The following is a 285,286-nucleotide window of genomic DNA, read 5'->3' as shown; positions in this document are numbered from 1 at the left end:
GACATAGTTTCCTGATTTAGTAACACAGGAGTACGCTCTTTTCCCCTCCCTACAAGGCCCCATACATTAACAAAGCCTGATTCCTGACAGAATGGTGCCAGTGGGGACCCTTGTGTTGAAATCCTATCAACCCCCGGGTTTATAACGCAACTAAAATCCCGGTTAAGTGATGAGGGACATTTGGGCCAACGATCCATGAAATTTAACAAAAGGTTAAGTATTTCAAGAGAGAAGGAGGGGTGGGGATGTAAATAAAAGCCAGAATACACAATCTTCCATCAAGCTTTCCATAAAGATAAACATATCCACCCAGCTTATCAATAGAGGATGCCCGGCAGATGAAATCAATCCGATTGTGAACTAAAACTGTTACCTCTATAGAATAACTAGAGTAGGTAGAATGATACGTCTGCACGGCCCATCCTCTATCAAGCCGCCAGGCCGTATCCCAAGTGAGATGGGTCTCCAGAAGACACACGATCGCAGGCAAATGTCTATGTACCAAATCAAGAACCGCTTGTCTTTTAAGCCTATCCCCCCATGTTAATATTTTTGTCGACACTCAACTTATAGAATACCAGAAAAACCTCGCCGCCACCCTGCTCCTCCTCCTAGTCCCTCCCATAAACCCCCCAAACCTCTTGATCTGCCACATTACTGCACCAGATCTCTTAACTAAGACCACTCCCCCCTCTATCAACAACAAAAAGAAAAATATAACTGCTCAGATGTTATTCTGATCTAGCCAGTCCACCGCTCGGTCGGGAGTATAAAAAAAATAAAAAATGGGTCGCATTGTTAAATATTATCCGCAGTTTGGCCGAATAAATAAGCGAATCTTAATTGTCCTTTTCTTGGAGACGTTTTTTAACCTCCTTATAGAAACTTCTCTTTTCTTGAACGTCCTTAGAAAAATCAGGGAAACACGACAGTTTATTACCATTATTACCATTACATAAAATAGGGGGGCTTCTCAAAATGATGTTTCTATTTTCTGACACCAAGATCTTAACAAGAAATATCCTTGGGGGCCTTCCGGGGATTCATTTACCAGCTGGAACTCGATGTGCCCTCTCTACAAAAAACTGTGGTGAAAAATGCTCTTTTCCAAAATTAAGGACTGAATCATATCATCAGGATTGTCTCCCTCCATGCCTTCTAGTAGGCCCACAATTCTCACGTTGCGTCGCCTCGATCTTTCTTCCAAATCCGTCACCTTTTTTTTTTCAAAGTATTACCCTCCAGACTCAACTTTGAGATTTCAGTTTTGAGCATTTTAAATTCCTTCTCCAGTACCCCCACAAAATTTTCTGTGTTGGTGACTCTGTCCCGTATCTTTGCGATGTCGTCCCGACCACGTTGGACTGGATTTCCCCTAGTTGTAATGAAATATCTTTTATTAGATCCCCATTTTTTTTCACCACAGAGAAAATTCCTCCTTAGCTAAGTCCTTTGGTTCTTCTCTCTCTGCCTCCTCCTCTTGGGTAACGTCTTCCAAGACTTCTATCGCTCTAGATCCGCCATTTTTTTTAGCGTTCTTTTTGACCTGATCTTGTATTTACATTTGAGGATTTAAAAAAATGGTCAATTATATGGGGCTCAACCAATTTTTGACCCTTTTTAAGGGATGAATGCTCGGCAGATCGCCTATTTTGCTTGGGAGCCATATTTAATATTATTTATTTATCCCCCCCCCCTTTTTTCCTCCTTCCTTCCTTTCTTCTTACACTCCTCCCCTACTCCCTACCTCTTTTCTTTACTTTCGGTCTCAGTCTCTTTACACCAGGGCAAAGCCGTTTGCAAGTCAATATATCCAGAGTTAGACTCAGATATAGATCACAATGAACGAACTTCAAGAATTCCAAACCAGACAATGGAGGATCGACAAAAAGGAGTACACAGGGAGCAGGGAGGAGGATGGATTAAACGTGTCAGCGGTGTCAAGCTGCATGGGGCACCAAGCGCAGATCCGAGCCGCACGTAGTAGAGGCATGAGGAACGAAAGACAGCTCAGGCGACCTCAGCGCACTCGCAGGCTCCAGGCCGAGGAGAGGGTAGCGTCCCGGCATCAGGCTAGAGAGAAGCAAGGCGTACGGTTGGAGCGAGAGGAGTGCGACTTAGCCGTCCTACATCATTGTTTGCGACATATTCATGGAAAACACCTTGCATCATGGCTTTAAAGGGATTTTCATATTGATGGCCTATCTTCAGGATACCCTCTCTGCTGCAGGAAGAGGCTGTGGCGCTCCGTAAGTACTTAGGCCTCTTCCTAGGCCAGGGATGGCCAACCTGAGGCTCTCTAGCTGTTGCAAAACTACAACTCCTAGCATGCCCAGACTGCCTACAGCTAGCAGCCTACAGCAGGGCATGGTGGGAGTTGTAGTTTTACAAAAGCTGGAGAGCCGCAGGTTGGCCATGCCTGTCCTAAGCCATTTGACATCACATTCATCACTCACGTGGCCTAGGTGCAGCTCAGTCCCATTCAATCACAGCCGCTATCCAATGGACGGCACTGTGCTTGGTAAGCTTAAAGTAAAGGCCGTTGTGATCACCATAGCTGTAGTAAGCACCGTGGCTTCCTCAAACAGCTGATCGCTGGGGGTGCTGGAAGTCAGGAAGATAGGTCATCAATATGAAAATCCTGAAAAAAAAAAACATTAAGGGAAATCTCCACTTAGGGTGCCATTTTCTTTGCAGCCAAGTGGCTTTCAAAAATACTTGACTACAAAATTTGCATAAGCATCTTTTTTTGTTGGCATTTTACTGGGCACAATATCCAGTAATAGATCTCATTTATCAAAACTGTTTAAGAGAATCTAGCCATGATGCCCACAGCAAACAATCAGCACTCCGCTTTCATTGCTTAAAATCTTTAAAAAATATATATATTAAAGCTGCATTATGATTGGTTGCTATTGGTCATAAGACCAGTTTATTCTGCTACAATGTGTTGAATACATTTGGAAGGTAATGAACATGCAGCACAGTATAAAAAAAAGTTCTAACAATATCTAATAGTGAAATGTAAAAACAGAAACTATGGTTTATTCCTAAAGTTCATCCTTTAGGTTCTGGAGACTTTCTCTTTCGACTTCTACCAGTGGCTTTGTACGACGGACGCGGTCTCCATGTTTATTGATCAACTCCTCAATTATCCCATCTTCAAATTTCTGCTTCTGTTCCTGAAATGATAAAAAAAAAGCTTCCTCAGTAGTCCATTGAGAGCAGTTTCCAGCAAGTGATGGGAGTGTATAGAAACATGACCTCATCTGATCCGCTCCAAAATGTCTCACGTGATGCTTTCCTTAGGCTTCGTTCACATATCCATTCGCAGGTCTGAAAGAATGTTCCAGCACAAAGCAGCCTGCCGATCCTCTACTTCACTGCCAGATCCCCATTGACTGCAATGAGGTCCGGCAGTGATGCGGCCAGTTTTCGGCATAAATATTGGGTTTCGGCCAGACAAAAACCGTTGCATGCAACGGTTTTTGTCCAGCCGGCATTTACGCCAGATCTCTGAAACGGAGATGTGAAAGCAGACTTACTCTTCTGCCCGTAGACACCTTTGAAAATCTGGCCCTGATTATAACATTTGGGGTAAGGATTCATGGATGAAATGGTATCTACTAGTTCTGCTATAATAGGATGTCACACTAAATTTACAGTGGATGAGATTTTAAAAAATATCGTCCACATGGCACCAGAAAAACATACGCACGTAAATTGACCTGTGGTGCGGATTTTAATTTTGAAAAATGTCAATTCTGTGGATTTGCATTGGATGGAGTAAAATCTGCATGTGAAAAAGATGGGCAGAGACAGGAGAGATTAGCAACCTTACACAGGGCAATTATCAGGAACGTTAATATGTTCATCCCTGGTCCTCAGCCAGGGCCCTTCTGATAGTGAGCTGCATTTATTCTCCTGCTGCTGCTGCAGTGAAGATCATTCTGCTCATTAGGCTTTAATCGTATATTTAACGTAAACTGGAACTGAAAGCTGAGAAAGATGGGATTAGGTAGAGACGTCACAGTCATTACAGACTGCTAATCCTGCCACTTTCCGTTCTCTTCACAGATTACCGAAGGTGATTGCTGCTAATTCGCCCTTCTGTTGTAATGACTATAAGTCTCCCACCTGCAGAGGACTCTCATCTTGACGCTTAGGGTACATTCACACGAAGGTGGAAAATAAAACTGATAAACTGTCCGTTTTTCATGGTCATTTTGTATGCGTCTATGCATCCGTTTCCTGGCCGTCTATCCATTTTTAACGCCCATTTCTCATCTGTTTTGTATCCTATTTTTAATAGCCCTTAAAAACAGATGAATTTCATTAGCTTTTTTTTTTTTTTTAACCCCAACCCCTGCAGTGTCCTTAGTACGGTATATATTATGCCCCCCAAAGTGCTCCCAGTATAAATAATGCCCCTTTGTAGTGTCCTTGGTATATATAAATCCTTAACAAAGTTCCCTCTGTAGATATAATGCCCCCTAGTACCCCATGGACCCCCCCCCCCCCCCCCCCATTGTATCGTCAGTATATACAGTACCACTCCCAACCTCCGGTAGTGCTAGCAAATAAAAACTTACCTCACCACAGGCACGTGCGGGACCACTTGCAGGTGGAAACAGGGCCTAAAACTGACATCATATGATCAGGCTGGGAGGTTTTGCTGCCTCCAGTGCGGAGCAAGTGTTCCTGTGCTTGCCTGTGGTGAAGTGTGTTTTTTTTTTTTTTTTTTTTTATCATAGTGTAACTGTTTTCAATAGGGTCTGTTTCACCATCAAAATAGGACATGTCTTGTTTTTGGATGTTCTTAAAGGGGTTATCCGAGGCTGGAAATAGCCCCCCATATACCCGTGCCCCTCACAGTAATTCTGCTTACCTGACTCCCCGCGTCGCTCCTGGTCCCTGCACTGCCGCTTCTCCCCATGCACAGGTGAAAACATCCGGTGTTGGGGGGAGCAGCCAATGACAGGCAGTGACGAGCCTACCTAGCGTCACCCGTGATGCTAAGGAAGCTCCCCCCCGTCACTGCCTGCAATTGGCTGCTCCCCCCCGACACTGGATGTTTTCATCCGCGCACGGGCAGAAGCAGCTACGGCAGTGTGGGGACCAGGAGCGACGCGGGGAGCCAGGTAAGTAGAATCAGTGGGAGGGGTCATTTCCAGCCTCGGATAACCCCTTTAAAAAAACGGCTATGTAAAAAGGCCATAGACTGTGATGGTTCCTAAAACAGCCATGTGACAGCCGTTTTCCACTGTTGTGTGAATGAGGCTTTAAGAGAACCCCTTACCTTGAAATGCAGTGAAATCTGCGAGCAGAATGTTAAAGAGCTTTTAAGACTGCCTCCATGTACATTTGAAGTCAGAGGAAGTGGAGATTTAAAGGGGTTTTCTTTGATCTTCCTCAGGATAGGTCATCTGTATGAGGTGGACGTGGGTTCCAGTCCGGCCTTCTCGCAGCTTACCAAGCACAGCCCCATCCATTTGATAGCGGCTGTGCTTGAATAGGACTAAGCTGCGCCTAGGCCATGTGACTGATGAACATGGCCTAGGAAGAGGCCTAAGCGCTCACGGGGAAACTGCAGCCTCTTCATACAGCTGATCAATGGGGGTACCGGGAGTTGGACTCCCGCCAATCTCATGTTAATTACCTAACTTTAGGTAACATGCACACGACCGTATGTGTTTTGCGGTCCGCAAATTGTGGATCCGCAAAAATCTGTATGCCATCAGTTTTTAACAGGTAACAATGCCTAAAACGGACAAGAATAGGACATGTTATATTGTTTTTGCTGGGCTACGGAACGGTCATACGGATGCGGATAGCACATTGTGTGCTGTCCGCATTTTTGGCGGCCCATAAAACTGTGGCGGAATTGCATTTTTTTTTCATCATTCCACCCCATTTGGAATTGTTTCCGACTTCCCACTACATCGTATGCAATATTAACTGGTGCCACTAGAAAGTACAAATTGTACAAAAAATACTGCCTATAGCCAAGGTCACTTGCCTGAAAGGTTTTTCTCTTCACCCCGATGCATGCTTTGGTATGAATGTAACATAAATTGGCCTCAAGTGCGTCTTGGTTGTCTGTGAGGAGGGCTTCTTCAAAGGTATCCTTGTGTATATCTGTCCAGAGATATAGTAAGAGAAGTTTAGTGATAAGATAAGGGTAATTAAACTAGTTTGCAAAAACAATATTGAAAATACACATTGGCAAACATTACATCACTCCGGGAGGTACATGTGAGTAGTGTTCATTTCACCCATCTCATTGTCCATGTATCATTAAGGCTACTTTCACACCTGCGTTAGGTGCGGATCCGTCTGGTATCTGCACAGACGGATCCGCACCTATAATGCAAACGCTGGTATCCGTTCAGAACGGATCCGTTCACATTAACATAAACGGATAATGCAAACGCGGAGCCAAACGGATCCGTCCTGACTTACAATATAAGTCAATGGGGACGGATCCGTTTTCACTGACACAATATGGTGCAATTGAAAACAGATCCGCCTCCCATTGACTTTCAACGTAAGTCAAAACGGATCCGTTTTCAATTGCACCATATTGTGTCAGTGAAAACGGATCCGTCCCCATTGACTTACATTGTGTGTCAGGATGGATCCGTTTGGCTCCGCATCATCAGGCGGACATTAAAACGCTGCAAGCAGCGTTTTGGTGTCCGCCTCTAGAGCGGAATGGAGGCGGAACGGAGGCAAACTGATGCATTCTGAGCGGATCCTTATCTATTCAGAATGCAATGGGGCTAAACTGATCCGTTTTGGGCCGCTTCTGAGAGTCCTGAAACTGATCTTATTAGCGGACCCAGAAACGCCAGTGTGAAAGTAGCCTAAGGCTACTTTGAAACTGGCATTCGGTGCGGATCCGTCTTGTATCTGCACAGACGGATCCGCACCGATAATGCAAACGCTTGTATCCGTTCATAATGGATCCGTTTGCATTATTCATTAGAAAAAAAGGCTAGGTCAAAACGGATCCGTCTTGACTTCTATTGAAAGTCAATGGAGGATGGATCAGTTTTCAATTGCACCATATTGTGTCAGTGAAAACGGATCCGTCCCCATTGACTTACATTGTAAGTCAGGACGGATCCGTTTGGCTCCGCATCGTCAGGCGGACACCAAAACGCTGCAAGCTGCGTTTTAGTGACCGCCTCAAAAACGCAACGGAGACCAAACGGAGCCAAACTGATGCATTCTGAACGGATCCTTATCCAGTCAGAAAACATTGGGGCTGAACTGATCCGTTTTGGGCCGCTTGTGAGAGCCCTGAAACGGATCTCACAAGCGGACCCAGAAACGCCAGTGTGAAAGTAGCCTAACTCAGAAGGATGGCAGTTTTACCATCAGTTTCTGCTAAACTAATTCAAAGGTCACAACTAGGGTTGAGCAAATCGAGCAAAACTTCGGATTAATGCTCGAGCAAAACTTCGGATTAATGCTGTATAAAGATCCGCGAATAGGTGACTCATCGGAGGCCATACATTTTAATGCTGTACAGAGACAGATCTCCATACAGCATTAATCCGAAGCTTTGAGCAACGCGACTTCGGATCTAGGATCCGAAGCTCGCTTCATTCATCCCTAGTGACAACCAATATGGAGTCCGACCTCTGGAACCCCCATCGATCACTAGAATGGGGGAGTCCACGATTCACCTGTCGGAATGGAGCGGTGGTGTCTGAAGGACTACTGCAAAGGGTTAAATACCAGCGACAGAGTTAATGCAATGTTTCTTTAAGTAAATGTACTTAATGGCATTGTATGGACAACGTATGGTTGAAAACTTGCCAAATTGTGTTAGGTTGTCAGAAAATGGGCCTGCTCCCTGAGTCAGTTAGTGTTGACGGAGTCTAGTCTGAAACAGGCAAAGGGAAGACGTGTCTGTTCAACCTTCTGAACAACTAGGCCTAAGTTCAGAGAACCTTTAGGTCTCTTTCACACGAGCGTGTCCGGATAAGGTCCGGATGCGTTGCGGCAAACCCGCGCGAGTAGGTACGCAATTCTAGTCAGTTTTGACTGCGATTGCGTTCAGTTGTTCAGTTTTTATCGCACGGGTGCAATGCGTTTTGCACGCGCGTGATAAAAAACTGAATGTGGTACCCAGACCCGAACTTCTTCACAGAAGTTCAGGTTTGGGTTCAAGGTTGTGTAGATGTAATTATTTTCCCTTATAACATGAATATAAGGGGAAATAATAGCATTCTGAATACAGAATGCATAGTACAATAGGGCTGGAGGGGTTAAAAAAAAATAATAATAAAAATTTAACTCACCTTAATCAACTTGTTTGCGCAGCCCGGCTTCTCTTCTGTCTTCTTTTCTTAAGGACCTGGGTAAAGGACCTGTGGTGACGTCACTGCGTTCATCACATGGTCCATCACATGATCCATCACCATGGTGATGGACCATGTGATGAGCGTAGTGACGTCATCAAAGGTCCTTTTCCTCACAGATGAAGACAGAAGAGATGCCAGCTGCGCGAACAAGTGGATTAAGGTGAGTTAAATTATTATTATTTTTTTTTTTAACCCCTCCAGCCCTATTTTACTTAGCATTCTGTATTCAGAATGCTATTATTTTCCCTTATAACCATGTTATAAAGGGAAAATAATAATGATCGGGTCCCCATCCCGATCGTCTCCTAGCAACCGTGCGTGAAAATCGCATCGCATCCGCACTTGCTTTGCGGAATGAAGATGGAACGGAGGCAAACTGATGCATTCTGAGTGGATCCTTTTCCCTTCAGAATGCATTAAGGGCAAAACTGATCAGTTTTGGACCGCTTGTGAGAGCCCTGAACGGATCTCACAAACGGAAATCCAAAACAGGAGTGTGAAAGTAGCCTAAGTATGCTTCCCTTCTGCCCAACAGGGTGGTTGACAAGACCACCCCTCCTCCCGCAAAGTTGTACAACCCCTGTAATCTCTGACCCGGAAAGCAGACATCAGAATAGATCTAGAACTCACAAGGCCGTGCACTGGATTCAGACAGCAAAGCATTGTGCTCGTTTATGGCAGAAAGGCTTTACTGCTCCTTTAGTTTGGGACCTGCAGAAGGACTTAACCGGAACCTTATTGCAAGCCTGTGGTTCTGCTGAGAGACTGCAAGGTGTCTGTAGAGAGAGGGAGTACTACAACCACTTTTATTGTCACTGTTCATATACTAACGCAAAATACAAATGTGATAGCACTCTGCAACCAGCATTCTGCCCTGCCTCCATGCTGGATGAGACATTGGTGTACATTTTGGCCAAAGCGTAATAAGCCACTCACCACGTCAAGGTCGCCTCTATGGAGTGGTCCCTAACACTAGTTCCTACCTGTTTATGGGCCATGATAGCCACACAAAGTCCAGGGAATGCAGGTCAGCATGCACGCCAAGCATACTCTGCTTTTAACCCCGTCTGGTGCCATTACAGCTATCACATTTGTATTTTGCGTTTGTATATGTATTTCGCCATAGTGATGTGCACCACATACAGGGTTGTGCTGACTCAATCACCCACTGTTCATATACTGCTTTTGAGAGAATATTGTACTGTAATATACTTTGGAACTGTGCCTTTTGCTGCTATTTCTACTACAATCCCTATCACCAACCTAGTAAAGAGAGACTTTATATATTGCAAACAACGGGACTGATCATTGCCTCCATCATTCACCGGTCCTGCCTTGCACGCAGCAAAACATCCAACATCCAGGACACCCTAATCAACACCAACCATGAACCCCAATACCAGGGTGTGCCCTGAGGGAATAAAGGGTGTGCCCTCAAGGCAGCGCAAAAGTGGAGATCGCCACAACTACCACTCCCAGCCTCAACGCACAGTCCCCAGTGGTCCGCTGCCACCACCGCTCCATTCACTTCTATGGGACTGTTGGAGTGAATGGCACTGTACTGCAGCTCTATAGAAGTGAATAGAGCGGTGATCACACACGCACACAGACTCGGGAACCTATCCTGCGGATCAGTGATAAATGTGATAAGGGTTAATGGAAACAAACTTTAGCAGGTAAAAAACAACTAGGACTAAATTAGTGTTATATCACTGTCCTTGCATCTACATTGATATGTATTTATACAATGTTTGCCTCTACGGCCTATGCACTTTATACCTGTGGTTCATAGTTCTTTATGTAAGCTCGCCCTGCCTATAATGAACGCTTACCTAGCAGATGTTTACAGGCGGTCCTAGCCTCTGTTAAATGGCTTTCTTCATACATGAGACTCTCGCACGCCTTTGTCATTTCAGCTTTGATCTTTGCCCGACTCCTGTCTCCAGCGTGCTCCTTCAATGCTTTCTTCAGCTCTGAAAGACATATCAATCAAGGCCATGAAAACGCCCATATTGTAAATTAGCCCCAGTCGTAAATCTTGGTACGTGAGTTGAAGAAAGTGCATACCTTTGGCAGTTGCTAAGCAGGTTTCACAGTACATTCCTGCAAAAAAGAGAAACATATTACATTGAATGTGCTGCTGTTATCACCTCTGACGTACTGAAACGTGTCACGTGTCTGGAACCGTGAACAATGCAAGGACATGCTGGACAGGTAAAGCCGGTATTACACAGGCCGATTGAGCAAGCGATTGTCGGGAGGGAAGCGTTCTCTCCTGGCAACCACCTGCTAGCTAGTGGAGGAGATCGCCGCTATTACATGGAGGGATCTCCTCTGCAGCATTAGGAGGAGCAATCATTATGCCATCACTCGTCCCTATGCTGTATAGTGGTTTGCCGGTGGCAGATAATTAGACAGCACGATCTGCCGCTGGCAAACGATGATGTTCAAGCGTGTTCAAAAACCACAATTGCCTGATGAACAAGCGCTTGCTTGTTCATTGGGCAAACGGCGGCAGTATTTCATTACAAGATGATCACTAACGAGCAATCATACCAACGCTCATTAGCGATCTGCCGAAAAAATCTGCAGATGTAAAGATAGGGACGATGTAGAAGCAGATTTTTGGGAGGGAAGCGTTCCTTCCCGACAATCTGCTGATCTCTTTACATGCAGCGATCTCCTCCAGAGTATGGGGAGGAGTAATCACCAATGCCAACCCTCCTTCCCCATACTGTCTCGTTGTTTCCCAGCAGCAGATCATATTTACACAGCATCATCTGTCACCAGGAAACAGGGATTTTTGTGATCCAATTATCGGCGGTACATTTGCATCGGCAGATCAACGCTAATGAACACTTGTTATTGACGATCTTTTCAATTCTCGGCCCGTGTAAAGGGCCCTTAATACAGTCTTAAGGATTATCATATAAACCATGCATTCTCTTATCTCTATGTATCAAGGAATGAGAAAAAGCACTTTGCTATAAAGCTGCCCAAACACATTCAATAGCTGTCGACCAAGAGATCTCTCCTGACTCCCTCCCGGCCTCCCCATACATATACACTTTTGCTCAGCCGAATGTGTATGTGTATTGTATGGGGACAGCAGAGAAAGATACTGCCAGACAGTTCTGGCGGTGGCTTATCTGCCGGGAGAACAAATGGATTGGGCAAAAATATTTTGCCCGATCTTTTTCTCCCCCGTCCAGCGTTGGACTGAAGTCACTTGAGCCCACCCTCTGTGCATACAGGACTTTAAGGGCCCTGTTTTATTAGGAGTCCATTATTGTCAGACCCACCAGGGGATCCTCTTGTACTCTGGTGGGCCAGTCCCTTTCTTAAGGGGGTATTCCAGTTGTGTGAAGTTATCCCCTATCTACAGATCATACCACCAATGATTATGAGAACAGGGACCCTGTACCCCTCGGGGCCTCTCAACCCAATAGGAGCGGCAGGTCAAGCATGCGCATTGTCGCTCTATTCATCTCAACGGGAGTTCTGGAGACAGAGTACAGAGCTCCGCTATTTCAGGAGTTCACATAGAGATGAATGGTGCAACAGTACAAATGTCCGACCTGCTGCTCAGCTCATTTTGGGAGGCGCTAAGGGGTTTGGAGTTCTCGTGATCAGTGGGGGTCCCACCAATCTAACTTGTATCAGCTGGAATACCCCTTTAGGCTAAATGCACACGATCAGGATTGCGTGTGGATTTTCTGCGCGGATTTGCGTGCGGAAAATACGCACTGTAGGTCATGTACATTTTATTCTATGAGAATTTGAAATTCTCAGTGCACACGATGCAGATTTTTTCCGCGCGGATTTTAAAATCCGCAGCATGTCAATTTATTTAATTTTTCCTGACCGGATTTTCTTCATTCACTTAGTAAAATCCGCATGCGGAAAATCCGCACCGAAACCGCACCAATTGATGCGGATTGACCGCACAGATTTGCCTGCGAACACCTGCGGATTTCAGTGCGGATGCTCCGCACATGAATCCTGGACGTCTGCATGTACCCTCAAGGTTCTTTTACACATGCCAATGAGCGTGCAATTATCAGGAAGGAGCACTCCTAGGAATACTAGTTCCTTATAATATTCCTGTCTTAAGGTGCCGCCAATCATCTGATGCGATAAACGCACATTCATTGGGTGAAAGCCTTGCTGATGCAGACTCCAAATCACTGATTCTGAGCAGCAGATCCTCCTGTGTAGATATGTGATTGTGGAAGTCGCAGCAGGTGTCCGCTCCCAGGTTCCGCTCCATTCAGTGAACTGATTGGTGGTAGTGCTAAGAGTTGGACCCCAATCAATCAGATATTGATGACATCTCCGGAGGATAGGCCTTCAATGAAGAACTCCCAGAAAACCCTGTTCTCCCACATTTATCACCTGTCTATCCATCCATGGAGGTGGCGATCCATTCATAGTCTACGGGACTGACAGACAATGCCGAGTACAACATCTGGCTGTTTCTGTGAACGCCATAGACGGTGACTGGAGCAGCAGGACGCATGTCTGACCACTACTCCAGTCCAAGTATCCGTGAACAGTCGTCAATCTCCATTGTGGGCTAACTCCTACCATTGATTATTACACGTGAACCTCAATCTATGCACAATCATTTCTTTATCCCCAAAACACAAACAAGCTCCTCATACAGAAGCAGCTGTCCGGGCGGCTGTCGCTTCTCTCATATAGCGGGTAGATGTCAACTGGGTTTATTGAGGACAGGCAGCTGCTGCAGACGCAGGTCATGCTTGACTGGAGTGCCTGTTTTTCCTACCAATAATGAAGAACATGCTCAAGCTTAGGTAGGGTGCTGGCTCTCCTTAAGGGTCCATTCACACGTCTGTAGAATGGGTCCGCATCCGTTCCGCAATTCTGCGGAACGGGTGCGGACCCATTCATTCTCAATGGGGACGGAAAGGATGCGGACAGCACACATTGTGCAATAGCGGACAAGAATAGGCAGTTCTATAGGGGTGCCGACCCAGTGTATTGCGGATCCGCAATACACTATGGACGTGTGAATGGACCCTTAGGAGACCAGTCCTGTATGGAGACTTATTGGCAATGCCAATGCTCCATAGGAAATCAATATGCAGAGAGGTATCTCCCAAGAAAAGAGAACCATCTCACTAGCGCCACCTTGTGGAAGTGACTCCATATGGGTCAAAGTCTGACTTTTTAGCCATCCTTGGGACATGCCATGGGAAAATAGCTGGGCCAAAAATCCATCCATGGACAGGTGTTAACGGGTGCTTGCCCCTCATCAGTACAGAGTAGGATTGAAGCTGGCTGAGTGCAATGCCTTGGTTCCCTCTTTGAGTGAAGAACATGCTGAAAATTCCCAGGATGTAAGATCGGTGGGGTTCCAACCACTTAGAATAGGAGCGATTGTACGGACCAGTATCTAAGCTCTATGGGAGGTGCAAGCATTTATTATTTCAGCTACCATAATGGCTGTCAACGAGCTTCACAGATCTCAAGAGGTTTGATTTTTCACATGGTGAATGGGGTTCTTCAGGATGCTCCACTGAAAAGACCTCGAGTGATCGACGGTAATCTGTGGGGGAACCGAGCAGCAAGCGGCCAATTCCCCTGCAGCGCCACCACAGGAGAAATTAAGCATTACAAGGTTCCTGTCAATCAATCAGCTGTCCGTGTATTGTAATCAATGAATATCTTGGGTTCTCCGGAGCCTGGAACGCTATTCCTAACTTTTCTCCAGCTAACGGATGAAAGCCCTGGCTAAACGATCCTCCTCTAAATACTTAAAATATCCTAATAATGTGTTTTGTAACCCAAACAAAGCACTAAAACCTGCTAAACTTAATTTGATTGTTTGCCCCAACGTAACTTGCTAAATGTTGACTATGAATGATGTCTATAGCAGCCTTTAGAAGCCCCAGTGCCCCTGACTTGGACAGGGTCTATACATACAGAGCTAGGTCAGTTCTGATCTAGCTATTAGTCTAAGTACAATAAGTCCACCTCTTAGGTTTTACCAGGCCATAATACCACATTTGACCATTCCCATTATCATTACGAGACTCCCCATGGTTCTACTGTGCAGAACCTAGATCACCATACGACCCGATGGCCATTTTGGTCAGATTTCATATTTTGTGTATGGCCAGCCATACAATCTAAGGAGCACATTTATTAAGACCACCATTTAGACACCGGTCTTAAATGGTTTCTGTCACCACAATTTTCGCTATTAAACAGGCTGACATTATACATGTGCAAATGTCACCTGAATTCAACTCTGCTATTCTTTTTTTTCAGTGTGCCCCCGTTTTTGTGCAATTATAACTTTTATTATATGCTAATAAGCCTCTAGGAGCAGGGGGGACGTTGCACCTTCTTCTAGAGGCCCACCTCTTTCCACTCCCTTCTACTCTTGATTGACAGGGCCAGGCCAGCGTTGGTCTCCTCCCGCCGTCCCGTTCAGTATTCGGCGCAGGCGCAGTGAGGGAAGGACGCTCGCCGGCTGCCTCACTGCGACGTATACGGCATAGGCGCAGTGAGGAAGCCAGCAGTCGGCTGGAGATGGGTCCCAGAGGTGGTACCTGCACCTATCTGACGTTGGTGGCATCTCCTAGGGATATGCCATCAGTGTCTAAGACGACACAACTCCTCTAGCGCTAAACTTCACGGCAAAGAAATGAAGATTCAGCATTTTTATAGATTCCAGAAAGAGAAAGTTATAAAAATAATGAACAATCTTTTCATTGCAGGTAACCCGAGACGCTCGGCGTGACATAACACCTTGCTGGACTGGTTGGGCAGCCTTGCCTTTTCTGAAATCTCTGCTACTAAGGACATTTTGGTGGTGATATGAAAAGCAATGTGAGCGTTTGTAACACAAGGTGCACCCAGGTATAACCCCACAACCGTCTAACCACTGTCCTCGGCCACAAATCCTTTAATCCAACCCACAAATCCCTCTTTGCGGCCCAAAAATGGTGTTGGTCACAGGTGGATGGTTTCCTTTAAATGCACAAACTCTACTTAAGGGGGTTTCCGAAAGTAGAAAATCGATGACCAATCCTCAGGATAATTCCTCAATATCTGAATGGTGGGGGCCCAACTCCCAACACTACCCCCGATTAGCTGTTTGAAGCCACGGTCTCCTCACAGTATACCAAGTATCCAATTGTTGGATATCAAATTTGGCACATAGGCAGTGTCGAGCGAACTTGTGTTTTAAGTTCGGCGTCTAAAGTTCGGAATCGAGTTATCGAAGAATCGCGTTATATGGATTCCGCTACCACCAACCATAACGGAATTTAGAATCCATAACGCGATTCTTCGAAAACCCGAACTTTAGACGCCGAACTTAAAACACAAGTTCGCTCAACACTACACATAAGTACATCAGGTGTCTGGGAAGGTTTTCATAAAGGTCTCAGCTCTCTAGGACGTACGGTTCTTGAGATATTCACCAAAAATGCTAATATGGCACCATCACGTGACCCGTATTGGCCAATAGAAGCTTGCAGGACCTTCAGCCTTTGCCTCACAGACAGACGCACAGTTTTACACCAGGTTTCCAACAACTCTTCACTTTTAAAGGGGTCGTCTCACTTCAGCAAGTGGCATTTATCATGTAGAGAAAGGCACTTACTAGTGTAATGTGATGTATTGTGATTCTCCATGTTGCCTCCTTTGCTGGCTGGATTCATTTTTCCATCACATTATACACTGCTTGTTTCCATGGTTACGACCACCCTGCCATCCAGCAGCCGTGGCCATGTTTGCATACTATGGAAAAAAGCACCAGCCTATGTGAGTTCTCACGGTCCCAACCACCAGAGAGGCCGGCATTACTCCTATAGTGTGCAAGCTCGACCACTGCTGATGGATTGCAGGGTGGTCGTAACCATGGAAACGAGCAGTTTATAATGTAATGGAAAAATGAATCCATCCAGCAAAGGAAGCAATATGGACAAACACAATACATTAGTAAGTGCCTTGTATTCACTTTCTCTACATGATAAATGCCATTTACTGAAGTGACACAACCCCTTTAAAGGGGGCAGGTCGCTGTAGAGGTCACAGCTAAGGGGACATAGTGCTGTGGAGTTCCCTCTCAAATGAGCAGGGTGCTGTGGAGGTCACTGGTAAGGGGTGAAGCGCTTTGGAGGTCACAGTTAAGGGGGCGAGTGCTGTGGAGGTCACTGCTAAGGGGGCGGGGCAATGTGGAGGTCACTATTAAGGGGGGGGGGGGGGAAATAAGTGTGTAATTGCTGGGTATATAGCGCTACTAGCGATTTCCCCTTTAAAAAAAAAAAGAGAGGGTATAGATTGTTACCCTGGGCGCCCTTGAAACAAATCCAATAAACACACAAGCAGACCAACACTTCATACTGGGGCAGCGCCGGGTACTTTTACCAGTTGTGGATGTATTTTTGAGGCAAGTTATTTTCTGAATAGATTTTAGGTAAAAGACACTGCAGAGATAAAAAAAAAAAACTTACCGCGATCCACACCAGGAGGAAGCTCGTCCACCGCTCCGGCGGTCACCATGATGAGCGACACGAGAAGTAACACTGCGGGTCTCATAGTCAGAAGAGCTGAAGGCTCGATGCTGGAATGTTGTCCCTGTGAGGACTGACAGAAGACCAGTTAGTCTGAAAGCCCTGATTTAGGTAACGACAAGAAAGCAACCACCACCCACCTGCTAACTTACCCTCACTACTACGGTAACGCTGTAAAACAAACAGTCGCATACTTCTAGTTCTCTGGGAAATAGGACCGGCCTAAGGGACTACTCTAACTGTACTTTTATTTTTCCAAGTTTACAATAAAGACACAACGTCCTCAGGTGGGGTTAGGCAGTGTTCACACATGCTGTAAGAAAAGCGCATACTGCCGCGGTTTTCTGCCCTCAGGAATACTGATATCTATGAACACAGCGCTTCACCCCTTACCAGCCTATGTGAGTTCTCACGGTCCCAACCACCAGAGAGGCTGGCATTATTCCTATAGTGTGCATGCTCGACCACTGCTGATGGATTGCAGGGTGGTCGTAACCATGGAAACGAGCAGTTTATAATGTAATGGAAAAATGTATCCATCCAGCAAAGGAAGCAATATGGACAAACATAGTACATTAGTAAGTGCCTTGTATTAACTTTCTCTACATGATAAATACCACTTACTGAAGTGAGACAACCCCTTTAAAGGGGCAGGTCGCTGTAGAGGTCACAGCTAAGGGGACATAGTGCTGTGGAGTTCCCTCTCAAATGAGCAGGGTGCTGTGGAGGTCACTGGTAAGGGGTGAAGCGCTGTGGAGGTCACAGTTAAGGGGGCGAGTGCTGTGGAGGTCAGTGCTAAGGGGGCAGGGCAATGTGGAGGTCACTATTAAGGAGCGGGGCGCTGTGGAGGTCACTGCTAAGGGGGCGGGGCAATGTGGAGGTCACTATTAAGGAGCGGGGCGCTGTGGAGGTCACTGCTAAGGGGACATAGTGCTGTGGAGTTCCCTCTCAAATGAGCAGGGTGCTGTGGAGGTCACTGGTAAGGGGTGAAGCGCTGTGGAGGTCACTGGTAAGGGGTGAAGCGCTGTGGAGGTCACAGTTAAGGGGGCGAGTGCTGTGGAGGTCAGTGCTAAGGGGGCAGGGCAATGTGGAGGTCACTATTAAGGAGCGGGGCGCTGTGGAGGTCACTGCTAAGGGGGCGGGGCAATGTGGAGGTCACTATTAAGGAGCGGGGCACTGTGGAGGTCACTGCTAAGGGGGCGGGGCAATGTGGAGGTCACTGCTACAGGGGCGGGGCAATGTGGAGGTCACTATTAAGGGGGGGGGGGAAATAAGTGTGTAATTGCTGGGTATATAGCGCTACTAGCGATTTCCCCTTTTAAAAAAAAGAGAGGGTATAGATTGTTACCCTGGGCGCCCTTGAAACAAATCCAATAAACACACAAGCAGACCAACACTTCATACTGGGGCAGCGCCGGGTACTTTTACCAGTTGTGGATGTATTTTTGAGGCAAGTTATTTTCTGAATAGATTTTAGGTAAAAGACACTGCAGAGATAAAAAAAAAAACTTACCGCGATCCACACCAGGAGGAAGCTCGTCCACCGCTCCGGCGGTCACCATGATAAGCGACACGAGAAGTAACACTGCGGGTCTCATAGTCAGAAGAGCTGAAGGCTCGATGCTGGAATGTTGTCCCTGTGAGGACTGACAGAAGAACAGTTAGTCTGAAAGCCCTGATTTAGGTAACGACAAGAAAGCAACCACCACCCACCTGCTAACTTACCCTCACTACTACGGTAACGCTGTAAAACAAACAGTCGCATACTTCTAGTTCTCTGGGGAATGGGACCGGCCTAAGGGACTACTCTAACTGTACTTTTATTTTTCCAAGTTTACAATAAAGACACAACGTCCTCAGGTGGGGTTAGGCAGTGTTCACACATGCTGTAAGAAAAGCGCATACTGCCGCGGTTTTCTGCCCTCAGGAATACTGATATCTATGAACGCCTTTTAATGGATGGGATCAGTCAGAAAATGGATCCGTCAAAGCAGTTATTGCTCTTTAAGGGTAGGGCTACATGGCGACTGTCGCGGCCAGGATCACAGTGTAGCGGTGATCCCATAGAAAAGAATGGGGTCACAGCGGGAATCGCACATTGGCCGAAACTGTGACCCCTGAATCAGAAAAAAAATCAAGCAGAGTTGGACTTTTCGCGATTGAAGGGTTGCAGTCGTGGCACACATGCAACTCGCACTGCGACCCCATTCATTTCTATGGGATGATCACCACACTACGATGCCCCTGCAACTCTGGCCGTTACCAGTGTTGCCGTGTTACCGTACCCTTATAAATAGAAGCCGTGATACATGGAGCCAAACACTGATGACTATTACTATTTACACGTACACACGCTAACTACACATGAGCAGACATACATACGTTCTTTCACGGGGGGCCTCTGTTGTTGGTATCTGTCCCTAGGAAAGCTACTGTGATATCACCAGAGGGTTTCAGTCTGGTATACTACTGTGACATCACAAGAGAGTTTCGGTCAGTTATACTACTATGACATCATAATTAGAGTTCAGTCACGTATCCTACTGTGACATCACAAGAGGGTTTCAATCAGGTATACTACTGTGACATCATAAGTAAGGTTCAGTCAGGTATACTACTGTGACATAACAAGCGGGTTTCAGTCAGGTATACTACTGTGACATAACAAGCGGGTTTCAGTCAGGTATACTACTGTGACATCACAAATGGGTTTCAGTCAGGTATACTACTGTGACATCACAAATGGGTTTCAGTCAGGTATACTACTGTGACATCACAAATGGGTTTCAGTCAGGTATACTACTGTGACATCACAAGCGGGTTTCAGTCAGGTATACTACTGTGACATCACAGGAGGGTTTCAGTCAGGTATACTACTGTGACATCACAGGAGGGTTTCAGTCAGGTATACTACTGTGACATCACAGGAGGGTTTCAGTCAGGTATACTACTGTGACATCACAGGAGGGTTTCAGTCAGGTATACTACTGTGACATCACAAGAGGGTTTCAGTCAGGATTACTACTATGACATCATAAGTAAGGTTCTGTCAGGTATACTACTGTGACATCACAGGAGGGTTTCAGTCAGGATTACTACTGTGACATCATAAGTAAGGTTCAGTCAGGTATACTACTGTGACATCACAGGAGGGTTTCAGTCAGGATTACTACTGTGACATCATAAGTAAGGTTCAGTCAGGTATACAACTGTGAAATAGAAAAGAGAGGGGGGGGGGGCGCTCCCTGTGTGATATCCTAGGGTGAATGGGAAGGCCAACCGTGATGGTACCTTACCGATTAGTGTTATCCAGGACTAGGCTCAACACTAGGAATCGGCTAAGTACACTCCGGGGGGGAAAAGGACCAGGCTGCTGTGCTGGACACTGCAGGAGGCCAGGAGAAACTGGATCCAGGACACACTCTGGCTACTTTCATAGCGTTTTCAATTCCGCTATTGAGATCCGTCATAGGATCTCAATAGCGGAAGTAAACGCAGTTTTGTCCCCATTCATTGTCAATGGGGACAAAACTGAACTGAACAGAACTGAGTGCACCAGAATGCATTCCGTTCCGTTTGGTTGCGCTCTCATTGCGGACAGAATAACACTGCAAGCAGAGTTTTTCTGTCCGCAATGTGGTGCAGAGCAAGACTGATCCGTCTTGGCACACAATGTAAGTCAATGGGGACGGATCCGTTTTCTCTGACACAATCTGGCAGAATAGAAAACGGATCCGTCTCCCATTGACTTTCAATGGTGCTCAAGACGGATCCGTCATGGCTATAGAAGACATAATACAACCGGATCTGTTCATGACGGATGCGTGCGGTTCTATTACGGTAACGGAAGCGTTTTTGCAGATCCATAACGGATCCACAGAAAACGCTAATGTGAAAGTAGCCTCTGCTGGAAGGCAGAAAATTGACGGACAGCCACCAAAACCCATAGCATGATTTTTATGTAATTTATTTGTTTTTAATAAATTGCTACTCACTCCGAAGTCCTCGGTGCAGTGCGCTGGATTCAGCTATACTACTGTGACACCACAAGTGGGGTCCATTCAGCTATACTACTGTGACACCACAAGTGGGGTCCTTTCAGGTATAATACTGTGACACCACAAGTGGGGTCCATTCAGGTATAATACTGTGACACCACAAGTGGGGTCCATTCAGGTATAATACTGTGACACCACAAGTGGGGTCCATTCAGCTATACTACTGTGACACCACAAGTGGGGTCCTTTCAGGTATAATACTGTGACACCACAAGTGGGGTCCATTCAGGTATAATACTGTGACACCACAAGTGGGGTCCATTCAGGTATAATACTGTGACACCACAAGTGGGGTCCTTTCAGGTATAATACTGTGACATCACAAGTGGGGTCCATTCAGGTATAATACTGTGACATCACAAGTGGGGTCCATTCAGGTATACTACTGTGACATCACAAGTGGGGTCCATTCAGGTATAATACTGTGACATCACAAGTGGGGTCTATTCAGGTATAATACTGTGACATCACAAGTAGATTTCCATCAGGTATAATACTGTGACATCACAAGTGGGGTCTATTCAGGTATAATACTGTGACATCACAAGAGGGGTCCATTCAGGTATAATACTGTGACATCACAAGTGGGGTCCATTCAGGTATACTACTGTGACACCACAAGTAGATTTCCATCAGGTATAATACTGTGACATCACAAGTGGGGTCTATTCAGGTATAATACTGTGACACCACAAGTAGATTTCCATCAGGTATAATACTGTGACATCACAAGTGGGGTCCATTCAGGTATAATACTGTGACACCACAAGTAGATTTCCATCAGGTATAATACTGTGACATCACAAGTGGGGTCTATTCAGGTATAATACTGTGACACCACAAGTAGATTTCCATCAGGTATAATACTGTGACATCACAAGTAGATTTCCATCAGGTATAATACTGTGACATCACAAGAGGGGTCCATTCAGGTATAATACTGTGACACCACAAGTAGATTTCCATCAGGTATAATACTGTGACATCACAAGTGGGGTCCATTCAGGTATAATACTGTGACATCACAAGTGGGGTCCATTCAGGTATAATACTGTGACACCACAAGTAGATTTCCATCAGGTATAATACTGTGACATCACAAGTGGGGTCTGTTCAGGTATAATACTGTGACATCACAAGGGGGGTCCATTCAGGTATACTACTGTGACATCACAAGTGGGGTCTATTCAGATATACTACTGTGACATCACAAGTGGGGTCCATTCAGGTATAATACTGTGACATCACAAGTGGGGTCCATTCGGGTATAATACTGTGACATCACAAGTGGGGTCCATTCAGGTATACTACTGTGACATCACAAGTAGATTTCCATCAGGTAAATGGTTGTGATCTCTCACACAAGATATAGGGCTGTATTACACAAACAGATTATCTGACCAATATCTGTCCAATCAGACCAATAGTTGGTGTGTATAACAGAAGATCTGTGTGTGTAATTGGCCATCTGGCCCTTAGTCAGGTCAACTACTGTAACATCCACCTAGTTTCAGTCAGATAGGCTCAGGGAGGACATACCATAAGTACCACCCTGAGTGGCCCGTATACTGTCCTTGCACGGAGACGCTCTGCTGTTGGTGTCCATCCCTGTGTCTTTATTCACGTGTGACAGGACCTCTGAAATAAATAATTATGGTGAATTCAAACATTATTGCATGCTAGTTTGGACCGTTAGACTGTACTCCTCTGTAAGGGCTCATTCCTGTGTCCGCAATGCACGGGCACTTGCCGTGTGCCCGGCGTCTGCGGACGTTGACCTATTCACTTGAATGGGTCTGCGATCCACAAGATTCAGTTTGCAGCACAAAAAAAATAAAAAATAGAACACAAGACCGAAATCCCATGGAAGCGTTCCGCAGTGCAGATTGCGAACCCATTCAAGTGAATAGGTCCGCATCTGTGAAACGGAACGTACACGGCTGGTACCCGCTGTTTGTGGGTCGCAATACTTGAATGAGACCCGAGATGGTGCTGTGACTCACACGTAACCATATGCTAGGTCCCAGTCCCATCTCTCATAAACTTGATAGTTACAGTATTGTGGCGCAGAGCTTGGAGGTTATACACGCCGGAGACACAGCTTAAAGGGGTTGTCCGACTTCAGCAAATAGCATTTATCATGTAAAGGAAGGTAAAGGGGTTAACTAACCCCTATAAAGACCCCCGCCCCCAATACCCAGTCCCCTCATATACAGTATACTTACCTGTTCCCCAGCACCCAAGTCGCTCTGGATCAAAACATCCCTCAATGGGGGGGAGCACCCAATAGCAGGCCGCAACGGGGACGAGCCTCCTTAGCGTTACCCACAATGCTAGGGAGGATTGTCGATGCCTGCTATCAGCTGCTCCCCTTGCAGGGGTCCGGAGTGACGCGGGTGCCGGGGAGCAGGTAAGTATATTGTATATGAGGGGCCCAGGCATTGGGGAGGGGAGGTCATTATCCAGGGGTTATGACCACCCTGAAATCCATCAGTGGTGGTTGTGCTTACACACTGTAGGACAAAGCGCCGGTCCCTCTGGTGGCCAGGACCGGAGGAGCGCACATAGGCTGGTGCTTTTTCCTATAATGTGCAAGCACGACCACCTCTGCTGGATTGCAAGGTGATCATAGCCCCTGGAAGCGAGCAGTGTATAACACGATAGAAAAATGAGTCAAAATAGCAAAAGGAGACAATATGGACAATCACAATACATTAGTAAGTGCCTTGTATTCACTTCCTCTACATGATGAATGCCATTTGCTGAAGTGAGAAACCTCTTTAATGGTTTTACACACGCAGGAGGCATACAGGGAGATTTATCAAAACTGGTGTAAAGGTAAATTGGCTTAGTTTCCCCAAAGCAACCAATCAGATTCCAGCTTTCATTTTTAAGAGCACCTTTGGAAAATGAAAGGTGGAATCTGATTGGTTGCCGTGGGCAACTAAGCCAATTTTCCTTTACACTAGTTTTGTTAAATCTCCCCCACAGAGCTTGGCTGTTGTCAATAGCAACAGGTCATCTCTATACACACTTTGCCCCTAGCAGCAGGCCACACAGTCACTAGTCTTCACAGAAACGCTTTGTCCTCCATAATAAAACCCACACTAAAAAACACTTCTATTCTTAAAACGACGTTTTGCTAATTATCACGTGGACGTTCACGGTGCTGTCGCCTGACAAACGGAATCCGCGCCAAGCTCAGCGAAGACAACGGCTGTCACTGGAGAGTAGACGCATTGGCGCTGTGACGTGATGACGTCATCGATGTAAAGCTCGGCCCCTGCGGCTTTTGCGTGTTAAAGCCCCGCCCAGCGCGGTGACGTCAGTCGAACTGTGGCTGGAGGAGAGTAGAACGTGTGTGAGTGCGTGGAGTAACGGTAAGCGTGTGACGCTCTGTCCCAACTGGTTGTCACCGGGGATGGAGCAGCAGAGGGGCGCCGCCCGGCGTGTGTAGCCCCGGAGAGGTGACTACTGTGTGTATCCCTGATGCTGGAGTGTGGATAGTTATTAGAACTGATAGGAAAGGGACTCCCACCAGCTTTCATTAGGTGCCCTGCTTAAAGGGATACTCCATCAATTCACTAAACCTGGGGAGCAGCTGTGTAGATTACCATTGCCTCTGCTGAGGACCCATGGCTGGTGCTCCAAGCTCCTTCTGGAATCCATTAAGGTTGGATTACGGAAACATGGCTGCTTTCTTCTAGGAAACGAGGCCCCACCTGTCCACAGGTTCCCTGCAGTATTTACAGCTCAGTCTCATTCACTTCTTCAATGGAGCTGAGCAGTAAGGCCAGAACCAACCCATGGGCGGCTGTGCTGCAGTTTCTGGAAGCCTTTCTAATCCTGGACAATTCCTTTAAGTGCAACTGTTTTTAGGTATGTTATTTCCCCGACCATTGTCACCGAAGTGGACTTCCATGTTCTTGTATGGTCCAGGTTTCTACATTATAGAAGTGTTGGTAGCTGGAAGGTGCGACTGACAGGCGATACTGTAGGAATCAGATGATCTTTGATGATCTATCCTCTGGATCAGTGGGGGGGTCGGACACCCACCAACCTGGCCTAGGAGCAGCTCAGTCCCATTGAAGTGAATGAGGCTGAGCTGCGATGCCAAGCACGGCCACCATACAATGTACGGCGCTGTGCGCAGGGAGAAGGCTGCGGTGCTCACAGGACCCCTGCTGCCTTCTCGAGCAGCTGATTGGTGGGGGTCCCAGGTGTCAGGCCCCCGCCCCACCACCTCCAATCAAATACTGATGACCTGTCCTGAGGATAGGTCACCCTTTTAAGGCGGTGTTCACACTGCATGATATAGAAAAATATGGATCTGCCTCATAAATCGGGGTGATTTTATTAAATGTATTTATTTATTTTTTCAGCAACATTTTCAATGCCATAATTCCTACAAGTTGCATTCCAAGCAGTAAATTAGCATATTTGGGGTGTATTTGGGTAAAATCAACTTCTAAGGTACTTTCACAGAAGGGACGTGCCACTTGGAAGCATTTTATTTTATTTATTTTTTTAAACGTTGCGGAAATGTGAGACATATTTTGAGCAGACAGTGGGAAGCGTCTCAGAAATGTGTTTTGGCGTGAAAGACGCTCTGCATTTTGCTGTGTGAACGTGGCCGTAGAGTGGAACTAGAAGCTGCCCCGCCGTAGTTAGGGTATCTGTCGGCCATGTTGTGCTTGCTGCCCTTTAGGCAGATGGTTTTGGTTTGGAGGTGCAAAATGTTCCGTACGTGTGAAACCAAACGCCGTTATCTGGTCCGGGAAGCGTACTCTGTGCGCCAGCTGTATTTCCCGTACTTAAAGGGGTTTTTTCTTCTCAGACTATTGCTGCATATTGTTAGGATATGCCCCCATTGTCTGATAGAGGTGGGAGCCGCACCTATCAGACAGTGGGGGCATATCCTGTCTCGTAAACCCAAATACAAAGTGAAGGAGGGTGCACTGCGCATGCGCGACTGCCCTTCATTAATTTCTGTGGGGCCGGATTTATTTCCGTCTGCCCCATAGAAGTGAATGGCTGCGCAAGCGCGGCGGTGCTCTCCAATTCACTTTTATGGGGGTTCCTAAAATAGCCGAGCGTGTCGCTAGGCTATTTTTGGCTGGTCAATAGGAACGATTGGTCATGGCCCTAACCAGCCCTGCCGGCTTTGTTTTAGGCCTCTTGTACACGAACACCAACCGTCGGGCAGCTGCAGCGGATCGCGGACCCATTCATTTTAATGGGTCCGCGATCCGCGCGTTCCACAAAAAGATAGGACATGCGGAACGGAAGTAATGGACGAAATCCCACGGAAGCACTGCATAGGGTTCTATTCCGCATCTCCGGATTTGTGGACCCATTCATGTGAATGGGTCCGCATCCGTGATGTGGAATACACACGGAACGGCGTCCGCGTATTGCGAATCCGCAAATGCGGTTTGCAATACGGCCACGGAGCGCACACGTTCGTGTGAAAGAGGCCTTAGAGATAGGTGTGGGTTCCAGAGGCTTGATTCATTTTTTTTTTTTTTCCATCCCATGATTATACACTGCTCGTTTCCATGGTTACGACCACCCTGCAAATCCATCAGCGGTGGTCGTGCTTACACACTATAGGCAAAAGTGCAGGCCTCTGTGGTGGCCGGGACCGGAGGAGCTCACATAGACTGGAGCTTTTTCCTATAGTGTGCAAGCACGGCCACTGCCGATGGATTACAGGACGGTCGTAACTAGAGATGAGCGAATTTCCGCATGTGAAATGTTGTTCACGTTTCGTTTAGTGGTAAAATGTTGAATTGCGTTATGGATTCCGTTATTCATTCCGTCATAATAGAAGTCTTTGGCCTGCATAACGGATCCGTCCCGTTTCCGTTATGCAGGAGAGGACTCCCCTGCATAACGGAAACGGGATGTTTTGCAGCCCATAGACTTTCTATTATGACAGAATGCCTCCTAAAGGCATTCCGTCATAGAATTGCGTTATGGTCCGTGGTAACGCAATTCACATTTTACCACCAAACGAAGCGTGAACGAATTTCAGAACCTGAAATTCGCTCATCTCTAGTCGTAACCATGGAAACCAGCAGTGTATAATGTGATGGGGAAAAATGAATCCAGCCAGCGAAGGCGGCAATATGGACAATCACAATACATTAGTAAGGGCCCTGTATTCACTTTCTCTACAGGATTAATGCCATCTGCTGAAGTGAGACGACCCCTTTAAAGTCGATGGATGAGAAGTCGCACGTTTCCTGCGACACAAAATCCACCGTGTCTAGATTTTTTGCGACTGTCGCATTGTGACACCATTGACAGTCCTTAGATGAAATGTTGCGCGTCACATGTCGACCTACCCTTGTGTGTTGTTTCCTGACCGGCCCGTGTCGATTGCCCCGTCAGAGGCTTTTTGTGTGCATTTGGAGCCACTATGTATAAAGTTGAATGTTTTTTTTTTTTTTTTTTTGTTACTTTGTGTGTTGAATAGACAAATATACAAGACCAGAAATAAAAGCCTTGTAAAACCCATTGCTGCAGATCAGAGATGCTCAACCTGCGGCCCTCCAGCTGTTGCAAAACTGCAATTCCCAGCATGCCCTAATAGGTGTAGGCTGTCCAAGCATTCTGGGAGTTGTAGTTTTATAACTGCTGGAGGGCCGCAGGTTGAGCATCCCTGCTGCAGATTATTACACCCTGGGAACTGTGAAGAAGGCAAAAATAAATCCCCTGTAATAAATGGAGGGAGAGTTTCTTGCAGTTGAGTTGAGGTATTTTGGGAGCGTTTTACTTTCTGACTTCTCCTGCTGAACTTGGAATTTTCCATAGATTGGTAAAAAAAAAAAGGGGGTTTTGCATTTACGAGTTAATGAAACTTTCTTTCCCATAAAACAGTCCAGGACTCGTAAATGTTAGTTTTCGTGTCCTTTATGTCACGGTTTCAGAGGCGGAATGGAACAAAAATGTCACCAGTAAAAAAAGTACAGTCCAAAGCTTGGGATCTGTGTCTAGGGGCTCATCCACACGACCATATGTATTTTGCGGTCCGCAAAACATGTATCCGCAAAAAAAGGGTGCCGGGTTCCTTTTTTTTTTTTTTTTGCGGACACGGAGTCATGTTTTTTTTTTTTTGTTCTTTTTGCAGCCCCATTGAAATAAATGGTTCCGCATACGAGCAGTGAAAAAACGGAATGGAACCGGACAAAAAATATGTTCGTGTGAGGTCTTATTTGGTAGGTACTCATATTCCCCATGAAATAACATCAGTGCAAAATCATTTCTTAGGCTACTTTCACACTGCCGTTTCTGGGTCCGCTTGTGAGATCCGTTTCAGGGCTCTCACAAGCGGTCCAAAACGGATCAGTTTAGCCCCAATGCATTCTGAATGGATAAGGATCCGTTCAGAATGCATCAGTTTGCCTCCGTTCAGCCTCCATTCCGCTCTGGAGGCGGACACCCAAACGCAGCGTTTTGATGTCCGTCTGACAAAACTGAGCCAAACAGATCCGTCCTGGCACACAATGTAAGTCAATGGGGACGGATCTGTTTTCACTGACACAATATGGTGCAATTGAAAACGGATCCGCCCCCCATTGACTTTCAGTGCAAGTCAAAACGGATCCGTTTGCGTTTATCATGAACAAAAAAAATAAAAATTTACAAGCGTTTGCATTCTAGGTGCGGATCCGTCTGTGTAGCCTTAGAGCTGTTCTTCTATTATTACTCCTGGAAATGTATTAAAAAGTGCTGTTTCATGCGTTCGCCCCTCTAAATAATATCAGTGTTTATCCTGAATTGCTGCTGGACACGTTCCTCCAGTAGTTCTGACGAGCCAGTGAAGCATGCGCAGTTGTCTGATCTCGCTGCACAGCGCTAGCATGTGCAGAGAAGACTGCTGTCTCTCATCTGACGTCTGTACTCGCGATGCTTGGCTGTATAACCGCTGCAGCCAGGCATGCACGTAAGAACAGGACAGGAGGTGCATGCACCATAGTGGAGCCGCGGGGGCTTCTAAGAACTTGTACTATGGCAGTCACATGGTCTCTGTAACAGGACTGCCCAGTGTTGTCTAGGACCCGATCAAGGGAAGACAGTGGATGGAATGGGGCATGGGGGGGGAATTATTTTTTAAGCTTTTAGAAAGAAATATTGTGGGAAATAACCCTTTAAAACTGCCCAATTCAGAATATCTCGGTCTATAAAATACAAAAGTAGTAGTTTAAAAATGTGAGTCTGTAAAAATTTGCTTTGCTCATATAGTAAACTTCCTAATGCGGAAGTATGGTGGTACACAGCGTCACTCCGTTTCTCTTATCTGATTACCCAGCTGCAATGGGGGGGATATCGTGTACAGTTTGCAGAATTTATCTGCGCGGAAACTGACGTGCCGTGCGGATTTTCAAATCTGCCGTGTGTAATTTGCGGATTTCACCCTTTTCATATAAAGGGTGAGATCTGTGGCAAAATTGAATCGCATCTGCACCAAAAAATGCAATCAGAAAATTGTGGGAGTTTTTTTGTTTTTTTTTTTCAGTTTGGGAGCAGAAATGCACAGATATCCGTAAGGAATCATCTGCGTGTTTCTCCGCACCCGTGTGCAGGTGCCCTGAGGTCTGCATGTGCTTCTGTACAGGCTGCTAGGCGTGTGCCCGCAGATCATTGGCAGGAACGTCTGTTCAGCCATGTCTTGCTCACCATGCACATGGGTGAATGGCACATCTACCTGGTTACGCAATATTACATCCTCTCAGGTTAAAGGGGTTCTCCGGGCTCTCCTATCCTCAGGATAGGTCATCAATTTCAGATCGGTGGGGAGGGGGGGTCTGACACCCCACACCCCCCGAGAATCAGCTGTATGAGGAGACTGTGCATGCGCCGTCTCCCTTCTCTCTTACTGCTGCTGGGTTCATGGCAATTTGGCGGCAAGCAGGAAGAGAGACGGCGCCTGTACAGTGCCAGACCCCCTGCCGATCTGATATTGAAGACCTACCCTCGGCCCAGAGAACCCCTTTAATCATTCCGGACTCTAGGAAAGCTAGGTGACCATCTTGGCTGTCCCCCAGCTTTCCCACAGACCAGTATGGTTTAGAAATGTCTGTTCAGTGTGGCCTCTGATAGGGCTCTGTGTACGTTCCCGTCTGTCAGGGGTTGATTTCTCAATGTGTTTATCTCTTCCTCTGCTTTTGGCGCCTCTTGAAGGCCTCCAGTCACCGCTTATTTGCAGCCCAGCACGCCTCCGTAGCAAAGGTTTTCCACCCCTTCTCCGGACGTCCACCGAAAGTAAGAAATGGCCTTTTCTGCATGATTTTCATTGCTGTTCCTGGTCCGATTCTTACCTGGGCGACCTCGTTACGGGTTCTGGCCGTCGTTCCCGTCCTGCAGGGTTTCTTTCGGATTCTCTGCTTTCCGCGTTCGCTGCAGTGCACTGACGAGGAATTAACTATTCCTAGAAAATCGCTTTGAGCGTGTGCATGAGGTAACGTAGATTGTCAGCTCCTCTGACGATGTGATGGAATATCTTGAATATATGGAAACGCCTGCAAGGTCTGTGTTTGGGGCGATAGGGTTTGGCTACATGCACACGAACGTTGTTTTGTTTCAGTGTCCGTTCCGTTTTTTGTTTTTTTTTGCGGATAGGATGAGGGCCCATTCATTTCAATGGGTCCGCAAAAAAACGCAGACAGCGCACCGTGTGCTGTCCGCATCAGTATGTCCGTTCCGTAGCCCCGCCAAAAAAAATTGTGCATGTCCTATATTTTTCTAGTTTGCAGACAAGGATAGGCAATATTACAATGGATCCGCAAAAAAAAAAAAAAAACTGATGCCATACGGAACGTCATCTGTTTGCGGACCGCAAAACACATACGGGTCGTGTGCATATAGCCTTTCTTGCCTCATTATGTAAGTCCAGTATAGGTTTTAGAAAATTCTTAGCTGGATTTTGTACCCGTCGTGAATACACTCAGTGCTGTTGGGCCCTTAAAGGGTTTGTCTCGCTTCATCAAATGGCATTTATCCTGTAGAGAGTCGATACAAGGCACTTCCTAATGTCTTGCGATACTGCATGTTGCCTCCTTTGCTGGCTGGATTCATCTTTCCATCACATTTTACACGGCTCATATCCAGGGGTTATGACCACTGCTGCAGCGCAGATACGAGGAGGCCAGGACAGGAGCTGCTGCGCATGCGTGCCTATGTGCAATCCCACGAGAGGTGTGCAAGCACGACCACCGCTGCCGGATTGCAGGGTGGTCGTAACCCCTAGAAGTGAGCCGTGTATAATGGAATGGAAAAATGAATGCAGCCAGCAAAGGAGGCAATATGGATAATCTCAATACATTAGTAAGTGCCTTGTATTAACGTTATCTACATGATAAATGCCATATGCTGCAGTGAGGCAGCCCCTTTCAAAATTCTGCCTCCCCGAGAGTTGTCGGCTATGTTGACACTGTGGAAAATAGACGTTGGAAATATCCTTTGTGCATCTTTGTCAGAATCTACCACTGACCTTTTGGATTTCTGTGGGGTTTTTTTTTGGCAGCTCTGCGCACGGATTTAGCCCCATTGAACGGAACTAATCCATAAGGGGCTGCTCACTATGGAAGCGAAAAACGCGCTGTGATCTGCTGCAGACACTTCTATGTGAACATACCCTAATGGGGCTTATGGACAGGGGTCGTCTCTATGAAACATAAGGGCTCATGCACACGACCGTTTTGCGTTCCGGAAAAAAATGACATCTGTGTTTTATTTTTTTTGGCGGTTTCATTGTAATAATGCCTACCCTTGTCCGCAAAATGAACAAGAATAGGATATGTTTTTTCTTTTTGCAGCCTGTATGTCCGTTCCACAAAAAAGATTGAACATGTCCTATTCTTGATCCGTTCTGCGGACAAGGATAGGCATTGTTACAATGGATCCCCAAAAAGACGGATGCAATACAGATGTCACACGGACGTCATCCGTATTTTTTTTGCAAACGGCAAAATACATACATTCGTGTGCATGAGTCCTTAGGGTGTTTTTACACTTGTGTGTTTTTTATTTTTATTTTACGTAGTATGTGAAGGAGAATTCTGAAATTCTCATCCACTTTGCTGCTCCTGTACAATGCTGAGGATTTGCCACACAAAAACTGCAGCTAACCGGCCACGCGTGGAACCGCCCCCCAATTCCACCCAAAATTCTGTGCCTTTTTGCTGCAGATCCCATCTTTTCATTGGAAAGGGTGAAATCTGCACAAAGAATTGACATGCTGCAGATTTTAATATTCGCGTGGTCAATTTCCGCAAGGAGCAAAAAGCGAAGTGTACAGGAGACTTGTGAAGTGTCGTACACCCTGCTGCTACGGGGAAAAAAAGGGGTTAATCGCAACATGTGCAGGTAATCTAAAAGGGGTTATTCTGTGGCTGGATAATGAAATATTGGATTGAGAGAGGTCCAAGCACCGAGACCCCCAGGAATGAGTACCCTCTCTAAGGGTACTTTCACACTAGCCTTGTTAGAATCCAGCAGGCAGTTCCATTGCCGGATCTGCAAATCCGTATGCAAACGGATATCATCTTATTTTTTTTTTTTTCCAGATCCGTTAGACTTAATCATTGAAATACTGGTTCCGTCTTTACGGTATTAAATTTTTTTCAATGCTAGAAAGAACTGCGCATGCGCAGACCGGAGAAACCGAATGCGGCAATTTCCGGAACACTTGGGATTAATACATTTCAATGGAAATTAAGTGCGGTAGTGTTCTGGAATTTTGGCCGGAAAAAATACAGCTCGAGCTGCGGTGTTTTGTCCAGGCAAATACCGTACAAGGGACGGAACGGAAGACCTCCTGATCTATACTGAACGGATTGCTTTCCATTCAGAATGCATTGGGGGAAAAAACAGATGCGTTTTTTTTTTTCTCCTGGTATTGAGACCCTTTACTGGATTTCAATATCGGAAAATAATAACGCTAGTTTGAAAGTACCCTAAAAAGAGTATTTGTGCGCCTGTTGGTCCGCCGCTCCATTTCTGTTTGTGCGTCCGTAGAATGACCGTATGGTGCTGCACGAAAAATTGTCCGGTTACATTTATGGTGGGGTTTATATTGGATTAAAAAAAAACTAAAAAAAAAAAAAAACCTGGGGATAAAAATAACATTACTTAAATTTACACAATTACAAAATATCACAGGTAAGAACATAAAATAATATATCAATGAATGCAAAATATTACAGATAAAACAATCGCGGGTAAAACATAAAAATATTATTATGTAAATATAAATAAATACAAAATATTACAGGTAAAAACATAATGATACATTTATGTAAATAAGAACATAAAATTATAAATAAGGAAATGCAAAATCTTACAGAAAACAATTCCCGGTAAGGACATAAAATGATAAGTACTACAGCGGAGGATGTAAAGGCCATGTTGCTAGGGGCCCCATCTTGCCCTGCAGTATCTTTGCAGCAGTAATCCACGTGGTGTCTGAAGGTAGAAGTCCTGCACACCTCTCTGCCCTCCTGCAGGAGAGTGACATCTCCGTGCGTGTTCTGCAGGCCGTGGAAGGGGTTAACCCGATCTCCTGGGCTGCCTCCTTCCCCAGTCCTCCAATGGTTTTGAAGCGGAGGCTGAGACGGACAGCTGAGCCCGTGGAGGGGGGCGTTCACAGCCAGGCTGATCCTTCAGGCTTTTGTTGAGGCAGGGAAGCCATTTTGGGATCTTGCAGCAGTGTGGAATTAGCAGACCCTGTCAACTTCCAAACTTCCCCAGCCGGAGACAGGAGGACCTAAGGATATGACACCCGGCGGCGTCAAGAGCGGGGAGACCTAGGTTTGCTGCTTGTGCGCTTTCTGCTTGCCATTCCCTGCTGCGCTCGTCCTGCCCATTCCTTCAGATGGAGCCCGGCAAGTTCTGACTAGTTGGATGGGCGCTCGGGGTGGCTATGCTGCTTTGAAAGCTTCAGTGCATCTGCAAAAAGAGGCCCGAGACGGAGCACGTCTGGGGTCTTGGCCGGCCGTAGCCTTATGTATCCAGGAGCGGAGGGCGGACATGTGCAGGCTGTTATCGTGCGTATCCAGACGCCGTCTGCTGACAGTTGGCAGAAATGTGTGTGTGTGTGTGTAGATGTACAGAACGGAGCGGTGTATAGGGTAGGACGTGCAGGTGCGGACTGCTAGGTGTCCCACAGGGTTTTGTAAATGGATCAAGGGTCGACGCTGGCACCTGCATAGGAGTGCTGCCCTATTTTGGACTATTTATATATTTATATACACATATTTATTTAATTTATTTTTGCCCAATTTGAAAGGTGGGGGTGTTAACGTTTTTTTTTTTTTTTTTCTGCAGTTTTTGTAAATATGTAAGATATAGTTTATTTATTTTTTTAAAACTATCTCGTCTTTCCGTGAAAGATGCAGAAGAAATACTCTGCACCGTGGGCCACCAGCTGCCGGACGATACTTTTACCTACTTGGGAGTATTTTATGCTCATGCCACATTTTTTTACTTTTTTGTCAATGTCAAAAACCAGTTGCGATCTGCTGTGTGCCTGCGGTGCCGACGAGTGGCCCACCCTTTACCACTGACACTTTTCACACATGGGCCCCTATTCTTATTAAAAGCTAATTTATTTAGGGGGGGGGAAAAATAAATAACCGTCGCAAAGGAAACCAGCGCAGCATATCCTTTGCTGATTGCTTTGGAAGCGTATTTTCTGTCGGGTTGACCCTCGCCCCTCTCATCATGTGTTGTTGCGTATAACCTGCCCATGCACTATTTGCAGGGGGACAAAAACTTGTAAAAACTTTTTAGGCTTTTATTCACACAAGCCAATCCTATCACAGGGATTCAGCAAAAGCTGCAATATGCAAACTTGTGAAACAGCCATAAGGTGCATCATTATTTTTTATTTTTTTTTGGCTCCCAATCCCCCAAGGAGCCGTATTAATCGGGGAGCAGTGATTGAATGCGGTGCTGTAATCTGTGGGAACGTAAATCAAAGGAAATATCTGCGCACAGTCGCATGTGATTTTGGACACACCTGCCGGAGCGCCCACGCTGCTGCTGCTGTTCTACAGGTGTGTCTGGGATTTTTCGAGGGTTAACACAGTACCAGGCGGAAAGGACAGTTGTGTCCCCTGCCCGTATAATGAGGTCCTTGTGCACTGAACATGTGTCACTATACAGCTCTGTAAGCGGTGCAGGCAGACGTCACTGCACTTGGAATTGTCCTGGACATCTGTGCCCTCTGGGAGCAGAGGGTCCCTGTTTTCACCGAGCCCCCCCCCCCCCCCTTGCTGTAAACAGTTGCTGTCAGGCTTCTTCTGCAAACCCCCCCCCCCCCCGTTAACCATTTCAGTGTTGCGTGGCCACACTGTTTACTGGTCAGTGTTCACTGGCGTGATTCTTGGAGGGTTGCCATTCAGTGCGGAGACTCGCTTCTCCCGGCTATGGAAAGACTGCGTATCCTTGCCCTTCACCGTGGGGGTCGTGTGATCTGTGTCACCACACGTAGTAGTGGCTTCCGGCAGCTGGGGCAGTGGGGGGGCCTGGCCTTGATTTCAAATCTAAATTCGTGTGTAGCGAAGGAAACGCGCACAGGCGTGTAGCTGCCATGTGGAGGTACGTGTGTGTGCGCGCGCACATGTGTTTTTAGTGGAGCTTTTAGCAAAGGTTTGACCGAGCGTGCACGCATCTGGATTCGTGGCTGTTGGGAATACGAGGGTGGCGAAGGGTATTTTGGGGCGTATTGTCGGATGAAAATGCATCTGTTTTGAAGGCGAAAATGAGCCGGAATGGGATTGACCGTCTGCATTGTGCACACCAGGATTATAAATGATGGGTCGTGTATTTTGGCCTTGGACCTAGGCTCAGGTCACACAGCGAAATCGGCGATGGAAAAATCCGTAGCTGTTTTTGGTGGCAGATTTCTAATTTTGAGGTTTTATAGTTTTGAGTATTTGGTATTTTTTTCTGTTTCCCCATTGACTTCTATGAAATCCAAAATCGAATCTGTTTCCAAGAAGGAACACGTCACTTCAGCGGTTTTCACATTGGTTACTGAAAAATCCTCTGCGTAAGGCTACATGCACATGACCGCTGTGTGTTTTGCGGTCAAATCGCGAATCCGCAAAACACGGGTGGCGTCCGTGCGTCTTCCGCAATTTAGAATGGCACGTACAGCCTTTAATATAACTGCCTATTCTTGTCCGCAAAGTGTGGACAATGTGCGGGGCCACGGAACGGAGCAACGGATGCGGACCAAAACAGCCGTGTGCATGAGGCCTAAGGAGGTGTTTTTAACCTTAAAGTCAATGGGGAAACTGTGTTTTTATTGTGGATTTAGCAGCTGAAACCGCCAGTTTTCAGCCGTGTGAACGTACCTTTAGGTCACCTGCACACGGGTGCAGAAGATCCACGCATGTCTTTCTGCACCAAAAACTGCAATTTCTAACATTGGGTTTTGTGCGGATTTGCCGCAGATCTCGCACTTCATAAGGGGGAAAGCCGCAGCTAAAATGGCCAATGTCCGTGAGATTTGTATGAACTCATACACTTTCTCATTCACCTACTGTACTATGCTGTTTTTTTATTTTTTCCTCACCAGAATCTACTCCAGCGTTTTCCAAGATTTTCATACTGGTAACCTATACTCGGGATAGGTCATCAGTATCCGGTTGGCGGGGGTCTGACACTCGGGACACCCCAACGATCAGCTGTTTGAGAAGGCGCCGGCGCTCCTGCCTTGTTTGTGCTCACCAAGCACCGCGCCGTACATTGTATAACGGCTGTGCTTTGTATCGCCCTCAGCCCCATTCACTTTTATTGAGCTGCGCCCCGGACCACGTGGCCAATGACCGTGATGTCACATAGTCCAGGGAAATCGGTGAGAAGACCTCAGCACTACTGGGGGGTGATCAGATACTGATGTCCTAGCCTGAGGACAGGTCCTTATTAAAATCTCATCATGTGCAGTACTCTTGGGGTACGGGACTTCTGGGAAATTTCTGGCATTTTGTAACAGAAGGTGCTGATTTTTGTTACGGAAATGCTGCAATTTTGCAGCCGAATTTACCCCCTGTATTGCAAGGAGTGAAATTCGAGGGAAGAAATTGGCATACATAAATTCACGTAAAAGGAGATTTTTAAGAAATATGACCCCCACGATGCGTAGAAAAATCTATCGTAAAATTGACCTGCTGTGCGGATCTGAAATCTATAGCATGTGATTTTTATATTGTGGATCTTCACCGATGGAGGGGGTGAAATCCGTAGCTATTTCTGCAGTAAAATATATAGGTGTGGGACCCTCGCCTATAAGACAATGGGGGCATAGCCTAGCAATATGCCACCATTGTCTATGATGAGACAACCCCTTTAACAGGTCCCGTGAGAGGGATGTACATTGGGGGTCATTCGGTACACCCCAGGAGCCTTGGTCTCCTTCAGTAAAGGTCCCTCTGGTTAGGGGCTATGGGTCCAGTCTGAGGGCCTCTGGTCCCCGTTGGATCAGATGTGATGGTTTCATGTCTATTTATGTGACCTCTCCGCCAATCGCTGACCTTATGTCACTAGTCCATGAACGACCAGTGATTGGCTGAGTAGTCACATAAAGAATAGACCTAATGTCATCACTTATGGTCTGACGGGGTCCAGACCTGCAGCGCTGGACAGGAGGGACTTTAAGGCAAGTTCATCTCCGTTGTGTTTTTTTTTTTTGTTTTGTTTTTTTTTAAAACCTAGCAGCTCCCCTCCGGCCTAGGTCCAGCTCGGTCCCATTGAAGTGAATGTGGCTGAGCTGCAATGCCAAGCACTGCCACTATGCAAGGTATGGCACTGTGCTCGGTAAGATGTGAAGCAGACTGGAGCTCCACTGAGCGCAGTGACCTCTTCCTACAGATGATCAGTGGGGGTGCTGGATGTCGGACCCCTGCTAATCTGATATTGATGACCTATCCTGAGATTGTCAGTGCCAGTCTAGATTAATGGCTCTCCAAAGTCCTGGCCAAGGGTCTAAAGGACTTGTTAATCATTACACTCCTCACATCTGATGAGGACGTCAGAAATGCATTGTGTAGATGATGCCTTGAGCGGCTCGTACAGTTAGTGATGGTGCTGTATGGCGGGCGATTGATCACGATCAGCAGATACTATTGTTGGTCCCTTCCTTCACAGCAGCCGGTTGGGCATCATGCACAATTGCACACGACCTAGTTTTTCACCGTTGTTCTATTTGCACTTTTCTTGACCCATTAATTTCTAGTGGGCACAATTTTGCAGTTTTTGCAAATCCATTTGGCCATTCTGCAAATTCTCGAACATGTCCTATTCCTGTCCATAGTGTGGGTGAGAATAGACGTTTCTATGGATCGGAGCGAGATTATAAGTTTTCTGTGTTTTGCGGATCCATATCGGTACCTCTGATAATCGGTCGATCCCTAATTTAAAGTTTGTTCGCATCCATAATAATGCACTCGGGGAGGTGCATACGACTTCTACAGAGGCATATGGAGGGTCTATAGGAGACCAATCCCATACATGCAGCTCCATACCGCTGTGACATGCTTCTGCCCGCTGTGACATGCTTCTGCCCGCTGTGACATGCTTCTGTCCACAAGGAATCCCATCCCGTTGGCCAGAATGACTTTGCTATATTGGATGCTGTATATTTAGACAAGAACAACTGTGTCACGTTAATATTATTCCTCCTTCTATATATTTACATGGACTCCAGACGAGCCCAGTGTGACCCCTGTGCGGCTCCATTGCTGCATGTGCATGATGTGTCCCCTGTAGCTGACGGCTCTGGATACACACGGGACGTTTAGATCTACGAAATATTCACGTTCTGTGTTTTTTTTTTTTTCTTTTGAAAGTGTCTGTTTGTACGGCTCTAGGAGACGACGCGCTGATGACTCAGGCTGGGTGTGTGCCTTGGGGAGATGGGCCGTCGGCTCTTCTGCTCCTCGTGACCTCCCTCCCAGCAGTCGTCTGTGGTCCTGTTTTTGGAAATTTGGCAGAAAATAGATGTGTGTATTTGTAGGACGACAAGGAATCGGCTCGCGTATTGTACTGCTCTTCTCTTGGCCTATTTGCAGAATGCACTGTTGCTTTCAAGTCCAGCAATGCTTTATATGTGTTGTCTATAAATCTGGACATAATAATATAAATGGTGGAGGTTATCAAATTAGGCATCAACGATTATATAACATTACACATTTCATTTCACCGTGACCGTCACACTTGTATTCAGGGGATACTACACTATATCTCCTTATGGAGAGCGCCTAATTGGCGTGAGGAGTCTTATAGGCCCTCTGGAATTCTGGGAAGAGGGTATGCAAATTAGCTCTTAGCAAGCCCCGCCTCTAATGCCACCGAATGTAAGGTAGCTATTCGTGATGAGCGAAGCTCGCTTGGATGCCATTTCCGAAGTTGCTCAAAACTTCAGATTAATAACTTCGGTAATCGGTTTTAAAGTGGTTTTCCACTTTAAAAATCAAACTCTGGTTTGGTTCCGACTGGAACCTCAGAACCAAAGCGGAGTTCAGTTTCAAGTTTCAAAGTGGCTTTCCACCTTAAAAATCAATTACTGAAGTTATTCGTCAAAGTCACGCGCGACTTCGTGACTAATTTAACTTCCAATCATCGGAGCCAATACATTTTAATACTGTACAGAGAAGGATCTCCATAAAGTATTAGGCCTTATGCACACGGCCGTTGTTTTGGTCTGCATCCGAGCCACAGTTTTAGCGGCTCGGATGCGGACCCGTTCACTTCAATGGGGCCGCAAAAGGTGCGGACAGCACTGTGTGGTGTCCGCATCCGTTGCTCCGTTCCGTGGCCCCTCAAAAAAAAAAAAATAACGTGTCCTCTTCTTGTCCGCGCTTTGCGGACAAGAATAGGTGGTTATATTAAAGGCTGTCCGTGCCGTTTTCCGCAAATTGCGGAACGCGCACGGACGCCATCCGTGTTTTGCGGACCGCAAAACACACAACAGTTGTGTGCATGTAGCCTTAATCTGAGGTTTTGAGCGAATCGACTTTAGATGTAGTATCCGAAGCTCGCTGCGCTCATCACTAGTAGCTATCCTATAAGTCAATGTTCAACATTTTAAGCAGGCCTTGAGACATAACTAAGCCAACACATCATCTGCAGACAGCTGATTAGGAGCTTTCTATAAGGAGATATAGTATCCTGCTCTGCACTGATGAGGGGCAGTCGCACCGAAACGGCTTTCTGCAGATGAGGGGCTGGCTTAGTAAATATCCAAGCCATGTGTCAAGGCCTGTTTAAAAGGTTGAACATTGACTTCTAGGATAGCTGCCTTACATTACTCTCTTCCCATAACCTTTCTAAGACGCGGTCATTCATACGACATGCATCTGCTGCATCCTCACCGCTCTGCGCACCTGTCCGTGTCCTGGGATTGTGTATGGCCGGCTTATTGCTACGTATGTGATATATAACTCTGTATTGTTGGGTTTTCTCTTTTGCACTTTTACCTACCACAGCATGATCTGAGACCTTGAGAATGGATTATTCCCATCTTCACACGTACGCTCCTCCCCAGTGTCTTCCTGAAAACACTGGGTACACCTATGCTCTAAGGTGAGACTTCGCTTGACACTCCCGCATGATGTTATTCCATGATCTTAATGCCGAGAGTGACATCTGTCGCCCTGTGAGTAGAGAGAGAGGGTGCCAGGATTAGACAGTCCAGACAGCGCGCATAAGCCGTGCTATAATTGTCCGTGCGCTGGAAAAGGTGAAACCCCCGGCATTGACAACAGCTGGTGCCGGGAGATGTGATGGCGAGGTCGGGTCAGACGGCTACTTTATGAATGTTCTCTGCAGAACCTGCAATACTTAAAGGGGTATTCCGGTTAGATCAAGTTATTCCCTTTCCACAGGATAAGGGATAACGGTTAGATCAGTGGGGGTCCAACCTTTGGGAACCCCACCAATTGGGAGAATGGGGGCCCTGTGTACCCCTTGCAACCCCCCTGAATTGAACAGTGCGGCAGCTACTTTCATTTCTAATAGAGTTCTGGAGATAGCAGAGTACAGCGCTCCGCCACCTCCCAAATTCCCATACAAATGAATGGAGTGGCTGCGCGCATGTATGACTGGCCGCTCTGTTTATTGCAGGGGATAAGAGGCCCCTGTTTTTATGATTGGTGGGGGTCCCAGCTGTACGACCCCCACTGATCGAATAGTTATCCTCTATCCTGTGGAAACTTAATCTAACCGGAATACCCCTTTTTAAAGCGCATGTCCCTTCTCAATACTGACTGCATATTGCTATGATATGCTGCAAATGTCAGATAGGTGCGGGTTCCACCTCCAGGACTTGCTCCTAAGTGAAGGCAAGCGCACCACGCGTGCGGCGCGTACTCTCCATTTATTGCTGCCGGACAGCTGCCCTCCATAAATTTTTAATACAAATACAGGAGGCGGGTGCCGGAATCAAATAGCCGGCACCCGACCTCTATGACAGGGAGCTGCACCTGAAGGGTTAACTGCCGCTGATCACAGATCCCTGTTATAGAGGTCAGGTGCTGGCTATTTGATTCCGGTACCCGCCTCTTGTATTTGTATTAATAGGTCAGTTATCTTCATTGGTGGTGCAGTGCGCCCTCCCCCCAACACCCCAGTATAATAAACATTGGTGGTGCAGTGCCAATGAGGGTTAAAAAAAAAAAACTCCCCTCCTCCAATTGATCGTGTAGCTGCCGGTCTCCTGTTCTTTCTTCAGGACCCGTCAAAGGACCTGTGGTGATGGATCATGTGATGTCACCACAGATCCTTTGACAGGTCCTGAAGAAAGAACAGGAAACCAGCAGCTACACGATCAATTGGAGGAGGAGAGTTTTTTTTTTTTTTTTTTTTTTACCCTCAATTGACCTTCTACTTTGCATTCTCTATTAAGAATGCTATTTTCCCTTATATATAAGGGAAAATAATACAGTGAATAGACTTTCATCCTAGCAACCATGCGCGAAAATCGCACTGCATCCGCACTTGCTTGCGGATGCTTGCGATTTTCACGCAACCCCATTCATTTCTATGGGGCCTGCGTTGTGTGAAAAACGCACAATATAGAGCATGCTGCGATTTTTCACGCAACGCACAAGTGATGCATGAAAATCACCGCTCATGTGCACAGCCCCATAGAAGTGAATGGGTCCGGATTCAGTGCGGGTGCAATGCGTTCACTTCACACATTGCACCCATGCAGAAATCTCGCCCATGTGAAAGGGGCCTAAGGGTGAATAGGACAAGGGTTCTAGCCCCTAAGGGGGCTAATAGTAAGTAAAAAAAAAAACCACTAAGGCTACTTTCACACTTGCGGCAGTGTGATCCGGCGGGCAGTTCCGTCGTTGGAACTGCCCGCCGGATCTGCCGCTGACTGAAAGCATTTGTGAGACGGATCCGGATCCGTCTCACAAATGCATTGCAAGGACGGATCCGTCTCTCCGCTTGTCATGCGGACAGACGGATCCGTCTTGAATCTTTTTACACCTTTTTACCGATCTGCGCATGCGCAGACCGGAAGGACTGATCCGACATTCCGGTATTTTGAATGCCGGATCTGGCACTAATACATTCCTATGGGGAAAAATGCCGGATCCGGTGTTCAGGCAAGTCTTCAGTTTTTTTTTTGCCGAAGATAAAACCGTAGCATGCTGCGGTTTTATCTTTTGCCTGATCAGTCAAAATGACTGAGCTGAAGACATCCTGAACGGATTACTCTCCATTTAGAATGCATGGGGATATGCCTGATCAATTCTTTTCCAGTATAGAGCCCCTAGGACGGAACTCAATGCCGGAAATGAAAAACGCTAGTGTTAAAGTACCCTAAAATATTAAGTTTAAATCCCCCCCCCCCCCCCTTTCCCAATTTTACATATAAAATATATAAACAATAAACAAACATATTCTATAGCGCTGCGTCCGAAAAGTCCAAACTATTAAATTATAAAAAAATATCTCCTATGCGGTGAGCGCCGTAACATAAAAAAAGTAATACATTTTTTTTTGCGTGGTATTGAGTATCGCAATACTTTTTTATGGTGACGTAAGCAAATCAAAATTTTGGTATCGAAACAACCCTACGCCGATCTGATCGGCGTAGCTTTGTCACGATAACAAAATTTAGATTCGATTTGGCGACAAATTTTTATTTGGCTCCTAAATTTTTCAGGTCAGGAGCCAATGGCTACTGGGTATATATATTTTTTTTTTGTCTAGAGCACTGTAAAAGAGGCGTCCGGAATAAAACTGACATGTCATAACTGTATTCCGGCCGCCTCTCGGCATGTTTGCCGTGCTGCTGCCGGAACTCCGGCCCGCCCCCATTATAGTCAATGGGGCCGGAGCAGTAGTCCAGGGGCACACGTGCACTAGCGGCAGCACAGATCCGACAGGCTGTTCACCCGCCGGAGTTCCTTGCCGCTAGTCTGAAAGTAGCCTTACTTTACAAATAATGTGTAGCCCAAAATGAGTAAAATGCAATGATAACAAAATTGCCCCTGAAGGTGTTCATGGCCCGTACGTTTCACCAGTCCGATAGATTTCTGGTTCAAATTATCTTTTTTTTTAAAAAAAAAAGCTTTTGGAGGCAATTGCACAACTGTATGTGATTTCAGGTTGGGAAAACGCGGATCCACAAAATACAGATGATCATGTTGCATCCTTTTTGGGGTTTTTTGTGGACCCGTTGAATTTAATAGGGGTGTGAACCCGCGGCCACATATAGGACACGTTCAATCACTTTGCAAAACAGACGTACGGATCTGGAAACCAGCGGTGTGCTTTCCGCATAATGTGTGTGTGTCCACCTTCACTCTTTTTTTATAGCCTGTAACACAGTCGATCCTCACCGTTGCGAGCGATTGCCTCCGTGTTTTTGATGTTTATGTTTAATGTAAGGCCGGTGTAAAGGAGGGGACGCTGCTGATCCCTTTCCAATATAATTGTGATCTGAAATGCGCTGTGCTGATGCGTGTACTGTTTGTACACGTTCCCCGCTGAATACATTGTGGGCCCTGGCTGTATCCTGGCAGCGGCAGTCTCTCTTCAGCGGATGAGTCAGATGTTTAGCATTTTGGCCTTGGACGCTGTGTAGAACCCCACCCGGTGATAGTATGCAGGCAGGACTGACGTACTCGCCATGTGCGGTATTTGTGGTAAAGGTTTCCTAATGGTTGTTTGTCTCTGTTTTGACAGATCGTAAACGTAAAAAGAAAAGGTTTTCCCTCCAATTTACTTTTTTCTTTCCTTTTAGGCTTAGGGGGGTCATTTATCAAACTGGAGTAAAGTAGAACTGGCTTAGTTGCCCATAGCAACCAATCAGATTCCTCCTTTCATTTTGGAGAGCTCCTTTGGAAAATGAGAGGTGTAATCTGATTAGTTGCTATGGGCAACTAGGCCAGTTCTACTTTGCACCAGTTTGATAGATGACCCCCTTAGTTCTTAGGTAAGGAGAAGCTATGCTAAAGACCAAATACTTTTCACAGCTGAAGTTCTGCTGCAGTTGCACCCAGTGTAGGCAATCCTCTGAGATGAATACATCAGCACAATGTATTATTTGTCTTGGCAGCTTAGGGTATGTTCACATGGCAGTGTCCGTTCAGCATGTGCAGCATACCGCCGACCGGTATATTTGTCTTGGCTATTTTCCCTTGTCACATTTCAAAGCTTGTTAAGGCTACTCTCACACTGCCGTTTTTTGGCTTTCTGTTTGGGAGATCCGTTCAGGGCTCTCACAAGCGGTCCAAAACGGATCAGTTTTGCCCTAATGCATTCTGAATGGAAAAGGATCCGCTCAGAATGCATCAGTTTGTCTCCGTTCCGTCTCCATTCTGCTTTGGTGTCCGTCTGACGAAACTGAGCCAAACGGATCCGTAGGTCAATGGGGACGGATCCGTTCTCTGGCACAATAGAAAACTGATCCGTCCTCCAATGACTTGCCTTTCAATGGTGTTCAAGACAGATCTGTCTTGGCTATGTTAACGATAATACAAACTGATCCGTTCTGAACGGATGCAGACGGTTGTATTATCTGAACGGATCCGTCTGTGCTGATCCATGACGGATCCGCACCAAATGCGAGTGTGAAAGTAGCATAAGAAGTCATAAGTCGTCATAATAGTAGTATACCATTGCAGTCTGTGGTACAAGCGATCAGAGCATATTCAAGTTGTAAAGGGGCTAAATAATATAATTAAATATGAAGTATTAAAAATACCACTTGGAACCGAACCAGAGTTCGGGAAAGATTTTTTTTTTTTTTACACTACTAATTAATTTCTTAAGTTATTACCCGAAGTCTCGTGAGACTTCGCGTAGCAATAACTTTGGCTCATCGTAGCCAATACATTCTAATACTGTACTGAGCTCCTGCTCCGTACAGTATTGGAACAAAGTTTTATGCGAATCGACTTCGGATGTTTTCATCCGAAGTAGATTCGCTCATCCCTAGTTACGACTACCCTGCAATCCAGCAGCAGTGGTCGTGCTTGCACACTATAGGAAATGAAGATCATACATCCTATAATGCATGACAACTAGTGTTGAGCGAACTTGTGTTTTAAGTTCGGCGTCTAAAGTTCGGGTTATCGAAGAATCCAGTTATGGATTCTAAATTTCGTTACGGTCCGTGGTAGCGGAATCCATAACTCGATTCTTCGATAACCCGAACTTTAGACGCCGAACTTAAAACACAAGTTCGCTCAACACTAATGACTACCTCTTTCTACCAAAGCTAGAACCAGCCCTGTACCTCACATGGATCCAGAGATCTCCACATTCATTGCTCTGCTAGATTTAGATCAAGATGGTAGCTCGGAGGTGTGTCCTTTCTTCAGGGGCGTGTCCATTTTGCTGCAGCTCTCTCCTTACCAGAGCTTAAGGGGACTGTCCTTCTCTGTGACTAGTGTTTAGCGAATGACTTGGATCCGAATTTCCTCGTGCTTCGTGGTAACAAATCCATTTTCCCTGAATGGTTGTAAATTTAAAAAATAAAAATCATACTTGCCTCATCCATTTGAGCGCAAATAGCTGGTCGCTGCCTTCTTGATGTCATGTAAAATCCTGTGCGTGGTGATGTATGATGTCGTCTCAGGCCGTGTGAGATTTTCCCCTAGATCTTCAATCAGGATGGCGTCAGCTGGCTCTTTGCGATCAAATGGATGAGGCTAAGTAATGATTTTTATTTTTTTATTTTACACTGTAGTATTGCTGTCACATGCAGCTATGAATGCGGCATCTGCGAGGTAAAATGATAGGGAGCGGCGATTGTACCCCCCCGTCATTGCACCTACTAATTACAAAGAAATGTGCTTCGTGACAAAGTAATTTGTCAAAGGAAATTTTTTTAAAATATTTTTTGGTAAAATTCAGCCAAATTTTTCAATATTTCGCTCATCTCTATCTGTGACTATCTCCGCTTCTAACTGTAGATACAGCAGGTGGCAGTTGAAGGATGGAATGGAACATGTGCGACCACCGCAGCAAGGTGGACAGAGAAATAAGGATAAGAACCAACAGCAGGTGGCGCTGTACATGCGGTCTTCCTGTTCTGTCTAGCAGTTCTGACCCCACTGCCCTTACCTGACGCCTGTTTGACCTAGGCTACATGCGCAGGAACGTTGTTTGTTTCCGTGTCCGTTCCGTATTTTTTTTTTTGCGGATAGGATGGGACCCATTCATTTCAATGGGTCCACAAAAAATGCAGACAGCACACAATGTGCGGTCCACATCAGCATGTCCGCTCCGTAGCCCTGCAACAAAAATAGAACATGTCCTAGTCTTCTCCGTTTTAGGCATTGTTACAATGGATCTGCCAAAAAACGGATGACAGCGTTTTTTGTTTTTTTTTGTTTTTTTTTTATCCGTGTTGCGTTCTGCTGAAAAAATGGCCATACATTCATGGAAGTTTCACAAATTTCTGTTTAATTTAAAGAAAAAGAGAAATCCTGTGAGGGATGGGGCATGCTTCATACTGGAACAGGAGAACACAGTTGTGACTACAGGACTACTACTGTGCGGACGTCCGCTACTCATTAACCCTTGTGTTTCAGAAGAAGGTGAAAAGCTTTGTTTCCTGTTTAGTCTATGGAGATTCCTGCGCAGTCAGATTACAGTTCACCCTCCTAAACAGAAGTCTTGTGGTCAGAGGGTTGAATAGGAGCTTCTGCAGGTTTATCGCTCCTGGTCATGTCCGTCGGGAGAGGGAAAGGGCCAGAGCTGTGGTGCACAGAGCAGCTCGGGCCGCCCTTGGTGCGCTTAATGTATAATTATAGCATGGGAAGAGAGCCGTGCCTGGCATTGCAGGCAGTTAAAAACTTATAGGGAATTTGTCACAGAGTAAGCATATTAAAGGGGACAAGTGTCTGGTCGACAGGGGTTTGACCGCTGGGGCCCCTGCCAGTCATGACAATGGGATAGCTGGAGTGCAAGTGCTCGGCTGTCTCCAGGCGCCCCATAGAGCAGAATGGAGTGACGGCGCATGTACATGTCTTCCACTCAATGCAAACAAGGGGACATGGGCTCCCGTTCTTGTGATCGGCGGGGGGGCCACTGCCAGTCAGACACTCTTCCAGTATCTTGCTATTAAGGGAGGAGTTGTTGTAATGTAACAACCCCTTTAAACCTGGCACAATGCCTGGTAGGGCTGCCCTTGCCGCCCTAATCCGTTTCAGCATTGAGACATAGGGCCAGATTTATCATTAGCTCAAGTCAAAATAATGGAGTGAAGGTCGCAAATTTTTGCGCAATTGCTAAAACGGTGCAACAATTTGGGACTTTTATTGGCTCTGCGCTATGCTCGCCAGTTTTCTGAAAGGCGGCGTGTTTTCTTATGTAAATCTCTAGACAGATTTACTATTGCGACAATTTAAAAAGTTGCAAAAAACTGCGCAAGTTCACTCCAGCAAGGACCATGCTCATCTTGTGCGACTTTTTCGTAAAGACGTGCGACTTTTGTAAAGCCGCTTACTGAAGGACAAACTGCTACCGTCAAACCACATTTATCACAGTATTAAAGGACCATTAATAAATCTGACTTCGCCAAAAGTGACTTTGGACATGTGTAAAAGTGGAGTAAGATGTGAGTGTAATGATAAATCTGCCCCATAATCTTTTACAATTATGCAAATGAGGCCTAGCTCCTCCTCCTCGTTCTCCAGCGCTAGACCCTCCCTGTAATCTCACGCCTGCAGCCTACCGCGCACCCTCAGTGCATACACAGTAGTCTTCTCTACGTCGGGGCCAGGACCATGAAATCTCCTGCACGTGCGTAGAGTGGGTGGGCGATTTATATGGCGCAGGATTACAGGGCCAGGCGGGAGTTGCTTCTGATACCTGTTTCTGCCAATTAAGTGGGTGGGGGAAGGTCTAGGGCCGCAAAGTGTTGGAGCGAAGGTGCACTGAGTGACTAGCGCCAGCCCTCGGTGCACTTTAGGCCTGATTTGCACAATTTAAAAGATTACTGAAAAATGTAATGCCGCATTAGTTTTGGGTGAAGAGGGCTCTTACTCAGCTGGGGCAGTCCTACCTGGCATTGTGCCTGGTTTAATACTCCTCCTACTCCTGGTCAAAGATGCTCTTTAGAATTCATTCAGATGGCCGTATGCTGTACGCAAAAAATGCATGCTGTATTTTTGCACCAGAGCCTAAAATGGGGCCACATGTTTCATTTGTTTTGCGGAGCCGTGGAATGGAAGAAAAAGGCTCCATAGAAGTAAGTCTGCATCTAATCCGCAAAAAACGGATCCGCATTTTGGCGGACAGCATACAGCTGTCTGGATGAGCCCTTAAGGCTAGTTTCAGAGGAGCTGCGAGAAACACGCTCCCTATGGAAGCAGGATTTTCCATCCTGAACTCTGCTCTGGCCTCACTGCATTGTAGTGGTTTATAATGCTTATCATTACTGTTGAGGTTGGGCAGGGACACGCAGCATTATAAGGCTTAACGCCGTGAGCAGAGTTCAGGATGGGAAATTACCCTCCCACGCCGAACGTCTTTCTCACAGTGAACTTGCTTGTCTGACACTAAACTATGGGCTCTTTCACACGAGCGTGTCCCTTGTGGGAATTGCGCTCTGCGTGAGAGAGGGATCATGCGTTCTGGACTACAGAAGCGCACTGCATCATCCTGATAATGCTGTGTGCCTCTGTCTGACCTTTCTGTAACAGAATCATACTGACAGCTTTATGTCAGAACGCACAATCCCTCTCACACGGAGCGTGATTCCCACAAGGGACACTCTCTCGTGTGAAAGAGTCCTAAAGGTGTCCATGCACGATGGGAAGAAAAAAAGTTGGTCGGACGCTCTTGTTTGCAGACACAACATACACACTGTAAGGCCTCTTTCACACTACAGTATGTCCATTTCAGTGTTTTGCGTTCCGTTTTTCACGGTTCTGTTTTTCCGTTTTTTTGTTTCCGTTGTGTTTCCGTTTCGGTTCTGTTTTTCCGTTCCGTTTTTCCGTATGGAGTATACAGTAATTACATAGAGAAAATTGGGCTGGGCATAACATTTTCAATAGATGGTTCAGAAAAAAACGGATCGGAAACGGAAGACATAAGGATGCATTTCCGTATGTGTTCCTTTTTTTTGCGGACCCATTGACTTTAATGGAGCAACGGAATGTGATTTGCGGCCAAATATAGGACATGTTCTATCTTTCAACGGAACGGAAATACGGAAACGGAATGCATACGGAACACATTCCGTTTTTTTTTGCGGAACCATTGAAATGAATGGTTCCGTATACGGAACGCAAAAAACGGACCGCAAAACGGAAAAAAAAAACGGTAGTGTGGAAAGAGGCCTAAGCCATATTGGCCATTGCAGTCATCACACCAGCCATTCGTGTCCGAATCTGGTTCCTTTCAGGCGATAATGATCTGTCATTGTTAAAGGGGTTGTGCGGTGTCAGAATATTGATGACCTGTCCACAGGCAAAGTCATTCTTTCCAGATCAGTAGGTATCTGACTCCTAACACCCTTGCTGATCAGCTGTCTGAAGAGGGTGTGGCCTTGTGCGCTACAAGGGAGACGGCGAGCAGATAAACAGTAAACTCTGCAGCGCTCGTATGGATACACATGTCAGCGCCCGCGCGGTGTCCTTGCATCGCCCTTACAGAACTTATTGCGCATGCGCCAGCTTCCCTCGACCCGGAAAGGTAGAGCGGAGTGGCACGACCTGGCGGGCGCAGGAGCAGCTCGAGCTAAGCTGGCGCATGCGCAATGAGTTCTGTGAGGCCGATGCCAGGACACAGCGCGGGCGCTGAGTGGGATTACGGGTGCAAAAACCGATAAGTCGTGTGCATCAGGCTTAAACCTGTCAAGGGATCAAACTTTCATCATTGATTTACATCTTTTACATAGGCATAAGTGATTGTCAGCTCTTGTTAACAAGGGAGGTCCTGCTGCTGACCGTGCGTGTTTCTCATTTTGTGGGACATCTGGCCCATAATAGAACAGTGCTATCCTTGTCCGTGATGTGGACAATAATGCAACATTTTTTTTTATTTTTTTTTGCGGGCCCATTGAAGTGAATGGTTTCTCAGCCGGCAATCTGTATCCCAGTGTGAGACTGGCGTTCGTTACCACAGCCCTACAACAAGACCCCTCTTGAGCGATAATCCCGCAGACACGACCTCACACTGCCAGCTTGTTTCTCGTCGGAGCTTTTCGGCAGCTGTCTGGCCCTGTGCATCTGCCACATGTTGCTCAAAGACACGTGCCTGTTGGCTGATGTGACGGACTCTTGTTTGGTCGAGAGGATCTGTATAATTAGTCCATTGATGGAGAAGTCTTGGGGATATCTTAGCCAAGTCTCAAGTGTTCATAAGGACGCGCTGTGGTTCTCAGGATTCCAGCTTGAGTGGCCGCGCGCGGTGTTCTCCCTGCAGATCTCTTACTGACAGGTTCATGTAATGGAGTGCAGGTGTGGCTGGGCTCGCACCACATAGACATGTATGTAATCCAGCTATGTACATGACAACCTACTGATTTACCCCCCCCCCCCCCCCCTTCCCCGCTGGCTCTAAGGGTGCACCATGGTTACATCGAATTATCGAGCCGCTTCTCGCTTGCCGTGGTCTCAAGATGCAAGTGCAGGCGCCGCCCTACAATTAGCGGTCAGCGTGAGGTGGCACCCGCCTCTCCTCCTTGTATGTAATAACATCCTAAATGAACGAAAGCGGTCACTGAGGTGTCGTGGTATGGTTAGTCGTACCCCATTTACATGCAGTGGAAGAAATCTGCGCAGAATAATGAGTGCGCAGAAGAGTTAAATATCCAAGGAACCGACACCATTTCCATGGATTTCACGTAATGCAGATTAGCTTCATGGGCTGGTCCACATGCAGATCTGTTGGCGCGGCCGCAGCAGCAGCATCTCTTTCTGCCTATTACTATGTCAAATCAGACACTTCCTTTTAAGGGGCTATTCACACACCGTATCCATTTTGTGGATCCGTAAAACACTGATACTGGCCATGTACTTCCCACATTTTGTGATCCCACACAGTCCACCCCGTTAGAAATGCCTAATGTCCGCAAAACAGACAAGAATAGGACATGCTTTATCTTTTTTGAAATGAATGGGTCCGCATCCGATCCACAAAAAATGTGGATTGGATGCGGGCCAAAAATATGGTCCTGTGAATGGCCCCTAAAGGGTATGGTTCTTTCACAATGATATGATTATAGATCCGTGACGGCTTGCATGATTATATTTGACCCAAATTTTGGATGTCCCTGTGGGAGAAAAAATGTAGGTGTACAGATTTAGGTCACTCTTTAAAGGGCTTCTGTCACCCCCCAATTTTTCATTTTGGGCTACTTAAAATCCATATACTGCGATTTTTCTATATATATAGTGCTCTTACCCTATAGTATAAGGATTTTAGGTAGCCCAAAAACGAAAAATGACTTTTGGGGGGTGACAGAAGCCCTTTAAATCCCATTGTACGATTCACAATTTGTCTGCCTTGTTGTTCAACATAAAGGGTTGTCAGTCCGCAGGGTTCATTATTTCTCTTGAACCACAATCCAGTCTTTTTTTTTTTTGGCCCAATTTCATGCACAATGGTGCCAGATCATCCCTCCGCAAACCCTGCAGACTGGTCTTAAAGGGAATCTGTCATGAAATCCATCCTATTAAAACCAGCTTACATGTGTGAGCCCTTTCCAGCGGGATCTAATGTTCTGCTCCCATGTCGCTCTGTGGCCTTATTGCTCGCCGGGCGCCCGTACTGCGCGTGCGCCGAATACTGGCAACCGCACTGCTATCAGACTTCAGGGCCAGGCGTGAATAAGTCTACACTCCTGGCCCTGTCAGCCGAAGAGGTGGGGGGGGGGGGGGGGGGGGTGACATGTAGAGTGTGCGGTACAACGGCAACTCCCTTGTTGAACCCAGGGCCTCATTTACAGTTTTCAGGTTCCGGTTTTCCCTGCAATAAGGCCACAGAGCGACGCAATAGCAAGAACGTTGGACATGTAAGGGTACGTTCACATCTACGTTGACTATAATGGGGTCCTGTGGTGGTCCTGCCGCCTTCTGGCATAAATGCTGGCTTCCGGCCAGACCAAAAACATTGCATGCAACAATTTTTGTCTGGCCTGCACGTCTGCCAAATCGGGTATGCTGCCAATGTGAACGTACCCTAAGCTGATTTTAACAGGATGGGTTCGATGACGGGTTCACTTTTTAAAAGGATTTATGCCGTTGAGAGAGAAAAACAAAAAACATGGGCTGTGTCTAGTATGACATCCCGGACCTGTTCATGTGAATGGGACCAAACGGTCTGCAACACCCAACACAGGCCACGGACCAGAGCGGATCTGTTTCTGGAAGAAAGCGGCGTTTTTTTCCCCACCTTTTAGTTTGCATAGGAACCTTTTTAGGTATACAGGAACTTGGACACTGCTGCCTACGGGGAGCCAGGCTGGAGTCGGACAGGTTCCTGGAAACTCCACCCAATGTTTTTCATCCTTTTTGATGACTTTTATAAATTGGTGGTTGCGTAGTATTGCAGTTTGTTGATGTCCAAGTCCTAAAGACGAAAGGAGGAATTTATCTTCCACTTTGATAGTTTCTGGCTTTAAAAAAAAATAAAAAAAATTGGTCACAAACCCCGGGTTTACAACTTTTTGAACTCCAGTAGCGTTTCTACTCCACCCTAGTCACTTTCTGAAAAGGGTGGGGTGCAAGTTCTCTGACAGAAATGATGACTTGGGGTACTTTCACACTAGCTTTTTTTCTTTTCCGGCATAGAGTTCCGTCACAGGGGCTCCATACCGGAAAGGAACTGATCAGGCATATCCCCATGCATTCTGAATGGAGAGAAATCTGTTCAGGATGCATCAGGATGTCTTCAGTTCAGTCTTTTTGACTGATCAGGTGGAAGATGATACCGCAGCATGCTACGGTTTTATCTCCGGCCCAAAAAACTGAACACTTGACTGAATTCAAGTGAATGGATCCGCTGCGGCTGCCCCACGGACTGTGTTCGTGCATTGCGGCCTGCATTTTGCGGGCCGCAGCACGCCCACGGGGTGCACATGTTTGTGTGTAGGGGGCCTAAGAGCGGGGCTCTCTGATTGGATGCGCTTGCAGCCAGGAGAAGATAACCGCGCCCAGGAGAAATAAAAGTCCACGCCGAGTATAACGGAGTCGACTTGTTAGCATTTGAGGCGCCAAAAGATACGGGGACCACAGCAGACGAACGGGGGGTTCTTTAGAGAAAAAATAAAATAAGTGTCAAGACATCAGTGGGGGCCGCACTGTAAGGTAGGATAATTAGATTAAGGATATCCAGGGGAAAGATCCTCTTTAAGCGCACAGACTGGCGGAGGATGTGCTTAATTTATGATGCGGCATACACTTGGTCAGAACGCATCCTGCAGCAGCACACCGCTGGTAATGATGTAACTACAGTGTAAGACTTCTGTCAGCTCCCTTTTATCTTTCACAATGTTACCTTACGTAGTCTTGCAGCCTAGGTACACCATGCCTGGTTGTCCTGAGTAGTCAGCGCTTGTTCAGGAGTACAAGTCGGCACTGCTTGGGTGCCAGGGCAGCGTGCCGCCCACCTATGCCTCAGATCCCATTAACCTGGAGCGGAAACCACTCAATTGGCATAGATCCGGGTAAGGCTACTTTCACACCTGCGTTTAGGTGCGGATCCGTCTGGTAATCAGTTTGCATTACCACGAAAAAAAAAGAAAAAAGATAATGCAAACGGATCCGTTGCATTGAAAGTCAATGGGAGGCGGATCCGTTTTCAATTGCACCATAATGTGTCAGTAAAAACAGATCCGTCCTCATTGACTTACATTGTAAGTCAGGACAGATCCGTTTGGCTCAGTTTTGTCATACGGACATCAAAAGCTGCGTTTTGATGTCCGCCTCCAGAGCGGAATGGAGGCTGAACGGAGGCAAACTGATGCATTCAGAGCGGATCCTTCTCCATCAGCATGCATTGGGCTGAACTGATCAGTCTTGGGCCGCTTGGGAGAGCCCTGAACGGATCTCACAGGCGGACCCAGAAACGCCAGTGTGAAAGTAGCCTAAGAAAAGCGAGTTGACTGCAGCAGATGGGGTTCAGTTTAATTGAGAGTTGCAGCTGGGGAAAAAAGTCAAGAAATGGGAATACCCCTGAAGTTACTTTCTGAAGGCAAGCCCATGAAGAGTAACGCACGCTTCTCTCTTGCAGCTCCAGTTATTCCACTGCTGCGCTGGACTTTGAGAACTTGCATAAATTGGATCCTGTCTTTGGTTCCCCGAGAATGTCGCGGCGTAGTCTACGTTTGTCGAACACGACCGCCAACTTTTCTGATGATCTCCTCAACAGCAGTGTCGCCTCCAACGTCTCCTTCGCCGGGAGTGTTTCTAATGATATGTCGATTAACAGGTAAGATGGTTTCAGTATAAGGAGTAGAACCCCTTTTACCTTTTTTAAAAAGCATTTTTTTTTTTTTTTTTAAATCCAAAGCCTTAAATGGGCTGTAAAAGAATGGCCTGGTTTATGGCACCACCCCCCAATTGTGCCAGGCCTGCAAAGGGAAGATGACTTACCTGCTTCCCGGCGCTGGCTCCGCACTCCTGCTACTGAACTGCTAGGATACATCCAATCACTGGTCGCGGCGGACACTGGATATGACCCTTGTGTCATGTGACTATTTGTCATGTCGTAAGGGGAGCCGGACACCGCCGCAGCCAGTGATTTGGATATGGCGATGTCATATCTGATGTTGACATTGATTGAGCTCAAAGGAGCGGTGAGCCAGCATCGGGAAGCGGGTAAGTCGTTATCCCTTTGCAGGTCTGGCAGAATGGGGAGGTTTGCCAAACTTTCTTGCACAACCGTTTCAAAGGGGTTGTTTTTTACTTCAGAAAATGGCGTTTATCGTGTACAGAAAGTGAATACAAGGCACTTACTAATGTATTGTGATTGTCCATATTGGCTTGATTCATTTTTCCCATCACATTATACACTGCTCGTATCCAGGGGTTACGACCACCCTGCAATCCAGCAGCGGTGGTCATGCCTGCACACAATAGGAAAATGCGCAAGCACGACCACCGCTGCTGGATTGCAGGGTGGTCGTAACCCCTGGATACGAGCAGTGTATAAGCAAAGGAGGCGATATGGAGAATCACAATATATTAGCAAGTGCCTTGTATTAACTTAATCTACATGAAAAATCCCATTTGCTGGAGTGAGAGGACCCCTTTAAATTCTATCAGTAAATCAAGTCAGAGCGTTTGCTAAATCAAAGGTGACCTCCATTATGGCTGCCGTTCCTGTCAGTTTTTGCCTGGCCTTGCAGCAGTTCCTCAGTTTTCATGGTCTCTGCTGTTTGTCACTGACATACTAGACAGGATACAATTGTAGCAAACTCTCAGCTGTGAGAAGTATTGGGTCTGCAAAACACATTTCTACAGAATCTGCCTGTTTCAGCGGGGTCGGCTGACGAGCTGCTGTGTGTGAGGAGGACTGACTTAAGGGCCTTCTACACAGGCCGATTATTGGCCAAACGTTCACTGCCGATCATTGACCCGTATTAAAGGCCACCGATGGTCTGACGGATGGCAAGCTCCTGTTGGCTGGCTGCTGGGGCCATTTATACCAGCATAAGGCTCCTGCACACGAAGATGTGTATTTTGCAATCCGCAAAAAATATGGATGACGTCTGTGTGCATCCCGTATTTTGCAGAATGGAATGGCCGGTCCCTAATGGAACAGTCCTATCCTTGTCCGTAATGTGGACAATAATGGGACATATGGAATGCACAGAGTAATTTGCTTTTTTTTTTTGTTTTAGACCCATTGAAATGAATGGTCCTGCATACAGTCCGCAAGAAAATGTTTGTGTGTATGAGCCCTGAATAGTTTCTTTGGCAGCACGCCGCTCGCTGTAAATGGGGGATGTGCTGACCACTACAGTGTAAACGGACGCGTGCCTGTTCGTTTGAGCGATTATCTGCCCGTGTAAATGTCTTTAAACCAGCCCTGATCGACTTAATATATTGCCAGTCAACCCTCATTAGTGAGCAGAAGTCTGCCGTTCTAAATGGACCCGGAGTCTGGCCGTACACATTAGATCTATGTCGGCCGGACCAGACGATTGTAGGGAGCGTCGGATTTCAGGGCAGATGAGAATTGGGCAGATTGATTTCCACTTTCCGATCCCTTTATTTTTATTTTTTATCTTGGGGGAGTTGCGCTATTGCCGGTGGAGTCTGGCAGCTGCTTTCTCCCCGTTCGCTATATTCGCATGGTCAGCCGAGCATGCATGTGTATGGGAGCATCAGGGGAGAGAGCGGTCAGCCAAACCAGCATTCTCATGCGCATAGCCAGCTTTAGGCCTCATGCACGCGACCGTTTTGATCCGCACCTGAGCTGCAGTTTTTGCGGCTTTGATGCGGACCCATTCACTTCAATGGGGCCGCAAAAGATGTGGACAGCACGCCGTGTGCTGTCCGCATCCGTTGCTCCGTTCCGTGGTCCGCCCCCAAAAAAATATAACCTGTCCTATTCTTGTCCGTTTTACGGACAAGCAAAGGCAGTTATATCAATGCTTGTCCGTGCCATTCCGCAAATTGCAGAACGCACACGGACACATCCGTGTTTTGCGGACCGCAAAACACACAACAGTCGTGTGCATGAGGCCTTACCCTGACGTGCTATTAGATATCTTCATGTTCTGCCAGGAAATAACCTGCTGCCAGAGGTATCTGCCAGCAGCTTATCTCCCTACGTGAATAAACATGCATGCTGTGCCAATTACGAAGTGCCGGTTTTTTGCACCATCCTCTGCTCGTCCTCGTACTGTGGAGGTGATCGCTGCATGGAAATGTAACTCTTCTCCTCCGCTTATCGAGAAGGAACGCTTCCACCCCGATAATCGGCTGCTCCTCGCAGCGTATATCGTCTAACCAGTTCATACTGGGAGTGAAATCCTTTGTGCTTAGGGCTGTAAATGCCAACTTCACTACAGCTGGCTTGCAGGTTTATAGCGGCCATAGTGATACGGTGGCCGTGATGAGATCCACTTAGTAAGAAGAGGGTTTATGACAGCCAAGTATCAGAATTGAAAGTGGATCCGTGCCCAGTTCCCCTTATCTTACTGTAATCTCCCCTCCAGTAGGATAGAAGCACTCCTTACTGTTCTGGAGAGTAATTTAGGTGATAAGAGGTTCTCTGGAAATGCTCTGAATGCAGTTACCCCCTATAAGGGCCCTTTGACACGGGTTAGTAGAGCGGGTGCGGTGTGGGAACGAGGAGCGTACCTGCCCATCGGCTGCACCTGCATGGAGTGATTTATGTCCCGGTGTCTGCAGTACGTCCCTGTTCACACCAGCAGGCTTGCGTTTCTTGTTTGTCAGCAGTTATTGGCAACAAGCATTCTTTGCTGATAATTTGCCGATCCTCAGCTCGCGTAAAAAGGGTATTAAAGGGGTTGTCCGCTTGTGTTGTGCCTCTGTTATTCCTACTAGAAGTTTAGGAATGAATTGAGAGCAATCCAACACTATCAACCAGTGGTAGACTGCAGGGACAAAGCCCTAATAACACCCAATTCAGACCTCGGCTCACAGCCTCAGACTCCCAATGTTAATAAGACCCCAATAATACCTCAGCGCACACCCCAATGTAAATGACCCCCAGTCAGACCTCAGATCAGACCCCCTGTCAGACTTCAGAACCCCCCCCTTCCCAGTGGCTCAAAAAATGCTCCAGAATTATAACATGGGGAATGCAAGTAGGTACTGAAACAGACATGTCGGGAGCGATGAGGCCCTCTTTAAAGGGCTTTTCCAACCTATCCTCTGGATAAGGGTCTATTCACACGTTAGTATTTTGTAATCCGCAAATTTGCGGAACGAAATGCGGACCCTTTCGTTTCAATGACCCTGCAAAAAATGCGGACAGCACTCAGTGTGCTGTCCTCATTCGTTGTTCCGTTATGCAGATCCGCAAAAAAAAAAAAGCTTGCCCTACTATTGTCCGCAAAATGCGGTCCTTGGTCCCATTGTAGTCAATTAATTAGTCAAAAATTAATGTCATCTGCAACTGCGGATCTATTTTCAGGAAATGGAAAGAAATGTATTTATTTTTTAGTACCCTACCAACATATATTCCTCCTTCCGTGTGTTTTTTTTTTTTTTTCTTTTTGCGGGAAAAACTGAGCGGATGCGGATGTATAATTGGTAAAAACGGAAGGTTTTTGCAGAAATGCGGATCTGCAAAAAATGGAACGAAAATCTGGAAAAGAAAAATACTGACTTGTGAATGGACCCTATGTCATCAGTATCTAATCACAGTGGACGTCTGACACCCGCGACCCCCGCTAATCCAGCTGTTGGTGAAGGCACTGGCGCTCTAAGCGCCCACGCCGCCTTAACTTATTCTAGTCAGGTGACGTCCCATTCAATGGTCACATCAACCCGCATACGTAAGGAGTCCTTATTTAATGGAAGATGTAGATTGTGAACTTGGCCACTGTTTATTTCATTCCCTGTCATCGTACCGATCATTGTGTATTTCTTACTGTAGGTCTGGCAGACAGCGGCATAACAGCAGCATGCAGTCTTCTTCCAGCAACCGCCGTCTGTCGATGAAAGGGGTTGCCAACGCCTCTTTTCAGAGCAGCTTCAGCACGCACGTCACCGACACCTCCACGTTGTCCACATTATTAGACGAGTCATCGATACGGGAGCAGACTGAAGTGGACCACCTGTGGGGTGAGTGGATATGTCCTGCTAAATTGAGCTTTAATATGCTCACCTGGGTGATACAGATGCAAAAATTTGTCAGAGGAAGTGACCCCAGTCTGGCAATCGGCAGTTCTCGGCGAAGAAAGCCGCCTCTGGCATACTCCTGACCCCACCTGTGCCTAGGGTTTGACGTTTCTGGCTAACGTTCTCCTAGTTGATGGAGCAGAGACATGCCTCCGCTGTGTCATAACTCCACCTTTATTTTTTTGACATTGCGGAGTCCTGTGGAAACATTGCTTGGGGCCGGCTTAGTGCCAGGTCTCCTTTGACTTGGAGACTTCTATGACAGGGGTCAGCAACCTTCAACACTCCAGCTGCTGTGAAACCCAAACTCCTAACCAAAAATCACTGTGTGGTCTAATTACACAAAATATGAAACCACACACAATACAAATTCATTCTCGATTTAATCGAGATTTATCACCATTAAATAAAGGATGAATTTTTATTCGGTGTGTGTGATTTTCATAATTTCGGTGTTTTGCTGTGGAACTACAACTCCCAGCATGCACACTTGCTTGTCTATTCTTGTAAGGCCTCTTTCACACGAGCTTGGCAGATTGGCTCCGGGTGCGTTCAGTGAAACTTGCACCATTTTGCAAGCAAGTTCAATCAGTTTTGTCTGCGATTGCTCTCATTGGGTGCAATGCGTTTTGATGCGTTTTTCACGCGCGTGATAAAAAAATTGAAGGTTTACAAACAACCATCAGTGAAAAAAGCATCGCACCCGCACTTGCTTGCGGATGCAATGCGTTTTTCACTCAGGCCCATTCACTTCTATTGGGCCAGGTCTGCGTGAAAAAACGCAGCATGTAGAACATGCTGCGTTTTTCACGCAATGCGGAACTGATGCGTGGAAAAAAACCGCTCATGTACACAGACCCATTGAAATGAATGGGTCAGGATTCAGTGCGTGTGCTATGCGTTCACGTCACGCATTGCACCCATGCAGAAAACTCGCTCGTGTGAAAGGGGCCTAATTGTTCTTGTAAAAGTTGTAGTTTCCCAACAGCTGGTGTGCCGGAGGCTGCTGATCCCTGATGAGGTCCCATTCACACAACCGTATTTATAGTCCGCATCTTTTGCGGATCAGACGCAGACCCATTTATTTCAATGGGCCTGCAAAAAAATACGGACAACACTCCGTGTGCTGTCCGCATCCGTATGTCTGTTCCGTGGTCCCGCTGAAAAGATAGAACATGTCCTAATCTTGTCCGGTTTGCAGACCAGAATAAGCATGATTACAATGGATCCGCAAAAAAAAGTGATCTGTATTTTTTTGTGGCTACATACAGTCTTGTGAATGCACCCTAAAAGTAACAGCAGAGGTACTCCAGCAGTGTTGTGCTCCGCGCACATTTGCGTCAGGGGCTCTGGCTCGGCTATTTCTGTCGGCCCCAGTGCGCTCCCATTCACTTCTGTGTGGAGCCGGCTAGGTGGTGGCCGAACCAGAGTCCTCCTGCCACCACCTTGCGGGTCTCCGTTCTCGGTATAGGTGCGGATCCCAGGGGTGGGACCCGCACCTATAAGACAATGGGGGCTTTTCCTAGCGATGTGCCCCCATTGTCCATGATGAGACAACCCCTTTTAAGGCTCCATAGTAGTAAGCTGCGCAAGGGGCAGAGCAGTGTGCCTCTCGATGCACAGGATCCTTGAGCAAGACCAGGGATCAGCAACTTTCGGCACTCTATCTGTTGCGAAACTACAACTCCCAGCATACATACTTACTCAGCTCTTCTTGTAACTAGAATTCCCACTGTTGGGTTTGCTCCAGTTCAGAAGACCAGGCCACAGCTGGAAAGTAAATGGTTCATGCAGAAAAACAATTTTATTTTATTTTTATCTAAGTGCAGTAGTTTTTCCTCTATAGAGAACTCGTGTAGAGAACGAGGGAACATTTCACGGTTGGCGTGGAACTGAACTGGCACAGCGGTGATTTTTTTTCACAGCTCTTTCTGTTAATAGCGGTTGCTTAGGAACCCCTCCGCATGCGTCTCAATATAATTTCCTCTTTTATCTACCCTTTTTATATGCGATCTCCCTTTTGTTCCTGAGTACCTGTCTGAATTTTCACCAAAAACGCTAATATTTAATTTTCTTTCCCCCCCCCCCCCCCATAGGCCTGGATGAGGACGATCCAAAAGGTAAGCAGCAGGTTATACTTCCTCACCGTCCTTTTTAAAAACAAAACAAAAAACATTGTAATTTTCAATGACAGTACATATACATTAAAGGTAAAATAAAAAAATATATATAGATATAGAACATGATGTTTTATAACGATAACAAAGTCAAGTCCTGTTTTTGTTTTTCGTCCAGCAGGGGACGCTACAATGATTCAAGCAAATGGAGATGTTCTCACCGCAGAAACGCAAACCACCCTAGTAAATGGGTACACGTGCAACGACTGCAGCATGCTGTCCGAAAGGAGCAACGTCCTGACCGCGTACTCTGCTTCTCGCATGCCGGCCGTGTCCTCCTACACCGTGTCTACAAAAGTGTACTCCCGTGACCGGAGCCACAAGTCAAGTAAGATTTCCCATCCCCTTTTAACCACTTTTACAATGATTTTGGCATTTTCTCTCCTTCATTGGGAAATCTGCGGAGGTTTGACTATTCAAACGTTGGGCCATTCATCATACAAGCCACATGCAAAGCGTTTCTGATCTTTGTGTTCTTTCCACCGAGGGCGAGTGGGAGTTCACATTTTACTAGATAGTTTCCAGAATCGGTGAGGACAGATTGAGTGGTTTTAATCCTCCTCTGTGCATCTCCGCTGTGTTTATTAGGTGCCAGCCAAGTCCGTCCCGGTAATGAACGACATTCTGAAAATTCTTTCATCCTCTGCACCAAGTTCTTCCATTATATTTTCCAGAGTGTGTGACTCTGTCGTTTTTAAAGGGGCTAGCTCCATTTGAGAAGCATTGACCAGTCTTTTGGGAATCTGCCACCGGTTGTAGGTCCTGATTCCCTGATTTCCCCTCCCCACCCCCCCTTCCATTTATTCCTGACCTGAAGTGACAACTTTCAGGGGACAAAACTAAAGTTGGTAAACTTCGGTGGCAGTTAAAGAAGATCCCTCTGCTTAAAGGGGTTGTAAAAGATTTGAAAAACATGGCTGCTTTCTTCCAAAAACAGCCCCACACCTGTCAGTAGGTTGTGTGCAGTATTGCAGCTTTGCCCCACTGACTCCCAACAGAGCTGAGCTGCACAACCGGACACAACCCATGGACAGGGGTGGAGCTGTTCTTAGAAGAAAGGAGCCTTGTTTTTCTAATCTTGGACAACCCCATAATAATTGCATTCCCCATATTATAACAATTCTGTCTCTTTTCAAAGCACTCTACATTTTGCTGTTCCCCTTTTTATACCTTCTAGAAATGTAAATTGACAGTTGGGTGTTACCACTTGGGGACATGTTGTTTTTTTTGCGTCCGTATGTGGAGCTATTCATTTCAATAGTGCTGCAAAAAAAAAACCTGAAATGACTCCTATCCGTACGTCCGCAAGTCCGTTCTGCAAAAAAATAGAACATATCCTATTCTTATTCATTTTGGGGAGGACAGGCATAGTTACAACTTACAATGGATCCGCCCAAAAAAAAATTGATGTAACACGGATGTCACTAGTTTTTGTTTTGTTTTTTTGCGGTTTGCAAAAAGTCATGTGCATGAGCCCTTACACTGTCCAGTCAGAGCCGATAGTATTAGCCTGTGCGGGGAAACGCCCCTTTGAAAGGAGAATAGTAATTGCGCAGTTGTCAAGTTATTCATTAATTTCTAGGAGGAATAACAGAAGAACAGCACAACACTGAGTTTTCTGTAGAATTGCTAGTTGCTGAAAGACCTGTTGTGAGTGGTGTTAGGTCTTCTTTCAATTGATATAAAGTAGTGTTGCATTGGCTGCACCATCGACCCCGACCACAATTGTCCTTGGTTTGTAGGACTTGGTAAAGACTGGCCCTGGTCTGTTTTTGTGTGAAGCTTCTGTTTGGTAGGTTTTTGTCTGTTTTATGGAGGCCTGTATTTTCTGTCAGTCCCAAGCAGAGCTGATGGTGGGTCACCCTCTTGGTAGAAGAATGTACAGTTACTGCTAGCGTTAACCTAGGCCGCCCTTATAGCGCCTGCTCAAGTGTAGGTCATACGGTATTTTTTCCAATGACCCTTTAAAGGGCCTCTCAATTCATGTCTGTTTTAGTAAATACCTGTATTAATAGAATTCCTAGAAATTTGTGCTGTACCGCTATTCTTTATGGAAATATGACTAGACTGAAAACTGGGTGTTACCATTTCCCTTGTCAATCTGATGTATCCATACACGTCTAATCAGGGGGGGCAGCTGCTTTCACTCCTGGCCTGATTTCTAAGGGCTATAGGGGAAATTTATCATGGGAGTAATATTTAAAGGCTATGTACACCTTTTTGTTTTGTTAATGATTGCATTTTACTAATTTTGGGCTGAGAATCACTTTTTCAATTGGTTTTTATTAAAAATATTGAGCCGTTTTGTCACAAAGGGTTAACAGTTTTTTTTGCAGCTGTGACTGGTACTTTCACTTTCTGCCAGTCATCTAATAACTCTTATCTCTAAATGATTAACGGGTCATAAACATTTATTTCAGTCATGTTCTCATCCGTAAGATAAGAACTGGGCTATATTGAGTGTTTATAAGGTCTGAGAGCAGAGAAAAGGAGCAAGCTGCCTGACAGAAGAGAGGAAATTCAGCTACTAGAGCATCTCAGCCCTGTACAGAGAAAAGTACTCCATATTTTTAATAGACTAATTAATTGAAATTTTTTTACCTCCTAATGAGTACAATGCAATGCCCCCAAAGGTGTACAGTAGTGTTGAGCTAAGCGAGCTTCGGCTGCTGCATCTAAAGTCGCTTCGTTCAAAACTTCTGAATAATACGGTACAGTGATCAGTCTCCGAGTTCTTCAAAGTCTGGGAAAACTGTTAAGGGGTTAACCTTTAAATCGCACAGGTGTTTGTTTTTTTGAGATTTGTGATTTTTTTTTCTTGATAGGAGAACTTCCTCATTACGTGCACAAGGCAATGGTGCTGGTCAGAAGTGCGATGTCATCCCTGACAGCACTGCTCATGAGCCTCTTTCACATGGTTAGGCTGAAGCTGGGTTATGAGCGGAAAGGTACCAAAAATGGTGTACTTACCCCCCCTCCCATGCACAATGTCACTTCTCAATCACTTGGTTTAGGGCATTTGGAAAGCGGGCTTTTCTTCTCTCTGAAATTTGCAATCTCAGCGACTCCATTTTCGGCACTAACCTTCTCTTCTGATCTTGGCGTTTTCTTTGTCGCAGCGTTTTAATGTCTGCATTTCACGTAGTTTCGCTTTATTTCTAGACTTGGAAATCTCCTTCTCCGCAGTCACATCACTCTGCTCAGATCCATCATGTTTTTTTCTCTGTGTCTTGAATGGAGTTTCATGTTTATGTAGATGAATGATTTTTATTTATTTTTTCTTATTGGGCAGTGATTTTAGATTTATGTGCGTAGTAGTTTCAAACGTTTTGTGTGAAGGGGCTGCAGCACTCCAGAAGGGGTCTCATTCACTTAAAGGGTTTTTTACTGATTACCTATCCTTGCTTCGCTGAGAAAAAATGTGTTTTAATATATGCTAATGATCCTCTAGGAGCAACAGGGGCGTTGTCGTTACACCTAGAGTTTCCGTTCTCTCTGCAACTGCGGCGCCCTCTGTACTTTGTTTAACAGGGCCAGGCAGTGAAAATGTAATCAGAACTGGCCCTGTCAAACTGCAGAGGGCACGGCAGTTGCAGAGAGAGCAGAGCCTCTAGGTGTAATGACAACACCCTCGTTGCTCTTAGAGGCTCATTTGCATATATTTAAAACATGGGACCAACACAGATGACTTCAGCTGCCAAGCGCACATGTAACAGGTCAGCCAGTGTCATAGGTGCAAAACTGCTGACAGATGCCCTTAAAGCTCATCAGTCTATCACTAAGCCTGTGTTACTCTAACAGTTAAGTGCTCCTGTGCAAGCGGTAAACAAATTTTATTTGTGGCGTAGGCAATACTTCCGGTTTCCTAGGTGTCATGCAAATCTCGCCCGATACACTTTTTTTTTTTCTTTTTCACTTTTCCCCGTGTGTATACGTATGTTCCAGCTCACTCGAATTTCTGTGGAAGTATGAATGTGAAAGGCTATCAGACGGAGGACGGACATCTCCATATGAATGGAGAAACCCTTTGTAAGTATGATCCTAATGCATGCCTCACAAGGTGGTATTGGTGCGTGTTTTTTATTTTTTACATTAACCCTTTGCATAGAGGAGGCAGCAGCATTATTAATCACGTAGTTCCCTAGGAACGCTCACAATCCATTACCAATTTTGTGAGATCCTTCGTAGCCAAGATGGCGGAGTGTGAGGACCCCCGTGAATGTGACCTGGGATATTGGGGGGTGAACCGTAGTCACAGATGAATTAGGAGGTCGTTTTTCTATGGTATTACCTCAGGGCTGGGGATTTTGGGACTGTATTAACTAATTCTTGTGATGACCAACAGGTGATGACTGTAAAGGGATGAAACAACACGAAAAACAAACCACTGTCCACACGCAGTCCTCACGGGCTAGAAGGGTGGCGGGGTCCTTGTGGCACATCTTTTCTTACACAGGTTCATTTTGCACATTTTATTTTTCCTTTCCTCACTAACACCCACTGTCCACATCTGCCCTCACTGACCGAACAGCTCTCTTACCTAGTAATCTAAAGACCATCGTCTGCCCGCTTGACTGTAAGGAGAGGTTCTCCAGAACTTGTGGGGTCTCCACATCTGCATTTCATTCTGGAGCTCTGACCATTTGTATGGTGTAGATGAGTGAGATAAATCTATCCCCAGCGACCTCCCCATCCAGCGGTTTGTTTTGTTGTTGTGAGGCTCTGTTCCCGAGGTATACTTTTTCTTAATATGCAAATTAGGCCTTTGGTGCAACGAGGATGTCACTGTTGCTCTTGTTGCACCCAAGCTCTGCTCCTTTCTGTGGCCAGCTCCTTTTACTGCTTTGATTGACCGGTCCAGTCAGTGACAAAGCCACCCCGGGAGGTTCTGGCCACAGAAAGGAAGGGAGCAACAAGAGCAATAGTGACACCCTCATTGCTCCACAGGCCTAATTTGAGTATTAAGAAAAGGTATCGTAAATCTGGAACGGAGCCTCGGATCAACAAAAGAACAGCGTTTTATTCTGGTGAACCACATGCGTCTATGCAAACGGTTGGTTAGGAAGGTCGCTGGGGGACAAGATTCTCTTTAAAATCCTCACTCGTCTACACAAATGGTCAGAGCTACGTTTGGTGTAACGAGGGCATCACCATTGCTCTTGTTGCACCGAAGCTTCTCCCTGTCTGCTTTGATTTGACAGGTCCAGTCAGTGGCAAAGCAGCCAAAGAGGGGCCGGCCACAGAAAGGAGTGGAGCTCTGGTGCAGCGAGTGCACCCCAAGTCTAAGTTGCATAATTTTTTTAAAATATCATAAGAGCCAGTTCACACTGAGTTTTTGGCACGATTTTGGATCGTTTATGCCTCAAATACGGCTCCAAAAAAAAAAAAGGGTGAAATAACAAGCGGCATTCCCTATCTTGGGGCTGAATCTCCCAGTGAAATGAATAGGAAGCAGATTTTAAAAAAAAAGAATCAATGCATTTTGTGTGCGTTTTCAGCGCTTTTTTTGGCGTGGATCTGCTACTAATGCTTTAAGCTGAAAATTCTGCTTTGTATTGAACAAATTGGTTAAAAAAAAAAACATCAAAAACCGCACACAAAAAATGCTTTTTTCACTGTGAAAGAAGCAGTATTCCACTTTTTTTTTTTTTTTTTTAATCGGTCATGTGAACTGGCCCTTACTCGCGAACAGAGCCGCAGATCAGCATTTTAATCTGGTAAAACACAGCTGTGAGTCTGTGCACCTCGCTGGATGCGGGAGGTCGCTATGGACAGTTTCCCTTTAAGGGCACGACCGGTTGCCCTCAGCGCGCTGGCACATGTTCTTTGCAAGTGATTATTCCTGGAATGTATTAGACCAGGCATCTCGCCCTTCAGCCAACAAACCTGCCCCGACACGGTGCGTCGGCTCCACTCCTGTGCCCCATCCTACAGCAGTCATTTAGCAGCAGCAGATGAGGGAACGGCATGCACAGCGCACACGGGATGTAGGTTTTAGTGCACATTTTAAAGGGATCAGGTGTAAGTGCACGCACTTTGGAATATGTTGGGGAATTGCTTAAGTAGCCGTTCCATAATATGGGAATTGCTTCATTTAGCTATAGGGGTGATAAATAATTTCATGTGGTTTCCCTTAAAGGGGTATTCACATCTCAGACATTTATTCCATAAAAACCTAATCGATTTAGGCCCCGCCCCTGCGGAGCGGTGAATCTTCATCTGACCTGGTGAGGTGAAGAATAGTGAAGCGATGCATGTCTGTAGCTCTCTACGTTCACAGTAGTCAGAGGCGGAAAAACTGGGTGTTCTGTGGATATGGCATATGTGTCTAAGGTGGCAATACCCCACCGAAACGAATTTCCACATGGTCATGTCTGAACGGAGGTACATTATGGACCCGTACACCACAGACTTGCAATACAGGTGCTTGCATGAAGCGTTTGCGTCCATCTGGGTTCCCTTTTAATCCTGCAAACCTTTTTTAAAGAAGGTTGTCGGGGTTGTCACAGTGCAGTGATAAAATCAGAGGTTCTTGTATTTCGGTTTGTTCTCTTCCTCATGCGAATCCTTTTTCCTCTAACCCCTCGCCTGCTCCGCGTTGACAGTTTTCTATTTCTGTAGCGCTTGCCTATGCCGTGGCGCTGTACACGCCTCATTATGAAGACCCGTCTCTCTGTTTTTAGGTTACCTTTTAATGCAAGCGGTGCGCAGTGCCGGAGCTGCTGGATGGTTTGTATCCAGGAAGGTGTTGTCGTTTCTTTGGTTGGCCATTGTATCACCAGGTTATTATTTTGATTTTGCGCATTGGAAAGGTCTCTGCATCTATTCACTTTCTTGCTTTCCTGTCATTGTGTGTCAATTTTTTTTTAAAATAATATACATAGAAAATCCATATTAAATGTGTTCTCCTCATGGTGATCACTTGTACTGTTGTGTCACACCAATGCTATATATCAAAATGATGTAGTAGTAGAAGTGCATGCCAGTCGTCTGTCCTGTGCCTGGTATTGGGATGCACATTTTTCTCATTCCAGGTCTTACTGCATGCTACGTGTCCATTTCTCCCAGCGTTGTCATCTGCGCGAGCTCTCGGCTTTCACTCCTCCTGTATACGCTGCGTGCAGCCTGTGTGTAATCCTTCATCTCTCCCTTGCAGGAAAGGCCGCCTCGGGAATGTTTTGGTGGCTGGGCACAGGCTGGTACCAGCTTTCTACCCTGGTTTCCCTGCTGAACATCTTTTTGCTAACTAGGTCAGTATCTTGTAAAATTGCAGCAGGATCACCCCTATTCTGCCTGTTAGGGTTGGTCATGTGGCGTTAAAGGATTTAAAATTTGTGGCCCCGTTGTAGAGAGAGGTGCGCTTTTTTTAAATACATATGCTAATGAGGTGTTCGAGACCCCACAGGCCAGTGGCATACATGGAGAAGTAAAGACCCCATAGCAAGGATCAAACACAGGACGGAAGGGTTTCCACCTAAACCCCTTTCAATGACCCTTGGGCCATTTTTTTTATTTTTTTTCACTGCCTCATTTCCTAAAAGTTGTTCCTTTTTAGATGGTAGAGTCCTGAGCAAGTTTTTACCCCCCGTAGAAGAGGGGATGATCCCAACTGGGCCCCCTCTTTCCCTGGGCCCAATCCCCTGCCGCAAGCCCGTCCCTCGGTGCACTGAATTGGCGCACGCACAGTTCGAATCTCCGCAGGCTTTTCCCAAAGCTGAGATCCGATCTCCGTATGTGCCGATTCATCACTCACCTGCACATGCGCTGGATTACAGTGCCTGTAAGGAAGGAGGATTCCTGAGCTTGTCACTGAAGGGGAGAAGACTAGGGTGCGGTGAAGTGGTCGTGTGTGGGGCGCCTAATTAGCATATGCAATAAAAATCCAGGTGTCACTGATTTCAAATATAGAGGGTTGGTTTAACTCTGCATGGTCAACCCTAACGGGCAGTAGGCCTAGCTTAATAGGGTTGATCATGCTGACAGATTCTCTCGAAAGGGATACATCATTCAGAACTGATGCACTGTGTTTAAAGGGTTTTCTCTCACTTCGGCAAGTGGCATTTATCATGTAGAGAAAGTTAATACAAGGCACTTCCTAATGTATTGTTATCCATATTGCCTCCTTTGCTGGCTGGATTCATTTTTCTATCACATTATAAACTGCTCGTTTCCAGTGGTCGTGCTTGCACACTATAGGGAAAAGCACCAGATGTGCACTCCCAAGACCAGAGAGGCCAGCGCTTTTTTCCGTTTTAGTGGCCGGGACTGAGGGGCGCACGTGCACAGCAGCCCCCATCCCGTCCAGCTATCTGCGCTGCAGCTGTGGCCGTAACCCCTGGAAACGAGCAGTGTATATTGTGATGGAAAAATGAATCCAGCCAGCAATGGAGGCAACATGGACAATCAGAATACATTAGTAAGTGCCTTGTATTAACTTTCTCTACATGATGAATGCCACTTGCTGAAGTGAGACGATGCTTTTAAGGGATGTCGATGATAATCGTTTGGCCAATCGGCTCATCTACATGTTGGCTGATCAGACTCTTTATTCCACCATAAAAATGCTGGTCTGCAGCACATCGCCTCATGTAAACGGTGATGTGCTGCTGGCATACTGTAAAGTGTGTGGAGGAGGACCATGCAGGTTTGATCAGTCTGTGTGAAGGCTTTTTAACAAGCACGGATCGCCTTGTTTTATTGCAAATAGCTTGGGTGGGTCTGGGTCATCTAAAAGGACCCTAGTGCAGGGTATGGCCAAGCACGGGGACCCCGAGAGAGTATCCCTGTGTCATGCCGCACCTCCCTCAGCTCCACCACGAAGCATCAATTTGGCCCAGAGTGTTACTTTAAACTGTACACGTTAAAGAGGTTCTCCCATCTCAGACAATGGGGGCATATCTCTACACAGAGAATGGAATGCCGAAAGTTGTGGAGGGAGCGCTGTGCATGCACAGTCACCCTCCATTTATTTCTATGGGGCCACCGAAAATAGCTGAGCACTGGCTCGGCTATTTCCGTCGCCCCCATAGAAATGAATGGGAGTGGTGGGCGCACAAGCACGGGCGATCCTATTCGGTACTATAGGGAGAGCACTTGGTGGTGGCCGAACCCGGGGTCCTCCGGCCACCACCTTCCCCGCTCCATTCTCTGTGTAGGTCCCAGAGGTGGGACTTGCACCAAACAATGGTGGCATATCCTAGCGATATGTCCCTATTGTCTCAGATGGGAATACCCCTTTAAGGTTTTTGTAAGAGCGGAAACAGATGGCAGCGGACAGTAGATTCTCTGAATGTTCTTGTGTTAAATGCTTTTCGTTTCCTTGTAGATGCCTTCCAAAAGTTTCCAGAGCGCTGCTCCTCCTGATCCCATTGCTGCTGCTCCTGGGTAAGTGCAGCCATTGCTCGGTAGTCTGCTTATCCTTCAGCCTGGTGTGCTCCATCCCGGGACCATGGCCGATCAGCTGTTTGAGAAGGCACCAGCGTTCGCAGTAGCGCCGCTTCCTTTTCGCAGCTTTTCCATGTGACGTCACATTCATCGCTCACGTGGCCTAGGCGCAGCTCAGCACTGTTAAAAATTATATATAGTATACCAATAAGCACCATTGAAGTGAATGGGGCTGAGCTGCAGTACCAAATACGGCCACTATGCAATGTACGGTGCTCTGCTTGGTGAGCAGGGAGAAGGCCGCGGCGCTAACTTGAGTGCTGGGACCTTCTCAAACAGCTGATTGGCGGGGGTCCCTGGTGTCGGACCACCACTGATCAGATACCTGTTACCAGCCTTTATCAAGCAGGTATAAGGCCTCCTGCACACGACCGTATGGCTTTTTCAGTGTTTTGCGGTCTGTTTTTCACGGATCCGTTCAGTTTTTTTGTTTCTGTATGGCATATACAGTATACAGTAATTACATAGAAAAAATTGGGCTGGGCATAAAATTTTCAATAGTTTTGCAAAAACGGAACTGATATGGAAGACATACGGATGCATTTCCGTATGGGTTCAGTTTTTTTTTTTTTTTTTTTGCGGACCCATTGACTTGAATGGAGCCACAGAACGTGATTTGCGGGCAATAATAGGACATGTTCTATCTTTTAACGGAAACTAAATGCATACGCATGCGGATCCATTTGCGGACGTGTAAATGGAGCCTTAAGAGGATTTTTTCTAAGAGCAGTTGACACTTCTGATTAATCATTCTTGCTTTAGTGTAAATGGGCCCATTGAGTGTATCGGAGCCTGGTCAGTTCTGTATTGCTTTTCCTGATATATGGTCGTTTGTCTGTCTGTAGGTCTCTGGCTATGGGGCTTTGATTCCTTACTTGCCATGCTACCATTATTTAGCGGATTTAGTACAACAAAAACAGCTGAAGATCCTATTCCCATCCTGAAGCCAACGCCTGACGCTCATATACCCAGCACTGACAAGACGGTAATATTTCCTCTCTGATGGCGGTCCCGTCTAGACGGATCACACATAGGATTACTGCAGCGTTTGCGCTATCTATTGCTAAGAACAGTGAAAATCACGATTCGTACCCGCACCTCCTACCATTGAGGACTGATTTAGTGTGATCTTTTGACTCCATGTGGAGTCCCCTTTATGGGTGTTCCATCTTCATAAATTCTCATGTTGTATGTGAAGATGAATTGCCAGTAATGAGCAAATTTCAGATTTTGAAATTCGTTCACACTTCAGTTGTTGGTTAAAGGTGACTTGCGTTATGGATTCAGTTACCACGGACCATAACACAACTCTATGATTGAATGCCTTTAGAGGCATTCCGTTATAATAGAAGTCTATGGGCTGCAAAACGGATCTGTCCCGTTTCCGTTATGCAGGGGAGTTCTCTCCTGCATAACTGAAAAGGGACAGATCCGTTTTGCAGCCCATAGACTTCTATTATGACGGAATAAATAACGGAATGCCTCTAAAGGCATTCAATCATAGAGTTGCGTTATGGTCCGTGGTAACTGAATCCATAACGCAATTCACCTTTTTACCACCAAACGAAGTGTGAACGAATTTCATAAGTGGAAATTCGCTCATCTCTAGTCGCCGGCATCACTTTTAATAAAATTAATATTTTTTTTCAGGAAGGGGGTCTTCAGTCTGACAGCAGAATGCGGGAGCTGGAGAAGAAGTTTGGGTTAATGGTTGCCAGCCAGAGTCATCACGCAGAAGATTACAACAAACTGAAGCTTCTGGTCTTGGAGATGGAGAAACAGATGGCTCAGATGAATGACCCGGGTCACATGTCTGTGTTAATTTCAGGGCTCCTCAGTGAGCATCTGGGTAAAATACAGAGAGATGTACAGGACAAATCCACGGTGAGTACTCTTCCAGTTTATCGTGTGCGTCTTTTCTGCTGGCCGTGCTCAGAGGAAACGTTTAGTTAAAGAGGACCTTTTCACCGATCCTGACATTGTGAACTAAGTATATACAGCGGCTCCCAGGGATCTCACTGCACTTATTATCCCTGGGCGCCGCTCCGTTCTCCCGTTATGTCCTCCGGTATGTTCAGGGACTTGGTTATAGTAGGCGGAGTCTGCCCTTATTCTGCTGGGCGTCTCCTTCTCCTAGGCTGTAGCGCTGGCCAATCGCAGCGCAGAGCTCACAGCCTGGGAGAAAAAAACCTCCCAGGCTGTGAGCTCTGCGCTGCGATTGGCCAGCGCTACAGCCTAGGAGAAGGAGACGCCCAGCAGAACAAGGGCAGACTCCGCCTACTATAACCAAGTCCCCCAACATACGGGAGGACATAACGGGAGAACGGAGCGGCGCCCAGGGATAATAGTAAGTGCAGTGAGATCCCTGGGCGCCGCTGTATATGTCATGATACTTAGTTCACAATGTCGGGATCGGTGAAAGGTCCTCTTTAAGTGCATAGCATTGCCGGGGTCCAGCAGGAGCATCCGTTTCATGAGGTTTTGCTTTGATGCATGCACTAACAATTGTAGTCCCCAAGCGAGGTGTTGGGGGAATGCTAACATTAGTGAACGTATTGTAGAAATCTTACAGAACACTGTGGCAGGTTTACTAATAATGTCTGAGTTAGACTAACAGAGGTGGACTAGCCACGGACCCTACAGCCGGGTATGATCTGATGTTCTCAGCATTTAAAGGGGTTGGCTGAGATTTTAATATCTATGACCTATCCTGAGGATAGGTCATTTAAGGGGTTGTCCGGGTTTAGAGCTGAACTTGGACATACCTCCATTTTCACCCAGGTAGCCACCCTGACATGAGCATCGGAGCAGTTCATGCTCCAATGCTCTCCTTTGCCCTGCGCTAAATCGCGCAGGTCAAAGGAGTTTTTTGGAAATCCGGTTACATACCGGGCTCTCCATGGGGCTGCCAGGAAGCCTGGTAACGTCACCAGCACTGATGGGCGGGCTTTAGCGCTGCCCTAGCCAGTAAAATGGCTAGAGCAGCGCTAAAGCGGGCCCATCTGAGCCGGTGACGTCATCGAACACACTGCCGGGCATGAACTGCTCCGAGGCTCAAGTCAGGGGGGCTGCCGGGGTGAAATTATGGCTATGTCCAGGATCGGCTCTGAACCCGGACAACCCCTTTAATATCAGATCGGCCGGCGTCTGACACCCCCACGATCAGTTGTATGAAGGGAAGGCGCACACAGTGTGCGCATGCGTTATCTCTTGCGTGCCTGCCTTCCCTTCATATCGGCGAGGGCACAATGTGTCGGACCCCTGCCGATCTGATATTATGACCTATCCTAAGGATAGGTCATCGATATTAAATGCCCAGAGAACCCCTTTAATTAATGCTATGTGCATCAGGTACTTATGCACCTGATTTCAACTGTATTGTCATCCTTAGTATGGTGATGCATTGGAATACTGCAGCGGAGGTGACAGTATTTTGTGCTGCACTGTGGTATTTGGTTCTGCATTTTGTGCTGCACTGTGGTATTGCTGGCTCAGTCTACTTCTGTTCTTGTCTACTTGTGTTGCACCCGGTCTACAACATGAGGCCTCTTTTTTTAGACTTTTTTTTTTTTCCCCCAGGGCCACTTTAAGCTCCCAGTCTGCACCTGCAGATATGCCGAATTTATCACACTAGCTGAGGGTGGATGATAAATTTGGTGCATTTTAAATGTGTTTGTCTAACTCCATGCCAAATGATGCGCAGAAAGTGTGCAAAACGGTTAATCTGTGTTCTGGTCTCTTCCATGTCTAGATGGAGCTTATTTAAAGGGGGTTATCCAAGATGCCACAGTGCCGTACTGTCGGCACTTCTGGGATCACATACCCTGGGCTTAGACCCACGGATTCAGACTTGCGCGTGCGCTGCAGGTTGTAGTTTCGGGCTGATATCACGTGCCAAACGGACGGCACTTGATACAAGAAGTGCGAGCCACACGGCATTGTGAGGCATCATGGATGACCTCTATCTCGGCTGTTCATGGATGAGATAGGAATGTGTATAATGGGTGGCGGCAAAACAGGCTTAGGCTACTTTCACACTAGCGTTCGGAGCGGATCCGTCTGATGTTTCATCAGACGGATCCGCTCCGATAATGCAGACGTTCGCATCCGTTCAGAACGGATGCGTCTGCATTAAAACTTAGAAAATTTTCTAAGTGTGAAAGTTGTCTGAGCGGATCCGTTCAGACTTTACATTGAAAGTCAATGGGGAACGGATCCGCTTGAAGATTGAGCCATATTGTGTCATCTTCAAGCGGATCCGTCCCCATTGACTTCCATTATAAGTCTGGACGGATCCGCTCGCCTCCGCACGGCCAGGCGGACACCCGAACGCTGCAAGCAGCGTTCAGGTGTCCGCTCACTGAGCGGAGCGGAGGCTGAGCGCTGGCAGGCGGATGCATTCTCAGTGGATCCGCCTCCACTGAGAATGCATTGGGGCCAGACGGATGCGTTCGGGGCCGCTCGTGAGCCCCTTCAAACGGTGCGCACGAACGCTAGTGTGAAAGTAGCCTTAGCTACATTATTTCCAGGGGCGAACTGGGAACATGAAGTGGCCCTGGGAAAAAATTAAAAATAAGTGGCCTCGTTGTAGGCGGGTCCACCACTTTGACAGAAGGCACAAGTAGGCGGGTGTCGGCAATACCATAGCAATTATACCGTCCCGTCAGAACCATATACACAGTGCAGCACAATATTGCCCCAAAAGCTGTTCCTCTGTGGTGGCCATCAATAGCTGCCATTTTCTGTCCTCCTTCTAGTTGTCTCCGTAGAAGAAGATATAAAGCAGGCTTTTAGGAGGTGAGATGTGGGCCACAGCAGTTGAATTCAGGAGGACATGTGTGATCACTGGCCGGGTACATGAAGTACCTGATTCTCACAGCGTTCATTACCGCCGAGAGCTCATTATGTACCCGTCCAGCGGCAGAGAAGGGGGCTTAGGTGACCTACGGGGCATCAGTAATTTCCTTGTAAGGTCTATGGCCAAACCACCCCTGATTATTTCTCTAACTCGCATAGAAGTGATGGGGAGCTACCTAACCCTGGCCGCCGTGTACACGTGGTATTCCGGTCTCTGCCATGAGTGGCTAAGGTGGGAATGTCCCATTCAGTGATGGGACTGAACATTCCTGATCTCCCATTAGAGACAGAGCACTGGGGAGGGTTTCTTTTTAGATTTCCCTCCACTCCCATGTCAGTCTGTGGTCGCCAGCCTCGTCGGTGAAGTCAGTATCAATGGCATGTCACCACTGCTGCCAAGGGTTTTTGAATGATAATCCTGTGCCTATATAAATGTGTTGCTTATATTGGAATAAGGAAATTTTTTTTAATTTTTTTTTTGTAGAAGGCCGGACTCTGCTCAGACTAATCGATTTCTTCTCTCTCATCTTAGGAAGACCACTCTGTCAGTAGGAATCACGAAGCCCGAATCCTACACTTAGAAGCACTTCTGCGTAAACTATCAGAGGTATCTACTCTGGACGTTTCCTAGATCGCTGCTGAATAGTGGAACTTGATTATGATGTATTCCCTCAACCTTTTTTTTTAGGCCGTTGAGGAAGACCGGAAACGAGCGCAGTCAAATGCAAGGTCAGCATTTTTTATTTTTGTATTTTTTTTTTCATTTTCTGTTTTGCTTGACTCTAAGAATTGGTTAGCTATAGATACTAAAAACCTAAAGCGGTACCTCTTGAGTCTTAATTTATACCCGCCTGTTACCTTATTACGTGCAGTGAAATTGGCGTTCAAGATCAGAATCATTTACGGACAAGGATTGAAAGTCTGGAAAAAGAGTTTGAAGCTTATAGAGCAGAGTTCCTCAAAGAACAGAGCGTAAGGTCCAGCTGTGATCTGCCAGACTGCATACTTCAGAAGGTACTCTACCGTTGGTATACTTGGCCGTACGTACACTTACTGAGAGGCCTTGGGTGTAAAAGATGGGCGTACTGTATACTATTGAATGATTTATTGCTCATTAGGTGGATGCCAGGGTGAGAGAATCTGTCCAAATGATGTTCGGGAGCCAAGCAAACTTGCCAGAGGCCTTATTGCAGTGGCTTTCTGCCAACTATGTCAGCAACGAAGACTTCAATGCCAGACTGCGGGAAATGGAGATTCATCTGTTGAGGAACATCTCACATCAAGTCTCGATCACTGGAAAAATCCCAACGTCGCAAATGGTGGAAGAGACGGTGAGACGAGGGATAGCCGGCATCACTGAGCAGGTAAGAGACCATGTTCTGGCCGCTCAGCGATATCATGGTTTACATTAGTTGGGATACAGATGACTTGACTCTGACGGGTGATATTCTTGTCCTGGTGCCGTCAGTGTAGAACAGACAGCAGCTGGACTGCGTGCCCTTATAGTCAGTGGACCTATTCACTTGTGTAAGTTTCCTCACAGACCATCGATCTGTGCAGAGAAAACCGTGGCGTGCACCATCCAGGTCTGATTTTCAACTGAATAGGTGTCAGTGTGCGGTCCATAAACTAGTCTGAGTTTACCACCTGGAACACAGACTAGTTTAAAGGGGTATTCCCATCTTAGACAATGGGGGCATATTGCTAGGATATGCCACCATTGTCTGATGGGTGCGAGTCCCACCTCTGGGACCCGCACCTACAAGGAGAACTGAGCGGAGAAAGTTGAGGAGGGCGCACTGCGCATGTGCAGCTGGCCTCTATTCATTTCTATGGAGCTGCCGAAAATAGCCGAGCACTGGCTCGGCTTTTTCCCTCGGCCCCGTAGAATTGAATGGCAGCGGTGGATGTGCATGCGAGGTGCGCTCCCATTCACTTCAATGGGAGAGGCGGGGAGCTGCGCCTGGTGGTGGACGGACCCCAGGAAACCCGGGGTCCTCCAGCCACGACTCTCCCCGGGTCCGTTCTCCTTGTAGGTGCGGGTCCCAGTGGTGGGACCCGCACCTATCGGACAATGGGGCATAGCCTGGCGATATGCCCCCATTGTCTAAGATGGGATAACCCCTTTAACTAACATGAATGAGCACTTTCACATGTCAAGAGCACTTGTAGGTTTCCATAACTCTCACTTGATTCATTGGAGGGTTAAGCACATGTGTTCACCTCTAGTGTTGAGCAAAGCAAGCTTCAGATGTTTCATCCGAAATCGCTTTGTTTAAAACTTCCGTTTAATACTGTATGGAAATCAGTCTCCGTGCAGTATTAGAATATAGGGTCTCCGATGAGCCGCAGTTAGTTCTCAAAGTCGCGCGTGACTTCATTGCATTACTAACTTCCTCGGTTTCAAGTTTTAACGTGGTTTTCCCACTGGTTCCGTTCAGACTGGTCCCTTGGAACCGAACCAGAGTTCCTTCCTTCGGAGCCCATACATTCTAATACTGTACGTATCTCTCTACAGTATTAATACAAAGTTTTGAACGAAATTACTTCAGATGCAACAGCCGAAGCTCGCTTTGCTCAACACTAGTCGCCTCCCAACTGAAATCTAGGGCCAGGTTCCAGCCTTCCTCTGCACTTGGGAAAATTTTCTTTGAAGGCGTTATCTAGGTAAAGAATGATGACCTATCCTCGGGATAGGTGATGATCACATTGGTGGGTTCGAGTCCTGGCACCCCCGCCAATATTCTGTTTCAGGGATCCGCCGTGCTCACTGGAGCTTTTGTGAGCGCAGCGCCATACATTGTATAGTGGCTGTGCTTGGTATTGCAGCTCAGCCCTATTCACTTGAATTGGGCTGAGCTGCACCTAGGCCATGTGACCAATGTACAGTGACAAGAACAAGAAAGGACCGGCACTCACTGAGTTGTCTGCAAAAGGATCTTGTTTGTCACATAATCCTGTGACGCGTTTTGACACTCGCAGGTGTCTTATCAAACAGCCTGTTTGATAAAGACACCTGCGAGTGTCGAAACGCGTCACAGATTTATGTGACCATAAACAGGAACCTTTTGCAGGCAACTTACAGCGAGTGCCGGTCCTTTCTTGTGTCGTGGGGTGCCAATCCTAGGACGCGAGCACCACAAATTATCTACCTGCAGTGCCCGACCTATTGGACTTACTACTTCAATGTACAGTGGCATCGCAAGGCCTAGGAAAAGGCTGATCGCGGGGGGATAGGTCATCACTTTAGAATACCATTTGATAGCTCCATACCACCACCAAGATTTAGATAGTCTCTTCGCCATTGCTACTGTGTTTGTAGGGGGAGCAGCACAGGACATCTGGACAGCGTAATAAACACTTAGCAGATGTCTTTCCACAAACACGGAGATTATACTGAGGCTTCGTCTCTGTTTACAGGAAGCGCGTGTCATCGTGAATAATGCGCTGAAGCTTTACTCCCAAGACCGCACGGGCATGGTGGACTTTGCGTTGGAGTCTGGAGGTAAAGTAGCTTCTGATTGCGTGGGTTTGTGCATGCGTTTGTTAGCATTAAGCACGTTGCTATTTTATGTTTTGTTTGTACCAAAATCACATTCAGGAAGTTTAGACTCTTCAAAAGGTCACCGAGATAAAACAAGACTATTTTCTGCAAATGTTTTCCACCCAATGGAAGGACGTATCTGACATTTTATTTGGACAGGATATCTTTTTAAGGATAAAATCTGTGTCCTCTTCCATAGATTTTTTTTTTTAAAAGGAAGTCTGGTACCTTTTTAAAGGGATTGTTCCATCTAGACATTAAGACACATACATAGGATATGCCATGTACAATATCTATGATAGGTGGGGGTCCCACATCTAGAACCCTCTCCTTTCTCAAGATCTGGTCCCGGTCTCGTACTTCTGTGCAATTCACTGCTCTAGAACCTCGAAGAATAACCACGGCAGTGTGCTTGGTTACTTTTGGAAGTGCCATAGCAGTAATGGAGCAAGGTACACATGAGGCGGGCCTCCTTGAGACCAGAGTGGGACCTACACCCATTAAACATATATGGCATATTCTATGTATATACCATAAATATCCAGATAGGACAGTCCCTTTTAAGAAAGAAAATATTGGGGTCCTGCTCAGTCTCCTTTCTTGGTCAGTGCAGACAAAGAAGTAACAGAAGTTAAATTAAATCCTTGTTTTACAGCTTTCTAGAAATGGTCTGTGCAAAGAGATATCTCCCAAGAACCATCTCGCCAGCGCTACCTATTGGAATTGGCTCCCTATGAGTCAAGATCGGACTTTCCAACAAGCCTTGGGGTTTGGCAAGGGAATATGACTAAGCCAGATATCCATCCATAGGGGTGCTTTGCCCCCTCATCAGTATGGCGTAGGATTCTGGCCGGCTTGTTGGAAAATCGGATCTTGCCTCGTAAGGAGCCAGTTCCAGTAGATGTTGCTGGCGAGATGGTTCTCTCTCTTGGGAGATACCTCTTTGCATATTTGTTTGCCAATAAGTTCCCATACCATGGAGTACTTGCGGTAAGTCTCCACACAGGCCTGGTCTCTTTAAGGAGATTGCGCACCCTAAGGCTGGGTTCAGACCTGAGCGTATTTGATATGCGCATTTAACGCACGTTTTTGTCGCGCGTTTTTATGCACGTTTTTTGCAATAGTAAACGCGCGTTTGTGTGATTGACTGCAGTGTCCTATGGCCACAAACGCGCGTCAAAACGCCCCAAAGAAGCTCAAGAACTTGTTTGAGCGTAGGGCGTTTTTCAGCGCGTTCAAACACGCTGTAAAACGCTCAAGTGAGAACCAGGGCTATAGGGAATCATTGGTTTTCATGTGTTGAGCGTTTTACAGCGCGTTTGAACGCGCTGTAAAACGCTCAAGTGTGAACCCAGCCTAAGCCTAAGCAGCTAGAAGGGGTCTGAGAAGAGTTTCTGACCAATTCTCGGTCCTTAGGTATGAGAAGTCCAGCAGTGTGTCCTTGATGCTTGGCTCCTTTTTACCCAGGCAGTTAATGATTGCTGATCAAGCCTTGTTCAAAGGAGCTTTTACTTTGGGAAACTGAGAAGGTGACCGGCTGCAGGAATGATCGTTCATAACCCGGAGCACCATTAGTTTCCATTCCTGTCAGTAGCACATCCCCCTGCTGCTGACAAATGGTCGTTCTTGCCCCCACATAAAAGATGTGCAGACGATGGGTAAAAAGAAAAGTTTCGGTCATCTGTCTTTTGAACACATTACCTCTTATACTTTTGGGGTATATTCACACATGGCAGATGTGTTGCAGGAATTTCCTCAGGATAGGTCATCAGTATCTAATTAGTGGGGGTCCGACACTGGGGAAACCCACTGATCAGCTGTCTGAGAAGGTACCAGTGAGCTCCTGTGAGCAGCTCACCAAGCACAGCGCTGTACATTGTATAGTGGCTGTGCTTGGTATCGCGCTCTGCCCCATTCACTTGTGGGTCCGAGCTGCGCCTAAGCCACTTGACCGATGAACGTGTAGTCACATGGCGTAGAGCGCTGGTGCCTTCCCAAACAGCTGATCAGTGGGGGTCTCAGGTGTCGGACCATTATCGATCAGATACTGATGACTTATACAGAGGACAGGTCATCAGTATTAAAATCTTGGAAACCCCCTTTAAGTTTATTCTACTCTTCCAGCATTTTTCTGTCGCTGTTCTTCCTGTGGGGGGAAGTCAAGTGAAAATTGTGAGCATTCTAGCATGGGGGAGGGGGGGGGGGGGGATTGAGGGTGCACAATGGTTGCATTAACCTGTGATGACTTTGACACTGGGACTTGCTGTGGAACCCTAGACCATGATCATGCATACATATTTCACTTTTAAAATCTCATAATTAAACGCCTATGTGTGACTAGCTGTACGCTCCTCAAAGGCTGATGTGTTGATGATATGTCTAGGTGGAAGTATCCTGGGCACTCGATGCTCTGAAACCTATGAGACCAAGACGGCACTCGTGAGCCTGTTTGGAGTTCCATTGTGGTATTTATCGCAGTCCCCCAGAGTGGTTATTCAGGTGAGTCCTGATTCTCCGACTGTCTTTGGTCACATTAAACTGGTTTTCCAGGTTGGAAAACCCATTCTTCATACACAGGGGGTTCTCTATCAAGGATCTTCACCTCCTGGACACAGTGGAGAATGATAATTGGATAGCTTCTCTTGCTCCTGTCCTTCATTACAAAGACAACTCATTGATTTGAGGTTAAAGGGATTCTGTCACCTTTTACCCTATATAGTTGCGGACATACATGGCTAGATCGCCGCTAGCATGTCCACAATATACTTGTCCCATAGCTCTGTGTGCTTTTAGTGTGTAAAAAATGATTATATATCTATTAATCTCTAGCGGTGCGCGAGCTTGTGCATGCGCAGTGCTGGCATTAGCCTCAGGGAAGGAACTGTGCATGCACGAGCTCGCGCACCACGAGATTACAGCGATCTTCCTTTGTGAGCAAGGAGGAGATTCCTGGATGCAGGCGGTGCTGGGCTACCTCACAGGGGGGGCATGGCTGGGCTCCAGAACGGTTAGTGCAGCCCCTTGGGCTCCTTACCAGGCTGATTTACATATATATTTCATTTTTCTCGCCCAGTTTCCTTGGGGGACACAGGAGGCCTTGGGTATAGCTCATCTCCATAGGAGGCGTGACACTAAGTGAAGACTGTTAAGCCCCTCCTCCACAGCTATACCCTCAGCCTGGAGAGAGAGGCTGCCAGTTTTTTGCTTAGTGTCCAAGGAGGCAAGACACTCTCTGCTCTGCAGGGCTGGTTTCTCCTTGTTTCAATTTTAGATTTTTACTTTTTTCTTTTTGTTCCAGATCATCAGGGATAACAGAGTCGCACTAGACCTCTCTGTTCTCCCGGGGTTGAGCTGCGCCAGTGCCGGTCACCCGCACGGCTGCCTCCCCCACAGAAGGCAAGGTGGATCAGGGCAGCCCAGCTCCCCTACATCCCGCCAGCGCAAGGGTCGCCCGCACGCCAAGTCCCTCTTCCAGCGTCCTGCCACTACGGTGCCAGTAGCTGAAGGGGCGACCCTGCTGGAATGGACCGAGGGTGAAGACGGCTGTGGTAAGAGAGAGGCTTCTCCAGCCCTACGTCCCACACCCCCCCACCCTGGTCTCCTGCGTGCCTGACCCCCATACTGGGCCTCTAGTCCCCTGCTGGATCTATGCTGGCCCCTGGGGTGCCGCAGAGCGGCAATCTCCTTCTGCTCCCTGCCTGGCCCCCATAGACATGCAGCCAGTGGCTGTCCCCACAGCCAGCTACAGAAGCGGCGACATAGTTTATTTCTCTGGGTCCCCCCCCCCCCCCATCTCCTACCGGAGTGTTGCTCAAAGCCTGAGGCTCCTGACGGCTGTAGAGTAAGGCCTCACCTCCGGCCGATATTGGTATCCCGGTGCGGCCGGGCGCCGCAAAAATCTTAGCCCAGGCTTCGCGGCTAGGCAAGCCGCCATTCGAGCCCCTGACTCTTCCGGCCGGCGGGGTGGGCTCCCGCGGCCGGCAAGCCGCCATTCGAGCCCCTGACTCTTCCGGCCGGCGGGGTGGGCTCCCGCGGCCGGCTTTGGGCTTGACTTCTATGCAGCAGGCCCCGGCCGACCGTTGGTGCCGGTCGGTGGGGCTCCGCAAATTTTGGCCCAGGCTTCGCGGCCTGCTGGGCCGCAATTCCGACCGGCCCGCGGGGTGGGCACCCGCGGCCGGTTTTGATGCGTCACTCCCCTCAGGTCCCGGCGGTACATACCGGGCGCCGCAAATTTAGACCCCGGCTTCACGGCCTACTAGGCCGCAAAATTCCGGCCTCTGGTGGAGGGGGCGGGAACTTCTCCAGGCGCGAATTCTTCCCGCCGGGAGGTTCCTCCGCCCCCAGGGGATCGCAGTGCCGCCCTCCAGGCCGGATCCATGTTAACCCTTTGGGTACAGGCCGGCTCCCAATGGGCCTGTATGGCTGGCCCCACTTTTCCTGACTATCTGTGCCCCTATAGGTGGCCCCCCTTTAGCCTCAGAGAAGCTGTGTTTTTAATGAAAAAAAAAAAAAAAAAAAAAAAAGAAATAATAATAACAGATTTCTATTAAACTGCGCAGGACGCTGCAGCCTCATCAGTAGTGCTGCATGTCTGCATGCCCTCTTTCCACAGGTGGCATAGTGTTGCGCTCCCAACCTGCGTCGGTGCTAGGGCATTTCCCCTTTTAGGTGGTTTTCCTGCCCTCTTCCAGGATACGGCGCTGGCCAAGTGCATGCGGCCCTTCCGTTGGCAGCATTCATCATCTCTCCAGTTATGGTGCCTGCCATGTGCATCCCCCCCCCCTCCTAGGCGGGATACTGCACTCTCCCTGGCTGCCGGCTGGCCATGTGCATGACCCCCTTTTAGGCGGAATACTGCACCTTCACCGGATACGGTGCTGGCCATGTGCATGACCCCCTTCCATAGGCGGAATGCTGCACTCTCTATGGATTTGCTGCCGGCCATGTGCGTGACCCCCTTCTCTAGGCGGAACGCTGCACTCTCACTGGATTCACTGCCGGCCATGTGCGTGACCCCCTTCCATGGGCGGAACGCAGCGTTCTCACTGGATTCGCTGTCGGCCATGTGCGTGACCCCCTTCTCTAGGCGGAACGCTGCACTCTCACTGGTTTCACTGCCGGCCATGTGCGTGACCCCCTTCCATGGGCGGAACGCAGCGCTCTCACTGGATTCGCTCTCGGCCATGTGCGTGACCCCCTTCTTAGGCGGAACGCTACACTCTCACTGGATCTGTTGCCGATCATGTGCATGACCCCCCTTTTTAGGCGGAATACTGCACTCTCACCGGATACGGTACTGGCTATGTGCACGACCCCCTTCCATAGGCGGAACGCTGCACTCTCTCTGATGTGCTATGATGTACTTATGTACTATGTTGCTATGCTGCACTCTCACTGGTTTCGCTGCCGGCCATAGGCATGACTCAGGCAGCATACATACATCCCTCCGTCTGTGGTTGTTTTCTCGCAAGTACGTTGCTGGCCATGTGCATGTACCCCATACATGGCGGGGTGCTTGCACTCTCGCTGGATCCGCTGTCGGCCATATGCATGACCCCTCTTCCGTGGGCGGTGTACGCACTCTCGCTGGATTCGCTGCCTGCCATGGGCATGCCTTCCTTCCTTCCTCAGGTGACATACACACATTCTCACTGACTGTGTTTGTCTCTCACCAGTACGATGCTGGCCATGTGTATGACTCCCATACATGGCGGGGTGCTCGCACTCTCCCTGGATGAGATGCTGGCCATGTGCATTACCCCCCTTTTTTTCTGGGCGGCATGCTACACTCTCACCGGATACCTTGCTGGCCATGAGCATTGCCCTCTAACATGGGTGGAACGCTTGCACTCCCATTGGATACGGTGCTGGCCTTGTGCGTGGCCACCCCTCATTCCATGGGCAGAATTTGGCACGCTCATGAGATTCACAGCTGTCCTTGATGGCTGTGCTGGACTTGTACATATCCCCCTTCATTGGCAGAGTAGTTGCACTCTCGCTGAGTTCAGTGTTGGGTGTATTATTGCACACTCACTGAATGCTAGGATAACCCTGTGCATGTTCCCCTTTCACTAGGTGGACCTCCTGCGTTCCTGCTGGATTATAGGGTATGTCCTGCTTCTCTGAAGTAGGTACGGCTTTAAGCATCACTCCCCTTTGGGACCGGCCTTTGCACTCTTGCCGACTGCAGTTTGCCTGATACAATTCCCCCCTTTCGGGGCGGACTGCTTGCGTTCCATCGCATGCTATACTAGGCTTGTGCATAACTCCCTTTCAGGTTGCACTTTGCAATTCCGTACATGCTGTGGCACTCTGTGGCGAGCCCCCTTTTTCGCTGAATTAACCTTTTTGCAGTGAGCGGACGTTCTTGTGCGTTGTTTGGGCCGTGTATGCCTTCTCCTCCTGTAGGTGGGTTGGCCTTCTCACTGCTTACGGGCTGCTCGTACGTATGCCTCATCTACTTCCTGCGGCATACTTTTGTTTTCTTGGAAAACGATGCTTGCCGCAAACCTTGCACTCGTCTCTAAGGAGTTCATTCTGTCCACCTGACCCGGACGGGCTCTACTTGCTCTCTGCTGCACGGAGCTGTGTGGTACTCATTCATTTAGTTGGCCCTTCATCCCAGGGAGTGTTCATGGGTCCTAGATGCGTGACCATTCGTCCTTCCGCGGTATTGCTTCCCTGCGCTAGTGGTCACATGGTCGAGAGTGCGGTTGTCTGGAGCGCCCCTCGGATTCTTCGTTGGCTCTGGCAGGACTGCGGTTCCCTTGCCTGCTGCAATTTCCTCCTCTTCGGATGTAGTGTGGTATGAGTCCTTCCTCTTGGCGCCTCTACGCTTCAGTCTGATCTGCTACCAGGTGCGGGCCGCTTTCTCGGGAAGGTCACCCAAATTCTCTTGGGTGCTCGATTACCCAGGTCCGGAGGACCTCCGCCTTGGGTTCTTCAGGGTATTCGCCTTTTGCGAGGCGGTGAACCGGGCATCTCACAGTGTAGCAGGGTTCTGCTTTTGAGCTGTCCTATGGCTTCCCTGTTGCCACTCCTCCGTTCGGTTGGAGGGTGTTACGCCGGCCTCTGTCTCGACTACCTTATCTCGCCGGCTCTGTTTGGCTCCCGCTCGGTACAGATCACTCCGATGTGGCTTCTGTCCCGCCAGACTTCAGAGGTTGTTCCTTCACTGTCCTCCCCTCTGGGGAGAGCACGGTTGTTCATGTGGATGGTTCCGGTGTTCCTTTTGGCCTCGTACTGTCTCCCTTGTTCACACTGACTGTATTAGCTGTGCCTATTTACCGAGTCTACCGCGTTCTGTCTTCCCGCTGAGTGCAGATTGCGTGGTCCATTCTAAGACAATGGTCCTGCTGTAGACTTACCTTCTCGGTAACTTGGGGAGGACTACCTTTCGGTCCAGATTGTCCTTTGATCTCCTACACCGGGACTGTAGAACATGGCTACATCAGCATGAACTTTAGCCTGTCTTGTCCTGGCATCTGGCGGATGCTGGGCGGACCCTTTGGTTCCTTTCCGTCTGTCCTTCTGCTCCCCCACTTGGGTGGATACGGGACAACGTTGCTCGGGGGCCGACGGGACCAGTTTTGTCGACTTCTGCCCGTGTTACTGGTCTGCGCCTGATCACATTTGGTTTTTAGCCCGCTTGCCAGGCGACTCCAGCGGGTTCGCTACTGTCCGCTCCTGGCTGTATTTCGGCCAGGATCTGTCGTAAGACTTATGATTTTTTTATCTGGGGTTCTGTGGGAAGCTGTGCATTCCCCACTCTGACTTTTTCTCTCCCCATGGTTCTGTCTTTTTTCCAGTCCGGCCTGGACCTGGGACTGGGATTCCTTTACTTGAGGTATCAAGTGCCAGCGCTGTTCTTCCTCTTCCAGCGTTCCCCGGCCCTCTGGGCCTGTCAAGACCTTCTTACTCGAAATGGCTCTTTGGTTCCTCTGTACTGTCCTTCGGTACCGCCCTGGGAACTACATACTGAGTTCTCGGCGCTCCAATCTTGTCCTTTGGAGCCGTTACAGAAGTTCTCTCTACCCCGCCTGTCCTGTACGGTTGTGTTTCCGTATCAGTCGTGTCTCTGACGGGTGCCTGAATGGCCCCTTTTTGTTCTGAGCCTTCTGTCTTTTCCCAGGACAGGGCTGTTCTACATCCCGTTCCTTCCTTCTGAAGGTGGTGTTTGCCTTTCGCTTCAACACTTCACCGATTTGGACGTTGTTTGGGCCTTGCAGTTTTTACTTGGAGATCTCCGACTCTTGTCGACGTTCGGTCTCTTGGGTTTCCTGGAGGTCCGCGCTTAGAGTTGACGGACTCCAGGGTGGTTTTCCTCCGCTTTATCAGATTGCGGTAACCTGAGGTTACCGCACCGTGGGCAGGATTCTGCCTTTGCTGTCACCGTTCATTTCACCAGAGCGGTCGGTGCCTCCTGGGCCGGAGGCATTGGGCTTCGGCCATGCATTTGAGCAAGGCGGCCATTGGTCTTCCTTGCACGCTTTACAGAGTTCTACAGTGTGCATACTCTGGCTTCGGCGTATGCTGCCTTGGTCCGCCTGGGTCTGCAGGCGGCGGTTCCTTGATGCCTTCGGGTGCTTCGCCTTGGAGCTGTGGTCCCTCCCCTTTTGGACTGCTTTTGAACGTCCCAAGGTCTTCTGTGTCCCCCAAGGAAACTGGGCGAGAAAACGAGATTTTTGTATAACTTACCAGTAAAATCTCTTTCTCGCCCTTTCCTTGGGGGACACAGCACCCACCCATTCGTTGTTTTTCTCTACACGGTTTCCGAGTTTGTGTTACCCGTTGGGTAGTTGGCTTGTTGGTTCCTTGTTGGACTTTGCCTTTTCTCACTGCTTGGACACGCAACTGGCAGTCTCTCTCTCCAGGCTGAGGGTATAGCTGTGGAGGAGGGGCTTAACAGTCTTCACTTAGTGTCACGCCTCCTATGGAGATGAGCTATACCCAAGGTCTTCTGTGTCCCCCAAGGAAAGGGCGAGAAAGAGATTTTACTGGTAAGTTATACAAAAATCTCGTTTTTACACTCCATAAAACCACTCGACAGGTATATTGCGGACATGCTAGCGGCGATCTAGCCGTGCATGTCCGCATCTCTATAGGGTAAAAAAAAGGGTGACAGAATCCCTTTAACCTTGTAATACTTAGTTTCCCCTGTGGTGGCGCTGCATGGAAACTCTACACATTACCAGATTACTTCTGATTGCTGTGGGTCCCAGGTGGGGGTGGGGGGGTCTGGGATCAGATTATTTTCAAGGGATCCCTCTAACAAGTAAAGGTGGTTCAAAGCAGAGAGCCGCCTTTTTCTTTCAACATCTGACAGTGATGTGTTCTAGTAGAAGATAAAGGTTTGAGAAGATTTAGTTTTTAACTTCTGCTTTAGCTTTTTGCTGCACAATAATTTTCTTTGACAGCCTTGGTGAATGTTTGACAGTGTACTTTGATCTCTTAAAGGGGTCTTCCCACCATACATATTGCTGGCATATTGATTAGATCTACCATTAATGTATGGTCCTTCTTGACATTATGCCAGAAATTCCAAAACTGCTTCATGACAGCAAATGGTGGTATTTTGCAAGCCTGGTATGTGGCTCATCAGACTAAGTCCACAGACAAGAAGGCCATAGTTTCTGGATCGAACCAGCTAGGCTTTTTAAAGCTCTTGTACAGCCCCTTTTTGAAAGGAATTTCTAATATATTGACATTTGTTTTTCATTTACTGTATTTTTGCACCATAAGATGCACCTAGGATTTGGAGGAAAAAAGACCCCCCCCCCCCTCCAATCTTCATTAGATCCCACAAATCAGACTCCTATTCCTCAATAGACCTCAGATCAGATTCCAATCAGACATAAAATAATTAGTTTGTCCTGTTCTAGATGGCGCCACACTGCAGATCCAGCGGCTTTTCCTGCACTCACTGCTCCCAGGTCTTCTTTAGGCGACACGCTGCACTATGACCTGATGTCGCACAGCTTCAGGTCCTGGCGCTGTATGCAGTCACAGTGCAGCGTGGTGCCCGGAGAAGACCAAGGAGCGGTGAGTACAGCCAGTACTAGGAGCACTGTATTCACCACTCCCTTGTCTTACTATGTTCTAGTGCGTGCTTCCATAATGGAAGCCCTCACTTTTTTTTAGGGAATGGAAGCCCTCACTAGTTTTCGCTCCATAAGGCTACATTCACACATCAGCAAGTGTTTTGCGGATCCGCAAAACATGAAACTCACATGGCCGGCACTCATAGAAAATTCATGTCCATAATTGCGGACAAGAATAGGACATGTTCTATTTTCGTAGAACATAGTGTGCTGTCCGCATCTTCTCCGGCCCCATTGAAAATGAATGAGTCTGCACCTGTTCCGCAAAATTGCGGAATGGATCCAGACCCATTCATGCGGAGGTGTGAATGTACCCTTAGACGCACTGCCATTCCCACCCACAAACGCACACACTTTGGGGGGCGGGTGGGGTGAGTCTTATAGAGTGAAAAATACGAACCTTTTCGCAAAGTAGAAACCTTTAATTTTATATCTGGTATGCTGATATTAACTATAATGGGGACCGGCAAGGATCTGGCCGCAACCTGGCAAATAAGCAGACAATCGCCCAGGTGAAAACTACTGCGTGCCTGCTAGAATACTGTGGGATTGGGCAGGCTGATGCTTGCCGGATGTACGATGTAGCAGGGTTAACACACAAACTCTTAAATCACATTTCTTAACTCATCGCGTTATCTTGAAACAAAAGCCATTGAAGGTGTTTACTTAACACCTTTAGTTTAGATAACGCGTCTCATAAAGCATGTGCGTTAACTCTGCTACATCTGTACAAGCGCTAGTGTAAAACTAGCCTAACCAGCAGGCTGGAGTGTAGCCGTCTACTAATGGTGGTTTCTGTCTTCTCTTTACAGCCTGACATGTACCCAGGTAACTGCTGGGCCTTTAAAGGAGCTCAGGGCTACCTGGTGGTGCGGCTTTCAATGGAGATATTTCCAACGGCTTTCTCATTGGAGCACATTCCAAAGTCCCTCTCCCCAACTGGTAACATCACAAGTGCTCCTAAGGATTTTGCTGTCTATGTAAGTAAAGGAGTGATCTATGTTTAGCATCTCACGATTGCACTTTCTAGCTGACGCGTTTCTCTGCTTAATAGGGCTTGGAAGACGAGTACCAAGAAGATGGTGTCTTATTGGTCCAGTCTAAGTACAATGAAGAGGGAGAGCCTCTGCAAATATTCCATGTCACGGTAATTGCGCAGGGCAAAGGCATTTTTAGGATATCCAGTGACTTACCGGGCTCTCCATAGGGACTGCTTGGCGGAGGCTTCCACCCAGCAGTGAGCCCGGTGATGTCACCGGCAGAAATGGGCGGGAACACTGCTAGGCGGAAGCCTTCGCCCAGCAGTGTGCTATTGTAAATCCTGTGCGATTCAGCGCAGCGCAAGGGAGAGCATCGAAGCATGAAATTCTCCGATGCTCATATCAGAGGGGTGAAGATGGGGATATGTCGGGTTCTGCTCTGAACCCGGACAACCCCTTTAAGGGGAGTGTTACAGTTTCTGAAATATGCCCGTTTTCGCTTTTCATGTATAATGTTCCTTTTTTTTTTTTTTTAATCCTGTAGGAAGAGAACAGGAAGTCTTTCCAGATTGTGGAGCTCCGAATCCTCTCCAATTGGGGGCATTCCAACTATACTTGTCTGTATCGCTTCCGAGCACATGGAACTCCCGTGAAAAAACCTGAATAAAAGCTATTCACAAAATGAACACTATTTTTTTTTTTATGTTGTAAATACTGAAAACCTGGAACACTGGAATATTTCCGACACAAGGGTGGGAGCGTTGTTCCATAGAGGATCCACAAGGCCTACAAGGAATATAAAGCCCCGCCATCCAAGTCCATTCGATATGTACTTGCCAGAATGCTCTTATTTTTTTCCTTTTTTTTTTTTTTCTCCATGAAATGCTGCATGCCAAACCACTCAGGATTGAAAGGCCAGTTAGCAGGAAACCCACTGGAATGGTGGCCAACGAGAAGACCACGCTGCTTAGCAGAGCGATCAGGGTTCTGGTAGAGCTCTCTTTCCAGATAACTAATCTGGATGAACCCAAAACATCTGGACAACCCTAGTAAGCAAGCAATAAGCTAAGACACTATTCAGATGCAGTGCGGAGGTAACCAAAGCTTTTTTTCGACGACCACTCTGCCATTTAATTAAAGTTTGATCGATGATCAAATGGGGGAAGCACCTTATCGATATCGTCCTAAAGTAGAAAAAACAACAACCAGTAAACATATCATTGGGTTGTCCTCTTTTACCGAGTTGATGAAAGCTGCGTTCAGTGACCAGTTTTTGGAAAGCTGGGTGATGCCAGATGTGGCGGTAGGTTGTTTTGCAGAATGAGTGACCACCTCTTTTGATGGCCTGTAATAGTGGTCCTGGTGGTCTCCCCTAAAAGCTCTACATGGGCCGGCTGCAGACCGCTGTAATACGGCAGCATTTTGATGTCGCCTGACCCCTTGCGTCTTCACTAAAGGCTATTAGATCACAATAGGATTGAATAGGGCAGGGATGCTCAACATGCGGCCCTCCAGCTGTTATAAAACTACAACTCCCATCATGCACTGCTTTTGTTTTATAACAGCTGGAGGGCCGCAGGTTGAGAATCCCTGGTATAGGGGTTGTTACAAGGCTTTTACACACAAAATTGACATTTAAATGCAGCTGTACTGCAGCCTCCTGACGCTAGCCTTTTTTTTTTTTTTTTTTCCCCCTTTGAGGATTTGCTTGAGGTAGACCTATCTTGATGCTTATTTTGCCAAAAATAGTATTTGGACATTGCTGGGATAGATACAAAGCTCTCTGGACAAGCATCTCACCCCCAACAACATGCACAATTTCTAGTCCTGCTGCATCGGCGTCTCCTTCTTTCAGTACCCTTTTATTTGTATATTTTAAATCATTTTGAAAAGCTAGCCAAAAATGTCCTATTTTTATGTATTTCTAAAGACCTTTTCTATAAGATCCTCCGCTTTTGAGGTACGCCACAGATCTTCACTGTGCTTTCGGCGCCGAGGTTCATTCTTCTCGATCAAGAACTGGAGGACTCCGCTGACCGGCTCTTTAAATAGTTTATATGTACAATGCACAACAGTCCAGTGATGCAAGCGACTGCCTATTCATGAGATGTACAGAAATAGCATTATTAAATAGGCCCTATACTGCTAGGGGGGGAGGGGTGTAAAGGGATCGTGTGTGTGTATATATTTTTTTGTTTTTCCGATAGAAAATAACTAAAAAAAAATTAAAAAAACTAATTTATTTTTAAAGATTCCGCATAGGACTGTGCAATGTATTTTTGTAAAGACTTTTTGAGCGGTTTTGTTTTTCAGTACGTGTTTTGCTTTGCTCCTATATTGATAAGATATTGAAATGTTTTAAATAAAGAGTTTACTTTTTGAATGCATGTAATATTTGGAGAGGTAAATAAACAGTCTACTACTTTTCTGTAATCCGCGGCCTGTTATTTAGTATCAAACTTGCTTGGCGGACCACAGATCACTATTAAAATGGAGGTAAAAATAATAATGAGACATACAGTACATGACAATGTCTTTCTAACAAAGCTAGAACCAGCCCTGTACCTCACATGGATCCGGAGATCTCCCCATTCATTGCTGCAATTGGTCTGCTAGATTTACAGTTGCAAGAAAAAGTATGTGAACCCTTTGGAATGATATGGATTTCTTCACAAATTGGTCATAAAATGTGATCTGATCTTCATCTAAGTCACAACAATAGACAATCACAGTCTGCTTAAACTAATAACACACAAAGAATTAAATGTTACCATGTTTTTATTGAACACACCATGTAAACATTCACAGTGCAGGTGGAAAAAGTATGTGAACCCCTCGACTAATGACATCTCCAAGAGCTAATTGGAGTGAGGTGTCAGCCAACTGGAGTCCAATCAATGAGATGAGACTAGAGGTGTTGGTTACAGCTGCCCTGCCCTATAAAAAACACACACCAGTTCTGGGTTTGCTTTTCACAAGAAGCATTGCCTGATGTGAATGATGCCTCGCACAAAAGAGCTCTCAGAAGACCTACGATTAAGAATTGTTGACTTGCATAAAGCTGTAAAGGGTTATAAAAGTATCTCCAAAAGCCTTGCTGTTCATCAGTCCACGGTAAGACAAATTGTCTATAAATGGAGAAAGTTCAGCACTGCTGCTACTCTCCCTAGGAGTGGCCATCCTGTAAAGATGACTGCAAGAGCACAGCACAGACTGCTCAATGAGGTGAAGAAGAATCCTAGAGTGTCAGCTAAAGACTTACAAAAGTCTCTGGCATATGCTAACATCCTTGTTAGCGAATCTACGATACGTAAAACACTAAACAAGAATAGATTTCATGGGAGGATACCACAGAGGAAGCCACTGCTGTCCAAAAAAAACATTGCTGCACGTTTACAGTTTGCACAAGAGCACCTGGATGTTCCACAGCAGTACTGGCAAAATATTCTGTGGACAGATGAAACCAAAGTTGAGTTTTTTGGAAGAAACACACAACACTATGTGTGGAGAAAAAGAGGCACAGCACACCAACATCAAAACCTCATCCCAACTGTGAAGTATGGTGGTGGGGGCATCATGGTTTGGGGCTGCTTTGCTGCGTCAGGGCCTGGACGGATTGCTATCATCGAAGGAAAAATGAATTCCCAAGTTTATCAAGACATTTTGCAGGAGAACTTAAGGCCATCTGTTCACCAGCTGAAGCTCAACAGAAGATGGGTGTTGTAACAGGACAACGACCCAAAGCATAGAAGTAAATCAACAACAGAATGGCTTAAACAGAAGAAAATACGCCTCCTGGAGTGGCCCAGTCAGAGTCCTGACCTCAACCCGATTGAGATGCTGTGGCATGACCTCAAGAAAGCGATTCACACCAGACATCCCAAGAATATTGCTGAACTGAAACAGTTCTGTAGAGAGGAATGGTCGAGAATAACTCCTGACCGTTGTGCACGTCTGATCTGCAACTACAGGAAACGTTTGGTTGAAGCTATTGCTGCCAAAAGAGGTTCAACCAGTTATTAAATCCAAGGGTTCACATACTTTTTCCACCTGCACTGTGAATGTTTACATGGTGTGTTCAATAAAAACATGGTAACATTTAATTCTCTGTGTGTTATTAGTTTAAGCAGACTGTGATTGTCTATTGTTGTGACTTAGATGAAGATCAGATCACATTTTATGACCAATTTGTGCAGAAATCCATATCATTCCAAAGGGTTCACATACTTTTTCTTGCAACTGTATTTCAGGCTACAGCTCAGGGGGGGTGCTTTCTATAGCAGCTCTCTCCCGATCACAACTCAGGGGTGTGTCCTTTCTGCTGCAGCTCTCTCCCTATCACAGCTCAGGGGTGTGTCCTTTTCACTGCAGCTCTCTCCCTATCACAGCTCAGTGGTGTGTCCTTTCTGCTGCAGCTCTCCCTGTCACAGCTGAGGGGGCATATGCTTTCTGCTGTAGCTCCCTCTCTATAACTGTCACAGTTTCTAACAGTAGATATGGCTGGTGTGGCTTTGAGGATCAAACTGAACATGTGCGACCATTTAAGTAGGTGGACATGCACGTTAGTATACAGATTAAATACCAGGGGGTGCTATTTTATTGACGTCAAGAGAATCTGACAAGTGGTGCATTTTTGTAACACAGTAAATTAAGGGCTCATGCCCACGACCGTATGTATTTTGCGGTCTGCAAGAAGAGAACCGCTTGCCCATAATGGAACAGTCCTATCCTTGTCCGTTATGTGGACAATAGGACATGCTCTTTTTTCTTTTCTTTTTTTTTTTTGCGGAACGGATAGGTGGACATACGGAAGCGGGAATGCACATGGAGTCATTTCAGTTTTTTTTGCAGCCCCATTGAAGTAAATGTTTTCGCACACGGGCCGCAAAAAAACGGAACTGACACTGAAACAAAATACGTTTGTGTGCATGAGCCCTAACAGTCACGAACCAATTGCAAACACGTGCCCCATTGAAGAAGTGAAAACAAAGACAGTTATTTGCCTTCCAACGACTCCACCACACCCTTTAATGTTCTTGGACTTTACCCTGTTTCCCCATCATGCACTTTTCAGCTCGGTCCAATCAATGTCTCCATAGAGACAAGTCTTGAACAGGGGGGTATTCACTTTTTTTCATTGTAAATATTCCTTTTAATACCACCTTTTGCTCCCTAAAACCGCATTTTTCACGTCAAAAGGTATTACGAAAAGATGTTTTTTGTTTTGTTTTTTTAAAGATTTTTTTGATACTGATGACCTATCCTCCGGGACCCCCGCTGATCAGCTGTTTGAGAAAGCATCGGCGGTGCTCCTGTGAGCAAGGCGGCCGCATTAGTTCTTACCAAGCACGCGCCGTACGTTGTAGTGAATAGGGCGGAGCGTGATGCCAAGCACTGCCGCGATACAATGCATGGAGCTGAGAGAAGGTCCCGGCGCTCACAGGAGGTCTGGTGCTTTCTAAAACAGCTGATCAGTGGGGGTCTTAGGCGGCTCACACCCACCGATCAGATACCGATGACCTATCCTGAGGATAGGTCATCGGTATCAAAATCCTGGAGATCTTCTCTAATTATAATAGGACTAATAGGGATGAGCGAATCGACTTTGGATGCTTGATCCGAAGTCGATTTGCATAAAACTTGGTTGTAATACTGAGAGGAGCGGGAGCTCTGTACAGTATTAGAATGTATTGGCTCTGGTGAGCCAAAGTTATTACTTCGCAAAGTCTCGTGAGACTTGGTGTAATAACTCTGTAATATCTTAGTTCCAAGGTACCTTTACACTTCTAATGTGTCACAGTGACATATCAGAAGTTTGGATTGGTCGAGGTCTGGGTTCTGAGAACACCCACCAATCACTGAAACGAAGGGGGGGCGTGCTGTGCCCCTTCTGTGTTCAGCCCTCTGAAACTACAACCCCCAGAATCCTTTTTTTTCACTTCTGTGTCTGTATGGTCACATGTCGTGCTGCAGCCAATGCATGGCTTCAGTGGTGACCTGCTGCTTCCGGCCACATCACCACTGAAGTCCGTTATTGGCTGCAGCAGAGCATGTGATCATGCAGCGCTGGGATCGGAACGACAGGGAGCAGGTAAGGATGTTGTTACTGAAGGCAGGCTGGGCTACCTGCACACATTGTGGATTATGTAAAAAAAAAAAAAAAATATCTGGATTTTTGTGCAGAAAAAACACATTGTATTTGACAGATCTCATGTACACCTCGCTTTTTTCCATGGATATGAAAATCTGCAGCATGTCAATAGTTTAGCCAATTGTATTGTCTCTTGCTTTTTTCCATTGGGGGACACAGACCATGGGTATAGCTTGAGGTATTAGTAGGAGGGACACTATGCAAATGAAAGAGCTCCTCCTCCTCGGGCTATACCCCCCGACTCCACCAGGAGGAACTCAGTCTTTGCTTAGTGTCCGATGAAGGAGGTTGACACGATCACTATCTCTACTCCTTTTTGTTATTTTCTTTCTAGATTGGGACACAGGTCGGCATGGCGCCTTCCTGGTCCCCCGTGGAGTGCCCGCCGCCGTCCTTGGACGCTGCCTGGCTGCCTCCATTGCCCCCAAAGAAGACAAGTGGATCTGGGCTCTACCTGCAGCTCCGGTTTCCCACCAGCCACTGGGTCACCTGCTGCCACCCTCCACCAGAGCACTGCACTCCTGGGCAAGGAGTCAGAAGCCTGAAGAGGTGCATCCCTGCTGGTCCTGGAGTCGAGGGAGAAGATCTGCAGGAGCAGATAAGTATACCTGCATCCCTGCCTTACCCCTCCCCCCTCCACCATTCTCATTCCCCTGAAGCTGCCTGGGTGAAGCAGAGATAGGAATCCTTCTGGGGGCACGTTGGGCTCTTTATTAGGGGCACATATTGCCTGCCTTTAAGGCAGGCTCAAAGGCATCTGGCAGGCTATGCGCGGCACTTGCTGGCATCGCTCTTTTTTTCTCCTGAGCAGGGACGCACCACAGAGTTCGGCGGTGGTACTCACCGCGGCTGCGCTGGCTCTTCCCTTCTTAACCCAGGGACATTAGCCCCTGATACATGTAAAGGGGCCCGGGTAACGATGGGTCAATTTTTTCATACGGCGGGCGCGTTCTTTTCGCGCCATTATGACGCGACCGGGGGGCGGAGCCTCTGTTCTGCTCTGGCACTTCCTCTTGCTGTGTTCGGCCGTGCAGTCCGAACTCTCGCGCGACTTCCCTGCTCCTCTCAAATCAGGAGAATGGATTAAAAAGCCGCCGGTGGTCCTCTTCTGCTGTCTATTAATACAGCTTTCTGCTGTATGAGTAAATGCCATGCCTTTGATGTGACAGATACAAATGGGCGTTATCAGACCTGGCTGCTAAGCTAAAGCAGGTGTGGGGATAAGTCTTCCCCTTAGTTTGCCATAACTTTTTTTCGTCGCCTGTCTCTTGTGCTCTGCCCCTGGACAGGATATCCTCCATCTGTTGCTCAGCCCAGTCCTCCCTCCGCATGACGCTATCCTGCCTCTCTGCGGAGACTGCGGTACTACAGCTCATAGCTGTGTGAGTTAAGGTCTTGACCTCTGATGTTTAATAAAAAAAAAAATTAAATTAAGAAATTTCCCATCTGGGTTTACAAAGACCTCCGTCCCTGGGAACCTGCGGTCCCCGCTTGGGCATCTGCCATGTCCAGTGCGGCCGCTGAACTGGTCTTAGTCGCCAAGGCAGCCATGGCCTTTAATCCTGTGGCGCTAACCTCTCCATCTCTCTAAGTGGTCCCCACAGTGGGTGCCTGACTACGTAGAGGCAGCGTGAGCGGCAGCATCCCACCTCGGATGTCTCCGTCTCCCCCCTCGCCTGTGGCGCTTTCGGACTGCTCTTCCCCCTCCCTAGGGAGAGCAATCCGAAGGGGAATTATCCGGCTCGGACGAGCCAGGTCCTTTTTTGGACTATAGGGCATTTTCAAATCCTGTGACGCCAACCACCTCTCTGTGGTTTTCCACAGAAGACGCCCGACTACTAACAGGGAGCGTGAGCGGCAGCATCCATCCTCGGATGGCTCCGTCTCTCCCCCCTCGCCTAGAGGCGCGTTCGGACGACTCTCCCCTCCTCCCTTAGGGAGCGCAAGTCTGAAGGGTAATTTCCGGCTCTGACCAGGTCATGGAGCGTGACCCCTCGCCTAAGCTCTCCACCGTGGTGGCTGACTTAGTGGCGACTGTCTGAGACTCCTTTATTCTCCAAGGGGATTCTCCTTCTTCCACTGGTCAGGAGTTCCCCCCTTTTTTCTGTCCAGGGAGTCGGAGACTGCCGTGTTCCCGGTCCATGAGGGATTTTTCCGCGGTCATATCCAGGGCCTGGGGTCGTCTTAATAAGGTTCTCGACCACCCAGCGCGTGAATATACTTTATCCTTTCCCTGCTGATGGCGAGGAGAGGTGTCTCCTCCCCCTAGGGTGGATCCTTGGTGGCCAGATTAGCCAATTATATGGCTCTCCCTGTCTTAGACAGTTCCTCTTGGTAGGATGCTGTAGACAGACGCATAGACTCTCTTTCCAGGTCCTTTTCTTCACTGGCAGGCGCGTCTCTGCGACCTACCTTTCACTCAGCAGGGGTAGCCAGTGCTCTCTCGGTGTGGTTACAGCGCCACCACCAGGAACTGGCGGAGCAAGTTGCGTCTACTGACACACTGGAGTTGGTTCTCCAGATGTCTCTAGCTTCTAAGATTCTTTGCGAAGCTTCTAGGGACATTGTTCCCCTCTTTGCCCGCAGGTTGGCCATCTCTGTCACTCAGTGCGAAGAGATCGGATTAAAGGTGTGGGACGCCGATGCCTCCACCAAGCGTTCCCTCGCTAATCTCCCCTTTGGGGTTTCCAGACCTTATGGGGATCAGCTACACAAGTTCATCTCTGCATGCCTTTTGCCGTTTCTCATCTGGTAGGCCGTCGCCTGCTTCCCCCGCCGGGGGTCTCAGGTCGTCCGCAAAAAGGCCTTCCTTTAAACCAGCCTTCCCGGCACTAGAGGGCCCAGTCAGCTCGCCCTGCTGCGCCCAAGCCTATCTGCATGTCACGATTGCGGATTCCTACCAACGATTCCTGCGCTTCGCCATTAGGGGTCGACAATGTCAGTTTGTCGCCCTTCCTTCGGTTGGCGACCACCCCTCGGGTCCTTACCAAGGTCCTGGACCGCTTATGGCGCTTTTTCGTACCAGGGGCATTCCTTTGCTGCCCTATCGGGACGATATCCGGATCGAGGCCCCCTCTCTACCGCAGGCCGAGGATAGAGTCCAGATCACTGTTCAGACTGGAGCAGTTCGGCTGGCTGATAACTTTCCCAAACTCCTGTCTCTTCCCGTCCCAGAAGCTCTCCTTCTGGGGGATGTTATTGGATACCTCGGCCGCCAGAGTATTCTGCCTGCCTTCAAGTCCTCCCAGATCCAGGGCGCAGTGCCACATCTGCTGCGCTACCCGTGCCTATCCATACGGGAGTACATGCAGGTCCTGAGTCTTATGGTAGCCTCTTTCGAGGCCGTTCCATATGCCCAGTTTCACATTCGCCTGGTGCAACAGAAGATCCTTTACCTCTGGGACAAGACCTCTCGGGGTCTGGACGATAGCGTCTGCTTGTCTCAGCGGGTTCGGGCAGCTCTTCCTTGGTGGCTGTCCCCGATGAACCTGAGGTCGGGGAGATCTTTTTTCCCATTTTCCTGGACGATCATCACCACCGATGCCAGCCTCCTGGGTTGGGGCGGCATTCTCCAGTCTCGCACGGTTCAAGGGATTGGGTCGGCGGCAGAGTCTCGCCTTCCAATCAACATTCTGGAACGGGGGGCGATTTTCCGCTCTCTTTCTCCCATTGGACCCCTCTCCTTGCGGGCCTCCCAGTGAGGATTCAATTGGACAATGCCACGGCCGTGGCCTACATCAACCATCAGAGCGGGACCTGCAGCCGGATGGTGATGCAGGAGGTGACGAGAATTCTGACGTGGGCGGGGACGCACGTTCCGGTGTTGTCAGCAGTTTACATTCCAGGAGTGGACAACTGGACAGCGTTTTTTTCTAAGCCCCAACTAGGGGAATCCAGGCGAGTGGTCTCTGCATCCAGAAGTGTTCGAAGAAATCTGCCACAGATGTGGCCGTCCGGATGTGGACCTACTGGCGTCCAGGTTCAACAACAAGCTCCCAGTGTTCCTGGCTCGCGCCCGAGATCTGAGGGCGTACGGATGGACGTGCAGGTGTCTCCGTGGCAGGACTTCAGCCTCCTGTTTTCCTCTCCTACCAAAGGTTCTACGCAAGATCGAGAAGGAAGGGATCCCGACCGTTCTCATCGCCCCAGAGTGGCCTCGCCGCGCGTGGTTTTCGGACGTGGCTCGGATGCTGGCGGATGCCCCATGGCCTCTTCCCAACAGACAGGACCTACTGTCTCAGGGCCCGCTTTTCCACCAGAATTTCCGGTCTCTTCGTTTAACAGAGTGGCTGTTGAAACCGCCATCCCGAAGAATAGGGGGTTCTCGGATTCAGTGATTAGGACCATGATCAGAGCGAGGAAGTCTTCTTCCTCTCGGATTTACTATCGTACCTGGAAGGCTTTCCTGTCCTTTTGTCAGAGTTCGGGGTTCCCTCCCCTTCGCTTTTCCGTCATGATGGTACTGTCTTTTCTTCAGTCTGGGTGTCACGGATGGTGTACAGGAAACAAGACAATGCAATACAATAATGACTCACTGGATCCACAACTAAGGAACAAAAGGGAGACCCCTACATGAGACCTGCCACTCTCCCTAATTGCTCAGCCTATGCGAACACCCCAAAGGTGGATGGGCGCATATCCACGTACCTCGGCTATCTAATACCTGAAGACCCTACAATAGTGAGGGGACACGACCACCGGCTCCCTACACTAGACACGGAGGGAGTCAGGGTCACCTGAAAATCCAGCAGACAGAAAATCACAAATAAAGGAACAGCACTTATCTTGCAGAGGACTGGGAAATAGAAACAGCAAGCACACACACTCCAGGAAGTTGTATAAGCCGCAACCTAATGCATCATGGGGAGGAACTTAAAGGGAAGCAATCAGTCCAACTGCATGACAGCTGAGATAGACTAACGAGATTAGGAACTTAACCAAAAGAAAGAAACTCAAGGAGGAGGATCTGGAAAGCTCCTGTCAGAGCTTCTCAACTGTCTGGTTGTGACACTGGGCTTGAGCAGGGACTGTCGCCTAGTTCCCTGTAAGGTCAGGTTTCGGCGCTGGCCGTCTTTTTTTCAGTGGTCCCTTTCTCTTATGGGTCCGGTGAAGACCTTTCTTAAGGGGGTGGCACATTCGGTTCCCCCGCATGTTCCCCCTTTGTCTCCTTGGGATCTCAATTTGGTCCTGCGCGCTCTGCAGTCGGCCCCCTTTGAGGGAGGTCTCTCTGACTGTTTTCACCTGGAAAGTGGTCTTCCTTGGGGCCATAAGTTCTAATGCAGCTACATAGCGTAGTGATTAAAGTTCTGGGCGATTATGCAGAAGCTGTGAGTTCAAATCCCATCTCAAGTTTTTAAATCAGACTGGTGTCGGAGCTGGCCGCTCTTTCCTATCAGGAGCCTTTTCTGGTTTTCCAACAGGATAAGGTTGTGCTCCATCCGGTCCCCTCCTTTTTTGCCCCAGGTGGTCTCTCCCTTCCACCTTAATGAGGATCTGGTCCTGCCTTCCTTTTGCCCTTCTCCGGCTAACCCCAAGGAACGCACTCTGCAATTCCCTGGATGTCGTACGGGCCCTGAAGGTGTATCTCGCGGCTATTGCTTCCGTCCGCCGTTCGCGGCGCTCTGGATATGCTCAGCTATCCCCCTGCTAGGATTACCGCTCACTCCGCTAGGGCAGTGGGGGCTTCCTGGGCAAGACGCAATCATGCCTCTGCGTCTCAGCTGTGTAAGGCGGCCACCTGGTCGTCCTTACATACCTTTACAAATTTTTATCAGTTGCATTCACTGGCTTCGGCTGATGCGGTCTTTGGCCGCAGGGTTTTGCAGGCTGTGGTTCCTGTTTGGCCGTTGGACGTTCCTCCTGGCGGTGCTGAGATTTTTTCCCACCCCATGGACTGCTTTAGGACGTCCCATGGTCTGTGTCCCCCAATGGAAAAAAGCACGAGAAAAGGAGATTTTTGTGAAACTCACCTGTAAAATCTTTTTCTCGTCTTTTCCATTGGGGGACACAGCTCCCACCCATTCTGTCTATTGCAGGAGGGGGCTTCAATTCAGTTTTCTGCTTATGGTTGGACCTTATGGCTTGGTCCGATGGTTTCCTTAAGTTTTTCTTGCTCCTTCTCCTACTGCTTGTGCAACGCCTGAGTTCCTCCTGGTGGAGTCGGGGTGTATAGCCCGAGGAGGAGGAGCTCTTTCATTTGCATAGTGTCCCTCCTACTAATACCTCAAGCTATACCCATGGTCTGTGTCCCCCAATGGAAAAGACGAGAAAAAGATTTTACAGGTGAGTTTCACAAAAATCTCTTTTTTTGTGCGGATTTCATTCTTCGCAATGTAAGGTCTGAGATCTGCGTCAAAAAAGGCAAGTAACACACGCTTGTTTTTGGTGCAGAAATAAAATCTATGCAGATTTTCTGTTTGTAAGCCCGCACCCATGTACAGGTAGCCTAATGGTCTCTTGCTGGTTCTATGTACGCTGGACAGTGATGCTGCCCCCTGGTGGTGACTCTGATGAAACATTTCTAAACCTCTGGTCCTCCTCTGCAGCATATGGTTTTACTTCACTGTGACGCCATTGTGACATTAGCATACAAATCCAGTAGGAAAATTGTGGCACGCTGTCAGGTACTGTTAGATAAAGGTATTAATAGAGGCCTTCACATCTGTAATGACTGCCGAGAGAATCTCCTGAACCATGAACACTTAAAAGGGGAACCAGAGGCATTGTAAAATAAAATAAAAATTGCCTTTTAAAGGCTATGTACACCTTTTGGGCAATTTTTTTTTTATTGTATTGTACTTATTTTGAGCTAAAAATCATTTTTCAATTGGTCTTTACTACAAATATGGAGTCCTTTTTTGTATACGTACCTGAGATGCTGCTAGTAGCAGCCTGTGGCTTTAATAAGCGTTTGACCTTTCAGTAGTTTAGATATAAGGTTTATTAGATGACCATTTGTAACAGAACGGCTCAATATTTTTAATAAAGGCCAATTGAAAATAGACTGAGGGTACGTTCATACTAGCGTTTTTGTTTTCCGGTATTGAGTTCCGTCACAGTTTTAGCCTAATACATTTTGAATGGAGAGCATTGCGTTCAGGATGCATCAGTTCAGTCCCGTTTTTTGGACTGAGAAAATACCGCAGCATGCTGCAGTTTTCTCTCCGGCCAAAAATACTGATCACATGCTGGATCAGGCATTAATTTACATTGAAGTGTATTAGTGCCGGATCCGGCATCAAGTGTAACAGCAAAGCGGATCCGGCTTTCTGGTCTGCGCATGCGCAGACCTTTTAAAAAATGCAAAATTTTTTACCAAATCAGTTTTTCCGGGTGACACCGGAGAGACTGATTCGGTATTTCAATGCATTTGTCAGACTGATCCGGATCCGTCTGACCAATGCCATCAGTTTGCGTCCGGATTGCCGGAATCCTCTGCCGCAAGTGTGAAAGTACCCTAAGAAAAAGTAAGGGATATTTGGCTTTTGGGTGAAATTTATGGAAAACATAAGTTCCCGCTCCAGTGATATTATATCATGAAAGGGTTATAAGTAGAAGCAGCAATGGTGATTTCCTCATCTCAAACAATTTATTGAAACAAAAGCCAACACTAGGGATGAGCGAATTTGATATTTTGAAGTTCGCGTGGTAGCATTTACGGAATTGCGTTATGGATTCCGTTACCACGGACTATAACACAATTCCATGACGGAATGCCTTTAGAGGCGTTCCGTTATTCATTCCGTCATAATAGAAGTCTATGGGCTGCATAGCGGCTCCGCCCGGTTTATGTTATGCTGGAGTCCTCTCCTGCATAATGTAAACCAGACGGATCCGTTATGCAGGCCTTAGACTTCTATTATGACGGAATGTCTCTAAAGGCGTTCCGTCATGGAATTGCGTTATGGTCCGTGGTAACGGAATCCATAACGCAATTCATTAAATACCACCACACGAACCCGCACGCAAACTTCAAAATATGAAATTCGCTCATCCCTAGTCCACACCAGTGGTGGGTATACCCCCACAAAAATGTCAATGTCTCAGCAACTTGTCATGTGGCCTTGAGCATCAATTACAGCTTGACAGAGATGTCTCATGCTGTTCACAAGTCGACTTATTGTCTGCTGAGGCATCCCACTCTTCTTGAAGGGCGGCCCTCAGGTCATTGAGGTTCTGAGCTACAAAGTTACGAGTCTCTACACGGCGACTCGGCTGTTCCCATGCTGCTCCACGGGGTTTCATCCATCTGCTCTCCTCATTCTGTGACCAAGGTCTGGGATTAGACCGAAACTTGTCACTGGACCATTCACAAAGTGTAGGGCGGTTCTGTAATGATGGACACAGCTGCCCACACTGTAACACCACCAAAGGCTCGTCTGGTGTCCATCGCGCTCTCTTTGACGTCTCCAACATCTTTGGTGGCCATCATTTCTGCTCAGCATGAATCGAATTTCACTGCAGAAGCCCTATTCACTTCTAAGGGGCCAGGGCTGCGTGAAAAACGCAGAATATAGAACATGCTGCGATTTTCACGCAACACAGAACTGATGCGTTAAAAAAAACCGCTCATCTACACAGACCCATTGAAATGAATAGGTCAGGATTCAGTGCGGGTGCGTTCATGTCATGCATCGCACCCGCGCAGAAAACTCGCTCGTATGAAAGGGGCCTAAAAGTCCAGTTTAGGGGTTATGCACGTGACCGTGGTTTGGGTTCACATCTGATCCGCATTTTGATGCGGACCCATTCACTTCAGTGGGCCCGTAAAAGATGCGGGCGGCACACCGTGTAATGTCCGCATCCACATGTCCGTTCCGTTCCCCCTCCCCCGCACCAAAATCTGCACGTGTTACTTGTGGATTTTGACATGGATTTGTCCCAAATCTCCCCCTTTGCATTGCAAAGATTGAAATCTGCACAAACAAATGACCTAGGTTACCAAGTCTGTAGATGGCGTAAGCTGCCTAAGGCCTCTTTCACACAAGCGTGACGGATTAGGTCCGGATGCGTTCAGTGAAATTCGCATCATTTTCCAAGCAAGTTCAGTCAGTTTTCTCTGCGATCACGTTTTCCACGCGGGTACAATGCGTTTTTCACGCGCGTGATAAAAAAAACTGAAGGTTTACAAACAACATCTCCTAGCAACCATCAGTGAAAAACGCATCGCATCCGCATTTGCTTGCGGATGCAATACGTTTTTCACTGAAGCCCCATTCACTTCTATGGGGCCAGGGTTGCGTGAAAAACGCAGAATATAGAACATGCTGCGTTTTTCACGCAACTGATGCGTGAAAGAAACCGCTCTTGTACACAGACCCATTGAAATGAATGGGTCAGGATTCAGTGCGGGGGCTATGCGTTCACGTCACGCATTGCACTCGCGCGGAAAACTCGCTCGTGTGAAAGTGGCCATAGGCTGTCTAGACCTGCACCAGATTTAGGCCCCGTGCCCACGACTGTATCCATGTGCCGTTGACTTCAGTGGATCCGTGGTCCACGTTCTATGGATAAATGCAATCTTTTTGCGGAACAGACACATGTTTGCGGAAAGCACATGGATGACCCGCGTGCTTTCCATATCCGTATGTCTGTTCCTCAAAAAGATAGAACATGTCCTATACTTGGCTGCAAAAAGCGAACCACGGACCCATTAAAGTCCATGGGTCAGCAAAAAATGCGGCCGCAACACGGACAGTATCTGTATTTTGCGGATCCGCAATTTGCTGACCTCAAAGTACATACGGTCGTGTGCATGAGGTCTCAATCACAGAGGTTCAGGCTTTTCTCTGCCTTTTCCGCCATGGATCAGCAACCTCCGGCACTCCGGGTGTCGTGGAACAACATCTCCCATCATGCACACTTGCTTGGCTATTCTCGGAACTCCCACAGAAGTGAAAGGACGTGCTGAAATTCGATGATCCCTGCTCTACACCAACTACTGGTTGGCTTTACTTTGAGACTGAATTTTTACGCGAGAATTGTGGTGCAAAAGCGTCGCACCTTAGGCGCGCCAAGTCGTAGCACGTTTTTAGACAGATTTTTGGGGCACATTAGTTAATCTGGGACAAAGAAAATTGCAGACGTCGCAGCCCAGACTATGCCGACAAAGCAGGTGCATGAGAACTGCGACCAAACATTCAGCACGTTTTTGTGAGCGCGGCTTCGCTCACGCTGTGTTGTGCGTCGGAATGCAACCACATTCACAATCATTAATTGCAGTGCACACGGCTGTGTGCCCCTAGCCTAACTCACAAGTACTCCATACAGTCAGTACACAAATTAAGGTACTTCATACAGACAAGGTGTAAAAAAAAAAAAGGGGGTCCTGAAGCCCCAAAACAGCTGGGTAGTAAACAAAGAAAAGAGAACAGTTCTCTCTTTGGCCAGAGGAGGCGCTGTAGGGAGAGACAGGGCCAGGACACAGCCATGAGAGAAGTCTCAAAGTCTAAGGGGGAGGAGCCAATCCGCTGCCGCGCCTGGGTCACGTGACGTTCCGCGTATGACTGCCTTCGGCTTCCGTACGTCGAAGAACAGCAACGGAGTGCGCGAGCTGATCTGCGCAGCTCGGGTGACGTCTCTGTGCCGTCCCCATGATGGCTGCTGCAATGGCGGAGCAAGAAGGCTCCAAAGGCAGCGCCCGGAACCGAGGCGGGGTACAGCGTGTAGAGGGGAAGCTGCGGGCCAGCGTGGAGAAGGGAGACTACTACGAGGCCCACCAGATGTACCGCACGTTATTCTTCAGGTACGGCGGGGGGAGGGGCTTCTGCTTTTTTTTTTTTTTTTCTTCACGTTTCTTCCCATGACTACAACGTTCCAGAGCTTTCCAAGGCCCGTTCCTGAAGCGACGGCTGATTGGCTGGGTGGCTTTGCTGGTTGCTAAGGGCTGGGCGGGGCTTCCTGAAACGGCGCTGGCGGATTGGCTGCCCGCCGTGTCGGTCTGTCAAGAGTGAGCGATTAACCCTTTAGCCGGTTGCAGTTGTGACAGCTTCCTCGCCGCTGATTGGTTAGTGGGTTCTAGTTGCTATGGGGGCTACTACTGCCCGGTCAGGGGGGGCTCAAACCTGGTCCTTCAAGCTGTTACTTGGGGACAAGGACTCTCACACTTGTAAAAGGGAATTTTGCGGCGTAGAAGTGTGACTGGGCCTGGTGTGAGTGCGGCAGGGTACACGGCGGGGTGACAGCTGCTATACCAGTGCCTCACGTCAGGTCTTGGCCTATCAAAGTGGTGAAAAGTAAAACTGGCTTAGTTGCCCATAGCAACCAATCAGACTCCACCTTTCATGTTTCAGAGCTCCTATTTAAAATGAAAGGAGGAATCTGATTGGTCGCTATGGGCAACTAAGCCGTTTTTTTCCTTTCCACCAGTTTGATGAATCTCCCCCAGTGCCTCATTGCTGCGCAGCTGCTGACAGTGTGTGCGCCTGTACTTCAGGAGGAGGTCACATGACACGTGCCCAAATCTGCCATAGGTAATTAATTCTGCAGCCGCTGTCACTTCTGGTGGCCTGAGGAAATGTCACCCGGGAGCCAAACACGCAGTGACCAGCGGGTCCGCAGGTGGCTTCATCTTGTTGAGACATTCCCTTTAATTGGTGTCTTTTTACCAGGCCCGTCATGGGTGCCCTCCTTCAGGGAGGCCTTAAAATCAAACCCATCCTGCTGTGGTGATTGGTGGAGCAGAACAACATGGCCGTCTCCACCGCACTCCCTTGTATGAGCAAATGACGTAAAGACAACATGGCCGATGTCTTGTGTCTATTATTATGTAATGGGTATGCTCGGCTTCAGGCCTCATGCACACAACCGCGTTTTCTATCCGTGTTTCTGCCTCATTCGTCTCTATGGGGTCATTCGCACGTCCTTGTTTTTTTTTTCAGATCCATGCGACCGTTCCGCAAATGATAGAGGGGAATGAGACAAATACGGAATGCACTTGGAAGGTATCTGTAGTTTACGGAGCAAAATACGGACACAGCCGCGTGCATGAGGCCTTGGGGTCTGTTCAGACACGGCAAAAATGTCTGCATTTGTCCATTTATCTGAATGGGGCTTGCCGCAGAAATATAAAATCTGTGTGAATTCACCCCTAGACCATGTCAGTCTGCTCTGAATTGGAGCCAGCTTTAAAGGGCATCTGTCAGCAGATTTGTCCCTATGACACTGGCTCACCTGTTACATGTGCACTTGGCAGCTGAAGGCATCTGTGTTGGTCCCATGTTCCTATGTGCCCGCATTGCTCAGAGAAATGATGTTTTATTATATGCAAATGAGCCTCTTGGAGCAACGGGGGCGTTGGCATTACACCTAGAGGCTCTGCTCTCTCTGCAACTGCTGCGCCCTCTCCATTTTATTTGACAGGAGTCAGGACCAGGTGTGATGCTGATTTCACTGCCTGGCCCTTGTCTATTAAAGGGAACCTGTCACCAGGATTTTGTGCATAGAGCTGAGGACATGGGCTGCTAGATGGCCGCTAGCACATCAGCAATACCCAGTCCCCATAGCTCTGTGTGCTTTTATTGTGTTAAAAAAACGTTTTGATCCATATGCAAATGAACCTGATATGAGTCCTGTGTCCGGAGATGAGTCCAGCGGGAAGGAGCCCAGCACCGCCCCGCGTCCTCCGAATCTCCTCCTTGCTGGCTGACGTCACAGAGCTGGAGCGTCGAAATCTCGCGATGCGCGAGCTAGCGCATGCGTAGTTCGTTCCCTGTGCTGATGCCAGCACAGGGAATGAACATGATGCCGACACTGTGCATGCGCTAGCGCAGAGAGCTATGGGGACTGGGTATTGCAGATGTGCTAGTGGCCATCTAGCAGCCCATGTCCCCAGCTCTATGCACACAATCCTGGTGACAGGTTCCCTTTAAAGTGCAGAGGGCGCGGCAGTTGCAGAGAGAGCAGAGCCTCTAGGTGTAACAGTAACGCCCCCCGTTGCTCCTAGAGGCTCATTTGCATATATTAAAACCTCATTTTTCTCAGCAATGCAGGCACATATGAACATGGGACCAACACAGATGCCTTCAGCTGCCAAGTGCACATGTAACAGGTCAGACAGTGTCATAGGTACAAAACTGCTGACAGAGGCCCTTTTAAAAATGGCCGCCCCCAAAAAAGTCATGCAAACCGCAAAATTTTGCTTCTTGTCCAGTGCCAGCTTGCCATTCTGGGGGTGCACCACCAGGACTGCCTCAGACCGATAGGTGAGCTGGAATAGGACACCCCTCCATTATTGTCCACAATTTATTCTTTGCAGACCCCTCCAGTCCAACCCTGACTGCACATTACACAAGTAAAGTCAGCAGGACCCCACGCCCTCGGTTCCTCCATTTATTTATTTTTCCTTCTCCCATCAAATACCTTTTTGGATGTCTGTCGTGATCTGAGGCTTCCATATGCAGGACGTCATAGGACTGCCCTCCGGTGGACACAGCACTATGTCAGGGGCGATCTGGGACCAGCGGAGGGGGCGCATGTCTAAATCTTGTAGGAAATCCAACAAGGGATCAGAATGGAGGGACGGAGAGCTCGTTGACTGTACTCGTGTTGGATAAAGGGGTTTTATTAGAAGAGAGTAGAGAAGGTACCCGCCGGTCCGGACCCCCTCTGTACCAGCGCTTGCTACCCCCATCCTCCCTGATGGGAATTGTTTACCCCATTGCATTGATGATGAGCTTGTGCGCGGCAGCCAATCTGCAGTCTTGTGCCGTGTACCGAGGCCAGTGATTGGCTGCAGCGGACATGTATGGAGTCCGAGCACATCAGCAGCGGGGAGGATCACTTGTTTTATTGTAACTCTGACTACCCCTTTATCATATTCTGGTCGACGCTGACATGCGGCAGAGATATTGAAGGGATTTATTATGTTCATACATGACTGGTTATCCGGAAGAGTTTCTTGATCACTTGCTTCTCTGTTTAGTCGCTGTCGCTTCCCTGTATTGCGGCTTTATTAAACTGGTTTATCTTGTCTTTGGATGTTAATTGGCGAAACAACCTGAACGTGACTAAGGTGTAAAGGACAGAATCCATTAAAGGGGCAGTCTGGCCCATGGATTGAGAAACGGACAGAGAAGTGACTTTCACTAACCCTGGCGCTGCTGTTCTGACGCTTCCTATTTCCCGCTGATCGTCACTTATGGTCCCTCTTACCGCTCAGGAAATCGCCGATCGCAGGGTTAGACGGGTCAGTAACGCGGCCATTGATTGATGACCTATACTCTGTATCTATCAATATCCGATCAGTGGGGGTCTGAGACTTAGCACCCCACCAATCAGCTGTATTTGGCAGGCACCAACACTGGAAACAGTGGACTTAGAGAAGGATTTTTGTAGAGGGGTCATGCATGCAGGACTTAGGTTTCCGCTTAAAAAATCTTCCTCTGAGCGGAAACATAACAGACCCCGTTATAGTCTATAGGGTCCGTTGGGCTCAGTTATGTGCCGAATCCGTCCTTTTCCGTTCTCCTGCTCCTATAAACGGAGCAGGAGAACGGAAAGGCTGCGCGCTGATGTAAGCTCCGCTTTAGGCCTCACGCACACAGCCGTTGGGCAGCCGTGGCCGTATTGCAGCCCGCAATCGGTGGGTCAGCAGTCCTTGGCCGCCGGCCGTGTGCACCCCGCATTACGGTTGCGGACCCATTCACTTGAATGGGTCCGCAATTCCGGAGATGCAGAACGGAGTCACGGAACACCGGAAGCACTATGGAGTGCTTCCGTGGTGTTTCTTTCCGTTGTTCCACACCCCAAATAAATAGGACATATTTTTTTGCGGTGCGGACAGACCACGGCCCCATTCAAGTTGAATGGGTCCGTCCCGCTGCAAGGATTTTGCCCATGCATTGGGGTCCCCAATGCACGGAACGGCTGTGTACATGCGGCCTTAGTCTGTATAATATGAAGCGTCTTCCAGGCAGATGGATGTCTCTCTTACAACAGCGGGCTCCCGATTCTCCCCAACAGATGATGTCAGGGGAAAGAAGGATCGGGCAAAATGAATATTTTCACCCAGTCCTTTTGTCCTCCCAGTAGATAAGGTGTCTGGCAGCACCCTCTTCCCCCTCCCTATTGAGTACACATACCGGCCATGACAAGTGTGTGTGCTGGATTTGGGAGAGATGGCGTTCGGCCGACAGCATGGCCGCTCTTAGCTAATCTCTCGTTCTCTCTCTTTCAGGTATATGTCTCAGAATAAACACGCAGAAGCAAGAGAATTAATGTACTCCGGGGCTCTGCTCTTCTTCAGCCATGGGCAGGTAAGAACACCTATCCAATATATAATATATATCTATCGATCCAATGTTCATATACTAGGTAATCCTGCATTATAGACTTTATCATGGTGAATGGACTAAAGCCGAGCGAATCAGCGAACATGTTCATCCTGATGGGTGAATTTTATATTTGTAAGTGACAACGAAGGCTGGTATGAGATCTGCATTCAGCCTCCATTGTCTTATGTGCAGTAAATTCGGCCCTGACTATGGACTTCCACCCGTTGTCTGAACCATGAGGAGGTGAGTTTCCATTGGTTCACTTGGCCGCGCGGTTCGCTTCCCTTATGTCATAAGCTATTGCAGTGCATTTAGTTTTCATCCTCTTGTGATTTGCGTCCTGCTAGAAGCTGAGATTGAAAGTGGCAAAATGCGGGAACCTGAGAGGAACGTAGCGGCTGCTATGTGTTTTTCATCTTGTCTGTCTTTCCCTTGAAGCAAAATAGCGCGGCGGATCTGTCCATGCTCGTTCTGGAGTCGCTAGAAAAATCAGAAGCTAAAGTAACAGATGAATTGTTAGGTGAGTCTCCGGTTATCCCAGTGAAGCCCAGCGGGTTTAGGCTTGTTTGCGTTATACATCTCCGGCTGGGGAGTAACCTGCCAGAGATGTCTGGACCCGGCGCTGCTGGATGCTGACATTCGCCGGCCCCATTTGCTGTAACGGGAACTCGCGGAGATCCTCCCATATGAAAACAGATGCATGCCATGGTATTTGTCCAGTCACTTCTCTGCATATTTGCTGGGTTGCGGCCGTATCGCCACAGGTCCTCATTATGGTGAATGGGGCTGGACAGCAATGCGTTTGCCTCCGGCAAAGTTAGAATGCCGGATCTCTTTAACGCAAATGTGAAACAGGCCTTAGTTTCTCATCTTCAGCTGTCACGTAAGGTTCAAATATTTCGGGTCACAACTAAAAATCTCACTTTATTCTATGGCGGAAATAGATTTCTTAAAGGGGTTGTGCATTGGTTTATATTGATGATCTATCGTCAGGAAGTGTGAAGGTCATGTTCTGCTAGTATAATGACCAGGAAGCGGCGCTCACCTGGAGCACCATCTCCTCGTCATACAGCTAATCTGTGGGACCCCTGCAGATCAGATATTAATGACCTATCCTGAGGACAGGTCATCAATTTAAATCGCTCCACAACCCCTTTAAGTATTTGCACAAAGAGTTGGTGCAGATTGTGCGTTGAAAAAAGGAGTTACAGCCAGCTCACCTTCCGATCCTATTGACGGTGCACGGGGCGGACTCAAGCCAGTCCAGCAATAGATAGATGAAGTAAAAGAATGCTCCAGCACCGAAGGGCGTTTTGTACAAAATCCCGTTCTTTATTGAGAATAAAGAACGGGATTTTGTACAAAACGCCCTTCGGTGCTGGAGCATTCTTTTACTTCATCTACAGATTGTGCGTTCTTGAAGATATACTTGGTGTTTTGGACTGCAAATAGGATGTCTCCTGGCTCCCATGGTGTGTGTGCTTCCAGACACATGAGATACATCAGAAGGTAGAGCCCACAACCATGACTTGCTCATTTACCAGTAGGTTATTCAGGAGTAAAATGTCAGCTGTCGTTAGGCTGCGTCTACTTGATGCGGCCTAGCAGCAAGATCCGCATGTGGCTATTCGCTGGGCCCGTAGCTGTACTTTTATCACATACCAAGTACAGGTGTGGCCCGACAGGTGAGCCACAGGCAAGTATGAGCAGCCTTATGGTGTAGCACCATTTTCTGGCAACACTGGCAGTCGTGCTATTTATCAGGTGTCTTTCGTCAAATCAAACTGATCAGCCATAATTTTAGAACCACTGACAGGCGAACTATCTCATGGTGCCCGTCAAGGAGTGAGGATATACTCGATGGTATGTGAGCAGTCAGTTCTTGATGTTGAGTTGTTGGGAGGAAGATAAACAGACAAGCGTGAGGATCTGACTGGGTCACAGCATCTCCAAAAAGACAGCTCTTGTGGGGTGTTCTTGGTGTGCAGAGATTAGGAACTGCCAAAAGTGGCCTAAAGAACAACGACCTGTGAACCGGCACCAGGGTGGTGAATGCCCAAGCCTCATCGATGCATGTGGAGAGTGAAGGCAAGCCCGTCTGATCCCATCCCACAAAAAAATGCTCAACATCCTCAGAGGGCTTGTGGAGCCCATGCATCGAGGGGTCAGAGCAGTCTAGGTCACTGTTATGGATGATTGATGTATATGGGTCAAGCATTAATCTTGAGTTAGTTGTTTTAGCCCAGAGCTGTATTCACAGTTCTGCTGGTCTTCATCTCAGTCAGCTGACAGGTTGTTAAGACACTGCATAGCTACGGATCCAGTACAGTACCAGATGTGAAGAGGACACTTCTACCAGATCAAGCTCTGTTCAAGGATGTTTAGGAGATTTTCTCTTGGAGGCCTCCAGAATTGTGAACGCAGCTCTAGACTTGTAAGGACTTTGAACTGCGCTTCAGTGCAAGATTATTGTAGAATTAATGTGTTCTGAATATTAAAGGGGTTCTCCTGGAAAAGATAATGATGACTTATCCTCAGGCTAGGTCCTCATTATCACATCAGCAGGGGTCCAAGTCCCGACACCACCACCGATCAGCTGTTTCCGCGAACTGCTGCGCTCACCAGAGCGATGCAGGCCCCGCCAGCTATCCAACGACCGCTCTGTACCTTGTATAGTGGCAGTGCTTTGTATTGCAAGCTCAGCCCCATTGACTTGAATAGGGCGGAGCTGCAACTAGGCCACGTGATGTCACTTGCCTAGGAAGAGGCTACGGCACTCAAGGCCTCTTCTAGCAGCTGATCGGCGGGGGTCCCGGCTGTCACACCCCGCAGATCTGATACCGATGACGTATCCTGAGGATAAATATAAAGTCATAAATATGTTTTTCTGGATAATCCCTTTAAGTCTTGTTTTTTTCTATGCTCTGCGGTTAAACATTTCATGTCGTAACTTTTTTTTCTTTCTGTAGAAAATCTGGCCAAATTGTTCAGTTTGATGCATCAGAACTCCCCTGAACGAGTGGCGTTTGTTTCCCGAGCTCTTAAGTGGTCGACTGGAGGATCGGGAAAATTGGGTCACCCAAAGCTGCATCAGTTACTGGCTCTAACACTATGGAAAGGTAGGCTGCCCTGCACTGATGTAGGGTAATGGCTATCTTGCAAAAGTTTACACGCCCTGTAATTGTTGTAAACCGTCTTCCTTTTCAGAGCAAAACTACTATGAATCCCGTTACCACTTCCTGCACTCTTCCGACGGGGAAGGCTGCGCCAATATGTTAGTAGAATATTCATCCACTCGAGGCTATCGGAGCGAGGTGGACATGTTTGTGGCCCAAGCTGTCTTGCAGTAAGACTTCCCTATGACTACTATGCATCTGTAATATTAAAGGGAGAGTCCATGTTTGGATAACACCCATTGCTAGTTAAAGAGGAGCTGCCCCCCTCCTTGCATGTCTGTTTTAGTAACTACCTACATTCCCCATGTCATAAGAATTCTGGAGGGTCTTTTCATATACGTCTATGTTGTGCTGTTCCTCTATCATTCCTACTAGAAGTTTATGAATGAATTACCGGCAGTCTGCAATGAAAGTCCAGTTGAGGGTGTGTCTGACACTATCCAATCAGTGCTGTTAAGTTTCAGACTGTGCAGGGACACACCGCCAACTGCAGACTGTGAGCAATTCATTCGTAACTTCTAGTAGGTATGATAGAGGGACAGCACAACATGGTTATATGAAAAGATGTTCCAGAATTGTTATTACTTGGGGAATGCAGGTAGTTACTAAAACAGACAGGAGAGGGGGCGGCTCCTCTTTAACTAGCAATGATTAAGGCCCCTTTCACACGAGCGAGTTTTCCGTACGGGTTCAAGGCTTGAATTGAATGCATTGCACCTGCACTGAATCCTGACTCTCATTTCAATGGCTGCGTGTACATGAGCATTGTTTTTCACTCATCTCCGCGTTTCGTGAAAATAGCAGCATGTCCTATATCCTGTGTTTTTCACGCATCCCTGGTCCCATAGAAGTGAAAGGGGCTTCCTTGATAAACAGATTGCATCTGGATGTAAAGCGTTTTTCGCTGATGGTTGCTTGGAGATGTTTGTAATTCTTCAGTTTTCTTCATGCGCGTGAAAAACGCATCAAAACTGATTACATCCACGTGAAACAAAAAAACGGATCCACTGAACGCAGTCGCAGACATAACTGACTGAACTTGCCTGCAAAACCATCAGGTTTTTCCTGACCAGATCCGGACACAATCCATATCGTTCGTGTGAAAGGAGCCTAATAACGCTTAGAAAGACCTTTTATTGTTACAGTTCTTTTTGTAATTTTATGTATTTTTTTTATTACAGATTTCTATGTTTAAAAAATAAAACAAGCGCTTCAGTGGTTTTCACGACGTACACGGAAAAGCATCCGTCCATAGAGAAGGGTCCTCCATTTGTACAGCCCCTTTTAAACTTCATTTGGTTTCTGCTGCTGGCTGTAGAGGGGTATGTCGTATGTGTCTCACTTTGGCTTGTAGATGTGCGAGGGGAGAAAAGGGGGCCGGTTGTTTGCAGGATTGGCACCGCTTTTGTCCATGGCCTGTGTCTGGTATGGCAGCTCAGCCTCGGCCACTTTAGTAGCGCAGTAGCCGGCACAGGCCCTGGCACACAGGGAGGACACTTGTTTACTGCCATATTGCAAATGATCAGGATGCCGCCCTTGGGTGTGATGTTGCGTCACCCATTATTACACATCACCTCCTAGAGTGAGGGGGTTGGTAGGTGCACTGTACTATAGGGTCTGTATCATTTCCATGCCCAGATGCATTTTTAACTTCTGGACAGAAATGAAGAAGAGACTGTAGACATGAAGAAGAGCAGGCACCTCCCCTGATATGTCTGGTTTAGTAACTACTTGCATTCCCCATGTAGAAACAATTCTGGAGCATCTAGTCTTATAACTCTACATTGTGCAATGCCTTTAGTATTCCTGCTAGAAGTTATGAATGAATTGCCAACAGTAAAGGTCCTTCTGAGTGTTACCAGTTGGAGGTGGGTCCCTGCACAGTCTGGCGACACTGATTGGATGATGTCATACTGTGCAGGTACACCACCCCCACCTGGACCTTTTATTGCAGACCGACAGCAACTCCTTTATAAACTGCTCTTAGGAATAATAGAGGAATGATACAATTTGGAGTTATAAGAATAGATGCTCCAGAATTATTACATGGGCAACGCAAGTAGTTACTAAAACGGACATGTCAGGAGAGGCGAAGGGTCATCTTTAAGGAGTACCTAACCTTTCTTTAGACATGCCAGAAGTTTTTATAGGTGGGGGGGGGGGGGGGATTTCAGGGTTCTGTGAAACATTGGGTCAACTGAAGGGGTGCAGCTCTTAGTAATTGGTGGGGGTCTCAGTAACAGGACCCCTACAATTAAAACTTCTGACATCACTATTACACGTCAGGTTTTATAACGGTTAGGGCTCATTCAGACAAATGATTTAAAACTCGCCCGTGTGCTGTCCACAAAAAAAAAAAAAAAAAAAAACACCCTCCAAACATCCATCCGTTCCAAAACGGACTATTCACAGATGAATTGGGCGAGTCTAGCTTGCAAATCTGACTAAAACCGTGTGTGCTGTGATTTTCTCTGCACAGACTGACGGTCCGTGAAGCAAATCAGTCATGTGAATCGGCACATTGAGGGGCGTTTAGTGGTGTAAAAAACTTCTTTTTTAGTGCGACCCGCTGAAGTTTCTGGCGCGTGGAATACCAGAGAGGCGCCTGATTTCTTAAGAGGCATCTGATGGCGCAGAGGGATCAAGGGTGGCATATAGGGACGCCAGTCTTGATAAATGTCCCTCATTGATCTTAATGCATCAGTCCAGTCTACTTGGCTCCTGTGAAGGAGCCCTAAAGGAACATTCATGGCAAAACTAATAAACTGTGTGGGCAGAAGGGTGGCAGTGACCACTAGGGTTGTACAGAGTGTAATAACGCCATGTGCATGAGGGCTTATATGCCACTCCTGTCCAGGTTGTCTGCATTTGGTGTATCCGTGCAGTGTCCCAGGGCTACAGGTGTTATGTCTTCCCTATGTGGGATTGATATTCCAGCGCTTCCCTCTGCTGCGGGTATAAGCCGGTGACAGTCACTGTCACTCTGTGGATTATTTAGACACGATTATCAGTAAATTACTTCCTCAAAAGCAGAACGGAGCTGCCAAGGATTACTTATCAAGAAGCGATGCAGCTCCACTGCCAAGATGTGTAGGAAGATGGCATCTGATGAGCGGCATACCGGGCAGCATGTGTTAGGCTCGGGCCTCGGCAGTGAGATAAGATCAAGGGAAGGTCATACAGTGCGTCATCCTCTGCAGTAATATCCAAGATGTCAAGTCTCTGCTAATCTTTTATTCATTGCTCTTTGCTTAATTATTTTTTTATTTCATTTCTAGTGGGAAATTAACCGTATTTACAGTATTGTGTGAACAGTATCAGCCATCATTAAAACGAGATCCTATGTATAATGAGGTAGGTCCAAACCGATCAGAAGAGACCTGACATAATCCATGCAGGAGCCAGGAGGATGATATTCATGACCTGGCAAACATTTGCAGAGGTTCAATGACAAATAAACATTTAGAAGAATAGGTGCACTACTGTGGTGAATGCAATCAACAAAATCTTACTAAACCCTCACACTGATGTTAAAATGAGAAAATATATCCTTATATGAAGGACATACCGGAGCCCGCGCACCATGTCAAGGTATCTTTGGTGGCACGAGACCTAACGCTAACCTACCTGTGCCATATGGGCAGTACCAGGGGCAAGTGGTTGAATTACAGAAGCGTCACATAGACATCCTACACCAGTCCACTGGCCCCTGGTACTGCCCATATGGCACAGGTAGGTTAGCGTTGGGTCCCGTGCCACCTGAGATATCTTGACGTGGTGCGCGGGCTCCGGTATGTCCTTCATATAAGGATATATTGGCTAAAGTCTCATTTTAACATCAGTGTGAGGGTTTAGTCAGATTTTGTTGATTGCATCCACCACAGTAGTGCACCTATTCTTCTATTCTTCTAAATGTTTATTTGATATAGTCAATTACATCCACACATTTTGCTATCTGGTTTAGGATGTGGCATTTGTGGTCCGCAGCGGGCATCCTCCATTGTATGCATTTCTTGCTGGGGATCGCCATTAGCAACGGACCACATGTGCAGGATTTGCTCCCCCGGTTATAAATGCACAACTGCATATGGGGTTAAGCATTTCCTGCTTTTTGAGACCACGTCATATTATGTAATTTGTAGAGGTTCAATGACCCAAAAAATGAGCCATTATATTACCAGGAGCTAAAATAAAACGTCTGTCGTTTTTCTTATGGGCTGCGTCCTGCAAGAAGAACCTGACAGATTTCCTGTTTGACAGCTCTGGGGGTGAAGTTGGTGCAAGTGCAGGAACCTTGAGTGTTAGTTTAACCACTTAAGGACCACAGGTTTATACCCCCCCTAGTGACCAGGCCCTTTTTTACAAATCGGCACTCCACAACTTTAACGGTTTATTGCTCGGTCATGCAACTTGGCACCGAAATGAATTTTTCTTCTCACTAATAGAACTTTCATTTGGTGGTATTTCATTGCTGCTGACATTTTTACTTTTTTTGTTAATCGAAATTGACTGAAATTTTTGCAAAAAAATGAAATTTTTCACTTTCGGTTGTAAAAATTTTCAAATAAAACTACATTTCTATATAATTTTTTTCTCTAAATTTATTGTTCAACATGTCTTTGATAAAAAAAATGCAATAATTGTATATTTATTGGTTTGCGCAAAAGTTATAGCGTTTACAAACTATGGTACAAAAATGTGAATTTCCGCATTTTGAAGTAGCTGACTTTTTGGGCACCTGTCATGTTTCTAGTATAAATACCCCACAAGTGACCCCATTTTGGAAAGAAGACACCCCAAGGTATTCCGTGAGGGGCATGGCGAGTTCCTAAAATTTTTATTTTTTTGGCACAAGTTGGAAAATGATGTATTGTATTTTATTTTATTTTTTTCTTACAAAGTCTCACATTCCACTAACTTGTGTCAAAAAATAAAATTTTACATGAACTTGCCATGCCCCTCACGAAATACCTTGGGGTGTCTTCTTTCCAAAATGGGGTCACTTGTGGGGTAGTTATACTGCCCTGGCATTTTAGGGGCCCTAAAGCGTGAGAAGAAGTCTGGAATATAAATGTCTAAAAAATTTTACGCATTTGGATTCCGTGAGGGGTATGGTGAGTTCATGTGAGATTTTATTTTTTGTCACAAATTTGTGGAATATGAGACTTTGTAAGAAAAAACAAAAAAAATCAATTTCCGCTAACTTGCGCTAAAAAAAAAAAAATCTTCTATGAAGTCGCCATGCCCCTCAAAAGTGATCTTTATAGCGCCGCAGCGATTTTACGGTGTTTTTGCAGTGATCAGAAAAAAAAAAATATTCTGTCACTGCGGTGGGGCGGACTGAACGCAAGTGTGCGCACAAGATCAGGCCTGATCGGGCGAACAGTTTTTTTTTTTTTTTTGTAGAGCCTATAGAACATGTCCTATTCTTGTTGCGGACAAGAAAAGGCATTGTCTATATAGTTCTGGCAATGTGCGGATCCGCAAAATGCGGAAAGCACATTGCCGGTGTCCGTGTTTTGCGGATCCATGAATCCGCAAAACACATACGGACGTCTGAATGGAGCCTTACAGGTGGGTGATCAGGGAGTCTATATGGGGTGATCACCCCCCTGTAAGGCTCCATTCACACGTCCGTATGTGTTTTGCAGATCCGCGGATTCATGGATCCGCAAAACGCATACGGACGTCTGAATGGCGCCTTACAGGGGGGTGATCAATGACAGGGGGGTGATCAGGGAGTCTATATGGGGTGATCGCCCCCGTCACTGATCACCCCCCTGTAAGGCTCCATTCAGACGTCCGTATATGTTTTGTGGATCTGCAGATCCGCAAAACGCATACGGACGTCCGAATGGAGCCTTACAGGGGGGTGATCAGGGGTTAATAAGTGACAGGGGGGGTGTAGTGTAGTGGTGTTTGGTGCTACTTATTACTGAGCTGCCTGTGTCCTCTGGTCAATCCAAGCAAAAGGGACCACCAGAGGACCAGGTAGCAAGTATATTAGACGCTGTTATCAAAACGGCGTCTAATATACCTTTTTAGGGGTTAAAAAAATCGCATCTACAGCCTGCCAGCGAATGATCGCCGCTGGCAGGCTGTAGATCAGCTCGTTTACCTTCGGTTCCTGTGAAGGCGTGCTCCTGCGTGGGCGCGTTCACAGGAAATCTCGCGTCTCGCGAGATGACGCTGATCGGCGTTAGTGTGACCTGGCAGAGTTGCCGCATTGACATTGGCGTTAGCGAGACGGGAGATGGTTAAAGGGGTTATCCAATATCGTAAACAGCCCCCCCCAATGTGCCGGGGCCCTTACAGGGAATATACTTACCCCGCTCCTGGTCCCTGTTGCTTCTCCCTGTACACGGATGAAAACACAAGATGTTTTCATCCGTGTACAGGGAGAAGCAGCAGCGGCGGTGCGTGGAGCGGGGTAAGTATATATTCCCTTTGAGGGCCCCAGCACATGGGGGCAGGGGCTGGTTTATGATATTGGATAACCCCTTTAACATGTTCTGGTGTATTTCAGAATGAACAAGGCAACGATATTCATTTCTCTGAAGCCATTACTGTGACGCATCACGTCTAATGATTCTCAGTACGGTAATATTTGCTCTGAAATTATGAAAAACCTACTAAAATCATTTACTATGTGCTTCGTTAAATTCTGGAAAAATCAGTACAGAAAAAGCAGGCCAGGGCGGCATGGTCAGTATACTGTAGACACATTGACCAGGGCCTGTTTAGTCACTTATTAATATTCACCAATTAGGGATTATGCACAGCGATGCGCTGCCATTGTATCCAGTACACATGGCGCCATCTAGTGTTAGTCATAGACTTAGCAGTTGAAAGTATCTGAGAACGTTACACTGTGCTTTATATTGCTTATAAAAGGTCTGTATTGAGTTTACAGCTTCTGTTTTTTTTTCTCTTTCAGTATTTGGACAGGATAGGACAGATTTTCTTTGGTGTACCTCCTAAACAGTCGTCTTCCTACGGGGGATTATTAGGTGAGTTGGATAAACTGTTAGTCATAGGGTGGGTTGTTACATCAGGCTACGGTGCGGTCTTTGTTTCAGTCGCATAAAACCATGGCAGAATCTGCACCACAGACGTGACCTGTAAACCCAGCCTTAAAGCTCATTCACACGTCAGTGTTCGGTCAGTGATTTTGAGCCAAAACAGGACTGTTCCTGTTTTGGCTCAAAATCACTGACCGAACACAAAATCACTGACCGAACAAGATCTTTCCCTTGTAGCTTATGTCTGTGGAGGCTCCAATCCTGGTTTTGGCAGAAATCACTGATGGAAAAAACGGACCAAAACACTCATGTGTGAATGATGCTTTAAAGGGGTTCTCCCGAATTTTGCTATTGATGGCCTATCCTGGTGGGGGATAGGGTATCGGTGGTCCGATGCCCCGCACCTCCCTCAATCAGCTGTTCTGGAGCTCTTGATCTACGTGACTCCATCCATCATGTAGTGGATAACTGCATCACTGCTGTCACTGCCAGCTCTGTCCACTACACAATGGATGGAGATATATAGTTTTGGCGCCGGAGCTACTATGTAACAGCTGATTGGCAGAGCATTAGACCGCTGACCACTATATGTTGATGACTTCAGCTGAGGATAGTCAGTCAGTCTTGAACCTTCCCCCCCCGCCCCGCCTTAAATGGGGTTTCTAGTTCTTTAGAACTAATGGCCTATCCTTGCAGAGCAGCTTAAACAATGAAGGGGCGCCAGCATTTACCCGAGTGCCTCGGCCTCTTCCACTAGCTGATTATTCGGAACCCACTGATCTGATATTAATGGCCTAAGGATAGGCCATCAGTTCTAAAGAGCTGGAAGACCCCTTCAAATATAGTGGTAGTTAAAAGGCGTCAATTGCCACTAAAAGGGGTTGTCCAGAAAAATGAGTCCTTTTTTTTTCTCTTTCCCTCCCAATCGGTGCCAGTCCTGTTCATGGACGGTCTCGGGTATTGCAGATTATCTTGTTCAATCGATCACAACAATACCAGACACGGACATTCTGCCTATAGGCACATTTTTCCTTTCCTCCATGAGCATTTATTCATGAGGAAGTCTGTGCTGAACGAGGGGGCACACCTGCACCAGTATGCCCTATTCCTGCCATGCTCTCTCCCCGGCTTCAATGAAGAAAACCTGAAACCTGCTTGTGAAACGAGTCTTCCCCTTGTCCTTCCCAGCATGCCTAAAAATTTTTTGGGTTTGTTTCTAAAGGTAACCTGTTAAATAGCCTAATGGGAGCCGGAGATGAGGACGACGACGTGGAAGACGGGCAGGATGACAGCAGTCCCATCGAGCTAGATTGAGCGAGAGCAAATAATCGATCAGGAGCTGCATGAATCAGAACAATAAAAACTGGAGCCCAAAAGACTTCATTCCATGATCCGAGTCTCTGAAGAGTCATTTGTCAGCAGCGGCAATGAGTTGTCCTTATTGTGACGATGGAAGAATTAAGTGTTTCCTCTAAATATATTATGTCACGGGGGTAGCTGCAAAGAATAGTGAATAGAGTGAATGTCGGCAAACATACCCAGCTCTGCTATATATATTTTTTATTCTTTCTATGAATGCCAAGCAAGCACATGGTTTTCTTACAGTGTGATGACAGCCAAGCAGATCAACCTATCATCAGATTCCCTGCGTCCTCCTTCTTGTCACTCTCCTCCATAGCTTAATGTCACAGCCAAGTCCCATGTTTTAATATGACAGCAAGCCTTCTACCCAATATCTTGAAGATTTGGGACTAAACCCTCCCGCCATTGTGTGATTGTCTTGTTAGCGGTGCAGCCAACGCAGACACCTCTCTGACTTTATTTAATTACCACGGACTTTCTTTTAATATGCAATATTTATTACGGACCCAGTGATTTTGTACGTGTCCTCCCTTCAGTACAATACCAGGATGTCACATTGACACTGAAACTGTCATTTTATTTATGAACGCAGAGTAGTGCTGGGATCAGCGGAACAGACAAAGGCAGTGCTGTGGAATAAATCATGTATCTTATGATTTGTAGGCCGTACTTGTCTTTTCTGTTCTAAGATGGGATTTTTTTTATTTTTTTTTGCCGGTTTGCAGTCAGAGGCCACAAGGGGTATAGAAATTAATTGCGTTGATTGCCATGATCGATCCTTTGCATTTTGCAGTCGGCTGCTTGCTTATGTGTCCTATGTAATATATAAAGCCTCAGATTACCAAGACAATCTTGTTTTGAGCCTAAATGGGTTATAAAAGATTTAGCAAAGATTATTATTTTTTTATTATTCTTCTGCCTAGAAACTGGCAGTACCTGGCATTGCACCTATGACTCGTTAAATAAAGAATGGTGGTGAGCTGCAATGCCAGAGGCAGCCAGTGGACAAGAGTGGCTCTGTTCATAGGTATAAAAACCTTTTCTAATATCCAATAATTTAAAGGGGTATCCCACCAACAGAATTTACCACCTGGCCAGAGGATAGGGGCTGGGGTCTACTGGAGTCCCTAAGTGCCCTGTTTGAATGGAGCGGTAGTAAATGAATCACTTTTATCAGGGGTCAGCTGTTCCGTTCCCCAAAATACGGAATGCACACGGATGTGATCCGTATTTTTTGCAGATCTGTTTTCTGCAGGCCACAAAATACATATGGTCGTGTGCATGAGCCCTAAAACAGTCCTATCCTTGTCCGTAATGCAGACAATAATAGGATATGTTCTATTTTCTTTTTCGGAACAGACATACATGGAAACGGAATGCACACAACGTAACTTCCATTTTTTTTGCGGACCTGCTCAAATGAATGGTTTCGCATACAGTCTGCAAAAAAAGGGACCGGACACTGAAAGAAAATACGTTCATGTGCATGAGCCCTCAAGGGAATCATGTAGACAGTGCTCAGCCAGTTTCAGAGAGATGAATGGAGCTGTGGACTGACGTTGGCACCACTGCTCTATACAGACACCCCATTCTCCTGATCGCTGAGGGGACCAGTGATATGACCTTTATCGCCTATGCTGTCAATAGGTGGTAAATTGTGTTCAGGATATCACCCCCTGGGTCGTTCTAGTTGGCTATGGGTCGGGCATCCTTTTTGTAATGCAGGTGAGTAAATGAATGTGCTGATGAGATTATATACCACCTCCACTATGGTTGTATATATTTGTGGTTCATATAACTGGGCAATAAACATCTGTTAACTACTGTAAGTTGAAATTCAGTCCCTTATCTCCTCTCGGACCCTGATTACTTCCATGCAGGGCAGTCTACATGGACATGATACAGCAGTGCTCTCATCCCATCTCCTAAAGGTATGGCATATCACAGGGATTTGCCATCACTTTATAGCCGGTGGCGATCTGACCTCTAGGACCCTGTGCTGAGTCTGAGGATTTAGGGTCCATAAAGCTGATTCAGTACCGAGGTCCCTTCACAGTTTTTCCCTGCACAGCAGCACTCTTGGCGACCCAAACTGCAGACCCGCTTCATTCAGTGCTGTGGCCACTTCATTCTCAGGATCAGTTGGGGTCTACCCCTTTAAGGCTACTTTCACACTTGCGTTCAGAGCATATCCGTCTGGGGTCTGCCCAGACGGATCCGCTCATATAATGCAGACTTGGGATCCGTTCAGAACGGATCCGTCTGCATTATATTGTAGAAAAAATTCTAAGTGTGAAAGTAGCTTCAGACGGATCCGTCCAGACTTTACATTGAAAGTCAATGGGGGATGGATCCGTTTGAAAATTGAGCCATATAGTGTCAAATTCAAACAGATCCGTCCCCATTGACTTACATTGTAAGTCTGGACGGATCCGTTTGCCTCCACACGGCCAGGCGGACACCTGAACGCTGCAAGCAGCGTTCAGGTGTCCGCCTGCTGAGCGGAGTGGAGGCTGAACGCCGCCAGACTGATGCATTCTGAGTGGATCCGCATCCACTCAGAATGCATTAGGGCTGGACGGATGCGCTCGGGGCCGCTTGTGAGAGCCTTCAAACGGAGTTCACAAGCGGAACCGCAAACGCTAGTGTGAAAGTAGCCTAAATGACAACAACAAATAGATTTCTTAAGCTTATAGGGTGCTATTTAAAATGGTTATGCACTTTGTTTAAACTGATGATCTATCCAGAGGATAGATCATCAGCATCTGATTGGTGGGGGCCTGACACCCGGGACCCCTGCCGATCAGCTGTTTGAGAAGGCAGCGCCACGGCCTTCTCACTGTTTACCGCAGGCCCGGTGACGTCACGACTAGTATCCACTTGCCCGGGCGCGGCTAAGCTCTGTTCACTTGAATAGAGCTTAGCCCCACCCAGGCCATTGATACTAGTAGTGACATCACTGGGCCGGCGGTAAAGCTCCATTCAAGTGAACAGAGCTTAGCCGCGCCCAGGCAAGTTGATACTAGTCGTGGCGTCACTGGCCCGGCGGTAAACAGTGAGAAGGCTGCGGTGCTGCTGGAGCATCGCTGCCTTCTCAAACAGCTGATCGGCGGGGGTCCCGGTTGTCGGATCCCCGCCGATCAGATGCTGATGATCTATCCAGAGGATAAACAAACTGCAGAACCCCTTTAAATGTGCCCACCCTCGCAGCCACAATCCCGGGACTGCGTTTCAACAAATAAGATTTAGCTCTCTTGTATGAGCCATATAAACTCCTTTAGGGGCCATGCATGCTTCAGTGTGATCCTGTACGCTGGCATGCAGTCTGTATTATGGACCCACTGCTGTGTGCTGCCATGTGTCACTGGAACCTCCGCTAGAAGCAATTTCTATGATGGAGAGTCCCCCTATAAGAAGAAAAAGCTGCATATAACAGTGTTCTACTCCAGCAGGGAGAGCGCTCACGGGTTTAGTGTAATAATTTATTGATCAGAATTACATTTAGTACCACTTTTGGTGACCGACCAAAATGTTTACAGCAAAATAAAGCAGAATTTACAGACACTGAGCCCAAATCATATCTTCTAGTCCAGAGGTAAAACGAATGCAACGTATAAACATGCTATGTACAAGACAGATGTGTATCTCAACATGGTTCATTCTCCGGCCCGCAGATTGCCCTGTGCTTGCTCACCCATGAAGGTGCGGTCACATGTACCGGATTGTGGAATGATAGAGTAAAGGGCATAAAAAAAATTTGAACCACACAGCAGGGTAGATGTAGTAATAGTGCTCTGAGAAGGACATTGTTTAAATTGTGCCAAAGTTAAGATGGGGCAGGCTCCATAATACGTAGATCACATCCATATACACCTGTGTTTTCAGTGTCTGAACAAAAAAATTAGTTGTTTAGTTGCACCCTTTTTGCTGCTTTGCAGCTGATAAATATGACCTAAAGTGGCAGAAAACTGCAGGTTCTGTACTAAAACTGTTCTGGTACTGCAGCATTTATGGGAACATTACATACAGTTGTGTTCAAAATAATAGCAGTGTTTGAAAAAATTTATAAAGCTCAAAATCCTTCTAATAGCTTTTATTTCCATACACACAAATGCATTGGGAACACTACACATTCTATTCCAAATATATAAAATTTGTGTTGTTCCTGAAAAAAATTTTTTACGAAAAGTGATTAGACTGTTCAAAAAAATAGCAGTGTTTGTATTCTTCTTTACAAATCAAAACATTCACTATATAAACTGAAAAATGTTTGAAGATTTTGCTTTCCTTTGAATCACTTCACTAATATTTAGTTGTATAACCGCTGTTTCTGAGAACTGCTGGACGTCTGTGTTGCTCGGAGTCACCGACTTCTGTCCCCTGTGAACAGGTATTCCAGCCCAGGAGGATTGGACTACATTCCACAATTCTTCTCTATTTCTTGGTTGTCCTCTGAAACTGCATTTTTGATGTCACCCCACAAGTTTTCTATTGGATTAAGATCCCGGGATTGGGCTGACCACTCCATAACGTCAATCTTGTTGGTCTGGAACCAAGATGTTGCACGTTTACTGGGGTGTTTGGGGTCGTTGTCTTGTTGGAACACCCATTTCAAGGGCATTTCCTCTTCAGCATAAGGCGGCAGGACCTCTTCAAGTATTCTGATGTATTCAAACTGATCCATGATCCCTGGTATGCGATAAATAGGCCCAACACATTAGTATGAGAAACATCCCCATATCATGATGCTTGTGCCACCATGCTTCAGTGTCTTCACAGTGTACTGTGGCTTAAATTCAGTGTTTGGGGGTCGTCTGAGAATCTGTCTCCGGCCACTAGACCCAAAAAGAACAATCTTACTTTCATCAGTCCACAGAATGTCTCTTTAGGCCGTCAATGTGCTCTTTGGCAGATTGTAACCTCTTCAGCACATGTCTTTTTTCCACAGTAGGACTTTGCGGGGGCTTCCTGCAGATAGCTTGGCTTCACATAGGCGTCTTCTAATAGTAACAGTACTCACAGGTAACTTTACACCTTCTTTGATCTTCCTGGAGCTGATTGTTGGCTGAGTCCTTGCCATTTTGGCTATTCTTCTATCCATTCAAATGGTAGTTTTTCGCTTTCTTCCACGTCTTTCAGGTTTTGGTTGCCATTTTAAAGCATTTGAGATCATTTCTGAGCAGCCTATCATTTTCTGCACTTCTTTATATGTTCTCCCCTCTCCAATCAACTTTTTAATCAAGGTACGCTGTTCTTCTGAACAATGTCTGGAACGACCCATTTTCCTCAGAATTTCAGAGAGAAATGCACTGTAACCCGCATGTACAACATTTGCTGCCTTCCTTCCTTAAATAAGGGCAATAATTGCCACCTGTTTTTCAAAGAATGAATGACCTCACTTATTGAACACCACACTGCTATTATTTTGAACATGCCCCTTTCAATAAGTGATTGAATTACAGAGAATCAGCAGCACGCATGTCATGACTGTTTGGTCTGTTGGATTTCTATTACTCTACTACACCTGCTAGTAAATTATTTGCCATGTAGAAATATCATTTCTACCAAAAACAGTGATTGATCAGGTTAGTGATGTCTGACTGCTATTATTTTGAACACAACTGTACAAATGTTGACAGTGACTTTTTTAAGTTCAAAATTCTGTCACTGTATATGTAAGGACTTGTTTTATCTGTCTTATCTTTCTTAAATCTTTATTTTCTTGGATGACATTTTGGGACTTTGGAACCGATTACTCAAGTTACAATGGTTTCAACATACAATGGTCGTCCTGGAACAAATTAATATTGTAACTTGAGGGACCCCTGTATAGATCAAAAAAGCTAACACGTGGCTTCCTACTGTCGCCACTAGAGGGAGCTTACTGACTGCAGTTTATACATTAAACTCAATAACATGAAACAGCTCCTACTAGGCGCTCTCAGCTTGGTGGCTGAAATGGAAGCTCTGTATCCGAAATGGCACTGAAGTCCAGGTGCGGGGGATCATTTTTACTGTCACAATTTGCAGCTGGCTCATATATATTTCCATGCAAATGTTTTTAGCTATATGCAGATATTTTGTACCAAATCCACCACACCTGGACTCGAGATATTTCAAAATTGAGCACAGAATTTTGAAACTTTAAACAAGAGAAAGAAGCGCTCGTGGGCATGTATGCCAGAAAGAAATACACTTGGGGGTTTGTTTGTAGTCTGTAACCATGGAGACACACAGGTCTGCATAGGTGCTGCATGCACAAAATGCTTTAAAGGCTTTTCCCAGGACATAGAGATTGACGACCTACCGTCTGGATAAGTCATCTTTGGAGGTCTGGCACCCAGCAACCCCACCATCATTCAGCCATTTCAAGATACGTCATCAATAGCCGTCGGACAACCCCTTTAAAGCATGGCTAGACAGCCTGTCGAAGTTTACGCCATAGGATTAGTAAATCTGGCTCACTATGTAGAGGTGGAGCAACAAGGTTTACAACACTTGCCATAAGATTATAAACATCTGCCAAATGTTGAGTAGGTCCCCCAGGTGCCACCCTGGACTCCATAAGCCCTCTGAAGGTGTCCTGTGGTATCTGGCATCTAGACGTTAGCAGCAGTTCCTTTAAGTCCTGTACATTGTGATGTGCGGCCTTCATGGATCGGACAATGCTTGATTGGATGGAGAGATCGGGAGCCGAGTCAACACCATTCAAGTTCCTCAAACCATTCCTGAAAAATTTTTGCAGTGTGGCCGAGGCACGTTCCTACTGAAGGAGACCACTGCCATCTGTGCAATGTTTAGGTAGGTGGTACATGCCACATCCACATAAACTCAGGCTTCCCCAGCAGAGCATCACACTGCCTGCTCGGGCCTGTCTTTTTCCCATAGTGCATCCTGGCACTATCCCTTCTCCAGGTAAGTGACCCACATGCACCCGGCTGTCCATATGATGTAAAATAAACCCTAATCCATTGGACTAGGCCACAATCTTTCATTGCTCCGTGCTCCAGTTCTGAAGATCATATGACCATTTAGGGTGCATTCACATGACCGAAATAAATGGATCCGCATCCGTTTCGCAATTTTGCAGAATGGGTGCCGACCCAATTCATTTTAATGGGGCTGCAAAAGATGCAGTGTTGTCCGCATCCGTTGTTCCGTTCTGTGGCTCCGCAAAAAAAAGATATGGAGCATGTCCTATTCTTCTTGTCCGCAAAGAATAGACACTCTATATAGCGCCGGCCATGTGCAGTCCGCAAGACACTTACGGTCGTGTGAATGTACCCTTAGACAGAGGGGTCAGTATGCAGCTATACACTACTCCATACCGCAATACCCCGTGTGTCCTGACATGTTTATGTCATAGCCAGCAGTAAGTTCTTTTATGGGATCAGACAGGATGGGCTAGCCTTCACACATGCATCAATGAGCCTTGGGTCGTCCATGATCCCGTCAACAGTTCACTGGTTGTCCTTTTTGGTAGGAACACTGCATATTGGGAACGCCCCACAACACCTGCTAGTTTTGGAGATGCTCTGACCCGGTCGTCCAGCCATCAAGTCGCCACATCCTTCTTCTTCCACTGGCAGCCGAATATATCCCACCCACTGACAGATGCCATCGTCACGAGATAATTAATGGCATTATTATGTAAGTGACATTCTGGTGATCCATATATTTTAGGTGGGGACTCGGCTTTCTAGTAAACGATTTTTAATGACCGTTCCCCAATTAACGTGTTACCTGATGAATAGCAGCTCATTAATATGCTAATATATTCAGATAAATCAATCAAGATAATTACATAGCGATCATTTCATTATAAAGTGTACGATTTTTTTTTTTTATATCCGAACAGTAAATTTGCAAGGATCAAATAAATACTTCATTACAGTGACCGATCCCGATACTTAGGTATGGTGCCAGAGGCTTCATTAAATCACTGGGGTGGGGGGCGGGGAAATCCGGGTGAAGGAAGGGGAGACGAGTATTTATTACATGTGACGTCTATAATTTATGTATTGTGCTGTGGGTAGAAATCCCTTGATGTGGATGGACACCCTAGAGCATTTTTATTTTATTTTTTCTTCAAAAACTAAGGCCCAGAATTCTGTGCAGATTCATTTCTTTATAGTGACTGAAGCAGCATATTTCTATTACAGAGCTCCAAATCCATTGTATGACTGCCCAAAGTCAACACTAGGGGGAGCTAAAAGCTAACCGCATGCTGTTTATCCTTTGAATGCAATAATAAAACAGAATGCAATAAGCTCCCCCTAGTGGTGGCTGCAGGTAGCCAGAATTCTCTCATTTAAATCTGTGCCCATTCCGAGGATATAGATCCCTTGCTGCTATAAAGATATACAATTAGCACCGAGAGCTGGACCTTAAAATGACATGATATCCTTCGCTTTAAGGATAGATACACATCACCTACTCATTAACCCTTTAATTCTTAATAGTGCAATCTTCTGGCAAGATGCACCATAAGATCCTAAGCGATGAAGGATAATACATTATTAGATGTATACATGTATTTCTAGATTCTGGCTGAAATACCAACACGTGCCAGGTGGGGTTATTCACTGACTGATATCGTGTTCCTCTGTAGTCCGCACACACGGTGCTCCAGAGTGTGTGTAGGAATGGTGGGGGTAGGGGTCTCCTTCACTGAAATGTCACGTGGCGGAAGATGCCTCATCCATCTTGGGGTATTTAACGTGTTTCCCGCTTGTGGGAATAAAATCAGTACATTTCATTAAAAAGTGCAGCCTCGAGATCTAATGGTAAGAACATGATGGACAACGAAGGAATGTTCACCGACCGAGACGCCGTCGCCATCTCCTCCAGTCTAGATATCTGATCACGGTGGACACACAGTATGGCACGAGACATTAGGACAGACGTTATGCTGACATGCTCAGTCCCTGGCTGAACATCTGTAGTAGAAAGTGGAGCTGGTTCAGGCTCATCGCCATTGTAATCACAATTATGGTTATTTTTTTTTCCCTTTTTCCACCTCACTTCAGGGGTGCGCTTTCCTTCTGCTGTAAACCTTGTGCATTTGTGTAAAGAGTTGTGGAAAGCATCTTGCACTATGGTTTATGCTTGAAATGAGCTTCCACTGTAAAAAATAAAATAAAAAAAGAGACATAAGATTAAAGAGGGGATTAGACTGCTCGGTATTCATTGAAATAATTGACTACATTCTTTCTGCCGCCACTGGGGGGCGCTCACCACATTTGGATTTATGAAGATCAGTAGAAGCTGTATAAATATAATTCCTAGACATTCAGCTCCCTCTAGTGGCAGATGCAGACAGACAGAATTCAAACATTAAAGGGGTTGTCCCATCTCGCACCTCTGCTGCAGGGCCGGAGTTCAGCACTTGCCTGTGCATGCACATGCCCTGTAGCTGGAGAGGGGTGGCCAGGCCAGGGGCTGGCGCGCGTGTGAATTTGCATGCTCCAGTGATCCTGGGCACCCCTCACCGAAGAGCAGAGCAGAGGGTCGCACCGCACAAGTGCAGGGACCGCTGATAGATTTGCAATGGTGGACATATTCCCTGACAGCAGCAGTACATAACGAGGGGATTAAAATTAAAGGGGTTATCCGGGAATTTACATTGATGAACCATCCTCTGGATAGGTCATCAATATCAGATCGATACAAGTGACCCCTGCTGATCAGCTGTTAGAAGAGGCCGGCAATCCGTGAGCGCAGATGTCTTTTTCTAGGCCGATGACGTCATCGTACATCAGACACATGGCCTAGATGCAGGTCAGTCCCATTCAAGTCAATGGAGCTGAGCTGCAATACCAAGCACAGCCACTATGCAATGTACGGCACTGTGCTCGGAAAGCTGATTGGTAGGGGGGGGGGAGGGGGGGTGCCGGGACTCGGTCCCCCGTCCATGTGATAATGATGAGCTATCCTGAGAATGGGGCATCCTTATCAATTCCTGGATAACTCCTTTAACCACCTCAGCCCCTATGGCTTAAACACCCTGAAAGACCAGGCCACTTTTTACTCTTCTGACCTACCCTACTTTCACTGTTTATTGCTCGGTCATGCAACTTACCACCCAAATGAATTTTACCTCCTTTTCTTCTCACTAATAGAGCTTTCATTTGGTGGTATTTCATTGCTGCTGACATTTTTACTTTTTTTGTTATTAATCGAAATTTAACGATTTTTTTGCAAAAAAATTTCATTTTTCACTTTCAGTTGTAAAATTTTGCAAAAAAAACGACATCCATATATAAATTTTGCTCTAAATTTATTGTTCTACATGTCTTTGATAAAAAAAAAAATGTTTGGGTAAAAAAAAAAATGGTTTGGGTAAAAGTTATAGCGTTTACAAACTATGGTACAAAAATGTGAATTTCCGCTTTTTGAAGCAGCTCTGACTTTCTGAGCACCTGTCATGTTTCCTGAGGTTCTACAATGCCCAGACAGTAGAAAAACCCCACAAATGACCCCATTTCGGAAAGTAGACACCCTAAGGTATTCGCTAATGGGCATAGTGAGTTCATAGAACTTTTTATTTTTTGTCACAAGTTAGCGGAAAATGATGATTTTTTATTTATTTTTTCTTACAAAGTCTCATATTCCACTAACTTGTGACAAAAAATAAAAACTTCTATGAACTCACTATGCCCATCAGCGAATACCTTGGGGTGTCTTCTTTCCAAAATGGGGTCACTTGTGGGGTAGTTATACTGCCCTGGCATTCTAGAGGCCCAAATGTGTGGTAAGTTGTTTGAAATCAAAATCTGTAAAAATTGACCAGTGAAATCCGAAAGGTGCTCTTTGGAATGAAAAAAAAAAAATCATTTTCCGCTAACTTGTGACAAAAAATATAAAATTCTAGGAACTCGCCATGCCCCTCACGGAATACCTTGGGGTGTCTTCTTTCCAAAATGGGGTCACTTGTGGGGTAGTTATACTGCCCTGGCATTTTCCAGGGGCCCTAATGTGTGGTAAGTAGGTAAATGACCTGTGAAATCCGAAAGGTGCTCTTTGGAATGTGGGCCCCTTTGCCCACCTAGGCTGCAAAAAAGTGTCACATGTGGTATCGCCGTATTCAGGAGAAGTTGGGCAATGTGTTTTGGGGTGTCTTTTTACATATACTCATGCTGGGTGAGAGAAATATCTCGGCAAAAGACAACTTTTCCCATTTTTTTATACAAAGTTGGCATTTGACCAAGATATTTATTTCACCCAGCATGGGTATATGTAAAATGACACCCCAAAACACATTGCCCAACTTCTCCTGAGTACGGCGATACCAGATGTGTGACACTTTTTTGCAGCCTAGATGCGCAAAGGGGCCCACATTCCTTTTATGAGGGCATTTTTAGACATTTGGATCCCAGACTTCTTCTCACGCTTTAGGGCCCCTAAAATTCCAGGGCAGTATAAATACCCCACGTGACCCCATTTTGGAAAGAAGACACCCCAAGGTATTCAATGAGGGGCATGGCGAGTTCATAGAAATTTATTTTTTTTGGCACAAGTTAGCGGAAATTGATTTTATTTATTTTTTTCTCACAAAGTCTCCCTTTCCGCTAACTTGGGACAAAAATTTCAATCTTTCATGGACTCAATATGCCCCTCACGGAATACCTGGGGGTGTCTTCTTTCCGAAATGGGGTCACATGTGGGTTATTTATACTGCCCTGGCATTCTAGGGGCCCTAAAGAATGAGAAGAAGTCTGGAATATAAATGTCTAAAAATTTTTACGCATTTGGATTCCGTGAGGGGTATGGTGAGTTCATGTGAGATTTTATTTTTTGACACAAGTTAGTGGAATATGAGACTTTGTAAGAAAAAAAATAATAATTTCCGCTAACTTGGGCCAAAAAAATGTCTGAATGGAGCCTTACAGAGGGGTGATCAATGACAGGGGGGTGATCAGGGAGTCTATATGGGGTGATCACCCCCCTGTCATTGATCACCCCCCTATAAGGCTCCATTCAGATGTCCGTATGTGTTTTGCGTATCCGATCCATGTATCCGTGGATTCGTAAGAATCATACGGACATCTGAATGCAGCCTGACAGGGGGGGTGATCAATGACAGGGGGGTGATCAATGACAGGGGGGTGATCAGGGAGTCTATATGGGGTGATCACCACAGTCATTGATCACGCCCCTGTAAGGCTCCATTCAGACGTCCGTATGCGTTTTGCGCATCCGATCCATCTATCAGTGGATCCGTAAAAATCATGCGGACATCTGAATGGAGCTTTACAGGAGGGTGATCAATGACAGGGGGGTAATCAATGACAGGGGGGTGATCAGGGAGTCTATATGGGGTGATCACCACAGTCATTGATCACGCCCCTGTAAGGCTCCATTCAGACGTCCGTATGCGTTTTGCGGATCCGATCCATCTATCAGTGGATCCGTAAAAATCATGCGGACATCTGAATGGAGCTTTACAGGGGGGTAATCAATGACAGGGTGGTAATCAATGACAGGGGGGTGATCAGGGAGTCTATATGGGGTGATCAGGGGTGATCAAGGGTGATCAAGGGTGAATAAGGGGTTAATAAGTGACAGGGGGGGGTGTAGTGTAGTGGTGCTTGGTGCAACATATTACTGAGCTACCTGTGTCCTCTGGTGGTCGATCCAAACAAAGGGGACCACCAGAGGACCAGGTAGCAGGTATATTAGACGCTGTTATCAAAACAGCGTCTAATATACCTGTTAGGGGTTAAAAAAATCACATCTCCAGCCTGCCAGCGAACGATCGCTGCTGGCAGGCTGGAGATCCACTCTCTTACCTTCCGTTCCTGTGAGCGCGCGCGCCTGTGTGCGCGCGTTCACAGGAAATCTCGCGTCTCGCGAGATGACGCATATATGCGTGACTCTGCGCAGGGCTGCCACCTCCGAAACGCGATCCTGCGTTAGGCGGTCTGGAGGTGGTTAAAGTATTCACTTTTCTGTCCTGGACTACCTTCATTAACCCTTTGCCTGCTCTAACCTCCAGAAATATTACACAGATTGTCCAAGGTTAGAAAAAACATGGCTGCATTCTTCCAGGAACAGCGCCGCACCTATCCACAGGTTGAGAGTGGTATTGCACCTCAGTTCTACGGAAGTGACCGGGGTGCAATACCAGACCCAACCTGTGGACAGGTGTGGTGCTGTTTTTCTAATCCTGGACAACCCTAACCACACAAGAATTCCAGGGATAATTGGGCGTGCCATTAACCCTTTCATCACTTCGAACTACCCGAGCTCTCACCTGCATACTCCTGGGGAAGCATAGGCTTGTTGAGAACTTTCTGGAAGGCAGAGATCCACTCTGTGCGCTCGGTGTCGCTCTCACATGTGAACAGGAACTTGCGGTCGGGCGTGGTAATGGTGATGCCGTACTGCCAGTGGTTCCCTTGTGTGGAGGGAGGAAGCCCTTCTTCTACTTTATACTTGTTTTCCGTGCTCCCAATAAACACTTCTCCTCTGGCAAAGGCATCCTGGAGGGGGACAACAAAGCCCAGCCTTACCAATCATACCAGTATGTCAATGGCCGGAGTGCTGTGGCTGGAGAAGCTCGCACTCGCCGGACTAAAGAGGGTTAAAATGTACAACAAGCACAATAAATATCCACAGCCACGTATTCCTCTTCCTCCAGACTAAGCATCCATACCTAGGAGAAGCGATCACTTGTACGCTCCTCGGAAGCCAAGTCAACTTGGACAAACTTCAATCCAGCCTTGTAGTCACATCTGCTTCCGAGAAAGCTGGGTGACTAACAATATGGCTGCCATTGTGCGTCTTACAAGAGTTGTCACCCAGAACCGAGATGCTGTCTGGTTATGAAATGATAAAGGGATCGGGGGCGTCTCCAAACTAGGACTTTGTGTCTTGCAAAAAGAATACAAGCCAGGATGGCTGACCTGCAATACCTGACACAGCCCATGAGCATACGTGGTGCTGTTCCCCAAAAACTTTTTTTTAAATTATACAATCTCTCCAAACCGGCCCCAACCTTTAATGTCAGTGACAGACCCTAGCTTACCATGTGCCATATACAATACTTATGTGGTAGAAAGGTCTTCGGACTCCCTGAGGACACGGGGACGTCCGCTACCTTTGCACCCCCTACATCTAAGGCTACTTTCACACTGGCGTTTTGGCTTTCCGTTCGTGAGATCCGTTCAGGGCTTTCTCACAAGCGGTCCAAAACGGATCAGTTTTGCCCTAATGCATTCTGAATGGAGAAGGATCCGCTCAGAATGCATCAGTTTGCCTCCGATCCGTCTCCATTCCGCTTTGGTGGCGGACAACAAAACGCTGTTGTCCGTCTGACGAAACTGAGCCAAACGGATCCGTCCTCCGTTGAAAACAATAGAAACGGATCCGTCCTCCGTTGAAAACAATAGAAACGGATCCGTCCTTCGTTGACTTTCAATGGTGTTCAAGACGGATCGGTCTTGGCTATGTTAACGATAATGCAAACAGGAACCTCGTCCGTCTCACATCCTTACCATCGGATCTTTGAAGTACATTAATCTCCTGTCATCCAAGGTGAACCATCTCTTCTTAAAGCCCTCTGTATGCTGGGAACACAGACACGAGTATCAGACACTAAAACCACAGTCATCTTCAGGATCACTCTACTGGCATCTCTCTTTCCTCCCCCCTTAATCCCCTTTTCATTCCTTTCCCTTTTTTCCCCCCTCCTTTACCCCCCCCCCCCCCCAACTTACTTTTCTTCTTCCCGGTTTTCCCCTCTCATCCTTTCTCCTTAAAGATATTGTCTCACTTCAGCAAGTGGCATTTATCATGTAGAGAAAGTTAATACAAGCCACTTACTAATGTATTGTGATTGTCCATATTGCCTCCTTTGCTGGCTGGATTCATTTTTCAATCACATTACACACTGCTCGTTACGACCACCCTGCAATCCATCAGTGGTGGTCGTGCTTGCACACTATAGGAAAAAGCTCTGGCCTCTCTGGTGGCTGAGACCTTAGAACTCCCACTGAGAAAAGGCACGCCCCCTGGGCTGTGATAGGGAGAGAGCTGCAGCAGATGACCCCCTGAAAAAGGGCACGCTCCCAGAGCTGTGATAGGGAGAGAACTGCAGCAGAACACCCCTGAGAAGAGGCACGCTCCCCGGGCTGTGATAGGGAGAGAGCTGCAGCAGATCACCCCCTGAAAAAGGGCATGCTCCCAGAGCTGTGATAGGGAGAGAGCTAAAGCAGAACACCCCTGAGAAGAGGCACGCCTTCTGGGCTGTGATAGGGAGAGATGCAGCAGAACACCCCTGAGAAAGGGCACGCTCCCTGAGCTGTGATAGGGAGAGAGATGCAGCAGAGAGATGCAGCAGAACACCCCTGAGAAAGGGCACGCTCCCTGAGCTGTGATAGGGAGAGAACTGCAGCAGAATACCCCTGAGAAAGGGCACACCCCCTGAGCTGTGATAAGGAGAGAGATGAAGCAGAACACCCCTGAGAAAGGGCACACCCCCTGAGCTGTGATAAGGAGAGAACTGCAGCAGAACACCCCTGAGAAAGGGCACACCCCCTGAGCTGTGATAAGGAGAGAACTGCAGCAGAATACCCCTGAGAAAGGGCACACCCCCTGAGCTGTGATAAGGAGAGAGATGAAGCAGAACACCCCTGAGAAAGGGCACGCTCCCTGAGCTGTGATAGGGAGAGAGATACAGCAGAACACCCCTGAGAAAGGGCATGCTCCCTGAGCTGTGATAGGGAGAGAGCTGCAGCAGATCACCCCTGAGAAAGGATGCAGCCCCTAAGCTGACAGCTTGATATAAATCTAGCAGAGCAATTGGAGCAATTAATGGGGAGATCTCTGGGTCCATGTGAGGTGCAGGGCTGGTTCTAGATTTGTTAGAAAGCTATTGCCATGTACTATTTGATATCGTATTTTTATTTTTCTCATTAATTGTGGGATAATTCCTTTAATGGCAAAGAACAATGAAAAAGAACATCCCCCAGAGATAAAAAAAAAAAAAGGCATGCTTCACATCACTTGATCAATGGCCAAGAACATCGTCAAGCAGACAGAACTTGGAGGAACCTGCACCGCAGCCGTCCACTGTATCTATCAGTATATACCAGAGCGCGCTGAGGAGCAACTGTAGTGGCTCAAACATACAGTGGCCACATCCGCATCCTAATCTGTACTATTAACCCATGCCGACGGTGCCAGGCAGAACCCCATAGTCCCGTGTGGGTCTGGTTTCTTGCGGTTGTGGAAAGCCTCTCTGTCTGGTTAGGAGCTTGTGAGGAGCCCTGATAGCTTTCTCTCCTACAATAAGCGCCATACTGTGACCATATAACGCAGCAGCTGCAGGATCCGGCCGCGCATGGCTCGTCTTTCTGGACCATCTGTTGTTGGACTATTGGAAATGTATTTCTTTTTATTTTTTCACTTGCTTGTGAGATTCAATGGCTCTTTCCATTAGAATCCGTCTGAGGCTTAAAGAGGACCTGTCACCAGAAAATGCAGTGCAATCTGTATAAAAAGCATAAATTACAAGTTTTACTGACTCTTTCCCCGTAAAACCGTATATCCCTCTGCTCCGCTCCTCCTGCTCTATGTGCTGCCTGCAGACTGCACCGCATTTCATGGTGACAGGTTCCCTTTATTCCATATTTCTTACCTTTGGCCCCGTCTTTTCCATATATCCCTGTTTGAGGAAGTTCCTGGTCAGCTTTGGCACCAACTAGCAGGAAAAAAAACGGAATAAATCACAGATATGGCGACGTCAGGGAGAAGGGGTCCACCAAATGACGTGCCGTATCCATATCTTACATTACATGCTTCTTTCAGAGAACCCATCAATTGAATCCCTTTATTCCCCATACATTCATATTTCTGGGACAATTCTCTGGCTACGACCAAAATAAAATGATAAACTCACATCGACATCGACGGCGATGGGATAAGCCACCTGTAAGTAGTGAAACCGTGCCGCTCGGATAGCATTGAACCAATCGACGATTTCCTACAAGGTGAATAAAAGACAAAAATGTCAAGTTAGTCAAAGCAAAAATCGTTCCGAAGACCTGAGTCTGCATGCAGTACTGCCCTATGGCCACTAGGTGGCAGCAGCCTGCCAGCCCTGAAGTCAGGAGCCTTGTCATCTGGGAGCTGTTATAGCAACAGGACAACTCCCAGCGGCTACGCCCTAGACAGGTGCCTGGTGGCCAGCCCTCCATTCGTTTCGCTGATTACAAGTCATACGAAAGGGCAAAAGGCATCAAGATCCATTACTAACGTCTCATGACTTCTGCTTTCTCCGACAGCTGCACCTACACGTCCCTCATGACAGCAGCCGGCTCGCTATAGTGGAATGGATCTCGGATATTTCCGGATATAACATGATATTCTGTTTTTGGGGTAGATTTATCAAAACTGGTGTAAAAATCTGGTTGCTATGGGCAACTAAGCCAGTTTTCCTTTACACCGCGTTCTGCCATGGACTGATTGCTCGCCTCCAATGTGGATCGTTAAAGGGATTGTAAAAGAGAGTCCTAATAGGGGCTGTGATGGATGTCAGCGGAGGGGGGGTCGCACACTCGGGCAGGGTGCTGCTAAGTAAATTTGGGTGCACGCCACCATTAGCGGCTCCTGATTTGATGGGAATAATAGCGCAGCGTGCAGACGCCATGATGGACCCCGGGTGCATCCCATTATAAGTGAATGGGGTTTGTGTGCATCGTGTGATGAATCTGCCTCTGCGACACGATTTCCGTTTATAACAGAACACAGTGTGAACACAGCCTGAGGGCTCATGCACACGAACATATTTTCTTTCCATTTCCATTCAGGTTTTTTTTGCGGACCGTATGCGGAACCATTCATTTCAACGGGTCCGCAAAAAAAAAAACGGTAACTCCGTGTGCATTCCGTTTCCATATGTCTGTATTTCCGTTCCGCAAAAAAATAGAACATGTCCTATTATTGTCCGCATTACGGAGAAGGATAGGACTGTTCTATTAGGGGCCAGCTGTTCGGTTCCGCAAAATACGTAATGCACACGGATGTCATCCGTATTTTTTGCGGATCCGTTTTTCGCGGACTGCAAAATACATACGGTGGTGTGCATGAACCCTGAGAGTGAGGTCCGGTCCAGCAATGTATCATTAGGCCTCATTCACACGTGATTCACGGACGTGTGCTGTCTATGTTCTCCACGGACCCGTTCATTTTAATGTGTGTCCACTGTTTAAGGCCTCCTGCACACGAACATGGTGAGCCCCGTGGCCGTGCTGCGGGCCGCAATGCGCGAACAGCCGCAGCAGATCACGGACCCATTCACCTTAATGGGTCCGCGATCTGCTCGTTCCGCAAAAAGATAGGACATGGTCTATCTTTTTCCGGAACGGAAGTACGGGACGAAACCCCACGGAAGCACTTCGTAGTGCTTCCGTGGTTTTCGGTATCTCCGGATGTGCAGACCCATTGAAGTGAATGGGTCCACATCCGTGATGCGGAATGCCCACGAAACGGCGCCAGTGTATTGCGGATCCGAAAATGCGGTCCGCATGAAAAACACGGACGCAACACGGATGCCATCCGTGTTTCACGGACTATTAAAAGGAGATGCTCTGAAAGTCAGAGGAACACGGGTGACACATGGAGAGCAAAAAACGGACACAAGGACCAAACATGGATCCATCACTGAAATCTTCACAAATCAATTACTAACCATCTCATCATGGATTTCAGCACTGACACAGACGTGTAAATGCGGCATTAAAGAGGAGCTGCCCCTTCTCCTGACATGTCTGTTTTAGTAACTACTTGTCAGGAGAGGTGAGAGGTCCTCTTTAACTGTGCGGTCCCATGTAAATATACCCTAAAAGGGGTTGTACAGGAGAGGAAACACATGGGTTCTTACAAAACAGCGCCCCATCTGTCCACAGGTTGTGTGTGGTATTGCAGCTCAGCTCCTTATAAGTGAATAGGGCTGAAGTGCAACACCGCACACAAGCTATGGACAGGTGTGGGACTGCAGGTGGCACTGCGCTCTGGATAGGAAATCAGAATCTGATTGGTGGGGGTCCGACACCTGGGGCTCCCACCGATCAGCTGTTTGAGAAGGCAGTGGCACTCAAAGTAGTGCCATGGCCTTCTCCTACGCCATGTGACATCATGTTCATCGGTCACATGGCCTAGGCGCAGATCACACCATGTACGGTGAGCTGGGAGAAGGCCGCGGCGCTAATGCAAGTGCCATTGCCTTCTGAAACTGCTGATCGGCGGGTGGACCCCCACCAATCAGATATTGGTCATCAGTGAAAAAAAATTTGGAAAGGCCCTTTAAAGTGTCTCCAAGCCAAAGCTGCACCTCCATTGATGACCGTGCTTTGTCTCTTATTTTAGGCTATTTTATTCTACGCCCCCCACACTCCAGTCGGATCACCCACCTTGCCATCTTCATGGTACAGAAAGATATTCCTAGTGCTGTTGTCCCGTAGGTAGGTGATCTGCAGGCCGTTGGGGTTCCCTATTTTGGCCGGCTGGAAGGTGGCGTTTAAATGCTCAATCTTTATGACCGCTTTGGGCTCTTTCGCCTGAAAAACACACACATTCAGTCACTTACCTGTCACATTCTCATCTAAGACCATATAGCAATATCCCTTGAGGGGGTGTAAGGCGGCATGTAATATGGCGGGGGACAGACGGCCATCTAAGTATTACATGGTCTCTGGGGGGCGTCACCTCCTCTCTGTATATAAGTCACTGCAGGTCTGTCAGATGTGGTAGGTGGCAGAGACATAGCAGTGCTGTCTGTGCGCTGATCACACACGTTTACCCCCAGTCAAGGGCACTGTGCCTATACTGATGTAGCATCACAAAGCCATTGTCATTGGCAATGACAGAAGGGGAAGTATGGCTCCTAGGATCGTCTCCCGTCCACTGCAGTCACTGACGTCATTGGTCTGTCACGCTGCAGTCTATAAATATAATACCTGTCCCTTTACTGCAATAAAGGGCATCTCTAAGGGTCCATTCACACGTCCGTAGTGTATTGCGGATTCGCAATACACCCGGCCGGCACCCCCATAGAACTGCCTATTCTTGTCCGCAATTGCGGGCAAGAATAGGACATGTTCTATTTTTTCCGGAGCCGCGGACTGGAAGATGGGGCTGCGCTCCGGAAATGCGGATGCGGACAGCACATAGTGTGCTCTCCACAACCATTCCGTCCCCATAGAGAATTAATGGGTCCGCACCCGTTCCACAGAATTACGGAACAGGTGCGGACACATTCACGGACGTGTGAATGGACCCTAACTAACCTTAACCACTTCCTGACCAGGCCTAATTTTGCAAATCTGACAAGTGTCACTTTATGTGGTAATAACTTTGGAACACTTTTACTTATCCAAGCCATTCAGAGATTGTTTTCTCGTGACACATTGTACTTTATGACAGTGATAAATTTGAGTCAATATGTTTTACCTTTATTTATTAAAAAAAAATCCAAAAGTTAACAAAAATATGAAAAATTCACTGTTTTCTAAATTTGAATCTCTGCTTTTAAGACAGATAGTGATGCCTTATAAAATATTCATTAATTAACATTCCCCATATGTCTACTTTATGTTGTCATCATTTTGGTAATGTAATTTTATTCTTTTAGGACGTTAGAAGGTTTAGAATTTTAGAAGCAATTTTTGAAATTTTTAGGAAAATTTCCAAAGTCAACTTTTTTAAGGACCAGTTCAGTTCTGAAGTCACTTTGTGGGGCTTACATAATCGAACCAACCCATAAATGACCCCATTTTAGAAACGACACTCCTCAAACTATTCAAAACTGGTTTTAGAAATGTTGGTAACCCATTAGATATTCCATAGGAATTAAAGCAAAATAGAAGCAATAGAATAAAATTCACTTTTTATTTAGCAGATTTTCCATTTTAATCATTTTTTTCCTGGAACACATCAAGGGTTAACCACAAAACAAACCTCAATATATATTACCCTGATTCTGCAGTTTGCAGAAACACCCCATATGTGGTCGTATACCGCTGTTTGGGCACACGACAGGGCACAGAAGGCAAGGAGCGCCATATGGTTTTTGGAGGGCTGATTTTGCTGGAATGGTCTTTGGCCACCATGTTGCATTTGAAGAGACCCTGAGGTATCCCCACAGTGAAAACCCCCCAAAAAGTGACCACATTTTGTAAACTACACCATCCAAGGAATTTTTAAGGGGTGTAGCAAGCACTTCACTCAACAGGTGTTTCATAGAATTTTTAATACAGGGCTCAGAAGGGAAGGAGCGGCATCTCAATTTTCTAACATGGAATTTTCTGTCATGGTTTTTAAGAGCGATAACTTTTTTTTTTTGAATGAACTGTGTGAGGGCTTATTTAGTGGGACACAGGCTGTAGTTTTTATTGGCACCATTTTGGGGTACATTTGACTTTCTGGTTGCTTTTTATCTCATATTTTGGGAGGTGAAGTCACAAAAAAGGTTGTTTGGAGTCATTATTTTTTTTTATACCGTTTACTTGATGTGGTAGATCATGTGATATTTTTATAGATCCAGTCATTACGAACGCAACGATACCAAATATGTCTAGTTTTTTTTGTTTTTTTTTACGTTTTACACAATAAAAACATTTTTTGAGAAAAAATTATGTTTTTGTGTTGCCATTTTCTTAGAGCCAGATTTTTTTTCATTTTTCTGGCTATAGTCTCGTGTGAGGGCTTGTTTTTTGTGGGAAGAGGTGACGTTATTACTGCTACCATTTTGGGGTACATATGACTTTTTGATAGATTGATATTGTGTTTTTTGTGAGGTGATTAAAAAAAGCTGTTTTGGCATACCGTAATTTTTATTTGTTTTTTACACCGTTCACTTGATGGGGTAGATCATGTGATATTTTTGTAGAGGCAATTGTTACGGACGCGGTGATAGCAAATATGTTTATTTTTTATTTATTTTTTTACGTTTTACACAATAAGTATTTTTAGAAAAAAAATCATGTTTTTGTGTTGCAATTTTGTTAGAGCCATATTTATTTTTATTTTTCTGGCTATGGTCTTGTGTGGGGGCTCATTTTTTGCGGGATGAGGTGACATTTTTATTGCTACCATTTTGAATTACATACGACTTTTTGATTGATTAACATTATGTTTTTGAGAGGTGAGCTAACAAAAAATCTAGAAGGCAGGGACACCCAGGTGCCCTGCTGTCACTGACAGGGGGCCCCTGCTCGGCAGCTGCATGTTTAGCGTGCAGCTGCCATCTCTGAAAGGATGTTCAGAAAGTCCCGATCAGAGAAAAACCGTGGGTGCCCAGGACGTTTATAGTCAATGGGCGGTCGGGAAGTGGTTAAAGGGGATGTGCCCCCATTAACTGTTATTCTAATATACAGTGCCTTACAAAAGTATTCACCGCCTTGACTTTTTTCGTATTTTGTTACATTACAGCCTTAAAGGGAACCTGTCATCTGGATTTTGGGTATAGAGCTGAGGACATGGGCTGCTAGATCACCGCTAGCTCATCTGTAATACCCAGTCCCCATAGCTCTGTGTGCTTTTATTGTGTAAAAAAAAATGATTTTATATATATACAGTACAGACCAAAAGTTTGGACACACCTTCTCATTCAAAGAGTTTTCTTTATTTTCATGACTATGAAGGCATCAAAACTATGAATTAACACATGTGGAATTATATACATAACAAACAAGTGTGAAACAACTGAAAATATGTCATATTCTAGGTTCTTCAAAGTAGCCACCTTTTGCTTTGATTACTGCTTTGCACACTCTTGGCATTCTCTTGATGAGCTTAAAGAGTTAGTCCCCTGAAATGGTCTTCCAACAGTCTTGAAGGAGTTCCCAGAGATGCTTAGCACTTGTTGGCCCTTTTGCCTTCACTCTGCGGTCCAGCTCACTCCAAACCATCTCGATTGGGTTCAGGTCCGGTGACTGTGGAGGCCAGGTCATCTGGCGCAGCACCCCATCACTCTCCTTCATGGTCAAATAGCCCTTACTTTCAAAGTTTTCCCAATTTTTCGGCTGACTGACTGACCTTAATTTCTTAAAGTAATGATGGCCACTCGTTTTTTCTTTACTTAGCTGCTTTTTTCTTGCCATAATACAAATTCTAACAGTCTATTCAGTAGGACTATCAGCTGTGTATCGACCTGACTTCTCAACACAACTGATGGTCCCAACCCCATTTATAAGGCAAGAAATCCCACTTATTAAACCTGACAGGGCACACCTGTGAAGTGAAAACCATTTCAGGGGACTACCTCTTGAAGCTCATCAAGAGAATGCCAAGAGTGTGCAAAGCAGTAATCAGAGCAAAAGGTGGCTACTTTGAAGAACCTAGAATATGACATATTTTCAGTTGTTTCACACTTGTTTGTTATGTATATAATTCCACATGTGTTAATTCATAGTTTTGATGCCTTCAGTGTGAATCTACAATTTTCATAGTCATGAAAATAAAGAAAACTCTTTGAATGAGAAGGTGTGTCCAAACTTTTGGTCTGTACTGTATGTAAATGAACCTGAGATGAGTCCTGTCTCCTCCATGCTTCAGAGATGAGTCCAGCGTTCTCTGACTCTGAGCCCGGCCACGCCCACTGTGAAGGAGCACAGCTCCGCCCACTGTGAAGGAGCACAGCTCCGCCCCGCATCCTCCCAATCTCCTCCTTGCTCCCCGATGTCACAAATCTAGAGCGCCTTAATTTTGCGATGCACGAGCTAGCGCATGCGCAGTTCCTTCCCCTGAGGGTGATGCCAGCACAGTGAAGGAACACTATGCCGACACTGCGCATGCGCTATCTCACGCATCGCAAGATTACGGCGCTCTAGCTTTGTGACGTCGGGGAGCAAGGATCAGATTCGAAGGATGCGGGGCGGTGCTGGGCTCCTTCAGAGTGGGCGTGGCTGGGCTCCGGGAATGTTAGTAACAGCTCCTTGGGCTTCTTTCTTGCCTCATTTACATATATATAAAATAGTTTTTTGACACAATAAAAGCACACAGAGCTATGGGGACTGGGTATTGGGGATGTGCTATTGGCCATCTAGCAGCCCATGTCCTCAGCTCTATGCCCAAAATCCAGGTGACAGGTTTCTTTTAAGTTCAATGTTTTGTTAATCTGAATTTTATGTGATGGATCAGAACACAATAGTCTAAGTCGGTGAAGTGAAATGAGAAAAATATATAAATAAAACTATTGTTCAGAAATAGAAAACAGAAAATTGGCAGGTGCGTATGTATTCACCCCCTTTGTTAGGAAGCCCATAAAAAGCTCTGGTGCAACCAATTACCTTCAGAAGTCACATAATTAGTGAAATGATGTCACCTGTGTGCAATCTAAGTGTCACATGATCTGTCATTACATATACACACCTTTTTTTGAAAGGCCCAAGAAGCTGCAACACCTAAGCAAGAGGCATTACTAACCGAACACTGCCATAAAGACCAAGGAACTCTCCAAACAAGTAAGGGACAATGTTGTTGAGAAGTACAAGTCAGGGTTAGGTTATAAAAAAATATCCAAATCTTTGATGATCCCCAGGAGCACCATCAAATCTATCATAACCAAATGGAAAGAACATGGCACAACAGCAAACCTGCCAGAGACGGCCGCCCACCAAAACTCACGGACCGGGCAAGGAGGGCATTAATCAGAGAGGCAGCACAGAGACCTAGGGTACCCCTGGAGGAGCTGCAGAGTTCCACAGTAGAGACTGGAGTATCTGTACATAGGACGACAATAAGCCGTACGCTCCACAGAGTTGGGCTTTATGGCAGAGTGGCCAGAAGAAAGACATTACTTTCAACAACAAAAAAGGCACGTTGTGAGTTTGCGAATAGGCATGTGGGAGACTCCCAAAATGTATGGAGGAAGGAGCTCTGGTCTGATGAGACTAAAATTAAACTTTTCGGCCATCAAAGAAAACCCTTTGTCTGGCGCAAACCCAACACATCACATCACCCAAAGAACACCATCCACACAGTGAGACATGGTGGTGGCAGCATCATACTGGGGGGACTGGGAAACTGGTCAGAGTTGAGGGAAAGATGGATGGTGCTAAATACAGGGATATTCTTGAGCAAAACCTGTACCACTCTGTGCGTGATCTGAGGCTCGGACGGAGGTTCACCTTCCAGCAGGACAATGACCCCGAACACACGGCTAAGGCAACACTTGGTTTAAGGGGAAACATGTAAATGTGTTGGAATGGCCGAGTCACAGCCCAGATCTCCATCCAATAGAAAATCTGTGGTCAGGCCTAAAGGGCTTTTCCCATCTCAGACAATGGGGGCATATCGCTAGGATATGCCCTCATTGTCTTATAGGTGCGGGTCCCACCGCTGGGACCCGCACCTTTATCAAGACCGGAGCCCCGAAAGTGAAGGAGAGCGCACTGCGCATGCGCAGCCTCCCTCCATTGATTTCTATGGGGCCGCCGAAAATAGCCGAGCGCTGGCTCGGCTATTGCCGTCTGTCCCATAGAAATTAATCAATCACTTCTATTGGAGAGGCGGGGTTTAGCGCTTGGTGGTGGATGGACCCCGGGAAATCTGGGGTCCTCCAGCCACAGCGCTCCCCACTCCATTCTTGATATAGGTGCGGGTCCCAGCGGTGGGACCCGCACCTATCAGACAATGGGGGCAGATCCTAGCGATATGCCCCATTGTCTAAGATGGGGAATACCCCTTTAAAGATTACTGTTCACAAGCGCAAACCATCCAACTTGAAGGAGCTGGATCAGTTTTGCAAGGAGGAATGGGCAAAAACCCCAGTGGTAAGATGTGGCGACTGCTCATAGAGACTTATCCAGAGCGACTATGAGCTGTGATTGCCGCAAAAGGTGACTCTACAAAGTATTGACTTTAGGGGGTGAATAGTTATGCACATTGACCTTTTCTGTTATTTTGTCTTATTTGTTGTTCACTTCACAATAAAAAATAAAAAAACTTTTTCAAAGTTGTTGGCATGTTCTGTAAATTAAATGATGCAAATCCTCAAACAATCAACAATGTAAATTCCAGGTTGTGAGGCACCAAAACATGAAAAAAAGTCAGGGGGTGAATACTTACGAGTTACTGTTGTCATTTACTTTCTGTCACAAAAATGCTCTAGTTGCCAGACATTCTCGTTACTTCATTATGATGGCGCCCCCTGGTGTTTGCTCTGTATAGTAATGTGCACGTCCACCTACTGAGGTGGTCGCACATGTTGGGTTTCATCCTTCAACTTTCCCCAGCCATATCTATTGTGAGAAGCTGTGACAGTTAAGCCTTAGGCCTCATGCACACGGCCGTGTTCCGCGGCCGAGAGCGGTCCGTGGTAACCCGGCCGGGATTCCTGCTGACAGCAGGAGCGCACGGCGTATAGATCATACCAGCGTATCACTGTACAGCAGCGGCGGCATGAAGCGCACGGCGTCATAGCAACCAATGATGCCGTGCGGCCGTGTGCATGAGGTCTTATTCACATGTCAGTGATTTCCATCAGTGATTTTGAGCCAAAACCAGGTGCGGCTCTAAACACAGAAAAGGAGCAGATCTTTCCCTTATACCTGATCTCTGTGGAGGCTCCAGTCCTAGTTTTGGCTCACAATCATTGATGGGAAAACACTGACGTGTGAATGAGGCTTTACAGGGAGAGAGCTGCAGCAGAAAGGACATGCCAACCTGAGAAAGGACACGCCCCCTGAGCTAGGATAGAGAAAGTTGCAGCAAAAAACACACACGCCCCCTGAGCAGTAATAGGGAGAGGACTGCAGCAGAAAGGACACGCCCCCTGAGCTGTCATAGGGAGAGGGCTGCAGCAGAAAAGACACCTCTGCCGAGCTGTGATAGGGAGAGCAATGCAGTAGAAATGACATGCCCCTGAGCTATGACAAAGAGCTGTCCCTGAACTGTGATAGAGGAAAGAGCTGCAGCAGAAAGGACACTCCTACCCCCCCCCCCCCCTCCCAAGCTGTCTGATTTTAATTTGTCACATCAGTCATGGCATAACCCCTTTAATGGCAATTTAGTCCACAGTTTACACACTTTGCAATGTGATCCCGGCAGTAATGCCGCTGCAAAAACCAACCCATTTCTAGTGTTTTTTTGCGGTGTCGGATTTTTGCACAGCGGAGCTGCACTGTGTGGCCATACACTAATACAGCCACTGGACTTGGAGATTCATGTGGTACTGTAAAGCCGCCAACAGGGTGGCAGCTCCTTTTGGTACTTTTCCACCATAAAAATGCTTGTTTGAGTTGACCAAGAAAGCATATTATTTCTAGAGTGAGATCAGCGGCTACCAGGCAGCCGCTTATCTCTGGGGAAAGGAAAAAATTTATTTGGACAATAGAAATCCCATTTGTCCGATAAGTATTTGTTCGGACAGCACCATGGACCTGAGACCGTCAGTACATCCTGTGAAACTTAAAAGGTGGGGGGGAGGGGAAGGGGAGAGCCAGGTATTAAAATTAACTACACGGATACAGAAAGTTACCGTGTGGATCTGGCACTGTACCCAAGCTATGAAGCTGCCAGCCTCCAGCTCACGGAGCAGCGTGCCAACTGTCTGCGAGCAGAAGACAGATTTATGCCCTCTAGAAACATCTACGTAAGCTCGGGCATCAAGCGGAGCGATTCCACTGGTATGTAAAGCAAGAGGCAGACGTGTGCTACATATACCCGTTCTGGGGTTCCGCTCTGGTAGATAGGGTAAGCGGGCGCAGTACAGAGGCAAAATACAAGTTCTTAACTCAAACGTCAGTGTTTATTCACACTTGGGGCAATTGTACAAAACAGCACGTAACATTGCAGTCTTGGTGTTAATTCACACACAATGAAAAGTTCACATAACACAAGTCACCTTGCTGGCAGTTCTGCCTCCAGTAGTCCACAGCAGGCTTTAGGGGGCCTGTTTCCCCAGAGTGCGGCTCTCAGCCCTCCAGCACGGCACAAAGCCTCAGATCCCAAAACAGAGACATCTCTGCTGAGCCCCGCTGCCTATTTAAGGACAGCCAGCTTCTGCCAAAACCCGGACCGGCACTTAAGCTCCGGTCCGGTATTTGACCTCACCTGGCTGGAAACCAGCCCAGCCGCGCATGCTGGGAGGAAAATACCTGCCTTGCCAGACACAACCCCTCACTGTGTCACAATATATATATATATATATATATATATATATGTACCGGTCCAGGTTTTGGTAGCCCCTGGCTGTCCTTAAATAGGCAGGATTTGGGTGTCCTTGTGGATGGTAGATTAAATTACAGCATACAATGTCAATCAGCTGCTTCTAAGGCCACCAGGATATTGTCATGCATTAAACGAGGCATGGACTCGCGGGGGAGGGATGTGATATTACCACTTACAAAGCATTAGTGCGGCCTCATCTGGAATATGCAGTCCAGGTCTGGGCACCAGTCCATAGAAAGGACGCTCTGCAGCTGGAGAGCGACTAAAATGATAAGGGGAATGGAGGGTTCTTAGTTATGAAGAAAGATTAAAAGAATTGAATTATTTAGTCTTGAGAAAAGACGTCTAAGGGGGAAATGATTAACCTATATAAATATATAAATGGGCCGTACAAAAAATACAGCGAAAAACTGTTCCATGTAAAATGTGCTCAAAAGACAAGAGGGCACTGCCTCCGATTGGAGAGGAAAAAGTTCAGTCTCCAGAAGCGTCAAAGCTTCTTTACTGTTAGAACTGTGAATCTGTGGAATAGACTTCCTCAGGACGTGGTCACAGCAGGAACAGTGGACAGTTTCAAAAAGGGTTTAGACAAATTCTTAAAAGTAAAAAACATAAATGCTTATGAAAACGTGTAGAAATCTGAGTCTCACTTTCTTCTGGAATTCGCGTCCCCACCTATCCCTTGGTTGAACTTGATGGACTTATGTCTTTTTTCAACCATATTAACTATTTAACTATATATATATTTTTATATATATATATATATATATATATATATATATATATATATAGTGACACAGCGAGGGGTTTTCTTTGGAAAGGCAGGTATTCTCCTCCCAACATGTGCGGCTGGGCTGGTTCCAGCCAGGTGAGGTCAAATACCGGACCAGAGTTTAAGTGCAGGTTTGGCAGCACCTGGCTGTCCTTAAATAGGCAGCTGGGTTTAGTAGCTGAGTCTCTGTTTTTGGGATATGAGGCTTTGTGCCATGCTGGAGGGCTGAGAGCCGCATGCTGGGGAAACAGGCCCCCTAAAGCCTGCTGTGGACTACTGGAGGCAGAACTGCCAGCAAGGTGACTTGTGTTATATGAACTTTGCAGTCTTGGTGTTAATTCACACACAATGGAAAGTTTCCGTGCTGTTTTGTGCAATTGCCTCAAGTGTGAATAAACACTGACGTTTGAGTTAAGAACTTGTATTTTTGCCTCTGTACTGCGCCCGCTTACCCCATCTACCAAGAGAAACCCCCAATTGGCGAGGACGGGGAAAGAGCAGTGAGGCTGGTGTGAACACCGATATTTTTGGTTTCTGCATTTTTCAGGCACGGTTGTATGTCGTACATTAAACCAGCTCTATTACAATTACAACCAGTGCCCCACAACAAAATGGAGGCTGTTGTGAAGGCCCTCATGGAGGCTAACCTGCAGCAGCGAGAGACAAACCTGCAGCAACGCGAGGTTAATAAGCAGCAGCAGGAACTAACCAGTTTGCCACAAAAGCACACCGTGTGCCGAAGACATCCGTAGTTCCGTTCCGCAGCCCTGCAAAAAATAGAGCATGTCCTATTCTTGTCCACAATCGCAGACAAGAACAGGCATTTCTATCATAGGGAAAGCCATGTGTGGTCGCAAAATGCGGAACGCACAAAGCTGGTCTCCATGTTTTACGGATCCCAATTGCAGACCGCAAAACACTTATGGACACATAAAGCAAGTATATTCTTGCATTTAGGAGCACAGGTTACACTGAGCAGCAAGATGGGGGATTCGCAAATATTCCAAATTATTACACTTAGAAATCGTCCCAAACATGAATCTTGACTCCTCGGGGGTGGACCCCTGTTGCACTGCACATATTCAGGTATAGTAATACTCTCTCCAGTGGCTCTCTATAGACCTGGATGGCAATGTAGGGTGCAGAGGTTGGGATCAGGCACAATCTGCTACCTAACTGACCAATCAGATGACAGGATCCCCAGTATAGGTCCTCATTTTGGCGCCTATTTCCAGGGCCGGAGCTAACCCGAAACAAGCCGACCATAGGTCATCAATTGAAATCTTGGCAGACAGATAAAGATCTACTTACGTCATTTTTTATTAAAATATTTGAGTGCTCCTCCTTTCTGAAAGCACAAACTTCCTGCTGAGAAACTGTCCGTTGTCACGTCCCCTCTTCCACAGTAATCTTCTCGGTAACCTGCAAGAAAAAAAGGGAAAACATCAGCTTTTCCGTCTCCAGATCAATCACCCCTGACGTGGGATGCGGCGCTCGACTCCTCAGAGTCTTGGCAAAAGGACAAAGTCAGAACATGATTTATGTATGGCACTTATTACCGAGCCGCACGCCGATCAATCACATAGTGTAAAGCAGGGATCCTCGCCCAGAGGCCTTGCAGGCGCTGCCAGACTACAACTCCCAGCATGGAAGCTCTGCAATGGTGACTGAGGACCTCAGCTTTAAAAACACTCTCTACCCTCTTCAAAAAATATAATTTTTGGAAACAGAAACCCCTTTTCTTTACCTGCGGGCTGCCATTTTACATTTCCAGCAGTTAGACTGTCCCTGGCCGACATTTACATACCTGCCAGCATTTAAATAGCCAAAAATTATAATTAAGCCCCGCCCCCTAGATAACTCCAAAACTGCTACTCTACTAGTTTGCATAACCCCACCTCTTTCCAGGAACTTTTTGCAAAATCCTGCCCTTTTGTGGGACCGTCCCAGCAAAATCGGGATCGTTGACAAGTATGCATTTATCAAATAGTGGATTTGTTACCCCTAGCAGCCAATGAAGTCGCTGCGTTCATTTTCCCGAAAGGACCACTCACTGGTTGCTATGGGCAACTGTTCCATTTGGTTTTGCACTAGATTGCATGGCGGTGCACATACATAGTATTATACATACTGTAAGAAGGTACCTGGAATCATTGAGGATGAAAGGTATGTGTCACCGAGGTTCCTGGCCTCGGTGTAGTAAGAGCCGGTATATTATGTGTCAGCAGCAGCTATTGCTAATTGACACCTTGAGTTTTAGCATGGCTCTCATAGCTGATCCGGGACGGCTCTTTCTGGGAGTAGTCAAAGTGCTGGGTGGGTGACTACTCCCATGTTCCAGGCCGGATTTTGCCAGGCATGAAAACCAGCCAGCACTGCCAGGTGTGGTGGATTTACCTCCCTCTGACAGTGGAGCTCAGGAGTCTGTGTGCTGTGAACTGAGGGCTGTGCTGGGATTTGAGGTTTGAGCCGGCTGGAGGACTCAGGCCCCTCTAAAGGCGAACAGGCCCGCCTATGGACTTGATGAGGCTGAACGGCTAACAGGGTGTGAATTAACACCCAGGAAAAAAGGTGACTTTTATTGTTTATGGACTTTCCTTGTGTGTGAACAAACATTAAGCCACCTGCGTTTTGTAATACACCTTATCTGCATTTTGTTATACACCAATGTGTGAATAAACACCGCTGTGTTCAAGAACTGTGTACTTTGCATCTATACTGCATCCGCTAGTCCTAACTACCAGAGCGAATCCCCACAATACCAAGATTTAAAAAGTCAAAATCTGGACACTTAAAGGGAAGCGGTCATCATGAAAATTGCAGCCAGAATTTTATAGAGCAGGAGGAGCTGAGCAGGTGGGTGTATAGTCTCGTGGAAAAAGATTTAGTAAAACTTGTATTGCTTTCATCTAAATTACAAATTTCTGCTCTTAATGAATCATGTAGGTGGTCCTAATCATACAGAGGTAGTTGTCACTCACTGATTAGGCCGCGCCCTCTGCACTTTGATTGACAGAGCCAGGCAGGTCGTGATGACCTTTTCACTGCCCTGGTCTGTCAATCAAAGTGCAGAGGGCGCAGCAGTTGCAGAGAGAGCAGATCCTCCAAATGTAACGGCAACGCCCCCGTTGCTCCTAGAAGCTAATTTGCATAGATTAAAACATAGATTAAAACATCATTTTTCTCAGCAATGCTGGCACATATGAACATGGAACCAATACAGATGTCTTTAGCTGCCAAGCGCACATGTAACAGGTCGGCCAGTGTCATAGGTACAATCTGCTAACAGATGCTCTTTAAACCCCAAGCCAGCCAGTGGTATGATGCATTGCTGTACCACACTCAGTTGGGTACTGCATGAGCCAAGTAATGCTTCTAGGTGAGAAAAACCATATATTTTTCGTTCTGTCGGATTCATAGATATGAAATCAGATCAGATGCCTACGTATAAAGTCATGGCAAATGCCATATATTATTTATTATTGGGGGGGGGGGGAAGGGGGGTCAAGAGCCACTCTATCTACTGATGTACTGTACTGGCGTAATACTGCTTTTTTTATAACACTATCTGAAGGACCCGGCTTCGCACGGGTATATTTCATCTACTTCATTAAATTGTTTGTGTGTCGTTAAAATATATCGACAGTATGCACTATACAGTACCCCGCCCCCTTAACAGTGACCTCCACAGACCCCCACCCCTTAACACTGGACCCTCCCCCCACAGTGCCCCATCTCCTTAAAATGGGACCTCCCACAGCAGCCCACCCCATAAACATTAATCATTACAGCAGCCTGTCCCTTTAACAGTGAGTTCCACAGCACCTCACCCCCTTGACAGTGACCTCCACAGAAGCCTTCTCCTTAACAGTGACCTCTACAGAACCCCCCCTTAAGGGGACTGTAACCTATGGTCAGTGTTAACTGTGACCTTCCCCATTCCCGGCCCCTTAACAGAGACCTCCACAGTGACTGCCCCTTAACAGTGACTTCCACAGTACCGCCGCTCCCTTTTAACAGTGACCTCAATGTACCCCACTCCTTTAAAAGTGACCTCACAGTACCTCCCGCTGCCTTCACAGTGACCTCACAATACCCCGCTGCCCCTTTAATAGTGACCTCCACAGTCCCCTCTTCCCTTAACAGGACCTCCACAGTTCCTGCCCCTTTAACAGTGACCTCCACATCGGCCTGCCCCATTAACAGTAACATCCACAGCGCCCTCCCCTTTAACATGACCTCCACAGCGGCCGCCCCTTTATAGTGACCTTCACAGTACCCCGTCCTCTTTAACAGTGATTCCACAATATCCCGCCCCCTTAAGGGTCCATTCACATGTCCGCAATTTCGTTCCGCATTTTGCGGAACGGAATTGCGGACCCATTCATTTCTATGGGGCAGCACGATGTGCTGCCCGGATCCGGAGTTGTGGATCCGCACTTCCGGGTCTGCAATTCCGATCCTGAAAAATATAGAACATGTCCTATTCTTGTCCTCAATTGCAGACAAGAATAGGCATTTTCTATTCAGTGCCGGCGATGTGCGGTCCGCAAAATGCGGAACGCACATCGCCGATGTCCGTGTTTTGCGAATCCACACACACGGACGTGTGAATGGACCCTAACAGTGACCTGCACAGAGCTCCGTTCCTTTAAAATGTGACGTCCACAACACCCCACCCCCTTAACAGTGACCACTACAGCACTCTGCCCCTTAACACTGACCTCCATAGCGGATCATATTCTTAACCGTGACCTCCACCGTTCCCTGCCCCCTTAAACAGAGACCTCAACAGCGCCCGCCCCTTTACCAGTGACCTCCACAGCATCATGCCCCCAGAACAGTGAACTCCACAGCAGCCACCCCTTTATTAGTGACCTCACAATACCCCATCGTCTTAACAGCGATTTCCACAACACCCCCGCCCCCTTAACAGTGGCCTCTATATCAATCTGCCCCTTAACACTGACCTCCATAGCGGGCCGTTCCCTTAACTGTGACCTCGACAGCAGCCTGCCCCTAGGGTGGCTAGAAGTCCGGTTTTAAGGCGGACAGTCCGGTATTCAGACTCCCTGTCCTCCGTCCGGCGCAGGGCCTGGACGGACACAGGGATGTCCTTTGAACAGCTCACTCTCAGACAGCGGCATTGTGCTGTCTGAGCATGAGCTGCAGGGAGAAAGTCACCCTCCAACCCCTGCAGCTGAAAGAAGTTGATTTTTACCTTCATTTTTTCATCCCAGTCGGCCTGCAGAGTGGGAGGGGGCGTGGCCTAACAGGGTCAGAGGCGTGACCTAGCGGGACCGGGGGGCGGGGTTTTGGAATGGAAACCTGGTTTAAAACTGTGTGTATATGGAGACTAAGGGCCTGCGAGCTTCTATTGGCTGCTAAGGGTTATGTGACCAGGCTTCTATTGGCTAATGCATTTTTTGGGAATATCTCAGGAACGGTACGTGCTATAGAGCCAAGACCTGGTCTAAAACCTTCCTTGACACCTGATGTACCTGTCTGCCAAATTTCGTGATTGTAAATGCGGATTCCTTTAGCGAACATACATACATACACACACTCAGCTTTATATATTCAATATATATTAAATTGCTGCTTAGTGTACGGGGTCACGGGGTCCACTTGTCACGGCTGTGTCATGGTCTGGTGGTAGTGGACCATGACACTTGTGCCGTGCATGCTTGTTGCTGGTGGCTACGTGTTGTTTTAGCATGTTTGGACACTTCCCCTTTAAGTTTGTGTTTCTTCCCATTTTGGTGTACGGGGTTAAGGTGTGCAAGGTGGAGCTGGGTGTGGCCTCATGGTTCTTCTTATACTGGAGTTGTGAGCTTGAGGTAAGTTGTTTGTCTGCCTCTGTAGGAGAAGGAGCTTTGCTCCTCTCTGGATGTGTCACCTGTCCGTGAGGGCCTCCTTGTGAAACATCAAGTTCTGTAGCGATGTCTCCCTGTGTTCTCCTCCTTGTTCCCTACCTTACCTGTTGTTATGTTTGATGTGGGTTTGCTTTGGGATTTCTTTTAATGTCTAGTTCGGTGTTCTATGTCTGGTATCTTTTGTGTATTGCCTGTCGTGGTTGCTAGACATCCCCTTGTTTGTCTGTACCTCCGGTAAGGGGTCCCAGGGGTTCCTCGGAGGGGGAACCACAAGTCAGCAAGCAGTAGTTGTTCCACCCAGTCTTTGTGGCACATAAGTGCTGTTGTTCCTGTGCTTGTCGTTTTGCACTAGGCTCTTACCTGCTGCTATGTGTTTTTGCTTGCTGTCTGCTCCCAGTTGCTAGGCCTGTGTGAGACTCCGGTTCATCCGTGTCGTGGATGAATCGGTCGTCTCTTATTCCTAACTCCTATTTCAGGGATCGTTAGGGTGAGAAGGACTCAGGTTCCGGAGTATGAGCCCCCTACCATCGAGGCCGGCTCATACAGTTAGGAGGTCAGGGATAGTATGAGGGTGGCGTTAGGAGGTGACCTGCTCCCCTTATGCCGGTATCCAGGCCTAGTTGCTTTCCCAAATTCCCTACATTGACACTACTCTGATCTGGAACGAGCATCAGTAACGTGACCTGGTGTGATGCAGGCTTTCCGAGCTTGCCCATGAGAGCTGGCACTGAACACAAGAGCAACAGAGACTCCGCAGGAGCCTGGCAGCTTCTCTCTGGCAGATTTATAGCGGCAGGGAAATGACAGAGTGGAGGAGCATGGTGCCCATCTCTCTCTATCTGTGTCTGGAATACAGAGCGACGTCTTCACCGGATTCCTACCAGTCAGTACCGAAAGCTTCCAGAAGATATCATGGTGGCTCGCTGCTTCAGTGTAATTAATTGCATTATTTTATGCCGTGGTGATAAATAAATTGATCCTATATTTAAAGCTGCTTAAACACAATACACTGAGTTCTCCAGAACTGGTCATTTTTGGACGGATTTGCAAAAAAAAAAATTTTAATAGGCATATGGGATATGCTGGAATCAGCCATGTTTAATTAATTAATTTTTTCTCTGACGATACTTTCGTCCCTCATCACACAAGAAGTATAGTTAAAGGGGTTATCCCACTTCGCCTTTCATACTTACCTGCTGCCACCGCGCCGTTCACTTCCTGGATTCAGGCTGGGGGCGGGCTTATCTTGATTGAAGTCTTCTCCTGGCCGGGCCGCGCGCTGGACTGAACGCGCACGCTGCCGCGCATGCGCCATGTGACTTATTTCTGGCCAGTATAGTACAGAGCCGGCGTGGCGCGTTCGCAGCTCTGTACTATTCTGGCCGGGAAGAAGTCACCGTCGCGCATGCGCGGCAGCGTGCACGTTCAGGACAGCGAGCAGCCCTGCCGGGAGAAAAGAGTCGTCTTCTGAGCAAGCGCGACTGAGAAGAGCGGTGGCCGTAACCAGGGGAGACCGAGTCACAAAATAAGGTAAGGTGGGAATGAATTTTATCCTAAACGGTGGGGAATTTTTTAATCAAGTATATTTACAAAAATGATCACGTGTCAAATCATTAACTGATTTAACAGTGATCATTATGATGGGATAACCCTTGAATGATTTCCTTCTCTAAAGGGTTTCTGTCACCAGATTTAACCCTATTAAGCTAGCTGACATTAGTGACGTGCTAATGTCAGCTAAACCTAACTAGCCTATTCCTACTTTTATCTATGCCCCCGTTACGCCAGAAACTATCTTTTATAACATGCTAATTAGCCTCTAGGTGCAGGGGGGGGGGGGGGGTGGGGGGGGGTGGGGGGGCGTTGTGTCTGCTCCTAGAGGGCTCCGATCTCCCACCTTTGTCGCCTCCCTCCAAGTCCTGATTGACAGGACCAGGCAGCGCTTGCATCTGTCTGCCAGCCCTGTGCTCTGTGAAATCTCTGTGCTGTTCAGTTATTCGGCGCAGGGCGCGGTGAGGAAGCTGGCAGCCTGCGAGCATCTTTCCCTCACCGCGCCTCGCCGAATGCTGAGGGCAGCACTGTTTCTGTGACTACAGTTTAGCTGCAGTGTCTACAGGGGGTCTGAGGTAGTCTAAGACACACCCCCTGCTTCATCATTGGCTCAGGCTACTGCTCTCTCCCTCCTCTCTGCAGCTCTGCTTCCTCTGATTGGCTGCTGTATATAAACACAAGACCAGCACAGGCTCTGTATCAGTGCAGGGAGAAGGGATGTCGTTACAGTAAGGGCAGAATGATTATAAAATAGGGATTACTGTATTTTGCCCTATAAAACGCATTTTTTCCACCCGAAGGGGGGGGGAGAAATATCAGTTCCTCTTATGGGGACGAATACTAATGAGCGCTTCCATTTAGAAGTGCTTATTAGTACAGGAGGACCGGGTAGAAAAGTGCAGCGCTCCTGTGGTGGCTCTGTACTCACTGCTTCCTGGTCTTTGTCAGCCAGCACGCTGTGCTGTGACCTGCGCACAGCGCGAGACGTTGGCGCCCTCTGTGACCTCACACTGTGCGATGTTGGATTACAGCACAACGTGGCCAGAAGATCAGGAGCTGGATCTTAGAGCGGCAGCGGCGCCATCCGGACAAGGAGAAGTAAGTTGAGTTTTTTTTTCCTCTGATCTGAGCTTTATTAGCATGGTGGTCTGATGTGAGGTGTGTTTGGGGGTCTTATTAACATGTGGGTCTGATCTGAGGTGTGTTGGTGTGAATGGGAGGTCTTATAAACAATAGGAGTCTGATCTAAATAGGGGTCTTATTAACATTGGGGGTGCTGATCTGAGATCTGATTAACATTGGCGTCTAATTCAGGCTCTGAGCTGAAGTCTGATGAAAATATTGTTTTCTTATTTTCCTCCTCTAAAACTTAGGTGCATCTTATGGCAGGTGTGTCTTATAGAGCGAAAAATACGGTACTGTCTCCCCTGTGAAAAAAACCATGGATTATCAGGAAACTGCTGCACATATAGTGCGGCAATGAGGCTTAGTAAGGGGTAGTCTGCAGGGTCCCTTAATCTTCTCTCTCTGCCTACCAAGAGCTGGACTCTTCTAATTACAGGGAGTCCGGCAGTGCGTCATGCCAAATATACATGCATATTTAGCGAGCACTCTTGCACTTAGATACACAAACTTAAAGGGGTTCCCCGAGACCAGAAACCCCTTTTCAGAAGGCCAGTCAGGGTGCAAATGTTAAAAAAAAAAAAAAAGTCTCACCCGTCACCTAGTGCTCGTGGTCCAGCACCAAGCTCTTTTCTCCTCTACTTCTGGTCTCTGCTGGACCAGAGGTGTGATGTGCCGTCTACACACGTCACCACTGCTAGCCAATGCCGGCAGATGTCACCATTGAGGCCACAGACCGGCAGGCTGCGGTGATGTGCACATAGATGGCAAGCGGAGCGCGGCGCTTTTTCTAAGGACAACTGTCTTTTGGGTTCTTCAAATAGGAATCTTTCAATCTGACACTGAAGGCTTGTATGTTCCACATGGAATATGCATAAAGCCGGATTATAATTAATCTCCATATAGTTCGGGGACGTAAAAAGAGAGCTGATCACACAAATAATAGGAAGCGACAGAGACCTTGTGACAAAATTACCTCTACCTCCGTGTATAATCCGATGAATTAAAATTCCCATACAGTAAGTGAATTACATCCACCGCAGTCTGGCTTTACTTTAATTGGACCGTTGTAGATAAGACTTTTTAATTGGTCGCTCCTGGCTACGGCACAATTGCGTGCTTATCGCGGCCTTATTATAGAAGCCTTTCTGTATGCCACTGACGACCATTCTGCAACCTGCCGAAAATTTCATCATTCCAGGAAGAGGCTGCAGACTAAAGAGCGGGAAATCATGACGTTAAAAATCGCTCCCCAAGACGGAGCTCTATTAATATTAATTAATGTTAATTAAAGCATGAAGTACATGATTTTATACTGCAATGCAAATTGCATGAGGCAGTTCTAGACATTCAAGAGTAGGGCGAAACAACAAGAGTATGTTGCGCGCGCAGTGAGCAGTGTAATTAGGACCGAGGGAGCGCAAAGAGCGACTGCAATCGGTTAATAAACTTCTACTGAATGGAGAATTAAAGGAGTTGCATCACAAAAAACATCTTTGACGTTATTCAAACCAGCACCTGGACCTGAATACTTTTGTAGCTGCATGTAATTAAACATTTAGTATAGCCACTGAGCTATTCAATAAAATGTATCCGCTGTTTCTTATTTATTTCTCCGTCCACCTTACTGCGGTGGTCGCACGCGCTCAGTTTAAATCTTCAACTGTCACCTGTTATATCTTGTTAGAAGCTGTAGCAGCAGTCACAGCCACCAGCCTGAAATAAAACTAGCAGAGAAATTGGGGCAATGAATGGGGAGATCTCTGGATCCATGTGAGGTACAGGGCTGGTTCTAGCTTTGTTAGAAAGAGATTGTCATGCACTATAGCATGTCTGATTTTCACTGCATAACCCCTTTAAGTGGGAGGTAGGATGGTACAGCTTTAAGATATCTATGGGGTCTTATAAAGGAATCCCATGCACCCCCCCCCCCCCCCTCCCCAGCTGTCTGGTGGCCCAGGACCCAAGGGGACACATCTAAGTTGTTCCCTTTTTTGACTACTAAAACTATGGGTTTTGACTTCTCTATTACTTGGATTCTGCCTTGTCTTGTCCTTTCCTTAAAGAGGACACGTTCCCTCTCCTGACATTAACTACTGTACCTGCATCCCCGAGTAATAACAATTCTGCAGCATCTATTCTCATAGCTCTATGTTATGCCGTTCCTTTATTATTCCTGCAAGAAGTTATGAGTGAATTACTAGCAGTTTGCAATTAAGGCCCAGATAGGTGTTACCAGTTGGGAGTGTGTCCCTGCCCAGTCTAACACTGGCATCACTGCTTGGATCATGTCAGACTGTGCAGGATCATCCCCCAACTGGTAACACCCATCTGGGCCTTCAGGGCAAACTGTTACCAATTCATTCATAACTTCTAGTAGGAATAATAAAGGAATGGCACAACATAAAGTCATAAGAACAGATGCTCCAGAATTGGTATCACACGGGGAATGCAAGTCGTTACTAAAAGAGACATGTCAGGAGGGGGGACAGCTCCACCTTAAGAAAAGGACAAGACAAGGCAGAATCCACGTAATATAGAAAACAAAGTCAAAACCTTGAGGTTTTTTTTAGCTAAAAAAAACAAAAAACAAACACCCTGGATGTCTCCCCTCGGGTCCTGGGCCCCCAGGCAGCTACAATGGTCACGGTTACTCATGCAAACTGTTATTATAGCAATGGAACTCACTACTACATTCCCCTACAGCTTACATGTGAATATAATTTACACTTTGTAAATGCGAAGTGAATATTAGCTGCTGAGTTACAGTGTGTATTAAAGCCCAGAGCTGCATTCACAATTCTGCCAGTTGGTAAAGCTTGTGTCTAGACACATCCCTAACAGCTAGTAAAGGAATACACTTCTGAAAATGCAGAAAACTCGGTGCAATGAACACTGGGAAGGGTCAGTAATGTATCTGCCACCTGTGGGCTGTAATATGGGTTCTCCTGCCGGCCATATGCAGTCCTTCCTACCTTGGCTGAGCATGCATGTGTTCTCAATAGGGAGAGACACCCCTTTTGGTGGATTATTTCCAATGAGAATACAACATGCCTGATCCTTCTTTCCACCAACATTTACAGTTGGCACACATTACATGATCGGCCTAGTCCTGCCGAAACTACCGGGTTTGTCCGATGATCATCCGAAGGTGTGCACCTAGCCTTTCTGCTGCCACGGCCCTCCACTGCCCGCACTTGTCTCTAGGTCTTGCCGCCTGAGGCAATCGCCTCACCTGGCCTCATTGGTGTGCACCCCTGTGTGTTTGGGCCCCAAGAAAAAGAGATACAGGAAAAAACAATATGTCTGGCAGAGTCTTCTCTGGATTCCTATTTATGTCTCCTATACGTGTTTTCCAGAGATGAACATCCCCTTAAAGGATACGGGCAGGGACAGGATCCAGAGTGGCTTGTGTTTTAAATGCTGCATTTAATTTACAGGACTTTTGCTCAATAAATAATAAGATTTGGTAAAACAACAATCTGGTTTTATGGATATGATATGAAATGCAATATTTATTAATGAGCCCCCATCAGCGGTGACATGTGCCTGGCAGTCGACACGAGAAAGATCGCTTTCTGATGGATGTAAATGCAAATACGATGTAATAAAAAAATGAAATACTTCCCCGACCCACATGTTCTCCTTGATAAGCTGCTAATGTGTCACTTCATCTACAGAGCCTGTATGGGGAGGCCAATCCTGCCAGACTAAGGTGTGGACAACAATCCAGCATTAAAGGGGTATTCCAGTTACTTCACGGTATCTTCTATCCATAGAATAGGGGATAACTATTAGATCGGTGGGGGTGTGACTTCTGGGACTCCCAAGATCATGAGAACGAGGCCCCCCCAAAATGAATGGAGAGGCAGATTGCCGCACTATTCATCAATATTGGGACTGCTGGAGATAGCCAAATATCGAGTTACTCACAGAACAAAGAAGCTTGCAGTAGCCGGAATACCCCTTTAAATAGTAAAATCACTGGGATATGAAAATGGTGGGTAATAGGTTGGGGGAAAAAACTGAATCTAAGCCCTCAAAGTGGTTGTGCAAGAAAGGGGGGGAATGTCTGATCAGATCACTGGAGGACATGGAGCGACCCAGAGAGACACATAGGTAAGTATTCAAAAGGGCCTGGTGCCTGTTTGCTCCCCTAATTCTCTGCATTCATTGAAAACGGAGGGCACCCTCTGGTGCAGAATGATAATGCACCAACCCAGTTTCCGCGAATAGTAGCTCCTAATTTTTTTTTATCAACCCGCAAGTCCTTCTCAGGAGGGGAGGGCAGCATGACCCTAAGGCCTATTCTTCCATAGTTGCCAACGGTCCCGAATATGCAGGGACTGTCTCTCATTTTGAGGGTTTGTGGGTAGTACCCTGGGGTGGCGCCTATTTGTCCCAAATTTGCCAACTCCAAAATTGGTCAGCATGTTCTTCACCCTTGCTATTTGATTGCAAGACGAAAGATGAAAACTTGCTTAGGGTCCAGCCACTGGCTCGGAATGGTGCACCCCCTATATTTGGCCCCCAACTGCAATAACAACTGGTAAACATGGTCGTAGTATACAGATCGCAGACCCTTCAGTTTACATTCACGTCAGAGGAGCAGGTAGCGAGGGTCCCTCTACTCTATGCTCCCCGGAGACAAGTAGCGCGGCTCCATCTTTTGGTTATTATTAGTCCACGAGGAGGAAATTATGGATGAACCAGGAGTCTGCAGACTCATAAATTAGAGGAAATAAAGTACTCTCTCATTCATAGCACCTTGCATCATTTTTGGCTAGCCCTTTAGGTTGCCTATGTATGATTAAAAGAGGTTTTTAAAAGAGTGACTCAGCCTCTGTGCCCTCCACCAGTGATTTACAGTAGCGGGGGAATAAATGATGAATAATTCAGAATGGATGAGCTCACCGGTCAATACCCCCCAGACAGGATATTAATCAAATGATCAATTCCTTTCTATGACACGAATCGGCGCTGCTTCTTAACTATCCGAACGCATCAGACACCGGCAGCTCTTGTTCCACTGCAAAAACCTCACAGACACATTGCTGGGCGGCTGTCCTCACCTGCTTAACCCTGTGTGGGCTGTACAGCGATGGACAACATGTAATGTACTATAGCCCACGAACAACGATCAGACCAGTCTATGTCATGAACTACCTACAAAAAACACCTTTAAATGCTGTGGTCAATAGCGACTGCAGCCTTTAAGTGTTCAGACAGAGGGAGGCAGCATCACTTCATTGCCACACTCAATAGGAAGTCAGAAAGCCATCACACACATACCATGACAGTGTATGACCTCAATGGCACATATGGCACCAATTTCTTGTGAAAGGGGAGTCTAGGGGAAGAAGCCCGTGGAATAATCTGTGCAGCATGGGCTACAACCAGGTAAAGTTAACTACCGATTTTGGAGGGTGTGATCTTGCAGGTTGAAGTTGCTGTGGGCTGCTTGTTTTCCCCGTAGTGGCCACTACAGGCGAAATGTAGTATTACAGGAGAATGGCCCTCCATCCATCCATGACAAGACGGTTAATATAAATAAGTTACACATCAAAAAATACAAGTCTAAACATTGACCACAGCATTTAAAGGCTTAAACGGACGGGATCAGAAACTTCTCTGATCCCGGATGGCAGCCTGGCGGTCAATCACCACCAGGGTCCGGCAGAGATTGCGCAGCTTCTGAGCCCATGTAAACAGCATGAAGTATGTGTACATCGTGTGTGTATATCATGATGGCTTTTTGCCGAAAGGTTCAATTAAAAGGATAATGCAGAATCTTTCACTACCCGGCACTTCTCGGGTCCCTCTCAGTTTTACTGTAGTCCACCTATCATGATGGGATAGTTATGTAAGACGCGTATACGGTTCCTTTAAATAACGAGAACAGGTAAAGATGACTCCACATAATGGATACCTAACAATGCTTGGCTTCACACGCTGAGCCCCGGCTATCCCTGTTGAGTTTATTTACAGACAAAGCCAGCTTGACTCATAAATCACTTTGTCAAATGCCAGAGCAGATAATTATCACGTTCCGAGCAGAGAAGGGAACATCAGCTCCGGTCAGATGCGAAACCTCTCCTCCCATTTCTATAAGGGGCAGCAGTACGAGTAGATATTCTCTCTAAATAAGCCAATGTCTCAATGGGCCTCAGAACTAGAAATGTTCTTATAACGGTACAGCACATATATTATAGGGGACCACTACCTATTGGAAGAACCAGGGTCACACTGGCCAACCATAGTACCAGAGGATCCTCTGGTGGGCCCAAGCTCGAACACAACAATGGTTCCTAAAGGTCCAGAAGAAGACAACCTGATTTGAATCACTACGGTCAATTGCTTACGATGATATGTCCTGCATGGGGGGAATTTTTTTTTAAAAAATTGTAAGTGCACAAGTTGTATTCTGAGTTTTTTCTTCTAGTTGCACCCCCATTATATTGCGCAAACCTGTCGACACCGACCACGAAAGGGAGGAGGTGGAAGGTCAGGCCAGGGTGAGCATGAAACTGCTTCCTCCATTAAAGCCTGCTGCTGTGAAGGCATGCTGGGGGTTGTAGTTCTGCAACTGCATGGAGCACATCAGGCTGGAGACCACCAGTCCAATCAGATCTGATATTTCATATTGGGTAACTTTAGGCCATCTCTGAAGGTAAAATAGTAACACCATGCTGGCTTATTCAGAAATCAACACTGCAATGTGGTTCCAAAAAAACAGACAAGGACCATAATTTGATCAGTCTGATGGCAGCAGAACGTAGCGGCAGAGACTGATTCCAGCGTTGGGTCTTCAGTTACTTCTGAAGATGCTGTACCGTTACTTACGATGGGACCCCAACACTCAAGTCAAATGCAGTGATGCCCTCAATATTCATGAGCTGTCAGCTCCATGGTTTCTTCATTCACAGCTTGATTCACAGGGAGAAAGCTGTCAAACAGCGGTGGGAATGCGAAGTTACAAGGAAGTGGGCTCAATGCTCAGGTCCCACTGCAGCTAATGAGCAGTGATTTTATGAAAACTAGATTATTTTCAAGGGTAAGTGACCCAGCGCTGGAATCAGATTCTCTGTCACTACATTATGCGTCCCATCGGAGTGACTGAAGCCCTTCAACAATCTCCTTGTATATTGGTTTTATTGCTCAATATATTATTTTACTTCTTTTTAATGATCAGTATTTCAGCAATCAGTTATCCATCTCTGACTACTCCTCTGGGCCTTCATCTGGTGACACCTTGAAGAACCAGAGACAACGGGGGCAATTTTGACTCCTTTGATTTGTTGTTCTTGCTTTGGTCAATAAAACAATCGATAAAGATGTACAACATGGGAATACATTAGACAGAAATCCTCAACGTTCGGGAGGTACGTAATCCGCAAGAAGCGGTGTCTGAGAAACCAAGGAGGCTTCTACTACGTAGCTGAGAAAAGATGGGGAAGGTAAAGAGCTGCTGCAGCAAACCCCAAAGTCTCCACCTCGGATACGGCATTTCTTACTGGTGACACACACTCATGTTTTATTCATCCTAGCATTTCCATTACGTTATATATCTCCTGCACAATACCTGGTTGGGACCATTGTGGTCTTCCTAGTTCATTAGTAAAATTACTATGAAATCTGACCATACAGTTTAAGCTTTGCTCACATCTGCTCTGGATAGTCCATCAGGAGCCAGGCCCCATTTATGTCCATCACGCAACAGATTTGATGCTTCCGACTTACTGTTCTTTTCCTATAGCAGATGTGAATGAAGCCTCAGATAACTAAAGTACTGTATTTCCAGCACTATAAGACAGACTATTTCCCCCAAAAGTGGGGGGAAAATGGCAGTGTGTCTTATAAGGAGTATACTAATGAGCGCTTTCATAATGGAAGTGCTCATTAGTACAACAGGACCAGGGAGCAGTGAATATAGTGGGTGCTGACTTTAGGGTACTTTCACACTTGCGTTAAAGTTTTACGGTATTGAGTTCTGTCACAGGGGCTCAATACCGTAAAAAAACGCTTCAGTTTTATCCTAATGCATTCTGAATGGAAAGCATTCCGTTTAGTATGCATCAGGATGTCGGTATTTGGCCGGAGAAAATACCGCCAAAATTCCGTATTGTATTAATGCCGGATCCGGTACCAAGTGTTCCGGAAAACCGGATCCGGTTTCCCAAGCTGCGCATGCGCAGACCTTTAAAATGTTTAAAAAATATATACTGGATACGTTTTTCCGGATGACACCGGAGAGACAGATCCGGTGTTTCAATGCATTTGTCAGCTGGATCCGCATCCGGATTCGGGAACAAATGCCATCTGTTTGCATACGGATTTCCGGATCTGGCAGGCAGTTCCGGTGACAAAATTGCCTGCCGGAATTCAACAACGCAAGTGTGAAAGTACCCTTACTCACTGTTCCCTGGTCTTCTCCGGACGCTATGCTGTGTCTTTACAGTGTACAGCGTCAGGACATAGTTTGTGTAAGCACGCACTATGGACTGATGCTGTGTAATGTCAGGTCACAGTACAGGGCTACAGGAAGAGGATCTCCTGAGTGGAGGTGTCATCTGGAGCAGGAGAGGTAAGTTCTGATGAAGATTGGGGGTCTGATCTGAGATCTGATAAAGATTAGGGTGTCTGATCTGAGGTCTGATGAAAATTTGGGGTCTGATCTGAGATCTGATGAAGATTGGGGGTATGATCTAAGATGTGATGAAGATTGGGGGTATGATCTAAGATCTGATGAAGATTAGGGGTCTGATCTGAGGTCTGATTAAAATTAGGGGTCTGATCTGAGGTCTGATGAAGATTAGGGGTCTGATCTGAGATCTGATGAAGATTGGGGGTCTGATCTGAGGTCTGATGAAGATTGGGGGTCTGATCTGAAGTCTCATGAAGATTGGAGGTCTAATCTGAGATCTGATGAAGATTGGGAGTCTGATATGAGATCTGATGAAGATTAGGGGCTCTGATCTGAGGTCCTCGTCTAAAACCTAGGTGCATCTTATGGTGTGGGAAATACGGTATTTAGTGGACGGCTATCTCTCCTGAAATTGCAAATTTAGTTCCAACTAATGAGGCATAAGTGGCTGCCAGACGGCACCGCCAGCGATTATGTCCAGGTAACACACCATTGGTTTCCTATGCAGGAGACCATAATTACTCACAATCAGCAGACTAGAACATTATCAGTGTTGTCTTCTGAAGGAACACCCTTCTATATGCTTTACAAGGGTAAATAGACACCATAGAGGGGGTCTCCACTCAGGGGAAATGTCTGACGTGTTAGGGTATGCCCAGACTGTCAGTTTTCTGCACGTAGTTTTGGAAGCCAAAATTCAGGAGTGGATCTAAAAGGAGAGAAAGTCCTAAATAACAGATACGACTTCTCCTCTTTTTTTTTATTTACCCTTTGGTTTTGGCTTCCAAAACTGCATGCAGAAACTTGACCGTGTGACCGTACCCTTAGTGGGGGCGCTGTATTTCTCAATGATACTGACCACAACCTTCACATGCGCTATAAGGCATACAGGGCACACATGAACACAAACTTAGCTACACCTATAGCCGTTCATTGGACTCTTTTAAGAGGGAGGCCGGACATTGCCCTGGATGGATTTGTACAGGACAATGAGAAGGCCCAGCTCATTGTATGGATGGATATGGCAGAGAACATCAGTTCCAATGTGAGAAGTGACAACAAGCACAGGTGTCTCGGTGTCAGGGACAGATCAGCTTCCCGTTCTAGTACATGATGCTCGGGATCTTGAAGCCATCCTTCTGCCACAATAAGCTTTACCACACCGCACTCCTGCTGGAGCCGGGGATAAAGTCATCTAAATATAGGTATGGCTTAATCGGTTATACTTTAGTGATTTCTCATCAAACGTGTTATATGGGTCTTGTTAGTGGGGGTCTACTTTAATTGTTGTCCCTGTGTATCCAGTAGATTGCCACCATAAAAAATAAAAAAAATCATAAGAAGTTATTCAAACATGGTCATATAAGAACTGGATACCATCCACTGTGCTGTATGACATATAAAACACATGGGGACGTTCCTACAAAAGTCCACATTTACTGATGTGAGTGCAATTAGATTTTGGCGTGCAATTTGGCGCATCTAGGTTTAGGAAAAGTTTCCACGTCTAGCCCAAAAATAGGTGTGGCTTGAGAGGCAAGGTGTGGCTTCGCTGAAAATGGGACGTGGTCAACTTGGACTAAGCCAACCCGTAGATGGTATATATAGAGTTAGGACCTACACCAGATTTATCACCGTGGCTCAGGTTGGATGATAAATTTGGTGCAGGGACAAACACTTTCTTCTAAGTTTACACCATCTACAGGGTTAGTAAATCTGCCCCTATATTTCCACCTGTTTTCATTTCCTTAAAGTTGGGGGTTACGTATGACAAGGCTTAGTACCCTTCCACAGAAGAGTCCAAATAGGCTGCCAGAATAAAAAGAAATGTGCCCAATTCTTTAAAAGTCTCCCACAAAGCTCCTTAAAGCCTAAAAAAGGCTTATACAAGTCCTGCCCCTTTCACGAGCCACTGTGTGGGATTGTCGCAACAAAATTGGGACTGTTTGCGAGCATGAGGAGGCCAAGGCCTCCGGCACACAACTGTGTTACAGCTCGGGACAACCCAAAGCTGTATAGAGTATACGAGAGCCTAATGCACCTCTATATACCTGCCAGGTCATGAGGAGGCATACTTTTTTTTCTGCTGTGGCATGCTCTATGGGCGGCTCTACTCTAGAAGCATCTCCATAATACGGTGCCATAGGAAGGCACAAGGTCCTGGCACACGGACAGCTGAAGGCTTCATTATTTGAAGCTGCAGGAACTCTGTGTCCGTCCTTGTTCGCACAGCTCCAAATTTGCACCAAAACTATTCTAGCTGGCGCCGAGACTTCAGGAAAACCTGTAGTCACTATTCCTCTACCAAGGCACACGTTCTTGGCGAGCCACTTGGGGGGAAAGAGTTAATACAATAGATCTTTGGCTGGTTGCTTCAAGTTTTAATGCCCATGTCAAAAGTGCCCTCATTCCCGGCAGCATCACTTAGCAGCCGCCACGTTCTGCCAGCGTGTGCACAGCGCGGGTCATCAATATTTAACGTCATGAGGCTAAGCTTCTGCGGCCCCTTCCTTCACATGTCCCAGGGATGGGATGACCTACTTTAATCCATCCAACATGCCTGACACACGAGTACAGATCATGGAGCCTGCTGGAATGGAAACACAGGAGACACAAAAACATTTCTCCTCTAATTCATTCATCCTGCAAAACATAAGACCTATTGACTCAGGTAAGGGTGCTGCAGTGGGTCATGACACCAGCCGGCAGCCACATTACGCACTGCTGATGGTATACAAAAATAACCGTCCTTGAGTAACCGAAGGACAACAACTGATTTCTTCTTCTGATAAACTCCAGTAAACCACTGTATAGGCTTTTTATTAGATATAGCAAGGGCACACAGCGAGGCTCCAAAGGATTCCTGACGTTGGCCATATTAGGTGGTCATCCAGAGCTCATCACCCCCACTAACCACTGGATATAATAGGAGAGCAGAGGATAGGCCATTGATATTTAAAGGGCATCTGTCAGCAGTTTTGTACCTATGACACTGGCTGACCTGTTACATGTGCGCTTGGCAGCTGAAGGCATCTGTGTTGGTCCCATGTTCATATGTGCCCGCATTGTTGAGAAAAAATATTTAGGGGGGAGTTGCCATTACACCTAGAGACCTCTGCAAAGGCCGCGCCCTCTGCCCTTTGATTGACAGGGCCAGTCATTATCATGATTTCCCTGCCCGGACCTGTCAGAGTGCAGAGGGTGTGGCAGTTGCAGAGACAGCAGAGCCTCTAGGTGTAATGTAAACTCCCCCGTTGCTCTTAGAGGCTGATTTATTAAAACTTTTTAATAATTTTTCTCAGCAATGCGGGCAGATATGAACATGGGACCAACACAGATGCCTTCAGCTGCCAAGTGCACTTGGTACAGGTCAGTCAGTTTCATAGGTACAAAACTGCTGACAGATGCCCTTTTTTTTTTACCAGAAACTGTGTACTCTGGCAACACACATGAAAGATGGAGACTTTATAGATGGAGACGATAATTTCCTCCGATTCAAACGTTAAAGGGGTTGTCCAACCGTTACTAATTTATGGCTTATGCTAGCTGATTGGCAAAGCTCCAACACCACCCCCCCTCCCCCCTTACCCAGCTGAAAACCTGTCCGGGTGTAGGTCCGTCGCCAAAAGTCGATGCCAAAACTACACAATGACTTCAAAGAGAGCAGCATGTAGTAAAGAGCTCCCTCTACTATAAGGGATCATGCATATGGCCATAGCCGTCTTTGTGGTCTGCAAATTGCAGATCCGCAAAACAAGGATACCGACCGTGTGCGTTTCGCATTTTGCGGAACGGAATGTCCTGTCATCTATAGAACAGTCCTTTCCTTGTCTGTAAAACGAACAAGAATAGGACATATTCTACCATTTTTGTGGGGCCGCGGAACAGACAGCACACGGTCCCCTTTCTGATATTCCTCCTAGAAATGTATGGCTAGATTGGCCACTAAGTGGAGGAATAACAAAGGAGCAGCATAACGCGGAAATCTAAGAAAAGAGGCTCCAGATTTGTTATTTCATGAAGAATACAAGCATTTACATGTCAGGAGAGGTGACGGGTCCACAAAAGGAACATTTGGGTCACGCAGATATACAGAAGGCACCCATCTGACAGAAAAGGATATGAACAGAATTACAGAACAAGCCTTTCCTGCGCGTCTAATCTTTCATACACAATATTGGAAGGAATTAGCTCACACCAGGCAATCAGGCTAAGCTATCGCTCAGTCATACAAAGCATCCATCGCCTCAGGCAGCATCCGGCTGACTGACAGCCCGAGTGCCAGATGCCCGCAGTTGGGTATTATTATTTACTTTTTCATTACAATCCCATAGCGCTCTCTATTCAGGAATACAGAACCGGAAAAAAAAACAAAAAACGTCTCTACCTGTAAAAGATTGCAGAGTGTCCCTTAAAGGGGTTTCCAGGAGCAGAATATTGATGACATATCCTCAGGATAGGACAGCAGTATCTGATCATGGGGGTCCGATTCCCAGCACCCCTGCTGATAAGTTTTTTACAGAGGCTGCAGCGCTCCGGTGAGCACTGCAGCCTCCTCAGGGCATACCCAGCACAGCGCCGTACACTGTATAGTGGCTGTGCTTGGTACTGCAGCCCAGGTCCATTCATGTCAATGGGACTGAGCTGAGCCTAGGTCATGTGACCAATGAACATGACATCATTGGCCTAGGAAGAAGCCGCAGTGATCACCTGAGCACCGCGACCTCTGCAAAAAGCTGATTGTCAGGGGTGCCAAGAGTCGGACCCCCACCGATGTGATCGTGAGGATAGGTTGTCACTCCTAGAAAACCCCTTTAATATAATAATGTAATTTCTAATTATTCTTTCAGACCTATATGAATATATAACCAGAGGAAACAAAATTATAAATGGAAGTGACTCCTGACACATCTGTACACATCTGTAACAATACGCCACAATGCAAAACATCATGAGATACCAACCACTTTAACCTAGGGCCAAAAGTCAAAGAGGCTGTCCCATAATGGACATTATTTGTAGGATCGGTGATAAATGTCTAACTGCTGTGGGTCCACCAATGACCTCCCCATAAATAACTAGAACAGGGATCCTGAGCCCCCTTACCATACTACCGCTGGGAGAAGGAGTGTACATGTGTCTTGCTGCTCCAACCATTGTCTATAGGGCTGGAAGAAATAGTTGAGTTCTCTACTCGGCTGCCTCCACCAATCTCTTGGACTTTTGTAAGTGGAAGTGTAAATGCTCAACTATGGCTCCATTCAAGCTCCTCAGAGGCGGGACCCTAAGCTATCAGATCGTTGACCGCCTATCCTGTGCTATGCATCCAAACGGCTATTTTAGCTTGTAATTTGTGAGACGGAGTAGGTCAAACTACTCCGCATCATTTCCACATGCCTATACAACCATATTGCATTTGACAAAATTATAGGAGATGTCCATTTTGGACAATTTCCTTCATTCGTTAAGAAGAGTGCACTGAAAATCAGCTCATCAGGGGAATTATCATTCAGATGTAAATTTCCACTGCAAATCTATGGTACCTCAGGGTCTGCCCATGTAAGGCACAAATGCTTTTGGGTCATCGAAATTTACAGCATTAGATATTTGTGATGAAACATCAACCATAGGCTAAACTACAGCATCCAATATGACTCTATGACACATGGCCTGCTATGGATCCATACTGCACCACAATGAGAAAATAACATTGCGGTATGCTTCATCACACATAATATTACAGAAAATATGGGCCTCATGGAGATGCCATACTGCATCACACACGTTGCCTACTGATGCATAATACAGTAGCCCTCCCTGTGCCACTGTAAGGCTACATGCATATCGCTTGCCCTAACAGAGCTAAAATAACCTAAAGTCATCCTAAAATCAGAAAGAATCTCACAACACCAAATGCCCCCAGTATAAAGACTACAGCGTTTAATCTCAATGGTGGCGTGTGACGCAATTTGGCCCAGTTCGGGCCTTTGTCAAACGTGCACGCACTTTGAGAATAGCTTAAACTGCGCTGAAAAGCACCATGTAGTGATCCAAGCCTACAAGAATTCCCTCTACCCAGTATAAATGAAGACCCTCTTCTACTGATCACTGGGACTGCCACCCTGAAAACTTGAACCACAGAATTAGGTAGAGTTCTAATGGGTTTCCCCATACCTAGTATAAATGAAGACCCCCCCTTGTACTCGTCAGTGTGATTGCCACCATGTACACTTGCACCACAGACTTAGATGGAGTGCCAATGGGTTTCCCTCTACCCAGCAGAAATGAAGAACCTCTTCTATCGGTCACTGCCATCCTGAAAACTTGCCCCACATACTTAGGTAGAGTTCTGATGGAATTCCTCACTCGTCGTCTGTAGTGTCAACCGACACCAGGCACTCTGTAAATATACTGCACTCTATTGGTTTGTTACCCTGCCTAAAGTGCTATCGATATAGTGTCTCGTCAGTGCTAAGACACTATTAATGGCTGCCGCCACCGCACTTCAATTCAATAATGTACTCAATATACGGCGTCTGCAGTTCGCCTACCGTAACATCTATTAGTGCCTTTGCCCTGCCATACTTATTAAAAAATCTAAAGATGCAGCTCCCCCGACATGTTTCACCAACTGTTGATAGTAGCTCCTTTTCCCCTGAAGACGCCGCATCTCGCGGTGAAACATGTCGGGGGAGCTGCATCTTTAGATTTTTTAATAAGTATGGCAGGGCAAAGGCATTAATAGATGTAAGGCGAACTGCAGACGCCGTATACATGAGTACATTATAGGGGCAGTACCGATGAATTAATAGTGTCTTAGCATTGACGAGACACTATATCGATAGCACTTTAGGCAGGGTAACAAACCTACAGAGTGCCTGGTGTTGGTTGACACTACAGACACAGGATATTATACACTATCTGCACCCCATCGTCAGAGAGATATGTAGTAATATCACCTGACCTATTGTAAAGTAGAGACACCTGTACCCTTAGCCCCAAATACTTTGTTGCCCTCCATATGTATTTTTACATTTTCACTTTATGTTTTTGTCTTTTTGGCAATGTCCGTTTAATTAAGTAAAAATAAAAGTTATATTTTAATATGACCAGAAACAGGAAATATAGTTGTTGACTATTGGAACTGCAAATCTTATGAGATGCCTCCAATCCTTACTCTATCAGAGAGCAGATGCATCATGTAGCAGAGTCCGGTGGCATTGTTGCGTTGCTTTGTGATCTCTTTAAAACCTTCTAAAGACTTTGGCAAATAAATAAAGAGCGTGAATCCACAGAGGCCGGCCTGTCAGGAGAGATATTATCAGAGGCTTGTTTGAATACTTAATTGCAGCGGGGAAGTTCATTCATCATCTCCCCGGTGGGCTCCTCTCTTTGATTCATGACTGACAGTGTAACTTTTAATAGTCTGTTTGGCAACTTCTTTTGGCAGTAATTAGCATTCACTCAGGAGGGTCAGATGTCTATTAAATAAGTGGGGACGTCTGTCTGCCGTGGACGTGCGGCGCGAAGGCACAACTGTGGAGGCTTTTTTTTTCCCCATTGAAGCAGGTGTTCATCGAGACAGGGGTCATAGGAGGACTCATTAGCCAGGCTACTCGTCTGCTTGTGAAAGTCAGTCTATCCTGAGGATTTCAATGACAATGCCCGAAACGTACATATAAAATACCACCCCCTAAATCGAAATTACAATATAAATCTAAGCTATGTTATTTTTCCGAAACCCATAAAAAATGAAAAAGGGACAACTTCTAAACATAATCTTAAAGATCTGTACTTCATCCTACTGTTGTTGGGAACACACAAGGATATGGTTGTGACTGATCAGCAGCTTTCTTGAGATATGCTCGAGCACCGATTTCCTCAAAGTCTGACTCTTCGGCTGTTAGACGATGGTAGTTTTTCAAAATCTACCAAAAGTTGGGGGGAAAACGTCTCCAACATGTTGATCTAATGCCCTAGGTACTAGAAGAGTTATTGATTTTTTTCATATTTCATAGGGTAGTGTGGGTCAGGGGGGAGATGTTGGTTCTCATTGAAGAGATCCAAGGAAATGTAGAGAGATTTGCAGGCAATGCTCCATGGGAAAATAGTATGCAAATTAAGTCTCCTCCACAAGGAAGAAAACTCTATCAGTCAAACAAGAGACTAGTCCAAAAGGAAGAGAAACCCATCAGTAGACAGCTGTTTCGGGGGTTCCTGACCCTCATCAGTACAGGGCAGGGTACTGGTTCACCCAGTGAGATGCCTTTGACTCTTTTCAGAGATGCGGGTGATGAATGGAGGCTTGCTTACAGGGTGTGGTAGCATAGTTGCCAACAGCACCCGGTAGAGCCAATCACAAAGGGGATGGAGCTTGTGCAAATTGACCCCAAAGTGGGTGCGTTATGGTGCTTTATCGTCCTACTTTCTGTCTGTACCATGGGGGGATTCCCTGTGCTGTACAAAAAAAACTACTTGTGACCACAAACATTAGTCAGTGTACTGACGGACACTACAAATATATCCATTCACACCATGTAGCATATTTATCAGGCATTTCTCAAAAAAAATTAAAAAAAATTGTGCAAAACAGACCTAACGTTGTTTTAAAAGGAGCTTGTCACCTGGTTTGGGGCCACTAAGCCACTAGCGTGCCGTTATGCAGTAGGGTTTAGGGTCCCAACTCTGTATCTATAAAACCCAACCATCCCTGCGAAGTATAGTAAATGAAGAAAACCTTTTGTAAATATGATAAAAAGATTTCTTATATATTTTTAATTCTTTTTTTTTTACTTTTCCTAGCAAAATTGAGATTTGCAATCCATATACCGCATTTTTCACCCTATAAGACACACTTTTTTTTTACCCCCATTAGGGAAGCGCTCATTAGGACCGGGAAGCTGTGAATGCAGCACTCCCCGAGCTCTGTACTCACCACTTCCCGGTCTTCCTCGGACATTCGCTTTGCTGCGACTGCGCACAGCGTGAGGACGTCGGCGTGCTGTGACGTCACATTGTGTGCGTTGGGTCACAGCACAGCAGGAAGAAGAAGGATGTGAGGAGTTGCGGAGGCATCTGGAGCAGGAGAGGTAAGTTGATTTTTTGATGATCTGAGCATGGAGGTCATTCACTTGGTGGTCTGATTGGGGGACTTATGGAGGTCTGATTGGGGGTCTCTCACATGCTAGTCTGATCTGAGGTCTGACTGGGGGACTTATTGAGGTCTGAATAGGAGTCATTCTCATGGAGGTCTTAAAGGGGGACCTATTAACATTGGGGGTCTGTTCTGAAGTCTGATTAACATTGGGGGTCTGATGAAAAAAAATTTTTTTCTTATTTTCCTCCTCTAAAACCTAGGTAAGTCATATGGGCAGGTGCATCTTATAGGGCGAAATATCCGGTATACAGATACCCATGGGTCTGCACTATACAGGCCGGTGCAGGCTGATCCTGCCTGTACCAGCTCTGCTCTGTTAAAGCCTGTCACAGGTGGGCTATGCCAGGCTTTAGCAGAGCGGGCACAGGCAGATTAAGCGACGTGCAATGTGAGCCCCTGCCTTGCGCTCGCTCTGCTAATAGCCTGCGTACCACATTGATACAGACTTTTAGCACAGGGCAGCAGCGCACATAGCATATAGCTCCTCCTGCCTGTGCATGCTCTGCTAAAGCCTGACACAGCCGTCATGTATACCAGCCTTTAGCAGAGCAGCGCTGTTCGAGGCAGGAGCAGCGATGCACCAGCCTGTACAGATCTTAGAGCAGCCCCAGGGGAATCCGTACAACAGCGGTGTACAAGCGTACTGAACTTCAGGTGCCTATTTCGCTAGGAAAAGTTAAAATAAACTGAAGTATATTAGAAATATTCTTTTTTTATCACATTTAGGCCCCTTTCACGCGGGCGAGTATTCCGCGCGGATGCGATGCGTCAGTTGAACGCATTGCACCCGCACTGAATACCGACCCATTCATTTCTATGGGGCTGTTCACATGAGCGGTGATTTTCACGCATCACTTGTGCGTTACGTGAAAATCGCAGCATGCTCTATATTCTGCGTTTTTCACGCAACGCAGGCCCCATAGAAGTGAATGGGGTTGCGTGAAAATCGCAAGCATCCGCAAGCAAGTGCGGATGCGGTGCGATTTTCACGCATGGTTGCTAGGTGACAGTCTATTCACTGTATTATTTTCCCTTATAACATGGTTATAAGGGAAAATAATAGCATTCTGAATACAGAATGCTTAGTAGGTGATCAATTGAGGGTTAAAAAAAAAAAAAATAATTAACTCACCTTCTCCTCTTGTTCGCGTAGGTCCCGGTCTCTTCTTTACTTCTCAAAAGATGAACTATCGGATAGGACCTGTGGTGACGTCAGATCACATGCTCCAATCACATGGTCCATCACCACGGTGATGTACCATGTGATTGGAGCATGTGATCTGACGTCACCAAAGGTCCTTTAGCCCACAGCTCATCATTAAAGAAGTAAAGAAGAGACCGGGAACTACGCGAACAAGAGGAGAAGGTGAGTTATTTTTTTTTGTTTTTTTTTAACCCTCAATTGATCACCTACTAAGCATTCTGTATTCAGAATGCTATTATTTTCCCTTATAACCATGTTATAAGGGAAAATAATAACATCTACACAACACCTAACCCAAGCCCGAACTTCTGTGAAGAAGTTCAGGTTTGGGTACCAAACATGCGTGATTTTTCTCACGCGAGTGCAAAACGCATTACAATGTTTTGCACTCGCGTGGAAAAATCGCGGATGTTCCCGCAACGCACCCGCACATTTTCCCGCCCGTGTGAAAGAGGCCTAACAATAAGTTTTAATAAAGTGTATGTGAAGGTTTAGGTACACTTTAAATCTTAATTTACTACACATTGCAGGAAAGGATGGGTTTGATATGGGCAGGTTTGCCACCAGCTGCATAACGGCAGGATGGTGGTTTAGTAGCTTCAAACCAGGTTCCCATTTCTCAACAAATGTGCCCGGCATGTTTGCTGTGTTGCCGTCTGAACTCCGGCCCACGCGTATCGCGAGATTACGGCAATCTAACTGTGAGCAAGGAGGAGATTCGGAGGATGCAGGCGGTGCTGGGCTCCTTCACAGGGGCGCCTGGCTGGGCACCAAGAAGGTTCGTACAGCCCCTTGGGCTCCTTACCAGGCTCATTTACATATCTATAAAATCATTTTTGAAACACAATAAAAGGACACAGCGCTATGGGACAGATATATTGCGGACACGCTAGTGGCGATCTAGTGTCCGCAGCTCTATAAGCTAAAACGAGGTGACAGATTCCCTTTAAATCTTCATTTTCTCTTATCTTGGATGACATTTTGGGGCTTAGGAACCGATTACTCAACTTACAATGGTTTCAACATACACTGGTCATCCTGGAAGCAATTAATATTGTAACTTGGGGGACCCCTGTATCTTTGGTACAGTGCTGTACAGAAGTAACAAAACAAAATCTAAGAAAATTCTGGAACAAACAGATTATCCTTTCATAAGAAAAGTCAGAAATGCCTATTGTAGTAATCCTCTGTGACCACTCGCAGAGCACCTGGAATGAAATACCAGTACGAAATGTGAAGAGACCATTATTGCTAATGCGTTCCAGAAATATCTTTATTGCAAGTAGTTTCTGCCAGTTAATTTTCCTATCAAGTATCTCGGCCTCCTGGGGACGGGGAAAGTTATCCCTGCAATGATATTTAACAGGTATCAGGTTAGATCAGTGGTTACTGTTGCCTCGCTCTACAAGGGTTGAGGCTCAAAGTCATAATTATAAGTCCATATAGGTCAGGGGTGGGGAACCTCTGGCCAACGGGCCACATACGGCCCACGGGATCATCTCATGTGGCCCCGGCCAGAACACAATGAAAATGCTAATGACCACTTCCATTATGGAAGCGGTCATCAGCATGCGGGAGGTACAGGAAGATGAGAACAGCACTGCACTGACTGTCCTCACCTTCCCTGGTCTTCTTCCGGCCCCATTCTGCGTGCTGACACCTACAGTGTCAGGATATAGTGCACATAGACGCGCACTACGACCTGACGCTGTGCGCTGTCAAGTCACAGTACAGCGCGGCGAGAGGAAAACCAGGGAGGGTAAGTGAATCTGCCGAGTGGCAGTGCCGTCCGGAGCTGGGGAGGTTTATATATTTTTTTTTTAAATGCCTGATCTAAGGTCTGATTAGATACTGGGGGTCTGATAGGGTCTGATCTGAGGCTAATGGAGGCTGGGGGGTCTGATCTGAGGCTGGGGGGGTCTGATCTGAGGCTGGCGGGACTGATCTGAGGCTGGGGGGTCTGATCTGAGGCTGGCGGGTTTGATCTGAGGCTGGGGGGTCTGATCCGAGGCTGGGGGGGTCTGATCCGAGGCTGGTGGGTCTGATCTGAGGCTGGGGGGTCTGATCCGAGGCTGGGGGGTCTGATCTGAGGCTGGGGGGTCTGATCTGAGGCTGGGGGGTCTGATCTGAGGCTGGGGGGGTCTGATCTGAGGCTGGGGGGGTCTGATCTGAGGCTGGGGGGGTCTGATCTGACTCTGGGGGTCTGATCTGAGGCTGGGGGGTCTGATCTGAGGCTGGGGGGTCTGATCTAAGGCTGGGGGGTCTGATCTGAGGCTGGGGGGGTCTGATCTGAGGCTGGGGGGTCTGATCTGAGGCTGGGGGGTCTGATCTGAGGCTGGGGGGTCTGATCTGAGGCTGGGGGGTCTGATTTGAGGCTGGGGGGTCTAATGGGAGTCTGATCTAAGGCTGGGGGGTCTCATCTGAGGCTGGGGGGTCTAATGGGAGTCTGATCTGAGGCTGGGGGGGTCTAATAGGAGTCTGATCTGAGGCTGGGGGGTGTGATGGGCGTCTGATCTGAGTCTGGGAGGTCTGATAGGGGTCTGATCTGAGGCTGTGAGGTCTGATGGGGGTCTGATCTGAGGCTGGGAAGTCTGATGGGGGTCTGATCTGAGGCTGGGAGGTCTGATGGGAGTCTGATCTGAGGCTGATGTAAGCTGGGAGGTCTGATAGGAGGCTGATAGAGGTGGGGGTGCAGATCTGAGGCTGAGAAAGGGACAAAGGCAGGGACAGTTGCGAAGGAAGAGGCAGGCACAGTGGCAGAGAGAGCGAAAGCTGTGTGAACCCCTCTCTGGACCGCCCTTTGTTTAGCTTGGCTGCCATTAATGCCATAAAAAGAACTAAATACATAACATTCTGAACGTAAAAATTAGACTGCTATGTGTGATTAAAATGGCGCCTGTACTATATGTAACATATAGCGCAGGCACCATTTTGTGCTGCAAAAATACAGCACTCTAGATTTTTTTAAATTGAACCGCAATTTATGTAACTTACTAAGGCTACTCTCACACTAGCGTTTTGGCTTTTCGTTCGTGAGATCAGTCATGGGCTCTCACAAGCGGTCCAAAACGGATCAGTTTTGCCCTAATGCATTCTGAATGGAAAAGGATCCGCTCAGAAGGCATCAGTTTGCCTCCGTTCCGTCTCCATTCCGCTTTGGAGGCGGACAACAAAACGCTGCTTGCAGTGTTTTGGTGTCCGTCTGATGAAACTGAGCCAAACGGATCCGTTCTGACACACAATGTAAGTCAATGGGGACGGATCCGTTTTCTTTGACACAATAGAAAAAGGATCCGTCCTCCATTGACTTTCAATGGTGTTCAAGACGGATCCGTTTTGGTTATGTTACAGATAATACAAACGGATCCGTTCTGAACGGATGCAGACGGTTGTATTTTCTGAACGGATCCGTCTGTGCAGATCCATGACGGATCCGCACCAAACGCGAGTGTGAAAGTAGCCTAAGTCAATTATATGTTAGACCAAATATAGCAGTCAAAGTTGAGAATTTAGTATGGCCCGCGAACGATGTTACAAATATCCAAATGGCTCTTGGCAGCAAAAAGGTTCCCTACCCCTGTTATAGGTGGTCAACATACAAGGGTGAGGCCCCCAACTTCCCTAATGCCTTGGGCTCTGACATCAGAATTGGGGGGCTAAGTTATAATAGACAAAATATAGTGAATGGGTCTGAATGAAGTAAATGGGTCCGAGTGCGATACTAAGCACAGCCGCTATACAATGGGCGGCGCTGTGTGAGCGGAGAGGAGGCTGTAGCGCTACGGCGAGCGCCGATGCCTTCTCACAGCTGATTGTCGGCACAGGCCACTCTGTGCAGAGCATTGCACCATAACTTACACCAGCTTCTGACGTAAATTATGGTAAATCTGTTAAGCCGTAGAAGGCCATAGTTTTCCAGCTAAGCCCTTCACAATTTATAGAAAATGGGAGAGAGCCACAGAAAAATGGGCAAAAGTTGCAACATTTTTCAAAAATGAGGCTTGCAGCAAAATTTGTACAGTTTTCTGGCATAAATCCATTGATAAATTCCCCCCAAATGCACTGAATTGACTTGAAAAAGACGCAGCGGGGCAGGTTGAACCCTATTAATGGCGTTTTCCGGGAGTACAATATTGATGACCTTATCCTCAGGATAGGTCATCGATATCTGGATGGCGGGGGCGCCACCAGTCAGCTATTTGAAGAGGCTGTGGTGCTCCGTCGAGTGCTGCAACCTTTTCACAGCATAGCGCCGTCCATTGTATAGTGGCTGTTCTTGGTACTGCAGCCCAAGTTCACTCACTTGAATAGGACTGAGCTTCACATAGACCCTGGGATTGTTGAACGTGACGTCACTGGCCTAGGAATCGGCCACCGCACTCGCCAACCTCTTCAAACAGTTGATCGCTGGGGTGCCAGGTGTCGGACCCCCACTGATCTGCTACTGATGACCTATCCTGAGGATAGGGCATCAATATCGTACTTAATGTCCATGGCTAAAATTAGCGAAAGTTTAATCTCCTCTTGGTCTTTACTATCCCTATAAATATATATTTCGGTGCTGGACGTTCGTTACTTGCACAGATTTATCTCTGAACAATGTCTGGCATGTTATGACGCTCTGAATATTATATTATACAGTCCGGCTACATCTCTGCCTCCCATCATTCATGCTCATATGAAGTTAATTCTTCTTTTAATATGATGCCAGCTGATGAAATGCACGGTCTGGTTACTGTATCGTGCCCATTAAACCCGTCTAGTTGACGCTCATGTACAGGGACCTGCTTGATATGGCTGTGAACCTATAATTGGAAGCACAGATGGATGCTGCTGTTCTGAGATGTCTCAATGTACAGGGCACGGCGACCACAAGAGAAGACAAAATGGAATGAGTCATCCCCCCCCCCCCTGGATGGTTGGGTGATGTCATAGGCTGAAGTGCCAGTCCTAGCTATCTGGCACCAGCGTGGCAACTTCATAGAGAATTACCGGTATGGCTTCCCTTTAAAGGATCTCTCAACATTCTGCCGGTTTTATTTCTACTTTGAATTATATTTTTTTTTAAAGGCACAATAAATATGCATCAACAGCTTTAACTTTTATGAGCTTTTATGACAATGGCCTCTGATTACAGTAATTTTTGGACTATAAGAAACATTCCCAGAAATCCGGGACCTGCGGAGATCGCTGTGGAAGGAAGGAGCTGGAACCCGGTAATTATGAACCCTACTCTGAAAGGGTTTCAACTCCGATAACTCCTTTAAACACTCGGAAAACCCTCTTAAAATGGAGCTCTGAGCTCCATAAAGATATAGAACAAAGGCGTTTTTTGACATTTAGAAAAATAAACCTACAGGAGACTATAAACGATACTGTAATAGGTTATGGACTGTGTCTGCTTTTGCTTTTAGACTACAATATCCACTGGAGTGCATCAGGAAAAGCAAAATATATATATACAGTATATTACTAGCTGGTGTTGTCATACACTCGAGTAAGCGATAACAAAGTAGACAGTCTGCATTGAAAGCATCTATCATGCCTTCCTGGAGGATGCCCCCTTGGCACACATGACTGGTGACAGGGCAGGGATGATGAACAGCCCGCCTGATGCAGAATGAAGCCTATTACTGGATTCTAATTTAATGCTTTTGCATCTGAATCTTTTATCAACGACCCTTGTCACCGCTGAAGTTTTTAAAGGGACTCAACATGTTCTGAAGTACATCAATCCTTGAAGCGCTCTGACAGTAGTGCCATTTACAGAAGTATACTTGCACATATGGGCACCTTTTAAAGGGGCTGCCCAGGTAGGAGATGAGGGTTTCCCATTCTGGACCTTCATAGAGCAGACAACGACTCTTGATCCGAAGAACCCATTACGTCTATGCGCCACGGTTGGGTTCCCTCAAGGATTATAGCTAAACACTAAAGGTGGGACACCCTACCTGATCATCAGAGGACCCTTCAAAATTGAATTGTCCAAGGTGGCCAGAGAGGGGAGGTTCACTATTTTAGCCAGAAAGGAGCGCCTCTACACGACTAACTGTTGGGGGACTAGGCTGCAGACTCCCCTGTTTTTATTGCATCATTGGGGGGGGGGGGGGGGGGGGGGGGGGGGTAGGGGGCCATCATATGGAAAATGGTTACATAGATTATATCTATTTGTGAACTCAGAACAGAACACAGGCTGCATTCTGCTTATGGTACCTATAAAGTAGCATCTGGAGATTTCACATTTTGCATTGCTCTGTGATATCACTTTAGGATATTGCAATTTACACTTTCTTAAAAGGGGTTGTTGTCCCATGAATAAAGCTCCGCCGTCTTCAAACCAGCCCCTGGATCTGAATATTTTTCTAATTGCATGTAATGAAAAATGTAGCATAGCCAATGAGTTATTTAATAAAATGTATCTGTATAGCGCCACCTGCTGCTTGTTCTTTTTCTTATTTCTCGGTCCACCTTGCTGAGGTGGATGCACACGCTCAGTACCATCCTTCAACTGCCTGAGCTGAGATAGGGAGAGAGAGAGGCAGAAGGAAAGAGATGTCCCCTTGAGGTGTGATAGCGAGAAAGCTGTAGCAGAAAGGACACGGGCCATGAGCTGTGATAGGAAGAGAACAGCAGCAGAAAGGAGAGCCAGCTTGATATAAATCCAGCAGAGCAATGAATGGGGAGATCTCTGGATCCATGTGAGGTACAGGGCTGGTTCTAGCTTTGTTAGAAAGAGGTTGTCATGTACTATATGATGTCCGATTTTCATTTTTTACATTAATCATGGGATAACCCCTTTAAATACAAGAATTAACTGTAACATTAGATGCATATACAGTATAGGAATAGTCTTTTGGAAAATACCCCAGGCTATGTACACGTCCACCACTAGGAGATGGGGTGTGATGATCTCCTAGACATACATGTTTGTGCTGCTCGGAATCCAGACAATGTCGATCAGTTGTTGCATCCTCCTCATACTTTACAATGTCTAGGACAACTTTTCTGCCAAGGGTACGGTCATGTCTTTTCAGTGGTCTAAACATCAGTTCACCGTCTCCAAATGTTTTCCCCAGTGCGACGCGCAGCTGTGCCGTGCAATGCACTCCTGCCTGAAAGGCGAACGCCTAACTTTTACAATAGCAGCCCCTCTAATCTGTTAGGACAAAGGACGAGACTACTATTTATTAATTGGCTTCAAGAATACCATAAGACAAAAGCATTGGACAATTGGAGAGTGCCACACGGGCACGGGTTTTAAAACAGAAATAAAATTGAGCGGAATTCTGTACGTTTCCGCACCACAAACTGCATGTGTTATTTGAGGTTTTTTGTGCGGATTTCTGCAGATCTCAGCCCTTGCATTGAAAAGGGTGAAATCTGCAAAAAAATCAATAAATAAAAATCGCACACTGACATGCTGCAGATTTCAAAATGCACACAGCAGGTCAATATCCGCACAGAAAAAATGTACGCCACTTAATGGGGTCGTAATGGGGTTAAATCAAGAAGACCAGAGATTGGTAAGTGCAGGAAACACCGCCGATCTGCAGAATGGTGGAGGAGAAGGAGAGGTGAGTTTATTTATTTATTTATTTATTTTTATCTCTGATCAGGTCTTATCGGAGATCTGATATGGGGGTCTGATATAATACATGAGTCTGATCTGAGGTCAAACATGGGGTCTGATATGGTGGTTTGATGAAGATCAGGGGTCTAATTTGAGGGTCTGATGACATTTTTTTTTTTATTTCCCTCCACTAAAACCTGCGTCTTATAGGGTAAAAAATACAGTTTATAATGTTTTTTTTTACTTTCTTCAGCAACTGGCTTCTATTTTGAGCCATGGGAAAATACTCTCTCGGCATCTGAGGTCCCTAGGGTAGGCTTATATATCTATGAGCCAGAGCGGCAAGCTGCTAAGTAAGTGACACCCGCTCTGGAGTAAACAGGCCCATCCATTTATTAAATGCTGCCATATTCATCTGAATTATGGAAAATACATACATGGGAACTGTATGGCCGGTCACAACTTTCCACAATGGTAACAGCTGAAGCCCAACTTACGAACCTATGAAGCCTTATCATCGCCATCCTAACAAAAACTATTTTTTGCCGTTGCTGCAGGTTTCCAGAATCTTACGACCCTGACATAAAGACGTGTATTTTGTGGTCTTGACAGATGGGTATGAGGAGTGCGGTTTACAATCATTTCGGTTTTACCGCTGAACTAAAACAGTTTAGAGACGATGAATCACTGAAAATAGGCAACATGCTGGACTGCATCTGGGACGCTTACCACAATGAAAAATGTCAATCAAATCCACGTCCCCAGTGCTGGTAAATCTATTGCTTTGTGATAAACAACCCAATTCAGTTCCAGACGGGAAGCATTTAGGCCAGAGAGACGTGAGGCTTCACACAAGCTAACAAACACAGAAAGGTTGCCTTTATGACCCAGACAGCGGGCAGATCTGTAGGTGATGGATGGAAAGTGATGGATTTATTTAATCCTGACAATTCATCGAATTGTAAAGCCAAAAGAAAACATGAAATGTTAGCAATATACACATTAAGGGTCCATTCACACGTCTGTAAAATGGGTCCGCATCCGGTCCGCAATTCTGCAGAACGGGTGCGGACCCATTCACTCTCAATGGGGATGGAAAGGATGCGGACAGCACACATTGTGCTGTCCGCATCCGCATTTCCGGTCCGCGGCTCCCGAAAAAAATAGAACATGTCTTATTCTTGTCCAATAGGCATTTCTATAGGGGTGCTGACCCGGTGTATTGCGGATCCGCAATACACTATGGACGTGTGAATGGACCCTAGAAAAAAAAAAAAGAAAAAGAATGTATACAGATAGAAACGTCAGATTGCTGAAAATCTTGGTATGCAGTTTTATCTCAGGCAGATATGTAGATGATAACAGGTGTGGTCTGATTAGACACTGGGTCTTGCCACAAGGGGGCGTAAAAGTGCTTCCTCTATTGCCCTATAAAAAGGCTCTCAGAGGCTACTTTAGGGTAGTGTACCCCTTGATGAGAGATGGTTGACTGCTAGACATGCTTCTGCGAAGCACTAAAAGATATTTTGCCAAGTTGACAGACTTTGAGAGTTGGTGCATCATTAGCCTTGCAAGAGGCAGGATGGTCGTTTGGACAAACTGCCCACCATCTATGCTGTAATGACCTAGCCGTTAGCAGGTGTTGGGAGCAATTAGGGTACGTATACATGGCGAACAGCCCATGGAGAACACCAGTAGTGAGGATTGCTTGATCCACCGACAAGCATGAGCCGCTCCTAGTTTTGTTGTCCACCATCCAGACACAAGTGGCACCTTCTATACACACCCCTGTGTCTGGCCAGACCATTTTCAGGTGCTTAGAAGAAGGAAATTTGGTGTCATGGTGCCCATTACTTGTCCTGCCATTGACAGCCAGCCTCCATCACCTTTGTCTGCAGTGGTGTCTTACAGTAAATGAGAAATCTGGATTGCTACGGACTGAAACCCTATTGTCTTGAGTGACCAATCCAGACTCTGTTTGGGATCCCATGATGGTCAGGTTCGTGTATGGAGACCTCATGAGGAGAGCTTCAATCCTGCCTTTGCATTTCTGTTTGATGGATCCCTAAAAAAGATGATTACAGGTAGCTGCTGCCGAGAGAGCCAGAGATCAGTAGTAATCTGTGGAGAAACCTGGCAGCAAATGTTGTATTTCCCTGCAGCGCCCCCACAGGGGAAACAAAGTATTGCACAGTTCCAGACATGCTAGGTCCTCCCGAGGAAGAGATGCTCATTGTAGCCACTTTTCTGGATGACGGTCCTGAATGGGGGACACCCCTCTATTATCTCAGTATTCCCCCCATTCAGCAGATTTGTTTTTAACCATAAGTAGTGATGACTGTATAAGCCCACGCAATGAGCAGTGCTAGGATAGCCCATGGCCACACTCCCATATTCATGGCTGGGATTGCAGAAAACTTAACTTTTAGCACAGCAATCAGTGAAGGGAAGGGGCTCCCTTTTTCGTCTCTGCCATCCTCACATCATGACCACTGGAGCTGACAGTTTTATGCTGACATCCGAGGGTCTAAAAAAAAAAGGCCCCTGGGGCTGCCCTATAATAATGCCTGTTAATTCTTGATGAAAAAACAAAAGTATTTTAACAGCTCTTGTACTTTCGATATAGTGCTCCTCTCATCATTTGTACCATCCTGGGTAGGTGAGAAAGACCACCGGCACTGGGATCTGAAGGGTAACCTCAAATAGTACTTTATTGTATTCCGAAGACGTTCCTGAGAAATTTGGGAATATCGCTACAAGATGGACAACCTCCCTTCCATAAATTCTCTGTAAAGTTCCTCGCAGGGAACCTTCAGGACGCCTATCAGCATAGCGGTACTTACGTTTTGAGTCATCTAAATTTCAGATCAAAGAACAAATTTATTCATGACTTTTATCAGCCACACAGAAATGAACGGGGAACGTCTTGACGACTGACTCAGAGCTGTCTTATTTTCATCCTCTCCTAGCATTTAGCCACTCGGCCTCGTTCAGCTTGTCTCCGCATATAATTTTCCACTTGACTTCACTTATTCTTCCCTCCCCCTACAATCAAATCAGTTATTATTTTTTCACGTTGTGCAGTAATGCTGTAATTTTAGGGACTCTTAAAAAGACGTCCCTGTCGCTGATCTCAGGACTGAGGCGTACGAGGAACAAAGGGTGACAACAAAGTGATTACGGCAAGGACAGAAATATCAATACTGATTTTAATGTGACACTAAAATCACCATTGTGTTCTTACTTCAATCTGTTCTGTTCTATATTACAACCCAAGGTTTAAAGATAGTTTCCAAGGAAGTTTATTGCCTCCTCACCTCATTCTCCCCTTATACTCCTAGTTGTGAGGTATCTTGCTTCAGCAGAAACCCCCCCCCCCCCCCTAACAATGGAGACCCAGCCAGCTAAAATATGTCTTCCCATCTTAATGAGGTTATCCCATAAAAATTATTTATCATTAATCCACAGGCCAGATGATAAATATGGGATCCCAGCGGTCAGACCCCTTGCAATCTCAAGAACAAGGGGCCCCTGAATCCCCTCTTTGAACCACAGCTCCACTTCCATCAGTCCCACAGAAGTACACGGAGCAGTAGACCGACATGAGTACTACTGCATCATTTAGAGAGAGGAGTCTGCTTGTTCTCGGGATTGTGGTGGTGAGGATCTTGGGATCGTTTGCCAATTCATGGCCACTCCGGTCTTCACAGAATTCAATGGAGAGGTGACTATGCTTGTGCTTGCCCTTGTGGACAGGGCCTTACATTCTTAAAGGGGTTTTTCGGGTGTTTAATACTGATGACCTATCCTTAGGAGAGGTCATCAATATCATACGAGCCAGGGTCTGACAGCCAGGGCCTTCACCGATCAGCTGTTTATCAAGCACAGCGCCGTCCATTGGATGGAGGCTGTGCTAGGAAACAATAACAAACGCGTTTCGAACAGAAGATATGTCTAGTCTTTTATCATAGCATCTTTTATTGAAGGGCTGGAGAAATTCATATTTTTTTCTACATGTTCACTTGAAGCCTGCATCTGATCCAGGTTTTCGTCCAAGCACTCAAGCTTCAGGTAGAAGAGACTTTACATGTCCTTGGTATCATAGCTTGGCCCCATTCACTTGAATGGGACTGAGGTGTGCCTGGGCCGTGTGACTGATTAATGTGATGTCACTGGTGCTTTAAGATAAGAATACTCCTTTAAAGGGGTTTGGGCTTTAAAGTAAGAGATTCTATGGTGGATATGTGATGATAGGTAATCCTTTGCTTCTCCAGCTTCACCAGTACACGATCTGTTGACAATCTGTGCTGGCATTGGCTAAAGTTCTGAGAAGCGCATCTGCACATGACCAGTTCAGCCAATCAATAGACTTAGACAGTCACATGTCGCACTTGTTGAGTGATTTAAAGACCAAAAATACGAGGACGGGCAAAAGAAGTTCAACAGATAGAAAGAGCATTTCCTGAGACACTATCACATTGTCCCACCCCCGAGGAGACATTTTCTTATAGAAACATTGTCAGTGAAGGTTCTTATTCATCCAGGTCATGGTATATCAGTAGAAATAAGTCATAGCAACTGGACTTATTGTATTTCCTCTTGAAGATGGTTCGCCAGTCATTTGATTGGCTTTCGCAATTAGAATGGCTTTCTCAATTAAAATTCTAATTGAGAAAGCCAGCCGGATGATTAGCTTAACGTCTTCAAGAGAAAATAAAACAAAACAAGTCCAGTTGCTCTGACATTACTATTGTTACAATAACTTTATAGACGGAAACTGATATTTAAAAGGACTACCAAGTAGGGTTGGATGGGTTTCAGGATAAGTCTACTATACAAACGAACATAAAATAATGTTATATCATAAATAAGCTGTGTTTCTATGGAAGAAAGCTCCATCTGTTAACTACAGAGTATTAAAGATTTCCAAAAAGCAGAATGAACGCCCACTGAACTATGCTGGTTACATAACAATAACAAGTGGATGGCAGGAACACTGGCCTAATTCTTGCCGGTGACTTGTGAACTCCTCGTTTCTGCGTCTCCGTTTACAGCCTTTCCTTTGTGACTTGAAAGCTCGTGTTCAACTTTAGAACAACATGTCACTGTGTAACAAGACAATGTCCCACTTGCAATTGTCCCTCATGTGGAAGACAAGAAGATAAATTATATTTTGTATCTAAACATAATGACCTTTTGGAAAGACGAGGAGAGTTTGCATTTGGGTGTACAAAGAATATACCTCTGTAATGGATGCTTTGGATTTCTACAAAGAACGATATTATGGATGGTAAATGTCCATAAAGTATATCACCTATATCGGCTAGGAAAGAGGCTGACCCCTGCTCTATTAGGGCCCATGAATGTCAAGGAAGGAAGGACGGTGCTTTAACAGGTTCTCACTACTAAGCAGCAAATGAGATGACACCAACCAACTGCCCCATGGTACATACGCCCTTGAAGACAAAGGATTATGAGACATTTATGTAGATGCTCACTTTAAGAAACATACCTTGATCAGCTTTGTCTCACATTTCTGGAAATACGCTGAATGAATGACATCACTGATCCAGGTCTAGTCACTGGTGGCCCAGGATGGTCTCTGCCTGTCACCTCAGACTCAATCAGAATCTATATTAATTCCATTTGTGTATAAAGAAGAGTTAACCCCCACCCATAGTTTGTTTTCATCGTGGCATCCAGCCTAGTGAAGGTGAGATAGAGATCATTTGCATGTTCCTCTGACAGGATAATTGGGCCCCTCCACAGCTCTACATCTATTCTGAGCAAAATGGAATTTTAAAATGTTTTCCAGCAACGTGTTCGTCGAGCGCCAGCTCAGCGGATTTCTTTATTTTTCTCTTTTTTAACCTTCAGCTGGTAATAGAATAAAAGCGCGGGCTTGACTGATTTTATATGTCAAGGTGAACAGTTCTAGGAATGAAAGGCTCCTCAAGCTGTGACCGCAGATTATGTTGTCATATTAATATTATTACACCGCTATCCTCTCTCTCTCGGGTGTATTTTTAGATGACCTTCTGCCATGCTTACGGTGATTCTTACATTTTTAAAACATTGTAAACAATATTTGATTCATATGATAAACTAAAAAATTCAAAAACAATAAAAAAGTGACTAAATGACTAATACAATATTTTAGTAACAAAAGAAACTCTCAGTTTTTAAAAAAAATCTTGCAGCAATGACCTCGGTTGTGCCCGAGTCTGTCCCTTCTAATATTTCCAGCCATATAAAGGGTCTTTAACCGCCTTAGCGAAACTTTAGGCTGCCCATCATGCCCTAGTGTGATTGCTTTTCTAGGTTGAGAACACAAGTATACGCCTTTTCTCTTCCACATGGGTGCAAAAGAGAAGAACATTGCTGCAACAACAAATACGACAGTTTAGCAAACGGCGAATTCCTTGAATGGCGAATATTCATAAATGGGGAATATTCAGGTCTATTTTTAGCAGCAAGACGCCTATTTGAGGTTATCTGGTTGAGAAAGCCAATTTTCAAATACCCCATGAGGGTACGTGCACACGCCAACATGGTTTATGCAGATTCTCCAAGCGGATTTCCACTTTGTTTCCGCACAAAATCCACATTTGTTACTTGCAGATTTAACCAATATCTCACCCTTTGTATTGTAAATTAGAGCTGCGCAGTCGGGAAGCCAAATTTTCTGACTCCAACTGCTGCATTTTATCCGACACTCCGACTCCAGCGCTGACTTCGACTCCTTGATAAATGGGCAATAATTTAATAATAACAGATTTACTGTAGTAAAATGGTGACATCTGGCTTTTTCTTACTATCATCTAAGTAATCAGGTGACATAGCTAAAACATAAACCATATTTATTGGAATAAAATTTCTGAAATTCCTGACATTTTCTAAATTTCTGTAGGTAAATATGCAATGTACTATGCATTTAATAACTGGAAAACACTGTTAATAATTGGAAGAGATCTATGCATTTATCCTCAGAAAAAGTTAGAAAAGTTCTATATATATGTATGTATGTCCTGGAAATTACAGAATGGATTTCACATAATAGTCAAAATGTGAATAAAAGAAATATGTAAAGAGTGAAGATTTATTCAGTGCTGCTATGAAAGGGTTGTCTGGGAGTAAGTCACTTTTCACAGGATCCCGCAGACTCCACTATGGAAAAAATTCATACTTGCCGGCTGTCCGCAGCACTGGCCCTGTGCACTAGTTCCCGTATATCTATCTTCTGATCCACAGCTTGTTCCTCTCCGGCATGGACATGATCATCTGCTCCGCTGCAGCCAATGACTGGTTCAGCGGTGACGTATCTACGAGAAACACATCACCATAAAAGCCAGTTATCAGCTGCTGCAGAGCAGATGATCATGCTCGTGAGGGGGATGACGCCAAAAAGCCGCGGACCAGAAGATGGACACATGGGTGCTGTCACGTAGGACCAGAGCGGCAGGATGTAGGCAAGTATAATTCCTTCCATAGCAGATGCATGCTGCTCCTGTGAAAAGTTACTTATTCACGGACAATCCCTTTAATGCCATCTTTCTGTTCTGTCTAGCAATCTTGAGATGACTGCAGGCGTGCCCAGGAGTGAACTTCTTCCTCTGGTCTTCACTGCTGAGTATGTGCAGAACAGTGTCAGGCATTATAACTAAGGGCCTTGGAACAGCATGAAGATACCTAGTATAAGGAACAGGGGAGAACATAGGAAAGGTGAGAACTGATTATCTATCAATACTAGAACACCCTGCTTATAACTGTTTATAGTATAAGGACATGGGAGTACAGAGAAGAGGTGAGAACTGATTATCTATCATCACTAGAACATCCTGCTTATCACTTTTTATAGTATAAGGACAGGAGAGAGCACAGGAGGGGTGAGAACGAATTGTCTATCACCATTAGAACACCCTGCGTATCACTGTTTATAGTATAAGGACAGGAGAGAACATAGGAGGGGCGAGAACTGATTATCACCACTAGAACACCCTGCTCATCAGTGTTTATATTATGAGTACAGGGGAAAATACAGGAGAGGTGAGAACTGATTATCTATCACCACTAGAACACACTGCTTATCACTGTTTATGGTATAAGGAAAGGGAGAGAACAAATAAGAGGTGAGAACCGGTTATCTATCACTTCTAGAACACCCTGTTTATTACTGTGTGTATAGTATAAAGGACAGGAGAGAACACAGGAGAGGTGAGAACTGGTTATCTATCACTTCTAGAACACCCTGCTTATCACTGTTCATAGTATAATGAACAGGGGAGAACACAGGAGAGGTGAGAACTGATTATCACCACCAGAACACCCTGCTCATCACTGTTTACAGTATAAGGACGGGAAAGAACAAAGAAGAGGTGAGAAATGGTTATTACCTATAGTGTGCAAGCATAGCCACCGCTGATGGATTGCAGGGTCGTCTAATTTTATAGTCAAAAACAGGTGAGCTTGATAAATGTGCCCCATTATTTCTTGTATAACAAAGTTATACAATTTTCCATAGTACTTTCTGCATTCGTTCCTGCCAGGTTTCAAGATCTCTGCTTGCTGTTGCTCAATATAAACTTTCACAGGTTTAATGTTCTGGCCAGATAGACATGAAGGTGCACAGCTCGATACTAGAGCTGAGCGAACCTTCCTTTTGGGTTCGAGGCTTAAGTGAATTACGTAATGGATTCTGTTCTCACGGAATCCATCACATAATTCCATGCCGGCATGCCGCATAATACAAGTGTATGGCCAGCCCTGAGGGTTCCGTTCTGCTGGCCATACACTTGTATTATGTGAAATCCATTACGTAATTCACTTAAACCCCGAACCCGAACCTGCCAAAAGGCAGGTTCGCTCAACTCTACTCGTTACCCAACACAGCTCTAAATCACTGTAAACGGACCATGCAGCTACATGTCCATCACATGACCAGGGATGATTTTTAGCCACTGGAAGTAAACAAAGGAAGTTCCTATTGGATGACAGCAAGCAGAGATCTTGAAAACAATGAAGAATTGATAAAGAAAGTATATTGGAAAATGGTATCTAATCATACAAATAAAATTTGTGTGCTGAAGCCAGGACCATCTCATCCCTACTAAGAATGGGACGGCAGGGACCCTCCTGCCAGCCCTCCCTGCAGTACACGCGTTACATGCCAGGAGACAATTACAGCATTGTAACGGAAAGCTCTGCCATATCATCAATGGCGCTGGTTCATGCATAAATAATTATTACAACTTATTTCATTCTCTCCCCTCTGCTGGTTTGGAAATTGTGCGTCAAAACATAAAAGGGGGATAGTTATGCTGAAGAAGGGCATTCAAAATAAATATATGAATAAATGATTAAACCTGGTAAAATCTGCCTGCTCAGGCCTTCCCTCTTACCAGCAGGCAGAAAAGAGCACGAAGTATGAATAATGTATGCAGAGGGCAGGGTCTGCGACTGCACACAGTGCTGGGAGTCTACATGCCGCTACCACCCCCTGCCCTGTATACACAGTACTAGTGCCGGGGCTCTTCCCACAGGAATATGGCACATGTCTTATATTTAACCATCGGGGCTGATTGAGACGAGGGTTGTAAAACTTGTTCATGTTCCGTCGGCTAAAACAGACAATTTTCCATCCATGTGGATAAAGTACTGTCTCCGACAGTGCTCCGTTTGTCCGTTCTCTCTGTCCATATGGCGCCAGTATTTTATCAGTTTTTCACGCCCATCAAGAATAGGAAGAATGCCCAGTTTGGTCACAAATTGCCCCAACCAGGGTTATAGGCTTTTCGGTGTTGGGTACCGTGGAGCATGGCTGGGCGGCGTAGTAGAGTGCATTCTTGGAAGTTCCATAGAAATTAATGGAAAAGGCACGGTGCAAGTGCGACCACTGCGCCAATCACTTCTATGGGGCTCTGCTATTTTCAGCAGTCCCACACAAATGAATGGAGGGGGCGGCCGCGTATGCCACCAGTGATATGTCACCAATGTATGAGATGGGCCAACCCCTTAAACACAACTACTACTGAACGCGATGGAAGCTGTACAAATTTGTATACAATCAGCTCTCTCTAGTGGTGGCTGGAGGTAAGCAATTTTATCTAAATGGAAGCAGTTCGGTGACAGGAACCCTACTACTATTGAGCCCTGACGTTATGGTAGGCATGACAGTGGGTTCTTCTTAAATTTTTAAAATGGTGCAACATCTCAGGGTGTTTTGCATTTTTGGAAGTCCCATAGAAATTAATACGAAGGGCACTGTGCAAGTGTGGCCATTGCGCCATTCACTTTTATGGGGGTGAGGAAAATAGCCGAGCCAGCGATCGGCTATTTTCAGCAGTCCCACAGAAATGAATGTAGGGTGGCCGCGTATGCCACCAATGTATGAGATGGGCCACAATCAGCTCCCTCTAGTGGTGGCTGGAGGTAAGCAATTTTATCTAAAGGGAAGCAGATCGGTGATAGGACCCCTACAAACATTGTGCCATGAAGTTATGGCAGGCATGCCAGTGTGTTCTTCAATTTTGAAAGTGGTGCACCATTTCACAGGGCAGTTTTGCACTTGTGTCAGCACCTAACTTATAATTGGATGTTCACCATTTTGCATATAATTTTGCAGCTGCATGAGGTACATAGGCAATGCAGGTATCCAGCACCTCTACGCTATAATAATATGATCACATTCTGTGATTTCACAGACCAAAGTCTGACGCCGTCTTAGATAACCTTGTGGTTCAAATGATTAAACTTTAACCAGGAAGCTGCCCAAACTTAAAGGGAACCTGTCACCAGTTTTATGGTGTCCTAACTAAGGGCAACATAAATAAGTGATTGATTCTCTTAGCACAATGCTGGGTCACTTTCTTTAATTGACCCAGTCAATCTGCCAACATCTTGTATTGAAAAGCTCCAGCTGATAATGATGAGTCATGAATATTCATGAGCTCCTGACTCTCCCCGCCCACCTGCTGCTGAATGACAGTTTGTTTCCATATGAACCAGCAGCAGGTGGGCAGGGGAGTGGCTATAGCTCTGAATGAAAAAAACGCTGGACTCACTGACATCACGCTGGACTCAAATCAGCTCATAAGGCCTTGTTCACATCAGCGTTCAGCCTTTCCGTTCTCCTGCTCCGTTATATGAGCAGGAGAATGGAAAGGACGGATTCGGCTCATAACTGAGCCGAGCGGAGCCTACGGACCTCATAGGCCCCCATAGACTATAATGGGGTCCGTTAGGTTTCCGCTCAGAAGATGATTTTGGAGCGGAGACAAAAGTCCTGCCCAAACTTCTGTACAACCCAAACTTCTGTACAACGGGACCGCTATTTTCAAGAATATATGGGGAAAAGGCTGTTTGTCCAAGTAGCTAGTCTGTGAGTTTGAGACCAGATGGTTGTGATGGTACTGAGGGCTTATCTGTATTATGCCAAAATCTGTATCAGGGCCCTAACCTTCCATGTGGCATTTATAACGGAGTACCTTTAGATTCCTCATGTATAAGGCTACTTTCACACTAGCGTTTTTGCTGGATTACTGATAATACAACCATCTGCATCCGTTATGAACGTATCCGGTTGTATTATCTTTAACATGGCCTAGACGGATCCGTCATGAACTCTATTGAAAGTCAATGGGGGTTGGATCCGTTTTTTTATGTGTCAGATTGTGTCTGAGAAAACGTCTGAGGACGGAAATCCTCCGGTATGAGAACGGAACGGAATGCATTTTGGAGCATTCCCTTCTGTTCAGTTACGTTTTGTCCCCTTGACAATCAACGGGGACAAAACTGAAGCGTTTTTTTCTGGTGCTGAGACCCTATGACGGATCTCAATACCGGAAAACATTAACGCTAGTGTGAAAGTAGCCTAAGGGTCTGGTTGTGACTGCTACCTCTGCACTCCCTATATGCTACCGCTGAACATGTTTTACATTTGCGTCTATGTAATACCCCATTTCTCCTGTAGTGGCCGCTGCAGGGAAAATGCATGGCCAGTCACAATTTCACCCGCCAAGCATTTCAGGAGCAAGAGGAGAAAGCCGAAGCAAAGAGCATTACAGGCGTAAATGTCAGCGTATTCTAGTGGAAGGAACCCAAGTGATTAACTCAACAATATGGGGAGCTGGTGGAAAAAAAAGGGGGTGTCCCTTTAAGAGTCATATTCCTAAGCAAGAACAATAGAAGAACAGTTGAAGAAAACATCTCTCTGACTGGCATGGATTTCCCATGCCAACCAAAGGCATTAATAGCCTAAAAGTACACAGCAGAGTTGAAATTGTTGTAATATTTGTAAAGCGCTGTCTGATCCTGGAGGATTGCAGAGCGGCTGGTGTGATGTGCTGCCTTCTGGTTTATTTCACTCCAGGCGGCAAAAAGGATTAGGAGAAGCTCTACTAGGCTGAGCGTCCATACCTGCAGAATACGGCTCCTGCTTCTCAATGTAGATGAACTCTTTCCTCTCGTACTTGGCTCTGATCCACTGCTCGCGGAGCACTCTGCAAGCACAAAGGACACCGAATTCAGCGAGGACATTAGAGGCGCCGCCGGTGCCGCCTTATCTGCTCACACGTCTTACTGAAACAGCTAAGGATTGAAAATACAATAAAGTGGCAAAGAGGCCACTGTCCTGTCAGGATGGAGAGGCGTTCTAAGGACGAGCGAATGGATTCTGACCTAACATGATTTGTACCGAATTTCCCAAAAAGTTTGGATTCTAACGAACTCAAAATTTTTGTGATTTGCTTCAGACAAATTGGGGAGAAAAGGAGAGCGCAATTGGAGGAATTTTTGGTTCAGGTAGAATCAATTCGGGTCCAAACTGAACTTTTTGAAAAATTCTGCAAACCTAAATGAACCAAAAGGTTTGCCCATCTCTAATTCTGATACCTTAAAGGGGTTGTGTCACTTTAGTAAGTGGCATTTATTATGTAGAGAAAGTTAATACAGGGCACTTACTAATGTATTGTGATTGTCCATATTGCTTCCTTTGCTGGCTGGATTCATGGCTCGTTTCCATGGTTATGACCGCCCTGCAATCCATCAGCAGTGGTCGTGCTTGCATACTATAGGAAAAAGTGCCGGCCTCTCTGGTGGCGGGGACCGTGGGAGCTCACACAGACTGGTGCTTTTTTCTATCGACCACCGCTGATGGATTACAAGGAGGTCGTAGGTGTATAATGTGATGGAAAAATGTATCAAGCAATCAAAAGAGACAATATGGACAATCACAATACATTAGTAAGTGCCTTGTATTAACTTTGTCTACATGATAAATGCCATTTGCTGAAGTGAGACAACAACCCCTTTAAAAGGGAGATTTGCAAATATTTCAGGTGGTCTTTACAGCCCCCTGATCGCTGCCTACCCCTTTAAAGAGAAATACGTTATTCAACTTTTAAATGTCCCGCCGCTGCTGCAGCGCTGCTTTGGTCCCTGCTACTATGATCCCTGCTGGGCCTGCTATAACAACAGCTAATGGGCATGAAGGTCACAGTGCCATGCTCGCTGGAAAACCTCTTTAAAGCGACCCTCCGGTTCAAGAAAAAAAAAAATTACATTTACTTGGGAAGGAACAGAACACTTACATTTTCAGCTGCAGATCCGCCAATTCTCAGCTCTTCTTCTGTCATCCAATATGGCCGCACCGCTTCTCAGACTATTGCATTTGGTAGTCCAGGACACTTCCTGTTTGTCCAGCCCTGCTCCTGGATTGGCCAGCACTGCTCACATGAGCAATGCTGGCCAATCCAAGGGCAGGAGGAAGTGTCTTGGACTACCAAATCCACAGTGTGCACCAGATAGTCTGAGAAGCGGTGCGGCCATCTTGGAGGACAGAAGAGGAGCCAGGGAATTGGCAAATCTGCAGCTGAAAAGATGAAAAGGACGGCCAGGTGTGATGATGTTTACACTGCCTGGCCCTGTCAACCAAAGGAGAGAGGGCCCAGCAGGTGCAGAGAGAGCAGAGCCTCTAGGTGTAATGGTAACGCCCCCGTTGCTCCTAGAGGCTCATTTGCATATATTAAAACTTCATTTTTCTCAGCAATGCGGACACATATGAACATGGGACCAACAAGGATGCCTTCAGCTGCCAAGCGCACATGTAACAGGTCAGACAGTTTCATAGGTACAAAACTGCTGACAGATGCCCTTTACACGGGCTGTGGCAAGTACAAAATTCGACCCCCACTGATCCGGAGAACGGGGGCCCCATGAGTGTTGTGCTCGGCTATCTCCGGCAATCCAACAGAAAGTAAATGCAGCAGCAGAGGACATGCTTGGCCCGCTGCTCCATTAGGATGAGAACATGTGTCCCCCCTCTCGGGATCAGTGGGGGTCCAAGCAGGGGATAACTTCTTTCACACTTGGCACAAGCCCTTTAAAAACAAATAATAATCTGCAGGGAAAAAGCACAGATCTGATATTCCCCCAGAACTATACAGGTTATTATATACAGGCAAGTAAGCTATTCCGACAATATCAAAGCATTATATTGAGGACTGGCTTTTTAAATCAATACATGGCTGCTTTCTTTTAAAAACAGCGCCACAGCTGTCCACAGGTTGCATATGGTATTGCAGCTCAGCCGGGTTTACTTCAGTGGAGCTGGGCTGCAATACCAGACACAGCTAGGGATGAGCGAACCCGAACTTTACAGGTTCGGCGTTCAGGCTGTGAAGAAATTCCGTTATGGATTCCGTTATAACCGAATAGAACAGAATTCGTAGATGGAACGCAAAACGGAAGCCTTTAAGAGGCTTTCCATTTTGCATTCTGTCAAAATAGAAGTCTATGGCCAAGCATAACGGAACCGCCTGGTTTCCGTTAAGCAGGACTTTGTTTTCCATCCTGCATAACGGAAACCAGGAAGGATCAATTATGCTGCTCATAGACTTCTATTATGATGGAATACAAAATGGAATGCTTCTTAAAGGAGAACTGTCATATTTTCACCAAAAAATCTATTTTAGCATATGTTACTGCTGCAGCAGCATTATGCATAAAGCAATCTTTAGTTTCTTCACTTACAACAGTTTTCCTTGAGTTTTCCCCTTAGTTACGGCTGTTTTGAATCCTACAAGATGGCTCCTATGCCAGTTCTCTGAGGCCAAAACTGCTTTCCCTCACTTCACATACACACTTGCTGTAGCCAGCAGCTCCCTGCCAGCCAATCGGATTGGATTACTGAGAGACACGCCTCCTCACTCTGAAGCCTAATGCAGGCATGCAGTGTGAAGGACCGCCCCTCCGTCTTCCTAGCCGGAGACAGACAAGCCATAGCAACAGTCTTTTACGGGAGCAGTGGAAAGGGACAGAGGACATTAATGAAAGCTGTTATTATAAGGTCATTACAGATCTTTTGGCAATTATTGACAGACTAACTCAGGTATACATGCCTAGCTCTAATAAACTAGCAAATAAAAAATAAATATGACAGTTATCCTTTAAAGGCTTCCGTTTTTGCGTTCCATCTACGAATTCCGTTATATTGGAATCCATAACGGAATTTCTTTACAGCCCGAACGCCGAACCTGTAAAATTCAGGTTCTTTCATCTCTAGACACAACCCATGGACAGGTGTGGCGCTGTTTCTGCTCATCCTGTACAGCCCGTGATAGCAATTCCTCAATATATTCAGGGCCGTCTTTAACGGCAGCTGCCTCTTGAGCCCCGCTGGCCAGTGGCGGGCACAAAATTCCAGGGGGCACTAGCAGGGCCCTGGTGACAAGTGGGGGGCGGCGGCAGGGCACAGGGAGATGAGCGCTTCCATTGTGGAAGCGCTCATCTCCATAATTATCTGCATCGCCGTCCTCAGGACAGCGATACAGATAGATGTGCTACGTCGGGGCAGGGGAGGGAGAGGCGTCTCCCTTCCCCGTTCCTCCGATAGGCTGGCCGAACGAGGCCTGCATCGCATCGCTGCCAGCCTGATGGAGGTAAGTATAAGTGTTTATTTTTTTATATGGTACTACTTACTGGAACTGGATTGGGGGGCATCTATGGGGGCACTTGTTACTGGCACATGATTGGGGGCATCTATGGGGGCACTTGTTACTGGCACATGATTGGGGGGTATCTATGGGGCACCTGTTACTGGCACATGATTGGGGGGCATCTATGGGTGCACTTGTTACTGGCACATGATTTGGGGGCATCTATGTGGGAACTTGTTATTGGCACATGATTGGGGGGTATCTATGGGGATACTTGTTACTGGCAAATGATTAGGGAGCATCTATGGGGGTACTTGTTACTAACACATGATTGGGGGGCATCTATGGGGGCACTTGTTACTGGCACATGATTGGGGGCATCTATGGGGGCACTTGTTACTGGCACATGATTGGGGGGTATCTATGGGGCACCTGTTACTGGCACATGATTGGGGGGCATCTATGGGTGCACTTGTTACTGGCACATGATTTGGGGGCATCTATGTGGGAACTTGTTATTGGCACATGATTGGGGGGTATCTATGGGGATACTTGTTACTGGCAAATGATTAGGGAGCATCTATGGGGGTACTTGTTACTAACACATGATTGGGGGGCATCTATGGGGGCACTTGTTACTGGCACATGATTGGGGGGCATCTATGGGGGCACTTGTTACTGGCACATGATTGGAGGGCATCTATAGGGGTACTTGTTACTGGCACATGATTGGGGGTATCTATGGGGGTACTTGTTACTGGCACATAATTGGGGGGCATCTATGGGGGCACATCTTACTGGCACATTATTGGGGGGCACTGTGGGGGCATCTAAGGGGGCACTTTTTACTGGCACATTATTGGGGGCACTATGGGGGCTTTTATATAGGGGGCTCTGTATAGGGGCATTTTATACTGGGGCACATTATGGTGGGTACTATGGGGAAGGAGAGAGAGGAGTACTATGGGCTCATCTATGGGGGGCACTAAGAAGGGGTATTTTATACTTGCAAATTATGGGGGACACTGAGGGCATCTACTGGGGCACTAAATATGGGGAATTTATATTGGTACATTATGGGAGGCACTAGGAAGAAGGGGGGAGAGGAGTACTATGGGAGCATTTACTGGGGGCATTTTACACTGGCACATTATGGGGACATTAGCTCAACTGGGGGCATTAAAAGGGGGTATTTTTTGCACTGGCACATTATAAGGAGAATTATTACTACTGGGGGCATTATGATGGGCTTTATTACTACTGGGGGTCTATGGGGAACATGATTACTAGTATGGGCACTATGGGAGCATTATTACTTCTGGGGCACAGTGGGGACATATTGGGGGCACTGTAGGAGCACTATTACTACTATGTGTGCTCTAGCAGAGAATCATTCCTATTGGTGGGACTTTTGGGAGCACTATTACTGTGGGGGCACCTTGGCACAGTATATATCAGCTTACCACAATTATTTTTGGGGGACATTATGTTTACACTATTAGTGTAAGGGGCACTATTTGCTGGGCGCAGTTATTTTAGGGCACTGTGTGCCAATAATTATTGATGGGCACTATCTGCATGGTACTAGTATTATCAGGGGGTTTATCTGTTTCTGCAGTACAGTATTGGGGAGCACAGCGGCACAGTATTGGGGGAAGATGGGAGGATGATGGAAAAGTAGTAAACTAAGATTTTGTTTGTCAAACTGCAGAGACGAGAAATGGCTGAAAAATGGTGGTCTGGTGTGAAAGGAGAAGATGAGGAAAGAGAAAATCTACATCAAAGAAACGTCACTGGATGTAAGAGGTACAGTACAGACCAAAAGTTTGGACACACCTTCTTATTCAAAGAGTTTTCTTTATTTTCATGACTATGAAGGCATCAAAACTATGAATTAACACATGTGGAATTATATACATAACAAACAAGTGTGAAACAACTGAAAATATGTAATATTCTAGGTTCTTCAAAGTAGCCACCTTTTGCTTTGATTACTGCTTTGCACACTCTTGGCATTCTCTTGATGAGCTTCAAGAGGTAGTCCCTGAAATGGTCTTCCAACAATCTTGAAGGAGTTCCCAGAGATGCTTAGCACTTGATGGCCCTTTTGCCTTCACTCTGCGGTCCAGCTCACCCCAAACCATCTCGATTGGGTTCAGGTCCGGTGACTGTGGAGGCCAGGTCATCTGGCGCAGCACCCCATTACTCTCCTTCATGGTCAAATAGCCCTTACTTTCAAAGTTTTCCCAATTTTTCGGCTGACTGACTGACCTTCATTTCTTAAAGTAATGATGGCCACTCGTTTTTCTTTACTTAGCTGCTTTTTTCTTGCCATAATACAAATTCTAACAGTTTATTCAGTAGGACTATCAGCTGTGTATCCACCTGACTTCTCCTCAACGCCACTGATGGTCCCAACCCCATTTATAAGGCAAGAAATCCCACTTATTAAACCTGACAGGGCACACCTGTGAAGTGAAAACCATTTCAGGGGACTACCTCTTGAAGCTCATCAAGAGAATGCCAAGAGTGTGCAAAGCAGTAATCAAAGCAAAAGGTGGCTACTTTGAAGAACCTAGAATATGACATATTTTCAGTTGTTTCACACTTGTTTGTTATGTATATCATTCCACATGTGTTAATTCATAGTTTTGATGCCTTCAGTGTGAATCTACAATTTTCATAGTCATGAAAATAAAGAAAACTCTTTGAATGAGAAGGTGTGTCCAAACTTTTGGTCTGTACTCTATGTGGCACTGTATTACCCTGTATGTAGGGGTGGATGGAGGGGTTAGTAGTACAGTACTATCTGCACATTGTAAAAAAAAATAGAAGGGACACTATAGTCACCAGAACCACAACAGCTAAATGTAGTAGTTCTGGTGTCTCTGCAAGCTTTTAATGTAAACACTGCCTTTTCAGAAAAAAAAAGACAGTATTTACATTACTGCCAAGGAACTCCTCTAGTTGCCACTCATCATTGTTAAAGTTTACTAATCTACGAGGTGTGTGGCTTTTTGTGTGTGTGTGTGTGTTGTGGTGGAGGGCGTGATCGCATGCTAGGGTGTGGGAAGGCGGGATCCAGGGGGCCTAAGTAAATTCTTGCCCAGGGTCCAATCAATATTAAAGACGGCCCTGAATATATTATTAAAAAAGACATCCGCAGGCATCCCCACCAACAACAGGCACAGTGCATCCGTTTAGCCCGGAGTGCTCCTTTAAGGGTAAATACATAAAACAAAATACAGAGGTTAATATACGGAATTACTCACTGGCAGTCGGAAGCTGCTGGCTTGTAATAAAATGCTGGCACTTTAGACTCAAACTTTGCTTGCGCTACTTTGTTTCCCAGGCATGACATGTACTGAAAAAAAATATTTAAAAAAAATGAAAGAAATAGGAAATTTTTGCAGCAGCTAAAAAAAAAAAAAAAAAATTCAAGGTCAAAGGCAACAATTCAGTATACAGGCTCATGAACACGACCCTATTTCTCTTCAATACATTATCCATTTTTAAACCGATAGCACACTGCGCCATAGAATTCATTGAAGCCATGCACACATCCCTTTTTTTCCCACGGATCCGTGTGCCCGATCTGGGTATCCCACTGCAGGTCCTAATCTGTTTTTTAAGAATCCATTGTTTGCAGATCGAAAAACGAACACAGTCGTGTGCATGAGGTCTTCGTGACCTAGAACTGATGCTATCCTCAGCAGTTTTTATGATTCGCTGTCTTAAAGGGGTTATCCATGATGAATACAGACCCCCCCAGAGTAGCTGATCCTCTCCCTGCAGGGCTGAAATCAACATCCATTGACGGAGTGACACGTGAGGGGCCTGTGATTGGCTGCAGCGGTGACCTCCTCCCGATGCATCACGACGAGTGGTCGCGTGAAGCAAGGGGAGCAGGACACACGTCCTTCTGTCGACTTATGCTGATTTCAGCACCGCAGGGAGAAAAACAGCCGGCCCGAGAGCGACAGAGATGGAACCCCAGGGATCAGGTAATTATGATCAGCACCTCGTATCGGCCACTCTGGGAGGTCTGTATTAAAGGGGTTTTCCAACTTGCTGACAAATGTTGAGGGGGGTGGGTGAGTTGTCATAAAATAATGAAGGAAGGTGTACTTGCCAGTTACATCCCCACCGTTCCAGCGCTGCTGCTCCGGTCCTCATTTCCAATCTGAGTTCACTTGGCTACAGCAGCAAAGTATCCATAAATCCACAATGAGGCTGCAGCCAATCACCAGCCTAAGTGGTCAGGTGGTCACCGCTGCAGCAAAGAAAACACAGACCCGCGGGAAAAACCAGGGTGGCAAGCCCGAACCAAAATGAACCCTGCACATTGCCAGGTTCATCCCCAGTAACACCCAACCGAGAGTAAGTAAATGACAACCGTGGCCAGTACAACTACATCACTCGTGGGGCGACAGAATTTGGGGCAGTAAAAAAATATAAAAAAAAATAAAAAGGGCATAGGTGGGCTTAGGTTCCAATATCACATTGGGCCCCAAAGGTCTTGAAAAAAAATAAAATTAAAAAACATTTGGAGCGAATCAATCACCACTAGAGTTAAAGGGGTCGTCTCACTTCAGCAAATGGCATTTATCATATAGAGAAAGTGAATACAAGGCACTTGCTAATGTATTGTGATTGTCCATATTGTCTCCTTTGTTGGCTTGATTTATTTTTCCATCACCTTTATATACTGCTCGCCTCCAGGGTTTACGACCACACTGCAATCCAGCCGCGGTGGTCGTTCTTGCACACTATAGGAAAAAGCGTGGGAGTGCACACAGGCACCTCGTATCTGTGCTGCAGCTGAGGCCGTAACCCTTGGATTTGAGCAGTGTAAAATGCAATGGAAAAATTAATGAAGCCAGCGAAGGACGCAATATGGAGAATAACAATACATTAGGAAGTGCTTTGCATTAATTTGTCTACATGACAAATGCCATTGGCTGAAGTGAGACAACCCCTTTAATTTCTTTGATTAAAAGCCTATTTCAGTTTATTGATGATAAATGGGTTGACCCTTGACAATAATTTCCTTTGATGGGCCCAAGGAACTCCAGTCTGACATTGCCCAGAAATGATGACGTGCTGCTCCCATCCACGTGATGGCCTCTAATGTACTTAGAAACAGCTGACATCAAGAATCAAATAAGTCGATATTATGAGAGATAGGTGTCAATGTGTACGTCTGGCAGCCACTTATCTCACCCCCTTATTAAGGCAACATGGCTGTTCAGCTAAATGTGTATTTAGTTTTGATTTGCACAAGAAAAACTATTCCAAGCCCTGAGAACTGAGGCGTCTGCTGCCATGCTGTACCATCTATGCCCGGGCTCACACACCCACACAACATGAAATATAACTATATAAAGCTCCATTGGTAATACACTGACCGAAACTTTCTATAAGAAACGCAATGCCATAATGCATCTCCCGGTTAATCTGAGATCTACAGATCTGTAAACACTTTACATTGTTACTTGAAAAGTCTCCGATGACTGGCCTCTAACGTATATAGGCACAGCTGACATTAAAAAAAATCGGACAAGTTGAGATTATGTGGGATAAGAGTCAACGTGTACGTCTGACAGCCAACAGACAACATGGCTAAATATGTATCTTGGACAAGAAAAATCTATTCCAAGCCCTGCGAACCAAGGCCTCTTCTGCCATGCTGTACCGTCTATGCCCGAGCTCACACACCCGCACATCAGATATAAAAACTATATAAAGCCCAACTGGTAATACACTGACCAAACCTTTCTATAAGAACGCAGCGCCATAATGCATCTCCCGGAGTTCTACAGTTCTGCAAACACTTTACATCGTCTCCTGTGACAGCTTAGGCCGATGACTGGCCTCTAACGTATACAAGCACAGATGACATCAAGAATCGGACAAGTTGAGATTATGGGAGATGGGCGTCAATGTATATGTCTGGCAGCCACTTATCTCACCCCGTCACTAAGACAACATGGCTAAATGTGTATATTTGAATTGGACAAGAAAAATTGATTCCAAGCCCTGCGAACCAAGGCCTCTTCTGCCGTGCTGTACCGTCTATGCCCGAGCTCACACACCCGCACAACATCAGATATAAAAACTATATAAAGCCAAACTGGTAATATAAGAACGCAGCGCCATAATGCATCTCCTGGTTCATCTGAGGGCTACAGATCTGCAAACACTTCACACTGTTACATGAAAAGTCTCCTGTGGCTGCGTCTTAAGAATGATCAAATAGCTGAAAGGAGGACTTTTTCCTTCCTCGCGCTCCGCACAAGGCAGGCAGAGGTGTCGGATCAGTCGTGCAACCATTTCTTGAGAAACGCATCAAAAAGTCATCGCCTGTCGAGATTTCACAGAGGCTTTTAGACATTGTAGATGTTATCATTAAGCAGCGCAGTGTGAAGGCGTCTCGGGCACGGACGGGATAAATGATACGCAGGGAAAGGATCTGCTTACTGTCAAGCTGCTTCTGAAACTGCCTCTAGATGTTATCGTAATGAGGTTTAGTGCTGATCTACAGTGAACATGTTAGATATACACGTCGGTCAGGCCTGCAGATGTGGGGGAAAAGAAGGATCCGACGTTTTGGACTTCGGTCTCTTGGTTCTTGTGGGAGATGCCAGACCCTTGGCTTATTTCCCCATTGAGAAAATGCTGAGTGTGCATGTTTATGGTGGAGTCAGGAGAAATGGGTGAGGTTCAGACGACTCTATTTCAGGCTCTGTCCACATCTGCGCTGAAAGCTTGTGGATAACATCATCATTGCCAGTAAATAGAACAGTACGCAGCACTCATTTTTCCAGTGAAATGATAGACCCCATGACGGAACCGACGGACTCCAATATAAGTGGAAGGCATCCACTGGGATCCGTCACAGCTTGAATAGGATCCTATGACGGAACACAAAAATAAAATTCCTAACGCAGATGTGAGACCAACCATAGGTCACTTTCGCATTGTCAGTATTTTGCATCAGAGTTTGTGCAGGAGCGGGTCCAAAATACAGAAGAGGTCCAAGTAGTTCCATTCAAATGTTTGGTTCTCCCATGATTGGGATAAATCCGATACCATACAGTACATGGCAACCTCTTTCTAACAAAGCTAGAACCAGCCCTGTACCTCACATGGATCCAGAGATGTCCTCACTCATTGCTCTGTTAGATATATTTCTGCGGGAAGCTGAGGGGACATGTCCTTTCTGCTGCAGCTCTCTTCCCATCACAGCTCAGGGGTCATGTCCTTTCTCAGTAAGTGTGTAATTTTTGCTGCAGTTCTCGCTCTGTAACTGTCACAGGTACAGCAGGTAGGACGGGTGACAGTTGAATCATGGAACTAAGCAGGTGCGACCACCTCAGCGAGGTGGCCAGAGAAATAAGGAGAAGAGAAAACTGCAGGTGGCGCTATGCAAATTACTTTTATTGAATAAATTAGTAACTATCCGAAAATTTTAATTACATGCAGTTACAAAAGTATTTGCATCCAATGTACAATATTTCTTTGGGCCAACCCATTTAAAGGGGTATTCCCTCTTGGACATTGAGGGCCAATCGCAAGGATATGCCCCCAATGTCTGATAGGTGCAGGTCACACCTCTGAAACGGAGCCCGCAAAGTCCCAGGGGTAGCAGCTGCCCTCCATTCATTCCTATGGGAGCGCCGAAAATAGCCAAGCACTGGGTTAAGCTATTTCCGTAAGCCCCATAGTAGTGAATGGAGTGGTGGTCACGCTTGCGCAGTGCACTTCCCGTTCATTTCTATGGGACATACGAAACGTTTCGGAACTCTTATAGGAATGAATGGAGGGCAGCGGCGCATGCGGGCTCGATTTTAAGTATAGGTGACCCTCACCTATCAGACATTGGGGCATATCCTAGCGACTGGCCCCTAATGTCAGAGGAGAGCCATGCGAATCCCATAAAAATTATTCCCTATAAAGGGGTTGTCCGGGTTCAGAGCTGAACCCGGACTTATCCCCATTTTTACCCAGGTAGCCCCCCCTGACTTGAGCATCTGAGCAGTTCATGCTCCGATGCTCTCCTTTGCCCTGTGCTGAGTTCCGGTGACGTACCGAGCTCTCCTTAGGGCTGCCAGGCGGAGACTTCCACTCAGCAGTGAGCCCGGTGACGTCACGGCACTGATGGACGGGCTTTAGCGCTGCCCTATCCTGTAAAACGGCTAGGGCAGCTCTAAAGCCGGCCCATCAAAGCCGGTGACGGCACCGAACACACTGCTGGGCGGAAGCCTCCGCCTGGTAGTGTGTTATTGTAAATAAAAGAGCCCTCGCCCTGCGCGATCCTGCGCAGGGCAAGGGAGAGCATCGGAGCATGAAATGCTCCGATGCCAACATCAGGGGGGCTGCCTGGGTATTGGTAAGCCCTTTAAATTCACTCACAAGCAATAAAAAATAAATAAATCATGGATTCACATTAAAAAGTTTTCCTACCTCAATCTGTACATCATCCCATGGGTCCAAGCGGACAGATTTCACTCGGCTGATCTGAGGGATATTGCGGTGAATTCCGGAGCAGTTCAGGCAAATGAATACCCCAATAGTGTACGACGCCCAGTCTGGATCTGTGGAGGTGACAACAGACAGACATTCCCTATTACAGAAGGGTCAAGAATACGGTAACATTTACATGTTCTTAAAGGGCAGCTCTACTCCAAATGTATAATCCCCCTATTGCTTTGTTAATTGGTATACATTTGATCAGGTTTTATAGGCATATATTGCACTAATGGTTATACAATAATAAGCGTCAACCACCCTCCTTTTCAATGGACGAGTGCTTGTCACAACCCCAACCTTTAATGAATATTAATATCATCACGTTTTGTCTTGATATAGATACAAGCATAGAGGAGCATGTTCCAGGGCCCCTTTAAGCATTGCAAAATGAAATACAGTTTATACGGCACATTTGGTAGATAATAACAGCTCCTCAACCTACTAAAAAAAGACTATCAGCTGACATTTTCTCGAGCATATGGATTCTAAATCCACCTACTCAAAAAAAATTAAGATGCAAACTTTCAAAGAAGATGAACTGTGCAGTTTACGCCTTCAGACGGTGTAGATGAACAGGACACATGGCTGCCCATTGCTCCAACCTTAGCTTTCGGCACCTGTCTTATTACACTAGATGACATCCTGGTGGAGCATATATGGTGGACATCTGACCCAGTGAGAGATCAGCCATGTATCAATAAGGGCCCATTCAGATGACCGTATGTGGAGCCATTCATTTCAAAGGGGCCGCAAAAGATGAGCACAAGAATAGGCATTTCTATTATAGTTCCACAATTTGCGGACCGCACAAGGGCCGGTATCCGTGTTTTGCAGATCCGTAATTTGCGGAACGCAAAACACTATGGTCGTGTAAATGTACAGTAGCCTAAGTCAGCTAAAATAGCAAAAAAATAAAAAATACTGTTCACCCTGATAAAAAACAGATTCTCCCTAAATAAAAAAATATCTGATTAATAATACCTAACTAAGGTCCGTCAGCACCTATATTATTACACCAAGTGACATCCATGTAGAGCATACTTTGTGTTATAGTATATATGGTAGACATCTGGCCTAGCGAGAAATGTGCGGACTGTCAATAAATTCAGCTATAATAGCAATAACTTTATTAATACTGGGAAAAATGATTAATAATACCTGACTAAAAAATCTGATAAATGATGCCCGATTAAAAATCTCATTTAGGGCTCTTTCACACGAGCGGATGCCGTGCGTGGAATCCACTGCGTGAGAGAGAGCCAAGCCCCGCTCCGGACAGCAGAGACACGGAGCAGTAACATGATTGATAACGCTCCGTGCCTCTCTGTGATCTTTTTACTACAAAATCCCAGTGAGATAAAGTTGTCACTGTGATTTTGTAGTAAAAAGGTCACAGAGAGGCACAGAGCGTTATCAGTCATGTTACTGCTCCGTGTCTCTGCTGTCCGGAGCGGGGCTTGGCTCTCTCTCACGCAGTGGATTCCACGCACGGCATCCGCTCGTGTGAAAGAGCCCTAATAATACCTGACTAAAAATGGCAATAAGGCCTCATGCACACGACCGTTGTTGTGTTCCGTTCCGCAAAATGGGGTTCCGTTGTTCCGTGATCCGTTTCCGTGTGTCTTCCTTTATTTTTGGAGGACCACCAGACATAAAGGAAAGTAAAAAAAAGTCTAAGTCAAGTTTGCCATGCAAATGATAGGGAAAAAACTGATGCAGACGACAATCTTGTGTGCCTCCGCATTTTTTCACGGTCCCATTGACTTGAATGGGTCCGCGAACCGTTTTCCGTGAAAAAAATAGGACAGGTTATATTTTTTTGACGGACTGGAACCACGGATCACGGACGCGGATGACAAATGGTGCATTAGCCGAGTTTTCAACGGACCCATTGAAAGTCAATGGGTCCGCAGAAAATCACGAAAAACGGAACAACGGACACGGAATAAAACAACGGTCGTGTGCATGAGGCCTAAAGGGGTTATCATGGGAAAGATATTGATGACTTATCCTGATTTAAAAATTTGATTAATATGGGTCACGGCTATGCTTTCAGCAGCGCCGATGCCTTCTCAAACAACTGATCGGCGGGGGTCCCCGGGTGTCAGACCCCCACCGATCCGATACTGATGACCTATCCCGAGGACAGATCATCAGTATCAAAATGTTGGAAAACCTTTTTAAGCTCTCTCATACACTGTCTTAGTGACATGCCTGAGGTCAAGATGTTTGGTCCCTGGCTGGAATCCCAACTAAACATGCGTCACACGTAATTATAGCTCATGTAATCCATCTCTGAACAGATATGACGTCTGAACCGATCAAAGTGAATGCAGTCAATGCAGCGGGCAAGACACCAATCTCCGCCTGTACCTGCTTATCATAGCTTAGTTTAATAGTCATTCTAAACTAAGTTATTCCACCTAATGAGAGTTTAACAGATAAACCTAGGGAATCGAAATGGCATTTTCAGGAGTTGCGGCAAAAAAAATAAAAATAAATGACCACAACACGTTTAATAAACCCTAAGAGTAGGGTCACAAGTAGCTGCCACTGATCTTCTTTCTGGAACAACAATTGTTTTGATATATGGGTTATGGTGGCCAGGGGTCAGGAGATCAGAGATAAGAGCTACGCATGAGCCATCAGATGATGGGATGCAAAGAAAATAGAACGTGACAGCTTGCAGACAGACTGATTTTTAACCCCTGTATCTCAAAAACGGCTGAATATTTTAATATTTTAAAGACCAACTGAAAAAATGATTTTTAGCCCAATATGGGTAAAATGCAATCATAAAAAAGCCCCTGAAGGTGTATATTGACTAATTTGACTTTAATCAGGCCTATACCGATTCATACAAGGCAAAGGTGTAACTAAAGTAGGGGCGTGGGGCTGTGCCCCAGTCAGGGCCTGGGGCAGTAAACTGAATACCCCAGGTGAAGGAAAGCCTAGCTACTACTCTGCTTACACATAACCTGGCCACTCACTATATAATATAGCAGGGGGTCAGCAAACTCTGGCCCTCCAGCTGTTGTGAAACTACAACTCCCACCGTGCACACAAGCTTAGTTGTTCTCCTAACTCCCATAGAAGTGAAGGCAGCATGCTGGGAGTTGTATTTTTACAACTGCACGAGTGCCGGAGGTTGCTGACCCCTATCATCGGGTTTGCAATTTTCCAAGATAAGTTGCCGAAACGCTCTTACAACGTGAACGCATTCTGCTAAAACGTGCGATTTTATGGCTGCACTTCTTAAGTAGGACATAACAGATTCTTCGGCAGATTTGCGGCTAATTTAATGCCTTCCCCGGCAGCAGACGGATGGATTGTCTGATGCTCAATAACACAAACGCCTTAAAAGCAGCAAATGTGCTCGTAACTTGTCTTTACATATTAAATCTGCAAAATGCCAATTCATCCCCAAGAGGAAAGTGTGTAAAACAGATAAATCGCCGGCTTCAGAATTTCCTTCCTTTGATCTACATATGATTTACTTAGGATCAAGCCTGGAAAAAAAAACAAAGAAAGGTGCAGCTCCACTGATTATACCCTAATCCCCTTAGAAATTAAGATTTGCCGGGGATTCTGGAGAATTTAATGTGACATATTAATGCGCCTACCGTTACTGATCTGCATTTCTTTCACTCGAAACGTTATTCATAGTGACAGGTTAAACGCGTAGATCAATAAGATTAAAATGACTCTAAGAACAGTTTCATTCCTCCTTAAAGGGGGTTTTAAGGTACAGATAAGCCCCCCACTGATCAGCCAAATGAAGGGGCCAATGCCCTTCAATGTTTATCCAGACACATTGGCCCCCCCCATACATGCAACTGTGCCCGATACTGCAGCTCTGCTCCATTCTTTGGCCCGCTGACAGGTCATTGATGTCAATGGGGGACTATGTAATGCTTCATTTTCCCAGTGGGGGTGCTGCAGAAAAAAAATGCAAGATGTCCCTGCAGATTGCATGTGATTTCTGGCGTCAACGTGTGCTCATCTTACCTTCATGGGACCCTTCTATCAAAAAAGGTAATGACTAAAGCGGTCAACCTCAAGCAGTTCTGGATAGGATAGCCTGGAGGGGTTAAATGCTAGGCCTAACCAAATAAAAATACACAACCAGCAGAAAACTCTAAGCATCATCTTCAAGATCAGTGAGAAGATCGATGAGCTGGAATCCACCGTAATCAATGTGCAATGTCAAGATCATGACTCCATCAAGCGGTGGAAGGATGATGGATCCTCAGACATTAAGATTATAAAGTATGGCGATTTGTCTCCAGTAAACACGTGAAATTGTGTTGCAGACATAAAAGTCAATAGTGTTGGAGAGATAAAAGTGATGCAGTGATATCTGGGGCCTGAAGGTAATTTGCTTGCGCTCATATTATAGCAGAGTAGTCACCAGGAACTTCCTCTCTCAATGTGCATGGTATAAATGAGTCTTCCAAAGAAGCATTTGCCTGCAAGGAATACATTTGGTGGCCAAATGGGATAAACTGAACGACGACATGCTTAACATCCCTCGTGTCCTGAGCCATTAGCGTTGTCAAATCATATCCCGAGCTGCTTGATCAGGGAAGCCACCCGTTTACTGCATACGTGTAGGAGCGGTAATGCTGTCTACAGCTTAAGATGCCTGCTTAGAGACTCTCCTTAAAGTGTTGCCTCCTGAAGACAACTTCCATCCTAATGCCCTACTAGAGCATATGGACGCTCCAGAGGAGTACCGCCTTGGACAGCCCTATGATTCAGAGCGGAAAGCCAAAAATGAGACAACCTCTTTAAAAGGATTTTCCGAGAAAACCCATTTAATGTTACAGCTGAAAAATGCACAACTGCAAAAGTATGCAATATTCATAGACCAATAAATATTATACAGGACCCTGTGGAAGCAGGGAACTGGATCAAAGTTATATATTTGGTGGAGCTGTCCAGTTATGAAATTTAGCTGGTATAAAATTGTCTGTCTATGCCCAATGATACTTGTCAACAGTTCGTAGACTATCCAAATGGACCACAAAAAGGGTGGGGTTTATGCATGGTCAATTTGCATCAAAGGGGTATTCTGAGGTTTTTTAACTGATGACCTATCCCCTGGATAGGCCAACAGTATCTGATCGGTGGTGGTCAACACCCGGGACTCCTGCTGGTAAGCTGATAGAAAAGGCATCGGCACTCCCTACTGGTGCCTTTTCAAACAGCTGATCGGCAGGGGTCCCAAACACTCCTGTATCCTCTCATGAAATAGCATTCAATTCCAAGACTATGGAGATCATCTCAACCTTCTTACACGCTCCTAGTGGGCTGGCTTTCTGCATGGAGGACATAATATGCCCTCTACCTACAGGTTTACTGAATCAACAGGTTTCCCGATATGGCTGATGACAAGCATTCTGGAATGAGGCACTGGTGCCAAGACAATGTCCTCCATCCCCATTTTTCCCTCCAGTTCTTAACCCATGTGTGCTTTTTTTCTCTTCTTTCCTTTTCATCTCTAGCCACTGAAGTCTAATTGTGGAAGATGCATTTTATTTGTTTTTTATGGGGCAGATTCTGGGAACAGATCCCCCCCCCACCTCAACAAATGTTAGGAGATTTATGGTTTAACCCATGACTATGTATGTTCTGAAGAGCCATCATGCATCATTCACGGCAATTATTTTGAGCATTTGTTGCTGTAAAAGCAAACATGATGGTGTAGAAGACCTTCTAACCCCACAACGCTACATGGTAGTCATGCTAGGGACTAGCGAACATGGCATCAATGCACCATGAGGGAGATTTATCAAAACTGGTACAAAGAAAAACTGACTCGCCCATAGCAACCAATTAGATCGATCCTCTCATTTTCCAAAAGGTGCTCTGAAAACTCAAAGGGGGAATCTGGGCACCTAAGCCAGTTTTGATAAATTTCTCCCTATGTTTCCGAGTCCAGACCATTGAGAAAAGACATCTATTTTCATTTTAGCGTCAGAATTAGGCTCTGTTCACCCTTTTCAAATGGGTTCAAACAGATCTTGAGGGATCCATTTTTGATGGCAAGATGGCTGCTCCAAATAGATGGTGAGGAAACTCTAACCAGCAACTTGGGTCAAGCATCAAGGTTGAAGATGGTCTAGACCTGCAAACCTTCTAACGATACTGTGAACAAAACAAGCTTAGTGTTGCGCCAATGCGGGCGATAACTACATGTTGTAGCTTATACCAGTTGCCAACATCATTTAGTTTCTCTACTGGAGGAAGAAGATCCATAATTCGCCTTGATAATTGCTTTTACATCGATCTGCTAACAAAGACATAAAAACCGTCAAGATTTTCCATTTCTGCACTGGATGGCGGGTTTGTGAGAGGCTCAAGTAACAAATAACAGTATCGTTGATAATAAAATGAGCTGCGGCTTTCACTTGTCCTCTATCAACCCATACAAAGAATAGCTGGTACTGGTGCAGGACAAACAACAATGCTCAATACAAAACTTCCCATAAAGGAAATCTATGGTGTCCGGGGCTTCTAAACAATCATCTATTCCTGTATTTCTGGCTCGATTTGTGCCCAAGAACTGGTGTATATCCAGATTTATTATGTGCTTTAGATACATTTTGCGCTTCACTAGAAAACTATTTAGGTTAAAGCGGTCTTCTGAGACTTTTTTATTTACTGGTGACCTATTCTTTACAGTGCCTTGAAAAAGTATTCATATACCTTGAACTTTTACATGTTACACCCACAAATTTTAATGTGTTTTATTGGGATTTTACGTGATAGACCAACACAAAGTAGCAAGTATCTGTGAAGTGAAAAGATATATGGTTTTCTACATTTTTTATAAACAAAAATCTTAAAAGCGTGGGGTGCATTTGTATTCAATACTTTGTAGGACCAAGTTTCGATGCAATTACAGCTGCAAGTCTTTTAGGGTATGTCTCTACCAGCTTTGCACATACATAGAGAGGCTAAAATTGTTGGCCATTCTTCTTTGCAAAATAGCTGAAGCCCCGTCAGACTGGATGGGGTTGCTTTTAAGTAAGAATATATTTAAGGTTGTGGGGGTCCGCCTCCCGAGGCCTGCACTGATCAGCGGTTTGAGAAGGTAGTAGTGCCGCAGCCTTCTCTCAGCTTACCAAGCGCAGCGTCATACATTGTATAGCGGCTGATCAGCGAGGGTCCTGGGTGTTGGGCCCCCACCAATCACATACTGATGACCTATCCAAGGAAAAGTGTCTCATGTCCCTATTACACTTGCAGATGATCGGGTCGATTATCGGGAATTAACATTCATACAAATGCTGATTCTGATTTATTGGCCTACGCGCCCGATCATCCAACAACACTCATTTGTTTGATCTCCTCTTTCAAGTGGCACCAAAAATTGTTTGTTACACACTCAACATCCTGTGCAAACAGAGCATGTGCTGCAGAAAATATGCAAATTAAATGGGGGTGAACGATCATAGTAACGATCATTCATTGCCTACTTTGTTTCAGGCCTTTAAACGATCGACAATAAACTTGTACGTCATCAATTGGCACTCGGTCAGGGCGGTATCTGCCCCATTTAAAAGGATCCTAGCAAGTCTAGCACAATAATTGTCCAGATTATCGTTCCGGAAAATCTACCTGTGTGTAACTGTAATGCCGATCACCGGATGAACGAGTGATGGGCTCGTTCATCGGGTGATCCTGTCGTTCATGCAGGTACCACCGATCATAGTTTCTGGGCAGCAGATCGTGTGGACTAAACAGTGATCTGCTGCTCGGAAACCATGAATCTGTACGAGGACGAGGGATCGATTAATGCATGGTCTCCTTCACTGAACGAGCAGCCAACTGTCGGGAAGGAACGCTTCCTTCCCGACAATCGGCTGCAGAATCGTCCCATGTAAATCCACCTTAACACAGCGTGCACGGTTGTGATAAATGTGGCGCCTCTTCTCCCTGCCTGGTCTAGTTTTAAGCTGTCTAAATATAGGACAGTAATAATACATAATTTCCTACATATTTTTTGAAGTGTGGGATGAAATCGAAGCATTTGAAGAAACCCACGTATTCATTAGTGAAACATACAACCTCCATGCTGATGTTAACCCTGACTGGTTTCGGACCTAGGAATTCAATACATCCAGATAAGGCCTCATGCACACGACCGTTGTGTGCATCCGTGGCCGTTGTTCCGTTTTCCGTGATTTTCTGCGGACCCACTGACTTTCAATGGGTCCGTTGAAAACTTGGAAAATGCACCGTTGTTCATCCGCGGCCGTGATCCGTGTTTCCTGTCCGTCCAAAAAATATGACCTGTCCTATTTTTTTGACGGACAACGGTTCATGGACCCATTCAAGTCAATGGGTCCGTGAAAAAACACGGATGCACACAAGATTGGCATCCGCGTCCGTGATCCGTGGCCGTAGGCTACCTTCACACAGACGGATCGCAGATCCGTCTGCATAAAAGCTTTTTCTATTCTAACACAGAGGCGTTCCCATAGTGATGGGGACGCTTCAAGTTAGAATATACTAAGAACTGTGTACATGACTGCCCCCTGCTGCCTGGCAACACCCGATCTCTTACAGGGGGCTGTGATCCGCACAATTAACCCCTCAGGTGCCACACCTAAGGGGTTAATTGTGCGTATCATAGCCCCCTGTAAGAGATCAGGTGCTGCCAGGCAGGAGGGGGCACACCCCCCTCCCTCCCCAGTTTTAAATTCATTGGTGGCCAGTGTGCCCCCCCTCCCTCCCTCCCCTGTATTACATTCATTGGTGGCAAGTGCGGCCCCCCCCTCCCTCCCCTGTATTACTGTACATTCATTGGTGGCCAGTGGGTCCCCCCTCCCCTGTATTACTGTACATTCATTGATGGCCAGTGGGCCCCCCCTCCCTCCCCTGTATTACTGTACATTCATTGGTGGCCAGTGCGGCCCCCCCTCCCTCCCCCTACTAATTAAAATCCCCCCCCCTAATCATTGGTGGCAGCGGAGAGTTCCGATCGGAGTCCCAGTTTAATCGCTGGGGCTCCGATCGGTAACCATGGCAACCAGGACGCTACTGCAGTCCTGGTTGCCATGGTTACTTAGCAATTTTAGAAGCATTATACTTACCTGCGATGTCTGTGACCGGCCGGGCGCTCCTCCTACTGGTAAGTGACAGGTCTGTGCTATAGGCAATGCGCCGCACAGACCTTTCACTTACCAGTAGGAGGAGCGCCCGGCCGGTCACAGACAGCGAAGGTAAGTATAATGCTTCTAAAATTGCTAAGTAACCATGGCAACCAGGACTGCAGTAGCGTCCTGGTTGCCATGGTTACCGATCGGAGTCCCAGGGATTAAACTGGGACTCCGATCGGAACTCTCCGCTGCCACCAATGATGGGGGGGGGGATTTTAATTAGGAGGGGGAGGGAGGGGGGGCCCACTGGCCACCAATGAATGTACAGTAATACAGGGGAGGGAGGGGGGCCCACTGGCCACCAATGAATGTACAGTAATACAGGGGAAGGGAGGGGGGCCGCACTGGCCACCAATGAGTTAAATACAGGGGAGGGAGGGAGGGGGGGCACACTGGCCACCAATGAATTTAAAACTGGGGAGGGAGAGGGGTGTGCCCCCTCCTGCCTGGCAGCACCTGATCTCTTACAGGGGGCTATGATACGCACAATTAACCCCTCAGGTGCGGCACCTGAGGGGTTAATTGTGCGGATCACAGCCCCCTGTAAGAGATCGGGTGCTGCCAGACAGCAGGGGGCAGTCATGTACACAGTTCGTAGTATATTCTAACTTGAAGCGTTCCCATCACTATGGGAAGGCCTCTGTGTTAGAATATACTGTCGGATATGAGTTTTCACGATCTAACTCAAATACGATGGTATATTCTAACATAGAGGCGTTCCCATGGTAATGGGGACGCTTCAAGTTAAAATATACCATCGGATTGGAGAAAACTCCGATCCGATGGTATAATAGGGACTCCTGACTTTACATTGAAAGTCAATGGGGGACGGATCCGTTTGCAATTGCACTATATTGTGTCAACGTCAAACAGATCCGTCCCCATTGACTTGCATTGTAAATCAGGACTGATCCGTTTGGCTCCGCACGGCCAGGCGGACACCAAAACGACTTTTTCCTTCATGTCCGTGGATTCCTCCAAAAATCAAGGAAGACCCACGGAAGAAAAAACGGACAAGGATCACGGACCTACGGACCCCGTTTTTGCGGACCGCAAAAAAAATGGTCGTGTGCATAAGGCCTAAGACTCTGTTCACACTTTCTGTCAGGGGTTCCAGTATTTTTTTTTAAAGCAGAATAGTGCACTCTGCAATGCTGTTTTTGCTATCGAAAATACCAGAACCCTTACGGGCGGCTATTCCTGATTGTAGCCCAGGGCTATAGTCCTGCAGGAACGTGTGGGAACGGCGTTCCAGCACTTTTTTCATAGCAGGAACGCAGTTCCCTTTCAGGGCCGTCTTTAACGCCGGGCAAAAGGACCAGGAAGCAGTGAGGGCTTTGTACTCACCGCTTCCTGGTCCTCGGCTGTCGGCTGTGCAGGGCTGCGCGCAGGCATGAGGACTGAGGCACTCTGTGACATCACGCTGTGCGCAGCCTTCACAGCACAGCTGACAGCAGGAGCGGCGAACAAGGAGCAGGAAAGGGTAAGTGTTTATTTTATTTTATATTTTATGAGGCTGATGGAGAGGCACTGACTGGGGGCTGATGGAGAGGCACTGGGGGCTGGTGAGAGGCACTGGGGGCTGATGGAGAGGTACTGAGGGCTGGTGAGAGGGACTGAGGGCTGGTGAGAGGGACTGGGGGCTGATGGAGAGGCACTGGGGGCTGGTGAGAGGCACTGGGGGCTGGTGAGAGGCACTGGGGGCTGATGGAGAGGCACTGGGGGCTGATGGAGAGGCACTGGGGGTTGATAGAAAGGCACTGGGGGCTGATGGAGAGGCACTGGGGGCTGGTGGAGAGGCACTGGGGGCTGGTGAGAAGCACTGGGGGCTGATGGAGAGGCACTGGGGGCTGATGGAGAGGCTACTGGGGGCTGCTATGAGGCTACTGGGGGCTGCTATGAGGCATGGGGCTCTTATCTGAGGTCTGATTGGGGGTCATTCATATTTGGGTCTGAGCTGAGGTGTTATCTGAGGTCTTATTGGGGTCTTATTAACATTGGGGATATTATTGGGGCTGTTAGCTGAAGTCTGATTAACATTGGGGGTCTAATTGCTGGTCTGACTTGAGGTGCAATGAAAAATATTTTTTTCTTATTGTCCCCCTCTAAAACCTAGGTGCATCTTATAGGGCGAAAAATACGGTACTTGCTCGCTCCTCCCCCCGACCTCCCCTGCCCTTTGCGTACGCCGCTCGCTGTGACGTCACGCGGAGGCACTGCAACGCTAGGGTGAGCCCCAGTCTCCTTCCTGAACTACAGAGCGGTGACCTGGAGCAGCTTGGAGAAAAAAGGCCTCCCAGTCTCCATACTCCTTCTGCCTGGCCAAGCCTGCCAGTACCTCTGAGGACAAGCCAGCCCCCTGAGTCTTCAGAACTGTAAGTAAATTATATATAAGGGGAGCTTATAATATGAAAGAGACGAATTACGCCTGAACAGACATATACCGCAAATTCCAGTTTTTGTTTACGTTTTGTTTTGATCACAACATGTACATTTGGCTCAGTCCTTAAGGGGTTAAAACCAGTCACTTAAGGGTGGCAAGCAGAATCACAAACCATATGTAATTAAGGACACAACTTCTGGAATAAAAGGGAATAATGACGGAATAAATGTTGCACTGAATTTTACGCGAAATATATATATATATATATATATATATATAATTTATTTTTATTTTTTGGGGGGGGGGGGGGGGGGGGGGAGAATCGGGTTGCAGTGGATCTTGGGTGAGTACCCACACTTTTTTTGCCCAGGACTTGACCCCTGATGTAGCCGATTGGCAAAACCAGACACAGACCACGGACAAGAGTGGCGTTGTTCCTGGAAAGCGGCAGCCATGTTTCTTCCAGTTTCATCCAACCAATTTAACAAAGAAAAATGTTTGCATGTAATTCGCAAAAAAATAAACCCTTACACAAAGACATTAGGCAATCCCGAAGCGTGCCGTTATACTTTTATAGCGTCTATAAAACTTTTGTGTCTAATTATCTGCGACGCTAGAGTCTGAAAACACCTACTAAAGGGTTAATGTGTGTTGAAAGCTTCACAATTCCAGGCAACAATTCAGGAAACTCTTTGACAATATCTATTGATGTAGAAACACTACACAATAGAAGCGGGTGTCTATATTCACAGCACACTGCTGCGGTGACAAACCCGCCTGATTCCCACTGGTGGGACCCGGAGCGGGTGCTGTGCAAGGCAGGAAACGCGCCGCTCTCTAAGAATGCCAAGTGAATTGTTGCATTCAGAGACCGGGCAGGATGAACATTGGGTCTCAAGGGGAAAAAAAGTAAATGAAAAAGACATTCAGCATAGAGGCTGTCGGGGCATGCTAGGAGTTGTAGGTTTGAAAGGGCCAGAGGCTAACAGGTTAAAGGGTTATACCCATCTCAGACGCTGATAGCATATCGTTGGACAAGGCATCAATATCAAAAGAGGTCCAACCTCTGGGACCCGCTACTATCTCCAGAACGAGGGTGAGCTGTGAACGCTGGTGCCTTATCAAACAGATGATCGGCGGATCCCCACCGATCAGATACTCATGACCTATCCAGAGAACAGGTCATCAGGAAAAATATCTCAGAAACGGTTCTTGGCACTGCCCTGGAATATCGCCTGTGGCCACGAGGAGGCCCTGGGCATCGGCCCACCAGGAAGTTTCTCTGTAGGGTCTATGGCCAGTCCACCCGTGAGTAGCAGCGAGCTATAAGGCTGGGCCAACATGGCGACTTTTGGCTGCGACACACGCACGCGACCAAAGATTGCAGTGTAGGCCTACATACCTCGCAAGTAATCACAGTTTACGCATGTGAACGGGGTCCAGTTGCTACTCACAAGTTGCCATATTCATAACACGACGGTCCAAGAAATCCAACCTTGCCGGTTTTCTTGCGACTGTTGAGTAATGATCACGGCACCTTGCAACCCTGTGATGTGGCTAAAGACGTCCGGTAGCCCCATCCTCATTATGGCCATCCATGGTACATTGATTGTATTACAAGGCTGTGTTCATCGCGTACATACGTGTTTTTTGTAGCTGGGTCATACATTTTCTCATCGTTACTGAATGGGTTAAGACATGGGATTTTTAAGAAAGTAAATTCTTTGCTTTGCTGGGTTCTCATTCCAGAAAGGTTGACTTGTTCCTGTGACCCAGCGCAGTGTAGACAGGGCCCTGGAGGGTTCTGACCAGTCAGCTGTAAAGCACTGAAGCATCTCTCATAGTGACAGCAGTCCACGAGCAGGACCAGAGAAGAAGGAGGCAGAAAACCTACGGCAAGAAGCAGCTGCTATGTCTGTGTGTCTGTCAACGGTCCGTGAGGCAGCTGCAGACGGTGACGCAGGGTGGCACCAAGACAGTACCAATTAATTCGCTATACGTCTTGTCATGGTATGCGCGCTATGGCCACGCCTTAAAGGAGTATACCCCTCTATTTAAGGCTACTTTTACATCAGCATTTTTGCTGTCCGGTTTTGAGATCTGGTATGGGATCTCAAAACCACTGCAAAACGCTTCCGTTATAATAATACAATCGGCTGCATCTGTTCAGAACGGATCTGGTTGTATTATAATCAAAAAAGAAGAAACTGGATCCGGCGCTAAAACCACTGTAAGTCTATGGGCGCCAGATCTGTTTTTTTCGTATCCGAAAATACCGGGTCTAGCACTATTGACTTGCATGGTTTTTGGTGCTGCATCCGGCTTCTTCAATTTCCCACACCGCACACAAAAAAATGCTGCTTGCAGCGGATTTGTGTCCGGCGTGGGAACGCAACAAACCGGAACGGAATGCATTCTGGTGCACTCCGTTCCGGTTTGTTCAGTTTTGTCCCCATTGACGATGAATGGGGACAAACCTGAAGCGTTGTGCTGCGGTTTTGAAAACCTGTGCCGAATCTCAAAACCGGACAACACAATGAAGATGTGAAAGTTGCTTAAAATGAATCAGAAATAAATCAGCAGGCAAAGATCTCATGATTATGCCGTAAATGTGTGAATGAAGTGGGAATGAATACATCTGCAATCATTTTGAAATGAGGCAACTTTGCAAACAGCCTTGAATCGTCCTATGCAGTCCTATGTGTCTCCATGGTTACAGACTACAAACAAATCCTGTGTGGTCTGATCGCGCATTCCATCAGTCTCCTGGTAACCTAGCGGGCTGATGATAAACTATTAGGCCAAGTTCATATCACCATTTAGCTTTCCGTTCTTCTGATCCGTCAGAAGAAGAGAAAAGAAAAACGGATCCCGTTGCTTCAGTTGTCATTCGTTTGAGACATTCCCGTCATGCATGTTTGCAGGACTTTTTTCCCATCTAAAAAAACGGATCTCAGATGAAAATGTCTCAAACGCATGAAAACTGAAGCAACTGGATCATTTTATTTTATTTTTTTACAGGATTCTGTTGTTTTTTCCCCCCTCTCTACTTCTGACGGATCAGAAGAACAGAAAGCTAAACAGTGATGTGAACTCAGCCTTAAAGGGTTTTTCCAAGCTTCCGATATGGATGACCTATCCCGATCGATGGAGGTGTCAGGTGTTGATCTTTTAACGATTGGAAATTTAATGACCTATCCTGAGTATAGGTCATCAATATCAGGAGCCTAAAGAGCCCCTTTAACCCCTTCCCGACCAGCGCCGTAATAGTACGGTGCTGCGGGAAGTGACTTCCCGACCAGCGCCGTAGTACTACGGCGCGCTGATCCTGCGGGTGTGGGAACTGCGCCCGCCCGATCAGCTCCAGGGGACCGGCTGCTCCCGTTAGCCGGACCCTTACTGTATGCGGCGGCGGCATCGGTGAAAACCATTCTAGCAAAATCTGCCTCCAAAATCCATATGGCGCTCCTTTCCTTCTGACCATTGCCATGTGCCCATAGAGCATTTTACCACCACATATGGGGTATTCCTGTAAACTGCAGAATCAGAGTAATGCATATTGAGGTTTAGTTTGCTGTTGACCCTTGCTGTGTCGCAAGAAAAAATTGATTAACATTAAAAATCTGCATAAAAAATGCCAGACATATGGGGAACAATGACTAATAACTATTTTATGAGGCATTCCTATCGGTCTTAAAAGTAGAGAAATTCAAATTTAGAAAATTATGATTTTTTAAAAAATTTTTGGTAAATTTGGGATTTTTTAATGAATAAAGGAAAAATATATTGACTCAAATTTAGCATTGTCGTGAAGTACAATGTGTCACGAGAAAACAGTCTTAGAATGGCTTGGAGAAGTAAAAGTGTTCCAAAGTTATTACCACATTAAGTGACATGTCGGATTTGCAAAAAAATGGCCTGGGCAGGAAGTTGAAAACTGGCCCGGGGTAGAAAGGGTTAAACACTTTTTTTTTTTTTTTTCTAATGACAGGGCTGTGACTAATTCTCACTTGTAATCGAATTCTCCGCCAATCAGCCTAAAAGTGGTCCCAATGTTGTAGGTGGGTCCAAATTGACAGAAGGTGGGACAACACAAGTAGACAAGGCCAATACAAGTTGGCAGGGTCAGTAATACCATAGTGTTGCACAGAATACCATCCCACAGAACCAAATATCACAGTGCAGCACAAAATACCTCCCCAGAAGCCGTCCCTCTGTGGTGGTCATCAACAGCTACCATGTTCTGTTCTCCTCCTTCTCCAGTTGTCTCTAAGGTATGGAGCAGGAGGCTTGGGAGGTGAGATGTGGGACACAGCAACAAGCCAGCCCTACATTTAGCATGCTGCATAGACTTCCTCTAATAATGAGATCTTTATATAGTGCCCCCAGAAGTATGTACCCAGCCAGCGACAGTGAGGTGGGGGGAGTCAGGTGGCCCTATGGGCATCAAACCACTGGGAACATTTCCCGTAGGGACTATGGCCAGTCCACCCCTGCCCAAGGCTCATGTGGTGCAACTGCAGCACCTCCTATAGCTAGATCCCGTGGACATTATTTCACAAGTCTATGGTCAAACTTCCGTTTCATGGAGTTTTTTTTTATTTTTAATATGTTCTATTTTTAGATAAATTAAGAAAGCTTTGTCATACCGAGGAAAATGAGGAATTCCAGATTTAATGAATACTATGACTCATACATCTTGTCAGCAGTCACTGTGCCCTCCAGGAACGTTTAATACATACAACGAATAGTCTAGGTTTATCGGTCAAAGCTGAGTCGTCACCAGCTTCCCATCTTCTGTAAGGTCTGACAAATTACGATGAACCTTTGTGGTGCTGCATGATATTATATGTAAAAAGGTCTCGGGGCATTAATGATATCAAGATACAAGTACAAAAACGTCACCCGGCCAAACAAGAGAATTCAGACAAAAGGAGTCGATCAGTTTGCAGTGACCGTACATGTGCTTTTTAGTGTAGTACTGTTGAAGCGCACTACATGGACCAGCAGGAGTCATAAAGAGTGAATGTGGTAAACCAATGAATAAACTAAATCTCATTTCGTGGATGACAAACAGATGATTCATTCAAACAACTTATTTTGATAGTACAAAAATCTGATTAATACTCCTTGCCCTTTCTACAAATTCCAAGTGACATTTGAACTTCAAGTTCAAGACCTAAGAATTGTGTGACAAAGCTATAAGGGTCCTGGGCTCACAGGCATGGAGCACAAAATGGGCAGCTACCACTTTGTGTGACATATTATTACTGTGTGGGGACACAAAGGACGACACTATTACTTCGGGGGCACAGAGGGGCTTTTGCAGCAGAGCCCATGAGCCTTTAGCTATGCCCATGGACAGAGTGGTTGGTAGGTTAAGTGCTGCATTAACAGCCCCATATAAAAGTCGTTTTTAGGCAACATATCCCTAGAAACCAGTCAATAGAAAGAGAGAGAACAGCCCTGGTGTAGATCAAAGACGCCATATGAACAGAGAAAGATGGGGACACAAAAAGTCATTTTGTGTTTTTGCATTGTCCCTCATGGGGCAAATATGCTTGTGAAGGGGTATGCAATGCCGCTAGCACTGAGAATAATGTAATATTTTGCCTGTCCCCACCTTCTTTGGTGTCGACATACGGGGGCCCCAGGAGCGGGAAAAAACAAAAAAAATCAGGGGTTACTGTATCCTGTAACGAGAATAGTTCCACCTTAAAAGAAAAGTTGATGCATCATGATACACATTCTGCAATATGGAGATCTAATTACGCCTTTATGGATTAAAGCCATCTGGATTGGATCTGTAGACCTGGATGTCACTGGGCCTAGAGGCTGACACGACTTCGCTGCTGTTCTCCACTGAACTCTTCTGTGATCCCTGGCTGCTCCTTAGCTAGCAGCCTCTTCAGATTTTCTATGTCAAGTTTGCCTTCCAAACACTACGGACTTCTGAAATCACTGCATCTAACGGCCTGTTGGTAGAGGATGCACATGGACGTAAGGACCCCGTGCTGTCGACCGCCAATAGCGCTCCACAATGCATGGGCACTGCCCGTGTGCACTCCATTTTTTTTCGGATGAGGACTCATTGACTTAAATGGGTCCACGATCCGCAAGGTACGGCCAAAGATAGAACATGTTCTATCTTTTTTTTTAGTGTGGAGGCACGGAGCTGGAAGCTTTACGAAGCGTTTCTGTAGGCTTTCAATCCATGCCTCCTCTCCGCGAAAAATATCTTCGGTCATATCTTGCGGATTGCGGACCTATTTAAGTCAATGGGTCTGCATCCGCACCATGGAGTGCACAGGCCTGTGACCATATACTGCAGACTGGCCGTTAGGGGCCCTTACGTTCATGTGTATGAGCCCATGAAGGGATTTTCCCGTTTTTGATTTCCGAAAAATACTAACATTTTCCAATATACTTTCCGTCTCAATTTCAAGATCTCTGATTGGTGCCATTCAACAGGAACCTTCAGTGTTTTACTTACTGTAGATACTCCGTTCTGGTCATGGGATGAACTTTTGATAAGTATGCAAATCAAACATTAAGTGCACTGAGGATGTGCACCAGCCACTCGGTGCAACCTTGCTCCTCTTACTTCCTCTGCCAGCCGCTCCCTCTGCTTGATTGAAATGGCCAGGCTAGATGACTAGGCAGGAACCTAGCCACATCAATAAATGAGAGGGAGGGGCTGGCAGAGAGTGTAGGAGGAGCGAGGGTGCACAGAGTGGCTTGGGCCCGCCCTCAGTGCACTTAACTGCCTATGGATTGAAAGTACTTTTTCTCCAGAATGAAGCAACGGACTGCTACATGAAAGGTATCATCACATTCAGCTGAGCTAGCCCTACAAGCAGTGTCGGACTGGGGTGCCTAGGGCCCACCAGTAAAATTTATTTTGGGGGCCCACTCTACGGATACATTTCAAATATAATAAATAATCTAACAAGTTTTTTATATGAAAATAGGCTGGTTGAGGTGCTGTACATTGAATATATGTATGTAGTGCAGTAAGTCTACTGTGTTATGTACCACTTCTGCAGGGGGTGGGAGACTAGGGGCCCACCTTGCTAAGGGGCCTACCGGGGGATTCCCCTGTACCCCTGTGGGCCAGTCCGAGCCTGCCTACAAGACAATGACAGTACATTTCCTGGTGACAGGCTCCCCTTAAATCTTTGTCTATTGTCACGGGGTTCCGAAGGTGCACTCGGTCCCCCATTGTGTTTGACCTCATTCCCAGGGCGGCTTTGCTGGCTGGGTGGCTCCCTGCTCCTAGTCTGCCTTGAGCGCCGAGCTGATCACTCGGTGCTCGACTGGTTGGCCTGTCGGTCATGTGACGCTGGCCACGTCACATGACCCTCACTCCCCACTATAAATACAGGCAGCCTGCTGGCCACAGGTTGCCTGTTAATTTCTAGGTTCCTGGCTATTTGTTGGACTACTGAATATTTACCTGATCCTGTTCCCTGACGATCCTCTGCCTGCTCCTCCTGTACTGCGAATCCATCCTGGTATTGTGACCTCGGCTCCCACCTGACTACTCTCTTAGGACTCCTCTTGTACTTCGCTACTCTCCTGGTATTTGACCCCGGCTTCTCCTGACCATTCTTTGCTTAATCCGTTGTACTGCGTAGCTCTCTTGGTTCTGACCCTGTCCATTCATGTTCCGTATTTTGTCTTGTCTGTCTTCCCTGCACATATCCTAAGTTAGGGACTGCCGTCCAGTTGTCCCCTGTCATCAGGACTCGTGAGGCAAGTAGGCAGGGCCAGGGGTGAGGGTGGAGCGCAGTGGTCACTACCCTTCCCCCTGTGTGTGTGGACGTGACCGTTACATCTATGCAGGAGATCTGTATCAGAAAAATTGATCCCACAATTTTATAAAGATACATTTAGACACTTTTTTTTTTTTACCTATTTAGAGTTTAAAAAAACATATTGAAAAAAAGACATTCACTCCCCCCCCCCTCCTAAAATCCTACTTCTACCTAAGTATAGGTTTGTGTAGTAAATCCTTGAGTATAGGAACAATCATGATGGTCTCCTTCCTTTTCTACCATCTGTGCATGTCAGCTAACTTTTACGCTCACACCTCCGTTTTCTTGACAGGTTAAACAACAAGATAGTTGTAAGCGCCATTTTAATTAACAGATCCATCCGTGCCAAAACAGCACTAACGCGGAAGACAACTCAGCACTAAAGCTTGTTGACTTTGCCATCTTGGGGGAAGCTCATTATCGGCCAGACGTATGTAAATAGCTCCTTTTGCTCCTCCATTAATAAGAGTCAAGCGTCTCCTACAGTGATGTGTGTTCTGTAATTAAATCCCGCTTCTTAATTGAATAAATGGCAGTCCATTCATCTACAATAGGGCCACGAATACGTGCGCCATAATTCATAAGCAGACATGTTGGTGATAACGGGTAATAGATTTAGTTAGATTTAGGCCTCTTTCACACTACAGTATGTCGATTTCAGTGTTTTGTGTTCCGTTTTTCACGGATCCGTTTTTCTGTTTTTTTTGTTTCCGTTGAGTTTCCGTTTCGGTTCCGTTTTTTCCGTATGGCATATACAGTATATAGTAATTACATAGAGAAAATTGGGCTGGGCATAACATTTTCAATAGATGGTTCCGCAAAAAACGGAACGGATACGGAAGACATACGGATGCATTTCCGTATGCATTCCGTTTTTTTTGCGGACCCATTGACTTTAATAAAGCCATGGAACGTGATTTGCGGCCAAATATAGGACATGTTCTATCTTTCAACGGAACGGAAATACGGAAACGGAATGCATACGGAGTACATTCCGGTTTTTTTTCGGAACCATTGAAATGAATGGTTCCGTATACGGACCGTATACGGAACGCAAAAAACGGCCCGCAAAACGGGGAAAAAAAAAACGGTAGTGTGAAAGAGGCCTTAGGCTTCATGGCAAATGATTACATGAACCTTGATGTTAGGCTTCATGCACACGACCGTAAACCTCGGATCCGCAAAATATGGAAGCAGTCCATGAGCTGTCCGCATTTTTTTTGCACACGCATTGACTTCAATGGCTCCGCGGTTCAAATTTTACGGAAAAGAATAGGACATGTTCCCTCCTTTGCAGAATGGACATACGGATGTGGAAAGCACATGGAAGTCATCAAGCTTTGTGCCAGAATTCTGGTGGGAAAAAAAGGTTGCAAATCTGCACGGACATACAGATGCAGAAAGCACATGGAACCGATGGACATACGGACGCAGAAAGCACAAGGGGGGTCATACGGATGTGGAATGCACATGGAGCGGAAGAACATACAGATGCAGAAATGAAACGGAAGTCATCAAGCTTTGCGCCAGAATTCTAGTGGGAAATCGGTTGCAATCTGCATGGACATACAGATGCAGAAAGCACATGAAGGACATACGGATGTGGAAAGCACATGGGACAGAAGCACATACAGATGCGGAAATTAAATGGAAGTCATCAAGCTTGGCGCTAGAATTCTAGAGGGAAAACAGTTGCAAATCTGGATGGATATACAGATGCAGAAAGCACACGGAGCAGAAGGACATATGGATGCAGAAAGCACATGAAGCGGAAGGACATACGGATGCGGAAAGCACATGGAGCGGAAGGACATATGGATGCGGAAAGCACACGGAGCGGAAGGACATACGGATGCGGAAAGCACATGGAGCGGAAGGACATATGGATGCAGAAAGCACACGGAGCGGAAGGACATATGGATGCAGAAAGCACACGGAGCGAAAGGACATACGGATGCGGGAAGCACATGGAGCGGAAGGACATATGGATGCAGAAAGCACACTGAACGATAGGACACACGGATGCAGAAAGCACACTGAACGATAGGACTACGGTTGCAGAAAGCACACGGAGCAGAAGGACATATGGATGCAGAAAAAACAAGGAAGTCATCAAGCTTTGCCCCAGAATTCTGGTGGGAAAAAGGTTGCAAATCTGCACCATTGTTGTGCAACTATTTGTGACCTTTTAAGATCTTACGCCACTCTCCTTATTTGTGAAAAGTCGATAACTGGTTAGCTATGTTAATTAGGTGCACGCCAAATTTATCAACTGCGACTTTTTAAAAAGTTGCACTTACTACAATAGCGGGTGCAAAAATACACTAAAACATCCCTAGAAAAAGTGGTGGAAAACATATCAAACATCACGCCACGTTTAGTACAAATACAGCAACGCAGAACTGACAAAAAAATTCCCGTTGTCCTATATCACTATGGTGCATATTATTTTATGGGTAAACCTCACAATACCCATAGTTCCAGTCTTCGTGTGACGGCACACCTGCCTTCGTTAAGCAATTAAAAGACACTAAAAATATTATTAGGCCCTTGTCGGCTATGCTCAGCACAGCCGGCGCCTTTCCTTTAGGCCAGCAGTGTGAAAGAGAAGGCGTTTTGCTTTTAATTAGATCTCTTTGTCTTGAAATTGCTTTGCTCTGACCTTCTGCGCGAGAGCAGTGGCCCGCTCTCCCTTTAATTACACCGCTGACGGCAACACAGTTCAGTTATCGGCCCACACGCCACGCTCTAGAAGCAAACAGCTACGGGCCACCACCGGGTCAAGTCTGACTAGATGTGGACAGATGAGGGATCCGGCTGGCGTCATCTGTAGCACCGTGGCAGGTGACCAGAGTGGACATCCTGGCTTTTTTCCCCCCAGTAGGTCACTTAGAAGTCAAGCTTCATCATTAGCAGAAACATGCAATTTACCAAACATGCCGGGAGATGGAGGACAGATAGCGGGACAGAGGCCTCCACTATGTAGGAGTTTCCTCAGCAGAAGGACATGAGAGATTGAAAAGAGTGGATTATGTGTTTCACCTATCCTGTCAATGGTGGGAAAACCCCTTTAAAAGGAATTTCTTATGAAGACAACCTATGTCCCTGTGTCTTGTTAGGGCGTAGGAGGCCCATACCACCAGCGAGGTCTCAGACTACTGCTCCTCCTGTGCAATTGGTGGCAAATTACTGGGGTCCCTCCAGCCTTTAAGGATCCTAAAAGGGCCGGTCTGCGTATATCTATTCAGGCCTGACGCTAGGTCTCTGCACACACCACAGCCTGACATATCCAGGCACGGAGCGATTCTGCATATATCTCATATCTGGTCAGTGTTTGTTCTGGAATGATTAATAGGCGACTACAGTGACGTCAGTGCTGGGAGATACCGGGTTATGCTCTTGTAAGAGCAATACGTCCCAGCGACCTTATGTCAAGTAGAAGCAGCAGAACTATAAGAATGCCTTCGTCTGACTCATACATTCACATTATGAGAACGCATCAGATATTAGAAGTGATCATGGCATTCACACATTTCTATAACATTCTGTTTGGCTACCATTAGTATACTGTATATATACTGTAGATTATATTGGACTTAAAGGGACTGTCCAATCTTACGTAAATAAAATGTAAAGGGGTTACTCAAGTTAAATAAAAAGTGGAGCTGTAAATGGCCTAAAATACACAAAGAAGTGACACTCGCCCCTTTTCTCCATGCAGCGATGTGCTCTGGTCCTCGCGGTTTGTCCTCCTGGCTGCAGCAGTGAAGTTCAGCGCACACCACTTCAACCAATCGCTGGCAGCACAGTGACCCGTGTAAATGGAAAGTCACCGCTGCAGCCAATCACTAGTCTAATCATTGGCTGCACAGTGACCTGTGTGAACGGAACCTCACCGCCACAGCCAGGATGATGATGTCATCAGTGCAGGACCAGAGCTCGGCGCTGCAAAAAGCAGGGGCGAGCATGGCTTCTCTTGAAGTGGAAGGACATACGGATGCGGAAAGCACATGGAGCGGAAGGACATATGGATGCAGAAAGCACACGGAGCGGAAGGACATAAGGATGCAGAAAGCACATGGAGCGGAAGGACATAAGGATGCAGAAAGCACACGGAGTGGAAGGACATACGGATGCGGAAAGCACACGGAGTGGAAGGACATACGGATGCGGAAAGCACATGGAGCGGAAGGACATACGGATGCAGAAAGCACATGGAGCGGAAGGACATAAGGATGCAGAAAGCACACGGAGTGGAAGGACATACGGATGCAGAAAGCACACGGAGTGGAAGGACATACGGATGCGGAAAGCACATGGAGCGGAAGGACAAAAGGATGCGGAAAGCACATGAAGTGGAAGGACATACGGATGCGTAAAAAAGCACATGGAGCGGAAGGACATATGGATGCAGAAAGCACATGGAGCGGAAGGACATACGGATGCGGAAAGCACATGAAGTGGAAGGACATACGGATGCGGAAAGCACATGGAGCGGAAGGACATACGGATGCGGAAAGCACATGGAGCGGAAGGACATAAGGATGCGGAAAGCACATGAAGTGGAAGGACATATGGATGCGGAAAGCACACGGAGCGGAAGGACATACGGATGCGGAAAGCACATGGAGCGGAAGGACATATGGATGCGGAAAGCACACGGAGCGGAAGGACATACGGATGCGGAAAGCACATGGAGCGGAAGGACATATGGATGCGGAAAGCACACGGAGCGGAAGGACATATGGATGCAGAAAGCACACGGAGCGGAAGGACATACGGATGCGGAAAGCACATGGAGCGGAAGGACATACGGATGCAGAAAGCGCACTGAACGATAGGACATACGGATGCAGAAAGCACACTGAACGATAGGACATACGGATGCAGAAAGCACACTGAACGATAGGACATACGGATGCAGAAAGCACACTGAACGATAGGACATACGGTTGCAGAAAGCACACGAAGCAGAAGGACATATGGATGCAGAAAAAACAAGGAAGTCATCAAGCTTTGGTGGGAAAAAGGTTACAAATCTGCACCATTGTTGTGCAACTATTTGTGACCTTTTAAGATCTTACGCCACTCTCCTTATTTGTGAAAAGTCGATAACTGGTTAGCATTGTTAATTAGGTGCACGCCAAATTTATCAACTGCGACTTTTTAAAAAGTTGCACTTACTACAATAGCGGGTGCAAAAATACACTAAAACATCCCTAGAAAAAGTGGTGGAAAACATATCAAACATCACGCCACGTTTAGTACAAATACAGCAACGCAGAACTGACAAAGAATTCCCGTTGTCCTATCACTATGGTGCATATTATTTTATGGGTAAACCTCACCATACCCATAGTTCCAGTCTTCGTGTGACGGCACACCTGCCTTCGTTAAGCAATTAAAAGACACTAAAAATATTATTAGGCCCTTGTCGGCTATGCTCAGCACAGCCGGCGCCTTTCCTTTAGGCCAGCAGTGTGAAAGAGAAGGCGTTTTGCTTTTAATTAGATCTCTTTGTCTTGAAATTGCTTTGCTCTGACCTTCTGCGAGAGAGCAGTGGCCCGCTCTCCCTTTAATTACACCGCTGACGGCAACACAGTTCAGTTATCGGCCCACACGCCACGCTCTAGAAGCAAACAGCTACGGGCCACCACCGGGTCAAGTCTGACTAGATGTGGACAGATGAGGGATCCGGCTGGCGTCATCTGTAGCACCGTGGCAGGTGACCAGAGTGGACATCCTGGCTTTTTTCCTCCCAGTAGGTCACTTAGAAGTCAAGCTTCATCATTAGCAGAAACATGCAATTTACCAAACATGCCGGGAGATGGAGGACAGATAGCGGGACAGAGGCCTCCACTATGTAGGAGTTTCCTCAGCAGAAGGACATGAGAGATTGAAAAGAGTGGATTATGTGTTTCACCTATCCTGTCAATGGTGGGAAAACCCCTTTAAAAGGAATTTCTTATGAAGACAACCTATGTCCCTGTGTCTTGTTAGGGTGTAGGAGGCCCATACCACCAGCGAGGTCTCAGACTACTGCTCCTCCTGTGCAATTGGTGGCAAATTACTGGGGTCCCTCCAGCCTTTAAGGATCCTAAAAGGGCCGGTCTGCGTATATCTATTCAGGCCTGACGCTACGTCTCTGCACACACCACAGCCTGACATATCCAGGCACGGAGCGATTCTGCATATATCTCATATCTGGTCAGTGTTTGTTCTGGAATGATTAATAGGCGACTACAGTGACGTCAGTGCTGGGAGATACCGGGTTATGCTCTTGTAAGAGCAATACGTCCCAGCGACCTTATGTCAAGTAGAAGCAGCAGAACTATAAGAATGCCTTCGTCTGACTCATACATTCACATTATGAGAACGCATCAGATATTAGAAGTGATCATGGCATTCACACATTTCTATAACATTCTGTTTGGCTACCATTAGTATACTGTATATATACTGTAGATTATATTGGACTTAAAGGGACTGTCCAATCTTACGTAACTAAAATGTAAAGGGGTTACTCAAGTTAAATAAAAAGTGGAGCTGTAAATGGCCTAAAATACACAAAGAAGTGACACTCGCCCCTTTTCTCCATGCAGCGATGTGCTCTGGTCCTCCTGGCTGCAGCAGTGAAGTTCAGCGCACACCACTTCGACCAATCGCTGGCAGCACAGTGACCCGTGTAAATGGAAAGTCACCGCTGCAGCCAATCACTAGTCTAATCATTGGCTGCACAGTCACCTGTGTGAACGGAACCTCACCGCCACAGCCAGGATGATGATGTCATCAGTGCAGGACCAGAGCTCGGCGCTGCAAAAAGCAGGGGCGAGCATGGCTTCTCTTGTAACTTTAGGCCATGACCAGTTGGTGCCGAAGTTTTTATTGAACTCACACAACCCCTTTAAAAGGGTTACCCGTTTCTTTAAAATCGATGGTCTCCCGTTAAAGTAGGCCAGCCATGTTCTCATAGAACTGCATCTTACATGACTCTGGCACTTAAAAAAAAAAAATCTAGCTTATGGCCACTATGGGTGGCGTTCGTTTCTGTGCCCGATACAGGGGAACGGTCAGGTGGTCGGTGGCCAAGGTGAGGTTCAGCTGAGTCGTGGGGACCCCACACCTAAAAATTCACTGGTACCGAGCACTGAAATTAATGGCAGCAAAAAGGGCGGAGGCTAGAAGACAAAAAAAATAAAAGGAAATAACGCTTTAAAGGGGTTGTCCGAAATAAAGATGAATTGCAGGTAGCGCCATCACTCATCTAGTCTCGCCTTTCCGGCACAGTGACTCCCGTCTCCGCCGGATCGGAAGTGATGACATTCCTTTCCTGTTCATGTGACCACTGCAGCCAATGACTGGCCTCAGCGGTGATGTGTGCAGGAACGGCTTGTGACCGCTAAGTGTCTGCATTGCAAAAACATGGGAGGCGTTGCGATGAGAACAGGCAGTGGGGGGGGGGGGGGGGGTGGTATATGGGCATGGTTGGAAAGGTTTTGAGACAACCCCTTTAGGCTTTATACAAAATAAACAACCCCTTTAAGGATGAGTAATTTTACACCTCCTGCATATAAACACTATGCACTGCCTTATCGATCTTGGCTTCCACTATATCTAATATACCTAATATATCTAAACACCCGGACAATAGCTGTATATGCACTACATGTTTTACGAGATCTGGCCTCAGCTTAATTTTATGCATAAGAGAAGGGAGATGCTGCGTTCGTCTTAGAGGCTGCTGGGGGACAGCAAAGGCAAGTTGCAGAAATAAATAGCAAAATGAGGGAAAAAAAATACCAAAGTGTTACCGCGTAATAACCGATCTGCTCAGGCACGCTGCTCCGGTCATAAAAGCTGCTCTTAATTTATAGAGCAATAAAATGAAAATCTTATAGCCATCGCCATTAAAGATCCCGTTACCACAGCTGAAAATCCCACTATTAGGCACAGACGTGGGTAGTAGTAGTGGTAAAGGAGACTGTGGAGTAGTTTTACTGGAGAGTCTTAAAATAAAACGTCCGTCATTACAACAATTGCTTTTTATTTAAAGGAGTTGAAACATCTGAGCCGATTCATTTCTTAATATATTTCATGGATCTTGTAAGAGGGTACAAGGAATCATCGTGGATGATCGGTACGTGTCACCGAGGTTCCTGGCCTCGGTGGAGTAAGAGCCGGTTTTTATGTGTCAGCAGCAGTTGCTGTTTCACACCTTGGTACTTAGCATGGCTGTAATAGCTGATCCGGGACGGCTCTTACTGGGAGTAGTCAAAGTGCTGGGTGGGTGACTATTCCCCACGTTCCAGGCTGGGTTTTGCCAGGCAAAAAAAACAGCCAGCACTGCCAGGTGAAGAGATTGACCTCCGTCTGACAGTGGAGCTCAGGAGTCTGTGTGCTGGGATCTGAGGCCTGGGCTGGGGAGCCCTCTAAAAAGAGGGGAACAGGCCCTCTAAAACCTGTATTTGAACTTTCTGTGGCAGAACTGCCACCAAGGTGACTTTTGTTATATTAACTTGCCATTGGGTGTGAAGTAACACCAACACTGCGAAAGTGACATTTTGTTTTTGGCATCATGTGTGAATAATCACTGAAGTTTGAATTTCGAACTTGTATTTTGCCTCTGTACTGCGCCCGCTTATCCTAACTACCAGAGCGAATCCCCACAGTCTGTATAGATCTAGTGCTAACGATAAAATTGTGACTGCCACCAGCCACTACTAAGAGGAGTTTAAAGGCGTTTCCATTTTTTTTTTGTTTGTTTTTTATTCCTTTCCCCCCAATCAAGGCTAACTGTAAAGATATCTATCCTTATGTGATATCAGTCTCTTCGTTACGGCTCTCTTCACTACTCTTCCAGTCCCTCTCTGTCAACTTCTGCGAGGACGGGGGTCACGTGCACAGCAGCAGTCACTGACTGGCCTCAGCAGTGACACGTCCCTAAGTGGTCCATGATCCAGCAGCGACATGCCACTTGGGGACATCTTACTGCTGAGTCCAGTTACTGGCTGCTGGGGTGTACTTGACCCAATCCATGTGGAAGTTGACGGATAGGGATAGGAAGTCCAGTCAAGGAATCCCGAGAGCCTGGAATGGAACACCAAGGAGCGGTTAAGTATAGATTTCTTAACAGGTAGCACATGTTGGGGGGGGGGGGGGGGATTTAAAAACAAATCCTGAAGACCCCTTTACGAGCTCATTTATACTTGGTTTTCAATAATAACACAGTATGCAATAAGCTCTTAAGCTCCCCCTAGTGGCGCTGCAGGCAGTCACAATTTTAGGATTTAAAGGATCACTATCATTTAAACTTATTTTTATCTGTCACTGATAATTTGTGAGTTGGCACCTACTTTTTATTTACTCTGTATCCCCTGCTGCTAAGTGGCATTGTCCTAGTATACAAATTCTCTGTTGACCTCTTCCATGTAGAATTCGTATACCAGACTGCGCTGGCTGTGTGCACACCAGTGTGTATGCTCCATACGAAGCAGTGAGGGCTAGTGCTGCGGCAATTTCCACCTTTACTTGGCATCATAATCAGAGGCAGTGGCCTTCTTGATTGACATGGCCAGGCATAGTCATCTTGCATCTCCATGTCAATCAGGCCTTGCAGAGGAAGCAGGAGAAGCAAGGGTGCACAGAGTGTCTTGGGCCCGCCCTTGGTGCACTTACCTGCACAGTGGCTTGGGCCCGCCAAAATACATAACTATAAGGGCCCTTGCATACGATTGTATGCCCTCCGAGACATACGGTCCGTGAGCGAGCCATATGTCCCAAAGCGGCATTGATCGTGCGCACGGGAGCACACAACATCATAGATTACTACTACAATGCTGTGCATGTCGGGCCGCCCGCGGGGCTATTGTCCCGCAGTCATATGATCTTACGAGTGCGGGACAATAGCCCCGCGGGCGGCCCGACGTGTAATCTATGATGCTGTGTGCTCCCTTGCGCACGATCAATGCCGCTACAGAACATATGGCCCGCTCACGGACCGTACGTCTCGGAGGGCATTTGGTCATGTGCAAGGGCCCTAAGGGTGAACTCAGATGCGTCAGAAAACATCTGCAACAGATTTTGCTGTTTATTCATGGAAAAAAATCTGCATTAAATCCATGGTAAGAACTGCAACTACGCCTCACCTTTATTTCTAAGACAATTTCCAAAGGCATCTTATTGCTGAAGACATACATAGAGCATATACATAAATAATATATGATCCAAAGAAGCAATTATCTATAAAAAGCCTCGACAGGAAATCTAGAGCACAATAGGACGCATCACAGATCGAGTCTCTCCAAGCAAGGAACCTACAGTATATTCCGATCAAGCCGAGTTCACACCTTTCCAGTGCCCTCCCTTATCTGACAAACAGGATCATTCCTTTTGGTCTCCGATATCAAAATCCTAAAATTCTACCTAGGAGAAAGGGAATAAGAAGACATGACTCTTGATGGTATCGGAGTCTTCTTCTTCTGAACAAAACTGCCAGAAGATTCCATTTATTAAAGAGAAAGGCCCCTTTCACACGGGCCAGTATTCCGCGCGGATGCGATGTGTGAGTTGAACGCATTGCACCCGCACTGAATACCGACCCATTCATTTCTATTGGGCTGTTCAGATGAGCAGTGATTTTCAAGTATCACTTATGCGTTGCGTGAAAATCGCAGCATGCCCTATATTCTGCGTTTTTCACGCAACGCAGGCCCCATAGAAGTGAATAGGGTTGCGTGAAAATCGCAAGCATCCGCAAGCAAGTGCAGATGTGGTGCTATTTTCACGCACGGTTGCTAGGAGACGATCGGGATGGAGACCCGATCATTATTATTTTCCCTTATAACATGGTTATAAGGGAAAATAATAGCATTCTGAATACAGAATGCAAAGTAAAATAGGTCTGGAGGGGTTAAAAAAAATAAAAATAATAATTTAACTCACCTTAGTCCACTTGATCGCGGCCCGGCATCTCTTTCTGTCTCCTTTGTTGAATAGGACCTGTGGTGAGCATTAAATACAGTTACAGGACCTTTGATGACGTCACTCCGGTCATCACATGGTACGTCACATGATCTTTTACCATGGTGATGGATCATGTGATGACCGGAGTGACGTCATCAAAGGTCCTGTAACTGTATTTAATGCTCACCACAGGTCCTATTCAACAAAGGAGACAGAAGTAGATGCCGGGCCGCGATCAAGTGGACTAAGGTGAGTTAAATTATTATTTTAAAAAAAATTAACCCCTCCAGCGCTGTTTTACTTTGCATTCTGTATTCAGAATGCTATTATTTTCCCTTATAACCATGTTATAAGGGAAAATAATACAATCTACAGAACACCGATCCCAAGCCTGAACTTCTGGTACTTTCACTTTGTGCCAGTCATCTAATAAACCTTATCTCTAAATTACTGAGAGGTCATAAGCCACACTAGGCCTCTTGCACACGACCGTATGTATTTTGCAGCCCGCAAAAAATGGATCCGCAAAAAATACGGATGACGTCCGTGTGCATTCCGTATTTTGCAGAACGGAACAGCTGGCCCCAATAGAACAGTACTATCCTTGTCCGTAATGCGGACAATAATAGGACATGTTCTATTTTTTTGCGGAAGAGAAATACGGAAACGGAATGCACATGGAGTACCTTCTGTTTTTTTTGCTGACCCATTGAAATTAATGGTTCCGCATACGGTCCGCAAAAAAAAAAACGGAACGGACGCGGAAAGAAAATACGTTTGTGTGCAAGAGGCCTTAGGCTGAGTTCACATCACCATTTAGCTTTCCGTTCTTCTGATCCGTCAGAAGAAGAGAGAGAGAAAAAAAACAGGATCCTGTAAAAGAGCAGATCCTGTTGCATCAGTTGTCATCCATTTGAGCCATTTCTGTCTGAGATCTGTTTTTTTTAGATGGGAAAAAAAAGTACTGCATGCAGGGAAAAAACGGCAGATGTGTCACGGCAAACTACACCGGGACCGAGACACAGCCGTGACAGTATTATCATATGGACCTATATGTCTCCAGAGCACGGCCATCTGGAAGTAATCAAGGTAAGTGTTTAGGAAAGCAAAGAAATGATTTTATCTAGATACATGAGGAGTCTATACACGGCTTATACCAGATATTTCAAGCTACGCATTTCCTTGTTTATCCTATAATATACATGATTCAGAAAATAAAATGTTCAGTATCTAAAGAGAATAAACAACCAAGATTTAAAGGGGCTGTCCAACATACCCCCGTTTTCACCCACGCAGCCCCCCTAATATGAGCATCGGAGCATTTCATGCTCCGATACTCTCCCTACTGATACTCTTCCTTTTAACACTACTAGGCAGATGCTTCCGCCTAGCAGTGTTGCCAGTGACTTCACCAGCACTCACGGGCGGGCTTTAGCAATGCCCTAGCCTCCGCCTAGCAGTCGCGGTGAGGGCCCGGGGCGTCACCGGATCTCCTAAAAAAAAAGCCTTTTCCCTGCGCGATTCAGAGCAGGGCAAAGGAGAGAACTGGAGCATGAAATGCTCCGATGCTCATATTAGGGGGGCTGCCTGGGTGAAAACAGGTGCATGTCCGGGTTCAGCTATGAACCCAGACAACCCCTATAATTATATTTAATCTTACTATATCAATGGCGATAGAATAAATCCTGTTAATTCTCCATTTTTGGCTTTCATTTGGATTACATACTAAAATCAAAACCTGTGTTAGGCCTCCTGCACACGACCGTATGGCTTTTTTTTTGTGTTTTGTGGTCCGTTTTTACACGGATCCGTTGTTCCGTTTTTTGTTTCCGTTGTGTTTCCGTTTCTGTTCCGTTTTTCCATTCCGTTTTTCCGTATGGCATATACAGTATACAGTAATTACATAGATAAAATTGGGCTGGGCATAAAATCTTCGAAAGATGATTCCGCAAAAAACGGAACGGAAACGGAAGACATACGGATGCATTTCCGTATGTGTTCCGTTTTTTTGCGGACCCATTGACTTGAATGGAGCCACGGAATGTGATTTGCGGGCAATAATAGGACATGTTCTATCTTTAAACGGAACGGAAATACGGAAACGGGATGCATACGGAGTACATTCCGTTTTTTGTGTGGAACCATTGAAATGAATGGTTCCGTATACGGAACGCAAAAAACGGCCAGTAAACGGGGGAAAAAAAACGGTCGTGTGCAGGAGGCCTTAAAAAAAAATAAAAAATTATACAAATAAGCCAGAATTCTGCACACTTTACGGCAAAATTATGATGCTTTTAGACAGTTTTCATGCCTACCCTGACAGCTCTGGAATTGGTGCGAGCCTAAGAGGAGAAGGACAAAGACAATATTTCAGCGCAAAATATTCAGTACAAAAATTGGATACCGGAGACGGGTTTATCAATTGGGACAATTTTACAACAGAAGACAGAATGTAAAAATCCAAGACTAGAGGAGTATAATATACAGACCATTTTCCAATCTGGACGACTTGGCACAACTGGAAACGGCGTATATACTATCTGCCCTCACCCACCTTCTTATATGGGTTCCGTTCCAAGATCGGCACCACTGTTGCAGTTTCAATTTGACAAGGCCAAAATGGGTGGCCAGCACCTGCCACCGTGCGAATGGCCTTCCTATGGAAGACTACATTTTTTAGACAGTGTTCCAGTGCCTGTAGGACGGTACTGGGGCAGAAGTGCGGTTTCTCACCACCGCCATAACTTTTCAGACCGCGCTATAGAAAATGAAAAGGGACATGTGAAAAGGGTAAAAAAAATAATAAATTTTTATTTTTTATAGCACTGGTTATTAAGGGGGATTTTCTCTACTATGTTGGGTGATGTCATGGCGCTAGCATATGACATCACTAGCCGAGTGCCGAATACCCCAGTGAGCGCTAGTATGAAGGATCGGCAGCCCCATCAGGTTTTTCTCCACGCAGCTTCACTCCCAACCTGGGGCTTAGGGTCCATTCACACGTAAGTGGTGTATTGCGGATACGCAATACACCCGGCCGGCACCCCCATAGAACTGCCTATTCTTGTCCGGAATTGCGGACAAGAATAGGACAATTCCGTATCCAGGCAGCACATCGTGCTGCCCCATAGAAATGAATGGGTCCCAAATTCCGTATCCGGGCAGCACATTGTGCTGCCCCATAGAAATGAATGGGTCCGCAATTTTGCGGAACGAAATTGCGGACGTGTGAATGGACCCTTAAAGGGATTGTGCCATTAGAAAATGACCTTTTAGTTCAGTCACATTTTTATTAAACATATATTTTTTTTGAAATGTTGGGGATTTTTTTGTTTTAATTTTCCATGTTACATCTTATAGCAAAAAATATCTAAAAATCATGCAGTTCACTCCTAGGGCGAATGTATTCCGAACCAATGTTTCATCTGTACTTCATCTATATTTACTATGTTATTGTTAAATTTTATATAAAACTTTTTGAACCATAAAATCCTGCAGTTTTCACACTGGCCACTAATAATCGCCTAATAATATGTCAAGACTTCTCAGTCTGTACAGGTAACTTTTCAGTAGCCATCTCATTATCATCACAGACAGGAATACAATATCAGATATCTGTATAAATAACACAGGATCCACCAATCACAATAGGTGATATCATGGCTTATCTGCTCCCTCCTGACCTCTGCACAGGTCACAGAACATGCCTACAAAACTCTCTCATGGAAGTCAATGACGTCCCCTCCTGTCCATTGGGTCTATGGCCCATGTGGCTGCTATCAAAAGACAGGAAGACACATGATTAGGCCTAGTGGCCAGTGCGAAAACTGTAGGATTTTAGGATTCATTTTTAAATATAGATAAAAACATGTAAAATAAAAAATAAAATAAAATAAAAAATCACTAAAAATTCTAAAAAATATGTTAAACATAAAGAATCTGATTTAAACAATAGGTCATTTTCTGACAACACATTACTTTTAAGGGGGGAATTGCAATGGTGGCTGAAATAATCTGGGCGGCGTACAGAAAAATGTCTTATGCAGAGCCACCTGATGGTGTAAAACAAGGGCAGGCTCTGGGGGGCACATACTTTTTCACAGCTCTGCACACGGAGTTCACACCAAGCTTGCGGATACGTTGATGAAAGATAATATTTTAGTAAAAACTTAATTGCTTGAGATTTTCTGCCGACTTGAAGGCTCACCACAATTTCACACCATGCTGGGAAATTACTTTATCTGATTCATCTGATCAAGTGCTGCTTATACCAGAAGTGAAAGAAGCACAATACACCGAGACGATGTGGAGATACTCTGAGTGGATGGATCTCACGGGCTGGACTCCAGGAACCGGAACGCGATTCAGAACCCGACTAAATGGGTTCCTCAGAAATTCAAGGCAGCTCCTCTTCCTTCACTTCCCAACATACGTTGAGGACCATGCCCTGGTATCACTACAGCGACTGTCCCGATGCCTCCACAATTCCTTTATAAAACCAACGGCGGGTACGGGAAGACCGCCTGGTCCTCTGACCAAGACAAAAATGCAAGATTAAGGGTAGGTTCACATCTCCATTCAACTGTTCCGGTAGACTGTTTCAGCAGAGAACTGCCTGATGGAGTTCACCGGATCTGGTCTAGCCTGATAGATAGTCGTTCACCGCCGGACCCCATTGTCTATAATGGTATCTGGAGTCCGGACAGTTTCCAGCATGAATGCTAAATGCACCAGTTTTTGTCTGGACGAAACCGGGCATTCATGCTGGAAAGCGGCCAGATCCCAATATAGTCAATGGGGGCCAGTGGATCCGATAAATTCCGGAAGGCTGTTCTTGACCAGAACAGTTAAACGGAGATGTGAACCTATCCATAAAGGGTCATCGGGGAATTTTATATTGATGGCTTTTTGTCATCCCCACCCCCGATCAGCTATTTGAAGAGGCTGCTGAGCCCACTGGAGCTCCATTGACTAGTGCGGCCTCCTCGCAGCTTACCAAGCACAGCGCTGTCCATTGTAGAGTGGCCGTGTTTGGTATTGCAGCTCAGCCCTATTCACTTAAATGGGACTGAGTTGCGCCTAGGCCATGTGACTGATGTATGGTGACGTCACTGGTCTAAGAAGAGGACTAAGTGCAAACTGAGCTCCGCGGCCTCTTCGAACAGCTGATCGGCAAATCTGATAGTGATGAAGCTGAGGATAGGCCATCAATATTAATGCTTATTTCTCACAGGCAAGTATGGACCAGGAAAATGGCCCATGTGACGGCCGCATTTCCTGGACCGACCACACCTCAGCTGGCCCAAACTCTCTCCATCATGGTGATATGGCAGCTAACTTTGTTCATTAACTGAGCCACACACCCGGCCCCTTCATCATGTCCACAACAGAGAATAGGGGTGGACGCAGCATCGGAAGGAAAGCAGAAGCTGCCTTTCTGGAACCGGAACCGAATTTGAGACATCCTTAAATATTTCACAATTAAAGAAGATTTAAAGTAAATTTTATTAATTTTACATTTGGAAACCAATGAAAAACTGTTTATATGCCCCTTTTACATGAAAACCATAGCTTTAAATTTCCAAAAAATACTTCAAAGCATTAAAAAAACCTTAACTTAAGATATTAGGAAATGTAGGGTTCCTCTTCCTGTGCTGGTGGTTGGAAGAACTTCTGGCAGCAGTGCAACAGACGAGAGACAAGCGGCGCCTACGTACAGCTGCTCATTTCTGTATAATTGTAACATGGATAAATACACATACATCATACGCGCCTAGGCTACTGGAATTTCCGGGAGACTCTTGAAATTGGGGCAATCCCCCCACACACTGAGAAGAGCGGGCAAGTCTCCCGAGAACGAAGAGGACTGCAAACACCTGGAGCAAGGACTGCTTAGTAATCTAAATATGTGTATGATCTGGGGTCTGTATTCGTTTTAGCGTGTGGGGTTTGAATTTATTTTGGGGTCTAAATTTATTCTCAGGTCTTGTCATGGGTCTCTATGGTTTTTGGGATCTGGTCACAAGTCTCTACTTTGTGGCCTGGTCAGGGCTCTCCATTTTAAAGTCTGCTCGAAGGGCTCTATTTATTCTAATATCTGCTTAGGGGGTCTCTGATTATTCTAGGATCTGGCCTGGTATTTATTTGGGGGTCTGAATTTATTTTATGTTCTGGTGTCTGGATTTATTTTGAGATCTGGTCAGGGATCTCTATTAATTTTGGGGTGTGAATACATTTTTGAGTCTGTTTTGTGGTCTTCATTTATTCTGGGGTATGATACTTTTCGGTGGGCATAGCCTGCATAATAAATGTTTAAAAAAGGTGTGCATCACTCAGGCCTCTTTTACATTTCCGTGTCCATTTGACGTCTGTGGAAAATTCACCGTCCGTGTTTCATTCGTGAAGATGCCCGTCAATAATTTCTGGATCAACTTGAAGGATAACAGGCTGAACTGGATGGACGGATGTCTTTTTTTCAGCCTTATAACCTACAGTATTTTTTATACCATAAGACACACTTTTTCCGCCAAAAATGAAGGAAAAGTGGCAATGTGTCTTATAGTCCGAATGGAAACATGCGAAGGTACAGGGGAGCGGGGAGGAAAGCAAAGTGCAGTACTCATGCTCCCTGGTCTTCTTCCGGCTCTGCACTGTGTCCTGACCCGGTACTGGTCAGGTCTGGTCATGGTTGAGCGTTTGGGTACCCGGATTAGAACCCAGACTTTTTCTCTGAAGTTCGGGTTCGGCGTTCAGGTGATTTTATTATTTTCCATTATAACATGGTTGTAATGAAAAATAATAGCATTCTTAACAGAATGCTAAATAAAATGGCCATTGAGGGGTTAAAAATAATAAATAAATAAATAAAAACTCACCTCATCCACTTGATCGCACAGCCGGTATCCTCTTCTTTCTGCAGGACCTGCAAAAGGACCTGTGATGATGTCACCGCGCTGACCACGTGGTGAGTGCGGTGAAGTCATCGCCGGTCCTTTTGCAGGTCCTGAAGAAAGAAGATGACACCAGCTGCGCGATCAAGTGGATGAGGTGAGTTTTTATTTATTTATTATTATTATTAACCCCTCAATGGCCATTTTATTTAGCATTCTGTCTTAAGAACGCTATTATTTTCCGTTATAACATGTTATAACTGAAAACAATAAAGTGAAGTTCGGGTCCCCACTGACTTTAATGGGGTCCGGGTTCAAGTTCGGGTCCTGAACCTGAACTTTGACCTGAAGTTCGGCCGAACCTAGCGAACCTGAACTTCCAAGGGTTCGCTCATCCCTAGTACTGGTGTCTCCAGTGTGAATTTCTAGGGACCGTGGTGAACTTTTCTACTGAGCATGAAAGCATAAGATGATGGTGCCAAACGTGAAGGCGAAAGGTCATTTTTATTTCTCTTACAGGAAGTTACACAGCAAACCCGATTCACTCAGCTTATGTCAAACCATTACAATACAGATGTAAAGAGCTGCAAGTGGATTGTGCCGTCACTCCTTACCTCCCGGCTGTGGGAATACGGAAATTACCGTAAGTGCTGTCACGCTCCCCTCTGCCTTCACTGAATCTCACCCAGCTACAGTACATGCGGTTTTGGTTGCAGATTTGCAGCAGACTTCACTCTACGCATGGTGAAGCATGAAATAAAAAATCGTCAGCCTAAACTGACACATCCCCACCGCGGATCAATTTCCGTCCGGATTCTGCACAGAATTTTTCACCGGATTTAAAAAAAATATCTCGTCCGATTCGCTGCTCCTGGAAACACTGCATATTATTTTGTGCCCCTCAATTACACAGCTGTAAATCTGCAGCGTATCCGCCCAAGGTGGACGTACCCTATGGGGTATCATAGTACGCATAGACAGCAGTTCCCAAATATACTGTACCTCTATTGTCAGGGCAGCGGCATGAAATTCTCCATGGCTTCCTTGCACCCTGCCAGCAAGCACGTGCTGATTTATGAAGGCCTGTGCCTGCTGCCATAAACTGCCGCTGCCCCAATACCGTACCCGTGATTATTTATTTCCTGTTGCTTATATAGCGCCAACATATTCTGCAGCGCTGCACAGAGGCTGTCATTGGTCCCTGCCCTCCGTGGGGCTGCAAATCTAATCTCCCATCTCAGACACATCCTAGGACCAATTTCATAGGAAGCCAATTAACCTATCCGTAAATATTTGGAACGTGAGAAGAAAACGCAAAAGAGGGCAAAACATACAAACCGCACGTAGATGTCGGTTCCGGTCAGATTTAAGCCCAGGTCTCCAGTGCTGAAAGGCCATATATATATTCCTTTTGGTGCAATGGCACAGGACCTTTCAGCATTCCCTATAAAACATCAATTTTCGACCATCTTGTCTTAAAGTCCTGCAATGTGCTGTTCCTCTGTTATTCCTCTTAGAAAATAGGAATAAATTGACAACTGAGTGCTACAATTCCCTCTTTCTCAGAGTGTATCTCTGCACGCTCTGACACTGTAAGCATTGATTGGACAGTTCCTAAATATGGGGGCATTGGCAAGAGGAATAGTAACACCCAGCAGTTTTCCGGAGGATTAACTGAGTTCTAAGAATAGATCTTCCAACTTGTTTCTTTTATGGGCAAAGTGAGTATTTCTTAAAAGAGGTTGTCTAATCAAAATGAAAAATCACAGGTAATTTTATTTTTGTAAGTAGAATATTGATGACTTATAGACAGGATCCCTGACGATCAGATGTTTGAAGAGGCCACAGCACCCCAGTGAGCTCTGCGGCCTCTTAGGCCAGTGACGTCACGTCCATCGCTCACATAACCTAAACACAGCTCGGTCCCATTCAAGTGAATTTGCCTGGGCTGCAGTACCACGCACGGCCACTATACAATATACGGCGCTGTGGCGCCCAAACAGTTGACGGATGGCGGTGCCAGGTGTTGGACCCCCCATCGATCTGATACTGAAGACCTATCCAGGGGAAGGGTGATCATTCTAGATAATTCCTCAATATTCTACTCCCAGAAAACCCCTTTAATTTAAAATTTTGGTCGGACTGCCCCACTAAACAGCCATCAGGAGAGATGACCCATCTTCTTAGAGAAGTGGAAAAAGTTTTGTGTCATTCCCCAACTTTTTTAGATTCGAGCGGATTTGACCTTCTTCTAGAACCCATTAAGAAATCACGTAGGGGATATTCCCATCATTATACAGTGGGGAAAATAAGCATTTGATACACTGGTGATTTTGCAAGTTTTCCCACCTACAAAGAATAGAGAGGTCTGTAATTTTTATCGTAGGTACACGTCTACTGCGAGAGACAGAATCTAAAGAAAAAAAATCCACAAAATCACATTTTTTAAATAATTAATTTGCATTTTATTGCATGAAATACCGTAAGTATTTGATACAATAGAACAACATTTGGTACAGAAGCCTTTGTTTGCAATTACAGAGGTCAGACGTTTCCTGTAGTTCTTGACCAGGTTTGCACACACTGCAGCAGGGATTTGGGCCCACTCCTCCATGCAGACCATCTCCAGATCTTTCAGGTTTCGGGGCTGTCTCTGGGCTACATTCAGTTTCAGCTCTCTCCAAAGATTTTCGATTGGGTTCAGGTCTGGAGACTGGCTTAGGGCTCTTTCACACTTGCGTTGACGGAACTCTATGCCGGAAGAAAAGAACGCAAGTGTGAAAGAGCCCTTAGCCACTCCAGGACCCTGAAATGCTTCTTAGGCAGCCACTCCTTAGTTGTCTTGTCTGTGTGTTTCGGGTCATTGTCATGCTGGAAGCCCCAGCCACAACCCATCTTCAATGCTTTGACTGAGAGAAGGAGGTTTTTGGCCAAAATCTTGCGATACATGGCCCCATCCATCCTCCCTTCAATACGGTGCAGTCGTCCTGTCCCCTTTACAGAAAAGTACCCCCAAGTATGATGTTTCCACCCCCATGCTTCACCGTTGGGATGGTGTTCTTGGGGTTGTACTCGTCCTTCTTCCTCCAAACACGGCGAGTGGAGTTGAAACCAAAAAGTTCTATTTTGGTCTCACCTGACCAATGACCTTCTCCCATGTCTCCTCTGGATCATCCAGATGGTCATTGGTGAACTTTAAACGGGCCTGGACACGTGCTGGCGTGAGCAGGGGGACCTTGCGTGCCCTGCAGGATTTTAATCCATGACAGCGTAGTGTGTTACTAACGGTAATCTTTGAGACTGTGGTCCTAGCTCTCTTCAGGTCATTGACCAGGTCCTCCTGTGTAGTTCTGGGCTGATTCCTGACCTCTCTCAGACTCATCCTTATCCCACGAGTAGAGATCTTGCATGGAGCCTTCAGACGGAGGAAGACCGACAGTCATCTAGTGTTTCTTCCATTTTCTAATAATTGCGGCAACAGTTGTTGCCTTCTCACCAACCTGCTTGCCTATTGTCCTGCAGCCCATCCCAGCCTTGTGCAGGTCTACAATTTTGTCTGTGGCGTCCTTAGACATCTCTTTGGTCTTGGCCATGGTGGAGAGGTTGGAGTGTGATTGATTGAGTGTGTGGACAGGTGTCTTTTATACAGGTAACGAGTTCAAACAGGTGCAATTATTACAGGTAAGGCTACTTTCACACTGGCGTTTTGGCTTTCCGTTTGTGAGATCCGTTCAGGGCTCTCACACGCGGTCCAAAACGGATCAGTTTTGCCCTAATGCATTCTGAATGGAGAAGGATCCGCTCAGAATGCATCAGTTTTTGCCTCCGTTCCGTCTCCATTCCACTTTAGAGGCGGAGACCAAAACGCTGCTTGCAGCGTTTTGGTGTCCGTCTGATGAAACTTGGGATCGACCGATATTGATTTTTTAGGGCCAATACCGATAATTTGTGAACTTTCAGGCCGATAGCCGATAATTTATACCGATATTCTGTGAAATTTCATTTTTTTTTTTTTTTTTTTAATTCCTACACACAGCTGCTGAAAATGAATATTTTTATTGTTAATGTGTATTTTTTATTTTTTTATTTATACTTAATATTTTGGTGTTTATTTTTTTACTAACTTTTAGCCCCCTTAGGGACTAGAACCCTTGTCCTATTCACCCTGATAGATCTCTATCAGGGTGAATAGGATCTCACACTGTCCCTGCTGCTCTGTGCTCTGTGCACACAGCAGCATTGAGCTGAACATGGCAGCCAGGGCTTCAATAGCGTCCTGGCTGCCATGGTAACTGATCGGAGCCCCAGGCTTACACTGCTGGGGCTCCGATCGGAGGAGGAGGGGAGAGGGGACCCTCTGGCCACTGCCACCAATGATTAAAACTGGGGGAGCTTGGGTGGGGGGCGCACTGCCCCACCAATGTTTTTAATACGGGGGTGGGGGGCGCACTGCGCCACTAATGATTAATACTGGGGGGCGTGGGGGGCCACACTGCGCCACCAATTCATATACAGGAGGCGGGAGCTGGCTGCAGAATCACATAGCCGGCTCCCGACCTCTATGAGCGGTAGCTGCGATCCGCGGCACCTGAGGGGTTAACTACTGCAGATCGCAGCTACCACTCATAGAGGTCGGGAGCCGGCTATGTGATTCTGCAGCCAGCTCCCGCCTCCTGTTCAATTTGAATGAATGAGTAAGTCAACATCATTGGTGGCGCAGTGGCCACAGCCCCTCCCCTTCTCTTGTCTTCTCTCCTCTCATTGGCGGCAGCGGCATCACAGGGGGAGGGAGACACTGCTTCCTTCTCCCCTGTGCTGCTGGGGGAACACAGAGTGCGCTGAGAGCAGCGCGATTTGTGTTCCCCATACGTTATCGGCAAAATAGATGCCGATACCGATAACGGTCAAAATCCTGAATATCGGCCGATAATATCGGTAAAACCGATAATCGGTCGATCCCTAGATGAAACTGAGCCAAACGGATCCGTCCTGACACACAATGTAAGTCAATGAAGACGGATCCGTTTTCTATGACACAATCTGGCACAATAGAAAACGGATCCGTCTTGGCTATGTTAAAGATAATACAAACGGATCCGTTCTGAACGGATGCAGACGGTTGTATTATCTGAACAGATCTGTCTGTGCAGATCCATGATGGATCCGCACCAAACACGAGTGTGAAAGTCGCCTTATGAGTGCAGAGTAGAAGGGCTTCTTAAAGAAAAGCAAACAGGTCTGTGAGAGCCAGGATGCTTGCTGGTTGGTAGGTGATCAAATACTCATTTCATGCAATAAAATGCTAATTAATTATTTAAAAATCATAAATTAGATTGTAAGTCCTCACAGGCAGGGCCCTCTCTCCTTCTGTACCAGTTTGTAACTCGTCTTGTTTATGATTAGTGCAATTGTCTGTATTATGTATGTGCACCGCTTATCATATGTACAGCGCTATGGAATGAATGGCGCTTTAATAATAATAATACAATGTGATTTTCTGTTTTTTTTTTAGATTCTGTCTCTCACAGTAGACGTGCACCTACGATAAAAATGACAGACCTCTCCATTCTTTGTAGGTGGGAAAACTTGCAAAATCGCCAGTGTATCAAATACTTATTTTCCCCACTGTATGTGACCAGCGATTATACAGTAAAGTAGGGCAAGTAACACTGTCACAACTCTTAAGGGGGCGGCTGGAAACGATATATGTATAACAACCAGAATCTACTCTTATCTTATCAGCCACATATAATACATGCCTAAAGTATCTAATATTCATCATGTAAAGCATCCTGGGGGGCAATGAGTCAGGGCGGCCACAGACACACAGATAAGGTCACAATCTGAAAAACATATCAATATCAGGACCATCGTCTTACACACAAACATACAACACATATACGTATGTATTTTTATTTTTTCAATTCAATTACTAGGGGTATTAATGCTGTGTGTGCTACACAGGGGCCAATGTTTCTGTGTGGGGACACTATTAATGTGTGGAGCACAAAGAGGGGTTCTTCTACTGTGTGGGGCACCATTACCGCCCGGTATACTATTACTCTTTGAGTCTTGGCTGGAAGAAGTCACCATGGGGGCCTGGGCTAGATAGAGAATAAAAGGGAGAAGCTAAAGTAGCCTTAGAAGTGTAGTCAGAGGGATTGGAAATCTGTGTACAGACCCGGAGCCATGGCTGAATGCTGGAGGATTACAGCTCTTAGACCTCATCAGATATTACACATGCCAGCCTGTCACCTCTCATCAGATATTACACATGCCAGCCTGTCACCTCTCATCAGATATTACACATGCCAGCCTGTCACCTCTCATCAGATATTACACATGCCAGCCTGTCACCTCTCATCAGATATCACACATGCCAGCCTGTCACCTCTCATCAGATATTACACATGCCAGCCTGTCACCTCTCATCAGATATTACACATGCCAGCCTGTCACCTCTCATCAGATATTACACATGCCAGCCTGTCACCTCTCATCAGATATTACACATGCCAGCCTGTGACCTCTCATCAGATATTACACATGCCAGCCTGTCACCTCTCATCAGATATTACACATGCCAGCCTGTGACCTCATCAGATATTACACATGCCAGCCTGTGACCTTATCAGATATTACACATGCCAGCCTGTCACCTCTCATCAGATATTACACATGCCAGCCTGTCACCTCTCATCAGATATTACACATGCCAGCCTGTCACCTCTCATCAGATATTACACATGCCAGCCTGTCACCTCTCATCAGATATTACACATGCCAGCCCGTCACCTCTCATCAGATATTACACATGCCAGCCTGTCACCTCTCATCAGATATTACACATGCCAGCCTGTCACCTCTCATCAGATATTACACATGCCAGCCTGTGACCTCATCAGATATTACACATGCCAGCCTGTCACCCGTCATCAGATATTACACATGCCAGCCTGTCACCTCTCATCAGATATTACACATGCCAGCCTGTCACCTCTCATCAGATATTACACATGCCAGCCTGTGACCTCATCAGATATTACACATGCCAGCCTGTCACCCGTCATCAGATATTACACATGCCAGCCTGTCACCTCTCATCAGATATTACACATGCCAGCCTGTCACCCGTCATCAGATATTACACATGCCAGCCTGTCACCTCTCATCAGATATTACACATGCCAGCCTGTCACCTCTCATCAGATATTACACATGCCAGCCTGTGACTTCTCATCAGATATTACACATGCCAGCCTGTCACCTCTCATCAGATATTACACATGCCAGCCTGTCACCTCTCATCAGATATTACACATGCCAGCCTGTGACCTCTCATCAGATATTACACATGCCAGCCTGTCACCTCTCATCAGATATTAAACATGCCAGCCTGTGACCTCATCAGATATTACACATGCCAGCCTGTCACCTCTCATCAGATATTACACATGCCAGCCTGTCACCTCTCATCAGATATTACACATGCATATCTATGGCATCTTCCTGACCCATATACTACTAAAGAGGTTCTGCAGCAGCACAGACACAAGACAAAGTGCTCCTCCTCAGAAAGCAGATGCCAGTATCACCCCCATCACAATGGACCCCAGGAGCCCCGTCCTCACCTGGGGCCCCGCAGTCGGCGCAGACCGTGTTCTCCGGCTTGCGGACCAGCTCCAGCAGGGCTCTCCGGTTCCTTTCTTCCGCCATGGTGCTGTCCTCTGTCTCCTCGCCCACAGAGTGACACAGAACAGGGCTACGGCAGGAGGGGCTTCACCTAGTCCTCATGGCTGCAGGTGGACGTCTGGCTGGTGCTGTGTGTCCGTCTGTCCGTCCGTCCACCGGCTCCTCCTTTCTTCCCATTCAAACTGGACTCTGCCTGTGCAAAACCAGTGACTTCTTCTGGTTCCGCATTCCTCCAAATATTAAAGAAAGTGGCGAGGAGATGCGCTGCTCGCGGGCGCCACCTGGCGTCCTCCGCGCCTCCCTGCAGGCGGCGCTGGGCTTCCCTTATCTCCCACTACTGTACTACAAGAGGAGAGATGGATGACATCATAGGTTTTACCATATAAGGACTTGGGACTTCCTAGTCAGAGCTGAGCCTGGACCTGCAGATGAGGGGGGAGGGGTGGTGCATTCCTCCTGCCATATCATATTTATAGGAAATAGTCTAGAATTTCACTAATCGATATGTATTTTCTGTATAGATGCTATATGCAGCCACAATCCAGGGATAGGTAGGTCCTCTACAGGGGGTTAAAGGTCATGTGTGTGCAGGTAGCGCGGGGGACGACATGACTATTGCATTTGACCTTCGAGGAAAGGGCCTTTATTAATAAATCTTATGCGCACATAAAAAGACATGACGTGCGTTCTTAAAATTTGCAGCAGGTCTTTTTTTTTCTGCGTTTTTCCGGATTTTACTCTTGGCGATGCATGGAATAAAACCCATGGGAAATTGGAGTCAAAATACAAAAAAAAAAAAGACTCTAAATGGCGCAAGTTGGCATTGGGATATAGGTGGCGGTGGAAAGCCCCTGTGCACGTGCAGTCTATGGGCCCCGTGCGCTGTAATAGCTTATCATAGACCACTGGGCTAATCTACTAGCTGTGCTCCGCAAATTGTGGATCCGCAAAAAAAACAGATGCCGCCCGTGTGCCTTGCGCAATTTGCGGAACGGACCAGGAGAACCATTATAGAAATGCCTATTCTGACAGGACTCACGGAGCAACGGATGCGGACAGCACACGGAGTGCTGTCCGCATCTTTTGCGGACCCATTGAAATGAATGGTTCGGTATACGTTCGAGTGAACAAGCCCTAAAGGGGATGTCTGAGATTTTGATATGGATGGCCTACCCTCAGGCTAAGGTCATCAATATCTGATCGGCAAGGGGTCCAACTACCGACACCTCTCGGTCCGCTGTGTCAAGAGACCATGGCGCTCTGGCGATCGCTGCAGCCTCGGTCCTATAGAAGCGAATGGGTCTGAGCTGCAATACCAAGCACAGCCATTATCCAATGGGTGGCGCTGTGCTTGGTGAGCTGTGACGAGGCTGCGACACTGATAATCATCAATATTAAAACCCCTTTAAGGTGGGCCCCATACCTGCTGGGCACCTGTGCTACACAGATGGTATACACACCCCTGATCACAATCCATACATCAAAACACCGGCCCACTTAGGCAGCAGCATATGGGCATACACTAATGAATATTGCTACTTACTGTGCCCCTTCCCCACGGGAATAATAATAGGTGTAGTTGTTGGATACATGTTGGGTAAGTGGTGCTCTTACTTTAAGCTCCTTCTGTCTCCTTTTCTGGTGAAATATCAGCTTTGCAATCCTCTCCCGACTCCCCCCCCCACCCCAAAAAACATGCATGCTCGGCTTAGGATAGGTAATCAGTATCCGATTATTGGGACACCGTTCCTGGCACCCCCACCAACCAGCTGTGTGAAGGGGATGCTGCTCCATGCATTGTATAGTGTCCTGGGAGCCATGTTCAGATGCCCATAGCAGTGAATGGAAAGGGAGGACACTGCGCATGCGCTGAATACTCTCCTTTTGCCTATTCTTGAGATAAGAGAGGATCCCAGGTGGGACTCGCACCCTTCGGACATTTATGGCATATCTTGTCGCCCAGATAGGACTACCCCTTTAAACGCTGGCTCCATATTTGAACCCAAATAAACTATAAGCATATGACCCGTACGGTGGTGTACAGGAGGCCTCGCACACGCTCTGAGCTGTCAGGCGTGGCCCTCACGTGTTCATGTCTAACACGCTGCTAGCAGTGCCAGTTTCCTTCCTCTTTCAGTATTCCTTCCTAACCCGAGAGCCCAGCCCGACACTACAGGGTTCAGCCAGTAACATGTAACACAGGGGTTAGCAACCTCAAGCTGTGCGTGAAACTACAACTCCCAGCGTGCACATTTGCTTGACTGTTCTCAGAACCCCATATAAGTGAATGGAGCACGCTGGGAGTTGTAGTTTCACAACAGCTGGAGTGGTGAAGTTTCATCCCTAGGAGCTGCTGTGAGATAAGTGAGACCAGAGTTTTATATAAAGACGGGGGGGTTCTCCGGGAATTATTTATAATGGCTGCCAGCAACCAGTCCTAGAACGTGAGCTGGACTGGTTGCCGCCACTTGCAGAGCTGCCTCCGGTAGGTGAGGGCGCCCCCCTATACATTACGCTCTGGCACTTAGTACACATTGGAGAAGTTCTCCTGTCAGGCTGCTCAGCCATGATGGCATATCGTAGGCAGGATCACATCATTACCATCTACTGTAGGGCAGTGCAGTGAGACCCTGCGCCCTCACCCCAGTAGGCAGCTCTGCAAGGGGAGGCAAACATTCTAGGACAGGGTTCTGGGGCCATTTTAATTCACAGAACCCCTTTAATTGCGGACGATTCGGACAAGGTTATCAGGTCCTACCAAAAACCCCAAAATCTATGGGAGCAGCAGGGCTTTCCGATAACCTAAAACACTTTTCTCGGAAACAAAGATCAGAAATGGTGACGTCCAACATGCCCAAATGGGTGCTGCAACAAAACGGGAACATGCAAAGTCTCTGAAAGCAATAAGTTAAAGGGGTATTCCGGTTTTAATGTCTACATTTATTTAAAGAATAGGATGGCATACCATTTTGTAATGTACAGTTGTGTTCAAAATAATAGCAGTTAGACATCACTAACCTGATCAATCACTGTTTTTGGTAGAAATGATATTTCTACATGGCAAATAATTTACTAGCAGGTGTAGTAGAGTAATAGAAATCCAACAGACCCAACAGTCATGACATGCGTGCTGCCGATTCTCTGTAATTCAATCACTTATTGAAAGAGGCATGTTCAAAATAATAGCAGTGTGGAGTTCAATAAGTGAGGTCATTCATCCTTTGAAAAACAGGTGTCGATTGTTGCCCTTATTTAAGGAAGGAAGGCGGCAAATGTAGTACATGCTGGTTACAGTGCATTTCTCTCTGAAATTCTGAGGAATATGGGTCGAACCAGACATTGTTCAGAAGAACAGCGTACCTTGATTAAAAAGTTGATTGGAGAGGGGAAAACATATAAAGAAGTGCAGAAAATGATAGGCTGCTCAGCTAAACTGATCGCAAATGCTTTAACCCCTTAAGGACACATGACGTACCGGTACGTCATGGATTTAAAACGCGATTGCGGCGCGGCGGGGGTTAATCGGAACAGGATGCCCACTGAAATCATTCAGCAGGCATCCCCCGTATCGGCGATCGCAGCAAACCGCAGGTCAACTCAGACCTGAGATTTGCAGCGCTTTCTGCAGTTTCTGATCCCCGCGGTCCCTGACTGCGGGGATCAGAAACTTTAAAATGCGCAAAATAAAGATTTTTTTCACCCCCCCCTGCACCCCTGAATGATTTTATGCCGGCGGGTGGTGCGGGGGGGGGGGGGAGGGGGTTGCAGGCGGTGCGGGAGGCGGGCGGTGCGGCAGGCGGGATTGCAATCCCTCGCCCGCCTCCTCTTGAATATTCATTGGCGTCCAGTGGGTATACCAGAGTGTCAGCACATTGCTGACACTCTGGTATAAACGGCTGACATCTGTGCTGTGATGTCAGCCGTTTGACCCTTTCCATACCGCGGTCCGTACGGACCGCTGTATGGAAAAGGTTAACAGTCAGGGAGCTCCCTCCCTCTCCCATCGGGGGGCTGCTGTGCCTTTACAGCCCCCAGACAGGATGGGGTCACAGAGGGAGGGAGCCCCCCCTCCTTACCCTTCCCCGTCTGCTCAGTTGTGGCAGACGGGGAAGGTTCCCATGGCAACAGGACGCCGTCTCAGGCATCCTGCTGTCCATGGTGCTGAACAGATCTGTGCTAAAAGCATAGATCTGTTCAGACAAAGTGTAAGTAAAATACAGTACAAAACACTATATATGGTCTGGGTAAAAAAAAAAAAATGTAAAAAAAAAAAGTTAAAAAAGTACAGATAAAAAAAAAAAAAAAAAAAAAAAATTTATCACTGAATAAAAATAAAAAAAATAAAATGCACTACACATATTAGGTATTGCCGCGTCCGTAACGACCTGATCTATAAAACGGTCATGTTACTTTCCCCGCACGGTGAACGCCATAAAAAAATAAAAATAAAAACTATGAGGAAATTGAAATTTTGCCCACCTTACATCCCAAAAATAAAAGTGATCAAAAAAGTCGCATGTACGCCAAAATAGTACCAATCAAACCGTCATCTCATCCCGCAAAAATAATACCCTACCCAAGATAATCGCCCAAAAACTGAAAAAACTATAGCTCTTAGACTATGGAAACACTAAAACATGATTTTTTTTGTTTCAAAAATGAAATCATTGTGTAACACTTGCATAAATAAAAAAAAGTATACATATTAGGTATCACCGGATCCGTATCGACCGGCTCTATAAAAATATCACATGACCTAACCCCACATATGAACACCGTAAAAAAATAAAAATAGTGTAAAAAAGTAATTTTTTGTCATCTTACGTCGCAAAAAGTGTAATAGCAAGCAATCAAAAAGTCATATGCACCCCAAAATAGATGCCAATCAAACAGTCATCTCATCCCACAAAAAATGAGACCCTACCTAAGATAATCGCCCAAAAACTGAAAAAACTATGGCTCTTAGACTATGGAGACACTAAAACATGATTTTTTTTGTTTCAAAAATGAAATCATTGTGTAAAACTTACATAAATAAAAAAAATTGTATACATATTAGGTATCGCCGCGTCCGTTACAACCTGCTGATCTAACCTGTCAGATGAATGTTGTAAATAACAAAAAAAAAAAAGGTGCCAAAAAAGCTATTTCTTGTTACCTTGCCTCACAAAAAGTGTAATATAGAGCAACCAAAAATCATATGTACCCTAAACTAGTACCAACAATACTGCCACCCTATCCCGTAGTTTCTAAAATGGGGTCACTTTTTTGGAGTTTCTACTCTAGGGGTGCATCAGGGGGCTTCAAATGGGACATGGTGTCAAAAACAACAGTCCAGCAAAATCTGCCTTCCAAAAACCGTATATTGAGTTTCGTTTGGCTGTTAACCCTTGCTTTGTAACTGGGAAAAAAAAAATATTAAAATGGAAAATCTGCCAAAAAAAGTGAAATTTTGAAATTGTATGTCTATTTTCCATTAATGCTTGTGGAACACCTAAAGGGTTAACGACATTTGTAAAATCAGTTTTGAATACCTTGAGAGGTGTAGTTTTGGGTGGTTTCTATTATGTAAGCCTCGCAAAGTGACTTCAGACCTGAACTGGTCTGTAAAAATTGGGTTTTTGAAAATTGAAAGATTTGCTTCTAAACTTAAGCCTTGTAACATCCCCAAAAAATTAAATATCATTCTCAAAATGATCCAAACATGAAGTAGACATATGAGGAATGTAAAGTAATAACTATTTTTGGAGGTATTACTATGTATTATAGAAGTAGAGAAATTTAAACTTGGCAATTTGCATTTTTTTTACAAATTTTTGGTAAATTTGGTATTTTTTTATAAATAAAAAGGATTTTTTTTTTGCCCAATTTTAGCAATGTCATGAAGTACAATATGTGACGAAAAAACAATCTCAGAACGGCTTGGATAAGTCAAAGCGTTTTAAAGTTATCAGCACTTAAAGTGATACTGGTCAGATTTGCAAAAAATGGCCAAGTCCTTAAGGTGAAATAGGGCTGAGTCCTTAAGGGGTTAAAATGGCAACCAAAACCTGAAAGATGGGGAAGAAAGTGAAAAACTACCATTCGAATGGATAGAAGAATAGCCAAAATGGCAAGGACTCAGCCAACAATCAGCTCCAGGAAGATGAAAGAAGGTCTAAAGTTACCTGTGAGTCCTGTTACAATGAGAAGACGCCTATGTGAAGCCGAGCTATCTGCAAGAAGCTCCCGCAAAGTCCCACTGCTGAAAAAAAAGACAAGTGCTGAAGAGGTTACAATTTGCCAAAGAGAACATTGACGTCCTAAAGAGACATTTTGTGGACTGATGAAAGTAAGATGTTCTTTTTGGGTCTGGTGGCCGGAGACAGTTTGTCAGACGACCCCCAAACACTGAATCCAAGCCACAGTACACTGTGAAGACACTGAAGCATGGTGGACTAGCATCATGATATGGGGATGTTTCTCATACTACGGTGTTGGGCCTATTTATCGCAGACCAGGGATCATGGATCAGTTTGAATACATCAGAATACTTGAAGAGGTCATGCCGCCTTATGCTGAAGAGGAAATGCTCTTGAAATGGGTGTTCCAACAAGACAACGACCCCAAACACCCCAGTAAACGTGCAACATCTTGGATCCAGACCCACAAGATTGACGTTATGGAGTGGCCAGCCCAATCACCGGATCTTAATCCAATAGAAAACTTGTGGGGTGACATCAAAAATGCAGTTTCTGAGGCAAAACCAAGAAATAGAGAAGAACTGTGGAATGTAGTCCAATCATCCTGGGCTGGAATACCTGTTCACAGGGGCCAGGAGGTGGTGACTCCGAGCAACACAGATGTCCAGCAGTTCTCAGATACAGCGGTTATACAACTAAATATTAGTGAAGTGATTCAAAGGAAAGCAAAATCTTCAAACATTTTTCAGTTTATATAGTGAATGTTTGAGTTTGTAAAGAAGAATACAAACACTGCTATTTTTTTGAACAGTAATATTCACTTTTCTTCAATTTTCTTAGACGAACAACACAAATTTGATATACTGTATTTTTCTTCATGTTTTGATTTGGAATAGAATGTGTAGTGTTCCCAATGCATTTGTGTGTATGGAAATGAAAGCTATAAGAAGGATTTTGAGCTTTATTCACTTTTTTAAACACACTGCTATTATTTTGAACACAACTGCACGTGTTTAAAATTTTGCTTTACTATACCCACGCAGTAGCCGCTCTGTAAAAAAAAAAAAAAAAGCAAAATATGGCCTATTTTAGTCCTGTAAAGTGCATCTATAGAAGAGCTGAGCAGAACCAAACATGGCGTCAGTCATGTGACCCCTGACATCCAGTTCATTGCTTAGGTATCTAACAGGTGAACAGTATTGTAGTGAGGAGCAGAACATATACAGTACATACACTATTACTACTTGTAGCAGCATCTCATCACATTGAGTCTCCTCTGAGTGTGTTGCGTTTGTATTTTTTTTTTTTTTATGGCTAACTTTATTAACATGACATCACCTAGAGACAGGTGGTCACTTTACAAATCACCTAGAGAATAAAAAACTCATTTTTCCAGTCAGAACATGTACGGTACATCATGTAACACTGCTGCTTACGGACATGTCAGGGGTTGCATGACATGAAGTGTCACATGCCTGATGCCATGTTTCAGTTAGGTTATGGATGCATAATACATGGGCTATACATGATATACACTCACCTAAAGAATTATTAGGAACACCATACTAATACGGTGTTGGACCCCCTTTTGCCTTCAGAACTGCTTTAATTCTACGTGGCATTGATTCAACAAGGTGCTGATAGCATTCTTTAGAAATGTTGGCCCATATTGATAGGATAGCATCTTGCAGTTGATGGAGATTTGAGAGATGCACATCCAGGGCACGAAGCTCCCGTTCCACCACATCCCAAAGATGCTCTATTGGGTTGAGATCTGGTGACTGTGGGGGCCATTTTAGTACAGTGAACTCATTGTCATGTTCAAGAAACCAATTTGAAATGATTCGAGCTTTGTGACATGGTGCATTATCCTGCTGGAAGTAGCCGTCAGAGGATGATACATGTTCTCATTCTGTTTACGCCAAATTCGGACTCTACCATTTGAATGTCTCAACAGAAAATCGAGACTCATCAGACCAGGCAACATTTTTACAGTCTTCAACAGTCCAATTTTGGTGAGCTCGTGCAAATTGTAGCCTCTTTTTCCTATTTGTAGTGGAGATGAGTGGTACCCGGTGGGGTCTTCTGCTGTTGTAGCCCATCCGCCTCAAGGTTGTGCGTGTTGTGACTTCACAAATACTTTGCTGCATACCTCGGTTGTAACGAGTGGTTATTTCAGTCAACGTTGCTCTTCTATCAGCTTGAATCAGTCGGCCCATTCTCCTCTGACCTCTAGCATCTACAAGGCATTTTTGCCCACAGGACTGCCCCATACTGGATGTTTTTCCCTTTTCACACCATTCTTTGTAAACCCTAGAAATGGTTGTGCGTGAAAATCCCAGTAACTGAGCAGATTGTGAAATACTCAGACCGGCCCGTCTGGCACCAACAACCATGCCACGCTCAAAATTGCTTAAATCACCTTTCTTTCCCATTCTGACATTCAGTTTGGAGTTCAGGAGATTGTCTTGACCAGGACCACCCCCCTAAATGCATTGAAGCAACTGCCATGTGATTGGTTGACTAGATAGAGACGATTACTCTTACCGGTAATTGGATTTTCCAATAGCCTCCACAACGGCACTCCAGGAGGATGTCCCCGCCTCCCCAGGACAGGAAACAACGTAGAAGCTTAAGTTTAAAAGGCCCCCTCCCCTTACCGGCTTCAGTTAATGAGATAGGACTCGGTTAGTTAGTTGGTTCAAAACTGTATTGATAGAATGACAACATAACATGAGTAACATAACATTCCACATAAATTATACCACTTGGGTAGGGAATCCAGTGCCGTTGTGGAGGCTATTGGAAAATCCAATTACCGGTAAGAGTAATCGTTTCTTTTCCCCGGCGCCTCCACAACGGCACTCCAGGAGGATTAATAGAGAAATGAACTCTAGGGTGGGACTACTGCAGATAAAACTTTTCTGCCATATGATAACTCATGATTTCTGAGTATATCTAACTTATAATGTTTAAAGAAAGTATTTGGATTTTTCCATGTAGCTGCTGTACATATTTGTTCTACTGAGGCCGAGGCGTTTTCCGCCCATGAGGCCGACACAGCTCTGGTAGAGTGTGCTTTTATCCCCTCAGGAGGGGTTAAGTTCCTCTGTAGATAACAAAATTCGATGGTGTTCCGGCAGGGCCGTCTTTAATATTGATTGGACCCTGGGCAAGAATTTACTTGGGCCCCCTGGATCCCGCCCCCCCCCCCCCCCTGCACTTTGCTGTACATGCTATACAGCAGCACTTACCTGTCACGTCCAGGGCCTCCAGGTGACGTCTCCTCTCTGTCATCATCTTCTCTGTAGATCTTCTCTCTCATCATCTTCTCCACTCAGTCTGGACAACTTCTCTCAGCCGCCTCGTCTCTGCAGAGTGTGACACACAGACATCTTAGCTTCCGCACATTCTATCATTATCCCCCAACTGGAGTCCCCACAGTGTTATCCTGCTGCTTGCTGTGCCCCTCCCAGGGGTGTAGCTATAGGGGGTGCAGAGGTAGCAGTCGCTACCGGGCCCAGGAGCATGAAGGGGCCCAAAGACACTTGTGCCGCATTAGAAGACACACAAAGCACTGAGGGAAGGGGGGCCCAAGCTGAACTCTTGCACCGGAGCCCATGAGCCTTTAGTTACGCCCCTGCCCCCCCCCCCCCAATACTATTCTGAAGAAACATTACTGCCCCCCATAGTAATAGTGCTCCTCATAGTCCCACCAATAGTAATTCCCTTCTAGAATGCCCTCATTAGTAACACTGCCCCAACCGTGATAATGCTCCTCAACAATGCCCCCATTATTAGAAGTGCCCTCCCATATTAATAATACCCTCACCCTCCCCAGTAGAAATAAGGCCCCCTATTGTTCTCCCAGTGGTAATAAAGCTCCCTGCAGACCCCTCAGTAGTAATAAGGCCCCCATAGGGCGCTTAGTAGAAAAAAGGCGGATCTATAAGACCCTCCTATAGAGCCCCCAATAGTAATAAGACCGCCTATAATGTGCCCTGGATCTGCAGTGCCCCCTGCAGTTATAATCCTCCCTCCACCATACAGTCCCATGTAAATAACATCACCTCCTCCCCAGCCGCCTCCAACGCACAGTCCCATGTAAACATCACCCCCTAAGGCTACTTTCACACTTGCGTTCGTGCGGATCTGTCCTGTACTTTTACAGGACGGATCCGCACCGATAATACAAACGCATGCATCCGTTCAGGACCGATTCGTTTGTATTAGATTTGAATTTCTAAGTCCCAATACGGATCCGTCCTGACTTACATTGAAAGTCAATGGGGGACGGATCCGTTTACAATTGCACCATTTTGTGTCAATGCAAAGGGATCCGTCCCCATTTACTTACATTGTAAGTCAGGACGGATCCGTTTGGCTCCGCAAGGCCATGCAGACACAAAAACGCTGCTTGCAGCATTTTGGGGTCCACCTCCAAAACGGAACGGGGGCTGTACGGAGCCGAACGAATGCATTCTGAATGCGTGTGAACGTAGCCTAAACATTAAGTCCCATGTACATAAACAAAATTCCCCCCACCATCCACTTTCAACATACAGTCCCATGTAAATAACATCACTCCCTCCCCCAGCCACCTCAAGCACACAGTTCCATGTCAATAACATCCCTCCCTTCAGCCCTAACATACATCCTAGTTAAATAACTACAACTCCCAGCATTGCTCTGCGCCTCTCCCTTCACTTACCTCTCCAGTCCTCATATACAGACATCAGCATTAGGCTCCTTCTCCTCTTCACTCCGATCCAATCCTGCACTGGTCACATGATGGTGACATCATCCAGGTCATCCTATCACAGCCTGTTTTGCTGATCACATGACCTGTGATGTCACCACAGGTCCTTCACCTCTTCCCAGACAGTGTATATTAGATTCAATTGTATTGCCGTTCTGTGTACGGCAATACAGTTGTATCTAGCAGGCAGACAGGACATTCGGGGCCTGGGACAAAACATCAGGGGCCCAGGCTCTGAATGTTTTAACCTAGCGACACAGTCACTAGTGAATGGGAGTCGGGAAACTGAGCTCCCTTGGGCCCCCAGGAGCAACTGGGCCCGGGGCAGCTGCCCCTTTTGCCCTGCGGCTAAGACGGCCCTGTGTTCCGGATCCATCTGGATATAGTGCTTTTGCTTGCTGCTGATCCTTTGCGTTGCCCTTGATATTGAAGGAGGAGATGGTCCGATTTCCTGAATGTCGCTGAGATTTCCAGGTACGTTAGTAGACATATCCTGACATCCAGGTTATGGAATTTCCTTTCCAGGTCTGAGGTTGGATTCTCACAAAAGGATGGAAGTGACACCTCCTGTTGGCGGTGGAACCTTGAGGCCACTTTAGGTAGAAACATTGGGGTATGTTTAAGAATAATTCGGTCTTCTAGGACTGTAAAATAAGGTGCTTTACAGGAGAATGCCTGGATCTCACCTACTCTCTTGGCTGATGTTATGGCCAACAGAAAGGCAGTCTTTAAAGGGTTTCTATCACTTCGTTTCACCTATTTAGCTTTCAGACACTAGCGATCCGCTAGTGTCTGCTTTATCTAACCATCCTAATATAAGAGCTTATTGTCCTGCCGTTTAGCTAAAAAAATAACTTATATAGATATGCAAATGAGCCTCTAGGTGCTATGGGGGCGTCATTAGCACCTAGAGGCTCCGTCTACCTTAACAAACTGCCGCCGCCCAGCGCGTCCCTCCAGCCCGCCCATCTCCTCCGGAATGCGATGCTCCTCGTATTCGGCGCATGCGCAGTGAATGTCTGATCGCTTCCCTGCTCAGACATCTCCACTGCGCCTGTTCCTCGGAGCACTATGACGTCATCGGCGCAGGCGCAGTGGAGATGTCTGAGCAGGGAAGCGATCAGACATTCACTGCGCATGCGCAGAACAGAGACGCGCACGGAGAGGATCGCTTCAGCTGGAGATGGGCGGGCTGGAGGGACGAGCTGGGCGGCGGCAGTTTGTTAAGGTAGACGGAGCCTCTAGGTGCTAATGACGCCCCCATAGCACCTAGAGGCTCATTTGCATATCTATATAAGTTATTTTTTTAGCTAAACGGCAGGACAATAAGCTCTTATATTAGGATGGTTAGATAGAGCAGACACTAGCGGATCGCTAGTGTCTGAAAGCTAAATAGGTGAAACGAAGTGATAGAAACCCTTTAAGGACAGAAGTTTAAGAGAGATCTCTTCCAACGGCTCAAAGGGGCCCTCCATTAGGACTTCTAGCACCAGGTTCAGATCCCATGGGGGAATGGTTGAATGAATGAATGGGCATTTTCTGAATGCTCCTTTTATGAACCTCTTTATTAGGGCTCATTCAGACGGCCGTATGCTGTCCGCAAAAATACTGAATGCTATCCGTTTTTTTGCGGATCCGCAAAAAAAATGAAACATGTCCTATACTTGTCCGTGAAAATCAGGACATGGCCCCATTGAAGTCTATGGGTCCGCAAAAATACTGAATGCTATCCGTTTTTTTGCAGATCCGTTTTTTTGCGGATCCGCAAAAAAACGGATAGCATTCAGTATTTTTGCGGACAGCATACGGCCGTCTGAATGAGCCCTTAATGGAAGGTCTGCCAATTTTACATCAAGGAAGCTACTTAATGCTGAGACTTGTACTTTTATGGTGTTGGGTCTGAGGCCCTTGTCCAGGCCTGCTTGTAAAAAGTCCAGTATGAGTGGAATATTTGTCTCCTGATTGTAGTATATTCTATCTCCTGCAAACTTTAGGAAGGTTTCCCAAGTTCTCTTATAGATTTGAGAGGTAGAGGCCTTTTTACTGCATAGTAAGGTAGAAATTACAGAATCTGATAGACCCCTTTGCTGTAAGTGGACCCGTTCACTTTCCATGCTGTTAAGTGAAGGTTTGCTACCTCTGGATGAAGTACCGGTCCCTGCCGTAGTAGCCCCAGATATGATGGGAGAGACCAGTATTGACCTGCCGACAGATTGTAGAAGAGGGGAAACCAGGACCTTTTGGGCCAAAAGGGAGCAATAAATATTAGTTGTGCTTTCTCTTCTATTATTTTCATTAGCACTTTTGAAATTATGTTGTACGGGGGAAAAGCGTACAGGAGATCTTTTGGCCATGGACAGGACAGGGCGTCCACCATCAGAGGGTGGTCCCTGTTGGAAAGGAAACCGAATAACTCGAGTTGTCTGTTTCTCTGGCTTGCGAATAGATCTACTTTTGGTAGCCCCCATTTGAGTGTTATTTGCCTGAACATGTTGGGATCTAGAGACCACTCTCCCCCTTTTAGAACTTCTCTGCTGAGATAGTCTGCTATTTCGTTTTCCTCTCCTTTTAGATGGACTGCTACCAGGGAATTTATATTCTTCTCTGCCCAGCTGAAAATTTCTCCTGTCAATTCCTGTAGCTTTTTGCTTCTGGTACCCCCTTGTCGGTTCAGGTAGGCTACGGTAGTAGCATTGTCTGACAGTATCTTTACATGACGGGTTTTTACGCCTGGAAGATGTGTTAGCGCCTCCCATACTGCCGACAGTTCTCTTACGTTTGAAGAGGCTGCTGACATCTCTGGACTCCAGGAGCCCTGGATTAGATGATTCCCTGTATGGGCACCCCAGCCTCGGCTGCTGGCATCGGTAGTTATAATGATTTGGTTTATCGGTCGCCAAAAGACTCCTTTTTGGAGGTTCCTTTTTATTTTCCACCATAGGAGAGATATTTTTACTTTTAGCGGAATTCCTACCTTCCTGTTTAGAGAGCCTTGTTCTCCGTCCCAGGATTCTAAGAGGAATTTTTGCAAGATTCTCGTGTGATGTTGTGCCCATCGTACTGCGGGAATAGTGGATGTTAGATGACCTAACAGACTCATGATGTCTCTTATGGTTACTTTTTTTGCTTCACAAATATTGGAGACTTTTTGACCTATATTTATCTGTTTTTCTAGAGGTAGGAAGGACATGAGATTGGGAGAGTCTAACAGTATCCCTAGAAACTTTTTTAGTTAACTAAGTCGGATTTTTGAATATTTATTAGCCAACCTAGCTCGGTCAGTTTCTCCTGCACCAGCTGTAAATGATCCCGGAGAACCTGAAGAGATGAGCCCGCTATTAGGAGGTCGTCTAGGTAGGGGACTACCAGGATACCTTGAAGGTGTAGGAACCCTGTCACTTCGGCCATGATCTTTGAGAAAATTCTTGGGGCGGATGATATCCCAAAGGGCAGGGCCTGAAACTGGAAGTGAAGCTCCCGATCTCCTAGAAGGAGGGCTATCCTGAGATATTTTTGGTAGGCTCTGTGTATGGGCACATGGTAGTATGCGTCCGCAAGGTCTATAGTTACCATGTAACAATCTTTGGGTAGGAGATTTACTGTGGATCTGATCGACTCCATTCTGAATTTTTTGTAGGTCATATGTTTGTGCAGTTTTTTTAAATTGATTATCAACCTGAAGGACTTGTTGGGCTTTTGGATAAGGAATATGGGGGAATAAAACCCCTGCGTCTCCTGACCTTCTGGGACTGGTACAATGACTTATTTTTGTAAGAGAGATGATATCTCCGACTCTAAGGCTTGTTGGCTTTCTGGTTTTTTTTACTGGCTTGTTGATGAAGAAATGCTTTGGGGGGGGGGGGGGGGTATTAAATTCTAGCTTGTACCCCATGGATATGGTGTTTATGATCCAAGGGGCGGACGAGATTTTCTCCCAAGCTGAGGTAAACTTCCTTAACCTGCCCCCTACTTGATGCTTGGCGTCATTGACTGGCCTTCGAGGTGGACTCGGGGTTAAAAAGAAACCCTCTACCTCTCCCCCTGGAGGATTGCCATCTATTAGTGTTTCCTCTTCTCTTTTGGTCTGTTTTATTGCCCCTTTGGCTACGAAAGGACCGACGTTGTTGGTAGAATTTTGATTCTTCTGGAAACCCTTTCTTTTTGTCAGACGCTTTTTCTAAAATGTCCTCCAGAACAGAACCAAAAAGCTTATCCCCCTCACACGGAATGGCGCATAGCCTACTTTTAGAGCTAGCGTCCCCCGTCCAAGATCTAAGCCACACAGCTCTTCTTGTGGAATTGGAGAGGGCCGCGGATCTAGCTGATAGTTTCACCAGATCCGCTGACGGACAGAAAATTACATGCCTGCTTAAGGGTAGGAATTGAGGCTAGGATTTCTTCCCTAGAAGTTCCCACAGCCAGGTGTTCTTCCAACTGGTCTAGCCATATTGACAGGGATCTTGATGTGCAGATAGCTGCTATACTGGGCCTGAGCATGGCTGTGTTTGTCTCCCAGGTATGTTTTAAAAGCCCCTCACACTTTTTATCCATGGGGTCCTTGAGCAGGCCCATGTCCTCAAAGGGGAGACACGTCTTTTTGGAAATTCTGGCGACCGGCGCATCAATTCTAGGTGCTTTATCCCATAGAACTGAATCCTCTTCCAGGAATGGGTATTTCCTCTTAAAGGAGACCGGTATTAAATTCTTTTTCTCCGAATCTTTCCATTCCTTTTTAATTAATGTTTTGATATTATTATGGACGGGAAAAACTTTCCTCTTTTTTTTCTCCCAGTCCCTGGAACATCTTGTCCTGCACGGACTGAGGCTCCTTGGTCTCTTCAATTTTCATTGTGGCCCTGATGGTCCTTAATAACCTCTCGGTCTCTTCTGGGCTACAGAGGGGTTTCCCTGATTCCTCCTCAGAGGATCCGGATTCCTCAAGAGACGCTACCTCTCCCTCTTCAGAGTCAGGCTCAGGCTGATGCGACCCCTGGGATTTTTGCGAGGTGGAGGGCTGAGGAGAGCATGGAGGGAGTCTAGCAACAATTGCTGAATTCACCTCCTCTTTAATCATACCCCGGATGGATTCCAGAAGAGAGGGCGATTCATCCGACACTATCTTGTCCGTACACTTAGGACATAGTGATTTTTTTGTTTTGGAGGGTAGGGATTTTTTACACACAGCACATCTCTTTTTAGACAAAGAGTCCCCAGATCTTCTGGTGCTGGTATCGCCCTGAAAGGTAATTAAATCTATTTTAGGGCATGTCCGTAATAGCTACACTACCACCAGCACCACTAGTGAGGGAACGTGGGAAATCGTGTGTAATATTCCACCCCCCCCTCCGGATTAAAACATAAGGGAAGGAGGCTTACCGGGCTCTGGGCGGCAGGATCCACAGGTTTGCGAGTCTCAGGAGCTTCCACGGGAGTCGACATGACAGCAAGTGAAGCAGGACGCCGACTCCTCGCTTCCTCGCTCTATATCCGCCAGTCCTCTGACGTCACACGCCACCGGAAGTGACGCCGAGGACTGGCGAGCTCACTTCCGCCTGTGCTTGCGCATGCGCGCTTGATCCCTCGTTCCTTAACGAAGAGAAGGAACGGAGGCCCGTGGCTGCTTTCATAGACGGACTTACGCCTAAGGTGCAGGGCAGTCCGATACCCCCACCTCTGCACGGCCCTCCCAGACAGGGGAATCCTCCAGGCCGTGCGCTTTACCCCCCGCCGTAGCAGGAGCGGCTTCCACGCGATCCCGAGGACAGGAAACAACAAACTGAAGCCGGTAAGGGGAGGGGGCCTTTTAAACTTAAGCTTCTACGTTGTTTCCTGTCCTGGGGAGGCGGGGACATCCTCCTGGAGTGCCGTTGTGGAGGCGCCGGGGAAAAATTGCATTAATGAGAAATAGAACAGGTGTTCCTAATAATTCTTTAGGGGAGTGTATAGGCTATAGCTATTGTGGGGTTTCGCTCTGGTAGATAGGGTAAGCGGGCGCAGCACAGAGGCAAAATACAATTTCTTAAGTCAAAATGTCAGTGTTTATTCACACTTGAGACCATTGCACAAAACAGCATGTAACTTTGCAGTCTTGGTGTTATTTCACACACAATGAAAAGTTCACATAACACAAGTCACCTTGCTGTCAGTTCTGCCTCCAGTAGTCCACAGCAGGCTTTAGGGGGCCTGTTTCCCCAGCGTGCGGCTCTCAGCCCTCCAGCACGGCACAAAGCCTCAGATCCCAAAAAAAGACATCTCTGCTGAGCCCAGCTGCCTATTTAAGGACAGCCAGGTGCTGCCAAAACCCGGACCAGCACTTAAACTCCAGTCCGGTATTTATCCTCACCTGGCTGGAGACCAGCCCAGCCGCACATGCTGGGAGGAAAATACCTGACTTGCCAGACACAATCCTTCACTGTGTCACATACCCCCCCTTTGTTCAACTCTGAGGGGGTGGACACATGCCAGACAATGTACCCGGGACATGGCATCCGCGTTTCCCTGCAACTGGCCTGCTCTGTGTTCTACCGAGAACTTAAATTTCTGCAGAAATAAAAATCATCTGGTGACCCGGGCATTCTTGTCTTTGGCATGGCTCATCCACTTGAGAGGGGAGTGGTCAGTCTCCAGGCGGAACTTTCTCCACAGCAAATAGTAGCAAAGAGACTCGAGTGCCCACTTGATAGCCAGGCACTCTCTCTCCACTATACTGTACCTGGTTTCGGCTGGGGTGAGCTTGCGGCTTAGGAAGACAACGGGATGCTCCTCCCCGTTGACTTCCTGAGACAGTACAGCACCGAGCCCTACTTCGGAGGCATCCCTTTGTACCACGAACTCCCTGGCCTCCGGAGTCTGTTTAGAGGAGAGGCTGTCAGCAATTTTTATTGTGGCAGCCTCCTCTCTTGCATCAGACAGAGGGGCCCGCCCCTCTTCTCCTAGAAAACTTGGCCGTGGGCTGTCTTCTGTACAGGTTTCCCCATCTTTCCACGATTTGAGTAAATTCACATGTTAAATCTGCTCCGGCTTTCGCCGCCCTGGCTGGTGTACCTTGTAGTTTACATCTCCAATTTTCTCGAGTACCTCGTAGGGCCCCTGCCACCTAGCCAGGAACTTACTGTCCAAGGTCGGCACCAGAACCAAAACCCGATCACCGGGGTTAAAGATCCGGACTCGAGTCTGCCGATTATAGACCCGACTCTGGGCTCGCTGAGCTGCCTCCATATGCTCCCTAACAAGAGGCAACACTGTCTCTATCCAATCTTGCATCTGGGTAACTTACTCAATAACACTTTTATGTGGAGTGGGTTGTTGTTCCCATGCCTCTTTGGCCACATCCAAGAGACCGCGAGGGTGTCCTCCATATAGCAGTTCGAAGGGGGAGAACCCAGTAGAGGCCTGGGGTACCTCTCGCACTGCGAACATGAGATAGGGCAGAAGGAGGTCCCAGTCCTTCCCATCTTTAGACCCTACCTTTTTCAACATATTTTTTTAATGTTTGCTTAAACCGTTCTACCAGACCGTCTGTTTGCGGATGGTAAACGGACGTCTGTAGTTTTATGTGCAGCAACTTACAGAGTTCCCTCATCACCCTGGACATAAAAAGGGGTCCCTTGGTCGGTCAGAACCTCTTTAGGTAGTCCTATTAGGGAAAACATCTCAATTAACTCCTTAGCTACGGAAATGTGGCTGGGGGCTAGTTATCTGGCAGGTCGGGCAAAACTTACAAAACTCTTCCACTTCTTTGAATATGCTGGGCCAGTAAAAAGCGCTGTAGAATACGATCCTGAGTTTTCTGCAGCCCAGGTGACCCCCGAGAACGTGTTGGTGGGCTAGATCTAGCACAAGTTTGCGATAAGCCTTCGGGACCACCAACTGTTCAATAGGCTCATCCCGTAGTTGGTTTACCTGATACAACATATCCTGATGAACCACAAAACGGGGAAACACTGACTCTGCCCCAGGTTGTTGTGGTTCACCATCTACTATTAACACATTTTCCCAGGCTCGGGACAAGGTTGGGTCCAGACGTTGGGCGGTACCAAAATTATCCCCGGAGACATTGAGGTCTGCCAATTCAGGACCCGGTGGCAAGTCCTCCATGTCTCCCACCATCACACTTAACGGGGTTGTCTCCCCCTCTTCCACCTAAGTGGCGGTCACCTCTACCGCTGGCCCTTCGGTCTCAGGTTCCCAGGGTTCTGGTCTCCCCCCTAAGCCGGGCCACTCTGCTAGGGTTACCCCTGTCTCAAGGGTATCAGTCACTCTCATAGCAGGCCACAGTGCCGGGAAGTCTCTCCCTATTATAAGTTCGTAGTGTAAATTTGGAGCAACTGCCACTTCATGAGTCCATCTGCCAGCCCCTGTGGTTAGAGACACCAGGGCGGTGGGATAGTCTTAAGTCTCCATGAATGCAGATGACCCTGACTTTCCGGCCAGTATACTCCACTGACCGTACCAGGGGAGCCCTTACTAGGGACACCAGACTCCCTGAGTCCAGCAGAGCCTCCGCTGGAGTGTCTCCTACCTCCACCTGGCACAGGTGGTTTAGCATTTTTGGGGTACCTGCTACACACAGCTTCCTGGCATACAGCGACTGACGGTAGTCATAGTTAGTATCCATGGGTTCAACCTGATGGGGACAGTCAGCTCTTACATGGCCCAGCTCCTGACACCACCAGCAGACTATTGTAGCCAGGTCCGTAGAGGGTACACGCCGGGTGGGTTTGGTTGGTACAAGTCGCCGGACCTGGGATGGAGATTTACAGGGATTGACTGCCCCCCTCCCAAAAGAACCCCCTGTAACAGTCTTAGTAGCCTCGTAGTGCTCCACCAGGTTCACCATTTCTAGGGCGTTACCAAGAGACACCTGGCCGATCCAGTGCTGGAGAGAGGGTGGCAGAGCCCTCCAGAACATATCAGCCAATAGTGTATTCAGCATAGCCATGGGACTCAGCACATTAACTTTTGCAAGAGGTGAAAAAAGTCATAATACTAGGTCCTCGCAGGCTCAGCCAGCTTAAACCCCCACTGATGTACCCGCTGGGCCTGGACCAACACATTCACCCTCAGTCTTGCCAAAACCTTACCCTTTACTTTTTGGTAGTCAAACGCTTGATCGTCCGGCAAGTCGAAATACACCCGCTGGGAATCGGATGCCAGGAATGGAGCGACGACCTCAGCCCACTGGTCATGGGGTAGTTTTTCCCTGATGGCCACTTTCTCGTACATCGCCAGGTAGGTTTCGATGTTGTCTGCGGGGGGGTCATCTTAGGAATCGCGGCACAGACTGCATTCCGGGCATCATGGACGCTCGGGGTTGCTCCTGCTGTCTGCAAAGCCATCATGTGTTGAAGCAGCAACTGGTTAGTCTCCTGCTGCTGCTTATTAACCTCGCGTTGCTGCAGGTTTGTCTCTCGCTGCTGCAGATTAGCCTCCATGAGGGCCTTCACAACAGCCTCCATTTTGTTGTGGGGCACTGGTTGTAATACAGCTGGTTTAATGTACGACATACAACTGTGCATGAAAAATGCAGAAACCAAAAATATAGGCATTTACACCAGCCTCACTGCTCTTGCCCACATCCTCCACCAATTGTGGGGTTCCGCTCTGGTAGACAGGGTAAGCGGGCGCAATACAGAGGCAAAATACAAGTTCTTAACTCAAAACGCCAGTGTTTATTCACACTTGAGGCAATTGCACAAAACAGCATGTAACTTTGCAGTCTTTGTGTTAATTCACACACAATGTAAAGTTCATATAACACAAGTCACCTTGCTGGCAGTTCTGCCTCAAGCAGTCCACAAACGTGACGAAAGATACAAAGAAAAAGAGGAGGAAAAAAAAGAGGTTAAACAGATTTTTTAAATAAGAAGGTGTGAAACCCCAGAGGCGCCACCACTGATGGTTTCTACACAACAATGGTGAGGATACTAGTAATCATATAAGATAAAGAACGTATCAAAATATATTGATTGGCTCCTTAGACCGTTACTTCCCAGCGCCCCTGCCTATCTCAGGGACACCAATGACTTTTTGTTGTCCCTTGGGGAAGTACATTGGCAAGCAGAGTATCAGTTGGTGTCCCTGGATGTGGAGAGCCTCTACACCCGCATTCCTCACGATGCAGGTGTGCAGGCGATCCGAGTCATCTTACGGAATGTGGGTAAGAGTGACCTCTTCTGTGATTTCGTTTGCGGGGCTCTAAACTTCATACTTGCGAACAATGTTTTCAGATTCGGCAGCGAATGGTTCAGACAAAAGCTAGGGACGGCAATGGGTACCCCTGTCTCATGTACATTTGCTAACATGTACCTTGCAAGACAGATTTGTGTTTTCCGTGTCAAATCCCTTTTTGCAGTATCTGAAAGTTTTTTTACGCTTTGTTGATGACGTCTTCATTGTTTGGTCCGGAACTAAGGAACAGTGTGAGGAGTTTGTCCGGTACTTGAACATGAACGATATGGGTATGAGGTTCACCCTCAATTTTGGGGGGGGGGGGCAAGATTGAAGTTCCTGGATGTGACGAGGGGCGACGGGTTGGTCACGGAGGGGTTTCGCAAGCCCATGGCGACCAACTCCTTGCTCCGCCACGACAGCTTCCACCCGGGAACTGTCAAGAAGTCTTTGCCGTACGGGCAATTCATTAGGTTATGCAGGATCAACAGTGAGTTAGAGGGTTATCGACGACAGGCGACAGAGCTAAAACAACGGCTGGTAGCAAGAGGGTACCCAGAGAGGGAGGTTAGCAGAGATAAGACAAGCTCGTAAGGAGTAGATTGACCCCATCGCGTTTGAGTCAGTGGTTGACAATCAATAGACCAGATGGGAATTTTAGATGCGGGAATTGTTCCCAGTGTAAAAAATTCATTGATTTCGCAGGTGTGCACCACAGGGTACGGAGTTTTATTAGGCTACTTTCACACTAGCGTTCAGAGCGGATCCGTCTGCTGTCTGCACAGACGGATCCGCTCCTATAATGCAGACGTTTGGATACGTTCAGAACGGATCCGTCTGCATTATAGCTTAGAAAAAATTCTAAGTGTGAAAGTAGTTCAGACGGATCCGTCCAGACTTTACATTGAAAGTCAATGGGGGACGGATCAGTTTAAAGATTGAGCCATATTGTGTCATCTTCAAATGGATCCGTCCCCATTGACTTACATTCTAAGTCTGGACGGATCCGCTAGCCTCCGCACGGCCAGGCGGACACCCGAACGCTGCAAGCAGCGTTCACGTGTCCGCTTGCTGAGCGGAGGCTGAACGCTGCCAGAATGCATTGGGGCCAGACGGATGCGTTCGGGGCCGCTTGTGAGCCCCTTCAAACGGAGCTCACAAGCGGAGCCCCGAACGCTAGTGTGAAAGTAGGCTTAACTGCAAAAGCACGTTTGTGGTTTATCTCTTGAGCTGCAAGTGCGGCCGATTTTATATCGGCAAAACAATCAGATGTTTAAATGAGCGCATAAGAGAACATATCAACTCCATAACCTCTGGTAAAGGGTGCCCCAGGGTGATAGAGCACTTTAGAAAGGTGCATGGAGGTGATGTCAGTTATCTGCCTTTCTCAGGACTTGAGGTGGTACAGGCTCCACCGCATGGGGGCGACAGACACCGGCTTCTTTTACAACGGGAGGCCAGGTGGATTCAACGTACCCAAGCGGCGGAAGAATTGGGCCTTAATGATAGAATTGACCTCAGCATGTTCCTATAATAGCCCCTCCGCAATTGTCCCTTTTTGTATGTTTTTCCTCCTTGTCTGTATGGTTTATTTTGGGAAGCATCAGGGCAGCGTCACTGGTCACCCAGGTGATGCATCGACTCTGTGCTTAAAGGTGGAGCGAATTTGCGCTCTGACGTAACAGCCTGACGAAGCGCGTTCAGCGCGAAACGGCCGTCGCTATCTCACCTGTGTGAAGCTCTTGGCGTCCTGCCCGATGCCATCCATCGCTACTTTTGAATACAGCTACTATTCAGTGACGCTGGTGAGTGCCGCCCTCCTTCATTTCTTCATATGATTTGATCGACAGTGTCTTATTTCTCTGAGGGCCGAGCACCGCTGACAGCATGTTGGCTAGTGATCATATAAGATACGTTCTTTTTGTACAAAAAGGGAGGGGAAGGCAGCTGAAAATAAAAACGTTAGTGGATACTAAACGCTTATAAAATCTAAATAGATGAAAAAAAAAAAAAAACTTTTTTTTTTTTTTGCAGATATACCTATCCTCCCATTTTTATTTATTTTTTCATCTATTTCAAGTAGTCCACAGCAGGCTTTAGGGGGCCTGTTTCCCCAGCATGCGGCTCTCAGCCCTTCAGCACGGCACAAAGCCTCAGATCCCAAAAACAGAGACATCTCTGCTGAGCCCAGCTGCCTATTTAAGGACAGCCAGGTGCTGCCAAAACCCAGACCGGCACTTAACTCCGGTACAGTATTTGACCTTACCTGGCTGGAAACCAGCCCAGCCGCACATGCTTGGAGGAAAATACCCGCCTTGCCAGACAACCCCTCACTGTGTCACACTATATATACTGGTGTCAAATGCCTGATATAAGAAAGGTATGAAAGCAAAATGTTAAATACCTGTATATTATTTTTTTTTGATGATTTACTAGTCTATAAACAAATGAATAAAAATATTTTTTTTTAAAAGTGTGTATAGTGTGACACAGTGAGGGGTTGTGTCTGGCAAGGTGGGTATTTTCCTCCAAGCATGTGCGGCTGGGCTGGTTTCCAGCCAGGTAAGGTCAAATACTGTACCGGAGTTAAGTGCCGGTCTGGGTTTTGGCAGCACCTGGCTGTCCTTAAATAGGTGAATGACGCCCCCAAGTCTAGATTAAAGGGTGTCCATCACCAGGAAATTCCCTGTTACACCCTGTCCTTTTCACAATTCCTTGTAGGATTAGCTCAGCTGACTTTAATGATACCTTTCACTTAGCGATTCGTTGCCTCATTCTGGAGAAAAAAATTACTTTTGATCCATATGTGAATTAGCAGTTAAGTGCACTGAGGGCGGGTCCAAGCTACTCTGTGCACCCTTGCTCCTCCTGCTTTCCCAGCCAGCCCCTCCCTCTCCTTGATTAGGTAGGAAACTTTTCCTGTTAAACAAGAAGGAGAGGGAGCAGAAGAAGCAAGGAACAATTGAAAAAAAGGTTATAAAAAAAAAAACCACATAGAGTCCAAAACAGATTGTCCCACAAAAAATGAGCTCCCACACAGCTCTGTAGACATACCAATGAAAAAAAAAAAAAAAAAAAAAAAAAAGTTATGGGGGTCAATATATGGCAAAGAAAAAAAAATGCAAAAGTTTTTTTTTTTTTCTGTATTAAAACACAAGACAAACTATACATATGTGGTATGGCTGCAATCGTACTGACCCAGAGAATGAAGGGCATCGGTCAGTTTTACCACATAGGGAACATCAGAGACAATTCCACCCCATTTGGAATTTTTTTCCTAATTCCTCCTTTTTAAAATGGTGCTATTAAAAAGGACAACTTGTCCTGGCAAAAAAAATAAAAAATGAGCCCTCACATGGCTATGCGAACAGAAAAATAAAAAAGTTATGGCTCCAGGAATACAGGTTAGGAAAATGAAAAAATGAAAAAACACAGGAACTCAAGGGGTTAAATAGGAGGTGAGCTGCAGTACCCCAGTACGGCCACTACATCGTGTAGGGAGCTGTGTACGCTGTACGATCGATCTAAGGCATCACAGCTGATCTGTGGGGGTGTCAGGTGTCAGACCCCCACAGATCTGACATTGATGACCTATCATGAGGTTAGGCTATCAATATCTGTAACCCGCCGAACCCATTTAATACACTGATGAAGAAACAAGTATGAACAACGTATTTATTACTTAGGGCGTAACAAAGACATTGACGCTTTCCTCCCACAGTCCTCCTCTGAGGGTATAAATCTTAAGAATATATACAGCATATAAACCAGAGCCTTGGCAAAATGTCCTCGGAGCATCCAGAGAAGATTCCAAGTGTCTATGACAAGAATAAATAGTCCATATAGGTTTTCTCTGCGTTATATCTTGTTCTGCTCCTCTGTCGCCTTTTCTTCCGTAAGATCCTTGAAGCCGAGCTTTTCCAGGGGCTCCTTTGCCATCAGTTGTCTATGAGGGAAACAATGGACACATCCAGTACAGATTCCAGAAATATATTTTCCAAAATAGGCCTCAATTATCAAAAATGTCAGAAAAGCTGCCCTTGTTGCCCATAGCAACCAATCAGAGCCCAGTTTCCATTCCTGAAAGTGCCCTGGGAAAATGAAAGCTGCGCTGTGATTGGCTGTTATGGGAAACAGAGTTTTATCTCTTTTCTCTTTCTGAACACTTGATAAATGGGGCCAGAGGGACTGTCACCCAGCATTTCACTGTCAGACATTAAAGGGGTTGTCCAGGATTTTGTATTGATGGTCTATCCTCAAGATAGGTCATCAATATCTGATGGGCAGTGGTCTGATTCCTGTTCCTTTGTAGCTCCAGAGCCAGCAATACACAGCTCCGTCCACTGTGTAGTGGACAGAACTGTTTACTGCAGCACCAGTCCCACTGACTTCAGTGGCAGCAGTGCTGCAGTAACCAGCTCCGTCCACTACACAATGGATGGCGCTCTATATCCGATGCCAGAGAGGGAGTGCGGGGTGTCAGCCACCGCTGATCAGATACTGAGGACCTATCCTGAGGATATAACAGAAAACCCATTTAAAGGGGTTATCTTCATTTTTGTTTTAATAACTCCCCAATTCTTCTTGGGATTCAGTGATACTATTGAAAACATTCCTACCGGGCCAGTGCTGCACTCCTCGGTGTAATTAGGTTGTAGGCACTTCCTGAATATACAGCCTGGTTACAACCTGTGATGTACGAGGGTTGCGCCTGTGCAGTCAGGAAGCCTCGGGCACTGACTGATCAAAACGCCCAAAGCTGCCTGACTGCGCAGACGCAACCCAGGTACATTGCGGGTTGTATCTGGGCTAGGATCACATGCAGAATGTACAGCACATGAATCCGGAAGTGCCCGCAATGTAATTACATCGGGGAGTGCATCGCTGGCCCGGCAGGAATATTTTCAACATTATCACTGAATCACATGAAGGGGGGGGGGGGGGGGGGGCCATTAAGAAAAATGCCGATAACCCTTTAACCTCTTAAGGACACATGACGTACCGGTACGTTATGTGTTGTTCTGATCACTGCCGCCCGGCCGGCAGTGATCGGAACAAGGTGCCTGCTCAAATCATTGAGCAGGCACCTAGGCTAAATGCGCGGGGGGGTCCCGTGACCCCCCCATGTCGGCGATCGCAACAAACCGCAGGTCAATTCAGACCTGCGGTTTGATGCGCTTTTTGCAGTTTCTGATCCCCGCGGTCCCTGACCGCGAGGATCAGAAACTTTATAATGTCCAAATTATATCTGTATCCCCCCCCCCCTGCACCCCTGAGTGATTTTGGCCCCGTGGGAGGTGCAGGGGGAGGGTTGCGGGCGGTAGGGGCGGTGCGGGAGGCGGGCGGTGCGGCAGGCGGGATCGCGATCCCCCGCCCGCCTCCCCTTGTATAATCGTTGGCTTCTAGTGGGTATACCAGGGTGCCAGCACATTGCTGGCACCCTGGTATAAACGGCTGACATCTGCGATGCCAGACGTTTAACCCTTTCCATACAGCGGTCCGTACGGACCGCTGTATGGAAAAAGTTAACAGTAAGGGGGAGCTCCCTCCCTCTCCCATCGGGGGGCTGCAGTGCCTTTGCAGCCCCCCGATGGAGAGGGAGAGAGCCCCCAGAGAGCCCCCCAACAGATCCCCTCCTTACCCTTCCCCGTCTGCGAAGTTCTGAGCAGACGGGGAAGGTTCCCATGGCAACAGGACGCCTGCTCAGGCGTCCTGCTGTCCATGGTGCTGAACAGATCTGTGCTAAAAGCATAGATCTGTTCAGTGTAAGTAAAATACAGTACAGAACAATATATATTGTACTGTACTGTATTATACAGACATCAGACCCACTGGATCTTCAAGAACCAAGTGGGTCTGGGTAAAAAAAAAAAGTGAAAAAAAGGGTAAAAATCAAAAAACACATTTATCACTGATTAAAAATGAAAAAAATAAAATTCCCTACACATGTTTGGTATCGCCGCGTCCGTAACGACCTGATCTATAAAACGGTCATGTTACTTTACCCGAACGGTGAACGCCATAAAAATAAAAAAATAAAAAACTATGATGAAATTGAAATTTTGCCCACCTTACTTCCCAAAAAAAGGTAATAAAAGTGATCAAAAAAGTCGCATGTACGCCAAAATTGTAACAATCAAGCCGTCATCTCATACCACAAAAATCATACCCTACCCAAGATAAATCACCCCAAAACTGAAAAAACTATGGCTCTTAGACTATGGAAACACTAAAACATGTTTTTTTTTGTTTCAAAAATGAAATCCTTGTGTAAAACTTACATAAATTAAAAAAAAGTATACATTTTAGGTATCGCCGCGTCCATATCGACCGGCTCTATAAAAATATCACATGATCTAACCCCTCAGATGACCACCGTAAAAAATTAAAAACGGTGTAAAAAAAGCAATTTTTTGTCATCTTACGTCACAAAAAGTGTAATAGCAAGTGATCAAAAAGTCATATGCACCCCAAAATAGTGCCAATCAAACAGTCATCTCATCCCGCAATAAATTAGACCCTACTTAAGATAATCGCCCAAAAACTGAAAAAACTATGGCTCTTAGACTATGGAGACACTAAAACATTTTCTTTGTTTTCAAAATGAAATCATTGTGTAAAACTTACATAAAAAAAAAAAAAAAGCATACATATTAGGTATCGCTGCGTCCGTGACAACCTGCTCTATAAAATTACCACATGATCTAACCTGTCAGATGAATGTTGTAAATAACAAAAAAAACAAAACAGTGCCAAAAAAGCTATTTTTTGTTACCTTGCCTCACAAAAAGTGTAATATAGAGCAACCAAAAATCATATGTACCCTAAACTAGTACCAACAATACTGCCACCCTATCCGGTAGTTTCTACAATGGGGTCACTTTTTTGGAGTTTCTACTCTAGGGGTGCATCAGGGGGGCTTCAAATGGGACATGGTGTCAAAAAAAAAAAACAGTCCAGCAAAATCTGCCTTCCAAAAACCGTATGGCATTCCTTTCCTTCTGCGCCCTGCCGTGTGCCCGTACAGCGGTTTACGACCACATATGGGGTGTTTCTGTAAACTACAGAATCAGGGCCATAAATAATGAGTTTTGTTTGGCTGTTAACCCTTGCTTTGTAACTGGAAAAAAAATATTAAAATGGAAAATCGGCCAAAAAAGTGAAATTTTGAAATTGTATCTCTATTTTCCATTAAATCTTGTGCAACACCTAAAGGGTTAAAAAAGTTTGTAAAATCAGTTTTGAATACCTTGAGGGGTGTAGTTTCTTAGATGGGGTCATTTTTGGGTGGTTTCTATTATGTAAGCCTTGCAAAGTGACTTGAGACCTGAACTGGTCCCTAA

The 285,286-nt window shown here is 46.3% G+C and overlaps 4 protein-coding genes across 7 annotated transcripts in view; 2 read left to right on the top strand and 2 right to left on the bottom strand.

Annotated features, from left to right (window-relative positions):
• The first annotated feature begins 30,201 nt into the window (after nt 1–30,201).
• On the top strand, nt 30,202–92,824 carry SUN1 (Sad1 and UNC84 domain containing 1). Of its 4 annotated transcripts, none has more exons than XM_040441903.1 (23): nt 33,634–33,801; nt 40,485–40,581; nt 54,709–54,906; nt 59,053–59,240; nt 61,394–61,417; nt 61,596–61,802; nt 64,300–64,422; nt 65,420–65,503; nt 65,820–65,930; nt 68,158–68,256; nt 68,631–68,724; nt 70,800–70,858; nt 71,764–71,903; nt 72,569–72,802; nt 76,308–76,382; nt 76,464–76,504; nt 76,648–76,789; nt 76,894–77,139; nt 79,196–79,280; nt 81,703–81,818; nt 90,232–90,399; nt 90,474–90,566; nt 90,944–92,824. In XM_040441903.1, the coding sequence occupies exons 2-23, from the start codon at nt 40,505–40,507 to the stop codon at nt 91,064–91,066; spliced, it is 2,727 nt and encodes a 908-aa protein (XP_040297837.1). In that variant the 5' UTR covers nt 33,634–33,801; nt 40,485–40,504; the 3' UTR covers nt 91,067–92,824. The 4 variants fall into 4 exon arrangements, with proteins under 4 accessions (XP_040297839.1, XP_040297837.1, XP_040297836.1 ...); XM_040441902.1 differs by having other exon boundaries at nt 61,593–61,802; XM_040441905.1 differs by lacking the exons at nt 33,634–33,801; nt 40,485–40,581 and adding an exon at nt 30,202–30,255 and having other exon boundaries at nt 61,593–61,802.
• Nucleotides 92,825–107,050: 14,226 nt separating this feature from the next.
• On the top strand, nt 107,051–124,038 carry GET4 (guided entry of tail-anchored proteins factor 4). The gene is made up of 9 exons (XM_040440685.1): nt 107,051–107,294; nt 111,726–111,804; nt 112,261–112,342; nt 114,792–114,941; nt 115,030–115,168; nt 116,180–116,320; nt 118,277–118,352; nt 121,936–122,008; nt 123,243–124,038. The coding sequence occupies exons 1-9, from the start codon at nt 107,143–107,145 to the stop codon at nt 123,332–123,334; spliced, it is 984 nt and encodes a 327-aa protein (XP_040296619.1). The 5' UTR covers nt 107,051–107,142; the 3' UTR covers nt 123,335–124,038.
• A 7,173-nt stretch (nt 124,039–131,211) lies between these two features.
• On the bottom strand, nt 131,212–257,051 carry ADAP1 (ArfGAP with dual PH domains 1). The gene is given in 13 exon segments (XM_040440686.1): nt 131,212–132,506; nt 136,638–136,866; nt 137,881–137,952; nt 140,025–140,087; nt 140,286–140,369; nt 142,798–142,948; nt 153,647–153,673; nt 153,675–153,743; nt 199,357–199,366; nt 199,869–199,951; nt 206,659–206,750; nt 211,853–211,983; nt 256,772–257,051. Coding segments are annotated over 13 exon segments (1,125 nt in total). The 5' UTR covers nt 256,857–257,051; the 3' UTR covers nt 131,212–132,477.
• Nucleotides 257,052–281,604: 24,553 nt separating this feature from the next.
• LOC121008251 (cytochrome c oxidase assembly protein COX19) overlaps nt 281,605–285,286 on the bottom strand; it is a 22,965-nt gene continuing 19,283 nt past the window's right edge. The window contains exon 3 of the mRNA XM_040440684.1: nt 281,605–281,889. Coding sequence (XP_040296618.1) covers nt 281,802–281,889 — 88 coding nt within the window. The 3' untranslated portion in view covers nt 281,605–281,801. The remainder of the gene's footprint in view (nt 281,890–285,286) is intronic.

This window comes from Bufo bufo, chromosome 7 (genome assembly GCF_905171765.1).
Source record: "Bufo bufo chromosome 7, aBufBuf1.1, whole genome shotgun sequence".
Classification (NCBI taxonomy): domain Eukaryota; kingdom Metazoa; phylum Chordata; class Amphibia; order Anura; family Bufonidae; genus Bufo; species Bufo bufo.
Note: the sequence above shows the minus strand (reverse complement) of the source record. Positions and strands in the feature narration are given on the sequence as shown.

Excerpts from the sequence above, each read along its gene's own strand:
- GET4 (XM_040440685.1), top strand. The coding sequence starts at position 107,143 with ATGATGGCTGCTGCAATGGCGGAGCAAGAAGGCTCCAAAGGCAGCGCC. Across the intron at positions 118,353-121,935 it reads GAGATCCTATGTATAATGAG|TATTTGGACAGGATAGGACA; the intron begins GTAGGTCCAAAC and ends TTTCTCTTTCAG. Across the intron at positions 122,009-123,242 it reads TTCCTACGGGGGATTATTAG|GTAACCTGTTAAATAGCCTA; the intron begins GTGAGTTGGATA and ends TTGTTTCTAAAG.
- SUN1 (XM_040441902.1), top strand. The coding sequence starts at position 40,505 with ATGGATTATTCCCATCTTCACACGTACGCTCCTCCCCAGTGTCTTCCT. Across the intron at positions 59,241-61,393 it reads TGAAGTGGACCACCTGTGGG|GCCTGGATGAGGACGATCCA; the intron begins GTGAGTGGATAT and ends CCCCCCCCATAG. Across the intron at positions 90,567-90,943 it reads TGCAAATATTCCATGTCACG|GAAGAGAACAGGAAGTCTTT; the intron begins GTAATTGCGCAG and ends TTAATCCTGTAG.